This window comes from Rhineura floridana, chromosome 7 (assembly GCF_030035675.1).
Source record: "Rhineura floridana isolate rRhiFlo1 chromosome 7, rRhiFlo1.hap2, whole genome shotgun sequence".
Classification (NCBI taxonomy): Eukaryota; Metazoa; Chordata; class Lepidosauria; order Squamata; family Rhineuridae; genus Rhineura; species Rhineura floridana.
The window spans coordinates 88,567,954-88,829,658 of NC_084486.1; the positions used below are offsets into that span (position 1 = coordinate 88,567,954).

The window sequence follows — 261,705 nt, forward strand, 5'->3', positions numbered from 1 at the left end:
TGAAGCCACTTTTATGGAGTAATCAGAAGATCACCCAGCATTCAATGGTTTTTCTAGTACTGCAGAGTTAGACTTGATCTGACGTGGTAGATAAATAAACTGATCACCCAAAGTTATTCAACACTTTTGATCTACATTACATGCTTGTGCTCTCTCAACATGTCTCCCAACCCATGTACATATGTGCAAGTAAACCCATATGCAGTCATACATTTGCATAGCTCTGTATCTGGATTCCTGCCATAACCTCCATAGCAACCATACTACCAAAAGCAGATTCCCTATTCTTTGTGGCTTCAATTTCACCTAAATGCATCTTGCTTCTTTACTACAGACCATCTACCTGTGTGAGTTTCTGCAAGACCTGCTCCCTGCATTTCTGGCTGATTTCCACCTGGCCTGGAAGGGCGGGGCCCTGTCTTTCTCCAGCTACAAAAGCAGCAACTGCTGAAGGGGCCAGAGACCATCTACCTGTGTGAGTTTCTGCAAGACCTGCTCCCTGCATTTCTGGCTGATTTCCACCTGGCCTGGAAGGGCGGGGCCCTGTCTTTCTCCAGCTACAAAAGCAGCAACTGCTGAAGGGGCCAGAGACCATCTACCTGTGTGAGTTTCTGCAAGACCTGCTCCCTGCATTTCTGGCTGATTTCCACCTGGCCTGGAAGGGCGGGGCCCTGTCTCTCTCCAGCTACAAAAACAGCAACTGCTGAAGGGGCCAGAGACCGTGTGTGTGTATGTGTGCGTGAACCTGCTGCTTGGGATGTCTATAGACTACTGGGGTTTTGTTTTGTATTATATGTTATATTTTACTCTATGTTATATTTCAGTCTATGTACGCTGCCTAGAGTGGCAGTTAATTCGGCCAGATAGGCGGCCTAGAAATAAAATTTTATTATTATTATTATTATTATTACTAGATTACCTGAGGTTCTGACATTACAGAATGCTGGATCTCTGTATACTATATGGCTGGGAAGACCCACTTCAAAAACAATCTCATTTATTTCTTTATTTTATTTATATCCCACCCTTTCTCCCAGTAGGAGCTCAGGGTGGCAAACAAAAGCTCCAAAAACACTTTAAAACATCATAAAAACAGACTTCAAAATATATTAAAACACAACCATTAAAAACATATTAAAACAAAACATATTTAAAAACATTTTTAAAAAGAAGGTTTAAAAATATGTTAAGAAGCAATTCCAACACAAATGCAGACTGGGATAAGGTCTCTCCTTAAAAGGTTTGTTGAAAACGGAAAGTCTTCAGCAGGCACCGAAAAGATAACATAAATAGTGTCTTTCTAATATTTAAGGGAATGGAATTCCAAAGGTTAGGCACCACCAGACTAATGGTCTGTTTCCTATTTTATGCGGAACAGACCTCCTGATAAGATGGTATCTGCAGGAGGCCCTCACCTGCAGAGCACAGTGATCGACTGGGTATATAAGGGATAAGACAGTCTTTCAGGTATCCTGGTCCCAAGATGTATAGGGTTTTATACACCAAAACTAGAACCTTAGCCTGGTAGCTAATAGATAGCCAATGCAATTCTTTCAGTAGTGTAGTGACATGTTGGAGATAACCTGCTTCAGTGAGCAGTCTCACAGCTGCATTTTGCACCAGCTGCAGCTTCCGGACCAACCTCAAGGGTAGCCCCACATAGAGCACATTACAGTAATCCAATCGGGAGGTTACCAGTGCATAGATAACAGTGGTCAGGCTATCCCTGTCCAGAAACAGCCGCAGCTGTCTTACTATCCAAAGCTGGTGAAAGGCACTCCTAGCCATGGAGGTCACCTGGGCCTCTAGCAACAAAGATGGATCCAGGAGCACCCCTAGAGCATGGACCTGCTCTTTCAGAGGGAGTATGACCCCATCCAAAGCAGGCAACTGACCAATTATCCGAACTCAGGAACCACCAACCCACAGCATCTCTGTCTTGCTAGGATTGAGAGTCAGTTTATTGGCCCTCAACCAGCCCACCATAGAGTCCAGGCACCGGTCCAAGGCTTGCATGGCCTCTCCTGATTCAGATGTTACAGAGAAATAGAGCAGGGTATCATCAGCATACCGCTGACACCTTGGCCCAAAACTGATGACTGCTTCCAAGAGCTTCATATAGATGTTAAATTGCATGGGAGACATGATGGTACCCTGTGGCATGCCACAGCACAACTGCCAGAGGGCCAAAAGACAATCACCCAATGCTATTCTCTGAAAATGACCCTGGAGATAGGATCAGAACCACTGTAAAACAGTGACTCGAATACCCATCTCACCAAGTCAGCCCAGAAGGATACCATGGTCAATGGTATCAAAAGCCTCTGAGAGATCAAGTAAGAATAAAAGGATAGCACTCCCCCTGTCCTTCTCCCAAAAAAGGTTATCCATCAGGGTGACCAAGGCCTATTCAGTCCCATAACCAGGCCTGAACCCAGACTGGAACAGGTCAAGATAATCTGTTTCATCCAAGAGTACTTGCAAGTGCTGCACCACAACCCTCTCAATCACCTTCCCTAAGAAGGGGGTATTTGTGACCGGGCAGTAGTTTTGCAAACCAGTGGGTCCAGGGTGGGCTTCTTCAGGAGTGGTCGAATCACCGCCTCTTTCAGGGTGGCTGGAACCACTCCCTCCCTCAGTGATGCATTGCCCACACCCCATATCCACTCAGTCAAACTCCCTCAGCAAGCTTTATTAAGCCAAGAAGGGCAAGGGTTGAGAGGACACATTGCTGGCTGCATCATCACAAGCACCTTGTCCATGTCATCAGGCCGGATCAACTGAAACTGTTCCCAAGAAGTTGCAGGAGACATTGCACTGGACACCTCACTGTGGACTATAGTAGATGTGGATGAGGCATCAAGATTGCTATGGAGGCAAGCAACTTTACCCTCAAAGTGCCTTGCAAACAATTCACAGTGAGCCTCCAAAGGGTCTAAAACTCCATTTCCTGGAGTTGATGTCAACAGACCCCTGACAATATGGAAAAGCTCCATTGGACGGCTACTTGAGGATGCGACGGTAGTAGAGAAGTGGGCCTTCTTTGCCGCCCTTACCACAGCACAGTAGGCATGGTTATGATGTTTTACTCGTGCCCAATTAGCCTCACAGCATGTAATTTGCCACTTGTGCTCTAGCCGTCATCCAGCCTGTTTCATTGTCCTTAGCTCACTGCTGTACCAGGGTGCAAACTGTACCAGGGTGCAAACTGGACTCCACAATGCCAGAGAGGGCACTTGGAGGAAACCATGTCAAGGCCCAATGCGCCTCACTGTTCCACAGCATGACAAGGGTTTCAACACGGTAATCTGCTCTATCTACTGGGAACTCCCCCAGGGCATTCAGGAATCCAATGGATTCCATTAGTCTGTGGGGGCAGACCATCTTAATCTGTCCATCACTCCTGCAGGAGAGGATCAGAGCCATAGGTCTAAACTTCACCAGGAAGTGGTTTAACCATGACAATGGGGTGACATCCACCCACCCAATCTCTAGACCACCTCTTCCTCCATCTGGAGCAAAATCCAAGTTGAAGATGTGCCCTGCCCTATGCATTGGGCCGGTGACAACTTGAGACAGCCCCATCGTCGTCATGGAGGCCATGAAGTCCCAAGCCGGAACATTAGAGGCAGCCTCAGCATGGACATTGAAATCACCCAGCACTATCATTCTGGGCTCCTCCAACACCACAGTTGAGATGGCCTCCACCAGCTCGGTCAGAGAAGCTGCCAGGCAGCAGGGTGGATGGTACACCAGCAGTAACCCTAGTTTACTGTCTCCTCGACCCAACACCAGGTGTAGGCCCTCACAGTCAGCTCCAAGACAGAGTGGTTTGTGGTGACAGAGATGGAGGTTCTGTAGACCACAGCAACTCCTTCCCCCCATCCCTGCAGCCTGTGCTGCTGTTGCACCGAGTATTCAGGTGGGCAAAGCTCGGTCAGATCAACTCCTCCCAGCTCACCCACCCAGGTCTCAGTAATGCATACCAAATTGGTACCTTCTTCCATGATCAAATCATGGATGAGTGTGGTCTTATTGTGTACCAATCTGGCATTAAACACCAACACACACAGGCCAGTGGGCACAGCAGATGAGCAACGAGGAACATGAGACGAGTGGGAGGAACAAGGCGTAGATAGCCTTGCCCTCATCTTCTATGGTAGTTCACCACCTCTCCATGGCCATACCTCCCTCTACCCATGATCACTGAAATTGGGGTGGCATCACCCATTTTCCTCCTTACTAAGACTCCTCCTAAATACCTGATATGAACCTAACAAGAGCCCACCAACAAAACATAGTTGAACCAATTGTCCCACTAGGCCTCTGAGAAAATTGGGAACAGTCAGACCCACTCAATATTTTTCATACAGGGCTCATCTACTCCCAAAGCTTGGAAGTAATTTGTTACTTGTAACAAATTACTTGTAATTCATTACTTTTTTGAGGAATGAGTGGGTAATTCCTTTACATTTTGATTGTAATAGGAGTAATTTTATTACTTTTGAGGAATAATTATAATGTTTCCAGCATTACTTGGGGGCATTACTTGGTGGGGGGAAGCAGGAGAAGTCTTCTGCTGCTCTGATTTGTGGATGAAAATCATATGCCTCAAACTGGGATTCTGCACAGCGCTCTTCGCTCATGCTCTGTGGTTGGGTAGGAGGCGACGAGGGAGGAGGTGGAGAGCGAGACAGGGTGGAGTGGAGAAAACATTTATTTTAAAAAAGGGATGGTGGTGGTGAAGAATGGAGTGGAGGGAAAAAGGAGGCGGAAGGCAAGAACATGGATAAAGGAGGAGAAGATAAAGGAGGGGTTGTAGTGGACAGCACAATGAAAATGTCGACCCAGTGTGCGGCAGCTGTGAAAAAGGCAAATTCCATGCTAGGGATAGTTAGGAAAGGTATTGAAAATAAAACAGCCAATATCATAATGCCTTTGTATAAATCTATGGTGCTGCCGCATTTGGAATACTGTGTACAGTTCTGGTCGCCTCATCTCAAAAAGGATATTATAGAGTTGGAAAAGGTTCAGAGGAGGGCAACCAGAATTATCAGGGGGATGGAGCAACTCCCTTACGAGGAAAGGTTGCAGCATTTGGGGCTTTTTAGTTTAGAGAAAAGGCGGGTCAGAGGAGACATGATAGAAGTGTATAAAATTATGCATGGCACTGAGAAAGTAGATAGAGAAAAGTTCTTCTCCCTCTCTCATAATACTAGAACTTGTGGACATTCAAAGAAGCTGAATGTTGGAAGATTCAGGACAGACAAAAGGAAGTATTTCTTTACTCAGCGCATAGTTAAACTATGGAATTTGCTCCCACAAGATGCAGTAATGGCCACCAGCTTGGATGGCTTTAAAAGAAGTTTAGACAAATTCATGGAGGACAGGGCTATCAATGGCTACTAGCCATGATGGCTGTGCTCTGCCACCCTAGTCAGAGGCAGCATGCTTCTGAAAACCAGTTGCCGGAAGCCTCAGGAGGGGAGAGTGTTCTTGCACTCAGGTCCTGCTTGTAGGCTTCCTCCAGGCACCTGGTTGGCCACTGTGAGAACAGGATGCTGGACTAGATGGGCCACTGGCCTGATCCAGCAGGCTCTTCTTATGTTCTTAAGAAGGCAGCAGCAGAATGGAGAGAACTGTGGAGGTGAAAGATGACAATGTGTGTGTGCGTGTGTGTGTGTCATTACTGTGTTGCATTTGCAGTATTTTAACTTTTTTGCATCTCAGGGGAAAATGTTTGCTTGGGTGAGTGTCCCTTAGTTGGTGGCAGGGCAGGGTCCAGGAGGTGGTTCAGTGAGAGAGATTATGCTTGTTGGCTGAGTGGGGGGGGGGTTGCACTTGGTTTGATGTGCAATTATCTGAGTAGTGGCCTCTGCATCCCTTCCAACCTCCCTTACCAGCAGAGAGACCACCATTGCTATCTTATGGGAAAAAAGAATTATTCTACTACCTCTGTGTGTGGGCGTTTATTTTTAATGTTGTTTTAGGCTACTTAGACGTGCAACAGCCAAGGCCAGCACCTTGTAGGCGTTTTTTTAAAAAAGTAACTGAAATGTAAATGTAGCGCTTACTTTTGGGAAAAAGTAATCAGTTACTTTCAGAGCAATTGTAATTGTAATGGCAATTGCTACTTTTTGGGCCATATAATTGTAACTGTAATTTATTACTTTTTAAAAGTAATCTTCCAAGCTGTGTCTACTCCCCACCCCATCTCACACCCAGGGAGGGCCAGCCTTCTGCCGGTTACAGACTCTCACTCTGAAGGCATCTGGCGACTTTGTCCTTTCATTCAGTTCACTGCACAGGTTCTTACCCTGTGCAGGAACTACACATACACCATACACCCTCCCCACTACCAATCTCCTCCAGATTGGTTTTTTAAAAATAGAAGGGGGTAGCTCCCTCACCCTCGGGACTCCCCAAGGGGTAACCCCTCTTTGGTAGCAACCCTGCTGCTAGCAGACCCACCGCCTAAGGGCAGCTGGGCTTTTATGCCCCCTGGCCCAGCCAGGATCTGATGCAAGAGGTTGCAAGATTGACTGCAGCCTCTCTCTGGAGCCAGGGTCAGGCGGGGGTCCCAGTCCTTGCAGCACTTACCAGGGACTTCAGCTGTCTCGAGAGAAAGCAACCCAGAGGAGTAAGCAAGCAAGCACCCAGCTGCTCAGGTACTCACTCCCAGAGCAGGTCTTCTCCAGTTCCCCAGTGCTGCAGCTGTTCCTTGTCGCACACACATTTGCTCCTGTACCCAACAATCCAATCCCACACATATTCAGGCACATATTTTGCCTTGCGTTACTAAATCAGTTCTTGGTGAGGTCATGCTCACTTAAAAAAAAACAGTCCTGTAGTGGCCAAGCAATAGCTATTATGGCTAATATGGAGGAAATTCTGTATACCAGTTGCTGGAAGTCGCAAATGAGGAGAGTGCTATTGCTCTCAGGTCCTGCTTGGGGCCTCCCGTAGGTGTCCGGCTGGCCACTGTGAGAACAGGATACTGAACTAAATGAGCCTTTGGCCTGCTCAAACAGGGCTTTTCTTATGTTCTTATGAAACTGCCTTCTTCCTGGAATCCTGTGATAGAAAGAAACAACTAATGTTGACAAAAGGGTGAAGGGAAAGTTCAGGATCTCCTGCAAATAGTTTTCCTTCCCATGCACCTGGAATTATAACTGAAGTCAGCAGGCAGAGTGTAATAGAGTTTTGATGCATTCAATACTGGGAAAGATAGATTAGAAGATGCCTTATGGTCTCAAAGCTTGTTAGGTTTGGGAATTTTGCAAGACTTTGGGACTAGTACTGCCATGCTTGCTGCTATAGCTGTATCATTGGGAGAACAAGTGTGGGGTGCAGTGGTTCGAGTGTAGGACTAGAACTGGGAAGACCCAGGTTGAAATCATTGCCTTGGATCTGGGTTCAGCACCAGGTATTGGCCAGGTCAGGCACTGACCAAGGGCCCCAGCACTTCAGAAGGACCCCTCACTAACCCAACCCAGATGTGCCACTACTCCCTGCCAGACCACCAGATGGCAGTTTTAGTGGTGCAGGTGGCAGTGCCACTTTTGAATGAGAGCCAAACTTGATTCTCATTCCAGCAGCCACTGTTTTCATTTACCCAAAATGAAATGCCCCAGCCTATGGATCAATGAGATTATAAGGATAAATTAAGATGCCAGGCAGCCACCACAGAAGGGAGCTGAGCTTGGGTTCCACTCAAAAGCAGCTGCACTGCCTGCCCACTGCTAAAATGCCACTCCAGGGCCCAGTGAAGTGTGATATTGCTGCCACTGCCATGACAGCAGTAGCAGAAGACAAGAATACCATGCAACCACAAGGGGAGTTCAGTGTATGTATAGGGAGTGTTGGGGGGGGGCATCAGCAGCACTGTGCCAAGCAACCTCCGAAGTCTGATGCCAGCCCTGCCGGGATAGTTGTTCTCTCTGATTTAACATACTTCATGAGATTGTTGTGAAGATAAAATAGGTCAAGGACAAAACGTGTGTGCTGCCCTCAGCTCCTTGGAGGAAGAACAGGATGCACATTTTAAATGAATAAGCAATCATAAATACATTTTTACATTCCCAGTGCTTTGTCTGCTCCCAATGAGAGTAAAATGGCAAAGGCTGCCTTCAGCTTCCCACTCCTCAGAGGAAATGATTGCACTGAATGTAAATAATTTGCCATAAATTGCACAGAAAAAGCTGCAGTTTATGCTGTCTTCTCTAGAAGGGAGAAAAAATAATTATGACCAAGATGTTCAAGAAAAGATGAGTGTGTTTTAGTGGCCTTTCCAGTGTCTGAAATAGGCTTGCCAGATTACAGTCTGGTAGAGAGAGACACATGTGACACATCTATAGGTTTAAAACTACCCAAGAAGAGGGAGTTGAGGAAGCTGAAGATTATCAAACCCATTTCTTCACTGATCCTTTCATCTGCTCCACTCACTCCTCCTCACCTGCCATGAGGCTATCCTAAAGTGTACCACACTTCCAAAGACTTTTAGCATGTGCGCACATGTGTACACGCACATGTGTGCATGCACACACACACCAGTCAGGGATCCTCCAGATGAACTGTTTAGCGAGCATTCATCCTGATTTGCTTGCACAAGGATTAAATGGAGGTTATATCCCCATATTTATTGAGCATTCTTTCTTATTTGTTTGTGAGGCAATTATACAACTAGCATTCGTCTTGCATTCATCCTGATATGCTTGCGGGACATTGATACATTTTCCCATCAATCATTTGTTCATTCCACACTTTGAACGCATTTCCCTGTCACTTTCCTAAAGGCAAAAAGTCAGTTTCTTTTTGAAAGTGGATTTGTTGTGCCAAGGCAACAGATGCTTTAATTCACTTTAATTGCATATATACCATACATTTAAAGCACATGACTTCCCCCAAAGAATCCTGAGAACTGTAGTTTGTTACTGATGCTGGGAATTGTAGCTCTGTGAGGGGGTAAACTACAGTTCCCAGGATTCTTGGGGGGGTCTTTTAAATGTATGGTGTGTACACATCTCTCCAGCAAAATACTGACAGTCTGGAGGCACCTTGTAACCCCATTTTATCCTATCGCTAATCCCACCTTTGTCACAACACTACTACCTAATTTCCCATTTGATGTCTGAGCGGCCTGAAATCCTCTGTGGATGATGTACAGCACACATGAATCCTTACAGATAGAGGAGGCAGGCAGGCAGGTGGAGAAGACAAAATGACCAGGGGAAAAACAATGGGAGAAGCTGCAGCTGTGTCAGGTTTGACATTCTTGGTAATTTTAAAGCTACATTGCAATTCTCTCAGTCAAAACCTGTGAAATATTTCCTAAGCATCAGAGGCTGAGGGAAAGTCTCTGTATGACCCAGGACAGAATTGAGGGGATTATTTCAGAAGTTCAAATGAGGATTCCAGAGCTGCCACTTCTGGTGTTGGGAAAAATGAAATGTGTAGGCCCTGCTGAAACTGACGCTGAACATGGTTTACATAGTATTAAAAAAAAAAAAACTTCCCCTTGTTTGGGCAGAATCGGCCCAAGCCTTTAGTCATCCAGGAATTCAAACAAAATAAGCCTTTCCCTGCTAGGGGGTCGGGCAGTGGGTGGCCATGTCCATCCTGGACTCATAACCCATGCTGGGGTTATTCACAGGGCTTATGACGTGGCGTCACCAATTATTTATTAGAGCAGGAAATACAAAGGGTTTTGGTATGCAGAGGTGCCTACTACACTATTGAAGTTTTAACTCTGGAGTCAAAATATTCCCATTTCTTGGTTGCGACACAAGGCATGTTTTAGGGGTTGGGAAAGACAGTAGTGTAGTGGCAAATTCAGAACTGTAGGGTCCCTTCATGATAGTCACAACCACGTCCCCTACCTGCCCCCTCCTTTTTTTCCTGCTGCGTTGAGAATGAGATCCTTGTTAATGCCTTCGCCCACCACAACAGATGTTCCTATGAGCCAATGAGCGTGAAAGAGGAGCATGTTACCTACTGAGAAGAGCCTTCTCAGTGGTTGACTCATCTCCTTTTACTCTGAGTGGCTCCAATCAGCAGAAAAGAACAAGGAAACATGTTAGAAGACTCTTCTCAGTGACTAACACTCTCCCTTTTCATGCTGATTGGCTCATAGGATGCTGGAGAGATAGAGACACTGCTGGAACCCTGCTCCCTAAAAACGTAAGGGGTCTAAGACCCGCTGAGACCCTGGATGACTACACCCCTGGAGAAAGAGCCCATGCTAAGAGGTCTCTGGCTTTCTTTTGAACTCTGTCCCATTCAGTCCCTAAATGTGCCATGTAAGTGGAATAAGGAAATAATAAGTGGAATAAACGAATGCATTTTATGGTGTTTTAATGTTTTTACTATACACTACCATAATGTTTTTAATAAGCTGGTGGTTTATAAATACTTTTTAAATAAATAATAAAAATTAAAAAGGTATTTTGCTTATTCTGGTCCTTGCACTCAGTTGGTACTGTGTGAAGTTGGAGGATACAAAGCTTTGCATTATAGGTTTGGGGAAATGCCTCATAGCTCTGGATTAGTAGATTCCTGCTGAGATCACCCATGGAGTTATTTGCTCTTGAGCTGCTCTGCAACCTATTTTGACACAATAAGATCACACAAGTCATTGCTCAGGAGTAATGAGAGGTCATCTGCAAGTACAGATTTCCCATCCCTTATTTACTGCCAGTTCCAAGTGTTGGGGGTTCTTTGGGCAAGATGCTCTCAGAACACTTGCCTCACCTCCCCCTCCTTGCCATTGATGTCACTGCACATTCCCTTATCCCTATCTCTGAGCCCAATTGACACCACCAATGGGAGGCTCCTGCTCTCCCTCCTCCCTCCTTTCATTGATCACTTGAAAGGTGATCAGCCAGGTGAGCACTTGCAGGTGATCAGCCAGGTGTAGAAAGGATAAGGCACAGCAGAGCCAGGAGGCTTCAGGGACTTGCAGTGCCTCCCCCTCCACTGCATTGGACACTTCAGCAGATGCCCAGTGATGCCGACCTCTGGTGCCAGCCCTACCCATCGTTCTCCTGGGCAAAGCAAGGGGGGACTACCCAATAGGAGGAAATGCTGCCCCCTGAAAAGTGAAGGAACTCTGTAACTGAGACAGTGCAGACTTGGAATTGGGAATGCATGAAGGGAACAAACTAATTTCATCTTTTGCCTCCTTGATCTCTATTCCCTTATGGGTGGTGGGGAGGAAGGAGTGAGCATTGTGCTTTGCTGCTGCTGCATGGAGATTGAGAGATCTCAGTGCAATTTGGCTCTGGAAAGGACTGTTCCTGTGTTTGCAGATGACAAAGAGGTGTAGCCTGACCCAGGAAATCTGGTGAGATCCCTAGAGATAAACTCCTGCTGGAATACAAAAGCACTGACATTGCCTTCCCTCGGAGGCTGCCACATTCCCACAAGCCCAGCAATGCTTTGCTGGCAGGAAAGTGCTATTGATCTCCCTAAAAGCCAAGCACTGATTATCTCCACAACCATCTGCCACACACTGTGTAGATGCTGAACTGAGCCTTGACATCCATCTCTAGTCAGGGACTTTGCTAAAGTTTGGGTTTTTTAAAAAATTGCCAGCATGAGCTAAGAGTCTCAGAACATGCAAAGAGTTCCTTTCCTTTATAAAGAGAGACCTAGCGCTGGGTGACCAGAGTAGATGTATGCAGTGATTTTTCTGAGCAGAGAGAAGGAATAAAACAGAAATTACATTAAAGACCAAAAACTATTAATAGAATAATCAGTAGAAATGTACTACTATAAAGCCTATAAGCAAAATATTATGCAGAATGTTTTAGAAATTATAGATTTTGCCCTGTCTGCCAGTCCTTCAGCCACATCAACAGGATATTTAAGTGTGGTTGGAAATATTCAGCCACAGTTAAGCACTTTTTACTCCCACTGTTTTTGGCGAGTGACTAAAAAGCACATGTGAATAAAAAGCACATACTAAAATCTCACCCATTTAAATACATGGGATTAGAAAGTGCTTATCTTTGACTAGATTGTGCTCAGAGATGTAGAGCTAAATTGTTAACAAAGCTATAATTATGACAGTCAAATTGGAAAAGGAAGGAACTTCTGCAAATCAAGGATTTGTTGTATAACATTTAGGACAATTGCATGGATGGCAAAGCTATGGGGGGGGCGGAAGGTAACCAGCATAGTTTTGGTGAATGGGCTTCTGAAACATGCTATAATGGTGGTTTTGCAATATCACAGCACTGGAGAACAGGGAGTGATCTATATTACAAGTACTTAAGCTTTCTGGTTCCCATTTAATATATGATTTTCTGCCATTTAGAAATATGATAAAATATTGGAAATCTGAATCTGAATAAGAGGCATTGCGCACAATTCAGCCAAATTATGCCATTTTTCTCCCCTTGATTTCAATTAAACACAATTACTTAGATGTTTCCTGCTGAAATCAAGGGGATTTAATATTGCTTGTCTTTAATTCAGTTAATGCCCTTTATTTTCAGCAAAATGTTATTGTAAAATGATACCCATAAGTGAAGCATATGAATCCAGGGTTTTCCCAAATGGGAAATAAAGTGGAGGAGTTGTTTTTGTGCTATTGCAAGAAAAGGATGCAGTAAGGGAGCATTGCTGCAGTAACCTACAAAGGCAAAATAATTTTGGAGTGAAGCTGTTTCAGAAAGATTTAAAAGTTCCTGTAGCTAGATGATCAAATAAAAAACATAGTTTTTAACTAAATTGAACAAGTGAATAGCACTCATGTTTTCTGGAGCAGCAGAACAAAATTTGAAAACGTAACCATACCATGATAAGTTCTGAGGTTACAAAATGAAGTGGAAGAGAGGATTTTTTAAAATTAATTTTCTGTATCCATATTTGGGGAAGTCGGTGTGGGTTGCACAGCATTTGTTTAATGTAAGTTGGCAAATAGTCACAACTTGTTAACACAAGAAAGCCACAACTGTGTGTAACAATTTAAGAATAGGATACCAAATTAATCTATCTAAAAAACAAATTTAAGATCTGAAGGACTAGTGTGCCTTCTTGGTCTGAGCCTAATTAATATGTGTATTATATTAGAATGGGAAGAAAACTATAATTTACCCAGCCCACATGATTCCTCTTTACAGACACTACCAGAGCTATGTGGAACTGGGATCCACCATCCAGTAGCATATTGTTACACTTCCGGCCAACAATTCCTTTGTTAGGCAAATTTCTAGTTATTTAGTTACATATTTATAAATATATTTGTATTCTGCTATTTCATTTAAAAACATAAAAATGGTTTACAACTTGTAAAAAAACCTGTATAGTAAAAACCACTAAAAATACAGAAAAAACAAAAGTCAGCTATTGTAAAAAGGCATCTTCTTAATTGTCTGCATAAGCCTGGTAGAACAGAAAGGTTTGAGCAGGCATTTAAAAGTTAAAACAGAAGGTGCCTGCTGCTGAATCTCTATTGGCAGAGCATTCTAGAGAACTGGGCCGATGACACTGAAGGCTCAATTTTGTGTGGATGTTAAATGAGCCTTGCCAACTCAGTGAATGACCAAATCCACTCCTGTATATGATCTCAGTGATCAAGCTGGGATTATTATTATTATTATTATTATTTATTACCCGCCCTTCACCCAGACATCCCAATGCAGGTTACAATAATTGGAAACACATAATTAAAATGGTTAAAAACAACCTAAACAACATCACAGAAAATAGGGTGGGTCCTAAAAATATACATCTCAGGTGTCGAAGGCCAGGGTAAAGAGGTGCATCTTCAGCACTCGCTGGAAGTTGTACAATGAAGTTGCCAGATTGACCTTGATGGGGAGGGAGTTCCACAGCTTAGGGGCTGCCACAGAGAATGCCCTCTCCCGGGCCACCACCACCCCAAGTTTCCGAGGGTGGTGGAACTACCAAAAGGGTCCCCTCTGCTGATCTCAACACCTGAGAGCATCTGTAGGGAAGGAGATGGTCTTTCAAATATTTGGGACCTAAGTTGTTTAGGGCTTTAAACACTAATGTGAGCGCCCTGAACTGGGCCAAGAAACAAACTGGCAATCAATGCAGCTGTTTTGAAACAGGGGTTATATGATATTATTTTATTTATTTCTTATCTTTATATCCCACCTTTTCTAAAAGGAACCCCGCCAGTAATATGGCTGCTGCATTTTGGACCAGTTGAAGTTTCCAAGTTGTCTTCAAGGGCAGCCCACACAGAAGGCATTGCAGTAATCCAGTCTGGAATTACCAGAGCATGGACCACTGTGACCAACTCTTCTCTGTCCAAAAGGGGCCAAAGCTGGCAAATCAGCCAGAGTTGGAAAAAGGCACTCCTAGCCACTGAGACAATGTTGGATTAAGGAGCATTCCCAGACTGCGGACCTGCTGCTTAAAGGAAAGAGCAACCCCATCCAGCACAGGCCATCTTCCCACCTCCTGGACATGAGAACTCTGGACATATAACACCTCTGTCTTTTCAGGATTCAGCCTCAATTTATTGGCCCACATCCAGTCCATCACTGCCTCCAAGCACCAGTTCAACACCTCAACTGCCTGTCCTGATTCAGATGGAAAAAGGAGGTAGAGCTGGGTGTCATCTGCATATTGATGGCACCTCACTCCAAATCTCCTGATGACAGCTCCCAGTGGCTTCATATAGATGTTAAATAGTTTGGGGACAAGATGGAAGCTTGCGGAACACCACTGGATAATTCCCATGGTGTTAAACAGTATCCTCCCATAACTACTTTTTAGAAGCACTGAGTGGAACCACTGAAGCACATATAAGGGTTCAGGGTGGTCCCTAAGATACCCTGGACCTAAGTTGTTCAGGGCTTTGTAAATTAATACAAGGACCTTGAACCTGGCTTGGTAGTAGATGGACAGCCAGTGCAGTTAATAGCTCAGGATGATTACTTCGTGGTAGCTAATTGCTAGAAGATGTTCTCCTGATGGTTGAGAATCTGTGTTTTTGAATGAGATACCTATGGGAGATTGGAGGGAAACAAGCTGAAGAAAGGGGGTGCATATATGCTTTTCTGTGGCAGTTATGTATTGGCAAAAAAGACAAAAAGAGCCACAGATTTACATAATAAGTACATGAGTTAATATATATGTATGGATGCAAGTTAGAAATCATTGCTATAATTTAAATAGAAACACAGTACATCTCCTTCGAGTGGGGTAGACTTTGACCAGGCGCTGTCCAGGTGCTCAGTGTCGATGGGCAACTTCAAGACCCTTCCTGCTCTCCCTTGCTCTCTCCTATATATATATGGATACCAATTTGCACAACATTTGCACATGCTAATTTATATGAATAGAAACAAATTTAGAAATAATCAACATAATTTAAATACAAATACATCTCATCATAGTGGGGAAGACTGTGACCAGGTGACCTGTCTGTCTGCTCAGTATGCTGTCCAGATGCTAACTATGGATGGGCAACTCTGAGGTCCCTGCTATCCCTTCTTATGGTTTGTTATCTTTAACCCAAATTTGGACCAGACAGCCTTTGAAACAGAGGATGCCTTCAAACAGAGGTCAGTCTTCTATAAAGTAGAGCACGTGGCCACCCATGCATGTCAGAGAAGTTGGCAATTTTGAAAATGAGAGCTGGCTGAAGATGAAGCACCTTTGTGGTCTCTCTGGGGCTCTCATGTAGAGTAGCACTTCTGCTGCCTTGCCGAAGTGCCTCTTTGCCTTCACTTATGCTCTGCTTGTAGATTTGTAAACAAAGCAATCATTACAAGGGCATCTTAAATCTCCAGTACTCTTTCCCATCCAAAGGAAAGTAAGCCTGGTAGCCCTTTCCCTGGAACTTCTCACCAGATGGGGAAGTGGGAAGCACTGGAACAATGTAAATTTTTGCCCCAAAATGTATGGTAGCTATCAGCCTGATCGGAGGACCTAGGACTAGGAATCCTCCACAAGCATCGCCTGAGATCCTGGTGGGAGATGATGAGCCAGATGGTGACTGTCTGAAGTCTCCCCATGTCCCCTAATAAAATCACGTCACAAATATTCGGGATCTTTGTAAACACCAAGAGAAAAATGAAACCATGAACCATAAGCAGGATGGGGATTGTAAATAACAAACCAAGCCAAAGAAAACAAGCAGCGACTGTTTGGGAGATAATGTCAAGATTAGTGAGGGAAAGGGACTCACCAGCTGTCTGGGAGGAGGCCCACTGCACACATACACCCCAGCTCCAAACCCTGCCTGCTCTGCATCATGCATGGAGTCTGAAGAGCACATTCAGGGAGATGTTTGACTGGTCAGCTACAAATATAATTGAACCCCTGCTTCCAAGAACACCTGTCCTTCACAGAGCATGCATAGGTGCCTCTGAACAGTTAAGCAATCTCTTCCCCCACCATTATACCCTACACAGGCTATTTTTATGAGATTGCAAAGAGGAAACATGATTGTTCCACCATGCAAGAATGTTAGAGCTGCATTCCATGCACAAATTTTGTATGGAGAAGTATTTGAGATCATAATGACCTTAAGTACATGGAGATCATTCAAAAGACATTTTAAGATCTATTCTTGTCCTCCCGAATAGTAGGCTTGCTGAGAGCAGAAACAAGGGACTAACCCATTGCATCTAAAGTACAACATATTTCTATTCATTATTGGATTGCCACAATTTGTCAAAATTGTGTGGAAGAACCACTTTGAAACTAGCCCTATCCAGATGTCCTTTTCTAAACATGAGAAGGGGCAGGTGGGAACACTTGGAGTTAGCCCTGCCAACTTGATGGTGATACACATGTTGGCTGTGTTCCCCATCCAATGCATGATAGACTTAATCTGAACCAAGCCACTTCAACCTGTGTAGGGTTTCCTCCATGGGGACAGGAACCCTGACCAGCTGGGGTTCTTCTCCTCATTTTAGGAACCCTACACATCTGGAAAGTGGCTACCATCAGGCTAAGTCAATCACACATCAGCTGGGGGTGTGATAGGTGTGCTTGGCATTGTTAAGAGGGCAGAGCTAGCCTCACATGTTCCTATGAGCCCCTCCATGTGTTCATACACCTATCCATTGGTACCAAACCTCTGAATAGGGCTAAAAGTTTCCAATTTCCATGCCATTTTCTTCTTCAGTCTTGTGGTCTTTCCATCATGGAATTAGCCAGTGCTGGCCATTTTATTGCAAAATCCTTACCTGAATGATGCAAATGCATTGGAAGGAGACAGAGATATTTCCTTAAATAAGTAAGTAGCTGGCAAATTGAGAGACTTGCTGCAAAACACACCCTCAGTTCTCTAATTGAGAAGCATCAGAAAAGGGAAATAATCTTACTCCTTTCTGAATGCAAATCTTTCAGTAATTTTTATTCATTTTTTTAGAGAACTGGAAGTAGGATTGGGGTCATCTTTTTCTGAATGGATGATTTCTCTTGAACGAGTCATCTGGAGCTATCTGGTCCTCCACAAGCATCTTTCTGCACTGGGGAATGAGGAGTGGAGAATCCTGCCTTAGGAAGGAGTTGGTCTGGTCTAAGTGAGTTAGTTACGTTTATATACAGCTCTTCTTCCAAGGAGTTCAAGGGAGCAGTGCCTGGCCCAAGGTCACCAATGAGAGATTAATAGCCGCATGGAGATTTGAACCTGGACCTTCCACTCTTCAGCTGACATCCTAATCACTTTACCAGACTGGTTTAGAAGTCCTTTGATTCCTTCTCTTTCTGTGATTTCATGAAGTAAATAAAGGATGCATGATAAATAAGGATCTTCTGCAGACTGTAATGCAACATTGTTCATTACGCACATTCTGTGTAACAAATTAACCACTTGTAGCCACAAATCTTCAGGGGAACATGAAACTAACAACATCTTCACTAACAACACGGAGACATATTGGTGAGAGTGAAATTGCCAGTTAGATGTACGAGCGTGAAATTCTAGAGGAGGGTGTAATAAAGAAACAAGTGTCAAGGTAATTATGCAGAAGCCCTTCAACTAATGACTGTGAAGGGCACATTAGCAAAACACAATGAGAAAGTCATAAGGCGCCCAGTAAAGGGACTTTCTATAGCCCTTGTTGTTTCAAATGTATGTTACTATAGTGGCCAGAGTAAAAGAAAGATGCCAAGAAGCAGAAAATCCCAAATAGCATGAGAATTTGTACTGAGTACACTATCAGGGTTGGCTGGTTGGCTGGCTGGTTGGCTGGCTGGCTGGTTGACCTGTTTACTCTTCATTATATCCTACCTCATAGTAGTATACCTGGTGAAAAGTTCTGAAATTCACTAGCAAACACATAGCAAAAAAAGAAAAAGCCGTCTCATGTAAGGTTCATTTTCCAAACTCAAGGTTTTTAAAAACAAGTTCTTTTTGTTAACAACAACATGGCTAAATTAATTTTAAACCAGCCAAATGGGAATGTAAGTAAGGCCTGACTTTGCAGATGGCATAAATAAGCAGGTATTCCTTACAGTCAAAGAAATGGGTATAAACTATATATTCTCACACAAAGTTCTAAAAGGTCCAAAGAAACAGGTTATTCTCCTTACATAAACCGAGACAGGTGTGTCCTACAGCATATTCTTCTCTAAAAAAAAAAAATAGTGCCGGGGAGGAGCAAGGGAGCCTGTGAAAATTTCTGCCAGGATTGCTGTGGCTGATGATGTCCATTCAAAGAGCAGGAGAAGGCTGCAGCAGCCGCAGCACTACCAGGAAGCAATGGTCTAGCCAAGGGGTGGGAAACCTTTTTCCCCTCCTGGGGAAATATCCAGGGCCATATGACAGAGGTGAGTGTGGCTAGAGGCAAAAAATGGGACTCTTACTTTTGTACAATAGGCTATGCAAAAGTTGAGAGTGTTTTTTTACACACACACCATTCCGTCCTTTGCCCAGGCAACCAAGAGTTGTTATTATCACAATTCCAGCCAAGCAAAGATATTCAAGGAGGGTGCTGAGCAGTACTGGTGATGGGTGCAGCCTGGAGACAGAATTGGCTTAGGGAGAGTCCCAAGGGCCGGTCAGAGAGGCCTGGAGGGCCACATTTAACCCTCAGCTGTGTTTCCCCACTTCTTTCTAGCCAGTTAGCACTGCAGTTTAGCCCAGCTCCCACTATATTCACCTTTCCTTGAGCCTCTCTTGACTTCAGCAAAGCAAGCCCAGGCCCTTAATGCAGGACCTGCATCTTCATAAGTTGAGTGACTCAGTCTCATTCCTAGAGCTTCACTCAGCACGCCTCAGCTTCCTTCAAGGAAACACCCATGTCTTCCCTTTGTCTGATGAGACAAGATGCTGTGCTTGGCCAATCATTGGCAGAGATTGACGAAAGAATGTGAGCAACATTCTCACATCTCATTCAGCCACAGGAGAGAGACCTCCAGGCTATCCTCCCAGACAAGCAGAGTCATGCCTCGCTCCTACCAGAAAGTGGGAACACTCTGCTCACTGGCATATACCATGCTTCAGAGGAATATCCCTACTGCCTGACAACATTTGCCACTCAGAAAAAAACACCCTTTCCATTGGCAAACAGGATCCTTTTCAGAAGGGAAAACCTGCACAGTGTGATGTTGAAAATAGCAGCTCTCTCTCTGACAGAAGTCACTACTCAGTCTCTCCCATGTTCAATGATAAATCATAAAATATATAAATAAACTGCATGATGAAGCTCCAAACCTGTGAAGAATCTGAACAATGGGAAATCTGATTTCAAGCAAGGTAATGGAATAACAGAGGCTGCACTGCTCAAGTAAAAATTATCCTGGTTAGTAAGCAGAAAGGGAAATGCCTAGGGAATCTGAAAATTTCACATCTGCGCCCTCTTGTGTATTGCATCTGTCCTCCCCATAGTGTGGGCAGTGGAGAACAATCCATTAGGGTGAATGGGGCACTGCCTGACCAACCTCAGTCTGCCCCCAGCCAGCCTCCACCTGCTTGCCTTCTTACTTCCAACCAGTCAGGAGATGGCTCTGCCTGTCATTGACTCTGGCCCAACTACTGCTGGTCTCCCTGCCTGCTAGTCCCAAAGGGCACCAGCCACCATTAAATATTGGAGGGAGGAATGCAATCTGCATTTAGAGATATGTTGACATAAGCAAGTATAACAATCCAAGGGGCCAATTAGCAAAGGACTTCTGGTAAAAGCTCTTATGAACATCAGGGCTGGCTATAGAGAGGTGATGGAGCTGAAAGAAATTATTAGAGCACTCTTCTTAACAAATGAAAGCACTGGAATGATCATCAACAGCCCAAAATCTCTAACATAGCTGAACAAATACATCTAGGTTGGAGGCAGGGAGAGAGTGGCTACTATGCAGATAAGGGATTAAAATATAATATTGTAGAAAAATTAGTTAGGGATGTGGTCATGGCCATGGTTATGGCTAGGTTATAATAAATAAAAGGTGAGGAGGACTCTATAATTTGTAGGGATGGAGGAATCTGTCAATTTGGTTTCACTCAGTTTCTCATTTTTCTGATCTTAAGTTCAGTTCTCCACATTTCCACATCAGTTTGTGATTATTATTTTTAAGTATGAAAATTCACTAACATTTTAGTGGAAACTTCTTTTACTATGCACATGTTTGAAGGCAATGTTGCCTAAAGTACTCATTTTTCCAAAACAATGTTGCCTAAAATATTGCATTTTTGTATTTTTACTAATATGTTCCTTTTTATGGACACATTATCCCAGTACATGCATTTTTTTCCATATTACTGCTTAAGTACACTGCAAAATTTGGAGAAGTATGGATTTCAAAAAATGGCTCTGTTTCAGTTCTCATATTGTTTGGCAAGTATGGATTGCCTTTCAGTGCAAACTGAATCAAAATTCTCTCCCATTGCTATTTATTTATTTAAGACATTTATATACCGCTTAATCACTCATATTTCTAATAATTTGTCTCTTCTCCTCCATCCATTTAGAGCATATAAAAGAGTATCAATTATTAGAAATCCCACACCACCACAAGCTTAGAGAGTTACATTTACCAGACAAACCAAGGACAATTGTGGCAGAATTCCAGGGTGGAAAAGCAGAACTGTAGAGTCCTTTTGTACCCTGAAAAGTGCTATCACCCTTTCATAGAAGAAAAAATGGTAATAATACCGGCATAATACCAGCTGGATTCAACAATCTATTCTGAAAAGCATTCATTCAGTCACCATGCCCTACAAAAAGCTCTTTTGGATAGAAAATGGGATGAGTGCCTCATACCAAAGCTTGCAGTTAAGCTGCTCAGAAATCCCAAACAAAATATTTGAATATGGAAAGCCTGGTATCAAGTTGTTCTGTTAGCCAGCAAGGTGTTATTCTGATAGGTCTGCTGGCATGGAGGTGCTTGTTGAGAGGTATCTAGTGGGTACTAGAAGGGACAAATATGGGACATATTTCATTCAGAAGGAAATCTGTAAACCCTTATGGAAACAAACAGGGAATTAAGCCCTATTGTATTTTTAAAACCAGAATGAAAGTGAAAACAGCTTTGGAAACATACAATGAATTCTTGCTCAGACATTTGATTCAAAGGAGGAAACCTGGTAGATAGCCATTGATTGAGCAGAATGCAGATTACTGCAGATGGCTTGGGACGGATCTGCTAAGCAAGAACAATGTGGCATGGGATTGAATTAAGTGCTCAGATTCCTTACTGATAGGTCCTACAGTTGTGGCAGGCATCATACCCAAAGATACATCAAAGAATCAGATATGCAATAATTTTTTTCTTATGTCACTCACACTAGGACAGTATAATCATTTATCATTACACAGAAAGACATTGACAGCTGCAAGAAAATTCAGAAGGAGCCAGAAGACAGGTTAAGGGTTGGTGGATTTTCATGTGCAGCAGAGGTGAGGAGCCTCCAGAGGCTGTTGGGCTACAGTTCCTATCACCCCTGACCATTGGCCATGCCAGTTGGAGCTGATGGGAGTTAGGAGTCCAACACCACCAGGTAGCCCACAGTTTCTTCATCCCTGATGTACTATAGTCCTATTCTCACTTTAATGCGAGTAAAACTATCTGAACTCAGTAGGCCTTCTAAGTAAACATGCACAGAATTGGGCTGTTAGGCAGATAAATATTTAGTAGAAGGAAGCTCCACTGGATTCAATGAATGAATCACATAAGGTTAGCATTTAAAGAGAAGGTCTGTAGATCTGAGATTGCCAAATTAAACTCTGGGTCCAGGAACTAATCATTCTGTTAGCCTCTGGAAGATATATGGGGAAATGAAACAAAGGTCATTCCCGTAAAATATTCCTTCTTAAACTGACAGGCCCAAGTGGCTGGAAGGAGGGAGAAGATCATTCTGGCTCTGCCCATATCCCAGAGGCTCTTGAGCAGCTACTCTGACTGCCCATCATCCCAGCCAGCTAGGAGAATTTCATCTGACTTCACTGCCAGGTCCCAGGGGCTGGAGAAAGAAAAGAAATTAGCTGGTTCTGGCCATCTGCTAGAGCAGGGCTGAGGAACCTCACTTACGGGGGGGTGTCAAATGTGACCCTTAGAGCATTTCTATCTGGCCTTCAGGGCTCTCCTCAGGCCACCCCCCCACCTGAGCCACATCCCCTCTCCCCAGCCCACAGCCCTACTTCATACCCTGCTTGAGTCTTTTTGCCTGGCTTGAATGTACCATTAACATAAGAACTTAAGAAGAGCCCTGCTGGATCAGGCCAATGGTCCATCTAGTCCAGCATCCTGTTCTCACACTGGCCAACCAGATGTCTGTGGGAAACCTCACAGCACAAGGGCACTCTCCCCTCCAGCAGTTTCCAGCAACTGGTATTCAGAAGCACAACACCTCCAACTGCAGAGGCAAAGCATCGCCATCAAGGTTAGTAGCCTTTGATACCGCTATCCTCCATGAATTTGTCTAATCCTCTTTTATAGCGCTCCAAGGTGGTGGCTATTGCTGTCTCATTGAATTCTGGTAACACCTCTTGGTTGCCAGGATGGAGGATAGTCAGGGGTGTATGATGAAGCTAGCCTGTGTATAAAGATAAAATTTTCATTAATTGCTTCACCCTCTTTTGCCTTTGGACCTGCCCTTGACTGGCATGTGACCCCTGCAAAGTTGCCCAGATGGACATGCGGCCCTCAGTATAAGAAAGATTGCCCACTCCTGTGCTAAAGCTACAACTTATGTGTTTTTTCTCCCCATCACACACACACACACACACACACACACACACACATACAGAGAGAGAGAGAGAGAGAGAGAGAGAGAGCACTTCCATCTTAGCTGGCATCCATCTCAACTCTCTGAAGATCCTCAAACAGTAGCAAATGTAGCTTCCAGCAGAATCACAGGGAAAAAACATTCATGAAGAAGATACACAGAGCAGCAGAAAAGTGAAGGGTAGACAGTATTCATTTGTAACAGAAGCATTTTGTGCATTATTTGAATTGTTTGTTAAGGGAAGCCACCTTGCGAGTCTGTTGGAAAAGCAGGGTAAATGTGGTTTTAATTAATTAATTGATCTGTGTATCCTGACATGCTAAATATGACAAGCTGAAAGTCTCCTGGACAAAAAGGAGGGTGTGGAAGGACAGCCACCATCTTAAAGCAAGAACTGGAAACAATAGCTCATGCCAGGAGTGGCCCATCTCCTGGGACGGTTGCATCTTCATCATTGTGTGCTACACCTACCATGGGGTCTATTATTGTGTGAAACGGGATGCGCCATGGCTGCAATCTGTTCTGGGATTGTAAAAGGATATTTAGATGTTGTAGCTGAGGCTGGCCCTCAGTTCTACCAGTACTGATTCCTGGAGTATTTGTGTGGGAGAATAGCTCAAATTTGGGGGGAAACGACAGATTAATCAGTTGCCTTGTGATCTCAGATAAAGCCCATATGCATGCACAGCCCTTTCAAAACAGCATATTGTGGGAAAAACATTTAATGTACAGCTGCACTATAAGGTGCACAGGGTGATCAAGGAACTGGGGACCCTGTTTCCTCTGTTTGGGCTTATGGATCAGACTCCCTGCCTCCTGGACTGACTCAGCCAAAGGAAAGGCAGAGGAGGATAAGGGTGTGGCAGTGCAGTGTTCCATTGGGAGCAAAATCCATCTTGCAGTTTCCTTGACAGATGAACTCTGTCCATGATACCAAAATGCAGAGAGTGGAGCTCCCTTTGCAATGGGATTAGACAGAAGTGCAAGGCACCAGGGAGGGATTGTCACTGACAGCCATTCAACAATAGACAGTATTGGTTATTTATTTTCTAAATAAATCAGCAGGCCCTGGAAAAAGGCAATTTAGAATAGCCCCTCCCCAAATCCTGGCTAGCCCTTCAGCTGCCATCAGGCTCCAGAGAAACAGCAGCAAACTCTCACGCAAACAGCCTATTAAAAAGGCCTGTCAGAGGCACCTTGACCTGGAGGCTCACTCTGGTCCTCAGCTCCACAGCAGCCCTCCCCTCACATGATGTATTTCCCTTGCCATTTTTAGAGCTGCATTATGTTAGCTCCAGGAAACAGCCTCTTCCTTCTTATAAACACAGGCCTGGGTAACTGACCAGCAGCCCTGCCACTCTGCAGCCACTCTCTGTCCATCCATCACATCTTGCTGTCACCCTGGCAACATTTCTCTCGAATCGGTCCAGCTCCAGAGATGGTGGGGGAGGGGAAAGCAGCCCAATTCCAGCCAGCTGACTAATTCCTTGGAAACTCCTAGACAACACAATGAGAAATTCTTTCCAATGGCTTCTAGAATGTCCCTGAAAGGTCACCCAAAGGTTGGTGCAAGGACCCGATTGCTTCTTTCCCTACTGTCAGCAAGATTCAAGCAAAGTGCATTCATGGGTGAACCATGTTTATTTCGCTGGGTACAGGAGTGCCATGCAACTGATAGGCATAAGAGCCTTACAATAGGACTCCAATGTAACCTGAATAAGAAAACAAGCCAGGAGGTCCTCCAGTTAAAAGTTTGCCTACATTGTGGTTTGGGTTTCTAAAAGGGTGTAGTCTTTGTTAACCAATGGGTATACCTCATATCGTTTGCTTTGGAGAGTAGAATCCCATTTACCATATAACATGAACATTTGCCACAAAATATGGGTCAGCATAATCTCTGGCCTTACTCTCTTGACACTCTTCACTGTATTCCTTAGGAATAAAGAACCTTTTTTCCTGTCAACCACCACAGAATCTCAGGGAAATCTGTCAGGGGCCACATGGTAGGAGTGGGCAGGGCCAGAGCTAAAAGGAGGTACAGTTTGCAGTACTGCATAACTCTTTCTGTCTCTCTGTGCCACTACATCTCTCTCACACAAACACACACACACACAACATGGAAGTGATTTCCAGAGGGGTGGTTCAGAGAGCAAGAGGGGGCACAAATCATTTGAAATTAAGCTGGAGACTGCTGGTGGCCCCAGGCTGCAGTTTGCCCACCACTGGCTTACACATAGGCTTTTTTGATCAAACCGTTTCACATTCTCCTTTTGAATTGATCCCTAAAGTCCTGATTTCTACTTCCTGTGGACCAGATAGATTTTCAGCCTAGTCAAAGAATACATAGTCAGTGTCTTTCACACCAAGATTTAGCCTTGCAACCCAGGTTTCCAACTTGTGAGGAATACAAGATTTTAAATTGCTATTGTATAAGGGGGGGAGGAAGCAGGGGTGCAGTCGTCCAGGGTCTTGGAGGGTCATACACCCCTTACTTTTTGGGGAGCCAGGTCCCAGCAGCGTCCCTATGTCTCCAGTATCCTATGAACCATTCAGCAGGAAAGGGGAGTGTGTTAGCCACAGGGAAGAGTCTTCTCAGTAGCTAACACATTCCTCTTTCATGCTGATTGAAGCCAATCAGAGTGAAAAGAGGTTGTTCACAGGAAGGACTGAAGAGTATGGAAATGATGATGGAGACCAAGCAAGTTAGTGATGGTGTGGCTATGGAGGTGTGGCTCTGACTATTATGAAGGGACCCTGCACTTCTGAATTTGCTGATGGAGCATAGGTACATAGGAAGCTGCCTTATACTGAGTCAGACCCATTGATCCATCTCACTCAGTGTTGTCTACACTGACTGGCAGTGGCTCTCCAGGATTTCAGAAAGGAGTCTCTGCCAGACCTACCTGGAGATGCCAAGGATTGAACCTGGGACTTTCTGCATGCAAGGCAGATGCCCTACCACTGAGTTACTTTGTACCATCCTTCCCCTTTGTGAGAACTATCATTTTTTGTGAGCGATGAGACATACCAATGCTGAGAACTCCAGGTCAACATGAAGCAAAGAGGGGATGCAGTGGGATAAACTGAGAGGAATGAAGCAGGATGGAGTGGGAAGTAAACAGCATAAATGAAAGCAAGGCCGCTGAGACAGAGTAAGCCCATAACTATATACCATTGTTTGTTCCAAGTAGTTGACTGTGGGCAAAAATGTTTTTGCTGATATTCTAGGGCACGGATAGCCAATGTTCTGCCCTCCAGATGTTGCTGGACTGCAACTTCCATCAGCCCCATCCAGCATGACCAATGGTCAGAGTGATAAGAGCTGTAGTCCACAACATCTGGCATGTACCCAGTAGCATAGTGGCAAATTCAGAAGTGCAGGGTCCCGTCATGTTAGTCACAGCCATGTTATTGTTATATGCCTTCAAGTCAATTACGACTTATGGCTACCTTAGGCTACCTCCAAGAGCATCTATTATAAACCGCCGTGTTCAATTCTTGTACATTCAGGTCTGTGGCTTCCTTTATGGAATCAATCCATCTCTTGTTTGGCCTTCCTCTTTTTCTACTCCCTTCTGTTTTTCCCAGCATTATTGTCTTTTCAAGTGAATCATGTCTTCTCATTATGTGTCCAAAGTATGAAAACCTCAGTTTCATCATCTTAGCTTCTAGTGATAGTTCTGGTTTAATTTGTTCTAACACCCAATTATTTATTTTTCGCAGTCCATGGTATGTGCAAAGCTCTCCTCCAACACCACATTTCAAATGAGTTGATTTTTCTCTTATCCGCTTTTTTCACTGCCCAACTTTCACATTCACACATAGAAAACAGGAATACCATGGTCTGAATGATCCTGACTGTAGTGTTCAGTGATACATCTTTGCATTTGAGGACCTTTTCTAGTTCTCTAACAGCTGCCCTCCCCAGTCCTAGCCTTCTTCTGATTTCTTCACTGTTGTCTCCATTTTGGTTAATGACTGTGCTGAGGTATTGATAATCCTTGATTCAATGTCCTCATTGTCAGCTTTAAAATTACGTAAATCCTCTGTTGTCATTACTTTAGTCTTTTTGATGTTCAGCTGTAGTCCTGCTTTTGTGCTTTTCTCTTTAATTTTCATCAGCATTCATTTTATATCATTACTGGTTTCTGCTAGTAGCTTGGTATCATCTGCATATCTTAAATTATTGATATTTCTACCTCCAATTTTCACACCTCCTTCATCTTGGTCCAATCCTGCTTTCTGTGTGATATGTTCTCCATATAGATTAAACAAATAGGGTGATAAACTACACCCCTGTCTCACACCCTTTCTGATTGGGAACCAATCGGTTTCTCCATATTCTGTCCTTACAGTAGCCTCTTGTCCAGAGTATAGGTTGCGCATGAGGATAATCAGATGCTGTGGCACCCCCATTTCTTTTTAAGTATTGCATAGTTTTTCATGATCTACACAGTCAAAGGCTTTGCTGTAATCTATAAAGCACAGGGTGATTACCTTCTGAAATTCCTTGGTCCATTCCATTATCCAACGTATGTTTGTGATATGATGTCTGGTACCTCTTCCCTTTCTAAGTCCAGCTTGGCCATCTGGCATTTCTTGCTCCATATATGGTAAGAGCCTTTGTTGTATTTTGACCATTACTTTACTTGCATGGGATATTAAGGCAATAGTTCCTTGGAATCTCCTTTTTTTGGAATTGGGATATATATTGAATGCTTCCAGTCTGTGGCCCATTGTTTAGTTTTCCATATTTCTTGACAATTTTTTGTCAAAATTTGGACAGATTCAGTCTCAGTAGCTTGTAGCAACTCTATTCCTGGTGATTTGTTTCTTCCAAGTATTTTAAGAGCAGCTTTCACCTCACATTCTAAAATTTCTGGTTCTTTATCATATGGTTCCCCCATGAATGAATCTGTCATCCTTGCATCTCTTTTATTGAGTTCTCCATTGTATTCCTTCCATCTTCCTTTTATTTTATCTCATTCAGTCAGTGTGTTTCCCTGTTGATTGTTCAACATCCCTACTCGTGGTTTAAATTTCCCTTTCATTTCTCTAATCTTTTGGAATGGGGCTCTTGTTCTACCCTTTTTCTTGTCCTCTTCTATTTCTGTACAATAACTATTGTAATAGTTCTCTTTGTCCCTATGTACTAGTTTCTGTATAGTTGCACATTTAGAGTTCTGACCATGTTTCTTTCTCCTTTTGCTTTTGCTTTCCTTCTCTCTTGAACCATTTTAAGAGTTTCTTCAGTCATCCATTGAAGTCTTTCTTTTTAACTACAGGTATTGTCTTTTTGCATTCTTCCCTGATAATGTCTCTGACTTCAATCCATAGTTCTTCTGGTTCTCTATCAGCTAAACTTAAAGCCTCAAATCTGTTCTTTATTTGAACTTTATATTCTTCTGGGATGTTATTTAAATTGTAGTTTAGTATTACGATTGCTTTTTTCTTCTTCTTTAGCTTTACTCTGATTTTCAATATTACCTGTTCATGATCTGTACCGCAGTCTGTTCCTGGTCTTGTTTTTGCAGAAAGTATGGAACTTCTCCATCTTCTGCTACCAATTATATAATTGATTTGATTCCTGTATTGATCATCTGGTGATGTCCATGTGTACAGTCATCTTTTTGGTTGCTCAAAAAATGTGTTTGCAAGAAACAAATTAAGGGGAGGAATTGCAAAGGGTAGGTACCACTACACAGAAAGTCTGGTTCCTATGTTGTACAGAATGGACTTCCTGATAAGATGGTATCTGCGGGAGACCCTCACCTGCAGAGTGTAGTGGTATATAAGTAGTAAGATGATCTTTCAGGTATCCTGGTCCCAAGCTGTTGCTCAAAAAAAATTTTTGCAAGAAACAAATTATTGGCTTCACAGAATTCAGTAAGTCTTTCTCCTGCTTCATTTGTATCTCCTCTGCCCATTTCCCCACAATTCCTAGTTCTCTGTTCCCTACTTTTGCATTCCAGTCCCCCATGATTATCAGAACATCTTGTTTTGGTGTGTGATCAATTTCTTCCTGTACTTCTGTGTAAATTTTTTCCAGATCCTCTTCTTCTGTGTTTGCTGTTGGACTTGGATGATGGTTAAAGTCACAGCCATACACACCCCTTTTTTTGCTACTGGTTGAGAAATATATCCTTGTTAATGCCTTCTCCCACAACAACAGACACCCCAAAGAGCCAATAAGCATGAAAGGGGAGAGTGTTAGATACTGAGAAGAGTCTTCTGACTGGCTCACTCACCTCCTTTCCCTCTTATTGGGTCCAATCAGCAGGACAGGGCAAGGAAACAGGTTAGAATATTTTTCTCAGTGGCTAACTCATGCTGATGGGCTTGTTGGAATGCTGGAGACATAGAGACCCTGCTCCCAAAAAAGTAAGGGGTCTAAGACCTCCCTGAGACTACACCCCTGAGTGTACCACTTTGGCTACACCTATTCTAGGGCCACTGATCGTATACATAACATGGGAATTTGCTTCTTTAACCAATATGTTTAAAATGACAGAAATACACTAGTTTTAAACCATTGAAGACTATTTGATGGCACAGGAAAGCATAAATATTATTTGCAGTTATTCAAAAGGCAATGAAAGCAGAGAGCAGCAATCTACAAGCTCCTGAGAAAGGTGTATTTCCTCTTACCTTTTATCTTTTATATTGTTTGTGGATTGCCTCCATTCAAGGATCCTTCCCATCCGGGACACAATGTCTCTGAAATGATTCCCAGGAAGTGGGAATTTGGTCTATTTATATTATAAATTAAAGTTAGCTACCTTCTCATTCTGCTTGACAAACAATTCAGCATGCTTTGAAACTTTGCAGACTGAAAGCCAAACCATGATCAAGATCTCCCACTCTTGAAAAAAAGATAATAACAGTAGCAGTGCATGGGGCCCAGTTCAGATTGGGAATGAGGCATTAGAGAGGAGGGTTTGGTCCTTTCTCCCTGCACTGTTTTCACTATTTAAATTTTCCCCTTCCCCCCACCAAAGTACGCCCTGATGGGGGAAACATATAGAGAGGTACCTATAAAGTTTTCTCCACAGGGAAAATAGTGGTGGAGAGAGACAGGAAATGGCGTTGGAGGGGAAGGGTCAACTGTGTGGCTCCAATTTAAATCACAATATATGAGGCTGCTATTAGTTCCCCTCCTCTTTTTTTTTAAGTGAGAGATCATGGCCACTTATCGTCCACAAAAATGCTTGGCCCTGAGGCTAGATTGATACAGACTGCATAATGATGCAGTAGAGTAGTGAGGCTGTGAAATGGACTGTACAACTTCAGACTACAGATGAGTTGTTATAGATGGGTGGCTAAAAAAGAGAGAGTGCTAATCTATAGACCCCTGAGAAATTACATGAAAAGTACTACTTCTGAATGCCTCTGTGTTGAAAAAATACTCCTACAAATAGAAATTATCACACCAGGAAACAGAGAGACTATAGTCTAGCCTTTTGCATTGGTTATTTTTATTATTATATTTCATATTTTAATTAACTTTTAAATACAGGAGAGCATTCAAAATATAATATGGCCCCATCTGTACCCTCTATTTAAAGCAGTATTATGCCACTTTAAACAGTCCTGGCTTCCTCCATAGAATCCTGGGGATCCTGGAAACTGTAGTTTGTTAAAGGTGCTGAGAGTTGTTAGGAGACTCCTATTCCTCTCACAGAGCTATAATTCTCAGTGTGGTTTATCAATCCCTCTCCTAAGGGAACTGTGAAAACTGCAGCTCTGTAATTCAACACCCTTAACAAACTACAATTCCCAGGGTTCTTTAGAAGAAGTCATGACAGTGTAAAATGGTATAATACTGCAAGATCTGAACAGGGTGGTTCATGACAGATGCTATTGGAGGTCGCTGATTTATAGGGTCACCATAAGTCATGATCGACTTGAAGGCACATAACAACAACAAATACTGCTTTAAATGTACAATGTAGTTGGGGCCATGTTATCCCCAACAGTAATCAGCAGTCTATTCCACCACCTCAGCGTTCTTCTGTCACAAGTGTAGACCAGCCAGGACTGTACCGCTAAGATAAACTGATCCAATAAAAGGCATTCCATTACTAATTTCCATTTCTTTTATTCTCTGGCACCAATGGCTGTATGTGCCAAAGTGTTGATGATCCATAAGACCAAACTGTATAAGAGGTCATCTTGTGAATGCCTCAGGGAGATGTTCATTTTAGATCCGAACAGTGAACATCAATGAAAACCTGGAGGAGTAAAATGTCACACATCCCAAGTCATAAGAATATTGGAAGCTGCTTTAGACTGAGTCAAACCATTGGCTTATCTAGCTCAGTATAATCTACACCAATGATTCTCAAACTTTTTTTTCATGCACCTCTTGGAAATCATGGGGGTCTCATTAGGCCACTTAATAATAAACATTTTTTCAGGAGCAACTTCCCCAGTGGGATGGAGCCACAGCAATAGCTTCCCACTGCCACATACAGGGAGGGGCAAGCATGGTGATGAGGTTGGGGCTCTGCAAGCAACTGGGTTGGCTCCACAATTGTGCCCATGCAGCTACATGCTTACCACTGCTTCACTTCTCTTGGTTCATGGCAGTGATGCCACTGCTAGGAGGATTTTGCTGTGACTGCATCCCACCGGCACCAGATGAGATGTTCTGCTTTTTGTTTTTTTTCTGCAAATCAAAGCACATGCATAACTCATATTTTATTTTAATGTGAGTTAATGTTTCATTCAGTGCAAGCATTATAACCAAAACCGTTATGAAAATCATGGGCTATAGGCCTGGACACTTTTAGTCTGTTCAGTAATCCTACCCTGGTCAAAACAGTCTCAAACAGTGTTACCAGAAAAAAATGAATCAAGGGCAGAGCCAAGTAGCAAAATTCTTGACTGCTCTGTAACCTTTTCACAGACCACCTGAATGGAGCACAAGGATCACCAGTGGTCCATGCACCATAGTTTAAGAGCCTCTGGTCTACTCTGATTGGCAACAGCCCTATAGGTTTTCAGGCAGAAGTCTTTCCCAGATCTACCTGGAGTTGATGGAATTGAACCTGGGACCTTCTGCATGCAAAATCTCTAAGCTACCTTTCCCCTGGTCAATTTCCAGTTTCCAGACTGCAGTACTGAAGTACGTGCAGCAGAATCTAGCCCCCACTTTCTGCACATTTCATTTTCACATCCCCCTTTATGTCAGTAATCCCAAACCTTTCCTTGCTTTGATGCAAGGAAAGGAGAACTCTGCTTTGCTCCCTCGTTCCCTCATGTGCTGGGGGCAGGGATACTCAGAGCAAAGGGTTGCCTCCCTGTTTCTGGAAGGGCTTCTGTACCTTTTTACAACTGCATGACTGGCAGACATTCAATAGGTGAAGCCTTCCCAATCACTGCCTCTCCCTGGTGAAGATAGCTGAACATGTTGACCTTTCTCCTGGCATCGAGATGCGGAAGGCACTGCAGCCCTACCAGAAACAGAGATGGCCCTTGTGAGTGGTACATTCATGGGCACATTCTTTATTTCATCCTATTTACAGGCCAGCCTTCCTGCAAGGAGCTCAGGGCAGCATGTCTTGTGTGCTATCCCATTTCACCTTCACACCCTATGATACAGATTACGTTGAGAGAGGGTGACTGGTTCAGGGTCAAATGGCAAGCTTCATTGCTGACTAGGGATTTAAGTTCAGCTTTCCCTGCTCCAAATCCTCTCTAGCCACTGCACCATACTGTTATACATTGACATTGCTAAAAAATAGGACTAAATCCATGGCCGATAAGCTACAATAAATCTGATAGTGTTTAAGGTATGAGAAGACTATGGGCATCTCCAGATGACCTATTTATTGAGTGTTCATCCTGATTTGCTTGCATAAAGCTCACACAGAGGTTATACAATGTCAAGTGTTTATTGAGCATCCATTTTGATTTGTTTGCAAGGAAATTATACAACAATGAGCTTTCATCCTGATTTGCTTGTGTGGAGGTTATACATCTTCCCATTAATTAATCATTTATCCCATACTTAGTGCATTTCCCCATCAATTTAATTGCAAAAAGTCAGTGGGTTTTTTACAAAATTGATTTGTTCTAGAACAACAGGGCACTTTGATCGTACAATCCTAATTTTCCAGTATGCAATTGAATCCCTTCCACAAAATACTGATGGTCTGGAGGCGACCTATTTGTTGGTTGTGTTGCAAGAGACTAGTGCAGCTATCCACCTAGAAATAAATATATCTCTGAGCTATAGCCCATCCACAATCATAAGGAACACCTACTCTCACTATTCTCAACCTGCCAACACTCTTAGCGGTAGAGCCTCTGCTTTGCATACAGAATGTCCCTGGTTCTACCCCTGACAACTCCAGGCAGGACTGGGAGAGACCCTTGTCTGACATCCTGGTGTGCATCTGCCTGTCAGTGCAGACAATACTGAACTAGATGGGTCTGACTCAGTATAAGGCAGCTCCCTATGTTGCTGTATCAGGTTAGGTGGGAGGGTTTACAGGAATAGGAACTTTTTCAGCCATTGCATCCAGGCTTTGGAAATTCCTTCCCTGCATGGTCTGTCTAGTCCCCTTGCTCCTGGCCTTCCGACATTATGTCAAAGCTCTTTTTTTTGTTTTGTTTAGGAGGGCTAGTTTTGTTTTTTGGTTTTTTGCTGCATTATTTCTTGCAGGGTTCTTTATTCCTTCTGCGTTTGATTTTATTTTTATGATGGTTTTATTGCATTTCATGGTTTTTATATCTGTTCTTTTAGATTCTATATTGGAGGTGTGGTGCTTTTAATAGAAAAGTGGGTTATATAATATTTTAACATAAATAAAAACCATGCTAAAGCAGCTGCATACAAGCCTGATTTGTTAGTAAGCTTTTTACATGTCCCCTTTAACAGTTCAGAGCCAACAAGAGAGATGCTATGCAGTATATCTTATCCTGCTACTGCAATGGCCCTTTCAGTCACACTTATCAGCACTATTTTCATCTGGGATTCAATCAAATATTGGTACATTCAGGTTGCGCAGTTATTGTTGATTGCTTTTTCTTTTTCTTGTCTTGCCCAAGAAACCTGCTTCCCCAAAAGATTGGACTTCTTGCAGTAAGGAAAACAACCGGGAAATACACTGGAAAATGCTTTGATACAATATAATCTACGGTTTCGTCCCAGTCTATCTTACGGAGCGCCTTCAACGCCACCAACTATGCCGCCCGACAAGATCAGCCACACAGGGCCTTCTCTCAATCCCGCCAACAAAAACAGCCAGATTGGTGGGTACTAGAGAGAGGGCATTCTCAGTGGCGGCCCCCACTCTTTGGAACTCCCTCCCACAAGATCTCCGGCACGCCTCTTCCCTAAATGTATTTCGGAAAGCCTTAAAGACCTGGCTCTTTCAACAGGCCTTCGGGATCTCTGGGGAGGGTTAATTGCTATAACTGAAATGCCTCCTGCCCTGTTTTAATATTGTTGTTGCAGCTGCATTGTTTTTATACTGTTTTGATATGGTATCATTGTATTTTCTCATTTTGTATTTTAACGATTTTGTACGTCGCCTAGAGTGGCCATTGGCCAGATAGGCGACACAGAAATTAAATTTATTATTATTATTATTATTATTATCTAACCTCCCTGCAAACGAATCAGAATGAATGCTCATTAAATAGCCATTGGTGTCTAACCTCCTTACAAACAAATCAGGATGAATGCTCCATAAGCAAGTTGTCTGGAAGCATCCTGGAGAAAGCAGAATATAGTGGCATTGTGGGAAAGAAAGATGGGTAGAAGGTGTTGGAAGTGGGGCAAAAGCAACTCCTGTTTTGTTCTTTTGTTTAAGTTCCAGAAGGGAGATAGAGTTAGGGTCCTCCAGATGGATAGGCATGATTACCTTTACCTGTGATGCTCTGACTTCCTTCCTTCCATTGGTAGACTGATACATCTTAAGGGAAGCTTATCTGCCCCTCCTCCTTCCGCCCTCTCTTCTCTTCTCCACTGTCTGAGAGAGAGGAGACACCTTTGTCTCTGCTCTCTCTCCTAGCCATGAGGGCAATTCCTACGCCTGGGTATTGCGCGTCCAACTTAGTTAGTTAGTTAGAACTAGGTATGCCTTTCTATCTACTATGTATTTCTATAAATAAAGTAGCTTTTCTTATTTTACTAAGTCTTAAGTCTCAGTGATCCTGATGCAGGGTAAAAGCCTGCTTTCTTAGGTAAACGCACGCACACACTGGCACATTCACATTTCAGACCACTGTTACTCTCTGCTGTGCTTAACTAATTTAGCACAACAACAGAAGGAACATGGAGGCAGCAAATAATCTCCAGCCACCTCTAGCTTCTTAAAGAGAAGAGATAGACAGAGTCTCTTGAGCAGCACCTGGCAAAGAGTGAGAATCCACAGTCTATGCATTTTATTGAACAATAAAACACTCACCAAGTCCTTTACATTTTTATTGGTTGAAATTCTAAGTGCCCTCCTTTTCTCTCTCTCTGTAACACATGCAGACCCTGTTCTTCCAGTGGGTTCAGCAGACTAGTGTCTCATCTGCCAAAATTAGTCTCATTCCGTTCATATATTCCATGCAAACTGCAGAGTTACCCTTGCTCAGCCTAGGGCTGCTACTGTGTACCCATCTACGGCTCCCACCCACCGTGGTAGGGCTCCTGCATAGTTGTATGAACAGCATAAATTCAAAGAGTGCTGCTTTGCCAGGCAATAGAGATGTAGCAATGGGGAAAGCCAGCTCAGTTGCCTGTCGTGCAGCTGTTGAAAGCACAGAGCCTTTATGCTGGCAGCAGTAGCTCAACTCACATCAACCCCATGCCCATTTGTATAGCAGACTATGGGTATGGAGTGATGCAAAAATCACATGGGAGTTACATGGGAAGCAGTGATACTTACAAAGGGAATCCCAGAATCTCTTCTCTTGCAAGGATTCATCTTTAATGTAGGACTAGCAAACATGGAGCGCAGGATACTGTTGTACAGATTTCGGTTGTCACTTTTCTTTTTATGGAAAGATACTCTTACAGCTATTCTCAAAAATGGGGGCCAGCCATTGCTTCTTTATCCCAGAATCCTAGGTGTGTAATCTCAGATCTGTAAAACTTAGCAGAGACAGTATGTAATCTCCCTTAGTGTACAAATTGACCTTATGGTTACAACATCTGGCCTAATTTTTGTATAGTACTTTTTTGTGTTTATTTTACGTTATTGCCCCCCCCAATTTGTGTAATATTTTGCCCGATGAAGAGTTCTGAAAAACCAAAAGCTTCCCACTATTTTGTGACAATTTAGTTGATCCTAATAAACATACTATCCAACTGTGGATTTTTTTACTCTTCTCTTTAATGGACTAGCATGACTATATTTGCTTTTAATCTCATTGCTATGTGACAGGAGGAAGTTTGACAAATGCAACTTTCCCATCACTGCATTTCTGTTGGGAGGGGATGTACCTTTTGAATTTCTGCCTGCCATGCAGTTCTTAGTGACACAGACCTCTTCCATTAATAAAAAGAAAGCAGCCTTAACGGCAATGTGCTCATCAGCTAATTTTGTCCTCAAAGACCAATATTACAAAGCAATGGTCTCTTTATCTTTTGTAAGAGATACATAAGACTGATCATTTATTAAATACCATTTCAACCATTTCAAGTGACAGACCTCTTGGGCATGGATGGGACATAAAATGGCATCTGGACTTTGTGCACCACAGATTTCACCCATTTCTCATAAGCCTCCTAAAGTCAACCTCTTAGCTGAGGTTGGTGAATTCAGAGTGAGCAGCAGGCAGCTGGGCCCTTATGTGTTGTAACGTGTTTTGTGGGAACTGGGCTTCAGACACTGGAGAGCTGTGATCTAACAAGCTGTTCAGTTGTGATTTATGAGCAATCCTATTTCAGAAGAGGAGTAGTTTTAACTGACTTTTAACGGCCTGTAACTCAGAGGCTGCCTGTAGCTTGAATATACAACTGGCAACTTGGCAAGAAATATTCCTTATAAAATCAGCCAGCAGCGGCTCCTTGGTGGAGGCATTTCCTACCCTGCTTTGACTCAGTGACAACATGACCTTTTCGCACTCCTGTAATTTGATTTTGAGGACAGCTTTTACACATCAGCTCTGCCCACCATCACTGATGTTATTGCAACCACCATTAAAAGCTCCCTGCCCTCAGCCTTCTTCAAAAAATTCTAAAAATAGACCATTAAGAATAATTCCCAACCACCACAAATAAATTGGATTCAATGTGACGTGCATTTTCCCCTGCAAGCTTCTTAGTGCATTTTCCAGTTTGCACTCTCTGATGGAAGCAAAGGATTGGCCAATGGGGATCTGAGGAGCTTGATGACACATATCTACTGCTTGGCCCTTTAAGTGAAGGGCTGGGAGACTCTTCCTTCAGCAAAGTCTCTCTCCCCACCTCCAACTTTACTTTCTCCTTTCTTTACTTTTTCTTTTTCTCTGGTTTGAGGGTAGGTGGGATACAGGTTTATGCAATTATTGATGGGATAGTGGAAGTCTATTTAGAATTATGTCTTCACTGTAACATATTTTTCAAGTCCTAGAAATGGATCCTGGCTGGATGAAAGAGATTGGAAGTGTGCAAAGGGAGGGGGATGAGTGTGGGGATGTTTTGTATTTGTTTATATTGAAAAATTATAAAGACCCTTTAATAAGCAATTAATTTTAAAAAGTGAGAACTTGGGTCACCCAGGAAGTACACTGGGTGACCTTGGGTGAGTCGCTACCTCTCAGTCAGAGCTTGGAAAAGGTACCTTTTTAAACTACAACTCCCATCAGCCCTAGCCAGCATGGCCACTGGATTGGGCTGATGGGAGATATAGTTCAAAAAAGTAACTTTTCCAAGCTCTGCTCTCAGTCTAACATACCTTACAGGGTTGTTGTGAGAATAAAAAGGGAGGAGTGGACCATATGTGCCATCCTGAGCTCCTTGGAGGAAAGGTGGGATATACAGGCAATTTACGGTAAGAATGACTGTTGGCAGCAGATTTGCCAATCTGCCCACACTGGATTGCATGGTTTGTTGCTCAATTTACTACGCCACCTCTTCCCAATGTTTCACAATAACACATAGTTCATTTTGGATAAACTTAAATGATAAATTCATTAAGAAGTTATTTTAGACTGAGTTCAAAATGATAGGAAAGTTCATAACTATTGGTTATGATTAAACCAACAGCAAAATACAATCTAACCCTATTTCAAAGATTAAAGTCTTTATCAATACTGGTAAGACATAACTTAGGATGCCGGATCAATGGGTCTACTTCAGTAATGTCCATTTCTGTTTTCTGCCATGTGTTTTTACTAGTTCTTTTGCAACAACCCACATTGTATCACTGTGGGGAGGGGCTGTAGCTCAGTGGTAGAGCACAAGCTTTGCATGGAGAAAGTCTGGGGTTCAGTCCATTGTATTTTGTGGTAGGAATGGGAAAGACCACATGCCTGAAATCCTGGGAGCTGTCGCTGGTCAGTGTAGACAAAACTAAGTCATATGGACTATATGCCCCTTTATGTGTATACATCAGAGAGTATGCCAAAGGCCCATCCAAATGTAATGGTGTGGCTTCCAGACAAAAAAGAAAGAAAATGATTCCTGACTTCTTGTTGGAATCTATAATCACCCTTCCTAATGTTGGAATATATGGTTCAACTCCAGCTTGTGGGTTGAGGCTGCATGGGGTTAAAAAGGGTAGCTAGAGAGGAGACCTCCTGATTGCTAGGCTAATACCTATCCTTTGATCTCCTGCTGTCTCTCCCTTCCTGCTAGACTGATATGCTTAGGATGTTGACCACATCTTCCAGTCTCCTTCCTTCTTTCTTCTTTCTCTTGAGAGGGAGAGCAGACATATTCTCTTTGTTTCTCCCTCTTCTCCAAGCATGAGGGCAAACACTAGGCTTAGTGTTTTCATCTCCAACTTAGCTAGTTAGCTAGATGTAGAACTCTTTCCTATCAAGTATGTACTTCCAGAATAAAGTAGTTATTTCTTATTTTAAAGCTTAAAGTCTCTGTCTGACTAATTTGCAGGGAAGGTTTAATCTTTAGCAAAGATTCAAACACATAAAGGCTCACTCAGTCTCTCCATTCCCAAGTTTGCCACTCTGTGACACCTTATGCATGCTTAGATGTTCATATGGAGGTGTACTCTTGGAGACATAAAGCAGAAAACCAGACTGCTATCAGAATTTAAATTAGCACATAATTAAATAGAAGATCATGAGGAGGAATCTATATTTATACTTGTCTTCACTCACCTTGAGTGTGTTAGTCCTAGGGCACACCTTGTCCTCTGCCAATCAAAGCATTGCCCTTCAGCATTTCTTGAATCTGGGCTTATGTCCTCTCTAGTCCAAGCACCAAACTCAGCATGGCAGATGCATCAGGGTCTATAGGGAAAATGACTCAGCAGAAGATGCAGTTGTGTCATGAGGATTTGAAAAGACAGTGCAGCAGTGCCAGGGGATTCTGCTCCCTGTCTTGAGTCACTTAGTACCCAATTGGCTGCTCTGCAGGTTGAGCAACATTTCCCGATCCACCAATTAAGTTCTCAGCTTGAAAGTACTCTGGTTTGGCTTTCCGGACCCTGCTGCTCATGACCAAAGAAGGGGGGGCAGAACCATCAGAAGGAAAAATGAGTAGTGGGATAAAGCTGAGCCAGATGGAGGAAGAATGTTAGCCCCACTGTCTCACACATACAAAGCCCACCCCATGAAATGGAAGGTAAGGTGACTTTCACCAAAAGCTTCAGTTCCAAACTGGATCTCATTCCCAGGTGCAGTGACATTAGTTCAGGAACAAGATGCACAGGCAAATGGCAGTTTATTCTGTAAATTTGAGTTAATTTTTTAATTACCCAGGAGCCAACCTAAAGCAAATAAACCTACTAGTTGCCAGCTTATGTTATGCTGGCTGAGCCCCAGCTGAGCTAGTCTGAGGGAGTTTCACCAGCATATCTATGGCACAGTTAAGGTGAGGGACTTATGCCAGCATAGCCCTGACTCAGCCCCTGCTCATCCAGGAAAACTCAAGATCCACCAAATCCAAACTTTCTCATCTCAGCAGATCTTGGGTTTGGACTGGGCTGTTAGTGAGTTTGTGGTATTGGGGGGCTCCACAAAGATGTAGGATGGTGCTAATCATCTCCAGTGCAAAAACATACACACTTCTTTGTATGCAAATAAAAATTATTTTATTTATTTTTTCAACAGTTGCTGAATGAGCTAAAGAAAGAACCATTGTAATAAATCAGAGAATGGGCTTCTTTTCCCAACACAGCTGGATTTGGTAGAAACTTCTTGGGCTGAAAGGAAGTGCCTCCAAAATGCAAGCAAATATCATTTTGGGGGCCTAGGCAGGCCTGGGCATGTGGCAACTGCTACTTACCTCAAAAGCATTTATTAAAAGGCTGGGACTTAACGATAGAGCTCATCCCACTTCACTCATTGTACATTTCTAACATTTTCTAGAAGTCTGCAGTGGCCAGAAATTTTCGGTACTTACTCTAGTGATTTTACAGTTGATGATCTTCATCTAGAGATCCAGGCAAGCAAAAGGTCGCTTGGTGTCATCTCTTATGAAGGGATTTTCCACCTGAAGTTTCACTAAGTGTCCCCTCTCCAGTGGTATGTTAGGCAATTTCCAAATGCCAAATATGGGCAATGAGTTCAGAAGCCTGGAGAATGATTCTCCAGAATTGGCATGCCTCCAATTAGCATGAAGAATTAGTTAATCATTAGGGACAGGGACAGGGCACGAGACAATCAGTTGAGTCTCAGCATCGATTGCATGGCCCTTTGTGAGATATTTGAGGATTGCTTTTAGGAGATCAGGGTTTCATGTTACAAACAGACACATAAACATATGAGCAGAAGAATCTATAACAGCGACAGCACATATTTTTCTTTCCTTAGCACTAAAATTGAGTTATCCTGGATCCAGCACTAATAGCATTATGATCCCAAAGCAACAAAACAGTGAGAGTAACTTTGCCACATTGTACATGCTGCAAAGGGGTTGCTGATTTACTATCTTTCTAGTACACTGGAGAGGGGAAATGCATAGTCTAGACCAAAAGAAGAATAAAAAACCCAGTTCACTAAAGAATGGAGGGTTGATGAGGAAGAGGTGTGTTCCATTGATTTTTGTTGTTGCTGCTGTTGCTGTTCAAATGAGTATATCCACTTGAATGATACAACAAATAATGCCTGACTCCTTTAAAAAGAAAAAAAAAAGTTAAATGCAAAAGGTTATGACACAGACTCTGTCAGGGAGGGAGCTTGTTGTTGCTCATGATCTGTGATATAACCCAGGAACTAGTCAATAGGTGATCATGACATGCAACTATAGTTCAAACCGCATAAACTATTGTAATAAATGGGCTAGCTTGGGAAATAAGTTTCTAATTCAGTGTTGGGGAAATCAGATTTCTCTGCAAAAGAAAGCAGTCAGGGAAAACATGTTTAGATCTTCCACAATAACTGAGTTGACTTGGAAATGGTTCTTCATCTTCTTACTGCTGCCAGGATCTGGATAGCATGAAATTGTGGGGGGGGGCGCGAGAGAGATACTGTTCCATCAATTTCAGAATGGTTTAGTAGAATATAGAAAATAGTAATATTGCCCAGATTAGCATACCATGGGAAAATGAGTAATGAAAAGCAGCCAAATACATTTACAGAACGATGGATTTTATTTGTGATATTTTGGAACAAAAAGTTTCAGGACAATATTCAATGCCACTCTGCGACATACTTCACAGTAAACATGCATAGGTTTGCATTAGTGTGGAATGTATGTTTTTGGACCAGCTCACACCTGACACTGAAAGCACCTTTGACATCTCCTGCCTTATTGGTCCCATATTTGAATGTTCTTAACTGATTCTTTGCTGATGTTGTTTTTTGTTACCTGATCTGAGACACTGGAGGAAGTGGTTTATATAAATATCTTTAGATAAAATTAATACGTCAGTTTAAAAAATACATTGTTGGTTCTAGCTGATGTTTTCCATAGATATTATAACAAAACACCTGCAAATGGGTTTAAGGATATTTTCATATGTTAAGTGTAATTGTTTGTATTAAATGGTTGGAAATGCCAATATCAAATCTGTGTCGGCCAGAATGGCCGTTTTTCACATTGACAACATTAATATTTTCAAGCACACAAAGCTTGGAGAGGTTCAAAGCTGTTTTATACTTTGGGTTTTTTAGGTGTGGAAAGACACCATGTTGAGAAGCAGAGTGATGTAATGGTTAGCATGTCTGTCTATGGTTGGAGAGACCCTTGTTCAAAACCCCACTCAGCCACTGGGTGAGCTTGGACCAGTTACCATTTTTCAGCCTTACCCACCTCCTAGGACTTGAGTGAAATAAAAAGGTATAGGCAGGCATACTGAAGATGATGACACAGGGAAAACTAGAGCAGATTGCATAAGGAAGTAAGATAGACTATTGGTCCACCTAGCCCTTGGACACCAGCTTCCCCTCACCCCTGACCTTTGGCAGTGCTGCCTAGGCTTGGATGGGGCTTGGAGTCCAATGGCATCTGGAAGGCCACTGCTTCTCCATCCTTACAGAGGAAAGGTGGGGCAAAGTGTAATAAACCAGTCAAGCAGCTTTTGCCCTGGGCGGTCAGAGCCCTCCGGGAAGAGAACCCAGCCATGGGCAGATGCAGCAGCAGCAGGCCTGCCACTCTGGCTCTGGTAAGGCGCCCGGCGAGATCTTCTCCTCGCCTTCCCGGGAGCTTTCTTCGGCTCTGCCGCTGCTCCTGCCCCCGTGGCTGCTCGGTCCGCATTCCCTATTGCGGTTCCCACATAAATCAGGGCGGGCGGAGCAGTTTCTCATCGGGCGCTGCTGACAGGCAACGACAAACAGACCGGCCTGAGAATAACCACGGCCTGGGCCCAGTTTACACAAGGGCAGGCGCTGTGTAAATATGGAGCAGCAGAGATGGAAGGGAGGGAGAGCGAGTTCCCGAGCTCCGCCGCCCCCTCCAGGCGCTGTCCTGCGCCCTACCCACCGGGAGCCGCTTGCTGAACAAGCAGGGAAAGAAAAGAAGACCCCGGGAAGGGGGGGGCTCCACTTTAACTCCATGGAGCATCCTGGCCGCCAGGTGGGCCGGGGAGGGCCAGTTTCAAGGCGGGCATTATTACCGTCAAAGTCAATTTCGTAAAGGGGACTCCCCTCGTTTCAAGCGAAGGGTACACGATCCAGCCAAAAGCAAAGGCCTGTCATCCGGCCCTGCAGAGGTTTGTGGCACACCGACTCCCGTGAGCCCCAGCTGGCATAGTCAGCGACGGACGATGGAGTCCAGCACCATCTGGAGGGCCACAGGACTCCCCATCGACTCCTGCTTTTAAGGATGCGATGCTGTGCGCTCTTACTTCGGAGTAAGCCCCACTGAACCGGTGGACTTGCGAAATGGCTTTTGGCGGCAACACCCAAGCCGGCCTCTTCCCTAGTGGCGCCTGCCCTCTAGAAGGCCCGCTCTCCTGCGAGTGGGGGGGGGAGCACAGGCGGGGAACACAGGAGGGGGGGCTTCCGATGTTTATTAAAACTCGATGGCCCCTGTCGGGCTTTCCCTAGATAAGTAGCCCTGAGCCTATTGTCCTCTTATAGATACAGATGCTCTTATAGATACACGTAATATTTTTTAAAGAATTGCAATGGTTTCAATGAGCTCTGTAAACCGCGCCGAGGTTTATTTGTAAGGGTAAGCGGTATGAAATATAAAGAAATAAATGGACTGCAACTTACTTGGAAATGCGTGTGCCTCGGTTCGCGCTGCCTGCGATTTCAGTGCGAGAAGTTTAAGCATCACCTTCATTTCCCCAGGTGGAATCAAAATCCGTCTCTTTGGCCAGGTCCTGTGGCCAATGGCTTTCCCATCGGGCGAGTGAATCTTAAAGGTCGCTTCTCTGTCGCTTCTTCTTCTCCCCCGCAAGGAAGCGGGGAGCGCGGCTCCAGGCCATTTGGGAGGAAACAGTTCAGCCAATATGAGAGTGGGGCTAGGTCTATTCCAGGCCATCTAGCCTGGCTTAACTGCTCCAGGGAGACCTGCCAGCAGTAATGTAGTGGCAAATTCAGAAGTACAGGGTTCCTTCATGTTAATCATAGCCATGCCCCCCTTTTGTTTTGCAGCGGGTTTGAGAATGAGATCCTGGCTAATGCCTTCTCCCACAACAGACATGCCTAGCAGCCAATAAGCATCACATGGGAGAGGGTTAGCTACTGAGAAGTGTCTTCTCAGCGGTTGACTTTCACTCTGATTGGCTCCAATCAGCAGGAAAGGACAAGAACTCTACTCAGTGACTAACATTGGCTTGTAGGATTCTGAAGACGTAGGGACCCTGCTGCCAAAACCTTAAGGGGGCTAAGACCCCCGAGACACAGACAACTACATCCCTGCCCACCAGCAATTGCTGGGGCCTCATTTCGATGAAGTCTTTTAATGCTTGAAGAGAGCAAGGGAGCAAACTAAGCCAACCAAAATTTATCAAAGCATGTACTGCCCTATTCGTTTTTAAAAAACAACAACAAACAAACAAAAACCTAGCAAATGGACCAGCTCAGCTTTGGATTCCAATGTCAACAGTGCCCGCTGCGAAATCGATGGGCTAAAGCCAATCCGTCAGCCATTGGCCCGAAAATGCAGATCCTTTAAAGATAGTTTTCTTCTGCCTTCTAGTTCGCACGTTCACACAAACTCTGGGGGTGGGGGAGGAAAGAGCCCGAGAAAGATACGGGTGCCTCTTTACCAGACTAACCTTGTTGCTCCCAACCCCCATCTCTACTCCACCGCCCGGGTGCCTCACATTTGCTTACATGGGAAACAATATTTTACAACAACTGCACATTTTAGCGCGATATCCGAACAGACTTCCTCCTCCCTGTGTAAAGAATTTAGGATCGGGTTATAAAAAGTCAAAGGGTCCCACTAAGTAGGGATATGATCTAATCACAGTTAAGTCGGCTGAAGTCTCGTTGTTTCCAATGAGAGATCTTTAAAGCTCCTTAACTTGCGTTTGAAATCAATGGGATCGAAAGCGTTTAATTTTAACTGGATTGTGCCATGACAATGTTTATGCTTTTAATTAAACTAATAACTAATTAATTAATTCCGCCTTTCCTCACAAGGCGCTCAAGGCGGTTTGCAATTAGTCTCACATAAATACTAATCGAGAAAAACAATAAAACAGTAAATAAAAACAATAAAACAATAAAGATTTTGTAAACCGCCTAGAGGTTTCTTACAATCAAGCGGTATATAATTGTTGTTAAAAAAAGAATAATAAAATAAATAGCAATAGCAATAAAATAAAATGTGTGGCATGGACCGAGAAGGGGAATGGCTGAAAGATGTTGCAATTCCTGGCGATGCCCCCTTTGGGTGTATGGAGCTGTGGGCGAAGAAGGCCCAGGATAGGGGGTGCGGTGAGAAGCAAACCAACTATCCCAAAGGGCACATCTTTCGGAATCCAAGTGACTGGACAGGGGTAAGTTACCTGAACACCTATTCACTAGCCCACTTTACTCACAATGTGTGCACCTTAGGCAGCAATCCTATGGACGCTGACCTAAGCGGACACACCTTTGGGACTTACTTTCCCGGAGTATACCACAGGATTGCGGAGCACAGAGCTAATTAATGATTTCTATGTGTGGCTAGAAGTTATTTCTAATTAAATGACTCTAGGGCTGCAACGATAGTCACTCAGATTAATGAATGAAAATATTTTGATCAACAAAAAAAGATGCTGCAGATTAATCGGTCAATGTTGTATTTTTATATATATATATATATATATATATATAATTACCAGTACTTATAAAAATTGCAGGTTGTAATTGCTATTGTAAAAGAGGCGCTCCTTCCTATGTGTGAGCTGAAATGAGGGATGCCTCTTCTAAGAGAAGATGCCTGCTCAACAAAAGGCTGGCATCATCGAAAAAGAAATAAAGTATCCCTTTTTTTCTTTAGTATGCATAATGCAGATTTACTGCGCAACCCTCTGCATGACTACTCAGAAGTAAGGCGATGGGGCTTCTTCTCGGAGAAATAGATGTAAGATTGCATCAATAAATGCATTTTTGAAACATACGATTATTCAGTTAAGATATCCTGAATCAGTCACAGCAGCCCAAGTTATTAAAAGGGCTTTCAGAGTTCATAAGAAACTTCCAAAGACCTAAAGTCCTACTTTCAGGACAAGCCGCGCGTGCTGCACAGGAGAATCCTATGCCTGGGCGACTGTCATGGAAGAAACACTGTGGATTTCAAAGGATCCATGGCTTCCAAACAAACCTCACTTAAGATCTCCATTGCTGTCCCTAAAGGAGAGAAATTTGGGGCGAGCCTCACCGCAGCCCGGCAAGGTCGGCTATTTCCCCCATATTGTACATGGGGGAAGGGGCCCCTCCCGAGAGCATAAGGGCTTGTCTAAGGCCACCTAGTGAGATGCCTCGTCTCCCATTCCTGGCTTCTACATTACAGATCGGCGGAGGTCTCCCAGAGCGGATCAAAGGGACCGAGCTGAGTGAAAAGGTAGACTTGGACACTTGTTTGTTTGTTTGTTTGTGTGCAGGGGTTGCGTTTGAGGCCATTAGCAGCCGGACGTGTCGGCTGTGTCGGGTCTCGCCCTAGCCCGCGGGGCTGATGGAGCCATTAGAGACCACGGGGGTGGTTGATACCATCTACGGAGAATGGGCTTCCTGCTCCGGCCCAGGCTCCAGCGACCATCCCCCTCGTTCGGGTGGGCTCCGGCTCCGGCTCCATCCATTACCTTAATCCCTTGTCTAAACAGTGCGCAGCGCGGCTGGGACAACAAGGCAGCGTTGAAACCAGAAGGGGCGGGCTGGTAGGCAGCTGAAAAGGCTAATGGGCTCGAGACTATAACCATTAATAGCAGCAGCCTCCGATTCCTCCCTACCCAGCGCGGGGGCGTGCGCAAACGGCGGCCTGGAGAGGCCCCTACTCCGCCCAGCCCCAAGATTTCGGCAAAACAGTTCTTCGGTGTGTGGTTTGTGGAAAAGTAAAAGAGAGTTTCAAGCTTTTAGACGCCAGGTAGAAGAAACTCGGCGAGTTGCAGAGCTAGAATCAAACAACAAGCTCCCCAAGTCGTGGCAAAGAAAACAGATCTCCTCGTGGCACAGTTTGGTACCACACAAACCAGCTGCGGAGGGGGGTGTCAAGCAGCTGTGGTTAAATTCGATGATCGCACGACGATCACAGACATCCTATGGGACGTGCTGATCAATCCTAATTTTTTAAAATGTGTGTGTGTGTGTTCCTACAACTCAAAAAGCACTTGTAAGTGCCATCTGACTCTCCAAAGGTTTTCAGAATTTCGAAATAGGGTAGCCTTTAACATTAAATTCCTAAGGCTACCATTCTCAGTGGGCCTACCTGGGAATAGGGGCCGATGCAGGTCAGCGTCTTGAGCCATGATTCAAACCTTGGTTTCATTTCGGGATTTCCTTCAAGTAAAACTCGGTTTGGATCCGGTCCGAAAATATTAGGCCAGCCAGTCAAGACATTGCAAATAACAACATTTATACAGCACTTTCACCGCGCGATTCTAGACGTGTTTACTTGAAAGCAAGCTTTAGTGGGGCTTATTCCCTACAAAGTGTACTTCAAAGCGCTTAATATGCATTATGGTCGTTATAGGCAGGCCGATATCATTGTCCCCACTTTACATATGTGAGACTGAGGCTGGGAGAGAGTGGCGCGCAAACCCCCCCCCACACACACTATTCGATTCATGGCATAGGTGAGATCTGCACCAGGGATTTTCCCGGTAAATAAATACCAGGCATGTACGATCATAGCTCCGCAGTCGTTCTATATCTGGTGTGTGTGAGAGACTAACCGTAAAAAGCCCGAGGTGCTCCCCTTCTTTCCCGCTCATTTATCCCTTCAAAACATTTATCGAGGCTGGCACGACACAAGAGGAGGAGCCCGGCATGGGCCTGGGGCACAGAGAAAACGGCCTGAAGGGCCAGGAGAGCCCCCCAAGGGCACATGGAAATCTAAACTTTCCCAGGAGGGGAAGAAAAGGCGCCTCGCTCAAGGCTGGAGTGGAGGGGTTGCCGCCAAGGCGCGGCTGGCCTTGGTTTGCAGAGAGCCTCGAGCCGGTGGCTGTGGAGAAGCGGAAGCCGGGAGGCTGGAAAAGCAAAGCGGGTGCCGGGACGCAGCTTAGTAGACTTCTGGAGCCCAAGCCATGGGAGGTGGAAGGAGCGTGTGGGACTCCCAGTGCCTTCCTTTCTGCGGCCCGGGGCTGCAGCCTGTGATTCCCGAGAGAATCCCTCCTGCCTCCCACTAACCCCCCCTTCTCCTTTGCGAAGAAGAGCCATTCTTGTTTTAGGGGTTCCTGTAGTGATTAAGATGCTGGACTACGACCTGGGAGACCAGGGTTCGAATTCCCACACAGCCATGAAGCTCACTGGGTGACCTTGGGCCAGTCACCGCCTTTCAGCCTCAGAGGAAGGCAATGGTAAACCCCCTCTGAGTGCAGCTTACCATGAAAACCCTATTCGTAGGGTCGCCATAAGTCGGAATCGACTTGAAGGCAGTTCATTTCCATTTCCAAAACACTCCTCTGTGCTTCTCCTCGCTGCCGTCGAAGGCGCAGTTACAAAGGACACTTGCTGGACTCGATCCCACAGTCGGATCGGCCTCCCCAGTCGCTGTTACTCTCCAGAGGCAAAGAAAGATTTCAAGTTGTCCTAGCCCAAACCCCAAATCGGGGCAGGAGAGGCGCGGCGGGTGAACGCGTCCTGCCCAAGGCCAGTCCCTAAGGCCGCCCTCTGCTCAGTCGCCCGAGGGCGCGCAAAGAAACCAAACACTGTCTCACCCGTGAAGAAACAGCCGCGTTTATTTCATGCCCGCCCAGCGATGCCTCCCGGTACCCTTTCTCAGCGCTGAGGCTCAGCAGCCTAGACGGCAAGGCCCCCTCTCCTTGGTCTGCTCTGGGCGATTGGCCCGGTTTGCTTCCTCCTGCACACACCCAGGTCTCTCCCGCTGCTCTAGGCGGCTCGGCCCCAAGGAGTTGAACCACCCAGTGGTTCCAGCAAGCTGCTCAATAAACCTTTTCCCCAAGCGGGGGCAGTCAGAGGCAAGGACTAATCGCAGGTGCCCTGGGCGGGAATCACCGGCCGGGAACTCCACGACACTGTCCAGGCCCCAGCAAATGAGAACCAGGCAGCCGAAAAGTTCTGACCTGGGACACACTCGGCACACAGAAGCCAGGCGGGGGAAAGTCCCAGGAGGAGCCAGGCTAGAGATGGCTACAGCAGAGGCCAAACCGCGAGCCTTGAGCGGGCTACACTAGGCATTTATGCCTTGCTAGAGGATGCTGTCTGGATCGATGTACTCCAGCGAAAGAAAAACGATCAAGAAACTTGCGGCACCGGACTAAAGACGAACACATTTATTGAAGTATACATTTCCCTGGGCCAGAACCCACTTCCTTAGATGCACGAAGTGGTTTCCTAAGTGGATAAGCATGTATATATGACTACAGAGAAGGCAGGGAGGGTTGGGGAGAGTTTCGAGGTTTTGCACGGTGGGAACAAAAGATCAAGGAACGCACGAGGCAGCGGTTAAGTGTGCCACCGTGCGATCTAGAACACCAATGAATGGAGCGTGCAAAAAGTCATATTTACATGGGCAACCCTCTTCTGGGACCAAATAACATTAGCCATGCCAGCCAGGGGTTCTTCCTCTGCCCCGCCTTCTAACGTGATGAATGCCATCCTCTGCCAACAATGCCCTCCTGCTGCCATTTACATGAGGCAAACGGGTCAGTCTCCGTGCAAGAGAAAAAATGGACGTAGACCAGACACGAAAAATGGTCACCCCGCTGCAAACCTGGGGGAGCATTTCAATCTCCTCGGAAAATCTGTAGCAGACCTTAAGAGTCTCCACACAGTGACAACCAGACGACGTTTCCAAGGTCGATACCAGAGGAAAGCTGCAAAAATTGAAATTAATTAGCGAATTTGACCCTGTGCCCCTTGGTCTATCTTGGGAGTGATCACTTGGCTTCAGAAAGAAATGCTTTCTCTGAAATGTTCATGTACATTGTAACTACATTTTACCGGGTTCGATCTTGCCATGCCAGTTCATCACCAGGCACACCCAACCTGACTGGAACTTGTATTCATTTTATCAGGTTTTGTATGCCAGAGGTGCCTAACCTTCTTGGCACGAGGGCCGCGTTGACGGTTCAAGGGCCAAGCGATGTGTTCATTTGCTCTCCACATGGTGATGTGACACATCGACACTTTGGGGTGTTTTGTGAATGTGTTAAAAAAAATTCCAAACGTAAGCAGTATTTTTTTTTATTTTTGTATCCAAGGTGTATACACATACATACATACCCGCTTAGGTGACCGGCTTCATGCATCTGACCAAGTGAATTCTGTAGGAGACCCAAGTCCCAAAAGGGTTTAGACCACAATAAAAGTATCTCTGGGATCCACATTATACTCTTCCTTTTGCTGCAGCAGACTTTGGAACTTGTCAAACAAAATAGGCTATTTTCTCTCTCCTGCTATAGAGATTCCACCGGATCCCAGAGACGTTTACTGAAAAGGAAATCGTACTGTTGCTTAGCTGAACTTTAAATATTCTTCCCATTGCTACCTAAGCGGCAAGGTTAAATTGCTAGGAAATATCTGACTTGAGAGTGACCCCATTAGTTTCAGTGGGATCCTTTTCCACATAAATGCGTTTTGCAGAAAGGGCCAGTGTAGATTGCGGTGCGGGTGGAAACGTCTCCAGCTCAATCCAATCCATGTCTACCCAGAAACAAGGCTCAGTGGGAGTTACTCCCATGGTGTATAGAGAATTGCAGTTCGATGCACAGATATATAACTACTAGCGCTTTTCATTTTTCGATGGAAATAGCTACACGTTTGGCAAAACGTTAATGACAAAGTAAGAAATCAAAGCAATATAACGCAACCGTAAACGGATCTTATCACAAACTAATTGCACTGCAGGCTAATCGTTACTCATTTGTATCAAATATATTTAGAGGAATTGTTTTGTCGACGTTCCGTTTGTTTTTGTGTGCGTGCGTGTATGGTTTTTTAAAAATCCGCTTGTTTTCAACCCCCAAAGGAAGGAGGATCTGCGGCATTTCTCACCCTCCAAGAAAAGAACATGGAGGCATTATGAAGGCTTCTTGTATTTCGCATAACATGTCTGACAGGCTGCGCAAAATGGGAGGCAGTTGCCAAGAGTGCAGTCCTTCATATCGAATAGAGCACCTAATATACATGTCACATCAACGCGATGAGGACGATTGCTGTGAATTAATGTGTGACTGACGCTACATCTCATCCCCATTGCATGGGACCCCGGACTGACAAGTAATCCCTACAGTACTCCGAAGGAAGAGCGCTTAGTACAGCAGCGGAATAACAGGCCTCATAATATCTAGCCACGACCAGGCACGTTTACGTCAGTTGATGTCAGTGAGACCGTGAACTCTCTTCCACTGAAATCTCGTCGCTTTGTTTGTCTTACGGCCTCCCCAAAAACCCACCCTATGTTAAGGTCCCCCTAATAAAAGGCAATAGTCGCTTGTCGCCTCAGTTGGGGCTCCCGACACAGCAAGGACGTTACTCCGTGGTCTAATCTGGGGTGCTAGCTAGGGGAGCTTTCCTTGGGTGACTCCCAGAAAAGAACCCTTCTTTTCCCTCTTCCCTCACCTTCCGCTTTCCCTCGCGTGCCCTGTTTTTAAGATTGTACACCTATGGGCAGGGACGGTCTTGCTTTAATGGAATGTTTGCAAGGGGAGCCTTTTTGGCTGAAGAGCGGGCTACAATTCTCTAAATTTTGGAAAGGCGGCAGAGTTAGGCAGCAGTTGCAACAAATCAGTCTGTTGAGACTACTGGTAAAGGTGAGAAAGAAAAATGAAGGTTTAACCCCACTATCGAAGAGTGCTGTGCAACCACCATTCCTCTGCGGAAATGGGACTTGGTGGCGCTTTTTTAATGTTTGCTGGGGGGGGGTTCTCTTCTTTACCCCACCAGAACGAAAGAAAGGGTAGATCGGTCCAAAAGAGGATGATTGCTGGGGAGGGGGACAGAGAGTAGAGCCTGGGAACGATTTTTCACTCCAGAACCCTCCCGGGCCCGCCAGCAGTCTACCTCTCGTCGATCCTGCAGCTACAGCTATTCCCCAGAGAAGACGGCGGAGCCAGCAAGTAGGGAAACGAATAAGCTTCGCACGAATTGCAGAAACATTAATCACAATTAATCAAGAGCAATTAAATAGCCGTTGACGTCATTGCATAACTACACGAAATCTCTCCAACAGCTTCATTTTAAAATAGCTCCCATCAGTTTCAGAATGATCTACCTTCTGTGGGGCTCCCTCAAAGGGAGATGGGAGCGCTCCACCGTTCCTGTGTGGGGAACTGAACTTCTTTAAGTCACTGAAAGAAGACGAAGACGGAACGAAGAAAAGGAAACTGGAGCACTGGAGCAGGAAAGAGAGACTGGCCGGCCCTTTACGAACACAGCAGGAGTCAGTCCCGAACACTGTGGAAGGCATAATAATAATAATAATAATAATAAACTACTACTACTACTAGTAGTAGTATAGTAGCAGTAATAGAAGAAAGAAAGAAAGAAAGAAAGAAAGAAAGAAAGAAAGAAAGAAAGAAAGAAAGAAAGAAAGAAAGAAAGAAAGAAAGAAAGAAAAAGAAATCTCAGCATTCTGGTTCCAGCCTTGGCCATGCAAACGCTTTTGGAATCTCACAAGCTGAACGCGGAGATGCTGCTTTCGCGGGGGTGCAAAGTAGTTAGCAGGACTAAGAGCCACATGCCATCTAAGCCACAGGCATCTAAGCCACAGGCCATAACTACGTCTTGCAACAGCAATACCAAATGACTAGGTATGGCTGCTAGCCGGTTATCATTCCCATGTTCCCCCCATTCTGTCTGGCAAATGGCGTCTCCTCGTGGGCAGGTGACCTTGGGCAAGAGGACTGGGTGCTCGCTTCCCAGAGGTTTTCGCTCCGGAGCAGGTCCCTCGCCGGCCGGATGTCGACCCGTGCTAGTTAAGAATGCCACCTGGGACAGACTGCCTTTGCCCGCTCTCTGCTGGGCCCGGCGGGGAGACAAGTCCCCACCCCGCCCGCTCGCGCCACGTCGCCCCGCACGCGCACACTTTCCTGCGTTTCTGTGCCCCTCCCTTTGCCCCAAGAAGGACCTGCCGCTTGCCCAGCAGGCGGCGTAGGAAGAAGAGGGGGAGGGGGATGCCTCCTTGGCCCTTTCCCCAGCGAGTTCCTTTCCTTTCTTCCGTTCTTCCGGCGTTTAAGAAAGAAAGAATAGCCCGAATGGCAAATCCGGGCAAACCCCCGAGGGGCCAGATGGGGGTATCCGGAGCTACTGGAAGGGAAGGGAGTGCCGCCGCCGCCGCTGATCAGGGAAAGGCGGGAGGGGTCTGGTAATAGGGAGGGGGGGAGAGAAGGGGCTACCTTTGCTCAACCACCCCCTTCTTTCAGTCTGCTCCGGTTCAGGCACCGACCTCCCCGCGGCCCGTTTCTTCCCCCTCCTCGGGCCCCGCGTGTCCGACGGGCGGCTGTCGGCCAACCACTCTGCCCCGACGTGGTCTGGCCAGCACGGACTTGGATACCGGGTCGCTGGGCCTCTCCTTCTCCTCCCTTCCCAGCCTGCTGGTGTCTTTTTCGGGCAGGGTCTGTCTCCGGCTCTCTTAGGGGGCCGGCTCAGGCTCCCCCGCCTTCCAATGGGGGCGCAGCCCGAGCCCCAGCCCGGCCCCTCCTTGCTGTGACGCCCGCCCCGGCCACAGCAGAGGCTGCTCCGAGTCCAGAGCCGGCAGCTGGTCCGCGAGCAGAGGTTGCAACTGCAGAGGCGAGCAGCCTTGCTTCGCATGGACGCCCCTTAGCCGGGCTGCGCTGGCGGACACGGCGGCCCTTCTGCACCCAACCGGGCCGGTCCCATCGTCCCCCCCCCACTTACCCCTTCCCCATGATGCTCCCTAACCCCGCCACCTCCACCCCCTTCTCGGTCAAGGACATCCTTAAACTGGAGCAGCAACGCCTCAGCGGCCCCCTCGAGCCACCCTTCCGCGCACCTGCCTCCTGCCTGCTGGAGTGCCGCAGCTTCTCAGACGGGGAGGACGACGAAGACGAGGAGGAGAAGCTGCCTTTCCTAAGCTCCATGGCAGCGGCAGCAGCGGGGAAGAGCCCAAGGGATGGGGGGCTCTCCCCACGGAGCTACGTGCAGGCGGTGCTGCGGAGCACCTGCGAGGCCAAAGGACTTGCGGAAGAGGGAGAACCGGCACTGACTTCTGGAGCCGGTGAGTACCAGCGAGAGCACGGCCAGACCCTTGAGACCCGTGGGAGGCTTAGTTGTGGACTATAGCAGAACCTTCCTTACACCCATCAGCCGGGCCCAGGCCAGGGCAGGCCAGCGCCCAAGTCCTTCCGCCAGAACTGAGCGCGATTCTCGGCCTTCAAGGGTCTGTGGGAGGGATACTAATCCCGAAGGTGTCCCCTTCTCCTCCAGAACCCACCGGGTTGCGCGGGTGCGGTTTGGAATCGGAGCCTATCCGGTGAAATGGGGTGCTAAAATTAGGACGCAAGATATCTATGGCTCCCAGAGCACGTCGGCGCGGGTCAACACCAGTCAGAAGCGCCGGGTCACCTCCAGACCAAGCTAGTCCCTTCTCGCCACTGATAGAAGTCTGTGACTGCAACCCCAAACGCATTTGCTCGAGAATAAGCCTGGCTTATTTCTGAGTAAACATGTTTAGCCTTGAGCGCTAAGGCTGGAATCCAGTGCACATTTATCTGGGCGTAAACCGCCTTGAACACAGGGGGCTTACTGTTGGGTAAAAGGCAAGGGACTGAGTTGTTACACTGCAGCCCCGTTCGACTCCGGTGTAAACCCCGCTGGGTTCAATTAGACCCGCTCCCCAAGTGACGTTTGTATTGGAGTGCAGTCTTAGACCCCTTACTCTAGAGGAGGTCCTAGTGACCTTACTTCCGAGAAAACGTGCTCGCATCGAACTGAAGGATTAGCGGAAAGGTGGCGTCCCTTTTGGCCAGGTCGGGCCAGGCTGAGCCATCCACATCGCAAGAAAGAGGGAAGAAAACGCTTAAGCCCGCCATGCAGCCTTCGTGGACTGGTGACAATGAAGTCCTTTTTGCTTCTGAGTCCCCTATGAAAGGCGTCCAGAGAGAGTTCGAGTGTGGAGGGACGGTCAAAGAGCGGTGGGACCCAGTTTGGAGTCCTTCTCGCTAAGATTTGGTCCGAGGCACGGAAAGCAAAACGGTTGCTTCGGCTGGGTCAGGAACGGGCCTGGCCTGGCCTTGGGAAGGGAGGAGACCGAGTCTGCACGGCGGGATCTTGGGGTGCATAAAGACCACCGTCTGCTTGCATCAGTAGGCATCAATCCCTTTTTCTAATTCCCGCTTTCTTCCGGCTGCCGCTACCAGATCAGGCCTGTTGTGGCGGAGAAGAACACACACCTCGCTCCCTGGAGCGCGCTTCTTGGTTCGGCTGAGCTCCATTAAAATGCCGGGCAGCGGCTGCTCCTTCGCCGCAAGGCCTGGAAGCAACGGCCATATTCGGTTGCGGAAGACGCAGTTTTCTCCAGCGTTATTTAATTCGAAGAAAAACTTTGCAAAGCGGATTCCGTTCTTCCTCCTACGAAATCAGAGGCGTTCTTTTCTGCTGCCGGTTACTTTGCGGGGAAAACGGGGTATTCGCCTCTCTCTCTCCTCTTCCAGCCAAGGCTTTGAAGGGCCCGAAGGCTTAACCTGGATGTAAGCCTCGTTGAACATACTGGGACTTACTTTTGGGGAAATCCACCGAGAACTGCCCCGTAAGAGACCGACGTGTTGATTGTGTGGCTCGACCTTTTGTGGTGCCCACCAGCACCACAAAAGAACGTCAGAAAGAGGGAAAGGGAAAGGGGAAAAAAAACCCAAATTTGATGCTTTCGTGTGCCTCTCCTCTCGCCTTCCCTTAAAAAATGCAAATGGATTTGGCGCGGCACTCGACTATATATATACGGGGAGAGACTTCTGCAAGGGGGTGAGGGTCTCGCTACATTGCACCCCTTCAGCGAATTGCACCCACCCATCTCCCCTGTTCTTGAATGGCGCGTGTCCTTTTCCCAGTCACCTCTCTCTCTCTCTCTGTCTCCCCTCTCTCTGCAGGGAAGGAGCCCGCGGTGGAGTCGTCGGAGCGGCCCAAGGCGCGTGGCCGGAGGAAGCCGCGGGTGCTCTTCTCGCAAGCGCAGGTCTTCGAGCTGGAGCGGCGCTTCCAGCAGCAGCGCTACCTGTCGGCTCCCGAGCGCGAGCTCCTGGCCAGCAGTCTCAAGCTCACGTCCACACAGGTGAAGATCTGGTTCCAGAACCGGCGCTACAAGTGCAAGCGGCAGCGGCAGGACAAGGCCCTGGAATTGGGCGGCCCGACGGTTGGGGCGCCGGCACCGCCACAGCAGCCCCCGCCGCCCCGTCGGGTGGCCGTGCCTGTGCTAGTGAGGGACGGCAAGCCCTGCCTGGGCGGCTCGCAGGCCTACAGCGCGCCCTACAATTCCGCCGCCGCCTACCCTTACAACGGCTTTCCCAACTATGCCTATGGCGGTTCTCCGGCAGCGGCTTATGGAGCCGGCTACGGCTGCAGCTACCCCGCGGCCAACAGCGGGGGCCCGTCGGTGCAGCCGCCTGCCGGTCCTTACGTGAACATGGGTGGCTTTGCCGGCAGCGCTCAGCCCTTGCACCAGGGGGCCGCCGGGCCTTCGTGTAGTCAGGGCATCCGAGCCTGGTAGCCTAGGCGGACAGAGAGAGCAGCTGCTGCGATGCCACGGCTCAGAACCACAGGGCAGTGGCCCGGAGGGGAAAGCTGAGCTCTCAGAAACCAGCTTCTGCCCCAGCCCTGAGCCATGTTGCTAGCTGGGGTCCCGTGGGGCAGGGCGATATGGACCCAGAGAAGCAGCGCTTCCACGCCCCGACGGGAGACCCAACCTCGAAAGAAGACTTGCTGGCTTGGACTGCAGCGCCATACTCCAAGTTCAGCACCTTCTCTGCCAGCCGTGCCTAGACCAAGGTGCACAGCGGAGCCGGCGCCAGCCGCTACCTCTGAAACGCGGTGGCGCTAGCTTTGCTGGAAAGATTCTTCCCACTTGGACTCTTTCCCCGCTTCCTCCCTCCCCGGTTGCGCTTCCACCCTCCCCCGCAATGGCCAGTCAAAGCTCTCCTGGGAAGGGGGAGCAGCTGCAGGCCCGCTGGAGACTCTGCACCAAGGGCGGAGGAGGAGGCCGGGCGCTGCCAGAAAGCAGCTTCGCTTGTACAAAGCCAAAGCCGGGGTAGAGGCCGCCCCGAGCCACCCCTTTGTTGTATCTTAATATTGTATCGATGTAGCCGCCGCTGCAAGGAAGTTAAAGGATCCAATAAATGAGGTGCAATATCCACACCAAGCTTCGCTCGGGAGGGCCGGGAGGAACAGGCGAGCGAGCGCGTGCGCGCCCTCCGGGCTCCTCCTCGGACGTGATTGTCCCTCGCGCAACCTTAAAAATCACGTTGCACATTTTGCGCCCTTGTGCCTTCTTTAGGAAAGCCGGAGCCAGGGGGCCTCTTTGCCAGCATATACGACTGTCTCTAAAGCTTTCCAGCTGCCCCCTCTCCCCTTTGTTCTAGGGCATCCTTTCCCCGCTGGGATGTAATAGACATCAACCGGGGTTCAAATCCCCGCTCAGCCGTAGAAACGTTGGGACAGTTACGCAGCTCAACTTACGTCACAAGTAGAGGTAGATTCATGCCACCTCCGGTGTTAGCTAAAGAATGTCGAAGGTTTAAGGCAGGGAGGGGTGGGGGGCCCTGTGGCCCTCCGGATGTTGCTGGGTTTCGAATGCTCTGGTCTCCGACCATGCTGGCTGAGGGGGTTGGAGTCCAACAACACCTGGAAGACCACAGGTCTGAATTGATAATGCACACCCATGACGGGTTAAAGGGAGACTCCTACTCCTTTTCCATCCAATGCCCTGCCTGGTATGCAGAGTCTAAACCACCTCACCGCGGCGACAGCCCCAAGGGCGGCAACTGCTTCCGATCAACCAACTCTGGGCTAACACGGATGCCTTTCTGCGGCTGAGGTGGGTTGTGGGTACCCGAGCCTGGCCGTCCGTGGCCGGAGGTCCCGCCTTCCAGCTTTTAGCAGCCGGCCGCCCGCCCGGCCCGCCGCTGTAATCCCCTTGTCTGGCCGAGGAGAGGGTGCCAAGGCCCTGAATGGGGAGCGCGCTGCGCGGAGCGGCCCATTGTGGTGGCTGGGCCGGCTCTGAAAGGAGCCGCCTGGAAGGGGCTGCGAAGCGGCGCTTATTGGATTGGGGAACAAAAGGGGGGGCAGGGACAAAGAGCGAGATTGACGGCCCGCGCTGCCCCCACGCTGGGCTCGGGCGGGCGAGCGAGCTGCGGTTTTGTTCCGTCTTTTAAACCAGAGGGCGAGGGGGGATTAAGAGACGCAGTTCAATGTCGGATCCGCCCTGTTCTGGGTCTGTAGGGGAAAGGGGTGCCGTAGGTGAGAGCTGGTGGGGTAGTGGGGCTCTTCGGAGGCTACAGAAGAAACTATGTATTTCCCTCCCATCGCGGCAAAGTGGTTCAGGCCTTACTGGCAGGCTTTAGCTTTTACTGGAGGTTCGGTTATTTAGCGGTTAGAAAAACGAACTCGGCACATGCTTAAAAGAATCGTCATCATCAATTCCAAAGCTGTGCCTTGGCATAGCAAACAGGGAATAAGCCCCACCCCACCAGAGCACTCTAAAGTCTTCTGCTGGTAACCAGTAGAGTAGTGGCAAATTCAGAAGTGCAGGGTCCCTTCATGATAGTCACAGCCATCACCACCCCTTTTTTGCTGCTAGGTTGAGAATGAGATCCTTGGTAATACTTTCGCCCACAACAACAGACATCCCTAGCAGCCAATAAGCATCAAATGGGATGGGCTCCTAAGGAGGTATGTTGTGGTTGTAAAAGGACACATGTGAGAAGGACTGGGGAGTGTGGAGATGACAAAGAGCAAGCAAGTGAGGGGTGTAGCCTTGAGTATGTCTACCATGAAGGGATCCTGCACTTCTGGTTTTGCCCCTACACTACTAGACACCACTGAGCATCTCCCCCCTCATTCTGCCTTTTGTAGAGACTCAGCTGGTTGGTTGATGCAAAATGGTAAAACAGCATGCATGGGGGGGGTCCCTTTCCTTGTCTCAAAGTAGGCTTGTCTTTTACTGCCTGAAGGACTGTGAAGAGATTTCTTAGAACTGAAAAAGGCCATGTGTTTGTGTGTATGTACACATCTACTCTGAAAATGTAAGCCAGTTCGAAACTGTGCAAACTGTCATGGCTTGCCAGGCGGAGAACCTGGAAACTGTAGTTTAACTGCGAGAGTCCTTTGTTTTCTTTAGCTCCTTCACCGAACAAGTGGCAGTTCCCAGAATTCCTCTGATGGGAGCCCTTGGCGGTTAAAATCGTCTGGAATGAATGTAAAACATTGAATGTAGTTGGCCAGGGAGACAGAAAAGTACAGCTCGGAGAACAAGAAACAAACCCACCAGGGGGCGCTCCCAAAGAGACCTCTGGAATCTTTTTGCCATGCCCACAGTGTTAAATTATGTTGAATGAAGGGGACTGGGAGGGGGATGATGGGTGATAAAGGGGACTCAATTTCCTGAACACCAGAGGTGACACTTTTTGGGATGTATGCATAACACCGTTGGGGGTAGGGGTAACTGTAGGAGTCATGGGACCTCTTTTCTTCAGGCCCTTCAGCCCTGGGAAAGTCGGGGGAAAAGAAAACGAGACAGTCACCACTCTGGAAAGGCTCAATCCTAACCTGAGCATGCTGTGAGGTAGGTGGCAAGCGACACACGTTCTTCCCCTTGACCAATTCTAAATATTTAATGTAGCCCTATAGGTGTTGTTGGACAGGACTACAACTCCCATCAGCCCCAGCCAGCAGAGCCAATGGTCATGGGGAATGGGATTTGTAGATGAGTAACTGCTGGAAGGCCACAAGGTCCCCAACCTTACGCTAACATCTGGGAATGCTAATCTTCCGTTTTGGGGAAGGTCTAACTCAGTGGTAGGGCATCTGCCTTGCATGCAGAAGGTCCCAGGTTCAATCCCTGGCATGCATAGTTAGGGCTGGGAGAGATTCCTGCCTGAAATCTTTGAGAGCTACTGCCAGTCAGTGTAGACAGTACAGAGCTGGATGGACCAATGGTCTGACTCACAGTAAAGCAGCTTTCTGTGTTCCTAATCTGCCCTAGCGATGGCAATCATGGTAACTCCTCTACCTCACCCTGCCCAATCTACAGCAGGAATACAAGCCTGCAACAGACGTGGGAGGCACGCCACACCATACAGTAGGATAGCCACTTTTCTGCTGCAAGGCCCGTGGCTCAGTGGTAGAGGAGATGCAGAAGGTCCCAGGTTCAATCCCCAGCTGCCTCTAGGTGGAGCTGGGAAGGAGTCTTGTCTGAAATCTGAGAGAGCCATTCAGAGCAGACCATACTGAGCTGAGTGGACTAATGAGTCCAACTCATCAGAAGGCAACTTCCTGTGTTTCTTCCTTCACCCCGCAAACAATTTATTGACAAGCAATTTAATAGTAGAAACACACGTTGATACGTCTTTGCCTGATCATTTTCTGCTCGGTATGTTGAAAGGCGCAGAACCTCTGCCCTTAATTCAATTAAGCCATTAACTAAATGGCAATATCTACCTAGGCAGCGGGGGGGGGGGGGGGAAGGAGGCATTTGCAACATCTCCACCTGAAGGCTGCTGGTGGTAGTGCGAGATCCCATTCCTGCCGTCAGGTTTACTCAGATTTAATGGACATTCTTTCAGAATGGCAGTTTTCTGTTGAGAACTGAGGGTGGTGGGGGACTGATAGAGAAGAGGGCCTGGACTCACTGTAGGCCCTCTGGCAATCAGACATGGCTCTGGAATGGAAGTTGTACCTCCACCCACACCACAGGAACATAGAAAGCTGCCTTACAGTCAGGCCACTGGTCCATCTAACTCAGTATGGTCTGTGCGGCTGCGTCAATCCAGGGTTTCAGACAAGGGATATTCCTAGTCCTACCTGGTTTTGCCAGGGTTGAACCTGCCACTTTCAGTATGCAAAAGAGATCCTTTAATACTGAGCGAGGGCCCTGAGGCAGCCTTGAAAGAAGAAGCAGTCATTTAGCCAGCCCCTAGGATTTCAGTTTCCCGCATTAGCAGTAATGGAGAAGCTCCCTAACTGAACATGCAACTTTGCAACTTCATAATAGGCTAATCTTCATTTAGGGAAATTCTGTAGAACAGCCAAGGGATAGCCTTTTTGCTGGACCAATGTTAGCACCAGCAACTCCTTGCATGCTAAGTAAAAGTAGTTGGGAGACAGAGAAGTTGGGAGAGGGAAGGAAGGGTTCTCTCCTCTGAGGAGAAAGGGCCAAAAGAAGTGCTGAAGGAAATTAGAAAGTGAGACAAAATATTAATATTTATTAATAATAAACAAGCAAGCTGCAGTTAGAAAGGGGATATGAAAGAATATCTGTTACAGGAGGAAGAAGGGAATGTAAAAGGAATAAGTAGGAGAGATGAAAAAACTGCCAGTTTGGGTGAGGGAAGAAAGTACAAGTTGAATGTGAAAGGAAAATGGGAGAGGAAATTACAAGAGACGGGTAAAAATACTTTGAGAGGCTTGTGGGAAACAAAGTCTTTTAGAGCCTCTGGCTCAGCAAATTCTGACTAAAATGGGAGGGCTGTAACAGTAGCTCCAGAACAAATGCCTGTACTTAGCTTAATGAAAGCAGAGCAATGGAATTCCTTGCCACAAGAAAAGCATTGTGTCAAAGAATTTAACAATTTTCAAAGATGGATTAGACGGTAATAGAAAAGCATGCCTGTAATTGCCAGCTGATTACACCAAACTCTGCCACTGTTTTGTGACTGGCTCTGACCTTGCACCATCATTTTCAGTCAGCTCAAGTGAGCTCTTACTTTCAACCTTTGGTTCTCCAGATGTTGTTGGACTACAACTCCCATCAACCCAAGCCAGCATGGCCAACAATCAGGAATAATGGGAATTATAGTCCAACAACGTCTGAGAACCCAAAGGTTTGGAAAGGCTGCTCTAGAATAATTTTTTGGTAATTTCAAGAAAAGTCTAGATGGGCATGTTTTAGGTATATACACAGGCAGGCAGCTTCCAAAGTCCCAAGAGATGTGTCATTGGATGGGTCATCTCACCATTATGCAAACAGTCTGTACCATGGCTTGCCCCATTGCTGAGTTGGACACAGCTATTTAGGAACCATCTCCACAGTTGCCAAGGAACAATTCCCAGGGACTGCATTAATGACCCATAGAATATGATTAACAGATTCTAGTCAGCCCATTTCCTCTGCCTTGCTTCAAGGCAGGAGTAGGGAACCACAGTCAAATGCAGCCCTCTCAATCTGGTCCTCAGAACTCTCTGCAGGCAACACCACTCAGGGGGCCTGCTTTCCACCCCAAGTATTTTTGCCTGGCTGGAACACGTATTTGAAATCCACTAATGCCTCTGACGTATCTGAGTGGAGGACAGAGATTAGTCTACTACACAAAACTCACATTTATATTTGTTGCTTTGCCCACTCTTGCCTCTGGCCTGCCCACCACTGACATGTGCCCTCCTGAAAGTTGCCTGGAAGGGAATGGGGCCCCACAGATAACAAAGGTTTCCCATCCATGCTTTAAGGCAAAGTGTTGGCCCAGAAGTCCCCAGTTAGGTAATTAATGCTATGGAGGTGACTCTTCAATTTTAATAGTTCTATGAGAACAAAGCTGAGTCTGCCCAATTGCACCACCCTCAACAATTATTTAGGAACATAGGAAGTTGTTTCAAATCAGACCATTGGTCCATCTGGCTCAGTAATGTCTACTCTGACTACAAGTTGCATTCACAGTCCCACCTAGAGAGAATTGAGTTTGGGACCCTCTGCATGAAAGCCAGTGCTCTGCCACTGAGCTATGCATTTCCCCAAGTTTTCAAAAACAAACTCTCCCAGTAACCAAAGCATATTCCCCCTCCCCAGCTTTCAGTCACTACTTGATAATGGCCCCCATATTTAAGTCTCTAGCCCAGCAGAGCTCTTCTGTAACAAGATGCCATATGTTAGTTTTGCGCAGCAGAATATTTGGGCTATTCTATCCAGGAAGGACTATCTCCATCAGTGATTTAGCTACCCTTGCTGTCCCCTGGTGTTAGGAGTTGGAAACCTGATTCATAGATATTTTGCAGCAGCCCAACAGAAATTAAGCAGGTGAAAATTTTCCCACCATTTATCTCACTTCCAAGAAAAAAACTATACACCTTTGCCTGCTAAATTTCTGCCACTGCTGCAGGCAGAGGACCAGTAAAGATTGATAACCTTACATTACGGACAAGATCCTACACATAGGCTTCCTGCAAAGAGTGGCAAAAACCAGATGCCAGGCGCTCCCCCAAACACATTTTATGTCCAAGATGGGTATATGCACTTGCTTAGAACCTAAAATGCACTTTTGAAAAGTCAGAGCCACTGCTGATGTTTACCACAACCAGCATGTGCAAATAACTATTCCCATGAGCTTATGTGAGCAATGTAACATCTGATGCAGGGAGACATGGAAATTCAGACTTGTTACTTCCATGACAGAGCAACTTAGGCTGAAAAAAAGCTGTTTTCGCCCAACCCATAGAAATTGCCACGGATCATACATGTGCCCCCACTTTAGATGTTTAATTTACTTACATAACATTAAGCCAAATCTTGGATAAACTAGAATGCTCATGTGTGCAGATACTCACAGGAAAAATCATGGCTACTTTGCTCCTCTCCCAGCCTTCCTGCTGCAGCCAAGGTTTGGCTTAGTGTTATGTCCAAACCTTGGCTTGTGGTTTGTCTTGCTCCAGACAAACCACAAGCTGCAATCAAGGTTTGTACTTGGCTTACCACTTGTGGTTTGTCTGGGGAAAACAAACTACAAGCTTGGGTTTGAATGCAATGTTAAGTGAAACCATGGCTTAGCCTCAGATAACATAGCATCAGGAATTTTTTTCCTGAACCTGCACGTCATGCATTCTTACTTCGTCACACCATCTCCAAGACTGAGGGGGGAAATGCCACAGTGTCTAGGGCAGGGAGCACCAGACTTTCTTCTACATTTCTGCAACAGGTGAAGTTTCTGTCAACCTTAATTTCCTATGAAGACAAGAATTTCCTGTGAAGGCCTACATTTCCAAGATGGCCCAAGTCAGCAAGAAGTACAGCAAGCATGATAATCCTGAATAGGCATTCTGAACGTAAGATGCTCTGCTCTCCCATTTAGTTCAATTTAAAAGTTCCGGAACTTCAGTTTCTTTCTTTCTCTCTCACACACACAAACACACCTAATTCAAATGCAACAGAAAGGATACATTAGGGATCCTAAAACTTGACTACATCCATCATAAGCCAGTGAAGAGAGCTGCACTATTTGAGGATTCACCCCACCTGTGTCCCCCAAGAGTACCTGTCCCCATTCTCGAACTACAGCCTGGAACACAAAGTTCTGCTCTTCCATACCACAGTCTAGCAATCTGGTGTGACTGAGGGTAGGGGGAGGAGGAACTGATTTTAGCATGCATATTCACATGCGCACACATGCATATACATGTTTTCCATCACAGCATATGTAAGTGGAAGGCACAGCAAGCCAACTGAAAGGGATCTCCAGATTGAGCCAAACACTGCCTCTTTTCTCCTGCTGCCATAAGAGTGACACACATTTAGGCAATGCAGGTACGCAAGAACACTGCTGAAGTGCATACGAGAGGAACAAAGCCCATCTGAGCTGTCTGTTTCCTAGTGCTGATCTGCTGAAGGAATGCAAGCACTCTCCCAATGCTGATTAAGGATGACAGAAGGCAGCTCTTTCATGGATCAATATTAGTCGTACAACTTGTAGAAGATGCTGCATTATATAAAACTAAGCTCACTTCTCCTCTCCCCCAATCACAAGGAAATAATTTAAACCATCTTGCTACAGTTGTTCCAGCTTACCTGAAAAAAAGCCCTATAAGAGTTGCTAAAAAAAGAGTAGGAGAGAGAAGAAGAGCAAACAAGGACCATGACAATAAAGCAGACTTTATTGGAGGTGCCAAGGGCCACAACAATCAAAGCCTTCCCAGAGAGCATGAGGTTTGTGTGTGTGCTACTAGACAACAGCTCAGCTAACACTTCCCCTGCCTCCATCACCACTCATTCATAATACCAAACCATTCTGGATATGCAGGCCATCATCCCAAATTCCAATGTGCTCAAGGTAGCTCATGTTAGTTCCCCTCCTCTTTAAGGGAATACAAATTTGTGGGCAAGGGAGATGCTTGTTAGATGACAGGCTAGAAGAGGGCAGGCCAAGCTGCTGCTCGTTGTGTACTATTCGTTTGGGAGAAGAATGATGGGCTGTGCAAAACGCAGCAGCAGGCAAGAGGCGGCATCGTTATTCCAAAGGCTTGCTTGTCATCTGAATCTGGCACCAGCCAATCCAACAGGTGGAGTCATATCTCACTTCCCGGCCAATCGCTCCTCCTTTCGTTTGGTGAGAATGTATTTGAAGAACTCATACACAGACCAGGCAATGGCTGTGGAGGGCATCTGGTAAATGACGCGTGCCTGTACCCCTCGGAAATAGGCAGTCAGCCCACCCACGCGGTACACCGTCCTGAATGCATGAGCCATGCCTGTAATGTGCCCACTGATGTTGGTATTCAGTGCCAGGGCCTCCTGGGTATTCAGCAGTGTCTTGCAAACGTCCAAGGGGGTGGTGGCAGCAGCAGCAATGGCACCTGCACAGGCACCTGCCACCATATGGGAGCTAGGGTTGTACTGTCTGTGGGGATTGAGGTGTTCCTGCAGAGATTCGTATGCCATGAAGTGGATAGCCTGGAAGGGGATGTTCATGGTCAGCTGAGTGGTGTAGCTTCGGTAGAAAGCTCCTGCCCCTTCATTGCACCACACAGTGCGTACACAGTCTGTCACTCGCTGGTATGGAGAGTTGTACATCTGCATTCTCTGCTTTACCACTGAGATCAAGATGACAGCAGCAGCCCAGCCGTGGAGACAGGAGAACGGATGTGAGGAGACCAAAAGAAAGCAAGTAAGTGCAGTGATCTGAGCAACATGCATTCTATGTAAACTCTTTTATAGATCCAGATGTCACTGCAGTCCTCAAACACGCTTCAATGCTATCTACCTACCCAGCAAACCCCATAGAACCCCACAACTCAGGAAGAACCAATGATGCCCCATCCCTAGATTGTGAGGCACCAAGTAAAAAATTGGGGTTACTGAAATGCAACATGATCTGGCCTACAGAATGTAAGGAACACAAACGTACCCATGAAAGCCAAGTTATAATATTGTCTTCGTGTCATTTATCAACATCCAGAGCAAAGGCAGAAACCCAAGTATCTTCCTTCACTTCAGCTAAAGCCTCTTCCACACATACACCCCAGCATCCCAGCAACCCTTGTAGAGGATATTGCTCTCTTATCTGCCTGTACCTTAATACAAGCAACAAGTGAGCACCCCCTGGTGACAAAAATGGAGCAGCAGAAGCTGCATGAAAGTTGCAGCACCGCTGGGAAGCAGCATTACCTTCTGCTGGGTTCATGGCTGCATCGTGAAGCAATGTTGCCACACAGCCTGCTGTGCCTGCAAAACAAGGACTGTTACATGTGAAATGGGCAAAGGAGTCCTGCTAAGGTCCTAATGAGCTCTCAGAATGAGCAACCAACTGAGTGTTTGCATGCCCCACCCACCTCACCAAGACAGAAATAAAGTTCACCAAGGTCAGCATCAATTTTCAGAAAGGGAATAGCAGAAATATTCAAGGCTTCACTGCAGCAATATTTACCAACTTAATCTCTGAAAGGATTGAACAAAATGCCCGTAAGACTAAGGCTGCAATCCTAACCCCACTTGCATGGGAGTAAGCCCTACTGAATTCACCAGGACTTACTTCTGAGTACACATGATTAGGATTGCGCTATAAATTATCTAATTCCTAGAAGAACCAAGACTATCTTGGAGCTATTTAGGATTCTGTAACCCTCATGCTAATACATTCAACAAGCTTCAGAGTCTGATGAGTTAGGTACAAAAGTCGGGTCTCCAGCTAAAGGGATCTTCTTATTATCTGTTCAGACTACCAGAGATGAAGGAGGAGCATTAGAAGCATGCTAGTATGGAAAAAGTAGACGTAAACAGACTGACTGTAGACCACGTTACAGCAAACCTGGGGCTCTCCCTAGTCTAAATTGAAGATGCTAAAGAAAGGAGAAATTTGAGGGCAAATACAAATACACACATATCTAGAACAACTGCTTCAAAGGAACCACATTGTATAAAATGCTAAATACAAACAGCAACACACCCATCCTCTATTACACTTCAATCTCTCTTCACAATATGGAACGGAATTTTCTGAATGCCCTGACAGAAACCTCAGCTGCCCACCCCATCTTATTTCCATAATCCCTTCTCATTCACATGTTGCTCTCAAAAGACAATAATACATCCTGCATTTTCAGTGATCATGATTAGATACTGCTTGGAGTGAAGCAGAACATAGCATTAGGGATGACTGCCAATAGTGACCAGGGTTCCAAAGTTAGCAATGCCAGAGCAATTAGAAACGTGGCACCCAGTTCCTCATCTCACTATCAGCCCTAGCTGAAAACATGGGGACCCCAGGGCAGGGCAAGGAGGCAAGAAGGGACAATACCGTTGGCCACGTGACTATTGCCCCCAGCATGGATAATGTCGGTAAGTGTCTTTTTCAACTTTTCATAGCAGGCGAAATACAAGGCATGGGCAGGGCCTGCCCCTGTGGCCGTGATGTTCAATCCACGCATGGGTCGCCAGATTCCTTCAGTCCGCACGATCCGCCACAGGGCCTCCAGCACATTCCGGTAGCGAGCAGCAGGTTCCGGTTGCAGGCTCTGCATCCTTGTCTGCCAGCGCAGGGAGGGGAGCAGGTTAGATATGCCTAGGGACTTGGCCAAGTAAGCGCTCCCCACCCATCTCTCCCAACCCACAACTCTAGTTCTTTTCACAGACATTCAGCTTTATTTTAATCTCTTAAAGTGGCTCTGTGAGCACACTATGTGCTTGGAGGCAACCTTTGCAGATCAGCAGCTGGTCCTTTTTTGTAGTGAATGGTCTGCAGCCCCCACCTAACCTCCCCCACACCTCATGACTGAACCCAAATGTTTCTTTGAACAATGAAAATTGCGTTCTTGGAAAAAGTAAAATACTGGACTGTGTTTCAGAAAAAAGGTCTTGCTTCTTGTCTACTACTGGTGGCAATTCATAACTCACATGTCAAACGATTGTTCATTGACACTTCTGTCATTAACTCGCAAAAGAGCCAAGTACTTGTTTGATCCCTTCCCCCCTAACCCAATTCGTTTTCTCTACTCCACTGCATTCATTGTGGACACCCCTCACTTGCCTGTCTGTCAAGTCCCATCGCTTTTTTGTTCACGTGGATCGAGCCGAAACATCAGCCAATACGGATTAAAATGCAACTCCATACAATAACATACCGCACTCTGGTCCTGTCCAGAGGCTTTTTTCAATGACTCCCGGATCTCACCTCAGCTCTGCACTTGAGAACTGATCATCGCCACCCGTCCTGGCTCCGATTCCCGCCTCTACCCCCTCCCACCGCTCCCAGAGGTTCGAGAGCAGCTTCCCGTCCGTTCTCACCTTGACACAGTCCACCGGATACATGAGACTGTGCTCCAGCACCCCAGCCACAGCCCCTGCGAGCATGTGGGTTGAGGCGGCGGAGCCGCGTGGGAGGGCCTCGTAGTCCGGCTCCGGACCGGCCTCGGTGTCCGTTCCAGTCCCACCCTCCCCGCCACCCCCCGAGGGCCACGGCCACGCCCAACCCGACCCTCCACCGTCACCCCCGCCCAGCAGCAGGAGGAGCTGGCGGCCGGGCTCCGCCCCACCCCGCTGCCCGGGCCCGGCCGCGCCGCCCGCCCCTAGCTCCATGGCACCGCCGTCGAGTCCGTTATGGGCTGCACACTCGGTCCTGCGGCTCCCGCTCTGTCTAGCCCATGGACGTCACTCATTGGCCATTGACGATATTCGCGCCGCCCTAATCCAATGTCCATTGGTAGGCTACGACTCAGCCTAGCTTCTATTGGGTAATCTCTGTCCTATATCCCGCCTACCCAGAGAAGATATTGGGCAAGACCTCGTTGACCTTTCGTGCTTTCCACACCCCATTGGCTACTTTTCTCCTTTACGCGCTATACGTCAGAAAAAGAAGAAAATTACTGGGCACAATGTCTGCCGTTTAAAATGACAGGCTTGCAACGAAGTCTGCGCAGTTTTCTACGGCACGTGTGGTTTGTAGATGTTACTTGGCTTGCCTTCATTGAAGGCTATGCCTATATATTGGAGGGGGGAACGAAGGAGGCAGGCTGGTTGACTGGGGACTGTGACTGGCTTGGAATTGACAATTTGGGCATCTAGGCGCAGATCGGGCCCATGGGGGGAAGCATTTAAAAGTCTGTGGTTCAGCCCTCAGGCCTATAAATTGGACAATATTCGCTTGACGCGATGAAAGAAAGCAAGGAGAGGAAAAAGCAGCCTGTAACCCTCAGCCGTGTTCTGTCACTGGATTGGCCCAGGCATTGTGACGTGTTTGATATTACTGAATGATACTTGGGGAAAAGTATCGGACTCTGTTCTAGAAACTGCACGATGCCCTTTGGATCCCCAGCTGATTGGTTATCCGGCGCAGGAGGCGGAGCCAAGGCTTGCGAATTACCTAGAGCAGCCGGCTTGTTTCCGTTGCGTCAGCTCCACACGGACTCGTTTATTGGCTCCTGTTGCTGGTGCTGCTGCTGCTTCTACTACGGAGCCCGGTCGCCCTGGGGACGTGGCTGGAGCGCTTGATGTGCAGGGGAGGCTGGTGCTGAATGTGGGTGAGAAAAACGGTAAGTTAAGTTCCCGGTGATGCCAGTACTGGGAAGAGGAGCGAGCGGTGCCTGTCCAGGAGGAGAGTCGTGGCTGTGTCAGCGCATGGGAATCCTGTTGTCCGCCGTCGCCGGATGGCGGGTCTCTCTCTCTCTCTCTCTCTCTCTGTGAACTTGTTCGTGATTTGGGATGTGGGGTTAATTAATATGGGGCCAGTTTGCGGCCATTTCAGGGGAGAGGGACAAGAAGGGGACTGGCTCTTACACTTAGTGATCTTTCTCCCTCCCTTCCTTTTCAGGTTTCAGGACCCTCCCGTAATTTTGAGGGCAAAGAGATGAAACTTCCTCCCGGAACCTGTAGAGGAAGCTAACAGAGGTTAGGGAGTGGGTTGAGCACATGGCCAGGTGAGATGATGGGAATGTGGATCCTCCTTCAGATCATCCATATCATTTCCTTACTGGTATTGCCACCTTCCTCCTTGCATCTTGTATGTGTGGGTGGCCTGCCAGGCAGGGGCGGCAACCACCTTGATGGCAGAGGCCTTGAAGATAAATATCTATGCTTCTCTCCCCTGTTCCCCTTCCCTTGCTTGCCCCCAATCACAGTGATGCTGTCGGCCCTCTTCCCTTGCGCCATCCAGGAGGCTTTTAATTCTTAGGAACGTCTGCAGTTATAGCCAACCTGGCTAGCAGCCAGCCAGGTTCAAAGATCAAGTCCTGTTCTAATCAGACAGGGTAGAACAGCAGTCTGTGTATTTCTGTGTGGGTTCCCAGTGTGTTCATGATGGTTTCCCAGGCACTTTCACTCCTTTGTTGTTCAAGTCTCAAATGAATGGTTGGGGAAAGGAGTGGGAGTGAAGAATGCTCCTTCCCTAGTCAAGGGCCCCTTGAAAAACAGAAAATGTATTGTGCACATTGCGTGTGCCCTCACAAAGGGATATGTAAGGGATGTCTGCAGTCTTATTCATACATGCCTGGGAGTAAGCCCACCGAACATAGTAGTATCTACTTCTGAATAAATGTATAGGATTGTGTTGCTGATGACTAACTGCAACCTAGTGCTATCTGACCTAGTTGGCTTATTTAGATGCAGGGTTACCAGTGCCATAAAGATGTTCTTTCAAGACTGCAGTATTCAGTGCTGTTGTGGACATAGGGAGCCCAGCTGTTCCTTTTTACATTCTCACCTGCCTTGGAAGAAGGAGTCTTCTATCCCAAACTTCCGCCTGTGGGGTGTGCTGATTTCTCTGTGTATGCTGGAAGCATCTCCACTTTTTTAAAAAAATATATATTTCTATCCCACCCTTCTACCCTATAATAGGGCACTCAGGGCGGCTTACAAAAATAAAATTAAACATGTACATAATAAAATTGTAAACAGTAAAATCACAAAAACATTAAAATAAATTAAAATACAATATATATATACATACAGATATGTATATGTGTATATGTATATACACACACACACACACACACACACACACACGGATTTCTGTGGTCATTATATTGGCAGATAGCTAGGACTGACAGATGAGGTTCATTCCAGACTTTAACAGTTATTTAATCTGCTTTTTTCCCCTCTTCCAGGATCAGTTTTTCCTGTCTGTGTCCAGCGTCTTGGCACTTCACAGTGCCTTCAGTGAGCCTTTGTTTCCATCAGCGGCTAGCCTTGCTAGGCCTTCTACTTGGAACTGGTGTTTTGCTACTTGTGGCAATTACAAATCTATGGCACTGGAAAACTGGTTCTCAAGACTGGCATCTTGAAAGGTGTGTGTGGGGGGCATGGGGCTGACATGAAGCATGATGAGAGAAGTTAAACACGTGCTTTCTGGCCTGCTTGTGGTAATTGCAGGGAAGGAATCTTCCTGACGGTTAGAAAGTGTGACAAAAATAATGTGAACAGCTTAGTATGATATCTATATCCATAACATGTCATACTGGGATATAGGTATTCACACAGTAATAAGTCCCACTGTATTCAGTGGTGCTAACTTTCTAATAGGTGTCTTTAGGGTTGCAACCCTGCTGTGTTAGATCTGAGAGCAAAGCCTGAAGCAGAAACCAAGGGAGCAAGGTCTGCTGGATAGAGAGGCTCTGGGAGCCAACTGATTTCCACTGCCTGCATTTCCAAATTAGTTAAGTTTTAGCAAAGCATTCTAATATATTGCTTCTGAAGAAGCTCTTCCAAATAGAAAAGGCCTCTTTGAACTTTGTAAAACATAGAAAGACTGAGATACTATTTAGGAATAGAGCACAGTGTTGTTCTGAGAGAGGTAGGGCAGCCACCAGCATTCTGAAAAGGGGAGTGTAAAAAATATGCTCTAAAACAAAGCACATCACTAAAAGAATTCATTTTGGGCACATCTTTGAAAGATGACGCCATATATAGCTGTTATTTCTAATGCTGAAAAATCTAAAATGGAGGAGAGCTGCAGGAAGAAGTTGTCCAGCAAGACAAATTGGTTCATGCTTGAAAGAACACCACTGTAAAAGAAGGTACTGCATCATATGGAGCATATTGGGTGTCTTCAGGGTTAAAAAGTACTATGTGCCCTTTAACCAGAGCTAAGAGTATTCCGTACATTGGGGGTGGGGAACCTGTGGACCTCCAGGTATTGTTGGATTCACAACTCCCATCATCCCTAGCCAGCATGGCCAATAGCTGGGGGTGATAGGAATTATCTCCCATCTGGAGAGTCCAGAGTTAGCCATCGCTGCTTTATATGTTGCTGGACAACAACTCCCATCAATCCTAATAATTTACTATGGCTGGGACTAGTATACATGCCATGCATAATGTAGAATCTGGTTTCCTGGGAGAACTGTCACCTAACAAGGGGCCAGTTTCCTTCTACCCCTCCCTTTCTCCCCTGTTCTTCTATAACCCCAGTCTTGCATTATGAACTTGGGCATAGAGCTCTGCATTTTTTGTGAAGCACAAAAATAGCAGTCATAGAGGGTATGTTTGAGTTAAAAGTTGCAGAGGAAATGGCAGGGCATATGCCACAGTTCCCATCCAACAGCAAAATGGAAGTGATGGGAAGAAGCTACCTGGACTGAGTTCAGCTGGCATTTTCTCACTAGCAATGGCTGCAACCCTTTAGGAAGAGTAAGCGGATGCCAAGACTAACAGAAGATCAGTGCTGTTGGGCTGTGCATTCAGAGTGCTGCTCTGTCGGCTCTCTTCGTCTGGTGAAATGTTGGGTATGAATGAATGTCAAGAGTATCAAATCTTAAGAACCCATGAATTGTGCTGGGAAATCCCAAATTTTGAAGGGATTTTTGACCTGGTTTAATTGATTTCCAGCCCACAGAAACAGTCCTCTTCAGTACATTTGTACAGAACCTGGCAAATCTGCTGTCAGTTTGTGTGCTGCAACAGAAATCCGTGATATATATGGCTGCATGCACACATTTAAAGTGCCTTCCCTTCTAAAAATAATAATAACGGGAACTGTAGTTTAAGGGTCCTGGGAATTGTAGCTCTGTGAAGGGTAAACTACAGTTCCCAGGAATCATTTGCAGGGGGCAGGGATGTGCTTTAAATGTATGGTGTATTTTGCATGTCACAGAAGCACTTCTTTGAGTTGGTTTGCCCACCCTTGTTAACACAAGCCCTAGTTGGGTGTTAGCCTTTTCAGTTGTCAGGAAACATGCAAAAAGAAGGTGGAGGCACACTACCAAGTCTCACGCCCCCACCGCACATTCATCTGTACACAGTTCAGAGCCCTCCATGAGTTTGGGGGTGAAGATCTGATGCTGTAGGCTTCTAAATCATGTGGGGACCTCTAGAAGAAGATAAAGTCTTTGCTTGCAAACTTATGAAGCTGTGTGCTTGCCCCTGTTGTTCCTTCCTTGTTTGCTTACATGCGAGGACACTGAATGCCCAAATATAGCAACGGGGCTGTACTGTCAGACAAAACCTGACTTCTTAGGCACAGCCCAGAGAAGTTCAACAGGTGCCATCAGGTGTTTCATGCAATGCCTACCAATTCCACCATAGATTCTGTCTCCGTGTGGGCAATATTTCTAACCACTCCCTTCATCCACTCTCTCTGTGCACAGGAGTTTCACACACCCCATGACCACCTCAGTTTTCCTTATACCTACTCCTCTTAAAGTCAGTAAAATTTCAGAATGACTAGATATGTAACTTTAAGTATTACACCAGTCTAATATACTTAAATAAAGGAAGTTATCTTTATTGATGACACCAGAGAGATAGGAAAGCATCAGAGACAACAAGCAACTCGTAAAGAAATCAAAAGGTAAAAAAACCAAAACACCTCTATTTCAAACTTTCTTGCTGTTACCTATGCTGGGCAAATTACTAAGGCTTAAAGGTTACTAAGCTAAGAGGCAATTATTTACGTTTCTTCCCATAAGATGGCAGACAGCAATTCCCTAAGTTGGGGATGAAGGCTGATGACTTTTGGATAGGTCATACAGCCTTTTCCCTAGATGGTCTTTAAAAAGAAGGGGGTAGTTTTAAGATGCTAATTTAGGATCCCCCAATTCGAACCAGACTTCTCACGGTCTGCTGGAAAATGACAGTACTTCCCTTGGAGCCAGAATTTTATGTGATATGCTAAAGAGAGTCTCTCCAGCTGTGGTTCTTTCTATTAAGGAGTCTAGACTTGTTGATGTTATCACTTTAAAATAGACCATTAAGATAAAGGTAAGGTATATGGTTTGGCAAGGGTCAATCATTTGCAATTGATAACCACTTCAAACAAGTTTTTTACAGAAGAAAGGAAAGACTGGTAATTACTTTTAAACTCACATTTCCTATAACTTTCAAACTTGCATTGCATACCTGATTCTCTCAGCTTCTCTTGTAGTAGGTAGCAGGCTGGATTAATAAAAAAACTTATTTTTCATCCAAAAAAAGGCTTTTCTGTTGCAGCATTTATTTGCATAACATCCTTGAGTGCAGTAATTGTATTCATTACCCTGCTTTTCTTTCATCATGGAACTCAAGGTGGCATAGATAAAGTCCTTAGGTGATCCCCCATCTAGGCACTAACCAGATGCACACCTACTTACTTTCAGCAGGTTCATTGCTATATCCTGTCCCTTCAAGTCAGGATCTGGGACCAGTGCTTGTTCCTTTTCCACCAGAGGTGATCCTAAAATATACATTTAACTGCTTTTTATCAATTTGAAGTGATGTGGATTAGAGGGCATTTTCTTCTTGGGACAGACTATCCATCATACATTTATCGCACTTGGAATGTTAGGCAAATTATAATGTGAAATGCAATGTCTCCTCTAGAATGAAGCCTCAGATAAAGCACTTGTCCTACCTGACACAGTTCCTGGCACTGTCTTGTCCATGGTGGGCAGGCTTTGGCCATCCCACATTCCCTCCTTCTCTTCTCCCCACCACCTTATTCATGTATGCTGGTTAATAGAAGTAAAACAAAGGCTTATGACCCAATTTTTGTGATCTGAGCTTCATAGGCTTGGCTTCACCTTTCTCTTGGGCAAGATGCAATTATATTTGTACATCACTTGGCTCCTGGGGAAATCGTAACTGGAATACTTCAGGGGGCACATGGCATTCGGGGATGTCAGGGTTGTCTCGGGCCACACGCTCTGCTCAGTGGCATGTGACACAGTAGCTGAATGGCCAGGGAAGCTGTGCCCTCTTCTGCGAAAGTCAGGATGATAGAACCTTTGGCCCTGAGGCATTTGGCCTGGGGATGCTCTTCTGCAAATCTCTGCTTTGTTCCAGCCAGTGCTGCTGGGTGGGGGAAGCAGCAGATGCAGTGCTGACTGAGACAGAATTTCCTTCAGTGCAAGAAAAGGGGGCAGGATCAATAAGAAATGTGACATGATCTTTCTGTCTAATGGATCTGCAAACCCCACTAATTTAATTAGCATGCTTCTTAATGGTAGGAGATGTTGTGGTCTCTCAGTCATCTTCTCTGATTGCCCTGATGAAATGGCACAAAAGGGGTGGGCGGCAATGTCTGCTTCAGTTTTGTGGTTCTTATGGAGCTGCAGCCAGTGCCTGGGGGGTTCAAGAGCTCTCATCCTGCTTCTGGAAGGAGGAACAAGAGCCTCCACAGGGACTAGCTATGCATGCTGTGTCAGCATCACTTTGAACATTCATGGAGAAGCAATATAGGTATTCTGTGTTCCTGTAATTACCATTGTTCAATCATGGACAGCCTCTGAAAGAGTAGGGCAGGCACTGTACAGAGCTTGGTGTCTCTGTTTTCCCGTGTTCCCATGTCCCTGAGGCCCACAAGTAAGAACATAAAAAGAACCCTTCTGGATCAGGCCAATGGCCCATCTAGTCAAGCATCCTGTCCACGCAGTGGCCAGCCAGATGCATACAGGAAGCCTGCAAGCAAGACCTGAGTGCAACAACACTCTCCCCACTTGTGATTCCCAGCAACTGGTATTCAGAGGCATACTGCCTCTGGATAATGGAGGGAGAACATAGCCATCATGGCTAGCAGCCACTAATAGCCTTATCCAATAATTTGGCTGGTCCTCTTTTCAAGTAATGGCCACCACCTTGGATGGCTTTAAAAGAAGATTAGACAAATTCATGGAGGACAGGGCTATCAATGGCTACTAGCCGTGATGGCTGTGCTCTGCCACCCTAGTCAGAGGCAGCATGCTTCTGAAAACCAGTTGCCGGAAGCCTCAGGAGGGGAGAGTGTTCTTGCACTCGGGTCCTGCTTGCGGGCTTCCCCCAGGCACCTGGTTGGCCACTGTGAGAACAGGATGCTGGACTAGATGGGCCACTGGCCTGATCCAGCAGGCTCTTCTTATGTTCTTAAGTGGGTGCCCATCGCTACATCTTGTGGGAGCAAATGCCATGGTTTGGCTATGTGCTGTGTGAAGAAGTCCTTTTGTCTGTCCCATCTATGTGCTTGGCCATGCTGTCAAGGGAGTCAGGAAAGTATAGTCTTGAGTCTCCATGGAAAGAGGAGCTGGCCTGAAATGTTCAAAAATGTGACCAGCACAAAGGACTGCTGCAAGGACTGTGAGATGGGCTATCCAGCTCTATCTCTGGGGGACAATTTGGCTTCCTTTAATCTGTGTGTGTTGGGGGGGACAGAATAAACTGTGACTGAGAAGCTGGGACCCACAGATGCACTTCCCTTTGGTTTGACAAAGAACAATTGGAATAGAGGGAAATGGCCTCCGAGCAGGTGCGTGCCTTTGTGCTACTCGGTTGCAAATCAAGTCAGAATCGGCTTTTGCCAGCTGCCCATCTTTAGACTGAAGCTCCCATCCTCTCCCCACAGCTGAGAGTATCATGCTTCTTGAGTCTTGCCTTCTTCTTTCAGGGATTTAATTATGAGATATTTAAACCTGCCTTTCACCAAATGGTCCAAAGGCTGGGTACTTACATTGTTATATATCATGTCGTAACAAATACAGAAATAATAAAATTTGGCAAAAATCAGCATCTAAAACCTATTAGCAACAGGTGATGTGAATAAAAACTGCCTGGCATACTCTTACCCCCAGGGCCATAAAAATAGTTTTTCTAAGGCAGGGGTGGGAAACCTGTGGCCCTCCAAATGTTGTCGGACTCCAACTCCCATCAACCCCAGCAAACAATAGTCAGTGGTCAGAAATGATGGGAGTTGTATTCCAACAGCATCTGGAGGTTCCTGACCTTTACCTTTTAGTTATGCTAAGATCTTGCTTGGTTTTGGTCTCTGCTCTTTACCCCATCTTACCAAATCTCCCTCATCCCACTTGCAGATACTTGGCACGGTTTCGAGCCTTGGAGGCCACAGACACAAAGAACCCATCTCTGAATTATGGGGTGGTTGTTGATTGCGGGAGCAGTGGATCCCGGGTCTTTGTGTATTTTTGGCCACCCCACAATGGCAATCCACACGACCTGCTGGACATCCGGCAGATGCGCGACCGCAACAGCCAGCCTGTTGTCAAGAAGATCAAGCCAGGTTTGGATCTTTCCAAGCAACTGTTGAAGCACATAAATGCACCCTAGAGGGTGTGTGTATGTTTGACACAGCGTTGCTTTTCTTCTACAGGGATCTCTACACTGGCAACCACTCCAGACAAAGCTAGTGAATACATGAGGCCGCTTCTCAACTTTGCTGCTGCCTATGTGCCCAAGGCCAAGCATAAGGAGACTCCCCTCTACATCTTGTGTACTGCAGGAATGAGGCTGTTACCTGACTGGTGAGTGACCTACTCCTTTCCTGGATTTGAGCAGAGTCGGCTTGGGATCAGGAAGTGCTGGGCCACGAAGGGCCAGAGATGGACTTGCATCTTTTGGGGAGGATAGAGACACTGTCCCCCAAGAAATAGGACTGCTTGGACAAGCCCCTTATATAGCAAAGGCGTAAGGGAGCTGTAGCTATTCCCTCTTTTGGGGGGGTGGGAGGTGTATGTATGGCACTGATGGGCATCTTAAAAGCTTTGCATGTCCACAGGCACTGTACTCCGTGGGCTAACTTGGGGGGTGTAACGCTGGTCCTACTCAGAGTAAACCCATCATAGGTAATGGACATGACTAACTTAGGTTCATTCATTTTAATAGGTCTGCGCTGAGTAGGCCTTAGTGGAATACCACCCTTTTATCTCTTTAACCACATTCAGGCTCTTCTCAAGCAGTGGATTTTTTCCCCCTCCGGCGGAGCGAAAAATTAAGCCCTGCTTATGAAGCTTGAGTGTTTGCAAATTGTTGGCTGAAAAGAAACCAACCGAGAAGGATTGGACTCTTGGCGAGGGGGACAAAGGGGCAGGTTTTCAAAATGGGGTGGAGTCTGTTGTGCAGACTTCATTGTCGATCAGCAAAGAAGCGACGGGGAGAGGGTCTGAGAATATTTTAATACAGAGTAGAGAGAGCTATATGTTTGTTTGTGGATCTTTGCAGGCAGCAGACAGCCATCCTGGAGGACCTGGTGAGGGATGTGCCTTTGGAATTTGACTTCCTCTTCTCGGAATCACAGGCAGAAGTGATCTCGGGGAAGCAAGAAGGTGGGAGATGGGCCAGAAAGGCTTGGTCACTCCATCTTGGGGACTTTGGCTAAGTGTGAAGGAGAGGGGTGAGGGCAGGTAGTGCAACTGCATTGCATGGTCCAAGTCAGGATCAGAAGGCTCCGCTAGCTGGTGCCAGGAATCCTGGGTGAGATCATGCTGTGCAGGGGGCGGTAGGATGGCTGACGTCAGGGCACCCACTTCACTCGCTGCTGAGGGTGCCTGACACTGGGAGGTACTTCCGTTCCTCAAGCTTCACAACAGTGCTGCTGTTGCATCTCACATAACCCTGTATCTTCAAGGAGTCTAACACTGCTCTTCGTTCTCACAGGGGTCTATGCTTGGATAGGCATCAACTTTGTCTTGGGGAGATTTGACCACAAAGAAGGTGAGGCCGAGGGAAAGGATAGAGGGGCCTAATGGGTGGGTAGAAGTTTCCTCTTGGGGGAGGGTATATCTAGCACAGTTTGCTCAATTCCCAGCAGGAATGGGGATTTAGCTGACCCACCTCACCTGATCCAAAATCCCTTCCCATTCTGCTGTCGGGCAGGAGCAGAGGTGGGCAAGAGAAGCAAGCATGGACTTCCCTCCTACCTCCCCCATCCCCCCCCCCTGCAACTCTCCCCCACCTAGACATTTCCAATGTTTGGCCCAAGTGGCGAGAGGACATGCAGTCTTCTGCTTTCCTTTTCAATGACTTCGGCAACTCTTTTTGGCACCACAGAGGAAGGTGCAGTGGTTTCTGTGACCCTGGCTGGCCAGGAAGAGCCCTTGGTGCGAAAGAGGACAGTTGGGATCCTTGACATGGGAGGCGCCTCTCTGCAAATAGCCTACGAGGTGCCCACTACGACGTCCTTCTCTTCCCCACAGCAGGTGTGTACGTCAAGCAAGGCAGGTGTGCTGTGCTCCAAGCTGGGCTTTGCTTCTTACTCCCATCCTCCTCCCTGACAGGAAGAAGCTGCTAAGAGCCTGCTTGCTGATTTCAACCTAGGCTGTGACATGCAACACACAAAGCACGTGTACCGGGTCTACGTCAGCACCTTCCTTGGCTTTGGAGGAAACTTTGCCCGGCAGCGCTATGGAGAGATGGTGCTGAATCAGACCATCACCCGCAACAGGTATTCTCCTGTCCTCATATTGCCAGGTTGCTGAAGGTCTGGACAAACGCAGGTCTAGATTCTAAGTTTGAGGGGTGGCAGCCCTGGAGAAGGCTTTCTCTGTGGCTACCCCTAAGTAGTGGAACTGCCTCTCCAGAGAGATGCATCTAGCACCTTCGTTATGTTGTTTTTGTCAGATGCTGACAATGCTCCTCTTTTCCCTGGCCTTTGACACCTGAGATACATATTTTAGGACCTGTCCTATTATCTTGATTGCAATCTATTTTAACTCTTTTTAATATTGTATTTTTCAACTGTAATCCATCTTGGAACCTCATGTTGAAAGGCGGGTAAGAAATCTAGGGCAGCGTCCAACAAAGTAGTTCCATTAAGTTAGCGCAAGGACTTCTGGCTGTGCAACGGAACATCCCTTCCCTCTCCTCTTCCCCCTAAATCTATTCTGGGTTTTCCCCAACCCTCCAGAGCAAATTAGAGGACAGCACATGGGGAGAGGAGTTTTGTTGCACAGACGGATCTCCTTGTGTTAACAGAACTATTTTGTTGGAGACCATCAATCAATAAAAAATGACACGAGGGTCTCTCTGACTGCTTCTCAGCACTTCTTGGACTGGTATGAGTTATTCTTGTGCCCCTTTGCTATGCAAAGCCAAAGGTGAGATTGGGGAGAGCAGCCTGGCAGTACTGGCACTGCAAAATAATGGCAGACAGTGAGGAATTGGTGCAGCAGCACCTTACCCTTAACTGGGTAGAAGAGATAATATTATTTATTATTATTATTTATTAAATTTATATCCCGCCTTATGGCCAATAATACCTTGTGGGTGTTGGGCATGTGGCAAGAGCAACTCCTGTTTGGGTTCTTTTGCATTCCAGAAGGAAGATAGAGTTAGGGTCCTCCAGCTGGCTAGGCGTGCCCACCTGTACCTGTGCTCTTCGCCATCTAACTTCCTTGCATTGTAAACTGATATTCTCAGGGAAGCTAAACCTCCTTCCAGTTTACTTTCTTCTTTGATTGTCCGAGGAGAGAGTAGATATCTTTGTCTTTATTCTCTCTCCTGAACCATGAGGGGAATACCCAAGTCTGGGCATTGCGCCTCCAGCTTAGTTAGGAAAGGCATGAAAATGGAAATGGACTGCCTTAAAGTCGATCCTGACTTATGACGACCCTTTGAATAGGGTTTTTATGGTAAGAGGTATTCAGAGGTGGTTTACCATTGCCTTCCTCTGAGGCTGAGAGGCAGTGACTGGCCCAAGGTCACCCAGTGAGCTTCATGGCTGTGTGGTGATTTGAACCCTGGTCTCCCAGGTCGTAGTCCAACACTAACCACTACACCACACTGGCTCTCATGAAAGGCATACCTAGTTCTAATTAACTATCTACTGAAGCCTCAGTGATTTAAATGCAGGGTAAAAGCCTGCTTCTTAGGCAAATACACACACTGGCACACACAACTCAGAACACTGAATTACTCTGCATACGCATAACAGTGGGCAAGAGAGAGCAATTATGCAAGAAGTCCAGTATTCATCTTAACATGGTACCATCTTATTTTCCCCTGTGAAGTCAAGTATTGGTTTTATTACAAAAAATATTCTGCATATCTTACATGTCAGGAAAGGAAATGTTTTTTGTCCTGTTCCTTATTGGAGAGCTGTACTACCCTGCAAGGCTCCTAAGGACAGTTATGGCATGGATGACTGCAGGAAATGGTGTTTAATATAGGTAGTAAACTTGGGGGTAGTTAGTAGCTCATTCCTCTTGGCAGGGATTTAATGAATGGTGACTCAACTTTGTTACTTTTAAAAAAATGTATTTGTGGAAATCTGCCCCCTCCTCCATGGAGGATTCTTGAGCCTTTGGAAAGCCCTCTGACTGAGAGAATAAAAGCATGCAAGCTCTGGCCAGCCAGCTTGCTAACTACATAGCAGATATGCCAAAGGTGGACTCTTGTGGTCCTTCATTTTGTGTGCAACAGAGGATTTTCTTTTCCTCCAAGGATCTTTGTTGTTTTAGTCCCTGCCCAACCCTCTTTGTGCTATTTGTTCAGCACCCCAATTTCATGTGCTCAGGAGCAAACCAAATCTATGTGGCAGGCAGGGGATGGTGCCTCTGAATGATTGGCCATTGCCATGTGTTCCTTTTTACACACCTGCATGTACTTAGTGGTGGCATGTGCATCTCACTGATAGCCGTGGTGCTTGTGCTGACCCTGGTAGTAGAGAAGACGTTGTGTGTGTATATATATTTGCAGAAGGCAGCTCGGCAGAGGTGGGCTAGTTGGCTGAATGCTAACAATGGGAAAAGTTGTTATTGGTTGGCCCACCTACGTGCTGAGGGGAAGCATAGACGAACTTCATCATAGCTAGCAGTTGGGAATGCCAGCCTTGTGTTTTCTGGATTCTGAAGCTTAGGCTCTCATTGCAGGTTGCGGGGTGAGCAGATTGGGGCAAATCCTGAGGTGCCAATCTTGGACCCTTGCCTGCCTGTGGGACTGGAGGATGTTGTGGAGCACGGTGGCCAGACCTTGCACCTCAGGGGCCAGGGAGATTGGCAGACCTGTGCAGAACAAGTCCGCCCCCTGCTGGCTGGAGACAACAGAACCACAGTTGCTCTGAGCAACACCTATCAGGCACCAATTGACTTCATTAACAGTGAATTCTATGGGTTCTCTGAATTCTACTACTGCACTGAGGATGTGCTGCGCCTGGGAGGGTCATATCATATGTCCACGTTCACACGTGCTGCCCAGGTGACTGTGACATATGTGATCACTTTACCTAGATTTGCCAGTGTGTGTAGTTTCTGTGCTAATCTGTGTCTCTTTTGCCTCTTTCCAGGATTATTGTAGCCTGAGCTGGTCAGTCCTGATGCAGAGGTTCCAAGACCACCTATACTCTGCACATGCAGACCTGCATCGTGTCAAGTAAGAAGCCATTCTTCCCCTTCCCAGTAGAGGAATTTGGGACTGAGAACATGCTTTGTCCATAACTCTTCTTTCATTGGCTGAAGCAATCTTGCCCCACACTATCTGCTCAGCTGATGAGTCTCAGACAAGCATCCTTGTGATGGAGTCTGTGTGCTCTGCTTGCAGGTACCAATGCTTCAAGTCAGCTTGGATGCACCAAGTCCTGCACGAAGGATTCCATTTCCCCAGGGATTATGCTGGTCTGCGCACAGCCCAGTTGGTGTATGATCGCGAGGTGCAGTGGACACTGGGAGCCATTCTCTTTAAAACCCGCTTCCTGCCACTCAGGTAATCCAAATTGCTGCCTGCTAGGCCTCCTTTCATCTAAGACAGTGGTGGAGTTCTTTTGGTTACTTCAGAACCAGCTTTCATAACAAAGGCTTCAGTAAAAACTGAACAACACTGGCTTGTAGCGTGTTTGATTTTCTAGCCCTTATGTGTGCTGAGCAGTCTGAATATGTCACCTGCTGAAATAATTGCATTGGCTGCCCGTTAGCAACCGAGCTAAGTTCAAGGTTATGGTTTTGGTGTACAAAGCCCTATACAGCTTGGGACCAGGATACCTGAAAGATCATCTTACCCCTTATATACCCAGTTAATCACTATATTCTGAAGGTGAGGGCCTCCTGCAGATACCATCTTATCAGGAGGTCCGTTCCATACAACATAGGAAGCAGACCTTCAGTGTAGTGGTACCTACCCTTTGGAATTCCCTCCCCTTAAATATTAGGCACCATCTCTGTTATCTTTTTGGCACCTACTGAAGACCCTCCTCTTTCAACAAGACTTTTAAGTGGAGATGTTATCCCAGTCTGCATGTGTTGGAATTGCTTTTTAAGATGTTTTTTAAACCTTTTTTTTTAAAAAAAAGATGTTTTAAAGATGGTTTGTTTTAATATTTTTAATTCCTGCTTTTATGATGCTTTATAGTGTTCCTAGTGTTTTTGTTTGCCGCCCTGGGCTCCAATTAGGAGGAAGGGCAGGATATAAATTTAATATATAATAATATGTGTACTTAGAAGTAAGCCTCACAGAGTTCAAGAGGATGCTTATGTGTGCATAGGATTGAGCTTGGAACATGGAGGGCTTCAATACTCTGAAGCTGGGGTTTTTTTAATGTGAGAAAGCAAAAATGTTCTGCTGGCAGTGCTTTTTGAAGGGAGAAAGTAGAAGCATGCACATAGCTGGTATGCTTTTTAAGATCCACCAAAAGGAGAGAGACCCCGCCCCTGCTCCAGGAGATAATGTGTCTTACATCAGCAGGAAGTTGATCCTTGATTAGCAAGCAGCAGCATGTTTTAATCATGAAATGACTAAACTTCCCAGTTCTTGGATATCTCCCTTCTATTTATAAATGATCTGTTGGCCATAAGCCCAAGGCAAGTCAGGTATGTGGGAACTGTACTTTCTTACTGCGGTATCCAGAATGCTTTTTTAAATGTGCTACTTACTGCAGCCAAGATATTCAAGCTTAATCCAGGTTGGCATTTTCACTTCAGCCTTATTTTTGTTTTTCAGGGATATCCGCCAGCAGAGTGTCCATCAGCCTCGTAGCCTTTGGCTCCGTCTCTCCTTCGTTTATAACCACTACCTTTTCTTTGTGTGCATTCTTGTGGTGACACTCGCCATTGGACTCTACCTCCTTCGTCTGCGCCGCATCCACCACCGGCAGCTGCACCCAGCTCCACTGGACCTCCTGTGGCTAGCAGAAGTGGTGCCACTGCCAGCACAGGACCCAGGCTCCTGACAAAAGAGCTACCTCTCATTGACTGTCCAGGACTGCCTTATTGGCAGTGGTTTATAACCACCCCAAAGCTGTGATCCTCTTCTGTGTTAGTCCAGAATTGTACAGCACTCCAGTTTATCCCCAGGACCAAAGTCCAAACAGTGTGCACTCAGGCTTGGCCCCTAAACCAAGCCCCACATCTGTAGTGAACTCCAGATTTTCCTCTGTGGCTGAAGGCCCCAGCCACTATAGGCAAATCATGCTGCAGGTACTGTGAGGCAAGGGAAAGTATGACCTGATCTCTTTTATCCCAGACAGTGGGGCAAAAGCCAGCATAAGTGAAAATGACCAAAGAAACCTAATTTACTCAGGAAGGGAGGGAGAAGGACCTTGTGTAGCCAAGGGCTATATTGAAGACTGAACAGCTCTTCTAAAAAAGCATCTCCCACAAAAGGAAAAGAAGCAGTTCTTTCTGGTGCTTTAACTCCATGAACACAGGGCCTCTCTCTCACTCTACTTCTGTTGATGTCTGTGATAGGAGGACCAAAAAAGGAGTCATGCAAGCAAGATTCCTTAAGGGCAAGAAATGCCCTTTTAACAAAGGCAGATATTTGCTGTCTCTCTTTCCCACTCCTCCCAGTACTTTTTGCACATACATACAGCCAGAGCTTGGACAAATTACTTTTTTAAAACTACAACTCCCATCAGCCCCAGCCAGCGTGGCCACTGGAGTGGGCTGATGGGAGTTGTAGTCCAAAAAAGTAACTTTTCCAAGCTCTGCTTACAGCATCGATCCCTTTCAAATCCCACATTCACACATCATTAAGAGTATCTGAATGCTGTTGCCCCAGCACAGGGGTTTCCACCTGTTCTTAGTTCCACGGAATACCACCTTGGAATAGAGAACAGTACAGTTGGTGCAATTTGTTTTAATTACAATATCTAGCCCATAGACTTTGAATCAACTATGGGTTAAGTTACAAAACGTATTTGGTTTAATACTTGAACTCCAGTTACTGTAGCAATAAATTCTGCTGAACTGTGCAACTAGAGTTTCTTAACGCTAATTGTGCTGGAGGATTGTTGGTTGGAATACATCACCACCAGTCATAAGAACCATCATTCCTCCCCTGTGTTTGGGAATGAGAGCCTATCAACAATCCTAGGCCTAAGGAAACGAACTTGCTTTATTACTTCAAATATGGCACATTTCTGAACAGGATAGGGTTATGGATTGCTTTCTCCCAGTCTATGAAAGGTGGCAGTAGCTTAGCTGCCTACATCACCTGGATAGCTTTACAGAAGTCTTCCTTGCCAAGTAGTACAGACAAGTTCTGATTTCTGTACACTATCAGTTGGATGACATAGTTGGGACATTACCATAGCAGTTTTTCAAGCACTTCTTACCCCACAGTAGGATACTTAACAATAGGTAAAGTAAGATCACATTTATTTTCACAATACAATAAATATATACATATACATCACGTAATAAATCAATAGTAGAAGAGGGCAGTCTACGCAAATGCACCCTGGTGCAGCAGCTTCACTGCTGACAGACAAAGAAGGGGAAAGAGCAAGCCTACTGGGCTAGCATCACCACTTAAAGGTAAGGAAGGTATTTTGTCTCTACCCCAAGGGGACGTTCCAAAACTCCATCAGTAGCGATTCAATCTTGGTGTTCATCACAAGAGTTTCAAGATGCAGACATTTGCCCAAACTGCCAGGGGAGACACATTGGTTACATCAACTCAAGCGGATACCACCAAGATGATCAATTAAAACAGTAAGGGAAGGGATAGTTAAATACATAAATGGTCCCTTCATGCACTTGGCCCTTGGCCCTATTCCTGTGGGGGACTTCAGACTATGAAATAAAGATCCATTCAGTTAGTACTGGAAAGGGAAAGGAGTGGAGCTGTATCCAGCATCAGAGGGAAGCCTGAGAGAGAGAGCTCAGTTCTGAACTTTCCCTAGCTGGCGAGCACGTCTTAGAACAAGCTCCCTGTTGCCCTCTATGTGACATTTAACTTGGCTACCTTTTACAAAGAGAACTGCTAAATTGCAGCAGCCAAAGGTATTACAGACAGATCATGAGCACATTTCTGGTCCTATTGGCTAAACCAGAATGGGATCTATGGCCCTCCTGATATTGCTGGATTATGATCCCTGACAGTTGGCCATACTGGCTGAGGTTAATGGGAGCTGGAGTCCCATAAAATCTGGAGAGCTACAGGTTTCCCATTTTTGGGCTAAGCCATTGCCAAGTGAGTCAGGTAAGGAGCAAGGCATGGGAATTTGTAAGTCGGAAGCAAATTAATTCCTTTTTCTTACAAGCCATTAATAGGTTGCATTTAACATAGTTATATATAGATAGGATGTGTTAGGTAGGCTAATACCTGCAGAATTAGTATGTAGTGGTCCAGGTTACTCCCACAGGAAGCGCACATACCAGATGGTCTCATTCTTCAGCTGCGGTCCAAACAGTGGGTTTGCCTGGGCCAGGAGTGCTATAAGCCAGCTGCAGTGAAAAGATCAAAGGATGGGAAGGTGGCACATGAGCTGGATCACAACTCCTTTTGCACAGGATATCATATATTGCTAGTGGTCTAGTTCTAAGAGTACAGTGTCACTGGAGGAGGGGTGTAACATTCCTTATTCATACGTGTTGACCTAGGAGCATCATGCATGAATGCACTGTACTAAAACAAAGCTTTGGACCAGAGGCAGTGGCAGGACATATTGCAGGAGAACAGATATGATCTGAGTCCACCCAAAGCTTACTTTAGGGGGGAAAAGACAGGCTGTGTATGCATCTTTGTGTAGAATAAGGAACCAAGAAACAAGTAGAGTATCAAAAAGGGTCTTTACACAGGACAGCCTGTGTATTTGATAAAGGTATTTGGGATTCCTTCCTTATTCTCCCAATACTCAGGAAGCAGGCACTGGGTCATAGTGTCAGAGCCAACATCAATTATGAGGGTGGCAGGTCTCCTGTAGGCACAATCCAGCTCCACATTCGCAGTCATCCTCCCATACACACCAATACTCACAAGAGATAGCAGGAAATGGCAGTGGTCACCAACATGGTAATAATCACTCTGCAAAGAAAAAAAAGAAAAATGACTGAGTAAGGCTACAACCCTAACTCCACTTACTTGGGACTAAGCCCTATTGAATTCAATGGGACTTACTTCTTAGTTGACATGGTTAGGGTTGTGCTGTTAGTGAGGCAGACAAGTGGGAGCAGGCACAAAAGGCACCCAGAACTGGGACTATACAGGCTGAAGAACGTTGAGGTGGTCTAATGAACTGTACCACTCTTTAATGTTTCTTCCCCCCTGAAAATTCCATGCCTAAATAATACATAGACAAAATTCTAGCCCAATCTTTTACCTGTTACGCCGATTTGCTATTCACAGGGTTGTTGAGGGTTTTTTTTAACATGAGGGAGCCATTCACAAATGTTTCCCCCACTTGCAGTCTGAAGCGATACAGCGTCTCAGTCCACTGTATGTGTGGATCAGGCCTCATTGGGGCAGGATTACTCTGTACTTGTGAGGAAAGAAAGCGGACAAGTGCCGGACTGGTGGGGGAGCGCTATGATTTTTTTATCCGTAGGTGGCCATGATAGAGCGACCCTGCGATAGATCGGGCAAGCGAAGGTTGTGGAATGGGGAGGCAGAATGACGGGGTTGGGGAGCCTCACCCGCGGTTGGGCCCCTTGGGTACGAGCCATGGGCCTGCGATTCCCACGAGACCCCAGAAGACGGAGAAGAGGACGATCGGTAGCACGAAGCTGTGCGCCGTCATAGTGGGGCAAGGTGAGAAGAAGCGACGGGATCAAGGCGAGAGGCCAGGTAGACTGCAAGCGCAAGGCTCCGCCTCTCCTCTATTGGTCAACTGGACAATCGCTCAAGTTTGCTTCAGGCGTGCTTCACAACCAATCAGCACTCCACGCGCGCCAGATTTTTTCGTCGCCCGGCTGTTAGGAGCCTCAGTTCTGGAGGAAGTTGTTTGTGGCGGACCGCCCCCTGCCGCATGGGAGGGTATACTGCGAGGAGTTGAGGAGAATGGAATCCCGTTAGGTCCGCCGCTTGCAAGCGTACCGGTAGATGCGTCATGGATACCACCAGAGATAGTTCCCCCCTCTCATAGACCATAATCACCAGGTTCCCAACTTTCTTTCTTTTTGGAACACTAAGGTAGGTTCTCCCATTTAAAGAACCCGATTTATGAGCAAAACGAGCAGGCACTATTCTCCTTCACTTTGTGAGGTAGCTTTCTGCTTCCGCCTTTCAGCATGTTGAGCCATACGAACGAATGGCATTCAGGAAAGCAGACCTAGCCAATAAAATAAAGAGAAGAGGGAAAACCCTAGTATCATGACAAGAGGGAAACTCCCATTTTTCCCCTGAATGTGTAAACATTAAAAAATTATTCTAGTAATGCCTACGCAGATGAAGTTTGTCCTGATTATACCTATATTGCAGGGGACAGGGCTGTGGCTGAGGGGGCATGGGTTCGGCCAAGCCTGTTATACTCATTTTGCTGTGTAGGTGTATGTGGGGGTTACTCCTGTAGTGTATTCCAGTGTTTCTATCCTGGTGTGTGGTGTGGTTTTAAAGCACTGTGAAGTTGATTGTATCAGCAGTTAAGGGGTGGAGGTGAAGGAAGCCCAGGAAAGAAATGAGAGCCTCAGCGATGAGTAAAAAGACTACTCGTAACAGGACTGCCTATTGAGAGACAATGGGGGAGGTTGTTGTTGTCATGTGCCTTCAAGTCGATTACGACTTATGGCGACCCTATGAATCAATGACCTCCAAGAGCATCTGTCATGAACCACCCTGTTCAGATCTTGTAAGTTCAGGTCTGTGGCTTCCTTTATGGAATCAATCTATCTCTTGTTTGGCCTTCCTCTTTTTCTACTCCCTGCATTATTGTCTTTTCTAGTGAATCATGTCTTCTCATGATGTGTCCAAAGTATGATAATCTCCGTTTCATCATTTTGGTTTCTAGTGAGTTTTGGTTTAATTTGTTCTGACACCCAATTATTTGTCTTTTTCGCAGTCCATGGTATGCGCAAAGCTCTCCTCAAACACCACATTTCAAATGAGTTGATTTTTCTCTTATCCCCCTTTTTCACTGTCCAACCTTCACATCCATACATAGATTGGGAATACCATGGTCTGAATTATCCTGACTTTAGTGTTCAGTGATACATCTTTGCATTTGAGGACCTTTTCTAGTTCTCTCACAGCTGCCATCCCCAGTCCTAGTCTTCTGATTTCTTGACTATTGTCTCCCTTTTGGTTAATGACTGTGCTGAGGTATTGATAATCCTTGACAAGTTCAGTGTCCTCATTGTCAACTGTAAAGTTACATAAATCTTCTGTTGTCATTACTTTAGTCTTTTTGACGTTCAGCTGTAGTCCTGCTTTTGTGCTTTCCTCTTTAACTTTCATCAGCATTCGTTTCAAATCATTACTGGTTTCTGCTAAGAGTATGGTATCGTCTGCATATCTTAAATTATTGATGTTTCTCCCTCCAATTTTCACACCTTCATCTTGGTCCAATCCCGCTTTCCATATATGTTCTACATACAGATTAAACAAATAGGGTGATAAAATACACCCCTGTCTCACACCCTTTCCAATAGGGAACCAGTTGGTTTCTCCATATTCTGTCCTTACAGTAGCCTCTTGTGCAGAGTATAGGTTGCGCATCAGGACAATCAGATGCTGTGGCACCCCCATTTCTTTTAAAGCATTCCATAGTTTTTCATGATCTACAGTCAAAGGCTTTGCTGTAGTCTATAAAGCACAGGGTGATTTTCTTCTGAAATTCCTTGCTCCGTTCCATTATCCAACGTATGTTTGCAATATGATCTCTGGTGCGTCTTTCCTTTCTAAATCCAGCTTAGACGTCTGGCATTTCTCACTCCATATATGGAGAGCCTTTGTTGTAGAATCTTGAGCATTACTTTACTTGCATGGGATATTAAGGCAATAGTTCGGTAATTACTGCATTCTCTGGGATCCCCTTTTTTTTGAAGTGGGATATATATTGAACGCTTCCAGTCTGTGGGCCATTGTTTAGTTTTCCATATTTCTTGACAAACCTTTGTCAAAATTTGGACAGATTCAGTCTCAGTAGCTTGTAGCAACTCTATTGGTATGCCATCTGTTCCTGGTGATTTGTTTCTTCCAAGAATTTTAAGAGCAGCTTTCACCTCACATTCTAAAATTTCGGGTTCTTCATCATATGGTTCCTCCGTGAATGAATCTGTGATTCTGTCATCTCTTTTATAGAGTTCTTCAGTGTATTGCTTCCATCTTCCTTTTATTTCATCTCGGTCAGTGTGTTCCCCTGTTGATTATTCAACATCCCTACTCTTGGTTTAAATTTCCCTTTCATTTCTCTAATCTCAATGGGGAGGGCAGACTTATAATAAAAGTTTCTCAGAGGACTGATCTCACCAGTGACCAGATCTACCAGAAATAGTACAACTGTTACCTGCTACTCATTTTTATTTATTGATTAATTCATTTGGAGCATTTATTCCTGCCCTGTTCCCCGCAAAAATCCTGTGGACATTCTTGAGAAGCATGCTCTGTTATCCACATTCCAGATCAACCCCCCCGTACCCCCAGTGATAGAAGAGTAGCTTCCAATGGGAAAGATGATACTTTTAGTATACCCAAACTAGCACTGAGGTAAGCAAATCTCAGAGACTGCTTAACTGCATACTACTGCTGCTTCAGCAGTTTACATTTAATATCTGCATTTTACACTACATCATTCCAGCAAATACTATAATACAGATATAACTTTAGTCACAGAAGGAATAAAAAGGAAGTACACCCATGAGACTTATTATGGAATGTGCTACCATAAGATGTAGTGATGGGCACCAGCTTGGATTGGCTTTGAAAGGGGTTCAGACAAATTCATGGAAGATAAGACTATAAATAGCTATTAGCCATAATGGGTATGTACTATCTCCAGTGTCAGAGGCAGTATGTCTCTAAATGCCAATTACTGAGAATCACAAGTAGAGAAAGTGCTATTGTGCTCAGGTCCTGCTTGTGGGCTTCCCATAAGCATCTGGTGACTACTGTGAGAATGGATGCTGGACTAGATGGGGTCTTTGGATCTTCTTACGTTTCTTATGACAATAGACTGCATAAAGACATTGCCAGAATAACAGTGGATTGTAAAAGGCTTGCTGAAAATCTTTATTATTAAATAAGTAAAGGGCTGATTCTTCTCCATGGTTAAACTGTAGTACACATTTGAATATTGAAACATGTACTGCATTAACAAAGTTCCACTCTAAACCTGGAACATTCTGCTACAGAGAATCCAGGAAACTATACCTCCTGCCCCCATCCCGCAATGCTGTCTTGAAACATCTACTTTCCAGTTTATCCAAAATCCTAGGCCCATTCACCCAATAATCCTATACTAATCTCATTGTCTCTATCCATCCTACACAGACTGCCAAGGTAGAAACACCACTGAGATTAGTTCATGGCTGCAGCCCCAGACAGATGGCATAGCAGGACCTGAGGCACACCTCAAACAACCATCACTCTTGTCACAGAGACAGTCCTTTCAACCTCACACCTTAACCAATGGACAGCACTTCATGTTCACCAAGTTTCACAACAAAGTACTTCAGCTCATGAAGCTAATGTGCCACTCAGCACAGTCCTTATCTTCTGTTCAAATTCAGGCTTTTCAGGTAGAGGAGCTTACAACACACGGAACAAGGCAGCATTCTTGAACCCTCAGTACCAGCAAAGAGGCTGGCTAAATAAGAGAGCAGAACTATTTAGGGATCCGCCTAAGTTCATGCATCAGCCACAGTGCTACACTGAGCAACGCCAATGAACCTGATTGATGAGTGGCTGCTAAAGGAGTTGGGACATACAGGAGAAGTGTACCGATGCCCAGGCTGACCTGCAGAGGAGCAAGAATGAAATGAAGTATCAGAAGTATATCACCAGTATACCTGCAATGTAGAAATATCTGTGTGCATACCCTGCATCGTTTTCTCATCACTCAGAGAATTATATGTAAGTAAGTCTGTGGATTATTATGTGCTCTCTCACACACAAACACCCTTATCCCAACTGTAAATAATCTGCTACTAGAGAGGACAGTTGCTGTTGTGCTCCAGGATAAAATGCTTGTGAAGCTGTTCTCAGAGTTCCTTCTTTGTCTTCTCAATTTAAACCCAGAAGGCAGAAAAGCAGCAAGGATGGACAGCCACCATAGCTGTCCATGCAGCAGCAATATTCTCCCCTATGGTTTTAAAAGGCAAAAAGAAAGGGCTGTGCAGTGCTGTGGTCCCCATTAAGTCCAGTTTTAAATGCCTGAGACAGGCATCCAAGATAGCATCATCGGGGACAAGAACATAGGCAGCTGGAAGGAGAGGGAAGTGTGCCGCTCAAATCAAAGGACACTACTTGCTGGTAAGTGGCAATTAAATGGGTGTGTTAAAGGACAGAGTCAATACCTGGAGGTATGCAACAGCCAGTAAGGAAGCAACTGCCATTCTCGTCCTCTGTGGGAGAGGAATCTTCCTAGAAAACAAGTACAGGCCCGTGATGGCTGCAACAGAGGAGACTCCCTAAAAGAAAAAGGAGAAAAGTATCCGGTGAGAGATGAGAACACACCTTGACAACAAGAGGTTTAGAAACATGGAGTTGGAAGGGATCTTGAAAGGTCATCTAGTCCAACTCCAAGCCGATGCAGGAAACTCACTACTACAGCATCTCTGATGGGTGGCCATCCAGCCTCTGTTTAAAAAGCTCTGAAGAAGAGACAACCACCTTCCGGGGCCGTCTCTTCTTCTGTTGAACAGCTTGTACCGTCAGGACACTCTTCCTAATGTTTAGACTACATTGTTTTCCTTGTAACTTGAACCCACTTATTTGGGTCCTACCCACTGGAGCAACAAAAAACATATTTGTTCCATTATCTATGTGATAACTCTTCAAATATTACAAGACTGTTATCCTATCACCTCTTAACTGGCTCTTCTCCAGGCTAAACATGCCATGCTCCTTCAGTCTTTCTTCACAGGGCCTCAAGTCCACTCACCATCTCTGGTACCCTCCTCTGGACATGCTCCAGTTTACATCAATAAACTGTAGTGCCCAGACCTAGGTACAGTCTCCAGGTGAGGTCCGACCAAAGCAGAATAGAGCAGTACCATTACTTCTTGTGATCGGGACATAATATTTCTCTTGATGCAACACAGAATTGTATGAGTCTTTTAGCCCTCACATGACGCCGCTGACTCATGTTTAGTTTGTGATCTACCAAAATCCAAAATCCTTTACACCTGTGTTGCTGTCAAGCCAGATGTCACCTATCCTTTATTTGTACAAATGAGTCTTCCTATCAAAATTTGTAACATCGCCTGTTGAAATTAATTTTGATAGTTTAGGCTTAGTACTCCATTCTGTCAAGATCATCTTTAGCTATCTTTTTCATTTCAGTGTCATCTGCAAATATGATGAGCATCCTCTCCACAACTTCATTCAAGTCATTTATAAAGATGTTGAGTAACACTGGGCCCAGGACTGAACCCTTTGGAACATCACTTATCCCTTCTTCCAAGGTTGGTGAGGACCCATTGATTGGCACTCGTTAGGTACAGGCTCATCAACCAGCTACAAACCTAACAGCAGCATTGTAAAGCTCACATTTAGCAGCTGAAACAAAGATATACTATGTCTACAGTGTTCCCGATTTCCTGAGGCTAGTAACTATTCATGTTAGCCTGGTAAGATTTGTTCTCAAGAAACGCATACAGGCTCTTTATGAACACAACATTCCACCCCCCAAACTCACAGACTGAATGCTTAGTGATCTGTTATAGAACTTTTACATGTATCAACATCAAGATGTCTGGTCAGGAGTTGACTGGATCCTCTTTTTCCTCCTCTTTAAAGATGGGGGTGTTTGCCCACCTCTTATCTCACAGCACTTTACCTGTTCTCTGAGAATTTTAAAAAAATTATAGACAGAAGCTCCAAGACTACATATGCACTTTCTCTTAGTATCCTAGGATGCAATAAGTTAGGCCCCCAAAACTTGAATTTATTTAGAGTGGCTAGGTGCTCTCATTGAACTTCCAAGATCTGAACAGGGTGGTTCATGACAGATGCTCTTGGAAGACACTGATTCATAGGGTCGCCATAAGTCATAATCGACTTGACGGCACATAACAACAGGTGCTCTCATAACACCTCTTCACCTATCTTGGGCTGCAACTCCTTCCCCTTTATCATTTGATCTATTTTTACCAGGTCAAGAACATTTTCCCTTGTGGGAAAAGACTGAGACAGCGTAGGAGTTGAGCAGCTCTGCCTTCTCTTTGTCACCCACTAACATTTATCCATGTTCTCTTCACAGTGAACCTACCACTGCTTTGTTCATCCTCTGGCTCCAAACATATTAAAAATACCCATTATTTTCAACATCTTGTGCAAGCCTAAGCTCATTCTGAGCTTTAGCTCTCTTGACACTTTCCCTGCAAGCTCTGGGTACTCCTTTGTATTTGTCCTTGACAGTGTTCCCCCTTCCCCTCCTTCCACCTCTATCCATGTCTTTCTTAAATCTGAGCTCATCAGAAAACTGCTTATGCAGCAACCCTGGTTTCTTGAGATGCCTCCCACTTTTCTTGCTCACTATAATGATTTGTGACTGTGCCTTCAATATTTTGCTGTTCAGAAACTCCCACCCTTCTTGAACTCCCTTCTTTTCAAGTTATTTCTACCCATGAGATTCCACCCAGTATTTCTTTAAACTTCTTGAAATCAGCTTTGCTAAAGACCAGGGTGCACATTTGACTATGTACAGGCTTAGAAGACATCATTACGCAAAAGGAACAGTCTTACAAGAGGGAGATGGGACTAACATTAGTCACACAGATCCACACTTTACACAAACGCCCTATCGTCTCCTAGATACGTCAGTAACTGGCTCAAATACTGACTCCAGCAGTTCTCCAGCGCAAATTGGTAACCTCTATTTAGCTTCCCTTTTATGATCCCACTATCCTTCTCACAGCTTGAATTTTCAAATACTCATGTGGTTCTCCAAGGCTTATGGTCACATTCATAATAATAAATGCATGTTTTCAGGAAGTACAGTTGAGCCATCATTCTTACAGTCTGAAGTGAAAATGACTTTCCCTAGCTCTACTACCCAAAAACCTTTAACTGAAGACAGCAGGGACTGAAACTAGTACCTTAGGCATGCAAGTGCTCTTCTCTGAGCTATGGGCCCTACCTTCCCACGATGCCAGCTACTCTGTCACCTGGAATGAACCAAAGAGGAGCAAACTAATTAAAAGGAGTGTCAGCTAAGAGCACAAAGAGGAAGGCACGTACCAGAATCCTGTGATCAAACTGCACAGTTGTGGGATTTTCAAATATGTTCTTCAGCATTGGGGAAAAGGCAAGGAGATCATCAGGGATCCAGCGTTCCCCCATCTTGGGGAAGGAGTTGTACACAAGGCCAGCATCCAGTCCTGCCACAAATGCTCCTACCGTTTCAGAGGAGAGAGTGTCATACCTGGAAGTATGCATGTAATAGGACTAGCCACCTGAGGGCTAAAAATCATCATGGTGAGAGTTTAGGTTCCTTCCCCCACAAGGCCAAGAGCAGTTCCCACCTATGTTGTCTGACCTGCAGGAGAAAGCATTTAAGCACCTTGGAACTGGAAAAGGCTTGAACCTCCCAATGGGATCTGAAGCAAGCCCCCATGGATCATGATGTTTCTTGCCCCTTGGAAGAAAGAGATCAGTGCAACAGTGAAAGGGACATTTACCTGAGAGGGCAGTGAGAAAGATGAGACCTGATGTTCCATGAGCAAATCTTCTTAGGCATAGGAGTTGGCGGGTTTCAGGTAACTGTTTAAACAGAAGCAGGGGGAAGATCACAGGGATATGCAATGACCTTATGTGCAAAGTGGTGCCTCACAGGCTCAACATATACACACACCTCCAACAGACTCCTGACCAAAAATGAACTTTTTTGTTTCACTGTCAACATCTAATGCAGCACTGATAGCTAAGAGCTTCTGCTCTTCTCACTCCAGTACTGTGCTGCATAGCTTTTAATCGGCACAGCTTACATCCAATTATATTTAACAGTGAATCCAAATCTACCAAATTTTATAGAAATCATTAGGAGTTTTTAGTAGCAGCCAGATGGTGCCTGCATGCTTGATTCAATCCTACTGCCAAGCCACCATATTCTTGATACCAGATCCACAGGCTCCAGAGGCATTTTCTTCCCAGATGCGTAGGGCAAGGCAGCATAGCAGTTTCTTCTGTTGCATCAGCCCTATAATTTATTAAAGGATTTACTGAAGGATAGGGCATCAGTACAACTGGAAAACTGTAGCAGACTGAAGATATGAATTAGCTCCATACCAGGCTGAATTCTCCTCAGCCTGCATTTCTCTTGCCATGCTTTCGTAAATATCTACCCCCTCAAGAGGCCATCCTGGCCAGCGAGCTATGAGGGTGCTATGCTGTATGGGCTCGCCTTTCTTTGCTTTGTATGTTATACTCCAAAATCGTGAGTAGCATAAGAGGATTTGAAACTCTGCCTGAAGGGATGCCTGGGAAATGGCAATAGCAGGGTCACTGCTGGCTGATGGAATGAGAGTGCTGGGCTATTGTTTTGCATGATATGTATATGTAATGATACAGGGGTGTGTGCAGGGTGTGTGTGCCTGCCACTATGAGTTCATTGGCTCCCTCTATGTTCAGGCAACATGGGAGTGTCACTGGGTAGGCTTTGGTGGTGTTTCCAGGAATACATAGGTCCTTGCTTTCTCTATGCCATTTCCCCCCTGGTTTTGTAGTTTTCCTCTCCCCTCCTGGACAGACCACATATGGGAGATGGATGGCACAACTGCCTGCACAGTGGCAGTGTATCTCCCTCTGCAAGAGCAATTGGTGTATAAGATTGCTCTGCCCACCTAGAATTCAAGACATGGTCTCTGTCTGCCTCACTTTTCACATACCTTGTGCTGTGGCAACAGCAATGAGAGCCCAGTCCACAGGCTGTAGCAGTAAAGAACAAGTGCAGAGCCCAGATGTGCAGCTAAACGGTACTGACTGACCCGTGGGATATCATGAGAGTCTGGCTTCTCCTCTAATCCACTTTTTACCATGTACCAGCCCAACAGGCCCTGCCAAAACCAAAACAGAACAGAGATGTGAAACAAAACCTATTTCTATCCTTGTTCATCTATACACTCCTTGCCCAAGGAACTAAGATCTAACAACACCAAAGCAGAGATCCATGATACTTTTACTATCCCATCTTCCATCACACCTTTTCAGGAAAGGACATTCTGTATCTCTCAGCAAGATGAACAAACAGAAGAAATAACCCTTCACATCCTGGCTCCTTTTCCCCGGTGGCACAGCTACTTGAAGAGGCACCACTGGATGTTTCTGCTGGACATCTGAACATCAGAGTCCTAGCATCACATACAAATCAGCTCCCGCAGCTTGCAAAGAATCAGTGCCCTGCATGTTCCATCTCAGTTCCCTTGGGCACAGTCATTTAATGATTCATTTAACAATTTCAAGGTTCTGAAGGTTTTTCCCACCTGGAAGCAGACAAGCCCACAGAGGGCAATGACACGACCCTTCAGGGACCGGTTCAGGTAGCCCTTCCTCCAGAAGTAGGCTGCTGGAAGGATGTAAGCCAGCCCCACAAGCCGTCCCCACATTCGGTGTGAATACTCCATATACCAGATGAATTTGAACTCCATCAGCGTCATGTCACGGTTCAGGCTGTTAGATTTAGAGAGAAGGTTTATAAAACAACAATAGACCCAGCAACAAGGTGTAGTCATTCATTTCCCTCTTTCCATGACATTTTCTCTCAAGTGGCATTCAAAATGCCCATTTTTCTCACCTGCTTTTTGCTAGATTAGTAGCATAAAAGTCTCTCCCCCCCCCAATTAAAATTTAGTCTCTAGGGCCGTTTGCTCAACTCACACTTACATTTTAAATTCTGGGTACTGCTGGTACTTTTGGAATTCTGCTTCCCACTCCTGCTGTGTCTGAGGAGGCTTCATCTCCCGCACCAGGTGCCAGTCAACCATTGAAAGCCCAGACTCTGTCAGCCTGAGAAGGATAGCACAGTAAGGATACACCACTGAGGGAAGCTACTTTCAACATGGGATGTGATGCAGTGTGTGTGCAGACGCGCGCATGTGTGTCCATCTGACTGTCTAGAAAAGAAAAATGAAACCACAATGGTAAAATTCAAACAGTGGAGTGGAGACAAAGGGAGAATGCAGATGCGTTTACCCACAAACCTACCAGCAATCAATAAAATGCATAAGACATGTACATATAATCAGACCTTTTTAATTCTGAAATAGTCTAAATTAACTACCATACCTCAAAGGGTTATTGTGAAAGTAACAAGGGAAAGATGAAACATGTATACTACTCTGAGCTCACTGGAGGAAAAGTGGGATAAAAGTGTAACAACTAAATGTTTTGTACTTATGAATCACTAATGTGTTAAATATACTCCTCCACACATAACTATACAACAAATGTACTGTGAGAAAATCCTGCCTTAAATAATCTTAACCTGAATATCACTGTTAAAGCGTATTAAGGGGAAAACAAATTACACGGATAGTCATCTTCACTGTTGCAAGGTGGTTTCATCTAATGACGTTACATGGGAAACAAAGCAGGCCTGTGAGAACAGGCATGACTTGAGAGAATTACACAAATTAACGGGAGGCCCCTCCGTGGCGCAGAATGGTAAGCGGTGGTAACGCAGCTGTGATGTTCCTATATTAATGTATATATGGTAAGTGTTGTTGTTTAGAAGATACATGGTAAGTGGAGTGAAAGAGGGGGAGTGAATGGGCAGTAGAATGCGAGATGATTGGCTGAGTGTTTAAAATGGCTGAACGTATAAAAGGAAGAGTGAGAGTGGAATCTGGGGGGGAGAAGAGAACTGAGTGGGTTGCTTGGTGGGGTTTAGAGAGTTGTTTGCCAGGAGGGAGGTGGAGTTCGGATTAGTATTGAGTAAAACCATATGCTTATGTGCCTTAAGAAGAAATCTTGTTAATCTTGTTAGCTTTGTTATCTGTAATAAATACTTAATTTGGTTTACCAAAGGCCTGATCCTTGGCTGGGGTTTCACAGACCAGAAGGGAGGGTAAGGTAATGACCAAGGCTGAAGGGGAACTGTAACAAATGGTGGCAGCGGTGAAGAGAATAACAATACCAGTATTCAGAGTCTCTGGGAATACTAGTATTGGGACGTTACTGGTGGTTGCCTAGCAGGGGAATCTGTTGAGATCTGTGCTAGAGCGGGGAGAGAAACAATAAAAAAGGACAGTCCGGACTGGTGGAGTCCCTGGTGGTGCCTAGTGACAGGCAGTAGCCACGCGCAGGTAGGAACCTGACAGGGAGAGCCAGGGAAGGGCGTCACAGGTGGTGTCAGTAGTGGTGGGATACGAACAACAGAGAATCCAGATACGAATACTAGAGAATCCAGAACAGTGGTGTGGCAAACAGAAATAACAAAACAAGATTACTTGTGAGAGTGACTGGCAAAGAGTGTGTGGCAAAGAGTGAGTGAACTCAAACACCATGGCTGAATATATAAAAATGAAAAGAGAGGAGCTGGTGGAGAAGTGCATAACATTCAATTTACCTCACGAGGGTAAAGGGGTAGATGAATTGAGGGTATCACTTATAGGATTTGCAACTGCCCAGCAAAAACAACCTGTCAGGGAAGAGACCCCAGAAGGATATTTAAGCAATCCCACTTATATAGAGTACTTGAGAGAGAAGTTAAGATGGGAGGCTAAGGAAAAAGACAAGCAGAGGGAGTTGGAAGCTGAGAGATTGAGGATGGAAGCTGAGAGATTGAGGATGGAAGGTGCAGAGAAGGACAAACAGAGAGAGTTGGAAGCTGAGAGATTGAGGATGGAGGCTGAGGAAAAAGACAAGCAGAGGGAGTTGGAAACTGAGAGATTGAGGATGGAAACTGAGAGAATGAGAGTGGATGCGGAGATACAAGGGGAAAGATTAAAATTGGAAAGAGAGAAGTTTCATTCTGATGAAACAAGAAAGGACAGAGATGGAGCAAAAATAAAAATTACTCCAAAGGACTTTGCTGTCTATGAGCCTGGTCAAGATCCTCAAATTTACCTCAGCACCTTTGAAAAAGCAGCTCAGTTGTGGGGGCTACCTGAAGATAAATACATGCAGTATTTATCAAACCTGATTAAAGGGGAATTGGCTGACTTCCCAGGAGGATCCCTACGCCTGTGCAGCCTCTGAGACGGGCTCCCGTCTTGGATGAAACTTATCCAGTTTAAATTCAGTCAGAAGGCTCTTTTCTGACTGGGAATAATTTCTTCCGGTTAAAGAAGAAACGTGAGCTTTCCCACATTAGCTTTGTTTTGATTGTTGGAGTCTGGAATTCGTCAGAATTGTCTGTCTTCCAGCAGCTCAGACAGAGCGAGGATTTTTATGCTAGCTCAGCTGGATAAGTGACCCGTTTTTTTTTATACGGATTAACAGGCAAACATCCTCCTGTCTACATTCATCATTTTCTTATCTATACAGCTAAAGAGATTTGTCAAAGTAACAGCAATTGAGATAACCTAGGTGAGGTAAGACTTTCCTTTTTTTGTTCGCGGAGCTAGGGGGGAAGAAAATATAAATAGCTTATCTTTTTTTTTTTTATTGCAAAAAGCTGACATGGAAAATGGCATTCTAAAGATTACAACGGGCGAGAGATTTCTGATTGGAGGAGATAAGAAATCTTTTTGATCTATGGCTGGGACTATTTTTCCTGATCTACTTTTTTTTTTCACGAATCTGCTCATTCTCTCTGCTACTAGCTATTTCGACGCTGTGAACTAAAGCTGTTCTTACACTTTCAGGCAGATAAGAGATAAGGGCTGTCTAGCGTGTGACGTTAGTTTGTTGGAAAAATTAACTCCTTTGTAACTGGTTAAAGAAATAAGCTGCTCTTTGTTTGGGACATTGAAAATTGAAGGAGTTTTGTTCCTTTGGCTTTAAGAATGACAATTAAGAAGACCATGGATGTACAAGAAGGGACTTTATCTCTAGACATGTTTCAGAAAATAATGAATGGGATTAACTCAATAAAACAAGAACTGAGAAATAATAGACAAGCGTGGAGAATTGAATTTTACGAAATGAGACAGGAGCTGAAAGAAACTCAGGATTCTATGAGAAAGGAGAATAAAGATAGATCTGGAAAACAAAAAAAAGATGAAAGAGAAATTAAAGGCAAGGTTCAAACTATGGAGACTGGCTTAATTATGGACATGAAAAAAGATTTGGATTTCCTGGCTGTGATGGATCCTGGAGACAAATATTAGTTTGGAATTCAGCGCTGTCCCTGAAGGAATTGAAGAGATTGGAGATAAAGATATTATCGGTTCAAAAAAATTCTTGGACTGGAAGGATCTGATGGAACTTGAAATGGAGAAAGTTAACAGAATTAATCCCTGTCTTGTGTCAATGGAAAAACCTTCAAGAGATGTACTAGTGTATCATGTGGAAAAGAGGAACAGAGATGCGGCTTTGCAACAATACTTCAGTGATACGTTTGGATTTGATGGCAAGAAAATATCTGTGATGGAGGAAATTCCTATCAGACTTTTATTATATGACTATGACAGCAAGATTTTTGGGTGCGTAAAGATGGAAGATGGAAGATGGACCCAATATGGATAATGACAGAAGAGCGATTTAAAATCACTGGACTTAGTAGATTTGATGAGTTGGATTAATTGGCATGTTTATTTAGAAAAAAAAAAATGATTGACATATATCTCAAGGATTGGAAACTTCTCTTTGACTTTTTGTGGAAGATTAAAATGATATGATGTTAATGAGATTTGAAACCAACTAAGATAACTGTTGGAGGAAGGTGATTTTATAATCTATTAAGAGATAGGTCTGTTACATATTATAGATTTATAGTTGAATTATAGTGTTTTGAAATTACTGGATTTAGTAGATTTGATGAGCTGGATTAATTGGCATGTTTATTTAGAAAAAAATTGATTGATATATATCTCAAGGATTGGAAACTTCTCTTTGACTTTTTGTGGAATATTAAAATGATATGATGTTAATGAGATTTGAAACCAACTAAGATAACCGCTGGAGGAAGGTGATTTTATAATCTATTAAGAGATAGGTTTGTTATATATTATAGATTTATAGCTGAACTATAACAAATCGGAAGTCAATATTTTTATATATATGTATTTTTTTTGTATTGTATTAGTTATTGATTTGTGTTGTTTTCTTTTTGTATTATTTTGGTTTTGAAAATTAGAATAAAAATTAATTGAAGAAAAAAAAAGGGGGAATTGGCTGAGGTATACCAATATTTCCCCTCAGACTGGCCCGTCACCTATGCTGAATTCAAAGAAGCAGTGTTTAAAAGATTCAGACTGGGGCCTGATTATTTTAGAAAGCTTTTCAGAAACTGCCAGATACAGACAGGGAGGTCTTTCGTGGAGCTGGGGGCAAAACTGATGGACATATTTGGGAAATGGCTGACAAGTGCAAAAGCTCAGTCTGTGGAGGAGGTGAAAAACCTCATGATATTGGATCAATTATACCATCAGTTACCACCAGAAATAAGGCTCCTGGTCAAAGACCGTTCCCCTACATCGGTGCAGGAGGCCGCAGAGATGGCGGATCACTTCGCCTCCAACAGAACTGGCTGGGTGGGGAAAACATCAAGAGATTTTAAACCCAGACCATATAATGCTGGCAGAAGGGATGTGGTACCACAGCGAGTGAGTCCTCCAGTAAAATCTGAAGGGCACAGGACACCCCAGAGTGGATCTGTGTACCCTAAAAGTGAGGAGAAATTATGCTACAAATGTGGTAGACCGGGGCACCTACGTTTTCAATGTGAGGTTGCCAACCCCATTAGTAATCCTGCTCAGACAAGGACAGTGAAAACAGAGCCCAAGGCTTTAGAAACAGCGAAAAAGGTTCAGTTCTGCCAGATAAACTGGACAGAAGTAACAGACCTTGATTCAAGTCTGAGAGAGGAAGTGAGTGTACAAGGGGCAAATTATTGGGCATTGCTTGATACTGGTGCCGCTCAGACATTACTGAGGCCAGATTTAATAAAATCTGAGGTAATATTACCTCAGGAAACTGTGACTATCCAAGGAGTGAGGGGTCAACCAGAAAGTTTGCCTGTGGCCCTGGTGGATATGACTTGGAGAGGCCGAGAGGGCCGATATAAAGTAGGCATTAATGCCCAGCAACAAGAACCAGTAATACTGGGAAGGGATGTAATGGGCGCCCAAGGAAAGATCTATGTAGTGACCAGACAGCAACTTGGCAGAGAAAAAGAAGCCATATTAAGGGGGGCTGAAACAAACAGGGTGGAATCTGTTAACCAGCCTCAGGTCACCATAGCAACCACTAGCAGGCCTGCTGAAGGAGACAAACTGTATCAAGTGGTCTCTGATAATGATGAGGCAGATCAATTCAGGGAAGAGCTGCAAAAAGATATAAGTTTGAAGCAGATAAAGGAACAAGCTCTGACCCAACAGATTCCTTTCACTGACAAACTGAGGAATCAAGTTGTGTGTGAGAATGGGATTTTATATAGACTGTGGATGCCTGCTGAGAGAAAGGATGAATGTGAACCAGTGAAGCAATTAATAGTACCTAGCAAATACAGAACCAGATTGCTAGAGGTAGCCCACGATGTCCCATGTGCAGGACATCTGGGAATAAAAAAGACCAAGAGGAGATTGGCTGCACACTATTATTGGCCAAACATCTCCAAAGATGTAAAACAACATTGTCTATCTTGTGGAATATGCCAAAAGGTGGGAAAAAGTGGAGTAAAGACTAAGGCACCCTTAAAGCCCCTTCCTATAATTGGACAACCCTTTTATAGAGTGGGAATAGATTTGGTGGGCCCTTTTTCCAAACCCACAAGGCATGTCAAGAAATATCTAGTGGTGGTGGTGGATTTTGCCACCAGGTACCCAGACGCAGAAGCACTAAGATCCGTGGAAGCCCCTGTAGTGGCAGAGGCTTTATTAAAAATCTTTATGAGGCTGGGTTTCCCTCATGAAGTGCTGACGGATCAAGGCAGTGTATTCATGGGAGAAGTGATGCAATGTATGTGGAAATGTTGTGGTCTAAAACATCTAAAGACCACTACTTACCATCCCGCCACTAATGGGTTAACAGAGAGATTCAATGGCGTTTTGAAGGGCATGATCAGAAGCTATGTTCAAGATCACCCACAAGACTGGGATGAACGGTTGGGATGCTTCTTATTTGCATACAGAGAAGTCCCTCAGGAGTCAACAGGCTTCTCACCCTTTGAACTCATGTTCACTAGAAAAGTGAGGGGACCTTTGGAACTATTAAAAAATTCATGGGAAGGAACCCTGGGAGAGTACAAAACATCTGTAGTAGATTTTGTATTGGAATTCCGCAATAAATTAACATCAATGATGGAGGTGGTGGAAAAGAATTTGAGTCAAGCACAGGAGAAGCAACATTACTGGTATGACAGAACAGCCAGGGAACGTGTGTATGATGTGGGAGATATGGTTATGGCGTTCATACCCAGGAAACATGACAAATTACAGGCTAACTGGGAAGGACCATATACCATCAGAGAAAGGCTTGACACAGTGACGTATGTAATTACCACAGACCAATTAAACAAAAGCAAAGTGGTTCATGTAAATATGTTGAAGCCTTACCATACCAGGGATGCACAGGTGTTGCAAGTTACCTTATTCCCTGAGGGAAGTGGGCCTGAACTTCCAGATTTGGTACAGGAAAGCAAAGACAAAGGAGGGGTAGATCAAGTGGAATGGTCAGAGGAGGTGAAGGAGGAAGTAAAAGAGGAGATTCTGAGAGTTTTGAAAACCTATAGGAATCTCTTTAGCAACAAACCTGGCCGAACCAGTATAGTTATACATTCCATTGATACTGGAGATCATGCCCCAATCAGATCTGTTCCATACCGTGTGAATGGGAAAGTTTTGAATGAGATCAAAAAGGAGGTGGACGATATGCTGGAATTAGGAGTGATCAGGGAATCCATCAGTCCCTGGGCCTCAAGTATTGTCCTGGTTCCGAAAAAAGATGGAACGACAAGGTTTTGCATTGATTATCGGCTAATCAATAAAATCACGGTCCCAGATGCGTATCCTATGCCTAGGGTAGACGGAATGTTAGAGTTATTGGGGGCAGCAACCATTATCTCTACACTAGATCTCTGTAAAGGATTTTGGCAAATGGAACTAGACGAGCAATCCAGAGCCAAAACTGCCTTCAGTACACCAGATGGGTTATATGAGTTTGTGACCTTACCCATGGGACTAAGGAATTCACCAAGTTCATTTCAGAGGCTAATCAATACTGTGTTGCGAGGCATGTCAGATTTTGCAGTGGCCTATATCGATGACGTGGCCATTTTTAGCAAGTCGGTGCCTGAGCATGTCCAACACCTGACAACAATATTGGAGGCCTTAAGAAAAGCAGGCCTCACAATAAAAGCTAAGAAATGCCAGTTTGGACTAAAGGAAGTAATCTATTTAGGACATAAGGTGGGGAGTGGGAAAATCACCCCCTTATGGAGCAAGGTGGAGGCAATACAAGCGTGGCCGATCCCCTTAACCAAAAAACAAGTAAGGGCATTTCTGGGTGTGGCTGGATTTTATAGGAAGTTTGTGAGAAATTTTGGGGAAATAGCAACCCCCTTGCATGAATTAACAAAGAAGAAGTGTTCTGAGCGTGTGGTATGGACGGATGAATGTCAGAAGGCTTTTGATCTACTGAAGCAAGCCTTGTGCCAAGGACCCATATTAATAGCACCAGACTATGAGAAACCATTCATCGTGGCTACAGATGCGTCGGACCTGGCGCTGGGAGTCGTCTTGCTACAGGAGAGAGAAGGCACCAGACATCCAGTGGCGTACCTGAGTCGCAAGCTGACGCCGAGGGAGAAAAACTATTCGTCGGTCCAGAAGGAGTGCCTAGCGGTCGTGTGGGGACTGAACAAGTTGCGCCCATACATGTGGGGATGAAGATTCACAGTGACTACGGATCATCGGGCCTTGTTATGGTTGCAGACTATGAAAAACCATAACACTATGCTGCAGAGGTGGTCCCGGGCCCTACAGGACTATCAGGTGGACTTCCAGTTCATAAAAGGCAAGGACAATGTACTGGCCGATGGACTTTCCAGGCAAGTGGCTGGGACTGCAGTAACGTGACCAGACAGAGGAACAAAGAAAGACATTTTCCCCATAGAGACTTTTATTTGTTAACGCGACGTATAAATCCTGGAACAGGAATAATACTCTGCTGTTGTTTAAGGGGGGGGAATGTGATGTTCCTATATTAATGTATATATGGTAAGTGTTGTTGTTTAGAAGATACATGGTAAGTGGAGTGAAAGGGGGAGTGAATGGGCAGTAGAATGCGAGATGATTGGCTGAGTGTTTAAAATGGCTGAATGTATAAAAGGAAGAGTGAGAGTGGAAACTGGGGGGGAGAAGAGAACTGAGTGGGCTGCTTGGTGGGGTTTAGAGAGTTGTTTGCCAGGAGGGAGGTGGAGTTCGGATTAGTATTGAGTAAAACCATATGCTTATGTGCCTTAAGAAGAAATCTTGTTAATCTTGTTAGCTTTGTTATCTGTAATAAATACTTAATTTGGTTTACCAAAGGCCTGATCCTTGGCTGGGGTTTCACAGACCAGAAGGGAGGGTAAGGTAATGACCAAGGCTGAAGGGGAACTGTAACAAATGGTGGCAGCGGTGAAGAGAATAACAATACCAGTATTCAGAGTCTCTGGGAATACTAGTATTGGGACGTTACTGGTGGTTGCCTAGCAGGGGAATCTGTTGAGATCTGTGCTAGAGCGGGGAGAGAAACAATAAAAAAGGACAGTCCGGACTGGTGGAGTCCCTGGTGGTGCCTAGTGACAGGCAGTAGCCACGCGCAGGTAGGAACCTGACAGGGAGAGCCAGGGAAGGGCGTCACAGCAGCCGAAGCTCTGCTCACGGCCAGAGTTCGATTCCAACGGAAGGAGGAAGTCGAATCTCCGGTAAAAGGGATCGAGGTCCACTCAGCCTTCCATCCATCCGTGGTCGGTAAAATGAGTACCCGGCCTATGCTGGGGGGTAAAGAAAGGCCGGGGAAGGAACTGGCAAGCCCACCCCATATATAAGGTCTGCCTAGTAAATGTCGCAAGACGTCACCCTAAGAGTCGGAAACGACTTGCACTACAAGTGCGGGGACACCTTTACCTTTATCAATAGTTATCAAGCATGATGGATATACACCACCTCCAGGATCAAAGACAGTGTATCTCTGAATAACTTCCTGGGGAACAGCAGCAGGAGAGGGCTAATGCCCTTGCGCCTTGCTTGTGATCTTGCCATAGACAGCAGATTGGCAACTGTGGGAACTGGAGTAGGGAGGTGAAGGTCATCCAACAAATCCGAAGAAAAAAAAGGGGGGGAACCCCAGAATGACAAAAAAAGTGTGGAAAATATCCAAATGGTTTATTTGCAAGCTTATATCATTAAAATGTCTTTATAAAAAGCCCAACTTTGAAGAGAATTTTATTGAGACAATCTACAATAGCCCCTGATGAAGGCTGCATACTAATAGCCGAAATGCGTTGGGCTTTTTATAAAGACATTTTAATGATATAAGCGTGCAAATAAACCATTTTGTTTTTTTTTTTTTATATAGTTTTTATTCAAATTTTTCCAAAAAACAAACAAAACAAAGTAAGAAAAAACATAACAATACTACAACAAAAAATAAAAATAAAATGGTTGACTTCCGATTTGTCACAGATCAGCTATAAGTATATAATATACATCAAACCTGTCCCTTAATATGTACATACAGAATCCCTTTTCTCCATAAGCTGTCTTAATTAATCATCAAATCCCAGTATCATCATTTTATTTTGATCTTTCGACAAAAAGTCTAAGAGAGGCTTCCAATCCTTAAGGAATGTATCTGTCGATTTTTCTCTAAGTAAACACGTCAATTTATCCATTTCTACTAAGTCCATTAATTTCAGTAGCCATTCTTCCATTGTTGGTATTGATTCCATTTTCCACTTTTGTGCATATAATAATCTTGCTGCCGTAATCATATATAATAATATTCTTCCATATTTCTTTTCTATTTGTTTATCCATAAAACCCAGTAAAAAAAATTCTGGTTTTGACTGAATATTTATCTTTAAAATTTTTTGCATCTTCCTACCTATCTGTGCCCAGAATAATTTCGCCTTTTTACATGACCACCACATAAACCATTTTGATATTTTCCACACGCTTTTTCGTCATTCTAGGGTCCCCCCCCTTTCTTTTTCTTCACAACTGTGGGAAACAGGATACTGAACAGACAGGTCTTTGGTCTGATTCAGGGGGATGTTCTTATGAGAGGCACTCAGTCCTACAGTTCAGTCCTCAACACACTTAGTAGAAAGTAAGCCCCACTGAGCTCAATGGGACTTGCTTAGCATTATATACTATCTACGCTTACCTAGGAGTAAACTTTTCTGAACAGAATGAGATTTACTTCTGAGTAAACACTCCAGAAGGTACCCAAAAACCAATTCCTTCAGAGAACAAGCATGTCAGCCAAGTTCCATGCTGCACGAAAAGGGGGGGGGGAGAGCATTATGGTGATATGCCAATTTGACCAGGGAAAATTTCTTCCTAATCTCAGATATGACACTTAGCCAGATCCTAGGCCCGAACAAAGTCCACTCACAGTTTGCTCAAAGAAATCTACTTGGGCAGAAGTTTGTACCTGTAATCACTTTTCTAATTGTGCCAGTCCCCAGTGCCCCAGAGGAAAGAAGCTGGGCCAGCTGTTATGGAGTAAAACTGAGGGCAAGGAAACAACCTTTTCCAACCCAATGAGCCCCAACTAGAGATGTGAAGGTCCGGGGGGAAATGTGGAAAAAAAACACCAAACACCTTTTTTTTCTAGAGCCTGTTGGAAAAAAATAATTTAAAAACCCACATCCTCCCCAACAAATTTCCAGGTTTTTTTGTGGACCATCACACCCACACCCAGGTTTCAGAACAGAGAACCACAGGATATATTTAATCGCTTATTCAACTCTGTTGAACCTAGTGCGATTATCTGTCCTTAGAATGCTCTAGGGAGACTGTCCCTGAGTGTTTTATCTCTCAGTTATAAGCCTTCTTTTGAGATTTTAGCCATTCATACTTGTACCAACAGCTTTCTTTAACCTCTGAATTAGAGACAGGGAGTCAAGTCTAGTCATTTCTTACTGTTGCCAATGCTGGCTGGCACCGATGTGAATTGGAATCCAACAACATCTGAAGGGCCATGAGAGGTTCCTCATGCCTGGTCTAAATAGCATTCTACCAGTATACATCTACATTTATATTCCTTCACAATGTATTGATATTAAAGGCCTGATCTCCTAATCTAGTGTTCCTTTCAGCAAGCAAAAGTAGGCTTACAGTATGTTTGAAGTTTCTGCAAGCACACAAGTCTATTGTCTGTTATAAATCAAAGCGTTATTGGACACAGAGTTTATTATGATAAATTCTTTTGTCTGTCCCTGCAAAAGCTACTTTCCTGTCTAGAGCTGGCAAGCAGGCATTTTAGCATGTGTTTTTAAATTGTTTTTTAAAAATGTGTTTTTAAAATTTGTATATTTGTTTTTAATGTTTTTAATTGTTGTAAACCGCCCAGACAGCTTCGGCTATGGGGCAGTATATAAATGCAATAAATAATAATAATAATAAGAAACACTAAACTTTCCTGGGAAACCACTAAACAGAGAATCTCTTACGGCCAGGTTTAAATAGGACTATTAGGAAAGATGGTTGTATCAACTTTTGTACTGTGTTTTAACTTAGATAGTTTAGCCAACATGACATGTGCATATTTCTTGCTCATGAATATACCCACCAATCAAGAGTTCTTGTCTATCACGTTACTGTTACTTTATTATTTCCTGTAACCTGAGAGGATTCCTGTAAATAACTACATTCTTGTAAATCACAAATGTCATGTAATGTACAACTTGAAAGCCAATTCATATACTCCAAAGTAGGATGTAAGCTACTATTGTTGTAAATTGCTTTGTATTGCTTTGCAAGGAAAGCAACTCATAAATATAAATAATAATAATAGTATCATAAACATGGAAGAACAGGCATTTTCTTTCTCTGTGCTGCTGAGCTGACCAAACTTTATCTGTCACCTGCATTCTTTTACCTGCAAATGCTTGTTTGTGTACTTGCCTTTAACAAGAAAGGAGCCTCCTGCCTGGGCTGAACAGCCTGAAGTACCTTAAGAATGTACTTCCTTTTCAGACATGCTCCTCCAACCTCTGATTTATATATGAAGTGCTACTGTACCCAACTCAAGGCTTACAACATGTATCCACAGGGCACTTATAGACACAGGCATTCAAAAGGAAGGGAGGTCCAGAAGTTATTTTAGGTGCACACACTGTAAGGGACAGGCTGCGATGACCAAGAAGAATCAATACTCCTAGGCAGAAGGAAATAGGTCTCTGAATCTATCAGAGCTGGGGAGTCATAGTGTCAGAGGTAAAAAAAAAGAAAAGGGTGGTATTCAACAAGCCCATCCCTTCAGCGCAAGGATTACTGCCAGCACACTGGGACACCCTCCTACAAATCTGCCCCAGAGGGTTGTGGGAACCCCTAAAAGCATGGGGAGAGGAGAGTGGGGAAGAGTTATTTTGAATAAGCAGAAATCTTGGCATTGATGGAACTACCTAGTACTATGATGAACACAACCCAATATAGTGAAAAGCTTGAAGAGGTGGGGCTAATGTCCCTTACCTAGTGACACCACCCAACACCACAGCTCCAGCCACAGTACCACTGCAGATTAGAAGCCAGCGCCCTATAGCCCGGTTGGTCACGGCATTGGGGACAGGTGATACTGCCACTCTGGGATGGGAAGCCACTTCTGACACCACATTGTGTTGCAGCCGTCTCTGTGGGAGCCGCCACCACCGTTGACATTGCTGAGAATAGAAAAGATATTGAAGAAGTTATTTACAATAAGTGCCATCCCACTGAATATACATCTCCAATCCATAATGTATTCCCAACTGAAATGAAAGAGGAGTGCTAATCAAACAAGTTGGAGTATCAGGGCCATGGAAAGAGCACTGTAGAGAGTTCACACCCATCTTTGCTACATCAGAAAAGTTGTCTTCAATGCCAAAGAAATTCTAAAAAGTACAGGGATAAAGAACCAGATCCTCAAGGGTCTCAACACAAACAAACAGAAAAGGACAATAGGAATGTCAATAACTATTGGTCAAGACTCAGGAAAACTGATTTTTATTTTCAATTGGTTCTTAAAACATTGCCTTTATGCCCTATTTGGAGATTCTGCAGAAGCATTTGGCTGGCCACCATTAGCAAAACGAAGCTTAACTTCATGGACTCTTGGCCTAACCCATCAGAGTTTTACTTGTGTTCTTTAAATGCTGAAGGCATATGTGGGAAAAGGTATTTGTGTTTTTACCAAGTCTGTGACCATATCATTAAATGTTTTGTTATATTTGTGTTTATTTTTATTTTACTTATTTAAAATATTTATATAGCACTCTAAATCACATATTAAAATATTTAAAATCACAAAAAATTACATTCATGGTTGACACAAGAAATATCTCCCAAACTAAAAATTTCAGCAGCCACCAAATTCTCAGGAAAGCAAGTAAATCAGGCACCTTTCATGCACATCATCTGCTACCTTCAGTGTATCTGGCTTTGACAACTACAAACTTGTAGTTTTGTATAATATTCATTCTCCATAATTACAATCCACCACCAACACAGATTATCTGTTTAGAAATAGGAGGAACTAAAGCCTCCCAAGTACAGTTAGATCAGAGCACACACTTTCTTCACAATCATGGCAGCCCCAGAGACAAGAAAGTGCTGTTCAAAGTCCAAAGAATGCATAAATGAGAAAACTCTCGGCCCTTTACTAGCAGTAACACCTTTTCACAGTTGTGGTGGCGGGGACCAATCCTTTAGCCCAGCCATAATAGAGCAAACTAAGGAGCCACATCCCCCTCTAGGATGCACACCCTAATGAGGGGTGTTTGAGAGTGTCGAAGAAGCTGACAGCAATGTCAGGAGTCTAGACCAAGAGGATAGACTCCTAGCAGGGGCACCCAAGGCAGAATGGTCTAAGCTGAGACACCAGGCTAAGATGCATCCAAACTCGGAGGAAGGCAATGGTAAACTACCTCTGAATATCTCTTACCACAAAAACTGTATGAACAGGGTATGCAAAATGCAACACGAGATAGCACTGGAAGATGAGACCCCCATGTCAGAAGGCACTCACCAAGGTACTGGGGAAGAACAAAGGAAAAGTACGAGTAGCAGTGTGACGAATGACGCAGCTGGGTCAAAGCCGAAAGGAAGTCCAGAGGCTGATGTGAACAGATGCGAAAGGAAAGTCTGAAGTTGTACGATGTACACAATAGGAACATGGAATGTGAGAAGCATAAACCAGGGAAAGTTAGAAATTGTCAGGCAAGAAATGGAACACATCAACATTACAATACTTGGCATGAGTGAGTTAAAATGGATGGGAATGGGACATTTTCAATCAGGCAACTACAAAATATTTTATGCAGGAAATGAGAAATTAAAAAGAGATGGGGTTGCTTTAATAATGAGAAATGATGTAGCAAAAGCAATTAGGAGCTATAATTCAAAGTCTGAGTGAGTGATATCAATGAGATTTAACGGGAAATCTATTAACATAACCGTCATCCCAGTATATGCTCCAATGGCAAACACAGAAGAGAAACTGGAAAGATTTTATGCCGAAGTACAGGAAGAAATTGATCACACACCAAAACAAGATGTGCTGATAATCATGGGGGATTGGAATGCAAAAGCAGGGAACACAGAAGAACTAGGAATTGTGGGAAAATGGGGCTTAGGAGATAGAAATGAAGCAGGAAAAAGACTTATTGAATTCTGTGAAGCCAATAATTTGTTTCTTGCAAACACATTTTTTGAGCAACCGAAAAGACGACTGTACACGGGGACATCACCAAATGGTCAATACAGGAATCAAATTGATTATATAATTGGTAGCAGAAGATGAAGTTCCATACTTTCTGCAAAAACAAGACCAGGAGCAGACTACGGTACAGATCATGAACTGGTAATACCAAAAATCAGGGTAAAACTAAAGAAGAACAACAAAGCAAAACAAAAGGAGAAAGAAACATGGTTAGAACCCTAAATGCAACTATACAGCGACTAGTACATAAGGACAAAGAAAACGATTACAATAGTTATTGTACAGAAATAGAAGAGGACAACAAAAAGGGTACAACAAGAGCCCTATTCCAAAATATTAGAGAAATTAAAGGGAAATTTAAACCAAGAGTGCTTGAACAGTCAACAGGGTGAACAGTCAACATGTTAAACGGTCAACAGGGGAACACACTGACTGACCGAGATAAAATAAAAGGAAGATGGAAGCAATACACTGAAGAACTCTATAAAAGAGATGCAAGGATGACAGATTCATTCACTGAGGAAGTGTATAATAAAGAACCAAAAATTTTAGAATGAGGTGAAAGCTGCTCTTAAAATTCTTGGAAGAAAGAAATCACCAGGAACAGATGACATACCAATAGAGTTGCTACAAGCTACTGAGATGGAATCTGTCCAAATTTTGTCAACGGATATGGAAAAGAAAACAATGGCCCGCAAACTGGAAGAGTTCCATATACATCCCAATTCCAAAAAAAGGGGATCCCAGGGAATGCAGTAATTATCAAACTATTGCCTTAATATCCCATGCAAGTAAAGTAATGCTCAAGATCTACAACAAAGGCTCTTACCATATATGGAGCCATAAGTGCCAGATGTCAAAGCTGGATTTAGAAAAGGAAGAGGTACCAGAGATCATATCTCAAACACACGTTGGATAATGGAATGGACCAAGGAATTTCAGAAGAAAATCACCCTGTGCTTTATAGATTATAGCAAAGCCTTTGACTGTGTAGATCATGAAAAACTATGGAATGCTTTAAAAGAAATTGAGCTGCCATAGTATCCAATTGTCCTGATGTGCAACCTATACTCTGGACAAGAGGCTACTGTAAGAACAGAATATGGAGAAACCGATTGGTTCCCCATAGGAAAGGGTGTGAGACAGGGGTGTATTTTATCACCCTATTTGTTTAATCTATATGCAGAACATATCATATGGAAAACGGGATTGGACCAAGATGAAGGAGGTGTGAAAATTGGAGGGAGAAATATCAATAATTGAAGATATGCAGATGATACCATACTACTAGCAGAAACCAGTAATGATTTGAAGCGAATGCTGATGAAAGTTAAAGAGGAAAGCACAAAAGCAGGACTACAGCTGAACATCAAGAAGACTAAAGTAATGACAACAGAAGATTTATGTAACTTTAAAGTTGGCAACGAGGACATTGAACTTGTCAAGGATTATCAATACCTCAGTACAGTCATTAACCAAAAGGGAGACAATAGTCAAGAAATTAGAAGGCTAGGACTGGTGAGGGCAGCTGTGAGAGAACTAGAAAAGGTCCTCAGATGCAAAGATGTATCACTGAATGCTAAAGTCAGGATTATTCAGAGCATAGTATTCCCAATCTTTATGTATGGATGTGAAAGTTGGAAAGTGAAAAAAGGGGGTAAGAGAAAAATCAACTCATTTGAAATTCAGTGTTGGAGAGCTTTGTGCATATCATGGACCACAAAAAAGACTAATAATTGGGTGTTAGAACAGATTAAACCAGAATTATCACTAGAAGCTAAAATGATGAAACTGAGGCTATCATACTTTGGACACATAATGAGAAGACATGATTCACCAGAAAAGAAAATAATGCTGGGAAAAGCAGAAGGGAGTAGAAAAGGAGGAAGACCAAACAAGAGATGTATTGATTCCATAAAGGAAGCCACTGACCCGAACTTACAAGATCGGAACAGGGTGGTTTATAACAGATGCTATTGGAGGCCACTGATTCATAGGGTCGCCATACGTCAAAACCGACTTGAAGGCACATAACAACAAGGAGTCTCGTGATTTCTCAGTTTTAATATTCACCCTGATAAAAAGGCTTCTCTGACCCAGTCCCCACTACCACGGAAACTAAGCCTCATCCTTGAAGATACCTTGCCCGGAGACCATCCTCCACGAGGGGCCAGCAGAAACCGGGACTCTCCTAGTACCACCCGTAGAAGCATCACTCCCAGACACAACCTGGAAGCAACTTTCCTTTTACACGGAAATGAATCCAAACGTATACGGAAACACCACGATCCCGCACTCCGCGAGCGTGGCACCACGTGACACCACGTGACAGGTAGGACAGCTCCTGTTTTCGTGCGCGCCGCCAGGCAGGTGAGAGCGGAGGGGCGTGGAGTAGGCGGGGCTTCCCTTCCCGCACAAGGGCGTCTAGCGCAGAACTGTCAACATCTACGCCACCTCCGTAGCCCCCTACCCCCATGAGGGACCGGAATTGGGACCTGGCGGGAGGGTGAGTGGGAGGAGACGGAATCACGAACGGCCGGAAGGAGATACAGGGAATCTGGAGGGCGGGGCCAGGAGCGGACATCCGGGTGGTTTCAAAGCCTGCTTATTCCCTCTCCGCTCCAAAAGGAAGGGAAAGCTTTAGTGGGACTGTTTTAGAGCTGTTTCTTGTACGCGGCCTTTCGGGGTCTTTAAGTGTGTTCAGCACAGTGAAGTGGCAAAGGTTTCGCTGGACTTTAGGGCGCAGAGAAAGGAATTAATATTTTTACACATCAGATCTTTATGTGTTTAAGAAGTAAATCTAACTGAGTGTAGTGGGCCTCACTCTCAGGTAAACGTGTATAGGATTGTAGCTTTAGGTTTAAATGCTGCAGTCTTATATGCACTTACCTGAGAGTAAGACGTACTGAACTCAGTGGAGCTTAAATACGTATGGGATCGCACTCTCAATATATTCTTTGTGTATTTAAAAAACACTCCTTTTGAGAACAGAATAGGGTGAGTCTCCCTGATATCTGTGAATATGATATATGCCATTCCTGTACATTATGATTAATAATAATCTACATGTGATGCCAAACACTTCATTTTAAGTTGCATGAACCTTTTTACAATTGTAAATAGTAATTACAGGCTACTGATCTGACTTGGAACTGTGGGGTAATGGGCTTTAACCCTTCTCCATCACCATGGTCCTGTAAAAAATCATCCTCTCTAACGTTGCTGTTTACATTAGGAGGAAAGCTGGCATAGCTCAGCAGGAGATTCACCATTTGATTATGCTGAATGAATAAACTTGTTCTGCTTTCTCCTCTCAAAGTAGTGTAGTGATAGATATTTGACCACACCCAGTTCAAGCTGGTGTTTATCAGTGACATTTTCTAAACTAGTCTCATCCCACAAATTATGTTTATTTTATTTAAAATATGTTTGTATTAAGCAGACCAAAACAAACCATGGAGGCAATCCATGGAACTATGGAATAGTCTCCCCGAGGAGGTTCGCCTGGCGCCGACACTATCATCCTTTCGGCACCAGGTTAAAACTTTTCTCTACTCCGAGGCATTTTAATTTTTTGTTAATGATTGTAATGTTTGTAATTTGATTTTAGCCTTTGCTGTTTTTAGATTGTGAAATTTGATTTTAGACTGATGTTTTTGTATTATATTGTATTTTATTGTATCTATGTTCACCGCCCAGAGAGCTATTGCTAGTCGGGCGGTATATAAGTTTTAAAAAATAAAATAAATAAATAAATTGTATCATTAGGATGTTGCATGGCTCATTAAAGTTAGAAGCAGAAATTTGCTTTGGATTGGCAGCATTTTAATGATCCATATAGGAAACTGCATAAAGCCTCTTTATAGTTGATGAATATGAATCACGTGTGTATTTTACTTTGTGTGCAAAGTTAATGCTTGCGTGCAATATTTCATCAAATCCCTGTAGAAGTTAGTTACTAGCCAAAGCTCCATCTAGAGTTGTTCTACATCTACCGAAGAGGCTCTGCGCGTTGTTATTTCAGTTTATTATCTGCCCTTTACCAGCAGGTCCTAGGGTGGGTTACAACAGTTTAAAATTCAATATTAAAAATAGTTAAAACAAGCTACAGTCACAGTGGTCTTGTTGCTGTCAGCTCTTCCTAAGCATCTCACCTTCAGCTTGCTGCAGGGGGGCTAGAATCCCCTGAACTGTCTGGAAAAGGGTGGAAGGGGAGCCAACTTAGCCCTGCTCATTTTAGTAAGAGCTGGGACTGTTCTTCTGAAAGGAGAAAAAAACTGGATCATCAGCAGAGGCTTATTGTTAGGAACACAGAAAACTGCCTTATACTGAGTCAGACCATTGATTGATGTAGCTCAGTATTGCCTCTACACTGACTGACAGCAGTTCACCAGGGTTTCAGATGGGACATTTCCAGCTCTGCCTGGAGAGGGATTGAACCTGGGACCTTCTGCATATAAGGCAGTTTACTCTGTTACTGAGCTATATCCCTTCCTCAAACTCTCCAAATTGGTGACCCCCTCCAAATCCTAATTCCTTATTTTAGATTTGTGCTATCTGCAAATCACAGATTCAAGATTATCTTTTGATGATGTAGTTACCTTAAAGACCACATACTGAAAGAACTTGCCAAGGTTAAGTTCTCCTGGGGCCCTTCTTTCTCCCCCCCCCATCACTAGTGAAGTAGGTAGTGATTTGGGATAGGGCTTTCTCAATTGAAGTATTTCAGGTTTACAATGTGGTTTACAGGCAGGCTAACCTAGTGCTGATTCTGATGTCTTTCTGGTGCCAGATAAAGGTCTTTTTATTTGCACAGACTTTTTAAAATCTTTGAGAATGTTAAAGTGTTTAGTCTGCTGTTCTTTTTCTGTGTCAATCTCACTGTTGTTTTTTAAAAATATTTTGTACTTTTATATAATTTTATATTATTATTTAATTTTGTATTCCTCTCTGTGAAACTTCAGGCTGAAGATTGGCTTATTGTTTTTTTTGTAATAAATAAGAACATACATAAATAAATCAAAGGTAAATTTATTCTGTTCTTTTTTAAAAAAATACTTTTTATTGAAACTTTAAACTTTTTTCGAACAAAACAAATCCAGAATATTCTTTACATGTTTTGTTATATACAAATTTTAAAACAAAAACCATTATGGTAAATCAGTCTGAATTAAAAAACAATAAATGACTATAAGTAACTCAGGTACATATTCTATCTACATCATATGGCTAACCTGATAAAACCTTACATTAAACAAAAAATTATTCTGTTCTGACAATACAGCACAGAAAACAAGGTGGGAAGATCCAGAGAGAGCAAGAAGGCAGGGGAAACCAGGGTACAAAGAGTTACCGCAAAAGTAGCCTTCAGCTTCCAACGTGTCTTTTCTACACTTGTTTTGTGCTGATACATATCAAGCTTGATTTTTCTTTTATACTTGCAGGGTAATACGAATTTGTGTCCAGACTTAAAATAACTGCAGGCAGTGTAAAGTGACCAGTGATGAGAAATCTCTGAAACCTCTGTTCTGAGGGCTGGATGTGGTTGGTTGAGCAAGATGAAAGAAGCCAGATGAAAACCAAGCAATGGCTGGAGCATGAGATGGAAGGAATTGCCTCTCTCAGCTATTATCTGTCCCTTTTCTTTGAGACAGAGCCTGATTGCCCAATAACCTCTGATTGTGTTTCTCTTCTAGGAATGGCCAATGGCTTTCTCATGGAAGTATGTGTTGATTCTGTTGAGTCTGCTGTGAATGCAGAGAGAGGAGGTAATCCCATAAAAACGATGAAAGATGAAAACGCTAAAGAATCATTGAGGGGTCTCTAGGCAAAAACAGCTCTGGGCATACATACTCCTTGCACTGCGAAGGGAGGCATGATCACTTTCCTAAGCAGCAAGTAGCTATTTTGGGAACTCTTTTTGAGTTGAAGAGCAGGATTACATAATCTAATTTAGTTCTGGTTTAAATTAGTGATGCATAGATTCAGGATATGCATTTATATATTCTTTTTAATGTCTGTAATCCTATTTTTTGTTCTTTCAGAATAGGGCAAAGTGCAAATTTAAATGAATAAATGACACCTCATCTTGTCTGCAGGTGCTTTAACTATTTTTGTTGTCTTGTTCTGTTTTACTGCAATGAATTGTAGAATATAGGCTAAGATTTTCAAATCACTTATTCACTGGTTTATCTCCCTTAAGAGTAAGGACTGAAGTCCATTTGGAGAAGCCACATATAGAGGACAGAACTCACTCTTCATAAACAATGGCTTGAAAATGCCCAGCACTCCTACCCATTGGTCTGATAGAGCAAGGACCACATTGTACCTTTACCTCTGCTCTTCTTAATGTCAATCCCTGTTAAAATCTTGCAAGCCACTAAGATTCCAAGGTTTAACATGGGATCCTTTTGCAGGTGCTGGCCGCCTTGAATTGTGTGCCAGTCTGATGGAAGGAGGAACAACACCTAGTGTGGGTGAGTTGGCACATACATGCTAAGATCCAATCCACCAGTCTTTTGCAATTTGTGGCAGTACTGAGCAGCCAATAAATGAGGAGAAATGTTTGAACCTCTAGTCTCTATGCTCTCTGGTCCTGGAATAGAGGGAAAATACTTTGGTGTTCTGCTTGCCTGTGTGGTGTTTTGTGGCATTAGCATCATCTGGTCTTGTTGCAAGACAGGCTGTCATTTTATCATCATATTTCATCTTCCCTCCTTCAGCAGTCCCTTCTCCCAAGATCTGCAAACAGTGTTTAAAGTCTATTCCCTTGTCTTCTACTTTGCTGCTATAAGACCCAGTACTAAGGATCTAGCTCAGGAATGGCGAACCTGTGGCCTTCTAGATGTTGTTGGACTGCAGCTTCCATTAGCCACATCCAAAATGGCCAGTTGTTATGGGTGATTACAGTTGTAGCCCCAACAACATCTGGAAGGCACCTCTTTGTTTATCTCTGACATAGCCAATACTAACCTAGGTGGACCAATGATCTCACTTGGTATAAGGCAGCTTGCTATTTCCTTGTATGTTCCTCTTGTCCCACTCATAGAATAATCCAGCTCTTAACTGGCATCATGTCCTAAACCTCTTTGTCTGCAGGCCTTCTGCAAGTGGTGAAGCAGTGTATAAGGGTGCCTGTATTTGTGATGATCCACCCCCGTGGGGGGGATTTCCTCTATTCTGACCGGGAAGTGGAGGTGATGAAGGCAGACATCCGACTTGCCAAGCAACATGGGGCTGATGGGTTGGTGTTTGGAGCCTTGACCGAGGATGGGCGTATAGACACAGAGCTCTGCACAGCACTGCTGGGTGAGAAGGCCTTACTTTTCAGAGGGCTTATTTTGTGCTTGGGCTGTGATCATAATTATAAGGTGATAGCAACTGGCGATTCCAAGGTTCAAATGTCTGTGAACACTAAAGGAGAAGAAATATGATCTCCTATAGGTAAGAGGCAAGACCCACTGTTCTGAGCTATGATCTGTAGAGTAATGGTGTACCTAAGGGATCAAAGGCAGTTATGTGTTCAGTGTCCTCCTTGCTCAACTTTGAGGGTACCTTTCACTACAATAAGAATTAGCCCACATTTCAGCCACATCTCGTGCCTGCTAAATAAGGGACAACGTTTGTCATCCTTGCTGTGTTTCTTCTGCGTTTCAATCCCGGATCTCATGTCCACAGAGAGGAAGTACCAGATATGTTTCTAATTTCTCACAGCCTTGAGAGAATCTTCAGTTGGTAGCCCTCAGCATTTTAACTGGGAAAAGTACTGATGGAGTCTCCGATGACCTCAGTGCTAGGAAATGTTATAAGGGACTTGGCAGCAAAGCGGTTAAGGAGCTCCAATTAGAAACAAATGTCAATTCATTCTGAAGGTTATTATTCCACAGGCTACCACTCCTTGATCATTTTTTCAGTAAGTACATTTGCCCAACATGTGTGATGGGTTTGCTACACAAAATGTAAAAGGAAATTGCTTGTGAAGAGCAAGCTAGTGGGCAATCTCACTGGTGATTTTTTGAGAAATTGCATCTGATGAGATGGGATGATGAATCCGTATTGCAGAAACTGAATCTGATGACTACAGCCGCCTGGCTGAACCATCTGGAGAACTTGCCTTTCTCTCCAGGGCCAGTATTAGAAGTGTTGTCTTCACAAAATAGCCTCTGAACAAAGGTATGCTAACCATCTGGGATCTGTTCTTTTTGCAGCTGCTTCCCGCCCTCTGCCGGTCACCTTCCACAGAGGTGAGTTTCTGGGGCTTGGAGCAAGGAATGGAAGCTGAACTACCTTCTTGCAGGGTACAGGTTCAGGCACGATGGCCTTGCCTGTTGGGGACTATGAGAAAGTGGCCTGGGAATTAAACATATTAGGGGTGCCTAACAGGGTTTTGGGGTTCTGTGTGGACTAGGCTCATGCCCCAAACGTGGTTTACACATGTCAGAAGAGTTGTCTTCTAGAAAATTTCCCAGGAAAAACTGATATGCTCCTTTTTCTTGCAGCTTTTGATATGGTCTATGACCCTTTGGCAGCCTTGGAAACACTAATATCAATGGGTTTTGAACGAGTGCTGACTAGTGGTTGTGACAGCTCTGCCCTAGAGGGGCTGCCCTTGATAAAACGGCTGACAGATCAGGTGAGATGTCATCTCTCCTGAATGTGTAACTCTTCTGATATGTTTTGTTTGCCTTCTTAAAGTGGCATAACCAAAGGAGTGGGGAATGTGTGATGTGAGCGGAGAAATGCCAGCTAGTAATCATCCATGAGCTTCAGATCAGTGAGGGTTTTTCTCTTACGAAGGGTGCAATCTGCCCCCCCATTGAATACACAGAAACTGTGCCATACACCATTTGACATTGTAGCATCTCTCAATATTGTGTTAATCCCCATGTGCAACTTCAATAAATTAGCTCCCTTCTCTGCTAAGTACACAATGTGAGTATGGCACACCCATATATCACATCTGTTCAGCAAAATGCTCAAGAGCTGGAAAAGTTAACATAAGAGTTGTCCAGTAATTTCAAAGGTTGCCTTCATTCTGTCTCACATTGGAACGAAATTGAAGCAGTCTAATTGCATTGGACTGGGAGAAAGCTGGTTCAGCATTTCAGTTAAAGTGAAATGCACGAAATAGAAATTCCATATAGTGGAAGGAGTTGAGAAGCATGATAGAAACAGGGTTGCAAATTCCAAGCTTGGTTCAATTTCAGGATTAATGCCTGAAATGCCATCATTAAAATTCAATATTTAAGTAAATTAATTCAAGTGCTTTAGTCAGCCACCAGTAACCATGGCAAAGGGTGCCCTTGCTGAACTTTCTTGAATATACTACCTCACAAAACAAACACAAATAGATCCCTTTTGCACTGGGTTCTAGTGTGTTTGAATAGTTTGGCAACGCATAGTTTCCTGAAGTTGAGCCATTCCAGGATGGAGGTAATATTTAGCAGATGCTCAGGTGTTTGACACTGCAGAGGTGAAGTCTACACAGTGATGGACTAAGTGGGGGAGCATACACTTTCCTGGAGGCACACACAAAAAATGCAGCATAATAGTAAATCAAACCATTAGAAAAGCAGCATAAAAATTCTGCAAATAAATACGTTCTACATCTTCCTAAACAGAATGATTGTGCCACCCATGTGTTATGTTTTCTATTACAAACCAGACCACTAAACCTCTTTTCTCTTCCTTTTCAGGCTAAGGGCAGGATTGTTGTAGTGCCAGGTAGGATTCTTCTGCAAATACCACTAGTTGGTATAGGCCAGAACTCAAGCACCAACCCAGTATGTTGTTAGGCACCTCCACTTCTCCAAGTGACAAGAAGTCCAGGGACTGAGTGTCAGGGTTTAATGCCTCTTGATCAAGAGTGCACTGAAGACTTAATATCTGTAATATCTGTTTTCTTTGCTAATATACAAACAGATAGAGCATAGTGGAAATACATGGACCTCTTAACAGACATCACAACAACTGAAATCGCATTAGGTTAAAATAATAGTGTGGACATCCCCCCCCGTTTCTAGTCTTGCTAAACTCCACTGCTCTAGACTTTTTTTTTGTTAGTCCAAATTCAAACTGCTTCTAGCTGTCTGTCCCTCTCCCAAACTGATTCGTATGATATTATGAAGGCAGAAGACAAAGATTTACAGATATTGAAGGACATTAACATTCCTTTATCATTTCCCTGAATGATATTAGTCATCAGGCAAACCAAAACCATTCATGCTAATCAGCAGCTAAATGGATGATGATATAATACCCAGTGGGCACTTGCTCCCTTCCAGGAGGCATAATGTCTAGGAGGCCCATTTGCTGCAGAGCTGTGAGTCCAGCTCCCATTGACCCTGGCATGTGGTGTTTTCTAGAGATGAGCCCCAGGTTCAGAGCAAAGGGATTCTTTTCTTGTATTTAATGCCCCAAAGAATATGGCTCTGCCTATTCCTTAAAGAAATCACTGATTAACTTCACATTTGTGACCAAGCGATGGATTCTCTCCACCAGGGGGAGGCATAACCGAGAGAAACCTGCAGCGAATCCTAGAAGGCTCTGGGGCCTCTGAGTTTCACTGCTCAGCGCGCTCAGCCAAAGACTCAGGAATGAAGTTCAGGTAATTGAGCAAGATTCTTCCCTGACCTGCTGAGGGGCCTAAGCCTTGCAGCTCCACTATTTGGGACAGTGACCTGGCAAAGAACATAGAGAGCACTGGAACCTGACAGGTGCATCTAGCTGAGAATAAGACCCGGCACTGTTGCATTAGGGATGAACATGTGTCTCTGGTTCCTAGTTTCAGGTGCTGTGGGCGAGACAGAGATGCCAAAAGTTGCCATTTGGATGCTGACAGCAGATTGTGTCCAGATGGATAGAGCGAGGGTGATTCTTTTTTCATCTAGTCCAGGTTCAGGTTCCAAACAGTAACCGGTGACTTCTTGTGTTTTTTTTAGAAACCCCTGTGTTAACATGGGGACCTACCTCTCTACACCTGAATATTCTGTCAAGGTGGCAGATGTGGCTAAAGTGAGGACCCTGAATGCAATTGCGAAGAATATCCTGTAGAACAAGTTATTATGGTCCATGAAGACCCAGCAATCTTTAAACATAGACATTTCAACAACATCCTTGCCAGCACTTAAAGGACATGGGTCGATCAAGTGAAGAAGCCTCTCCTATTTCCACTTCCTGGTCTTGCTCCACAGCGTTTTTTCCTCAGATGTTGTAATGCCATTTGTCTGTGGGGAGCAAACTATGGAGAGGACTGAGGCTTGGTTAAAAGGGCACCTGCCATTGGCAACACTCCCTGTGACTAACACTACTCAAATAAACCCTGTAGCCACTCCACATCACTGTGGCTCTTCTTCATGCAGAGACCATGACAAGACTTCCCAAAGAAACATGCTAGGGTGGGCCTCCGCTAAGTGTCTGTTCCAGGGAGATGGCAGTAGAGAGTGTACTGGGTGTTGTGGTCTTTCTTCCCAGCCTAGTTTAACTCTAATGGAAGTCTGTCCCTCTTTGAAGTACAGGGATCAAACTGAGCTCTGCTCAAGCAATTCTGCAATAGGTGGGAAATCTCTCCCTTTTAGAGGATGGATGGGCAAGAGACTAGTAACAGGGAGAACACTGCAACTCCTTGTACCTGATCACAGAATTTGATTGTTATCAGGTGCTGGATCCTGTCCTACGGTGGGCAGTAGGGAAAGTGGGGTGAAGGTTGCTCCAAGGGCAATATTTTCTTGCCTTTACAGCATTTTCCTCCATTTTGTATAGAAATGAGACAAGTTAGGGGACAGCTTCTCAGGCAAGTTAACCTTCTTCCAGAATAATCAATATCTTGAGGAGTAGAGGAAGTTCAGGGAATCTTTATGTTTTTCTCTGACTCAGGTCAGGTCAGGGAAGTTTATAGATTTAGAGCCAAATACTAGATTGTGTAAGAGATGGTCATGTGGTTTCTGCTGCTGAAGGCTATTGTGGATCTCACACAATGGCTCGGTTTGCATGTAACACCCATGACTTGGCACAAATGAGCATATAGGCTCCTGGAGAGAAGATTGTGGCTGCTTTGCTCCACCTTTGGTCCTGCTGCTGCTAGCTAAACCATGGTTTGGCATAGCTTGTCATCTCAACCCAGGCTTGTGGGTTGTCTCCTTCAAAAAACCTATAAGCTGTACCCCAGGAACAAATTTTAGTTACAGCTCATGGTTTGTCTGAAGCACAACACACCACCAACACAGATTTGGGCAACATGCTCAGCCAAACCATGGTCACATGCTCACAGCAGTCCAAAAATAGCAGAACTGGGGGAGCAAAGCAACTGTGATCTTTCCAGTAACACACATGTTCACACTTAGCCATGAAATTCATCTCTGTGCTCTCCTTCCTTACAAATAAAAGTACCCTGGGGAAGGGAACATGGTGGTGGCCTGACATTAACACAAAATTGTCACAAAGGAATTATCCCACCCCATAGGAGACCACAAATTGGCCATGCCCTCCTGTGTCTCAGTGTAAGGCTGAACTGGGGGTTAGATTGTCATCCACTGTAGAAAAGTTCTCTTCACTTCTCCTTTTCCTTAGGTTTGCTTCTGAATTTTATTTGAGTGCTACCGTATAGGTAAGACATTGTGTATAAGAAGCTGAAATTTGATTAACTCTTTAATAATTAACCATGAGGGATTTAAGTTGGCTGTTCAATGGACATTGGACCCTTTTGTCAGGATTAAATCACAGTTGGTTCTGGGTTTACTGATTGTATAAATAATGAGACAGCAGAATCTCTCTTGGCTTTGCTCAGCTTGTTTCAGTGGCACTATGGGGGCAAGGGAGGAACACTGAGACCAGTATCACTGCTAGTACTGAGGGATTGGGAGGGAGGGTCCACAGCAGGTTATGGTCTTTCATCTTGAAAAGTATCTTCATAGTTTTCTATAGTATCTTCTCCCCTGCCCTGGTTTGCTCACTCTTAAGAGCATATTGTGATGCAGTCCTCCCCAGCTGAGTTCTATGGATACCCAATGCAGTACCAATCTCTGATTCTGTGACTCTAAGGCACTCCTTGGAGCTTGTGTGGTTGTGTGTGGACACACACACAGGTGATACCGGGCTGCTAGGAGGGACATGGCTCTGCTTGTGACAAAGCTGCATTATTTCAGAATCTCCTTGCACACAGAAATCATCATGCAGAGGAATAGTGGTCCAGAATCAGGCTGAGTCTTTCTTGGAATCCACTGAGGTGGAGAATAGTGTAGCATATTCCCCGGTAAATAAAAAAAGGGTGATATGATTGTCTTGGCTGGTGTAAGAACTATCTGCCCATGCAGTATTCGACCATGCCGTCACTGGAGGGTGGGGTTTCTTTATAGGTTATACTGGTGGTAGAGTAATCTTGAGGGATCTCATCCAGGACACCATGCTATTGTCCAGCAGAATCTGTGTCATTTTATCTCCTGCAGTATCTCAGGGAACACCCAGCCAGGTTCTCTGCCCATCCCATACAAGGTTCATGAATTTGATCCATGGGGCCGAATGTTCACCAGGAGTTAACCATTAATGACTTGCTATTGAGAGGCTGTTCCCAACACCCCTCTGTTGAGCCTGTGAGACTTCTGCCCTGCTTAGGCCTTCTGCAAGTTGCGAAGTAGTGGAGCCGACTGAACAGTCAGGCAAGCACAGGAGAAGTGAGTGCCTCACCATGGCAGCAGCCTTGAAGCAGTTCTGTGGCTCAGTTTTCTGGGTGAGTGGCAGCTTCTCCCTTTCCCTGAGTCATTGGTTGTTCTGCTTCTGGCAGGGATGACACACTGAAGCTCTAAAGACCAGAGAACAGCGTGTTTTGAACTGTGGGAGGATGGCTTAATGCCTGTGTTAGGGCTGTTTAGCGTGTGAGTTGGAACGAAGGGGTGTGTGTTATTTCTGTGTGTGCACTTAGCCAAAGACAAGCCTGCAGTATGAATGTAGTGAGTTTGGGGCTATAGGATAAACCTATCTTCACTGTACGCTTGCCACTTCAACGAGTACACTCAGTTTTGGAATATATGTCTTCTTTCCACCCATAAATGACAACTGTCCTCCCCCCTCCGGAAGCCTCTGCTTTCATTGATATTTCTGTTTTCACATTCGAGTGTCTTAAGGGGACTTCAAAGCATGAATGGAGATGTTAACACTTTGTGAATGATACAATCATATGACTCTTTTCATGGATAAATGTGGCTGAAATAATTCACGCTAGAGAAAAGAGTTAGGATCAGAGAGAAAAAGATGGGTGCACAATGCGGTGATCTCCCTGTTCAGAAATGTCACATATGGTATATCAAAATGCAGCTGAAGGGCGATCAAGTGTTTCATTCCATGCTTAAAATAATTTTGCTATGAAAAGCTAACATCTCTGGAATAGGGCTTCTAGATTCCATCTCTCCTTGATGTGAAAGCTCCCCAGAGATCTTCTGCTTTGAGCTCCTCTTCCCCTGCATTATGAAGTGCTGCACTCCCAGGAGGGCTAATAGCATACAATAATTATGACCGTGTAGCTTAGCTGTTGACTGTAGGAGTCTATGTGATCTGTAACAGTCAACAACCCCTGAAATAAATTTAAAAGTGCATTCCGTGCCAGCCTGTCAGCCATGGGTGCTGATTTTCTAGTAAATTGCCCAGATCTGTTTGTTGGTCATTGATGGGAAAGTCCTGGGCACACTCACATTCTTTTTTGCTTCATGAGTGAAGCTGACAAAGCCTGTCGTTGTAGATTCTTTTGTTTCAGAGATGTTGTCTCACCTGCAACTAGTGATCTTCTTGGCAAGGAGAGTACAACACCTGGTTTTTCCCATGCAGTGAAGGCTGTTGGCATTTACCGTGACTGTGTTCATGCTTACAGTCTGTTTCATATCACCTCTTTATCCTGGACGTTGACACTTGATATATATATTAGGACACACTGTAGTTGTGTTTGTGATTTCTTTTAAATTGTTTTTATATATTTTACATTGTTGTGACCTGCTCAGGGACCTTGTGGTGCACGGTGGGTAATAATAATATGCAATGGGTACGGCTGTCCAGGTGCCTCCAATAAAATAAGATTTTGTGGTTCTGAATTGCTAGTCTCCAACAACTGCTCGAGACTTCTTATTTAAATGCACCATTTACAGACCAAATTTATTCTCAAGTTACACCAGCTGAAGCAGCATAGGATTTGGCGGGAGCCCGGCTTTGCTGGTGGAATGCAAGAAGTCCCGCTGCCATGACAGTCAACACCGGCAGAACACTCCACAGACATAGTTCCATTGGCAAATATAAGTTGGCAGAGTGGCTAAAAGAGTGAGGAGCTGCATGCAATGCACAGGAGGAAGAGGATGCTTATGCCATGCTCTATACGCCTGATCATGGCCATACCCCTGTCAACAATGCCTCTGTACACCACTCCAGACCTTACACAAGGAATGTCTTCCCATAGATTTCAATGGGAGGGATTTTTTTTAAAATAGCCAGTCCCATACCAATCACCATCCTGCCCTTATCACCGCAAAGGAACACAGGATATGGTACAACTCATTCAGCACCCCACTACAGCACAACCCCATCAAGGCAGGCGACAAGAGAGTGGCATTCAATGCTAGTCCTACTCAAAGTGGACCCATGGCTGTTAATAAACATGGTTGATTTAGGTTCATTAATTTCAATGGGCCTACTCTGAGTCGGATGCAACCCAGAGTGCACAACATGGGGTCATACGTCTCTGGCCTGTGCATGCTTAGAGCCAGACATGCAAAAAGTAAGTGGGGGCTTCCCCCACCTTTCTCCTGGTGGGGCTTGAACCCTCACCTGCTCCTCAACCCTGTGCCCCACAGAGCGAGCCTCAGGAGGCTGCTGCTGTTTTTGTCTGTGGCTTCCCTTGCTGTGTGCTGTGCCCCCCTCCCTTTGGCTTTCCTCACCCGGATGAGTCTCTTGAACTCTTGTCCCAGGATGGCTCTGTGGGTGCTCTCCGCAAGCCTCCTGGAGATATGCGAGTGCTGTCTTGTGTGAGCTGTCCTTCCTGTGTGGGTTGTTCTGGTGGTGGGGTGTCAAGTAAGGGGATTCAAACCCCTCCCTGGAGGGATGCCTGGGGACTAGCAGCAGTGGAGCCATTATTGGCTGTGCCTCGAGTGGGGCTCATGGAGGGGGAAACTGTGGCATTGTTTTGAACGTTGTGTTGTGAATCATGGGGATGTGCTTGGGGAGGGTCCCCATTGTAGTGTTCATCAGCTCCCTCATTAAAAAAATATAAACCCTAAACAGTCATGCAGAAATACTTTTAAAAACTACAATTATATTTGCTCTATTAAAACTGCTCATCAAAGCTATATACTGCAGTTGAATGTGGGCTGCAATCACAGCACTGTAAGAAATAGAATTTTGGGTTTTTACAGATGTTTTGATCCCCTGGTACAATTAAAACCAAATCCTGTTTTGTCTAACAGAAATAACAGTAAATGCTGAATTAAGGAAAAGAACGATGTTCAAATCAGTTTGGGAGTTTAAACACAATATCAACAATGTTAGTTCACATGAAGTGTATGGCATAACACATATAGGCATCACACAAGAGCATCTCTAACTGATAGATAGCTTCTCTTACTAGATAGCACATGAAACGTAGGTTCAACCCATTAGTGGTAATTATCAATGTTGCTTTGTGATAAACACAAGTGTTAATTTATACCCACTTGAAAATGTCCTTGAATTCTGTCCTGAAACATCAGTACCTGACTTAATTACAGTTTAGTCATACTAAATGGATGTGTGTCATCAAGAATAAAAGTGGTTGTAAATCAATTGGCTGTGCTGGGGGAAACTGCAGCAGAGAATAGAGTTAAATATCAGTTATGCTGGGGTTGTGTTAAGACAGGGGTTCCCAACCTGTGGTCTGTGAGCTTCATTCAGGTGGACTGTGGAATGTTTGTGGATTTGTGGTTGAAGACGGGAAACTGCACATCCATTGCATCAAATATTTATATTGATTTTTGTTGTATTTTTATTCATTTTTTTATTTCTTATATTTTATGATATTTGAATTCTGTGGAATTACAATTGCTACAACGGGTAGAAAAATCACTATCTGGTTCACCAAGACCCTCAGCAATTTTCAAGTGGTCCATGGGGGGAAAGGTTTGGGAACCACTATATTAAGATGCATTGGGCAGATGCAATAAATCCTTGGAAGATGTTATGACACATTGTAATGCATTTGACAAATGCTGTGGAATTGGAATAGGGGCAGTTGCTGTTGATATATACATGGTAGTTTTCTGCGCAGATCCATACCGGAATCTGGGGCAGAGTTTAAGGCCAGGGATGGGGAACTTGTGCCCTCCCCCGATGTTGCTGGATTACAACTCCCATCATCCCTATCATTGGCCACATTGGCTGGGGTTGATGGGAGTTGGAGTCCAACAACATCTAGAGCACTACAGGCTTTCCATTCCTGGTGTATCGGATAGCGGTGGGTGGCATGGATACGTGTGAGACTATGCCAGGTACTAAGTGTGGGTTAAAGATCTTAGCAGGTGTGGGACTGCACCATATGCCTTAGTTTTTTTGTCTTTGGTGCCTCCAGAACTCCTCTTTCCTAGATCGTGATGATGCCGACCTGCCGCTGTGCTTTGAACAGACTGTTCTTGTCTGGATCCCTCTGGGCTTCCTCTGGCTCTTTGGCCCATGGCAGCTTCTCTACTTGTGCACATCCAGGATGAAGAAATCATCTGTCACAAGGGTTTACCTCATAAAGCAGGTGGGAGAGAAAGGTGTGCCCCAGGGTTTATATCAGGATGGAAACAAAGTGAAACAAAACTCAGCTGAAAGGGCACAACAGCTCACTGGGATATGGCTAGTAGGGTGGCAAGGATGGGAGAAACCCCAAAGGGTGGCAAGGATGGGAGAAACCCCAAAGGGTAGGGCAGTCATTTTGGGTAAAGCAAAGTGGGAAATGTGGGTGGAAAGAGCAGGAAAGCCAGAGGGTGAGATGAGTTCAAAAGTGTCCTGGAACAGTGACTTGGTATGTCATACCTTTATGATAATTGGGTTGTTTATTCTAGTATAGTGAATTGCTAGGAATTGAGCGGTATATTCATTATTGGCATGGTTTGCTGTATGATTGTTAGTTTTTATTACTTATTGTTCACTTTTGTAACAAACTTATATTTAAGTTATTATGAAATATATCTATTTATATTTGTTGTGAACCTGCTTTAAGTGCCTTACTTGCAAGAAAGGCATATATAAATAAACTTGACTTGATGCCAGGCAAGATGCATAGCAGTGCTCCTGGACAAAGCCACTGGGTTACTCACAGTGCACCCTGTGGAATGTGGTATTGTGAGGGGCTGCTTAAGTTCTCCATGATGGCTTGGAAGCTCCTTGCAGCCTTGTTCTTTGGGAACCTTGTAGGTAGCATTCTGACACTTCTGCTGTTCCTTTGGCCAGGTGCTGACTCTGTTGCTGTTACTGGTGGCACTTACTGAAGTAATTTTCACCATTGCTGAAGATTTAGGGAAACTCCCACACCCAGCCCCTGTTAGCCGAAACCCTGCTGTCCAGTACACGAACCCTGCACTCTACTGCATCAGCTGGGTGAGAGACTTTCTTTACCAAACCTCAATCTTTGGTGGAAATCAAAGTGTCCTTTTAAAAAACAAACAAACTGTCTTTCAGCCCAGAGATACCCACTCCAGTTTCAACCCTGCTGTGTTTCCACTAGGCCATACTATAATACTAACCCTGGGACCCAGGCTAGTGTTTGGGGGAGAGGGGATTTACATTAGAGGAAGGACAAGGAAGAAAAGAGTTAAATACTATATCCCAAAGTGCCAGCTCTCTGATCTTTCCTGATCTTTAAAGCAGCTGCCTGGAACTGCTATTTTTTAAAGGAAGATCTATGAAAATTATGATTTATTTATTTATTCATTGCCTTATACCACAAATGTCTCAAGGTGACAAAAATACAAACTACAACAGTAAACTATTAAAAAATCACATATGCTAGAATATAATAAAAAGTGATCATACATTAATTCCCAACAATTAAACTCCCCCATTCCCCAAGTACATTAGTATGATGACTATGAAATCAACAAACTAACAAAAACATCAACCAGCATGAGTGAAAATTATTATTATTAATAATCCCCTATGAGCACTTGGGGCTTTTTAGTTTTAGTTTAGAGAAAAGGCAAGCAAGAGGCGATATGATAGACATGTATAAAATTATGCATGGCATGGAGAAAGTGGCTAGAGAAATTTTTTTCTCCCTCTCACATAACACTAGAACTCAAGGTTGTCCAGTGAAGCTGAATGTTGGAAGATTCAGGACAGACAAAAGAAAGTGCTTCATCACAGAGCACATAGTTAAACCCTGGAAATTCACTCCTATAAGAGGCAGTGATGGTCCCCAACTTGGATGACTTTAAAAAATGATTAGACAAAGTCATGGAGGTTAAGGCTATCAATGGCTACTAGTCATTATGGTTATGCTCTGCCTCCACAGCTGGAGGCAATGTGCTCCCAAATACCAGTTGCTGGCAACCACAGGAGGGGAAAGTGCTCTTGTGCTCAGGTCCTGCTTATGGGTTTCCCATAGGCATCTGGTTGGCCACTGTGAGAACAGGATGCTGGACTACATGAGCCATTGGCCTGATCCAGCAGGCTCTTCCTATGTTCTTATCTCAAGCTGCTCTTTCTTATCAAGTTTCATGTTTGGCCTGGTACAATGAGTTTATAGGACACCTTCTTCAGTTCCCTAACCCTGAAGCCAACCTAGTCTTGCAATCTCTTTGCTCTCTCCACACTGCAGTTGCTTGTTTTGCTGATCCATGACAGCCGCCGCTTCACCTCCCGCAGGGACTCAGGGACTCTGTGCATCTTCCTCATCCTTTCTCTGCTCTGTGGTGTGTTTCAGCTCCAGACTCTGATCCGGCAAGCAGTGCAGGTCAGAAGCACAGGAGGTATATGGAAGACTAGGCAGCCCAGGATGGGAAAGAAGAGGTGGCCCCCAGCAAAGCCACCTCTGGCAGCAGTTTTGGGCCACACTCCCACTGCTTGTAAAGAAGATAGCGCATTCAGCTTGGCAAACCCGTCCACTGTGTTTCTCCCATAATCTTGCTCAGGAGTCTCCTGGGACAGGGAGGAATGGGAAGAAGCCACAGGAAAGGGTGTCGTGGTACACAGCCTTAGCCCAAGCTGCCTGGAAGAAGCAGGTCCTGGAAGAAGCAGGTTACTTCCACTAGTAACTCCTGCTTGCTTTTCTCTCCTTCAGGGCTCCGTCACTGATGTGCCACGTTTTAGCTTCTTCCTGATCTCCTACGGGCTTCAACTCCTCCTGTTCTTCACCTCTGTTATTTCTGACATTGCCCCTGAAATGAAGGAAGCTGCAAAGAAAGTGAGAACCTTCAGTTGTGTGTTCTAGACTTGTAGGATAACCTTTGGGAAGGGAATAGCCATAGGTATTCTGCACAGCATTCCCACTTTGGAGAGGCTTTCTGAATGGTCGACAGGATAGGGAACCTTCCCACATATCATCTCTTTAGGAACTTAGTTGTTGTGGCCACATCTGATCCACCTGATGCCCTGCTGGGTGGGAGTGATCTCAAACTGAAAAGCCTGCCATATATCTTCAAGAGTTTGTTTTGAAAGGTAACAATCAGAATTAGTCATACCTCATAACGGTTGTTCCCTGAATTTTTCAACGCTGAGTTCTGCCTCCCTTGTTTTTCAGAACCCAGAGATTGTAGCCTCTTTCCTGAGCTTCCTAACCTTCCACTGGTATAGCAGGTATGCAGATCTGGATGGAAGACATCTGAGTGCTCTTGAGCTCAGGCCTTGCTTGTGAGCCTTCCATGGGCATCTGGTTGGCCCCTATAAGAAAAGAATATTGGACTAGGCCGCTGGCCTGATTCAGTAGGCTCTTATGTTCTTATCTAGGAGAATAAGGGTCTGTGACTGGGAAGGAAGCAACTGGAAAGTGTACATGTATGTGTGCAGTTTGGAGATAGGAGAGCTAAGGGTTGTAAGAGCAAAGGACTTTGGATCTGAAATATTTATGTAGTGAGAAAAACCATACTACAATGGAGTTTTTCCCCCCAGGCTCTTCTTTCAGTTTTTACTTTGTCTCTGCTATGTCTAACTAGCAAGTCTAGCCTTTTGGTATTATTCATTCGATTCCACATGTGTCAGTTGCTGGGCAGCTGGCAGTCTCTCCCTGCCACAAAGCCCCAACTCTTAGTTACTGAACTCATTTAATTGTTGTGGCTAAGCATGGTCAAAGGAAAGAGTTAGCAAGGTGAAGAGCTGCAAGGGTGCCTGGTTATGAGCATCTAAGATCATTTGTTGTACCTTCCAGGATGGTGCTAAAGGGCTTTCGGAAGCCATTAGTGACTGATGACCTCTGGGACTTGAAGGATGAACATAAGACAGAACACATTTTTGGCAAGCTTGAGAAGAACATGAAAGCCAGGGTCAGAAAGGCTCAGAGGGAACTGGAGATCCAGCACCGGAAAACAAAATGTCATTCACATGTCACTGACCACATGAATGGTTTGAGCAAGGCCCAAAGTCAGGATGCATTGGTTCTGGTAACTACTATAGCTCTAAGGTGGAACATCCAATGGCTGGGATTGGTGTGAAGGAATGGGAGGAAATCCTACGCACACCCTACTGCAGCTTAGGGGCATTTGGGGGGGGTGTCTAACTAATGGCAAGATGAGTGGCTCCATGTGGGCCCTTGAGCCTGAGAGCTGGTGACTGCTTGATGCCTGCCGAGCTTAAATCCTGCTCCTAATTTAGGAAGAGAAAGAAAAAAAAAACAAGGAAAAGGGAGGCACGAGAGATTCTAGTGGTGACTATGCTAAGAAGTGGCTGCTGGCTGCTGTGTTTCGAACCTTTGCTGGGAACCTTGCGAAAGCAGTGGCACTCAAGGTGGTGCAAGACCTGCTGGTGTTTGTGAGCCCCCAGCTGCTGAAGTGAGTCCACCAGTTTTGTTATTCTGAGCTTTTATAGTGCCCTGGGCAAGAGGCAGGGTGTGAGGGTGTGGAGAATCACTGCATTGGCATTACAGTTTAAACAAACATTTGACGCAGGAGGGCCTTAGCTGGAAATCCATATATACCCTATTGACCATCTACATGCTGATTGATCCCTTCAAATGTTCTCTTAAGTTTTTAAGGCACAATCCATGTGTACACATTTCCTTAGCATAGAGTCCAATTCATGCATCTGAAGATTCCAGGTGTACCTAAAAGAAATGTCTTACACTTCTACTTTAACATGGTACATTAAGATGGTTGTATAGAAGAAGAAGGTGCTGAGAGACAGTTTTCAAACTCCAGCTGGCTTCTGAAAACAGATTTTCCTAGCTCCAGGTTTAATACTGTAGCTACAATCCCATATTGAGAGCCAGTGTGGTGGTTAGTGTGCTGGACTTAGACCTGGGAGACCAGGGTTTGAATCCCCACATAGCCATGAAGCTCACTGGGTGACCTTGGGCCAGTCACTGCCTCTCAGCCTCAGAGGGAGGCAATGGTAAACCCCCTCTGAATACCGCTTACCATGAAAACCCTATTCATAGGGTCACCATAAGTCAGAATCGACTTGAAGGCAGTCCATTTCATTTTTCAATCTCATATTATTGTAGCGGATAAGTAGCAGAGCATGTTCCAAGGAAGAACTTGGTCTGGTCCCTGCACTAGGGGGTAGTGATGGGTTAGTCTTTAGCCTTAACTGAAAGACATCCCTAAGACTGCTGTTCTATATCCTATATACACTTACCTGAGAGTAAGTCCCACTGGACACAATGAGTTTCTGAGTTGACATGTGGACTAAAATTGTCAGCGGGAGATATCCTGGGTGTTGGGCAAATGGGAGATCCACTAAGGCTGCACATGGCTGTGGGTTACCCATGTGTGATGTACATAATTGCACTGCATGAGTTTGATTGACGAGGAGCCTGGAAACAGTGCATAGAAGAAGAGGAGGCTGATGTGCATGGCTAGATGGAGACTGGGGGGGGGTGTCCTTGGAGTGTGGTTTGTGTAAGACGGAGTGGTATTTAATGTGGTACTCATGGTTGTCTTCTCTCACAGGCTGATGATCTCCTTTGTGTCAGATCCAAATGCCTATCTTTGGCATGGCTACCTCTATGCAGCACTGCTGTTTGTGATCGCATTGATACAATCTGTCTGCCTGCAACAGTATTTTCAACTCTGCTTTGAGTTGGGCATGCTCGTACGCACTGCTTTGATGGCTGCCATCTACAAGAAGGTCAGCTGGGTCCTTCACCTTGTGTGGGTGCTGCTTTCCCTAATGCTGGCAAATCATCTTTGACTGGCTGCTTTATCCTAGATATTGGGGGTGATGGATAGGTTTGTTTGTGGGCAGCTGGGCTTGGCTGTGCCTGTAGCAAGGGAAGAATCAGAGAAGTGGAAGGCAATTTTAATATCTACTGCTTGTGGATCCTCATGTGTCTTACCTACCTGCTTTGGGGTGAGGCTGGGCTCACCCTTCATATATATTTGTTTCTTTATTAAAATATTTATAAGCCACACTTTTCATAGAAGTACATCAAGATGGCTTGTTGTTGTTAATGTTATGTGCCTCCAAGTCGACTACGACTTATGGCGACCCTATGAATCAGTGACCTCCAAGAGCATCTGTCATGAACTACCCTGTTCAGATCTTGTAAGTTCAGGTCTGTGGCTTCATTTATGGAATCAATCCATCTCTTGCAAGATGGCTTACAACATACAAAAACACAATAACATTTAAAACCAGTGAAAACATCATTAAAAACTATTTAAAAGCATTGGTTAGGGAAAAAATCATGTTAAAAGGCCTGTCTGAGAAGTTCAGAGATGCCTGGGAGAAAGGAGAGATGGTTCCTGCCGACCTTCTATTGGTAGTGAGTTCCGCAAGGCAGGGCCTGCCACACTAAAGGCTCGGTCCCTGGTGGAGGCCAACTGAATCTCAACGGTATGGGGAACCACCAGAAGTGCCCCATCAAAAGATATCACTGATCGAGATGGAACATAGGGAGTCAGGCGGTCTTTAAGGTACTTTGGGATCAAGTTTTTAGGGCTTTGTGAATTAACCTTGAACCTGACCTAGTAGCAATTTGGCAACCAGCGCATCTTGCAGCAGGGCGGCATCTTGCCAGTAATCTGTTCCTGTAAGCAGTCTGGCTGCTGGATTCTGTACTAGTTGCAGCTTCCAGACCAGAAAAAATGGCAGCCCCACATAAAACACATTCTAGTAATCAAGTCTTGAGGTTACCAACGCATGGACCACTGTGGTTAGGCTATCATGGTCCAGGAATGGTCACCGCTAGTGTACCAGCTGGCAGAAAGCACTCCTGGCCACAGAGCTCACTTGAGCCTCTAGTGACAGAGGTGGATCAAGGAGTATCCCTGAACTGCATACCTGCTCCTTCAGAGGGAGTACAACCCAACTAGGGCAGGCAATTGACCCAACTCCTGGACACGGGAACCACCCACCCCAAAGCCTGCATCTTTCCAGAATTCATGCTCAGTTTATTGACCCTCATCCAGGCCACCACTGCATCCAGACACTGGTCCAGGGGCTTGCACAACCTCTCCTGATTCAGATGTAATGGAGAAATAGAGCTAGGTATCATCAGCATATTATGGCACCTTGCTCCAAAGCGCCTGATGACCTGGTCCTACCTCACACATGATAACAACACTATCTCTTTCAAGTCCTCATTGTCTCCATCATCACAGTGCTGTGTGCCCTGGTCTCTCATGGATATGGCACCAGCTAGTACCCCTGGTTCTTATAGCAACTGCTGTGTCTGTATTCAGGCCCTCACAATTTCCAATGCCACACGGAAGGAATCCACAGTGGGCGAGATGGTGAATCTGATGTCAGTAGATGCCCAGCGCTTCATGGACTTTACAAACTTCGTGCACCTGCTGTGGTCAGCTCCACTGCAGATAGTGCTGTCTGTTGTGTTTCTGTGGCTGGAGCTCGGCCCCTCTGTGCTTGCTGGGATTGGGGTCATGATACTGCTCATCCCTGTCAATGCTGTACTGGTCACCAAGGCCAGGGCCATCCAGGTGAGTGAGTGCAGGTTTGCTCCCTTCCCAACTCAGATCCTTGTCTGAGCCCCCAGAATCCCTGTCCATCCTTCTAGACTTTTTCTATTCCTCAGGCCCCCCACCTGCTGCTCACGCTTCTATTCTATAACTAGCAAACCTGGTTTCTTGCTGACCAGGCAGTTAGGGCTGCATAGAACCTTCTGGCACCCTCATCAGGTCAGCTGGGGGAGGCGGGCAGTTTATTTCTTGCCAGGTATGGGGCCCCAAATCAGTTCCCCGGTCTGGGTGGGGTAGGGACATTTATCTAAGGGGTGAGCAATAGTATGTTGGCTGCTCTCTTTTTTTATAAAACTTTTAAAATAACATTTAAAATAAAATGTAAATCCATATACATTATTAGGAACACTGTGAAAATATTTACTTGAATCAACATGCATATATCACTGTGCATATGCGGTTATGTATAAGGATATACTTCATTAATTTTTAATATATTTATTATTTGTTTACCCAGTTCATTAGACTGTTAATATATTGTTATTATCTGCGGATATTATAATCATCATCATCATTTTTTTAACGTTGCTGCCTGTGAGGACAATGGTGGCCGTCTTCCTCTCCCCCCTCCCTCATATCCCCTCCAATATTTTAATTAAGGCAACGATGGATGGATAGATGGGTGGGTGGGTGGAACTTCGCTCCAATTCCCACTCCAATTCCCCCACTCCCAGCACATGGTCCAGAGGGACGCAGATGCCTCTGCCTCATCTGGCTTTGATAGAAAGGAGAAATAAAATTATGCTTTGTCCCATCCCCTCATGTCCTTTTATCAGTAACTTAACAGTTTGCTACTGTCACTTCATTATTGGATTTAACCATCATTGTGATTGTAATGATATGATTTTTCCTTTCATGGAGAAATCCTTGTCTCAATGAAAAAATGATTTAAAAAATAAGAGAGAGAGCTGAATGTCACCAGCAAATTAGTGCTTCTTCACCCAAAATCCCTTTACAGTCTGTCCTAATGGTTTAATGCAGGGGTGGGCAGAAGGTAGATTTGGATCCGCTAGTAGATCTCTGGGTGATTTGCAGTAAATGCAGAAGTGTTTCTGACTCCCGATTGTTTAATAATAATAGCAGGAAAAAGGCCTCTCCTCACCCCCATTTGGCTGAAGAAATTAAAAAATAACCCTTTTGTGTGCATGAGGGGGGGAACCAACAGTCTATTTTTGTGTGAAAGACCTGTGAGTTCAGTTCTGGTACTGACATTTTGAACGTGTCTGCCCTGAGTCACTATTTTGCACTGGGCTCCGATTCATAGATCTCAGGGTTGCAAAGAAGATCTTACAATCCTGAAGTTTGCCCACCTCGGGTTTAATGCAGATGTTTAAAAGCATAGAAGGGCAAGGTTGAATGCCATAGAGTAAGTCCCTTAGGGCACAACAGAGGCCCCTCAGCATCCCTTTCAGTGATTTATTAGAGGATCAGGAGGAAAATTATGGCAATGTACCTCTGACTGTCAGAGGCAAAGCAAAAGTGGCTTGTCAGTGGGTATGTCCCTAATAGGCAATGCTTTATGTGGGGCTGGGATGATTCTCAATTCCCTCCCTATAACTTCCTTTATGCAGATGAAGAACATGAAATACAAGGATGAGCGCATGAAAATAATGAATGAAATTATCAGTGGCATCAAAGTGAGTAGCAGAGACCAGATTGTTCTATCACAGTAATGAGTTGGCCACACTTATAGTACCATCAATGGTTTTTTTTGTCTAACCTTGCATGTGTACTCATAAGTAACTCCTGTTGAATTCAATGAGGATTGCTCCCAAGTACATGGGGTTAAGATTGCAGATAAGGGGTATGGAAACAGGCAGTGTTGCCTCTAATCTCTGCCAGATGTATCCCAGAAGCAGGCAAGCAAAGATCAGCACCTACCTTGCCATTGTCTGCTATAAATGTTTGCACTGGGCAAGGGGCTCATACTGGAAATGAGGCCTGGTGGGATACCCCCCCCTGCACTGAGTGGATGGAGAGCTCTGTTAGACTGAACCCTATGACTGACCATGAGCATCCCTCAGATCCTGAAGCTGTTTGCCTGGGAGCCGTCATTTGAGAAACGAATTGGAAGGATCCGTGCACAGGAGCTGAAGGGCCTGCTGCATTTTGCTTACCTGCAATCCATCTCCATCTTCTTCTTCAACTGTGCTCCTCTCCTAGTAAGACAATGGCTGGGAATGGGACCTAGGGGTTGGGAATGGAGCTGGGCTTCTAATTAAAGAGCCGAGCAAAGAATAAGAGACAAGTACAAACTAGGATACCGATTGATACAATGCTGGAGACCTGATCAGAATATGCCATGAAGATAGTCTGGCTAGTTTCTATATTCAAAAGGTTTGCTGATTCAACCCCTGGGCGAAAAACTATGTGTAAAGGTTGTTTTTCCATACATCACATTCTACTCAATATAATACTTGGATGTGCCCTTTGGTAAATTATAAATCATGTAATTTCCTCTTGCAGAGTAAGATGCCCTCCCTGATACCCACAGGAAGATGTTCCTATTTGCATATATGCCCAATACTTTAGAGAAGAGTATGCCTTCTGTGTTTTCTTTCCCTCTAACTGTGATGCCCACTGTGGCACCCAGACTCACTGTAACTATGATGTTTATGGCAGATCTGTTCCTTCATCCAGACCAGGATTTCCAAATGGTCTGGCCTAACCATAGACTAGACCACCCTAGCACTTATAGTACACAGACAGGGGAAAAGGGAATTCTGGAAGGAACACCAGTCTGCATGTTGCTATAAGCAAGGGAGGAACTCTAAAACAAATCTAATCAGAGTTAGTCCGAGTTCAGGTTCTTATTTCTGAGTCCCAGCCTTCTGAATAAAACGGTAACCTTACTTTTTCTCAAACCCAGTGCCCAATGGCCATGTGCTTGGGTTATTCTATTCCTTTGGGGATATCAAGTCTGCCAGTTCTGGGCATACTCTGTTTTGGTCCCTGGGCAACACAGACACACAAAATGAAGGGCTCAAAGATGAGGTGGCGGCGGCTGTCAGCTGTGTATCTCCTCCACTAAAAGACAGACATCTCAGAGGCAACTACTTAGATCGGCCATTCCCAATCTTGCCACCCTGGGCTCCTGCTGGGAGGAAGGGTGGGATATAAATTTAACAAACAAATAAATAATAAATAAACCTTGTGCCCTCCAAATGTTTTGAACTACAACTCCCATGGTGGGAAGACCAAGGTTCAAATCCCCACTTAGCCATGAAGCTCAGTGGGTGACTTTGAGCCAGGCACTACCTCTTTGCCCAATGTACCTCACAGGGTTGTTGGGATAAAATGGGGACAGTGAAATATTTATGCCACCTTGAGCTCCTTGGAGGAAAGATAAGATGCAAGGTTTTGGGACCATGGGTCTAATACACAAGCTGCCAATATGGAAGCTGCTATGCCACTTTCAAAACCGGATATAACATGTTCAAAAAGCAATCAGGAAAGTCTTTTTTTTGCCACCTGAGACAATAAATGCTAAATTGTTGCTTGCTTAACCTTTTTAAAAAGTGAAATCTTAATAATGGGCAATAAAATGAGCTTAAACATCAGTGCTGGATTTAGGAACAAGACAGTAAAGCATGGCTTCACATTATGAGGGGCCTCTAATTTTAATATATATATATATATATATCCCCCGCCTTTCTTTCATCAAGTAACCCAAGGCAGCATACGTTTGTTCCCAGTGGTCTTCCATCCAGACACTGGCCATACCTAGACCTGCTTAGCTTCAGCAAGGGGGTAGTCTCATGTACCTTCAGACCATACCCTGGGACCAAATATGTTGGAGATAACTAAGTAGTTTTATTATAATTGAAATCGCTTTGGTTTGAATAACCTTTCATAAAAAATCCATCACCAAAATTCTGAACCCAGACTTTCTGATCTCAATCCCATTAACTTCCCTTCTAGGGCTGTTGGAGTATTCACATCATCCACAGGTTGCTCAGCCTCACTTCAGATCTCAAGAGGAGTTCCTGGGAGCTAGCCTACCAACACATTCTAAAGTCCCCTTCCACATCGGGCATCATTTCCAATACTTCTCTCCTTGCCACTTTTCTCACCACTTTCTTTTTCTTTTTCTTCTTTATGGCATGGGGCCTCTGAAACTTGACAGTACTTAGGGCCTCAGCATGTCTTAACCTGGCCTTGTTAAACATACATAAGCTATCAGGTGCAAATTAGTAGCCACTGGTATTCCACTCTAGGAGAGGCAACAACTAGAGTTGTTGAGCAAAAATGTATGTTGGCATTGGCACTGAGGACTCCTTCCTTGGTGGGAATTGCACCCGTCTCCCTGAGCAAATGCTTTAGGTACTCAGATTGCCTGACATGGTGTACGATTCTAGTCCCTTTTACTCACTCCTTGCCGTGCAGAAGACACACCTCACCCCTGTGACTCTTGATCCTTAGGTCTCAGTGGCCACATTTGCGGTGTATGTGATGGTTGATGAGAACAATGTTCTGGATGCACAGAAAGCCTTCACTTCTATCTCTCTCTTCAACGTACTGCGCTTTCCTCTTGTCATGCTTCCAATGGTATTGTCCTCCCTAGTGCAGGTGAGCAGGCTGGTGAGGGATATATAGCATGTAACTGATGGGGGGTGGAAGGGAAGAGCCTGCTACCAGGGCGCAGCTAAGGTTTGGCCCTCTCACCTTGTTTGTAGAGTGAGATGGTTGGGTCCTGAGTTGGGCAAATGGCAATAAAGCTCCATTAGGTTTGGGTTGCATATCACAAACTCCATGCAGTCTGTCTGGGAGCTGTGTCTCTCGATAAGCCACGGGGGTATCAGAAACCACCAAGCTACCCCATGCCTCAAGGGCTGGCTCCAGATTTGAGGAGGCCTTTGACAAAGTGCTCTACTGGCAGCGGGACCCCCCTGGTAGTGCTCTGATCAGGGCCAGTCAGGGAGCTACTTTCTTTATTTATCACAATGCCTCAGCATGGCCCTATGTCTGGGCATTGTAGGAAATTCAAATGGTGGCTCCCAGACCCAGCCAATTGCTGTTCATCGTAGCACTGAAAAATATTTGAAGTGGGAACCAGGGTAGGCATGGACCCCACAAGGGCGCTGGTATCACCAGGCTTGGCGAGCCTGATTTTGCCTCTATATCTTACAGGTCAATGTATCTACTGAGCGCCTAGAGCGGTATCTAGGCAGCGAAGACCTGAACACTTCGGCCATATGGCATGACCCGAGCCCTGGTAATTGAAGGGTTTCAAGTACTTGAAAGGTTTCCACACAGAGGAGGGCCAGGATCTCTTCTCGATCATCCTAGAGTGAAGCACACAGAATAATGGGCTCAAGTACAGGAAGCCAGATTTCGGCTGATCATCAGAAAAAACATCCTAACTGTTAGACTGGTACAACAATGGAACCCAATTACCTAGGGAGGTGGTGGGCTCTCCAACACTGGAGGCATTCAAGAGGCAGCTGGACAGCTACCTGTTGGCGATGCTTTACGTTGGATTCCTGTGCTGAGCAGGGGGTTGGACTCGATGGCCTTATAGGCCCCTTCCAGCTTTGCTGTTCTATGATTCTATGGGTAGGGTTAGGGTTTGGAGGTCAGAGAAGGCAGAGTTCTGGAGCGAATGCAGCAGGCTGTTAAAAATGTGTCAGAAGACAAAGGTGGCTTGTGTTCTGTGGCAGGGCTGGAATAGTTCCTACTCTGCCCTTGATGATGATGCTACCCTTTCTCTCTCCTCCAGGCTGTGCTGTACATTTCTCAGAGGCCTCCTTTTCCTGGGAACAGAATTCTGATGCCACTATTAGAGAGTGAGTCACCACATACTGGATATATTGGAGTGGGATGGGGTAGGAAGAGATAATGGGATATATCTGTAATCTGTTGCTTCAAAGAAGTAAGCAAGGGGGCTTCTTTCTAACCCTCTCACCTATTGGGTAAGGCAAGGAAAGATAAACCAGATCCCTTGAGCCACAAGAATGTTCTGGCACAGCTTCCCTCAATAAAGGTGGTTCTTTTCAAGGTCTTTCCAAGGACATCAGCCCCAAGGACTTCCATATACTGTACATGCCTTCTCCAGCCACTAAATCTATCATGAGTTTATGTGCTATTTTTCCCCTGCAGCATAAACCTGCAAATTCCACATGGGCTCTTGTTGGCCATAGTGGGGCCTGTGGGATCAGGAAAATCATCACTGGTGTCAGCTATATTGGGCGAGATGGAGAACATCAAAGGACATATCAATATTCAGGTAAGAGGAAATGGGTGGCGTAATGTGAGGGGAGGTACCTCTAGTAAGAAGCAAGGCTGTTGGTGTGAGTTGGAGGGGCACTATGGAGGGGATGGACCCAAAGCACCATGCGATGAAACAGACCTACAGAAAGTCTTCATAGCACATTCATATCTAATGCAGTACAGGGCACTATGTTGTTGTCAGCTGTGTTCCTCTCTTATGCAGTGTCTCTCCAGCCTTGATCCTTGAGAGGACAATTAGGCTTCTCTTCACTTACAGCAGGAGTGGGCATCCTGTAGTCCAACAGCATCTGAAGGCCACAATCCCATCCTCTCTAACTACTGGCAATATTTATAAGAATTGGGAGTACAACAACATCTGGAGGGCCAGCAGTTCCCCACCCCTGGTCTACAGAGTAACATAGAATGGAAAGCCAGCTTACTTTTAGTTTGGTCTCTCAGTATGAGAAACCTGGATGGCAATTTGAAGTTGCCACGAGTGGTTAAGAGAGGGTGCCCTGGAGACACGCTGATTTTTTTAAAAAATGGTTTAAAATGTTTATATCTCACATGTTTTGTTTCACACATAGGGCCCTTGGCCATTGAGCTGGGTGGTATAGTGGTTAGAGAGTTGGACTGGGAGCTGGGAGACCAGGGTTCAATCCCGACTCAGCTGTGAAGCTCTTGCTGGGTGACTTTGGGCCAGTCACAGTCTCTCTACCTATAACCTACCTCACAGGGTTGTTGGGAGAATAAAATGGATAAAATGTATGTCACCTTGAGCTCCTTGGAGGAAAGGTGGGATATAAATGTAGTAGTAGTAGTAATAATAATCATACAAAAAAAACCCTTACACACATGTGCACACACATTAGCAGGGCCCAAAATAATTTCAGGAGAGACAGAAACGATTTCTAGTGCTTCAGAGTGATGTTACTTTGGAATATCACACTGCCTGCCCCAGTGTTTGTAAATGCATCCCCATAATCAACCTGTAAGTTTGTAAATAAGATTGTTGATGGTATATTCTGAGCCTCCAATGATCCTGTCCTGAACGGAAGCTCACCCAAGGGCTGCCCAAGACTTTCCATCATTGGGGAAGGATAAGGGCAAGATGGCATGTTCCTCTTTCTCCCATCCCGTTGTTGCTGTGACCACAATCCCTTCACGGTGTCCTGCATCCCAGATTTTCAAACCCTCTGCTGCCCCAGGTCTGCTAATCCTTGCCTACATTCAGTGGTGGCTGGTGCCCACTGGGACTGGTGGGACAGAAGGTGGAGAGGCCAGCAGTAGGTGGAGCCAGAGGCAATGACAGGCAGAGCCAACACATTCTGCTTTTGTCCCCATCCTCCTCCCTGTTGAGTTCTACAAGGGCAACAAAGACTGAGGAGGAAGAAGCTGACAGCCAGTGCCAGCTCTTGGACTGGTTGTAAGTAAGAAAGTAGGCATATGGGGGCTGGCTCAGGGCAGACTGAGGTTGGTGGAGCAGTGCCTCATTCACCCTAACCTACTGGTTGAAGTATCAGAATAAAACCTGGAAGACCAGATTTCAAATCCCCATTTAGCCATGAAGCTTAATGGGTGACCTTGGGCCTGTCACTACCTGTCAACCTAACCTACCTCACAGGGTTGTTGTGAGGATAAAATGTAGAGGGAGAAACATGTACGCTCTTTGTAGGAAAGGTGAGGTGTAAATTAAATGATAAAAATTAAACAATTATCTCTTGCATTTATAAACGGCCTTTCTGCCACAGTGGTTTACAGTTTTTAAATACTAAAACAAACAAATGGTATGAAATCAAGAGCAACAGAATCCTCTCAGGCCAATTCATGGTCTCTTCAGGAGCTGATGGCACCAGTTCCCTGGCCTGGCCTTCCTTAAGCAGCACTAGGAAGGTGGGGAGAGGCTGCAGTTTACAGCCTTTCCCAAGTACTGTTGACTAGCTAGATGTCTTCATTGTTGTCGTTGTCATCTTCTTCTTCTTCTTCTTCAGGGCTCCGTGGCGTATGTGCCTCAGCAAGCATGGATCCAGAATGCCACGCTGAAGGACAACATCCTTTTTGGGTCACCCTTCAATGAGGTCCGATACCAACAGGTCATGGAGGCTTGTGCTCTCCTCCCAGACCTGCAGCTGCTTCCAGGAGGAGACCTCACTGAGATTGGAGAGAAGGTGCCAACCTTGGGCTCAATGGCAGAAGGGGCAGGTGGTCATCTGGGGGGAGTGAGATGGAGTAAGTAGGGCAGGTAGGCTGAAAGGCCTGCATGAACACCTGCAGTTCAGTGAAATTTATGGTGGAAAAGAAAGACGACTCTTGGTCCCACATGCAGGAGTAGGGAATGCTATGGGTAATAGTTCACAATCGTGCTGTGGATAAGAGATCCTAGCCTGGCTGTTTTCTTATGCAGGGCATTAATCTGAGTGGAGGCCAGAAACAACGAGTCAGCCTGGCTAGAGCTGTATACAGCAATGCAGACATCTACTTACTGGATGACCCCCTCTCAGCCGTGGATTCCCACGTAGGGCGACACATTTTTGATAAAGTGCTGGGGCCAGAGGGGCTGCTGCAGAATAAGGTGAGCTCTTGTCTGCCCTGTGGACCCTGTTTTGTGAAGGGCAGATGAAGAAATGTTTTATTTATTATTACTACAAGACTGATACTCCCCTTTCCTACCAAAGGAAATCAAAAAGCAAACAAAAATCTATCCGGGGAAGGAGATGTGTTATTGATTCAACTTAGCTCCAAAAGGAGCTATTGGCTCCTGAAATGGTCTGTGATAGTTTTCTAGAGAAGGAAGCTTTTTCTGTCACTGATGAACTTACGAGCTCAACCCACTTTGCGATTGAGATCTATATGGGCTGAATCAATAATCTACATTTCCTGCCCCAACTGGATTTTTGTTTGTTTCTGCTTTGTGATGCTGCCCTTTTGGTGTGTTCTAAGAAAACCAAGGCAGCAGAAAGCTAAGTTAAAACAAACAAACAAGACTATTGAGTGGGTAGTGTGCCTGCAGAGGCCTTGCTGATACAGGCATACCCCGCTTAACGTTGCCCTGCTATAATGTACATGCTCCATTTGTCCCCCATACCCCGCTTAACGTTCGCATGCTTCGCAATAACGTATACTTTATTGGCATGACGCTGCTGCCATCTAGTGGTGATTGCGTGCACTACAAGTGAAGACAATTGCATCACTTACGTTTATTTTCGCTTTAAGTATACTCTCCGGTCCTGTTGCGAACATTAAAGCGGGGTATGCCTGTATAATGTCATAAATAGCTAGGGATGTCATCTTGATACTGTCCCCTGAAGTTAGTATGCTGGTTTGTGCCACAGACCCGGATCCTGGTGACTCATAGCCTAAGCTTCCTGGCTCATGTGGATGACATTGTGGTGCTGGTGGCTGGAGGTGTCTCAGAACAAGGTTCTTATGGCACCTTACTGGCTAACGGTGGAGCATTTGCTCAGCTGCTCAACACATATGGAAACCAGCAGGAAAACATGACTGAAGAGGAAGTCACAGGTAAGAAGCATTACAGTATACAGGGTTGAGGAACACTGGTCAAGGTGACCTTCCAGATGCATCTTCTTCTATAGTGAGTCACACTAAAGTTGTGCAATAAAAATGACTTACGACTTTTATATATCAAAACTCCACTTTGAACAACAAAGGAATACCTGTGCCTCATGAGATTGGAGGCAGGGTAGGATCCACCTAATATTGTGACCCTCAGATTCATTCTCTCAGCACTTGTCTCCATCCTGAGCTTCAACCATGCTATACTCTTGACTTTTTTAGTGAGTATGGGTGAGGAGCTGGAATTGTCTGAGGACCCTGAACCTGGAGCTGAAGAGATACCGACTGATGTGGTGACCATGACTCAGAAGAATGAGGCCAGTGTCCAGCAAAAAAGCTTCACCCGCAGGTGAGGCCTCCTATGAACCCCACAGCCACTTTATTTGCCATTTACCTTTCTGTTCTTGCCACGTATGTCCCCTTTTATTCCCTGTCTTTCCTGTATCTTCCCTCCTTCCTTTCTTTTGGAATCTTTGTAAATCTTTTGAGCCAGACCTTGGAGTAGGGTAGGTGGGGGAGCAAAAAGGGGCCCCTCAAAGCTAGAATTTCTAGGGATGTGTTGATTTCTTCTTAGGATCTCATCCATGACACCACATCTTCTAGCATGTTTTCCCAAACAGCTAACCAACGCACCACATTCAGTCATCTCATCTTCCACACACTTGCCTGATCAACATGCTTATAGTGCTTGCAGAGCCTGGGCCCTGAAAAGTTTTGTCTTTCTGCATAGCTCAGGAATGGGAAACTTGTGGACCTCCAGATGTTGCTGGATTCCAGCTCCCATCAGTGGCCAATAAGTATGGTGGGAAGTGTCATCAAACAACATCTGGAGGGCCATGGTTCGCCAGCTCTGGCACAGCTGATACTCTGCTGAACTGGTTGATATATATATAGGGCAAGGTAATGAACTAGAAGGTGGGGGCACAAGAGCATGCTATTAGACTTGCACATGAAGAATTGAAATACCAGCAGGCAACAATCCTTGTGTATCATGCCTTTTTAGACCGTGATTCTGAGAGCTGGGGTGTCTTGGAACTAATTTTTGTTAGCTGCTTTGAAAGCCTTTGGCTAAATGCTGTATATAATAAATAAAACGAATAAACAAATAAAGGTATAAATGCTGTAAATAATAAATAAAACAAATAACAGGCAGGACAGTATAGTGCCCAGATCACGAGGAGAAAGGCTATAGAGCACTGTGCTTCCCCCTTGGGTCCCCAGATGTTGTTGGACTGCAACTCCCATTGTCCTTGGCCATTGGCTAAGTTGGCTGGGGTTGATGGGAATTGTAGTCCAACAACTTCTGGGGATCCAGGGTGGAAGAACACTATTATAGAAGCTCTATCCCTCATCGTTCTTCTCCTGTTCCAGCCTTAGTGCCAACAGTAATATGTCCCTCATGAAAGCTCATCAAAGAAAGCTGACGGAGAAGAAGCCAATGACAGAGATAAAAGGACAGAGGCTGATTGACAAGGAGACCATGGAAACTGGCAAGGTGAGAGGGAGGGTCAAAAATGTTCTTCTGCGTCATAAATGGACAGATACCACTGTGGGTCTCAAAGAGATGGAAGGGGCCCTATAGAAATCTTGTCATAGAGCTGGATGGAGAGCAGAGGATGACTGCCTTACAGCAGGTTAGTGAAGGACGTCTTATTCCATGGCCCCCCAAGGAAAAAATGTAATAATGCTCTAGCCCAATGCCCTTTTTGTGTTTCTTGAATTCTCTTTTTCTTGTTACCTGCTGCTGAATTTTAAGAGTTTTGTAGTGTCTGTTATAGCCTCCCAAGGAACAATTTAGTCTTTCTGTCACGTGTGTACTGACTACTGAACTGCTCCTGCTTATTCCCTTGTTAATTGATTCAGGGGCCATAATGTCTACTGCAACATAAGAAGTCTGCAGGGGCTACTCTTGCAGAGTGTACAGTGGGGACCCACTGTACACTGTGTATGGTAACAAAATTCTGCCTTGCAGGTAAAGTTCAGCATGTATCTGCAATACTTTCGTGCTGTTGGCTGGTGCCTCTCAATATGGGTCTTCATCGCCTACGTAGGGCAATCTGCAGCCTTTGTTGGCTCCAACCTGTGGCTTAGTTTTTGGACAAATAATGCTTCATTCTACAATAACCAGACCTACCCAGCTGCCCAACGCGACCTGCATATTGGAGTCTATGGGGCACTGGGTGCCAGTCAGGGTAAGCCTCTGGAAAAAAACAGAATCAATCCAGAAATGTAGAGTGGCTAAGATCTGCCCCCTGCCTCCACCCAAAGACCAGAAGAGAGAGCTTTCTTGCTGAAAGGTAGACGCAGAGATTCTCCGGGAGTTTGGTTATACCTAGTGTATGTAGGCAGCTGTTTAGGCCCCAGATCAAACTCCCATCAAGTAAAATACAAAGACTTATGCCATCCCAAGAATTGTTGGATTATTATTTTGGAGGCTTGGATCTAATCAGCGTGCATGAAGCTAAGGGCTTTCTTTGGTGATATGTTATTAGGTCTCTTGAAGCATCTTGCTGTGTACCGCTGTATATGATAGTATGTGATTCAGTATTTTTATGTCAGCAAGCCCATTTTGCTGCGTTTGGATTAATTTGGACTTTCTGCTCGATAAGGGTGCCAGGTCTAAATTCTTGAGAGGATTCCTATACTCAGTAGCATAACTAAGGGTGGGCATCAAGGCTTCTCCCCAGGGTGCAGCTTTGCAGTGGTGGCTGGTGGCTCCTTGTCAGTGTGGCAGTGGAATCTGCTCCAGGCTTTAGTCCAATCTTCAGCTTCAGTATCTTGAACAGGTCCTTGAAAGTTCTGACTAAAACCCAGAGCAGATTCCATTGTCCTGCTGACATGGAGCCACCAGCTGCCAGTGGTGCACGAAAGAGGGAAGAAGTGACATGCAAAAACTGCTAGTTAGATTGTGCTTGTGGCTTTATGAGAACGCTGTCGTTCTCAACGTTGCCGGACAAGACACCTGGTGAAATTCTCTCTTCTGTGCAACTCTTACAAGGCCAGGAGCATTCTCAGAGAGCGCAGGTGGGCAGGTTTTGCTTCCTCTGGTTTGATTTGTAAGACTGGTGCATTGTAATACTTTCTGAGAGTAGATTTTGAAGAAAGCCTTTCTGGATTTGTTTGTTTTAACCTTAGTTTGTTGAGAGTCCATTCCCAGCTTATTGATGCTTGAGTAGACCCAAATTATGCCAGTTAGTGTAATGCCTGCAGTGTCCTCCTCTTGTCTGTGTATGTCTGAGACATTGCACTGAGGATGCAGCATGTTCCCTTTGAGGTCAGTTCTGGTCAGCTTGGCCTTTAGACCTCTTAGGATTAGGAAAGAGCAGTGACTTCACGTTTTTATTATTTATTTGTTTGTTTGTTTATTACTTGAATTTGTATGCCACTTTTCCATACAAATATGCTCAAAGTGGCTCACAAAAATCCAAATGACATCAATAGCAATCAATTCAAAAACATAACAATCGTTTCAAATCATTTCAAAACATAACAATCCAATGATAACTCCAATTGATTACTAAATATTATCACATTTAAAGTCATCATAAAACATCATAAAACAAGCTATCAATCAGGTTTTTTATCCATGTGGCTTCTGGGGTCATAATGCCCTGCCACAGAAGCTAGATGGTGTTGCAAAACCTCCATTGCTGGTGGTTGGTATGGTTTTCAGGGTCCAAAGCCCTGTATGGGTTGGAACCACCACTACTAGCAACGGCCGCATTATTCTGCACACATGGGCAGCTATCCAGGGTGGTATTTTGCAGAGGGCACCACTACAGGTCTAAAGTTCATCAAACAACAATCTCTAAATGTGCAAAGTGAGGACTGAGGCATTCCAGTGGAGGGCTGAGCTGATGGGTGATATCATCAGGGCACAACACCAAGGCAGGTGAAACTGGACCATATTTCACTTAGACCAGGGATGGAGAACCTGTGGTCTTTCAGAGGTTGTTGGACTCCAGTTCCCATCAGCACAAGCCAGCATGGCCAACGGTCAAGGATGGTGGGAGTTCTAGTCAGAAAACAGCTGGAGAGGCACAGGTTCCCATCCCTGCCCTAAAGCTGCTCTAAGGCTGTCCCTTCTAGCATCTCCCTATGGATCAAGTCCTTACCAGTGTATATATTTGTTTTAGCTCTCTTCCTGCTGACTGCTGCCCTTCTTGCTGCCAATGGTGCTGTCCGGGCCTCCCGGGTCCTACATGCACGGTTGCTCTGTAACATCCTCCACGTGCCCATGATTTTCTTTGATACAACACCAACAGGCCGCATAGTGAACAGGTTTGCCAAGGTATGATCTCATGCTTTGTGAGACCCAAAAATAATTACTGAAGTGTAAAATACAGACCCTGTAAGTTTTTTGCTGGGCCAGGGATTTGATTAGAAGGAATAAGCAAGCAGCCTAACTTGTTTTTATATTGGTTTTAATCTTTTTATTGATTGTAAGTCACTTTGGGCTCACATACTGTAAAGAAAAGTGACTAATAAATTTAATAAATACAATAAAATACAATAAATATATAAACCTATAACTTACTGCGTGTTTGTTGGGAAAAGAGGCATATATGCTGTTGACACATGAAGTGCTGCTTGCAGATAATTGCGGGATCAGATCAAGCTTATCTCCCAGCCTTTGCCACACAACTGCACATGCAACCACCAGCAGTTTGGACCAGGAGTAGCCAATGTGATGCCCTCCAGATCTTGTTGGACTCCAACTCACATCAGCCCAAATCAATACGGTCAATGGTCAGGGATGATGGGAGTCGTAGTCCAACAACATCTGGAGGGCACCATGTTAGCTACCCTTGGTTTGGACCATCTTTTAAAGGTCCAGCAGCAGTAGTTGCTTCTGGACACTTCACTCAGTTGCCCTTCATACAGCAGCAATGCAAAAACGCATTCTAAGGATTGCAGACCTGATTTAAAGCACTGTGGGGAGGGAGGATTTCAAGCTGAAAGCATATAATCATAAAGAAGTTGTGTGCCTTTCCTAGTTAGGTTTCCCTGATCTATGGTTTATGTAATTTTGGTCTATTTCCCATCACCAGCCATGACACACATTTGCCACACATCAGTTAACTCTGTGGTTTCAAACATGTTTTTATATCCAAAGGGACTGAGCTCATGGGAAGAACCCACTCTCCCACTCCACTGTCAGTTTAGATTCTAAGCTCCTTGAGGGCATTTTTCAGGGCACTTGCTTATGTAAGGAACTATGCATGATGCTATAAATGACAACAATACTTAAAAAGTATCATTTCTGTAGTAGTTACAAGAATTCAGAGAACAGAAAAGGCCCAACCCAGTTGCCCTTTCCATCCTCCACACCCACCCTCATGTACACTGCTCCATCTGGGGATTTCCTGTCACCAATGTTCCTGCCCATAAGCAACCCTCCTATGAGCAGAGAGCTCCACTTATGGATCAGCCCTGACTATTGAATGACGCACACAAAGGTCTCACTGGATTGGGCCCATAATATCTTGTATGCTGAGATGTATGGAACGGATGTAGAAAGCTTATAATGCAAAGAAAAGGTGTGCTATATGTCTAGTGTTGCAGCAAAGAAACTTTTAAACAACCAAATCATGCTATAGACTAGGGGGAATAATGAGCAAAATGTGAAAGTTAAAGGGAGAGAATTCAAATGAGATAATATTAGTAACTTCAAAATAGACCCAAGAAAAGGGTGGTGGTTGAATGCAGTTGAGAAGTACCTCAGCATTACTATTTTTAAAAAAAAATCTCAGAATTCATAAGCCACCCTGAATTCATAGAATACCCAAGTAGTGTACTGAAATAGACTATAAAACATGAGAGATCTTAAACACTATTAGAACATAAAAGAACAACAAGAATTAAAAGCTGTAGGAATAAATACAGTTGAAAGTGATAGACCTGAAAGTGACCCCTTTGTTTCCAGCTGGGTCTTGAAATGCTTGTGTTCATAAATGGCCACTCTTGAATCCAGTTTGTACAGCACAATGATACCAACCATTTTTATCCACCTCCTACCTTTCCCCTCTGCAGGACATTTTCACTGTGGATGAGACCCTTCCAATGTCATTCCGCTCCTGGTTGAACTGCTTGTTGGGAATTTTCAGTACTCTCCTGATAATCTGCCTGGCTACACCTTATTTTGCAATTGTCATTCTGCCTCTGGGGCTCCTGTACTACTTTATACAAGTGAGTTGGGCATTCATTTGATTGCCAAATCATACCCAATCAGAGCTGTTGCTTGAGCCCTGGGGCTTCAGCTCCAAGACCCATCTTCTTCACTATCCATTACCACAGAAGACTTAGTTCTGTAATGACCAGTGAAGTTAGGGACAATAGAAGACCAAATATTCTGGGTATCAGTGCAGAACACTTCCTGTCTAGGATGTCAGTGGCTGGAAGGAGCTATGCTCCCTGCCAGTTAAAAAAAAAAGAGAGAGAGGGATCAGAGGACCAAGTATTGAATGGAAAAAAGCTGTTCAGCATGCAGCAGCCTTGGCTAACTAGCCACACTGCACACTACATTTTCTTTAAACTGCTGCTTGTTTCTTAGGGGACTGCCTTTCTCTCTCCTTTCTAGAATACCCAAATGTCTGTCAGTGTAACCTCATCAGATTTTTTTCATTTCTAAACAAACTCCTTTACATTTAACGTCCTTAAGAACAGGGGCTACAGCAGATGCTAGCTCACTGAAATCAGGGTTCTTAAGCATGGTAGAAACGTTGACTCCATCAAACCTCATCTGGCATGGACTTTCTGGTGAACAGCAGATTCTGGAAAGTTCACTCCATTGAAAAACCAGTGCTTGGGTGTATAATAATAAACTTATTCAACATTTCCTCTCCAAGGGCAGACTCAGGGTTTTCAAAGCATTTTACCTTTTCTGTTTCACCAGAGCAGGGGTGGCTAACCTTTCCTGAGCTGAGGGTCACGTTGACCCATGGCCACCCTTGGGCGCACGTCAAAGTGGATGTGGCCAAAGTGTAAAAGTGGGCATGATGTGAACGGTGATTCTAAAGGCTACCTTCTTCTCAGCCAGCTATTCTACACTGTTTTTAATCCTTTAAAAAATCATTATTAAATTCATTTTTTAAAATCATTTTTTTAAAGTACAAATTTTGGGGGAGGGGTCTTGTAGTGGGCACAAAAAAGAAAACTTTTGACATCAAACCTGTGGGAGCAGTCAGTTAAAAAGGAAGTAAAGCAAATTTAAAGGACAAATTCAGGGGAATTGGGGGGCACGCAAACCTTTAGGTATTATGGCATTATCACAGGGACCCACAGCAGTGATTTTTAATAGGTTTTTTAGAAAATGTAATGACAGATTGGGGGGCGTCTTGGGGGTCCCAGACATGGCCTTGAGTTGTAGGTTAGTTGCCCCTGCACTAGGGCTTCAACGGTAGACATCAAAAGCCACCCCACAAGTACTAAAAAAAGCTCTAAAGGCTGTAACAATGTATGGATAGGTAGAGTGGCTAACTGTTGGTTTAGCATGCAAAGGGCCTTGCCTTTCATAATTCTGTGTTGGATTCTTTGCAGCCACTTTGCAAACACACTAGTGCCACGAGGAAGCAGGCCTTCACTTGAAAAACAGTGGGAGAAGGATCTGGCCCAAACACGCTGCCTTCCGTGCACTAGAACAGAACACCTTTGAAGCTATAGGATGTCATAGTAATGCTCTACCGTTGGTGGAGTATTAACTAACAACTGCAACCAATGGCTTTTTGGGGGGGGAAATTAATGTTGCTCCCCCAAAGGTGGTAATGCTAGGAGGTCCTGTCCCTGCTTGTGGTTTTCACTAGTGCAATTCTCTGCTCCTAGCAATTCTATGTGGCCACATCCCGCCAGCTGCGGCGTTTGGACTCTGTCACCCGCTCTCCAATCTATTCCCACTTCAGTGAAACTGTGGCGGGTCTCTCAGTCATCCGGGCCTATGGGCACCAGGAACGCTTCCTGAAACACAATGAGAAGCTTGTGGATATCAATCAGAAATGTGTGTACTCTTGGATTATTTCCAACAGGTGAGGCTGAGAGATGGAAAGACTGAGCATATACTCTTAAAACAGGAACTGGGAACCTCAGGCCCAGGGGTGAAATGTAGCCCTCTCGGACTCTCTTTCTGGCCCTGCTTCATTCCCTCAATGCGTTTGCCTGGCTGGAATGTGCCTTTTAATTCTGATGGTGTACCTTGCTTATCTGGGTGCAGGCTAGAGAGAGGTGTGTGTGTGTGCACGCGCGCGCATGCACAGAAACTACCCTAGTGTACCAATGAAACATTTGCATTCATAGTTCTACCCACTTTTGCCTCTGGGCCCACTGGCACATAGGCCTTGGAAGGCTGTGCAGAAGGGAACGTGGCTTTTGCCTTGAAAAAGTTTTCCCACCCCTGCTCAACAAGGTACCACCAGTCCTCAGTTAACACCAGTGGATATTCTTGTTTTAGTTTGGGTGGCATTATAAAGCCAAAAGCAAAATACATTTTTCTGTTGGCCTCGTTGAGAAACCCCAAATGTATAATTGATCTAGGTTACTTCAAAGTAATGTGCATTCCTTTCTCAAGTGACTCTAAGTGGGGAGTCACTGACTGCTTGATAGGCAACACTGTGCTGAGCCATTAACATTTGACTCCGAAGTTTAACTGTGGAAAAGTCCCTCCTCTCCCATAAATGGCAGTGGTTGGATTTGAGATGCTGTAGGTTGTGGTACTGATGGAACACTTGCCTTTCCTGTTTGTTCCTTCCTACAGGTGGTTAGCTGTGCGTCTAGAATTTGTGGGGAACCTGGTGGTTTTCTTTGCAGCATTACTGGCTGTCCTTGCCAGGAATTCTGTGGCCAGTGGCATTGTGGGACTCTCTATCTCCTCAGCTCTCAATGTAAGTGATGGAGGCTACAGTTGGTCCGAGAGGTGGCCGCACTGGGACTTGTAAGGTCTGTGCACTGACACACCGCTAGGGCTCCTGCGTTTCTAATTTGTGGGTTTTGTTATTTTTACTAGTTTTAATAAACCATCAATAAAGTGGGATAAAGATGGAGTTTGGGAGAACCAATCCTCATGAAGCTCAAGGGCCACTCACTGTATAGTAATGGCAAGTCTTCCTATGGGGAGTGCTAGAAGAGGGCACTCTTTCTTTAAAGAGGGGCCATTTTGGCAGTTCCACCACTCTGGGAGCTCAGGGGGATGGTAGTCTAGGAGAGGGCATTCTCTGTGGCAGCCCCTAAGTTGTGGAACTCACTCCCCACTGAGGTGCGTCACTGTGCAGTTTTAGGCAAATGCTGAAGATGCATCTCTTTACCCTGGCTTTTGACACCTGAGACATCTATTTTTAGGACCCACCCTATTTGGGGTCTTTAGGTTGTTTTAAATTGTTTTTAATGTTGTATTTTAACATTGTTGTAACCTGCCCTAAGCCCTTTGGGTGAAGGGCAGGTAACAAATGATGATAATAAATAATAAATAATAAAAAGGTATGCAATTCTCATAATAAGGCAGGCTTCTAGGGCAAGTCTTATTCCTGGTTTTTGCCAAATGCGACACAAGTGTCATTGACTCTCTTAAGCATTGGACAGAGAAGGGAGGGTTGGAGAACCAGGGCTACTATAGTGATCCTTCCACCTCTGCTGTGCAGGTGACATCGGCACTGAACTGGTTAGTGCGGATGACTTCAGAGCTGGAGACCAACATTGTAGCTGTAGAAAGAGTGCATGAATACACAAAGGTGGAAAATGAGGTATGGGGAGCTGTAGAGTTGTGATGTGGGATGGGGAGGGGAATGTAAGATCCCAGTGTTGTGGGAGAGGCCCCAATGAAATAGTTTCAAGTATCTCTTGTGATTCCCATTCTGTCTCTACAGGCGCCATGGGTGACAGCCCAGAGCCCACCCTCTAACTGGCCCAGCAATGGAGAGATCAGCTTTATAGACTATCAGGTGCGGTATCGGCCTGAGCTGGAGCTAGTTCTCGATGGGATTATTTGTGATATCAAGAGCACAGAGAAGGTGAGATGCTGGGAAGAGGTAAACAAAGGTATTTGAGACAACATTGAGAAGGGGATATATCACGGGGGAGAAGGCACACAAAGAGTCAACAAGAGGTGGGAAAAGCTCTTATTTGCATCAGGCCCTATAGTGAAGGCATGGCAGATGCTGTCCCTTATTTGCTAAACCAACATCCCATGGACCTGAGAACCTCTAGGTTGCTCATCCTCCAAGAGTGATCTTAGATGAAGTTCCAGAACCAGCACAGACATGTTTGACAGGAGCAGGAACAAGGATATAAGATTGTGACTAGTGGGACGTATGAACCAGAGAAACAGGGAAAGGAGAAACAACAAATAGTTTTGTCAGGCTCATCTAATCTTTGGGATCTCTCTCATCAGATTGGTGTTGTGGGGCGAACCGGTGCTGGGAAATCCTCGCTCACCAATTGCCTCTTTCGCATTCTGGAGGCAGCTGGAGGGAAGATCCTGATTGATGGACTTGACATAGCAGTACTTGGCCTTCATGACCTGCGCCGGAACATCACCATCATCCCACAGGTGAGAAGCCTAGTAAATCTGGCTTAAAGGAGCTGGGTCCAAGCTTTGGCTGCTTGGAAAGGAGAGACTGGAGTACTGATATCAAGTGCTGGCTGGAGAAGGCAGCAGGCAAGAGTATTCCTCTTATTTTGTCGGTGTTGCTACTTCCTGTGGAGCAGGATTCCCCATGCCATTTCCCCCTGCTGGCAAGGGGGTGAGAAATATCACAGCAATGTCAGGTGTCCCACTTCTGTCCCCCAGTTAGAAATTAAACTATGCAGGTGCAGGCACGCTGTGCGTGGCACTTTGAAGTCTCTGACAATCTGCTGATCATTGGGGCTTCTAAGCATCACGTGCAGCTTTCTGCAAGCACCAACATTCAGCTGATTGTTGGGGCTTGAAAATAGATGTGGGGGATAAGGTGAAAGCCCCAACAATCAACTGATCATTAGGGCTTCAAAATGCCGCATTTTCCAAGTGGACTTCAAAATGTCACACTGCATCCCCTTTGTGGCCCAGCCCTGCTTTTACGTGGTCATGTATGACCTCAACTGTAGGGCAGATGGGCATGGCTTGGCCAGAGGTTCTCCACTGCTACTCTGTGGCGATGAGATGGCAGGTAGTACCCCCTAGTCCAAACTGTAGACCACTCTTCCACACATTGGGTGTTGCTGAAAGGGCTGCAGTGACCGCCAAGCCTTCCTTCCCTCCTTCAACTAGCTCAATTTAGTCTAGCTATGCGCTTCTTCCAATTGTACTTGTCTAAGCCTCTTGTGTCCACACTTGCAGGATCCTGTTCTTTTTTCGGGGACCTTGCGCATGAACCTGGACCCATTTGACCAGCACTCAGATGAAGAAGTCTGGCATGCTCTGGAGCTGGCACACTTAAAATCTTATGTACATGGCCTGCCTGAAGAACTGTCCCATCCAGTGAGCGAAGCAGGAGAGAACCTGAGGTACAGAAGGGTAATGCAGGCTGCTGAGGGCTGTTCCCATCCTAAAGTGTTCTTCCTGCATTTTTAGCTATAGAAGTGCGACTTTTGACTGCTGAAGAGTATTGACTGTGCTGATATTTATACCAGTCCTCTGCCCGTGGCTGCATTCAGTTAGCTAGTAGCATAAATGACTGCTCTTGTTTCCACAGCGTGGGGCAAAGGCAACTTGTGTGTCTGGCACGGGCCCTCCTCCGTAAATCCAAAATCCTGATTCTGGATGAGGCAACAGCCGCTGTGGATATGGAAACTGATCACCTGATCCAAGAGACAATCCGGAGCGAGTTTGCCAGCTGCACTGTGCTCACCATTGCCCATCGGTTGCACACCATTATGGACAGCCACAGGTACAGGCAATGTGTGTGGGGCATATGAAGTATAATCACACATCTATGGATTCAGGGCCTCATGGCCTCATGAAGAGACAGCAAAGGTTCTTCCAGCCCACAATGGAAGAAGTGTCTACAGCCACAGTGGAGCAAGCGTCATTCCATAATCACCCCCTTAAACTTTAAATTTCCATTGAATGCTCTTAGAATAGAAACTGCATTCAGAAATCCAAATTCAGGGAGTTTATGACTCACTATGAATATCCTTACCTATGCTGAAACTGAACCCTGATCTAAGCCAAGATTTCAAGTCTGTTAGTGTGAAGCTTTCAAGCAGGATGCTTAAAGAAGATAAGAACAGTCTTGCTGCATCAGGCCAAAGGCCCATTTGGTCTAGCACCCTGTGCTCACCATGGCCAATCAGATGCCTACAGGAAGCTTGCAAGCAGGACATGACTGGCACTGCATTTGAGGATCCCAGTAATTGGTATTCAGAGGCATATTACCTCCAAATGGTTCTCTAAGACAGGCAAATCAAGAATAATTCAGGATGCATGGAGGACAGGGCTATCAATGGCTACTAGCCGTAATGGCTGTGCTCTGCCACCCTAGTCAGAGGCAGAATGCTTCTGAAAACCAGTTGCCGGAAGCCTCAGGAGGGGAGAGTGTTCTTGCACTCGGGTCCTGCTTGCGGGCTTCCCCCAGGCACCTGGTTGGCCACTGTGAGAACAGGATGCTAGACTAGATGGGCCACTGGCCTGATCCAGCAGGCTCTTCTTATGTTCTTATGCAGCACAGAAAAATACAACTTTAGAAAATAAGTCTATTGCATGCTTAGGAAAACAAGAAACAAGTGCTTGAAAAGCACAATACAAGTCATGCAGGTCATTATTTTCCCTCCCTGGGAAAACAAATTACTTCTCAGGTTAGCTTTTAACTACTAACACATAAACAACAACAAAAATAATTGATTTCTATAAACCTTTTAACATCTGGCATCCAAGACTGGGCTGCAAGTTGCTGCAGAAGCATGTGGATGGAAAACTATGACCTCATTAAATCTGCTTTACAGTAACCAAGCTTTCAGAAGCAGAATATAACAAAACAGGCACAGAGAGGCTCAACCTTTTGGCACAATTGCTGAGCCTGTGCTTCTCCCACTCAGCAAAACAAACGTTCTTGTGATAGGATGATGACCATGTGGTGTTAGCAGTTGGTCACAGAAATCCCTACATAAGATTTTGCATGCATTGTTAGTTCTGTGACTCCATTTTTTTTTAACTGAAGAGGTTGAACTAGTAAACGAAGGAATACATCCAACCCCACCGTTCATGCTATTGTCAATCATCAGCTCCCATATTTGTTTACCCAGATCAGCCTGCTGCATGCTCTTGATGGGGTTCTTCTTTCTCTCCCCCTTGCAAAATTGACCATTTGAAGCTTTGCACAAAGGCGAGAGGGTTTGAAAGACTTTTCTGTACTCCAATGCAGCTATATTGGCAGAGACAGAGAGCATGTGCCAGCTTAGCAATTCATCCCTCTTCCCTTCACTGCACTGGATCATAGAAAAAACTGAGCTTTAATTTGCTTTGGCAGCCCTGAAGTGCTATATAGCACAGCAGAAAGCCTTGGGATGTGGGAGAAAACAGGTGTCCTTTATCCCTTCTCCTTTCCTGAAACTCCTGCCTCTGGAACAATCTCCTGTTGCTGTTTCTGCTTGTTTTGCTGGTCTCAAGAGACCCCATGAATGTAGATGTTGGGGTCAGTTTTTGAATCTCTGGTGTCAACTCTTTAGTTGCAGACCTCTCCTTTGCTGGCCATACAGAAGACACAGATGACAGCAGAGCTGTGTACAAAAAGGTAGAGATGCTAGCGCTCGATCTCAGATTTCTTTTTGTTCCCTCCAGGGTGATGGTGCTTCAGGCTGGAAAGATTGTGGAGTTTGACAGCCCTGAAGAGCTGCTTAAACAGCAAGGTGTCTTTGCAGGAATGGCAAAGGATGCTGGAATTGTGGGAACCCAGGACACTGCAATGTAGAGGAGACGAGGGCAGCGAGATCAAGGCCAGCTTCATGCACAACCCCGTGGCACAGACGTTTGTTGCAGCTGTCCTAGATCTGCCTTTGACTACGTGACAAAACTGTCTGCACTGGCAGCACTGCTGTGCCTGAAACAGACTGCATCTTCGTACAGTCTCCTGGCATGTGACAATCAGATCTTAAGTTCATGAACAGCTAACTGGTATTTTCTTGGCCCTGAGCAAAGGCCTACAAGCCAAACCTGGTTCTACAAAAGAATTACACTTTCACTATCACCCTCTAATTTAGGGGGGGGAACCCGCTGAAGCTCCACCACCCTACCCTTGAGCTCCTGTTTTGTTTGTTTTAAGACCCAGCTCAGATGTTCCCTAAACTTAAGTTTCCATACAATTCCCCATGCTATGAAGCAAGCTTGTTGCTATTAGTCTCAACTGGTTCTATTTACCATCCCACCCCTCCAGATCCATGATTCTTTGGGGATACCAGGCAGCTAGTTTCCGCCTCCTGTTCCCTAGTTTCTCACCTTATCTGGAGGAGGTGGAATGGAGAGGATTTAAGGGACTAACTAAACCTTCAGAACACTTGTAACACTGAGAAGTGCTATGCAGGCAGTGACTAATAAATATTTGGGAAGCCTGCTCCAAGCAATCCAGTCTCCATCCCGTTCTTTGACATTTGCTGTGGGCAAGGGGTTTCAAGGTTGGGTTGCACTGGAAATTTATTTGGAGTATTTATACTCTGCCTATTGACCAAAGTTCTTGAGGCACCTTATGATGCATTTAAAACACAATAAAATAGACAAGAATGACTAGAGTGGGACAGAAGCACATGCAGATTCCCCCCCTAGTTTTCAAATGTTACACCTGCCATGCTGCAGATGACTCTGCTGCTCTGGAAATGGCTGCTAATGCAGGCAAAGATGGTAAGTCCTTCACAGGGCACGACTTCCTCACTGGGCTGCTATTGCTGATGTCTCTCAATGCTTCTCGTTCTGCTGGCAGATGCAAGACACACTGGAGAAACAAAGTAGGGGCTTGGCTCTCTTGCTATTGGGTTTCCTCAGCCTTCTCACTGTACATCTGGACAGCCCCAAACAAAGTTCTGGAAGGATTTTGTTCTAAATCATAAGCTCTGGCTCAATTAGGCAGAAGCAGCACTTGCCTTTTTGCCAGTACTGTTACCATTCATCAGTGGCCCAATGTATCATTTTTTTTAGTTCTTCCCAGCATGTGCTCAAACTGTAGCAAGCTGCTTGCTGTAATAAACAGAAAGGGCAATGCAAAAGCGGAGACTCTGCGTGAATCAACACAAGAAACATCAGAAAGAGATTTTTTATTTACATAACAGCAGCCCAGGAGGCACAACGCAGCTGTTACACTCTGCTCCTCGCTCCAGATGAGGAATGCCCCCTAACAATTCTGATTTGTTCCCAGGAGACAATGCAGTCCCAGCATTATGCTCACACACAGACAGTGCAGCATCCAAGGTGAGCCACCAGACCCCACCTGAAGCTGAGTAAAGGAGCCCTTATGCACCTTGCAACAGCTAATGTCAAGTAACACTGAGAGAAAGGAAGTCTGTGCAGAAGCCCTCTCATTTTTGGTCATGTCCAGCACCCTTGTATACAACATGGCCATCTGTAGGAAAACACTCTTGCAACCTGTCCATGTATTAGACCCACCACTGAACAAAAGACCAGCCTGTAGTGGATCTTCAGTCCTGCAACTGTTTCATGAAGGATAGATCTAGCAGTAGCTATTTGCCATGATCGCTACATGGAACTAAGTTCAGAGATCTGTACTGTCTCTGAATACTAGTTGCTGCGGGATGAATGGGCAGGGGAAGGGCTGTTGCTTTCAGGACCTGCTAGTGAGCTTCCTAGAAGCATCAGGCTGGTCACTGTGGGAAACAGAATACTGGACAAGATGGAGCCTTCCACGGATCATGGAGTGCTCCTGCCACCCAGCCCCCGGGTTACCATTTGCCTCTCAGTTGCATAATCTGCAGCTAGTTTGACTTCTGTTAGTCAAAGGAGGGAAGGGGGCCAGCCCCTTAGGGCCAGCCGTGAAGTTCTGCCTCATTAGGATAAAACAGCCTCATTCAACTTCACTGGAAAGCTGGTTTGACTCCCCAACAAAGTTATCAATTGAAATCATAGTGGGACGGGACAAAGAGAGAGAGTGAGGCCCCCCTTCTCTGCTTGGTTCCAACAACGATTAAGGCAGCAGTTTCTGGCATCCCCAGGACACCCATCTCTCACGTGTACTCAGTCTTCCGAATGTAACTGGATGGCACATAGCCCCGCTTTCCATGTGCCTCTGCCAACCACCAGTCTTGGTTGCCTGTGATGTCTTCAAACTGCAGAATCTTTAGTCTTTGATTGGCTGTTATGCTCAGTTCATTTGAGTTCCGTCCCTTAAAGGTGTAAACAGCATAGTAGACCTCGAAGCAGAAAGAATGGGAAGGAGGTCAGTGAGCAAGGAAGGAACAAGCCGCATCATCCTGAGCCCCATAGAACAAGTCCCAGATTGTGCCTGCTTTGGGAATTTGTTGACAAAATTGAAGAATATATATCTTAAAATATACATATAAATAAATATATATGTGTGGCCGCTGACACATGGCACCAGTGTGATGAGAGGCCAGCACCGCTTCTTCCTCCTTCCCGGCCGTCCTGAAGAAAGGGGAAGGTCTAAGACTTTCTCACTGAGGGGAAAGGACAAAGGAAAGAAAGCCTCCCTGCCCTTCCTCCTGCTGCCGCTGGGGAGGCGGGAAGGGGAAAGTACGGTTGGTGAGCAAAACAAAGTGAGCAGGGGCACAGCCCCTGCTATCAGTATAAATCCCAAGTATTAGTTGTATTGCATTAAATGGAACAGAACTCACAGTAACCTTCTAATATGCTGCCTTTCAGAGCAGGACTTGGTTGAACCAACTAGCCAGCCAAATCAGAAATGGCCCATTGGCAGAGAGACAGATGTCCTACCCGTGCATGTCCCGCACTTACCTGGTTCCCCTTAGAGTCGCTGTTCCTCAGCCTAGAGTTGCCATTCTGCAGGGAAGGCATTATCCTAGCCTTGGACCGGGCCGGGTGTCCATTATGTGGGTCAGGATTACTATATCGCCAGGATGCTGGAAGGATGCGGGGTGGCTGAGATGACTCTACAGTAGGAGCCATCTGGGGTTGGCAAAGGGCATCCACCTCTGAGAGGGACTGAAGAGAGCTGACCAAATCCCCTTGGAAGCCAGAGTCCTGGGGAGGTTGCTGAGGGCTGCTCACAGATGCATTGCTCGCTACGCTGCTTGGAGTGCTGCTACCACGAGATGAGGAACTGCTGTGCTCCGATTCACTAGAGGAATGGCTGCCCACAGAAGCATCGGAGTGGCTGCATCGAGGGTTGTATGGCTTCAGGAAAGAGCTGTACACAAAGCCTTTGGTCACTGTGGGGGAAGATCACAAAATTATAAGCATCATAGAGATAGAACAGGCCCCAGACAGGAGGTGGCCCACGGTTTGCCTGGAGCCAGAGGGATTTCCACTCACCTCCGTTGTCAATGAGCCACCGGTTCTGACTACCCATAGGGTCCTTCTTCTTGAGGACACCCACAAGGTCACCCTCCAACAGTGACACGTCCAACTCTTGAGCTGCGTTGAAGTTGCGCTCTGCTTTGAAGAGCTTGTCGGGGGGGTACCGAGCCAGCAAGGCTGCACGCAGGTCGTCTGACTGCAGCATGTAGCTGGGCTACAAAGGAAGCAACAGCACCAATGACGGGGAAGGGGGTGCAGTGGCACCCATGCATACATTGCTCTTTGCCCAGCCCAGGCTAGTTAGTCATCTTCCCCCCTCAAGCAGAGTCCTCTGGATGCTCCAGGCCCAAGTTCCTCATATCCCACCCACCCCTGGACAATGGTCAAGTTTCATGAGAGACGTTTCCCACCTGTCATTACCCCCCCCCCAAGTTGCTCACCATGCCCAGAAGTGGCTGCCTCCGTGCTGACTGGCGCTCCAGGCTTTTCCTCTCAAAGGGCCTTTTGGCAGTAGGGGCGCTCTCTGGGAAGAAGGTGAAGACCTGCAGCTGCTGGAGGACCCTGCTATGCTCTTCCTGGAAGATGGCAACCAGATTCCCCTCTTTGCCGACCACTTGCAGCAGCTAGGAGAAACAGGAAGGCAACAGAGCCATGACAGCAATGGAAACATAGGGCCAGGGCCTTTGAACTTCTGTTCAAAGATGGGCCAATAGGCAGCCATTGTTCCTTGCAGGGTAACACCAGAGATGACTCTAGAAGCCCAGCACCAGAGAGGGCTACTTGCCCTCTTTTCCTGATTAACAGAGGTCAATATTAATAGTTATGTCCTGGGTCAACCTCTTCATCCCAAGCAGTGTTCGGGTTCAGAGGGCTTATAAAGGAAGAGCTGTAGATCAGTGCTGGAGCATCTGCTTTGCAGGCAGAAGATCTCAGATTCAATCCATGCATCTCCAGGTAGGAAATCCTGAAACCCTGGGGAATTTCTCCTACTTAGTCAGTGTAGACCAGGTGTGTGGAACCTTTGGCTCTCCAGATGTTGCTAACTACAACTCCCATCAGCCCCAGCAAAGCATGGCCAGTGGGCCAGGGATGATGGGAGTTGTAGAAACAGCTGGAGGGCCAAAGGTTTCCCACACCTAGTCTAGACAAAACTGAGTGAGACAAACCAATGGATCTGACTCATTATACAGGCAGCTTCCTATGTTAAGCAAGACCTTCCCATTGCCATTTTCCCCTGTGGCATATACAGCCTAGGGGCAAAGAATGACCTCACGGGAATTCAGAGATTGTACAAACACAATCGTCACTCCCAGGCATACGTACCTGACTAGGGGAGGAGATTTGAGGGTGGAAGCCCAAAGGCAACCCCCACATTGGAGAGAGAAAACATCAGCCAATCTGAAATCCCAACTCACAAGGCAACTTTCAAATAGCAGAAGGCCTACCTAGGGTGTGCCTTTTCCTCCCCTGGCCCAACTGGAGTGTGCACTCATTGAAAATATGGAATAAACATTAAAAGGGGGGAACAAATCAGACAGCCCAATATGCTCTTTCCTTCTGACCCCTGCTTGTCACAGATGGGACATAGTTCAGGGGCAGAGCATTTGCCTTGCACACAAGAAGGTCCCAGGTTCAATCCCTGGCATCTGCAGGTGGGGCTGGGAGAACACCCTAACTGAAATCCTGGAGAGCCACTGCCAGCCAGTGTAGACAATACTGAACTAGATGGGTCTGATTCAATATAAGGCAGCTTCCTATGTTCCTAGAAAACATGCATCTGGAGGGGTGACTTGCATTTGTCCTACCCTCTTGTATAATTACCAAAAGAAGAGGCTGCAGCTCTTGCAACACCAGGCGCACAAAGTCACAGTGGGCCTCCACATAGCCACGCAGGCAGCTGGTGAAGAGATCCTTGGCGCAGCACTGGAATTTGGGCAGCTCATCCAGTAGCTGTGTGTTCAAGGCTTCGTAATTGTTGCGCGCCGACTGTAATTCTTCTAAGGTCCGCTTGTCCTTCAGTCTCTCGGCACGCTCCGTGCAAGTGTGGAAGTCCAGGAGCTTGTCAAATCGTTTCTGCACCAGTTTGTGAGGCCCAGCAAACATGTTCAGCAGTTGATTCAGAGGAGAGATCACCAGCCGCTCTGTGCGCTCCTTCTAGAACGGGCACAATCACACCTGTGTATCATAGCAGATGCTTTCCCCACAGTATTTCTGTACTGAATCATTATTTTATTAGTTTCAGTACTGTACTGGAGGAAAGTAGCACATGGAAACAAGGATTTTCCCCTCTTTCTGCAGAAAATTTCTTTCCCCCCCCCCAAAAGCAAGCAAATGCATTTCTTTACATCGTCAACAATTCGGAAAGGCATCTTCCGTGTCCATCATCACCCCATGTATCTTTTAAGAGAAAGACTGTCGCCATCTCTTTTCTATCTCAGCTCCTTCACGGAAGATCTCCTCCGCCTACCAGCAGTTTCACCATCCTGACTGGTTTTCTCCTCCCCATTTCCTGCTGTAAATTTTCCTCATACTAAAGCATTTTCTAGCCTCTTCCAAGCAAAGCCCTTTTGCATCTCTTTCTGCAATGGACTGAATCTGTGCCCAGGAGGAGGCGGCACCTGACACAGGAAGGAAGCAAAGACCTCAACTCACAAAATCAGAGAAGAGCTGGTCACTGATGAGGCGATGGACCTTCTGGAACTGTTCCAACTCAGCACTGCCCTTCTCCATGCACAGGTCCCACATACTCAGAGCTGCCATCACTTTAACACAGGCCGACTCCTGAGGGCCGAGAGATGCAGATGTCAGCTGGGCTGAAGCTATTTGAAACTCCTGCAAGTCCAGCCATAGCCAGCTCCCAGAGCTGTGAGGAAGAAAGTACTGCACAAACCTAGCCAAGGCAGGATCCTTAAGTTCACTAGTCAAGGCCAGCTCTCAGCCCCACTGGACAGCTTAGTCCCCTGTCATTCATAAGGTTCCCCCACCCAGCCAGACACACATATGCTTATTCACCCGGACATGCTGAAGGTAAAGGGAAAGGTCCCGGATGAAAGATTTAATCAGCCGTTCCTGCATCCGAAAATTCTTCTCCGTCTCCTCAAAAGCCTCATCCTTGAGCTATAACAGAAAGGGAAGGGAGAGTTGATAGGTGCTATGGAGCTTCCTTGACCAGTGAACCCCACACCCTTGTGACTGTTCCCCAGGGCACATGGACAGAGTCAGCATTTACCTGGGGTGCAAAACCTGTGAGGTGCTTGAGGTGGCTACTGACACGATTGGATTTCTTGATGATGGAATGGAAATTGAGTTTGGAGATCTTCTCAATGAGGCTGTCATCATCAGTCTTGCGGTACTTCAGCACTTTAAAAAAGTGGGGGAAGAGACAGTCAACACCCATACCAGAGAGTTAATCATAAAATAACAGAGTGTGAAGATACCTCAAAGGTCATCTAGTCCAACCTCCTGCAAGTACAGGAAATCCATTAGGACTGTGCCATCACGGGTAATTTCCCTCTCAGCCCAGACACAATCCTCTGCCAGTTCACGCTTCCCCTGCAGTACCATTCCAAACAGGACTAGCACCACTGGAGGTAAGTGGGTACATTTCCCTTTTGACACTTGCCTCTTTGTAACTGAACAGCAACTGGATTATTCATCCTGCCAATTAGGGATGGCTGGGTTAAACCAAATGGACTTTTACTTTTACTTCCAGCAGCCACTAGAAGGTGCTTCATCTTTCTTTAAGATCTTTTTTCACAACAGCCGTAGCCGGCTTGGCTGTACATCCAGTCTCCAAACACAATACCCCACACAGGGATGCTTGCCTGCTGTCTTTCTTCACATGGCTCACCTGCTTGCCTCAAACAGGTGCTTGTGCTGCTCCGCCCCTTTCCCCAGTGCCGACATCTCCCCTGCCCCGCAGCTCACCTAGGTCCTTTCGCCGTTTGTACTCATTGATATTACAGTTGATCTCCTTTACAGCTAGGACAGCCGCTGCCACCGGAGCATGATCTGGATGAGACTCAGGTGTTGCACTAAGGAGCTCCATCAGCAGCAGCGGGTAGCGCATTACACGCTGAACGGGCTTGATCAGGAAGGAGCCCAGATCAATGTAGTTGGTGCAGCCCCTGATAAAGGATAGGGAAGTGTTAGCAGACAGAAGATCATAGGGGTCACCCACGCTCCACTGCCAACCTGGCTCTCAACCCCAAAGTACTGCAACCTAGGGAAATCATGCCACATCTCCCAAAGCCAGAAAGATGACCTATAAATTAAATAAATATCCAGACACACAGGGTGGTATTCAATGTTAGTCCTACTCAGACTAGACGCATTCAACTTCAAAAAGTAACAGCCTGTGGACTAGTTGTTCCCTATCAATAGCTACCCACTCTAGTACCTCCACCTCACTCAACTCCTTCCCAACCTGAGCAGGCAAAGATGGCCACAGCAGTCTGAGCTCCTAGTGTACTGATGACTTCTGCAGCCCTCTCTTCCCACTCCTATGAGAAGCACAGACCCTATTCCCAGACCTCTTCATGCTACTTCTCCAGACAAATATGCACAAATACTTATTCAGACTGTACATTTATTTGTGGGTAGGTATACAGAGTATGTCAGCTAAAGAACAGAATAGGGAAGTCAGGCACAGAGAGTAACTGGGAACAGCAAGAAACAGGGCTAATGTTATAAAAATGTCACTTACCATTCAGTGTAGAGACTCCTGCCAGAAAGAGAAAAAGCAGCTGATTAGAATGATTTCTACCGTCTCCACCTCCCAGGCAACAACCTAAGCTGCACACAAGCCATTGGCTAAGAAACCCCTAGCCCAAGTATTGGGAAGCTGTGACCCTCCAGATGTTGCTGGACTACAACTCCCATCAGCCCTGACCACTGGCCATGCTGGGAGTTGGAGTCCAACGATGTTTGGAGGGCCACAGCTTCCCCAGTCCTGCTCTATTCAATATAGGTGGCTGAGGGTCATGTCTGGAGAAAGTGTGTATCAGTGGAGCAGAGTCTCAGCTTCTGACCCCAGCACAAACCAGTGGAGCCCACCAACAAATGAACAGGTTCTTCTGTCCTAACTGGGAAGGCGCGCAAATGAGAGGGGATGAGGCCAAACTATCCCTTCCTGTTGGAGCACAGCAGTGGGGCTGGGACAGAGAGGAAAGAGTCCAGGCTGCCCTCTCACCTGAGGCTCTCTAGAGACTCCAGAAGATACTTCTGCACCCTCTCATCTTTTTCATAGGTCTCCAGGAGGGCAATGGCCTCGTCGTGGTTCTGGCAGTTGACTTTGTACACATCCTCCAGCTCAGCCCGAAATGCCAAGAAGGTTGGCCCTTTGGAGGGAAAGCGACACAACCCATTTAGTAGCTCTCTTCTTACACACATCCTCTTCCTGATGGAAAGGGCTCCTAATGGCCAGTCAGCAGCAAGAAATTGTAAGACTATTCCCTTGCTAAGCTGCTGAAAAACCAGGAGGCTGGGGAAGGAGAGAGGGCACCTTCCAACAACACATACATGGGCTCCCAACAACACATCTCTGCCTATTGAGGATATTGGTATACTGACACGAAGAGAAACTGTAATGTATAATGTCCTAATGTAATGTTAACTGTAATGTTAACTGAAAGGTCTACCTTCTCCAATATATATCTGCCCAAACCTTACTTTCCTCTTCAGACGCTCTGCTCCATATGCCCTAAGTGAGGCAGGTAACAGCTAAGGAGAGGGCCTTCTTAGGGACAGCACCCTGGCTCTTCAATAGCCTCCCGAGAGGCTCACCTAGCAATTCTTTACAATTTTTCAGCACCAGATAAAGTTCTTTTTATTTTTCCAGGTTTTTAAAAAGTGTGATCTTAAAAACGGATCCCTCCCCGATACACTTGTAGTATATTGCGTAGTTATAGTGCGAATTTCATTTTTAAATATCTTTGTGCTGAAAATTGTGTTATGATATTTTTAATAATGTATTTTATTTTTTTATTTATTAAATGTACTGTATATCCCACTCTTCCTCCCAGAAGGAGCCCAGAGTGGCATTTTATCTTTGTGAGCTGCCCAGAGAACAGTATTATTGGGCCAGCAATATAAATGCCGTGAATAATAATAATAATAATAATAATTTAATTTGTGGGTCGCCTATCTGGCCAATGGCCACTCTAGGCGACGTACAATTTAACAACAATACATTACATCATAATAAAATACATCATAAAATACAATATAACCATAAAACAATAAAACAGTTCCAGTACAGAGTAGTAGGCTATTCGTCGTAAAAATTTAACCCTCCCCGTAAGTCCCAAAGGCCTGTCTGAAGAGCCAGGTCTTCAAAGCTTGGCGGAATACATCCAGGGAAGGGGCATGTCGAAGGTCATACGGGAGGGAGTTCCAGAGAGTGGGGGCCGCCACTGAAAATGCCCTCTCTCTTGTCCCCGCCAACCTAGCTGTTTTAGTTGGTGGGATTGAGAGAAGGTCCTGTGTGGCTGATCTTGTTGGGCGGCATGGTTGGTGGCGCTGGAGGCGCTCCATCAGATAAACTGGGCCGAGACCGTATAGGGATTTAAAGGTTAATACCAACACCTTGAATTGGGCCCGGAAAATAACTGGGAGCCAGTGTAGGTCGAACAACACTGGGGTGATGTGTTCCCGGCGGCGACAGTTTGTAAGTAGTCGAGCCGCAGCATTTTGTGTAAGTTGTAATTTCCGGACCGTTTTCAAGGGTAACCCCACGTACAGCGCATTACAGTAATCCAACCGAGAGGTGACCAGGGCATGTACCACCAGTGGGAGCTGATGAGCAGGAAGGTAGGGCTGCAGTCTACGAATGAGGTGTAATTGATACCAAGCTGCCCGGCTCACTGCCGAAATCTGAGCCTCCATGGACAGCTTGGAATCAAGAACAACCCCAAGGCTGTGGACCTGGTCCTTCAGGGGCAATTTCACCCCGTCGAACACCAGGTCAACATCTCCCAGCCTTCCCTTGTCTCCCACGAGTAGCACCTCAGTCTTATCAGGATTCAACTTCAGCCTGTTCCTTCCCATCCATCCACTCACGGATTCCAGGCACTTGGACATGGTCTCCACAGCAGACTCTGGTGAAGATTTAAACGAGAGATAGAGCTGAGTGTCATCCGCATATTGGTGACACTGCAGCCCAAATCTCCTGATGATTGTCCCCAGCGGCTTCATATAGATATTAAATAGCATGGGAGAGAGGATAGAGCCCTGTGGTACACCACAATTGAGAGGCCAAGGGTCTGAAACCTCCTCCCCCAATGCTACCTGTTGATGCCTGTCGGAAAGAAAGGAATGGAACCACCGTAGTACAGTGCCTCCTATTCCCGATTCCTCCAGGCGATGTAAAAGGATACTGTGGTCGACAGTATCAAAAGCCGCTGAGAGATCGAGGAGGACAAGAAAGGTGAATTCTCCCCTATCTAATGCCCTCCTCATATCATCAACTAGAGCGACCAATGCTGTTTCAGTTCCATGTCCAGTCCTGAAACCCGATTGGTATGGATCCAAATAATCCGTTTCATCCAAGTGTGTCGACAACTGATTAGCCACCACTCGCTCAATGATCTTGCCCAGGAATGGTAGGTTCGAATAAACAAACACAAATAAATGCGGCCCATTTGAACAAGGATGGGCTTTTCTCCCACCGACGAATATGCTGTTTTCTTCTCTTCATCTTGGACAACAAGGAATGTGACAACCAAGAACAACAGGACGAAGGCTGGGAAATTGTCATATTACAGAGTAAAAACAACAACAATTATTTCCTAGTGACAAAACTGACTGGTAGCCCTGATTTAAACCTTTTTCCATAGCTTGATTCATTTGCATAAGTTGATTGATTGATTGATTGATTGATTGATTGATTGATTGATTGATTGATTGATTGATTGATTGCACTTGTATACCGCCCCATAGCCAAAGCTCTCTGGGCGGTTTACAGCAATCAAAAACATTAAAACAAATATATAATTTAAAACACATATTTTAAAAACAATTTAAAACAATATAAAAACAATTTAAAACACATGCTAAGTTATCTGGAGTTACTTGTTTGTGCAAAGAGAAAAAGGTGCTATCACAGTAACCCACCTACTAGCTCAGACTATTGTTGGGTGGGTGGGGAGATCCCAGTTCTGACATAAGAAGAGCCCTACTGGATCAGACTGAAGGTTTATCCAAACTGGCATCCTATTTCCAGCAGAAGCAAACGTAAGAAAAACACTGCCTCAAAAAGGATTACATCTACGGCTGTACTCCTATGCAGAGTTAGTCATGATTAACCCCCATTGACTTCAATGGGCTTTGGTATGCCAAACTCTGCACACACCAGGCTGCAAGTTGGCTAAGGGGCAGCTATTGCTCTTCTCTAGCCCAGCCATATTGAAGCCTATGGGACATAAAAATAAAAAAAAGGCCTGACTACAGAGGAAGGAAACAAACGGATGTAAATCAGGCCTGGGCAGAGGACACATGGGACAGACTGCATGAAACAGTGCCTTTGCCAGTCCTAAGCGGCTTCCTTTGCTCTACTCTTATTCCTAGGCTGAGATACACCCAAAAGCCCAGCTTTGGATGAAGCACATACCAACAGCATCCGCAGCTTCCAGGGTGCTCAGCAACTGCTTTGAGAAAGCAATGACACCATGGATGTTCCCAAACAGCCCCTCACAGTCGACATGTGGCACCTAAAAGGAAGGGAGGACACATGATGTAGCAAAAGGAAGTTTTCTTCACAGAGGATTCTTAACAGAAAGGCTACTTCCCAAAACACACCCTTCCCACGTGAATGAGCTAGTCAGTGGTGACTTTCCCTTTCCCCACAGATACAAAACAGTATCAGAGAACACCCAAATTATCCTGGTCTTGACGCCCAGTGACATCCCAATACAGATATTGTATTATTTATTACATTTATTCCCCACCTTTCTTTCAGCAAGGAACCCAAGGCGGCATACATATGGTTCCCAATCGGTCTCCCATCCAGGCACTGACCAGACCCAGGCCTGCTTAGCTTCAGCAAGGTGGCAGCCTCCTGTGTCTTCAGACCATAGCCTGCGACTGTAGTACCATAATACGGTATCAATTCCGCTAGCATGGATAACCAGGGACTTGATAACAGACGTTCCAACCACTCAACCAGGATGGGGAACCTGTGGCTTGCCAGATGTGGCTGGAGTTCAACTCCATCAGTCTTCGTCAGCATGGACAATGGCCAGTGGTGATGGGAGATGTAGTCCAACAACATCTGAAGGGCCACAGGTTTCCCATCCCAGACGTAAACATTTGCTCTGTGTACCCATCCCACCTTCCAGAGAACGGCATCCATCAGCAACTCTATTTCTATACCATAGTGGATTATTTCATTTTATCCTGCCCCTCTTCTGAGGAGTTCAGAGTGGCATACAAGCTCCCCTTTCCTCCTCACAACAACCTGGAAAGATGGGTTAGGCTGAGGAACAGTGATTAGCTTGACATCACTCAGTAAACTGAACCCAGGTGTCCCTGGATAAGGCCCAGCACTCTAGCCACTATGCCCAATGGCTCTTAGTAGCAAATTATGTTCCATTCCTGGCCAAAAGCCAACTGAAACCCCACCATTAGCCATCACAAATCAGTGGCAACTCCTGCAGGCCTTTCTCCAGTCTCATGGCACTCCCACCTGTGCCTCCTGCAGTGGCACCAGGACCTTTTGCACACACATCTCCAGGTCCCGGATATAATCACGCTCTGTCTGCAGCAGCTCTTCAATGACCTTTGCCCTTTTCTCCAACATCCTTTGCTCTGGGTTAGGAGTGGTGGCTTCAGCAGACTCCAGTGATGCTGGCTGGGAGGAGAGCAGAGTCATTTCTGAAAGAGAGGCAAATGAAATTAGGATAGGGTGTCAGAGTCAACAGCCCCTTATAAAGCAACGCTAGGTAACTGGAAATCTGCAGGCCAAATCCAACCTCCAGATGACCACCACCTGGCCTTTTAGCAGATGAAAGAGCCTTTTAGTTCTAGACAGCCTCCTCACTGTTGCCTTCAGGGCAGGAAGCGTCAGAAACACATGGGCCATACCACCCACATGCTTCTGGCAAGTCTCCCTCATTCCCAGGACAGGGAACATATTAGTTTGTTGTTTCGGTCAGTGATGACTATGCTGGCAGCAGCAAGCAATTGAGAGGGAGAAGGAAAAGAACTTGTCTCCTTGCTTCTATGCCGCACCCTAGGTTGGAAAAATGGGTGGCCACACTGATGACCACAGCTGAATGGCCATGGGTACCATACCCTGGAAGAAGGCACAAGACTTCCAGTATGGGGATGTGACACGGCCAATCAGGAATGCCTGTATAACCCAACACTTTTGAAAACACACATATTGAGCCTGTACAGTACAGGTACGCAGGAATATCCAGTGTTATGTAACGACTCTGCAATCATTCCCAAAATCTGCTGGGTGAAATGAGTCTATGAGCGAGGGAGGACTGGACTGGGTTAATTCATATAATTCAAGATAATTGTGGGTAGCGCACTTTGAAAAATAGATTAATTGTACACACTGCAGTCACTGAAAGTCAAACGGAATATTTCAAGAAAGGGTTGTGGCTGAGTGGTAGACCACATGCTTTGTGTGCAAAAGGTCCAGGTTCAACCCCTGGCATTTCTGGGTAGGGCTGGGAGAGAGCTCTGTCTAGCTGCTGACAGAGTGTGTAGATAGCACTGAGCCACGCAGACCAATGGTCTAGCTTGGTATAAGCTTGTTTCTAACAGTAGGCATTATATGAAAAAAAGTTTTAAAAATAATACCCCCCATACAACATTTTAATCACTCCATACAGCAAAGGATGTAACCAAACTGGTCAGGAGTACATAAAAGAGTAATAATCGGGGGTACGCAATATATGACACACATAAAAGGCATGAGAGAAAAAGAACAGAACTCTTTCTAGTCCCAGCCTATGCATGTCTACTCAGAAGCAAGACCCACCAGTTCAACAGAAGTTACTCTCAAGCAAGCAAGCAAGCATGCATGCATAAAATTGCACACTCAGGTTCAAAAAGAACAAACTAAGGCTGCAATCTTATAGCCTCTAAACTTGCAATGTGCCCCACTGAATGAAATGGGAGTTGCTTTTAAAGTGAGTACACATATATAGGATTGCACTGCAAGAGAACATGGTTTTATTTTGAAGTACACAAAGTCAGGAGAGTCCATTTCAGTTTTAAACCTTTCCACTCAAGCAGTGACATTGGTATGAGTAAACTGGAATAAGGAAATGCAATAAGGAGCTTAAATATCTCTCAGTGATACATTAAGCAAGGATGTACTCTCCCTCTCTTGGCCACAGCTGGCCTATGGAACTCCCTGATACCAGAAATAACAGTGACTAACAGCAACAGAAAAAAATGAGTTCAAAAGGATCTAAATAAGCTAATGGAAATTTAAAAACATCAACAGCTATTAGAGCACATGCTTCACAAGCCTGGTTCATATGCCACTTTAAATCATAATTTAAAATAAATTGTGGTTTATTTGCTCCTTTCCCTTCCTTCATTCAGCATGCTGCTGAAGCCAAGATTGTTCTTGGCTTTCTGCTCATTTCCCTCAAACAAACCATAGAGTGCTTGTTCACACACAACAGTAAGTCAGCCTTTGGTTTGTTTCTTCCTCTGTGTGCTGAAGAAAGGAGTTGGGGAAGAGTGAAGTATGCCCTCACTGTAAATCATGCTATCTGGGGCTGATGGGAATTGTAGTTCAGCAACATCTGGAGATCCAAAGGTCCCCCACCGCTGCCTAATATTATACTTTATTTTAAGCTATGGTTTGAAGTGACCTATAACCCCACCACAATGTTCCTAAATCTTTAACTTGCCATAGACTGGCAGTCAGGTACTCTAAAGGTGATCCTATACACACTCACCTGGGAATAAGTCCTACTGAACTCAGTGGGATTTATTCCTGAACAGACATGCATAGGATTGTGCTGTAACAGTAAAACATAAAGCAATCAAGTTCCTTGAAGCAACTGGGCCATTATCAGCAACTGCTGGGAGACGGGTAACTGTGTTTACTACTGCCAGCCGTCCATACTCTGACTCAAAACATCAGTGCTGTCTAGAAGGCTTGAGAGAATTGGAAGATGGGCAACACAAGATCGTATCCTTTTTGCACCAATTAACTAAACCAGAATACAACCCCAGCCCCAAAGCACTAATATCACTTGGCGTTCCTTATTACATTTTTAAACAAAACCACACGTGTACCCTGGAAGAGTTGGGAGGCTATTAGCTACTCTTAGAACCGTGCCAAGCGCAAAAGGGACGATAGGGTAGGAAAAGTGCATATTAGGGAGGAATTAACGTCAAGTGATCTTGAGTCGGCGAAAGGGATCTGTATGCAAAAGAATAGCGGTATGAACTTTCGAACGCTGGCAGGACCATACAGCGCTCTACAAAGTGATACGTGCAGATCAGGAAACAACAGCGGTTTTCATGCAACGCAAAGAAAACAACTCAAGAGACAACAATACAAGATCCTATCCTCCAGAGCCGCCCCGGTCCAAAGCCTCCCGCCGGCTGCGGACTCCCCAGCACTGCCTTCTCCTTGAACGGGTCCCCGTAGCAAACTCGAGAAAGAGGCAGCATTCCACTCCGCTTTCCAATGGACCGAGCAGCCTACAATTTCCCTCCCGTCGGCGGCGCGGGGAGAAGTGTAGGCGTGGCTTTGGGTAAAAGGAGTCCCGGCAGGTGCTGGGGAAGGGAGGATCGTATCCTACAGCCCTTGGTGAGAGGACCCCAACCTAAACCAAGCCCCGACCCCTGACCGTCAGCCCCTTCCCAAAGTTCTCACCAAGCCGAGTCCAGAAGTCATCCCTGGCCCCCCGCTGGTCCAAATGGGGGACCATCCGGTAAGAAATTGGGGGCTGGGCGGACGAAGCAGACTCTAGCCAGCCTGGGGCTCTGCTTTTTGGGTATTAGCATCTCAATAGACCAGGGAGGGAGCGGCCATCCATAACGGAGCAGAGCCAAAGCCCGGAGATGAAAATCCGCGGCCACGGAGAAGAGAAGACCCCTCCTCCCTTCTTCAAAGCCACCTCCCCCGTTTGGCCATGCCCTCCTGATTGAACTCGGAAGGCCCGTACAGGTTCTTGGGAGACGCCGCGCAAAGTTTGCTACGGTCAGAATGAGCAGACGGCCGACCTGCTGGGTAGCTGAGCTGCTGTGCCGACGGAAAAGTGCACACAGTCCCAGGCAGAATTAAGGGGCAGATCCCAGTCCTTGCACGGTTTAACGCTCCTGGGACTGCATGGCAGAGCTAAATGAGAGGCAGAAGGAGGCCGAGAGACTAGCAGGAGCAGCAAAACAGCGCCACCCAAACTCGCGTCTTCCTACCTCAGCGTCATGTTTGCCCTTCCATGCAACAACTGCCAAATCTGGGGCACAACAAGGGCGAGGCTACCTGCCCTGAAGGCGCCACAAGCACCGTGAATGCTATTCGCACCGTGAATCGAAACGGAACGGGCAAGAGGCGACAAAAACGGATGCCGTCCAATCAGGAGTAGTTCGTGGAACTTTGAGCTGTGCAGAGCTGGATCGGCGCCTGGTTTTCCATCCCACCTGCTGTTGTCTTAAGTCTGGCCACCCCCCTGGCTCAGGTTCACTTGCAGATTCCTGGGGCCCAGCAACCCTGTCCAGGCATTTCCCAGGGGCATTTGCTCTTTTTAAAGGGAAAACATCCAGCAGACTCTTCCTTTCCCCCCCCCGCAGCATTCCTTTGTGACCCAAGCAGTACATAGAGGCACTTGTGTAGTATTTGATTGAGCAAACAAGCAGTGCACAATACAGTAGCAAGCAGGGATGCCAACAGGCAGCATGCATTTCCCCTGTGATTTTTTTTGTTTTAGAAAACGTTCTCAAGCAAAACAAGCTTTCCCTTACCTCCAGTTAACTTCTATCATGTATATAATTTGACCCCCACCACTAGCGAGACAATTGCTTTGTATTTTTTTATAAATGCAGAGGTATTGTGTGGTTTTGTTTGTTCATATGAGATGCCAATACTATATTGGTTGGCTTCTTCAGCTAGTCTTTTTTAACAAATATAAGCATTTATTTTTAAAAGCTACGGGAGGGGGAATAAAACCAACCCCAATGGGCACATAATCACGTATTAGCTGGCACAACAAGCTGGGTTTGTCTCCCCTCCCCCACCCCCTTTGGGTGCCAGATCTCACGATTCTGTTAACGTGAATTGAATTTTGATGAGATAGGCTTATCTCTCGCAGGCTGTGCTAGTGGCTGGCCTGTTGTTCTCCTGGGGCTAGAAGCTGATCAGCATGCATTTTAAGTCCCACTCCCACTGCCAGTGCCAAATATTCTTGGCAGGGAGACACACGTGCATGCCCTTTCCACCAAGAGCTTACTGTGCATAGTGAGGCAGTCTGAAATGCTAATGCATATTTCTACAATAGTATGACAAAGGGCTGGAAGAAGGCCATTGCGAAAGGGCGGAATTCACAAGGCACTGAGTGTCATAGTGCCACAATGTGCTCCTCTCTTTGAGTGACTTCACACAGGCATATTCTTTGCTCAGGGACTGTTCTTCACTTGATCAACCACCCTCTTACCTGGGCTATAGTCCTTGCCCCGAGCCTTGCATTTCCCAACAGCCCTAGCCTGTTGCCATGGCTTCACAGAGGGGGACAAGATATTTCTTTTGATGATTTCTATCCCACCCTCCAATCAAATGATTCCCAAGGGGGCTTACAGCGTGTTGTAATATCCCCCCACAAGCTCACACATATATACACAACCCAGCAGCCCTCTCCTCTGGCTGACAGATGGGGCCAGAGCATGCTTCTCTTCGATTCTGCAGTCCCAGTGTCTTACCATACCTGGGCTGTCCCCCTGGGAGCCACTGCTAGCCCACCTGAGTGACATGGTACCTTCCTCCTAAATTCCATCCAGAGCAAAGGTTGCAGTGCTCCATTTTGCTTCTCTGGGTACAGTTACTATGTACGTGATAAGCTCAGTGCTAGCTCTCCAGCTGCAGCTGAAATGTTCTGTACATCTGGGCACTGGCAGAAGTCAGCAGAATAGGTTAACTGGAAAAGGGAAAGTGGCATGAACAGCCGCCAGAACTCTGTGCATCACAAGGTCCCCCAAAAGCTTTTCAGAAACTGTGGAAGTAAAGCCACAACTCCCTCATCCAAGGGGGTGGCTCAGGGAGCCCAAATCCCAGGTGTTTTGCAGCAGGCCCCATATCTCCTGTCCCATCCCCCCTTTTAAAAACGTAAGTAAAAACAACGCTTTGCTTACAGGGTGGTTGGCATGCAGTGCTGGTGAGACACTCATGCCTTTAATTTCCTAGAGACATCTGTACATATAAATTAGTATAGGCAAATATAATCCAAATTTGTGTCATGGTCCTGTGTCCTTTTAAGTACCTACCAACACTCCTTGGTGAGTTTGTGTGTCCATGCCTCACACAACTGCAGCATTCTCCCTTCCAGCCCCCTGCCTAGGTCACAGTTTGCGGAGGGGAAAATCACATACCTCTCCATGTTTCTTAGTGTGAAGGTTACCACCTTTTTATCTAGTTGGCTCCAGTGCCTTTAACAGCCATGACAGGGGGCTTCCACACTATCAGTATTTTGGGGTGGGTTTCAATGATATACCAGCAAATTGAGGTTGTGCAATTAAAGTGAATCTGGCACTCTCTGCACAACAAACCCACTTCCCCCAAAGATTGGACATTTTGTGACAAGGAAAGTGATGGGGAAATGCTTTGGACAGTGTGTGACACCTAACGGCTTGAACACAACACTGTCTGATCTCCCTACAAACAAATCAGGATGAATGCTTAATAAACAGGTTGTCTGGAAGAAACCACAGGGAGAAAGTCAATAGATGCATCATTTTTCATCAATGGCAAAACTGTGGCTGTGGAATTTTAACTTCTCACATGATTGTTAAAGGCACAGAGCCTCTGTCAGTGAAAAGATGGAAAACCTGTATCTATCCCCTTCTCAAACTAGTCACAAAATTTAGAGGAACCACAGGGTATGTCACCATAACAGCTAGTGTTTGGCTATGACCTGGGAGACCTTGGGTCGAATCCCCACTCACCCATGAAGCTACTGGGTCAGTCACCGCCTCTCAGCCTAACCCACCTCACAGGGTTGTTGTGAGGATAAAATGGGGAGGGGATAACAATATACACCACCTTAAGCTCCTTGGAGGAAAGGTGGGATATAAATATAATAAATAAGATAAAAATAAAAAACCTAAAGAAGGCCAGACATGCTCTGCCCCAGCCATCCAAGCATTGTTACTGATTTGTATCTGGTCACCTCACCTTTAAAAGGATACTGTAGAGCTGGAAAAAAATTTAAAAAAGGGCAACCAAGATGAACAAGGGGGTGACGTGACTCCCCTATGAAGAAAGGTTGCAGCATTTGAAGCTTTTTAGTTTAGAGAATAAGGCAAGTAAGAGATGGCATGATTGAAGTTTATAAAATCATGCATGGCATGGGGAAAATGGATAGAAGTATTTCTCCCTCTCTCAAAATACTGGAACTTGTGGACATCCAATGAAACTGAATGCTAGAAGATTCAGGACAGATAAACTATTTCTTTACACAACACATAGGTAAGCTACGGAAGCCACTCCCAGAGGAAACAATGATGGCCACCAACCTGGATGGCTCTAAAAGAGGATAATTTATTCATTTATTAAATTTATATCCCACCCTTCCTCCCAGAAGGACTCCAGGGTGGATTAGGCAAATTCATGGAGGATAATGGTATCAAAGAGTACTAGTCACGATGGCTATGCTCCGCCTCCAGTTAGAGGCAGTATGCTTCTGAATATCAGTTTCTGGAAACCACAGGGCAGGGATAGGGAGAGTGCTCTTGTGCTCAGGTCCTGCTTGTGGCCTTCCCATGGGCACCTGGTTGGCCACTGTGAGAGCACTGGACTAGATTGACCTGAGCCCGCTCTAGATTGACCTGATCCAGAAGGCTCTTCAACATGTTCTTATCCCTCCAATACAATCCTAATGGCAAATGAATGGGTTCAGATCCTGACTGCCATCCTTTTCTAACAGATGTGCTGTTCCTTCAACAACTATATCACAGACAGAAATGCAAGCGGTGCAGTTTTCCCCATCACTGCACAATATATTGCCTTAATGGTGCTGGTGCCTTGCCAGAAAACAAGGCAGCAGAGATTTTGCTTCTGACATGGAGCTTCCATATACTGGAAGTACCCAGGAAAGATTTCACCAGCTAAACAAAAGGCTGACTGAGTCTCTTTCCTCAGCCCACAACACATTGCCTTGGGGGGGAGGCAGTGCTCCTTAGAGGCCCAAACAGAAGCAGACCACTGTTGTTGCCTTCTCAGCCACTGACTGCCATCCCTATCCACGTTCTTCACACTCATCCCCTCCCCTTTCATGCATCCAATTGCAGGTGCGTTGTGTGCAAAATCCAGGCCAAGAAGGTGTGGTGCTTTCTGGAATGTGCACACAAGGCTGTGTGATGCATAAGTAACCAGAAACAATGTGGCAGCCCAGCAGAGTAACCACTGCTGCTTCTGCAGAAAAGAATTCCCAGGGCTTCTGCCCCATGCATGGAAGCCATGACCCAGAGGACAGAGGGCATTCCACTAGTGTGACACATAAGCTGCCTCCATTTACAAATCAAAGCAAGTTTCTGTTTCAGACTTCACTGCTCTTTGCCTGGCAGCACTGGAGCAAAGGAGAAGATAAGGCAACAGCCCCAGGGAGGGCTGCGGGAGGCAACTAGAAGAACAAGCCAATTGACAAATGGCTGAAGCTGGCACCCCAGTCAGTGACTGAAGAGCCTTCTGATTCAGATATTGGTGTAAATTCATGAGAACACAAGTGAGATCTGGAACAAAATATTGCACTATGAAATGTTCCTATTCAGATTCCAAAGAGCCAGTCATACCCTTTTTCAGGATGTTTCATTCTACCTCGCCCCATTTTCTACTTTGCCCTGCAACTGTCAGTCAGTATTCTATGCTCACTGAACAAGCTCAGTCCTCACTGACCTGCCTCCTCCCTAGGTTTTTCCCTCTAAAGATATTTTGTACTTCTGTAAACCTGGGGCTATCTGAAGCCTGCTGCTGCCCATCTCTTGTGTGTGGGTAGTGCTGTTATGGCTTCAGAAGGATATATAGTCCATTAGTCTATATGGCAGAGGTGGGGAGCCTGTGACCCTCCAGATGTTATTAGACTCAAAGACCTATCAGCCCCAGCCAGTGTGGCAAATGCTCAGGGATGATGGGAGATGAAATCCAGCGGCGTCTGGAGGGCCACAGGTTCACTCCAAATCTCCTGACTCCTCTTTCCAGAGGTGTTGTACAGATGTTAAAAGACAAGGGGATGTAAAGACTGGACTTTGTAGCATCTCTCAAAATAATTTCCATGGGGCAGAGCAGCAGTCACTCAGTACTATTATCTGAAGCCTGCCTGATAGGTAGGAACAGAACCACAGCAAAGTATGGCTCCAGTTCCCAATCAAGCCACACAGCCCTGAAACATACTAAGGTATCTGAAAGCAGCTGAGAGATGGAGAGGAATCAACAGGCTGATATTCCCCATGGCTGTCTCAAAGCATAGGTCATCTACCCAGAAGCATTACACCGCATGCATTGCTGTGATCTGAGCTTCTTATGCTGTCAATTGTGTGTGTGATTATGGAACAGGTTTAGTAATTTGTGCGGTGTATTTAATGATTTCATTTTGCTGAAAAACACAGAGGAAATGTAAAGAGTACAGAACAAGCCAGAGGAACAATTTGGCACAACTCAACCCTTAATTCTCACACAGACACAAAATACTGAATGGAAGAACTGCCTCTGTGTGTGGGGGGGGGTTCTTTTAAAAAATGCAGTTAACCGTCAGGTGAAAACATAAAAACGACTTCCGTGTCAGGGGACAAGAATGCTGACAAGGCCATGAGAAGGAGCACAGAGCAGAGACCGACCTTAGCTCATTCTTGTGCAAAGACCAAGAATTAAAGACTGGAGTGCAAAATAGTGTGATGGAATGGAATCTGAGTATTAGAGGAATGGGGACTACATTTCTGGAGTCTGCCTCCCAGACCTAATTCAGGCCACATCCAGACTTCTCCAGATTTGGGGCTGATGTAAAATGGAACATAGAAAGCTGCCTGATAGAGCAGCCATGTGTCCGACTTTACAGAAGGCAGTCCTCTATTTGAGGGGCTTTCAGAGGACAATATTTGAAGGCTTTGTCTATTTGAACTATTAGGTGGATCCGCATTTGGCTACAGAACTGTATTCAGAGAGTACTTATCAATAGTTCCTTCTCAAATTGGAAGGAGGTAACGAGTGAGGTACCGCAGGGCTCAGTCCTGGGCCCTGTGCTCTTCAACATTTTTGTTAATGACTTAGATGAGGAGGTACAGGGAATGCTTATCAAATTTCCAGATGATACAAACTGGGAGGGATAGCTAATACCCTGGAGGACAGAAACAAAATTCAAAGGGATCTTGATAGGCTGGAGCATTGGGCTGAAAACAACAGAATGAAATTTCACAGACATAAGTGCAAAGTTCTACAACCAGGAAAAAGAAACCAAATGTACAGTTACAAGATGGGGAATACTTGGCTCAGTAATACTACATGCGAGAAGGATATTGGAATTATTGCTGATTACAAGATGAATATGAGTCAACAGTGTGATGTGGCTGCAAAAAAGGCAATTACTATTTTAGGCTGTATTAACAGAAGTATAGTTTCCACACTGCATGAAGTATTAGTTCCCCCCTATTCAGCAAGGTTAGTCCTCATCTTGAGTACTGAATCCAGTTCTGGACACCACACCTTAAGGATGCAGACAAACTGGAACACATTCAGAGGAGGGCAACTAGGATGATCAGGGGACTAGAAACAAAGCCCTGTGAGAAAAGACTGAAAGAACTGGGCATGAACCTTGAGAAGAGAAGACTGAGGGGAGATATGATAGCACTCTTCAAGTACTTGAAAGGTTGTCTCACAGAGGAGGGCCAGGATCTCTTCTTGATCATCCCAGAATTTAGATGTGGAATAATGCGCTCAAGTTTGAGGAAGTCAGATTTTGACTGAACATCAGGAAAATCTTCCTAACTGTCAGAGCAGTACAACAATGGGATCAATGACCTAGGGAGGTGGTGGGCTCTCCAGCACTGGAGATCTTCAAGAGGCAGCTGGACAGGCACCTGTCAGGTATACTTTAATTCAGATTCCTGCATTGAGCAGGGGATTAGACTTGATGGCCTTATAGGCCATTTCCAACTCTATGATTTAATTATTCTATACCCAAATGACCAAAGTGATTTCAGGGCCAAACCTGGGCTAGAAGCCATAAAGATCAGAGTTGGAAAGCCTCTTGCTTTTTTCTCCTGAGGGCTGCATTCCCTCAGGCATAAATCTGTCAGGGGCAACATAATGGTGGTAAGTTGAGACAGAGCCAAAAGTGGGTGGGGCACCCATTCTCTCTTTCTACCACTTCCTTTCCCCCCAATTTTCTTCCTTTTCACCCTCACGATATTAAGCATAGGATGACAGGGTGCCCACATCCACTCTGGATAACATGTTTTAATTCAAAAATGTCTGGAGTTAATGACATAACATGATTGCCTTATCCAAGAGCGGCAACTCTGAAACTGACAGTCATTCAGGACCTTCTTTTTTTTTTTGAAGTCCCAGATGGCAAAACTGGAAGATGGCTGATACACCTCATAGGAGACAGCAAGAGTTGGTCTTGTCCTCTATGTTTTTCAGCATCTACATGAATCATCCCCTCCTAACCTATTTGTGGGCTATGTACACATCCTCAGGTGACATCAACTGAAACCTCATCCAAACAAATATGACAAGCAGAAGCCCTGAACACTTCCTGCACAATTATTTATACCTTGTAAGTTTGGCCATATTGATTACAGTGAGCAGGCCTAAACAGCTAGGCAGCTAAAGAAGGACTGGGAACACATGGCCCTCCAGATGTTATTGGACTCTTATCAGACCCAGTCAGCATGCCCAACAGTCAGGAATGATAGGAGATGTGGTCCAGCAACATTTGAAGGGTCACATATTCACTATTCCTGAACCTAATGGATGGTCAGAAGCTTTTAACAAAATTAAGTTCCTTGATGACTGGAACTCTCTCCTCAGACTTTGGAAAGGGAGACCCTTCTGAGAGTGGGAGCAGCAATGTTTAAATTCAGGAAAGACAAAGTCAACCAGAGCTGGAGTTCAGCTGGATAGAAACGGGAAAGCTGCAGGAATCCACACATTTGTTCTTAGAAGATGATGCAGAATTAGTTGTTGAACTGCCTGTTTTTAGGAATCAGTTTCTATATTTACAAAAGTTGTGCTTGTATATTGGTATATAAACAGATCACAGACAGCATAAGCCTCCAGTGCTCTCATCCAAAGGAAACTAAAATCTCTAACACTGCCCCTGGATTTCTGATTATTTTAGAAAGTGGGGGAACTTAGCATTATATTTAAGGTTTGTTAATCACTTTGCATCTTTTGTAGCTTCTTTGGACCACTGAAGTGCTCCAGAAAGACATAAAAAGTACAGAGGCAGATGGACAGACAGCTAAGGAGGGATTAAACTTTGGTATGAGAAAATATTAAAAACACCAACTTCCACTAGCCAGTCTAGCAACAGCTGATAAAGGTTGCCCCCATTTGCTCATGCACTGTGGCTGAGTTTTTTCTTAGGTAATGGATGACTAAGATGTGCCTAAACACTTTGCAAACATTGGAAGGGCAAGAACAGTACTGCAGGCTGCAGATACCAAGTTGCTTGCTTAAAGAAAATCAAGATACCTTTGGAGGTTGCAGAACTTGAAGAGTGACATGGCAGGGAAAATCTGAAGGAAAGGCTAGATAGAAATGCATTGCTCCTCACAATGGGATCTGCCTAGTATGAAACACAGCAACATAGGAAGCTGCCTCATACTGACTCAACCATTGGTCATCTAGCTCAGCACTGTCTATGCCATCCTACAGAGGAAAGTATCAGTGCTTCACTGTTCCAGAACAAAGCGCCAGTTGTGAGAACAGCCCCAGGTTCAGTTCTGCTGGCCCCCAGATTGCACTTTGTGCAGCCCACCATAGTTCTGGTACCTCAAGCGTTCGATGTATGTGGGCCCTCAGTTAGCAAAATATGAGACATGACTAACCTATTTCTCCATAACATCTGAATCGGGAGAGGCCATGCAAGCCCTGGACCACTGCCTGGACTCGGTGGTGGGCTGGATGAGGGCCAATAAACTGAGTCTGAATCCTAGCAAGACAGGCACTGTGGGTTGGTGGTTCCCGAGTTCAGATAATTGGTCATTTGCCTGCTTTGGATGGGGTCATACTCCCTCTGAAAGAGCAGGTCTATAGCCTGGAGGTACTCCTGGATCCATCTTTGTCGCTAGAGGCCCAGGTGACCTCAGTGGCTAGGAGTGCCTTTTACCACCTTCGGCTGGTGAGACAGCTGTGGCTGTTTCTGGACCAGGATAGCCTAACCACTGCTGTCCATGCACTGGTAACCTCCAGGCTGGATTACTGTAATGTACTCTATGTGGGGCTGCCCTTGAGGTTGGTCCGGGAGCTGCAGCTGGTGCAAAATGCAGAGGCGAGACTGCTCATTGGGGCAGGGTATTGCCAACATGTCACCCCGCTGCTGAAAGAATTGCACTGGCTGCCCATTTGCTACCGGGCCAAGTTCAAGGTTCTAGTTTTGGTGTATAAAGCCTTATACAGCTCGGGACCAGGATACCTGAAAGACCGTCTTACCCCTTATATACCCAACCAAACACTGCGCTCTGCAGGTGAGGGCCTCCTGCAGATACCATCTTATCAGAAGGTTCGTTCTGCACAATATAGGAAACGGATCTTTAGTGTGACAGCACCTACCCTGTGGAATTCCCTCCCTTTGAACATTAGGCAGGCGCCATCTCTGCTATCTTTTTGGCACCTTTTGAAGACTTTCCTCTTTCAACAAGCCTTTTAGGTTGAGACCTATCCCAGTCTGCATCTGTGTTAGAATTGCTTAATATGTTTTTTTAATAATGTTTTTAACCCTTTTTAAAGTTTTTTTTAAAAATGTTTTTAACGCTGTTTTGTTTTAATGTATTTTAAGAACTGTTTTTATGATGTTTTAAAGTGTTTTTAGCACTTTATTTGCCACCCTGGGCTCCTGCTGGAAGGGCGGGATACAAATAAATAAATAAATAAATAAAATCTTGGCAGCCTGCAGCACGCAACTAATTCTCTGACTACTTTAGACAGTAGAGACAAAGACAGAGATGGAACACAGGGACTGCTGCCATGCAAGATCACCAGTTCCCCTTTCAAGAATGTATTTCCTGAGCATGGAACACCAGTAGGCAACTGGGTTTTTTGAGCAATACAGGATAAAGGCCCTTTGCTCCTGGCTTCTTTTGGGTGTACAGAAACACATCTTTAAAAAAGGGACCAGCCATGGATTTTTAGTCCAGGAAGTACAAATCAGAATTGGTTTGCTTAAAAATGCTGAACAAATGGAAGCCTCAAGCATCCCTACTTGCATCTGTCCCCATATTTCAAGTGAGGCTGTTTACCTTTGTTTTTGTCATATGTACATTTATTCAGTGAAAAGGGTATTTGTCTCCACCACCCCCACTTTTTTTTTAAAGCTGAAAAGCTGCCCCAAGTAGGGAAGGTGGGCTTGTGAAGTCATAGGTTCCAGCTAATCAGCAGTGTGCACACTGCTGCAAACACACTAAGCTCAATCCTGAAGAGAAGTTTCTACATTTGAACAAAATGTGAATAGGCTTCCCATACCAGCCCCACTGTCCAAATGATGTGCATGTGTATGTACTCTTGGTTTTTGCAATCAAGAAGCAGCATTTTTTGCACAGAAACTATGATCCCTGCAGCCTGACTAGGCCTTTGTAATAGCATCAGCTATCCTTAATTGCTCTGATCAGTAGTGAAATAACCATCAACAATGGCATTTATTTTATTTTTATTGGGTCTCTTGGTAACTTCCCTTAACGATAAAAAGGTATCGTCACACCCCCAGTTTCACAACCTCTTCAAGTCTTGGCATCTCCATACAGGTTGTGTTCTTGTGTAAATAGTCACGTAATATAGCAGGCATGTTTGCCACTTGTCTACTGGGTTTCTCTCAATTAACATGTCTAACATTTGGAAGGTGAGGTCAATGCCTAAACATGCACTAGAAAGCTGTAGCCAGCCATGGTGTGTTCAGCCTGTATCTTTACAGACACTGGGAGGCACTAATCGCAAACTTGTCTTCTGAATGCAGCATTAACCGTCCAGGTCTGGACATAAGAGATTCAGCAGTCTTGGTTTCCTGCGTACTTGTTCAGTGTCAAACTTGGGAAGGTGGAATGGACAGGAAAAAAGAGAGATTTGCTTAGGATTTAGTTTTCCAGCTTTCTTATTGGCACAACTCTGATTAGCTTATTGTTGAATCTCTTGTAGGTGTGTCTGTTTCTGACATTTTGTCCCGCTTGAAGAATGTCAGGAGCCAAAGTCCATGAGGCTCATTGGTACCCAGCTCTGCCCAGACCAAAGGTGCTTATGGCAGGGCTGCTGTACAGAATCTGCAACATTTCAAACAAATCCCACATATTACTGCACCCACCTACCATATATAGTAACTCCTTGATGTACAGGCATCTTCCATGCTACTGTGGGTTCCATAGCTGTTGAGCTCACCACCAGCTACCCTGCTCCATTTTGCAGCTGCCTCTTCCCTACTGCAGTCACTGACTTTACCCTCTAGAGATTCACCATGATAGCCCGATCTGTGCTTATTCTGCCACTGTGCGTGCAAAGTGCAGAATTTGATTCAATTGCAGAATTTAACACCTTGATTATTTCCATCATCCTTTTAAGTTAATTTTAAGGCAAGTTTCTAGCCGCTAAGGCTGCTAAAATAAGTTTCAAGTGCTCAAGCAGAGGGAAGGAGGATCAAGTAAAACTTTTAAGTAGTCAAGGACTAGGACTTCTGTGCCCTTTATAGCTATTTAGCACTTCCCAATGATTAGCAGAAGCATTATAAATTACCCCCAATAACCAAAGTAGCAATTTGCATACAGTTACAAACAGAGTTCCATTTTTTAAAATGTCAATTTCATCTGAACTTGGGATGTCTTAGCTCAGATATTTGTTTGTTAGTGCAGACTTTCAATTGCCCTGATGACAGCTAACTCTGCTTTTCCTTTTCCAGTCTAGGGTCCAAGTGAAGACAAGGCTGCAGGAACACTGAGCAGCAGAAGCTCACCACCAGTACCAGCACAAGCACCACCACCAAACCTACCTCACCAGTTTTCCAGTGTGCCAGCTCTTTGTCTTTAGATGAGAGTCTAAGCCTTGCTGCTCTAATAGCCAAAAGGAGTCTCTGCTGGGGAGGGCCATGGATGCACAAGTCCAGAAGGAAAGGACCTGCCTTTTGCTTACGCTAAGTGCTATGCACACTGATAGCGCCATAGGAGTAATAACAGCAACAACATTCATTTGCAGCACTCCATCTGCACACAGCATTTCAGGGTAACTGCTGAAGAACACAACTGAGTGGTTTCTGCTGCTTTGGAACATATGAGGGAAAACATCAACTTTGTTTGACCTGAGGTGACTTCCACAGACGCTGTAAGATGCTTCTAGCTTGAGAAGTAGAGGAGAACCTGAGAGAACCCTGTGCTACTGCAAGCCAGCCACCCGTCATATCTTCATAAATAATCCAAGCTAACCACAACAAAATGGGGAAAGGCCTAGTTCATGGTAGAGCATCTGCTTTGCATGCTGAAGGTCCTAGGTTCAATCCCCGGCAGAGACCCATGTCTGAAATCCTAGAGAGCCACAGCCAGTCAGTGGAGAATACTGAGCTAGATGTAAGGCAGCTTCCTATGTTCCTGAAATGGCTAATCCACATATATAACAGTCACCGATGAAGCTTTATGTTACCTCTGTAGGGCAAGTGCAAACATCAGCCACACAGCTAAGTTAAGGCAAGACCTTCAGCAGAAGGTGAGAGTGGTCCACCCAGATGTATTCTGCACTATCCTGGAATTCCAGAGTGTCACATCACAAAGCTACAAGGAAGTCCAGCACAACGTTATGTTGCAGCACAACTCCAGCTACATGAGATGCAAAGGCAGGTTTCAAAGAGCAGCACAGGATCCAGCTCTGTGCTCAGAGTCCGAGCATCTAGGAGGCCAGGGCCACACCTGGGCAGGGATCATAGCAGGCCAGTTTTGCTGATGCTGGGAACCCTTGCAGGGCACATTACAAAATTAATCAACTGGCACAAACATTCCTGGCATAAGGGATTTGCACATGCCGAGCCCAACCAGGCACAGCCACAAAGAACGACTTAACCAAGGAGAAAAAGCAGATGAACGTCAATTAGCATTTACAGAGAAAACAACAATTAACCTTTATAAAATCACTGATGAATGACATAACAGGTATGTTATTTTTCAGTGTTGTAGAGAAGGGCTGTAGCTCAGTCGTAGAATACCTGCTTTGCATGCAGAAGGTCCCTGGTTCAATTCCTAGCCTCTCCAGGTAGGGATGGGAGAGACCTCTGTTTGAAACCCTGGAGAGCCGCTGCCAATCAGTGTAGACAAAACTCAGCTAGATGGACCAATGGTCTGACTCAGTATAAAGCAGCTTTCTACATTCCTAAGCAGTACCGTTTGTACTGAGGACTTCCTGGTCAGGGAGGGTGTGGAAATTGAAACATGTGTAGTCTTCTTGCCACCATTCCTTCCCCTCTCTCCACCTACCTTGCTTTTCTGTGATGTGGTGCCTCAAGGCACTGGGAGCTGTGCGCCGGTAACAGCTGTTCCGCTGCCAGGCTTCTGTGCCACCTGCCCACCCGGCTTCATCCTCCCAGTCTAGGCTCCAGTCCGACCGCCCTGCACGAGTCCTTGGACAGCCAGCCTTCCAGACCTGCAGTCCCAATGCTCTGGACTGGTCAGCCACAGTTTCTGTTGCCCCAGAGTCCTTGTCTGTCACATAATGTGGCCTGGCCATGTCACAGCCAGGCTCCAACCCACGAGTGCTGGGATCACATCCAGAGGGCCAAGACACTGGATCTTTTTGGCCAGCAGAGATACTTCTAGCATCCACAGCACTGTTCTCAGGTGTCTCCCCCGAATTCTGGGTGTCATGAAAGTTTCCAAGCAGCATGTATCGGCTATTCTCCTTTTCACAATATTTCTTATTTGTTCTGCTGTGCTCAACATACCTGTCACTTGTCTTCTTATAGTCCACATCCATGCTTTGACCCCCTGTGCACCAATCATCCCCCTTCCTGTAGTTACTGTAGTTACCACTTTCTCTCCAGTGGTTTGTATCCCAACTGTCTCCGTTCCTAGAGGCTTTGAAGTCACCATCCAGATACAAGCCATCCTGATACCAGCTGTGGGGCTTCCTGTGGACTGCTCGAGTGGCATTCTCACAGTCGGTATGGTGGCCAGCTTCCTCCAGGTGACAATTGCCTACCATCTCATGCTCCACATACAGGTTGTTCCTGCTTCTCCTCCTCCGGTCCAAATATTGACTGCCTTCCTCCCCACAGTCCCTGCAGACTCTGGCCATTTCACGGTCTCTGTACCAGATCTCCCCCTTCCTGAAGTGACCGCAGGCTCTGCTCACCGGCCTGGTGGTGCCATACAGTTCCCTGGTTCTGCATCTGTTGTCCCAGTTACAGCCACCATTCTGCCTGGTTCCCTTGGCACCATCTCCTTTCTTCAATAAGTTGTAGTCATATTCCCAGCTGGGGAATCGGAGGCGGAGCTGCTGTTCTGGAGAGTCTGTTCCGCACCTTCTTGCTTCGGGATAAGTGCACATTTTCTTCTTGGTGCCCCCCCTCCCCAGGGATCAGTTTCTTTGTAACAACATCCACCCACTCCTCTCCCTGGGACTCTGCTGACTGAAGACCAAGACGACAGAGAAACAGCATAACCTTTGTCTCCAATAGGCAACAAGTCCAGACAGCCTCTCCCACCTGCTGGCAGGTAATGAATAACTAAAGTCCCACAGACTGGAGCTGTAGATTGGACACATTCCCTGCCCAAACCGGCTTCTCTGCTTTGTAATGCTGCAGGCAGCAGCCAGTGACCTCTCTCCAGGACTCCACAGTACAAGGAAACTGCAAGGATGTGGCTTAAGTGGCCACTCCCCACGAACACTTCCCTGGGGCAAGGGAAAAGGGGGCATGCTGAGTACTGGGGAATTACAGGACTGGACCTGCCTGGGGCTACCTCTGGTCTGCTTGTGGCAGAAACAAAGCCATCCTTGGCTCTTTAAGGTAGTGTTTGGTTTTATGATGACTTTTTATTGCTTCATTCCCTGTATAGTTTTATTTTTATGTATGCTGTTTAGAAATGCTAGGGATTAAGCAGTAAATGAATGTCTTAAGGACAATAAATAAATAAATATATAGCCACCCTGGATCACTCATGAATGCACAAACACACACATATTTAAAGCATATTGACATATCATGTGATCGAAGAGAGCCCAAACAAGCCAATGAGAGCCTGGGCCCTAATAGGGCTCACACTGCAGTCCAAGTATGGACTCACTATTTGCCTTTGGTCAAGCCACTATTTCACAGAGTCAGTCCTAGCAAGTGAAAAATATACAGTACTCCAAAGCTCTAGAAATGCGTGCAGGAATTGTTAAACTTCAGGCACACAAACTAGTGTATGGCATCAAATGCAGAATTGAACGGCTTTTGCAGAAACCCATCAGCCTCAGCTACCAATAGTTTTCACTCCAAAAGATTACAGAGACAAACCTGAAAACATGTTGGCAGTTTTTGCTAATGGGGGGGGGGAGAGAGAGAGAGAGAGAGAGATGTCTGAGGAGGTATCTCAGTGGTCACTAAACACAATTACCAGCCACTCCCCTTGGACCCTGTCCATATCTTCCTACCATTACTACAATTTCCTCTGCACATTTTTTAGCACATAATTGTTATTTTCCCCCAGCCCCACCCACAGAGAACAGAAGTAATTCTATCAACGGGACTAGACTGATGGCTGAGAAAATGCAGAGGACTCAGCTTTAGCATCTGCTGTGAGCAAAGTGTGCTCCCAGAGGAGCATCTCTGAATCAAACTGCTTGATTCTGGTGGGCTTGTTTTGTAAACAGCTGACAGTGCAGGCACGACTCCACCATGTGGCCTTCTCCTAAGCACAGCAGACGTAGGCTGCGCCCATCAGTGGGAGACAGTTTACATCTTCAAGTGGAACACTGTGAAAAGGAGGCGCCTTCAGAGCTACAGGCCCTGAGGCAAAGTGGCAGAGGCACCCTGAGGCATGTGGCGAATAACAGAGAGAGACTAAAGACAAATCTGACAGGCAGAAGTGAACAATAAAATAAAAACAGTAAAGAAAGAATAAATGGATAAGTATTTTTTGTTGTTGTTGTTGAGCTCAGCCAAAGAGGAAGTCATATATATAGTGCTGCCGCTGCACCGGTCAAAAATAATAGAGTGAGAAGGCAGAAGCCACACCCCCTTGAGCATGCGCACTGAGGTTGCGGGCCTGCTCAAATTTTATTTTATTTATTTATTATTTGATTTATATCCCAACCTTCCTCCCAGCAGGAGCCCAGGGTGGCAAACAAAAGCACTAAAAACACTAGCCTAACCTCTAGAAAGTTCTAAAACAAGGCTCTGCACAGGTGTAGAACCCGCATATGGGACTCCACATAGACCACAAAGAAGAACAAAACATTACAAATTCTGACGGGGGCGGGGAAACACCTGGGAACTTAGGCTTAGAGGAAACATCAGTCAGGAAGCTAGGCAAGAAATTTATTGTCTCTCCCCACAACAAGAACAGGACAGCAACAAGAAACTCCTGACTTCGCACAGATACAACTACTCCCAGTGTCACCTAATGACTGACTATACAACAGCACTATCAGCACACATCACAAGTAAATTTGCCCAGTCTTTTATTCACTCAAATAATTTGAATAAGGGTTTCTATAAGTGCATCTTCCCAAAGACCCAAGTAGTAATGACCTCCCACACATTAAGTAAGAACTGTATAGCATTCTGTACCTCAAAATTGATGCCTACAATGATTTTCAACCACTAGCCATTCCCCAGATATGCTTCCTCCCTCAGATTCAGTCTCACTTTTTTCACCGTAGTCCCCCACCATGGCTCATTATCCTGCTAATATGTGTCCATTCTCTTCCATCTATGGTACCAATATACATCCTGCCTCTCTGATCTCATGCTCCTGCTGAAGGAATCCTCTTCAGAGCGTAACATTAAATTCCAGAACCAAACACAGAGGAGCTATCCATGTCGAGGGACTGCAAGGCAGATCAGGAGGATCTGGGGGCCTCAAGAGACACAGAAATCCAACCTCCCCCTCAAGACACGGACAGCTCCTGTGCAGAATCGGAGATGGATGCCGAGCAACTATTGAGTCTCAGGGAGTGCGGGCACCTAAAGGTGCAGGATCAGTGGGCTGATCAGGAGTAAAGGGATAGTCATGAGTAAGCTATTCCTCATGAGTAAACCTACTTTTCAGACAACATGGATGGCTTGCAACTGTTCCCAGGTGGGGCTCTGAACGCTCAGGCTTAAAAGCCTTCCATTCCAAGCACAGCATGCTGGAAAAGAGTCACTTTATGTTAACTCCCTGTTCTGTGTAACCCTGGCTGGTCACTGCCCCCCCCCCCACCGTGTTTGACTTTTGGCGTGTCTTTGGACCCTGCTTCTAGTGCTCCCTGCCCCCCGTTGAACATTGGGCTGTTGCTGGACTGTAGTTCTGATACTGGCCCTGGTAAACTCTCAGTTCCTCTGCCCGTGCATCACCTGGAGCAGGACGCTATTATCTATTTTTTTTTGCCTAGGTCCTGGGTACTCTTTTCAAGCCAAGTCTCAGCAATATCACCTGGAATTTGTGGGGCTCTTAGCTGAGAAGCTACAAAAGGTGAGGATGCCATCAAAATCTAATGCAAAAGAAACTATAGGACACATGATTTCTTAATCTAACAGCACAAATGAAGTCCCAACAAGTTTCAAGCAATACAGCTTTTCCTCCAGGGAATGTTTGCTGTTAAATGAAGATACATGAACACACCTACACAACCTAGTTCCCAAGTATCTTTGGCAATACCTTCTCCCATATGATTCCCCTACCGTTTTAGAATCTGCCAAGGAATACCTGTCCCTGGTGCCATCCTCTCAAGGTACAGCTGTAATTTACAAGGAGCAGAGCCTTTCTGTAGTGGCCCCAGAATATACTTCCTTATTTGTCTTTTACCTTAATCTCTTTTCAAAAGCAGGTTAAGATGTACTTATTTCACCAGGCATTTGGAAACTTAGATTGTTTTTGCTCTTAACTGTATTGTTGTACATCCTTGCCCCCTTCAAAAACACCAACAGAGCAAAAGACAAATCACATCCCAGCACTGGGTAGTCACATCTTTCTCAGCTAATCAGGCTTCCAATGGGGGAGGGCCACAGGTCAGTGGTAGAGCATCTGCCTTGGCTGGGAGAGAGCCTGGTCTGAAACCCTGGAGAGCCTCTGTCAGTCAGTGTGGACAACACTGAGCTAGATGGACAAATGACTCTGCCTTGGTATAAGGTAATTTCCTATGTTGCTCTGACAGAGGGAATGAGTGGGCTTAACATAATCAGTCCCTCTCACCATCCCACCTGTGCCAAAAGGCAAATCTGGATGGAGCTTCTCCTCTCCTCTCCGCTCCCCCCACCACCAAAAACTTCTGCTGTACTCACCCCTCAGCTCCTGCAACTCCAGGTGTAGGGTCGACATTTTGCAGTCACAAAAGTCCAGATTTTCCAGCATCTTGGCTTGCCCAGGTTCACCCTGTGACTGCTCCAGCATTACACTGAGCTCCGCGTGGGTCTTGCTATAAACATCTAGTTCTTGCTCCAGTTCCTGGATGCGGTCCAGCAGGAAGAGACACTGAGATGCACCTTTGGGATCATTACTGCTGCCTTGTCTCTCTTTGCTCCCTGACCGTAGCTTGGCAGAGCCTAGGCTCCTCTTCTGGCTGCCGGGAGGTGGAAGCGGTGCTGGCCTGGAGGGCCGCACAGAGGTTGGAAGAGACTGAGAGGGAGGTGCAGTTTGGGTGCTGTGGCCTGAATGAAGTGGGGCACAGACAGGGGTATTCGGCCGGGGAGGTGGTGGCCGTAGCGCCTTTCTCCTCTGTGGAGTGTGCTCCACTGAACCCCGTACAATGTCCTTCTCAGAGCTGAAGTCCAGGATGGAAAAGTGCCGGGAGACATTATCATGCTGTGGGGTCCCGCTGCTGTCATATCTAACAGGGTCCACCAGACTCTGCTCAAACTGAGCCAGCTGCTCTGTCAGTTTGGAATCAAGGTCACCACAGCTTTCCCCGTGGAACACTCCTTGGGGCTGCTCGGCTCGAGCACCACGACAGACAGGCCAAGTGTCCAGGCCTTCATGGGTCCCACTAAAGCTGGAAGAGCAGGATTTGGGCTTCCGCCGCTGGATGTCTATGTAAGTGGCCAAGTCCTCACAATGAATGTTCTTATGGGAAAGACTGTGAGCCTCTCCGTCCTGTTGTGAGGGCTTGCGGGCCTCCGCGTGGCTCAACAAGGTCCTTGGGCTCTGGCTGGACTCTGTGTTACTCACCTGACCACAGGGTTGTTCCTTTGGCTGGAGTGGAGGCTGAGGTATGCAAGAAACTCCATTTAGGACTTTAAGAGAATCCACACAGGGAGAGCTTGACATATCTGAGGGAAAAGATCCCAGCCTGCCTTCATTCTGTGGGTCAAACATTTCATTCTGTTTGACATCAGAGTCCAAAGCGTCTTCTTGCCTCACTGTGAGATGACCGGGTGTCTCCTCAGTGCAGGCCGAGCTCCATCCAGGCTCCTCCCACATTGCAGGGGGACCTGCTTCTTGTGTGCTGGCTGCCTCAGAGCCCTCTCCCTTTGGCGGACACCCAGATTCCCATTTCACTCTAGATGGCGGACTACTCTCCTCCAACCTCACAAATCTGTGGGGGAAAATGCCACGTCTCCCTCGAAGATTCCCCTCCAGCCAACCATCTTCCAGGACCCCCAGAATCCGTATCCTGTCTCCCACCTCAAAGTCCAATTCTGCAGACTCCATGGCTTGGAACTGATAGAGGGCGATCCCATAAGGCCCTGGAAGCTCCTCCCCATCACTCCATGCCTTCTCCTCAGACTGTGAGTACTGGTCTTTCACTCCATTCATGCTATGGATTTCCAATGATGCTGGCTCCTCTGGGTTGTTCTTGGCTTTTAGGGGACCCAAAAGTTCTACAAACCCCTCAGGGAAGATACCTCGGTGACCTCCAAGCTCCCCTTCAAACCACCCAGGCTCAGGGATCCCAACAATAGTAATCGTATCCCCTTCCCGGAAGTCCAGCTCCTCCTCCAGCTGGGCTGAAAGGCCCATCAGCGCTCGAGCCTGACCCAGGGCATAGGATGGCATCTCTAGGGTGGTACCATAAGGGGATCGAGGGCCAAAGGCTGAGAGGCAGAGTTCTCGCACACAAGATGATGGGAAGAAGCCTCTGTCCCCCCAACAGCTTTGGCCTTGGAGCCAAGAAGAAGCCACAGAACCATCCAGAATCACCAGGTCTCCTGCAGAGGTAAAGAACACAAGGTCAGGGAATTGCTCAGATGTCATTTACAGAGTGTTCTTCAACTTTGGGTCCCCAGATACTGTTGGACTACAGCTCCCATGATCCCTTGACCAGTGGCTAAGCTGGCTGCAGATGATGGGAGTTATAGTCCAACAACATCTGGAGCCGCAAGGCTGAAGAACAATGACCTACAGCAACCCCTTGCTTAGAGCCCCTCAGTTTTAAGGTCCTCAGGGTTCGAACACAGGGAGGTATGGGCAACCCCAAAGCCACAAGGGCTCACAGCACACGGGATGGCAATTGCCAAGCAACAGACATCTCAGTGCTAGGAAAGGTGGGTCACAACAACTATTCTAGGCACTTTCCTGCTCTTAGATGTCCTCAGAGCTCAGTCTAGCAGAGTATGGAGCTGCCAGCAGCAAAAGCTCTCAGGTCATTGTAGCTGGAGTTCCGAGAAAGAAGCGACATTTGTGGTTCTCATTTAGACTCTCAGAGAAGTCTACATAAGGACCAGGCACAGGTCCCCCTTTCCCCACCCAAGGGATGCAAGCAGGGATTCCATCAGTACCTCTCTGCAAGGTGAGGCTGCCAGGCTCCTGGGAAGTAAAATTGCTGGTACAGACAAACAGCTTTTCCCCTTGCTTCAAAGCAGGGACATCCACAGGTTCCACAAAACTGCTGGGAAACTGTCCTGGAATGAAAGAGAGTGAGAGTAAGAGAGTATTGTCAATAGAAGAGAAAATGTTTCCATTGACAGAGATTATACACATGCTTCCCCACCCACACATTCCACTATTCCCCAGGACGTACGAGCACCTGATTCTTCATCTCTCTCCACATGTCTAGAATTCCCACTATCCCACTCTTCTTTCCAGGATCCTCTCAGCCTTTCAGTGAAGACAAGCTAAGAGAGTTACAAATGTAACCCACAAAACAATCCTGCCTACTAAAAACTCTTGTTATCCCTCAGTCCTGCAAACCAGGGGACAATGAGGATGACTGCAAGGTGGTTAACCATTCCACGCTTTCTCAGATGGAGACAATCAATCCTATGGTGCGCACGCTTGAAAACTTAAAAACTGTCTGCATGTATTGAGTATAACTAGATGAGAGCAGATAAATTTTGAAAACGTCTGGCGAAAACACATCACAGAAATGTTGCACCAACAGCATATGAATATGAAGTTGCCTTGCATGAAAAGCCATTGGTCTATCCAGTCTAGTATGCACCACAGTGATGAAAAATCTACAGCTCTCTAATTAAGGATGCTTGCATTATACTATTGAAACATTTAAACAGAAAATTAAGAGTGCCTAGCAAGCTTTTTTTTTTCTTTCAGGAGAAAGGTTGCCCTCTCTTTTACCAGAATGGAAACCAGGGATAGTAGCAGGACAATGAAATCCCCCCAAACTTTGGGCAGCGCAACTATTTTCCAGGGCTGTGAGGTCGGAGGAGAGTAATCCACCCACATCTTACAAGTATTGGTTACTTACATTTATTTTTATTTTACTTATTAAAAGATTTAACCCCGCCCTTCTGTGCAAAAGCACCACTCAGGACTTACAACATATAATTATAGTTTCGTAAAAACAATAATATAAGTCAACCAAGGAGACAGAATCAGCAGCTATCATGTTAACTATGGCACTGATAATTTTTAGCAAAAGCATGAAGAAGCATAGGATGTTGGTCTACGGCAGGAAAGGGGAATCTGTAGCCTTCCAGATGTTGTTGGACTCCAAGTCTTAGCAGTCCTAGCCAGCAGGACCAGTGGTCAGACATGATGGGAATTTTTAGTCCAGTGACATCTGGAAAACCAGAGGTTCCCCATATTTAGGCTACGAAGAAGGAAAATGAGGAATATTAAACAAAAAGGAAAGATAGCCATGTTGGCCGTTAAAAAAAACACATTAGGGCAATACCTTTGTTAGACCAACCAAAATGTCACAAAATAGTATACAAGCTTTCAAGTTCTGCAGGACTCTTCAAAAGGGGCAAGGAACTTTTTCATTCACCATTGAGCTCGTTGAAGAGTTCTGAAGAACTCAAAAGCTTGCACACTATTTTGTGACATTTTTGGTTGGCCTAATAAAGGTACTGCTTTAAATCTACTAATATAGATTGTGGAATATTATGTTAATGAATAAGATCATTGGCTATATACATGTATGGGAGGGAAGGGAGGAATAATTCAACATACAGTTTCTGGGAAAACTGGACTATTTATCCAATTTTTGGATCCGCTATAGTCCCAGAAAATTAGCACCAATTGACATGTTATCAATATGATGAAATGGATTTAGCTAGTAGGGAAACTGTACGGTTTAATCTGAATTATTCTTACTGAATGGTCTTGTTTAATATGTTTTATTCATAGAAAATAGATCTTTTACAAAAGGCCCATCCGTCATGATGTGATTTCTTCTTATCATCACCTCATTAAGATGATGAGAGCATGTCTTGGTAAGGCAAGAGGCAGATCAAGATTGGTCATAATACATTCACTACAAAGGCCACACCCTATTGCTTAGATGGAGCTGAATTCTCCCAAAGCTGAAAAATATTTCTCTTTCCAAGGCATGGGCCTTATTTTATTTTAATTTTGTTATTTTAATCCAGTATAAAGTTCAGCTTTGAGAGCAAGGCTGAAAGGAGCTGTTTTATTTTAATGCACTATACAGATTACTCAAAAGGACTTTGAGTTCAGATGTTCAAAGCCCCTCTACGCAGACATGTCACCTACAGTTAAGATGGCAGAACTATTATTAGAGATCATGTTACAGCTTTGTCCTGTGGTCCATGCAAGACAGAGCCCTGAGTGAGAGGGAAATGAACACACAGGCTTGATAATGGCACCCTCTCCTGGCCATGAAGCATTCTCCCATATATATATCTTGTTTACATTTGAAGTTGCTGTACTGCTATATAGCTTGCTTGAGACTCTAAGGATTTACAAAGGGAGAAGTTAAATCCTCAGACTCCACTGAACCTGCATCCCACCCGCTTGACCAGACAGCAGCCACTTTGATCGTGCCATAATAAGGTAGACAAGCAGAGAGGAATAGAAATGACCCATTACAAGAGGAAGAGGAGGGATTGGCACTGCATCTTCCTCTTTTCCCAGGGCTGAAGGTGAGATACCTCTCACCAAGTGGCCATGGGCTGGGGCCAGTTGCTAAAGGCAGACTGATGCAGCCAGGGCAGAGGTAGACGGCAGCTGGTAGAGGCACCAAAAGGGAATTTTAAAAGCAGAAATCAAAATATGGATCGCAAGGGAGGATCCAACTCTGCAACAATGTTATTTGTTATTTAGTTATTTTTTTTGTAAATTGTATTGCTTTTATTGATGTATTTTTATATTTGTGTTTATTCTTTCTTTTTAAGCTGCCTTGAGGGCCTTAGGCCAAAAGGCAGGGTATAAATAAATTTAATAATAATAATAAATAATAACAAGGACACTGACTGGCTTGTGATCTTGAGCAGACCCTGCTCTGCCATCTGCTAAACTGTTGCAGGTATTGTTGTCATGCTGATCCCACAACCTGATACGTTTACATTGAGACATGCATCTTTTATTAGACTGGTTGGCTTGAGGAAGCAAACAGAGAAAAGGGGGGAGGGGAAAAACTAGCTTTGGGATATAGACATGTTCCAGCTAAGACTTTAAATCAGTTTAAGACATCATGACCACATATGGAGGCCACTAAGTCACTTCCTGTGGTGGCTGCTAATATATGGTAATCCATTTGTCTGGAGCTCACCAAGTTGGCCTCCATGCCCTTTTCCCCATGCTGCTGCAAATGTGGTATATTGCACAATAAGCTCTTATCCTGGTGCACTACTAACTGCAAAACTACTCCTCTACTCCACCCCGTATCATCCCTACCCCATGACTATGTTGTTTCTCCCTCTTCTCCTAGAAAGATTGTAGCAGCCACCAAGGAAATATTGGAGATCTATTTCTGGTACTTGGCTGGTATACCCAAAGCTCCCAATTAGAGAGAGGGTAATTTACTTAGCTCTAGTTCCCCCCTCCTCCTAATATTGCTTCATTACTGGTCTGGATTGTAATGATCATTGGCATGCTTCTAATCCAGCCATTCCTATGAGCCCAACAAGCCATTTACCTATGACTCCTTCCTTCTTCCCAAGGAGCCAGAATTCGTCTATGACAGCCAACACTTCTATGACGTCCCCCACAAACAGTGGCAACTCTTCAGAGACACTGGGACAGAAATCAAAGACAGCCCGTACCACAGAGCCTGCCTCCATCATTGGGATCTGTAAAAAAGGGATACAGAATTAATGCTTAGGAAACAGGGGTGGTATTAAACTACAAGGGGTATTTATATAGGAGCAACCCCACAAGCAGTATGGAGACTTGCATCAGCCACTCCCCCATGGATACAACCGGGATGGAGAATCTGTGGATCCTGATGTTGGATTACAATTCCCATCCATCCCTGACCATTGGCCAGGGTAACTAAGGCTAATGGTTGTTGGGAGTCCAACAACATCTAGAGGGCCACCGGTTACCCGTCTCTGGGATAAAAGATCACAATTGTGTGACATAATCTTTCAACCCCCACCTAGGTAACCACCCTGTACCTCAAATTCAGCACAAACAATATTTGCTCTATCATTTCAGCCAGCGCTATTCAATAGGGTTTAATGGAGCTACCATCAGATTAGGCTACCATCACTGCTGTCCTTTTCCATAAATCTCTGTGGGATTTGCTCCATCACCTTGGTCACTGTCATTGCCATTTCCTGAAACTTTTCCCACTCTACAATATCCTCATTCTCTATAAAGACTTCAAAGATGTAGGACTTTGTCTGAATAGTAGCCCATTTGACTACTGGTATGGGGGTTAATTTTGCCCTCCTGATTCTGTCCTGGCCTTCTTTTCTACCTTACCTCCTTCTCAGTGTTTCCTAGCTGTTGGCCTTCAGTTCCTCTTCAGTCTTTGTTCCATGCTTTGCCTTCAAAGCTTAGTTCTTGATGATTTTAGCAGTTTTGCGATCCTGTTCCAGCTTCACTTCTAACCCTGGATGAATTGATGGCAGGCTCCATATCCTAAATTACATGCTCCTGCCAGAAGTGTGGTATACCCAGGGCATGGGGGGGCATACCTTAATGGTAATTGTATGCAGTAGGTCTCAGATTCAATCCTGCCATCTCCAGATTTTTTTTAAAGGTACCAGGTGATGGGAAAGGGCCTTGTCCTGAGACCTTGCAGAGCCACTGCCAGTCAGAGCAGACAGTACTGGGCTAGATGAACAAATACCCTGACCTAGTGTAAGACAGCTTCCTATGTTCCTATGAGTATCTGGTACCTTGATAACAAAAATTTGTACTGAACCTGACCCAGCTTCCACTTAGCCTTGGGATCCTGATCTTGCAAAGCCTCCTGCAAAGATCCTCCAACCTGCTTCTATAATCCACACAGAATAGTTCACCATCTAGCTTGGAGGGCTGCTTTCTGGCCCAGCCAGAGAATCAGCAATGCAGCAAGGGCAACTTAGACTTAATGGCTAGGCAAATGCTTCTCTCTTGCCCCAAACAATTTTGTACTTGTAAAAAAAGGAGAGAGAAAACAGGCACTCTTTTTATCAGCATTCGGGGAAAAGTGACATGACACTGGTACTGGAATGTGAGTTATCCCATTCTGAAAGCATTGTCCAGACAGTGTGCTAGATCCAGAAACACACAGCACTATCAAGATTTTTATTTTTAAGGAAAAGAAGTCCAACGTATCAGCTGAGACAAATATCATAAAAAGGGGAAACCCATGGGTTGTCAACATGGTGCACAAACAGATCAGATAATGTACTAGGAGATACAGAATCAACCAAGTTGCCTCAGCCGCACTGGTAAACTGTTAAACTGTGGGGAGCCTGCAGGGAAACTTTCCAAATGCTCAGTCTACCGGATAGTTTGTTGTGGGAAAGGAGCAGAAGTGGGGATTCTGCTGCCGCTTGCAGCCATTCCCGCTCATTTCCCCAAGCCCCAGAATCAGGCTGTGTGAAAAGAACAGAGGATGAGGAGTCAGGAGAAGAGGGAATTCCTGTCAGGAAAGAACTTAGCATTTCCCTGACGCACAGAAAGTGAACTCTCTGCTGCCAAGGCCCAGCAAGCTATGTGCAAAATGGTGACCAGTACAATCTACATGAAATCCAGCAGGCAAATTCCCATGTTATTCTTCAAAAATGGGGCAGGTCTACGTGACCCTTGTAAGGTCGCCATCTTTTTTTTTTTTACTGGTTCCTGCTCCTGTGCCTGTAACAGCAGCTTGATCAGTAGATATTAGCAGGTGGTAAAGCTCATCTCAACCATGTGAAAAGCTTCACTGTGCTGTAAAAAGTGTCCCTCGCTGTTTCTGCAGGTCACACTGCTGTTAAATGTGCCAGGATGCTCTTTTGGGTTAGTGAGCAACCCCATGCTTGAAAACTTTCAGAAGAGGGAAGCTCAGTTCTACCCCAAGGCCGCTTAAATGGGGGAAGGAGGGAAAGCCTGTATGCCAGAGATACAGATCCTCTAGTCCCATATAATCCCCATTGCTGCCAACATCAGAAATCAACAGACACAGAACACATTTACACATTAAATGACACATCTGCCTTTTCTCAGACAATGACTGGTATCATAGGCTGCTCCTGCTTCACCCCCAACAAATCTCCCCCCCCAATGTGATAACTATATTACTGTGCCTGGGAGCAATGTCCAAGGCACTTGCTGCATAGATCTGGGGACTGTGTTTACAGAAGTGTGTGTAAAGATCCATAACACAGGATGGGTGTATGTGAGCGAAAGAGATAGAGGAAGCAAATGTATTTTGCTGATGGTATTACTTTTTTATCAGGCATAAGTGGCCACACTCAGGGCAACTGTATGAAGATTACATCTCCCAGAAATGCTGCCTTGGCAATTCCAAGCTTTTATGCTTCTAGCACACCTACAGGTTGCACTTCAACTAATACCCCAAGCTGCAGAATGTGTAGACTCAAATCATCATGTGTGCATCAAATCATCACTTTCTGCCCCAGCAAGCTGACTCCATAAACAATAAACCCAATAAAAGGGAGAGATGTCGGCACATATGAGAATGATCAGGAAATTACATAAAAACATCTAGGAATATAAAAACAAAGTTGCTAGGAATCCAGAAGTCCTGCAGCTTGCCTCCCTACAAGATAATATTACATCACCTAGAATCACAGCATACTACACAGACAGAAAGAGAGAGAGAGAGAGAGAGAGTACATTTGCAGAGCAGAGTTCAAGAGGACTAAAGCAAACCAATACGTACACTACAGAGAAATGCAGACTCTGCATTGTAAGTAGAGGGATCTTCTTCCTATATTACTTTGCTTTGATTTTATGCTATCTTCTGGTGGAAGTTGCTAGTAGTGATTAGCTGAACTATTGTGATGTCACTGAATGTTCACAGTCATTCTAACTGTTAAGGTAATGAAGCCAACAGAATGACTGCAAAAAAATCAACTTTGTGAGAGATGTGAAAGGCCCATTTGGCTGGGAAAACAAATGTAAGGAGAAGAGGGATAAACTATAAAAAAGTTCCAAGAGGCAAGCAAGCGAAAGGGAATAGAGTCCAGAGGCAAGATAACCAAAGAAAGCAAAACTTGCACTGGAATGAGAAGCAAGAGACCTGTGGGAAGGATGGATGTAAGAGAAAGACAACTGGGAATAAGGATAGAAAAGGTTTAGAGTTCTTTAAGGCAGACCTAATGAAAAATGGACCGGGGGGGGGTTCCATAGGATCTATGAGCGGGCTGCTGGTAGGAGGCTGGAGTGAAGACAAGAGTGATGGGCAGGCAGAGAGACTCACTGAGAACTGGAATGGTAACAAGGAAATCTGATAGATCCAAAGAAATAATGCACTAGTGGAGTCATGCAACTGATATGACAAAGAGTTTTAAAAAAGAAGTGGACTAGGGGCAAATGTTACCTCACATAAGAACTGGAGAGTGGGGTGCTATGTGCTAATTGATAGGAAGGAAGTGGATAGGCAAGGGAGATTTGGAAGCTCAGGGACCATAGGCCATTGGGGTGAAGGGCTGCTAGGTCCAGACTCAGAGAGGCCTCCTGTACCTTTAAGGGTTGCAGAAAGGGAGACCTATGCCAGGTTTGGCTTCTTCTTATTGCTGAAGCATTATGGCTTAGCAACCCTAAAGAGTCAAGAGGCAAAGAGGTGTAGAAGCAGAATTGCACATATTGATCTGAATTAACTAGATGAACATCAATAGCATATTAGTGACTGAGACATTTTTCTTGCATGTCTCATGTGGAATATGTCTAAAAACACAAGAGAGCTAGCAACCTTTTTACAAGTTCTTCAGCAAAGCCCATATTCAAAAGCCACAGCGACTTAAAGAGTCCCTGCTTGAAGAGAAGCCATAGCTGGCAGTGCTGCCTAGCATAGTGAACAGTGCATGGGCTCCCATCTGCCTGCTGTCTATAGCCTTGTTTGGATCTATTAGATTCCAGAACTTAGGCCTGCCTTTGCAGCAGATGCATAATGCATCTGGCAATTTGATACCCCCAAACACAGTCGACAGAATGCCAGCCATAAAAAGCTCCATACCTATCCTAGCACTTTGCAGCTGGCCAGAGGAAACTAAATGTAATCAGAGGTTCAAACAGAAATAACTGTTCTGTTACTGTTAATAAATTAACAATTTAGTCATGTCAGAATCCTTTGTGCAAGGGAGTCTCAGTGGAGTTTCATCAGTTGCCTACCACCCTGCCAGTGTTAAAATAGCCCTAAAGGTAAAAACTACATTCATTGCTCTGACCATGTTTGCCTCTGACCATGGTGGTCTTTGTTTTTGGCCCCACCAGCCACTAATGCTGGCTCCTGGATGGCTGCCCAGAAGGGAATGTGGTACTCAAACCGAAAAGGGTTTCCCACCCCTACTTTTAAGGACTACCTGGGTGTGCTTGGGAAGAGAAACTGATAGTTACATTGTAAAAAGGGTGTAAGCATTCATAAGTGTATGTCAGCTGCAGGTAATCCACTGGTTGAGAATATTTATGTATTTATATTTATTTACTTAAAATGTTTTTATTCCACCCTTCACTCAAAAGGGAGATTTATGACACATATACACCAGTGCATTAAATCAATTATAATCCAACAAATTCCATAAAATACAGTAAAAACCACAGTACATTGCCATTGGAATCATTGACTAGCAAAGGCTAATAAGACACCACTATCCTTCCAATTATAGGCTGGGAACTTCATCCTCCCAGTCACCATCTTAACCAATACAGATGTAGCAAAGTTGGCTGTTAAAAAGAAAGAATAAGAAGGCAAAAATATTCTATATCCCACCTGGTCGGGCAGGTTTTGGCCAGCAGCTGGACAGAAAGGAAGGAAGTGATACCTCAACTGTATCAACACACAGAAGGAAAAAAAGGAGAAGTGCCCACTTGCAAAATGTGATGAGTGTTTCAGATTCTGATGCAAACTGCTGTTAATTATAGCAAGTCTAGGAAATAGCACAAGTTAAATTATATAATATACCTCTATCATATCACTGCCAATTATGAAGTCCATAACAGTCCTGAATCCAGCAAAATAGCAATGCATATCCTTTAATATCTGGTCTAAAACCAGAGTCAATAACATGATGCTGTTGCTCTGCAGAAGGAAAAGGAGCAAACTAAAAAATTAAGTCCAATGTATATATAATAATCTCTGCAAACTACATGCTCTTATATCTCCCACATCCCCTGGTAAAGTCAGTATTTTCCATTTGGCAAGATATAAGTTGCCAAGTTCTCAAATATCATGCTCGTAAGTCCCTCAATTTAATGTCCTGAAGTTCCGAACAATTGAAATTGTGCAATGGTCAGTCATTCCATTTCACTAATCCTTGTTCATGAGCATCTAGAAATGAGAAACACTAAAAACTTTCATAAAGTAGCATGATAATCTTTAATTATTCACTATACGGCAGGAACAAAAGGCATTCCTTGCCCATGTCTCTTAATGCGGGAACATGTTATATGCTAAACAATCTCAGCCCAATTTGCACTGAGAGAAGATTAAGCACAAACAAAGCCATAGGTTATTCTCTTGACCAACCAGAAGATTTAATTGGCCAAACGTTTTTGTATTAACATGCTACAATGTAGTTAAGCCAATGACAGAAGGATGATAAAATTGTAGGGCACAAATTAAGACAATCCATCATATACATCCATCAATATCACAAGGTGCAATCCAGGCCAGAACATGAGCCCCTGGCAGACTTGGACAAACACCCAACAAAAGCATCTGACAGGCTTTAAAACAGGACAGAATACTAGATCTGGAATTGTTATAGCAGAGGAGTGGTATATGGCTCCACTGAGAAGCAAACCACAATAAATAGATATATCTATACACATATGGAAGGGCATAGCTCAGTGGTGCACACATGTTCTGCGTGTAAAAGTCCCAGATTCAGTCCCTGGCATTTCCAAGTTGGGCTAGACACCTATCGGAAACCCTGGACAATTGGTGTCTCTCAGGGAAGGCCAGGGGTTCCCAAACTGTGCTTTGTGGACCAAGCTTCATTCAGGTGGCCTGTGGCATGTCTGTGGATTTGTGGTTGAAGATAGAAGATGGCACATCCATTACAATATATAAGAAATAAAAGAATAAACAAAAATACAATTAAAAACCGGACAGCATCTCACACAGCACATTACAGTTGCTACAGCAGGCAGAAAAATCATAAAGTGGTCTGCCAAGACCCTCAACAAATTGCAAGTAGTCCATGGGGAAAAATGTTTGGGAACCACAAGTGTAGGCGAGCTACATGGAGCTTTCAGAATAACCCATTTCCACTGAGGAAGGTCTCTTCCACTACTGTGAACTGACAAGTGTTCTATTCCCTTCCTCAAGACAGCATTTCTTGTGACTGTTAAAAAATGGGCAGGGGGGGAGATCAATTGGGGAAGAGAACTGGATTTGGGGGGGTTCCCAGGCCCAAATGAGACATATGTTAGGTTGCTTCCCCAGCACTGTAGGGGTTCTGATCCATAATAACACCAACTACTATTGTCCAATAGCCATTAGCCTCAGATGCACCCAAATCCATAATACAGCCAGGTAAAGAAGACATAGCCTCTGGTTTGCCATTTTCATACCAGCTAACCATTCCAGGCCCTGGTGGAGCTCCTGGTAAAAACAGTTCAGTCAGCTGGACAAGACATGTGGGCGTTAATGAGGAATGAATGTCCTGAAATTGGAGGAGGAGGAGTACTGCTAAGATAATGCCAGGGCATTCCTCTAGTTACTATAGGCTGGGGGGACAGAACACGTTAAAGAGTAACAAACAACAATAACACTCTGCATTACCCACTGCGCAGTTGTATATATAGTTGGGGAAATAATAAAGAGAATGTGTGTATACAACAAACGTAACTTTTCCATTGTTGCCACAAACTAGTCTCCAGTTCTGGATTTTTTTGCGGGGGGAGGGGAGGATAAGCATGCTGGAATCTGGGATTCTTTTCCACTTGCAGGATTATTTTGAAGCACTGAGCTCCAAGGAAACATCCATCTCCCCCACATTTGGTGGGCTGATTCAAAACGGCTTGCTTATTCCACAATGGGACGTCAGCGGCTTGTTGTCTTCTCAGGAACATCTGCTTTCCAATCCTTGCTCTAAGCTGATGTCTGGAGGGAGGAAACAATCTCCCAGCTCCATCCGGACTGGATCACTAGAGAACCCAGCCTTCTGTCCCAAACAGCAAACTGTTCCCAGATTCCATGCCTCGAGCCTCCTCCCCTTAGCTAGCCATATCCCTGCCAAGTGTAACAGCTCTGCACACTACAGCAGGAGGCACTGATCCAAGGGAAAGCGTTTTTACCGACCCACAGGCCTGGGGTCAGGGATGAGTCACCACCTTTGCTGGCTTGCCAGCACCACTCCCCTCTTACCTCTCGGGGAGATCTACAACTGAACAGAGATAACAGATGTAACTGGATCCAGACATCCATCTAACACAGCAGTACATGGAGGCCTGCTAGGTAGCTAGAGACCTCTGGTCTCCTTGCAAGCCCCCATGTAGCAAGACTCCACTGTCCCCAGTTCTCTCAGTGTCCAATGTGGTATATTATCACTCTTTTTTATTGCTTCTGGAGGAGGAATACCAGCCACATGCTGCAGCATGCAAAGAAAGGTAGTCAGCACAGTATATCTGCAGTACAGGAGAACCAAGCCCATAGCCTGAGCAGCCAAGTTAAACAAACGCTATGGGAAATAAACTAGCTATAACAAGGGCTGAAGAAGTAACATGAGGCTGCAAAAATTGTGTTTAGCACTACGTGTTGGGGATCCTAGCACAAGTCAGCCCTACCATTAGGCAAGGTGAGGCAGCTATTTTAGGTGGCTGGATTTATATGTGGGGGGGGGAGAAGGGAATATTAGCACCCCCTAATTGTTTCTCCTGAACTCCCCAGCTATTTCCCTCTGTTGGAGAGCAGTGCTGTATGTGCCACACAGTGCTGTATATGCCACACGGCACTAGTAGACACAGGTAAGATTCAACTGCCAGTCTGATTGGCTTCTGTCTATGGAACAGAGGGGGTGCCAACTTGTCCTCCACCTCAGGTGGCAAAATGTCTTAAGCCAGGTCTGGTCAGCAAGGTAGCACCTATGTTCTTATGTACAATGCTGTGTTGATGTGCCCAACTCTGCCTCTGGCTTACTGTGGATGTTTACTTGGTCTACATCCACATGAGAGGGAAGAAGGAAAAACTATTTTTCTGTTGTTTGTATAAGTTAATAATTTTTAGGAAAGGACCACAACATAGTGCTGAAACACAAAACAGGGTGTGCACAAGGGCCTAGGCTCAACTTTTATGGTTCCTTCACACTTTGCATGGCTTCAGGAGGGTGGTGACCAGATAGGTGGCTAGAGGCCTCTAATCGCCTAGCAAGCCCCCATGCCCCTTCAGACCATACCCTGGAATACTGTGGGTGCCTCACTGTTTGTTGTGGGAAGTAAATAGAGCAGGGATGGCTGGTCCCCAAGCCATTTTTTCTGATCCCCTCCCAAGACTTCATCAATTTGGCAGTATGGGGGGAAAGAAAAAAAAAAAGAAAATGTAGACACAGCGCTGGGGTGTGTTCTACTGGAGATTCAAATTGCCCCATTCCCAGTCACCAGATTCATTGTTTGATGACCAGGGAGGGGCAAGAACTCCTCTTCCTGTGTACAAATCAGCCAAAGTGGGGGAGCTGTATGCCTGTGTGAATCTGCCTCTGTGTAACCACATTCACATCAAAACAGGGAGGGGTTAGGAGACTCCTATCCCCCTCACAGAGCTACAGTTCCCAGAGTTCTCTGGGAAGAGGCACTGACTGTTAACCTACTCTGAGAATTATAGCTGTGAGGAGAATAGGGGTCTCCTAAAAACTCCCAGCACCCTTCACAAACTACACTTCCCAGGATTCTTTGGGAGAAGTCAAGACTGTTTACAGTGGAATTGTTGTTATATGCCTTCAAGTCAATTACGACTTATGGCAACTCTATGAATCTTTTGGATATATTCATAGAGTTTTCATAGTAAGAGGTATTCAGAGGTGGTTTACCATTGCCTTCCTCTAAGCCTACAGCACCTGGTATTACCAGGTGGTCTCCCATCCAAGTACTAACCAGTCCTGACCCTGCTTAGCTTCTGAGATCAGACGAGATCGGGTGTATTCAGGGTAGTTATAGTGGAATAAATATATAGTGTAAATGCAGCCTGTGTCTTGTGTTTGTGTGCATGTGAGAGTGTGGGGTGAGCACACTCACTTTTGGCCACACCCACAGCTGGCATATGGCCCTCAGAGGGTTGGCAAAAGGTGAATGTTGCCCTCATGCCAAAAAAAGATTAGCCACCCCTAGGGATGGGGGAAATATTTGATACAGTTTGCATTTAAAGGCAAATCTACCAAATTTGCACTTTCCAAAACAATACACAAACTAAAATGTAGCCATCCTCTGGAATTTGCACAATACAGTTTTTTATTTTATTTATTTTATTTCATTTCATTTTTAAACCGCCCATAGCTAGTAGCTCTCTGGGCGGTGTACAAAACAGAGTTAAAATACCATGTCACAATAAAATCCGATTCAAATAACAGGAAAATTTAAAACATTAAGATGAACAATTAACGTTAAACATTAAAACATTAAAATGCCTGGGAGTATAGCCAGGTCTTAACCTGGCGCCTAAAAGAAAATACCGTAGGTGCCAGGCGTATTTCCTCTGGTAAGCTGTTCCACAATTCGGGGGCCACCACAGAAAAGGCCCTAGATCTAGTAGTAATCCTCCGGGCATCTTGATGAGTTGGTACCCAGAGCAGGGCCTTAGATACTGAACGAAGTGGACGGGTAGGTTCATAGCAGGAGAGGCGTTCCACAAGGTACTGCGGTCCCACACCGTGTAAGGCTTTATAGGTCAAAACCAGCACCTTGAATATGGCTTGGAAACAAATAGGGAGCCAGTGCAAACGGGCCAGGACAGGTGTTATATGTGCGGACCGATTGGTCCTTGTCAACAGCCTGGCTACCACGTTTTGCACTAGCTGTAGTTTCCGAACTGTCTTCAAGGGCAGCCCTACGTAGAGCGCATTACAGTAATCCAGTCTAGAGGTTACCAGAGCGTGAACAACTGAGGTGAAATCGTCGCTGTCCAGATAGGGGCGTAGTTGGGCGACTAAGCGAAGATGGTAAAACGCATTCCATGCCACCGAGGCCACTTGAGCCTCCAGTGACAAGGAAGGGTCAAAAAGGACACCCAAACTACGAACCTGTTCCTTCAAGGGGAGTGTAACCCCATCTAGAACAGGTCGAACATCCACCATCTGGGCAGAGAAATAGTTCACCAACAGTGTCTCGGTCTTGTCTGGATTGAGTCTCAGTTTATTAGCTCTCATCCAGTCCATTATCGCGGTCAGGCAACGGTTTAGCACATCGACAGCCTCACCTGAAGAAGGTGAAAAGGAGAAGTAGAGCTGCGTGTCATCAGCATACTGATGGCAGTGCACTCCAAAACTCCTGATGACCGCACCCAGAGGCTGCATGTAGATGTTAAAAAGCATGGGGGACAGAACCGATCCCTGAGGGACTCCACAATGGAAAGTCCAGGGTATTGAGCAATGTTCCCCAAGCACTACCTTCTGGCGACGATCCGCTAAGTAGGAGCAGAGCCACTGCCAAGCAGTGCCCCCAACTCCCAACTCCGCCAGCCTCCCCAGAAGGATACCATGGTCGATGGTATCAAACGCCGCTGAGAGATCAAGGAGAATCAACAGGGTCACACTCCCCCTGTCCCTCTCCCGACAGAGGTCATCATACAGGGTGACCAAGGCTGTTTCAGTGCCAAAACCAGACCTAAAACCGGATTGAAACGGATCCAGATAATCGGTTTCATCCAAAAGCGCCTGGAGCTGGGTGGCAACGACCCGCTCCAAAACCTTGCCCAAAAAAGGGACATTCGCCACCGGTCTATAGTTGTTCAAAACATCTGGGTCCAAAGGAGGTTTCTTTAAAAGAGGTCTCACTACTGCCTCCTTGAGACTGCCAGGGACTACTCCCTCTCTCAAGGAAGCATTTATCACCTCTTGGCCCAGCCGGTGGTTACAGCCCTGCCAGCCTTCACCAGCCAAGATGGGCAAGGGTCCAGAGCAGACGTAGTCGCCTGCACCATTCCAAGTACCTTGTCCACTTCCTCGAGCTGCACCAACTGAAACTCATCCAATAATAAAGGACAAGGCCGCGCTCTGGACACTTCAATGGATTCAACTGTCATAACATCAGAGTCCAAGTCCCGATGGATGCATTCAATCTTATCTTGGAAGTGCTCCGCAAATTCGTTGCAGCGGGCTTCCGATGTTTCCTTAGTATCAGGAGGGCCAGAATGTAAAAGCCCTCGTACCACTTTAAATAGCTCCGCTGGGCAGCAAAGAGATGATCTAATAGTGGCAGAAAAATAAGACTTTTTCGCCGCCCTGACCGCTTTTACGTACAACTTAGTGGAAGCACTTACCAAAGAATGATTACATCCATCAGGAGTTCACCTCCACCTGCACTCTAGCCTCCTTCTCTCTTGCTTCATCACTCTCAGCTCCGGGGTATACCACGGTGCTGCATGAGTTCTGCACCGAAGGGGGCGCGCGGGAGCGATCATGTCAATGGCCCGAGTCATCTCCGTATTCCACAGATCGACCAGGGCCTCGACAGGCGCGCCAGTACTATCAGCCGGAAAAACCCCCAGAGCCCTCTGGAAAACTACAGGATCCATAAGCCTCCGGGAGCGGACCAACTTAATAGGTCCCCCACCTCTGCGGAGGGAAAGGGCTGTTGTGAGTCTAAAACTCAGCAAGCGGTGATCTGTCCATGACAATGGAGTAGATGAAAAATACCCCACCCTCAGATCACCATCTCCGTGACCAGTGGCGAAGATCAAATCAAGAGTATGTCCTGATACATGCGTCCAGCCAAATGCAGAAATGTGTACATTAGGAGAAAGTTGCACTTAAAATGCTGATGAATTTTCATGAGGATTTTTTTTAATCGCAAATTGCTGCAGAAATGTGGACAATTGAAGACTGGAAAAATGAGAAATTGAGACAAACTGAAATGGACAGATTCTTCCATCCCTGTGAAGATGAGGATACATACTGATGACAATGTCACTGTCTTATATATACTTATAGTGAGCTCATTCTCCAAGTCTGGATCTTTACACAACCAAAATGGCAGCACCAGTGCACAAGTGGAAGGTATCAGCAGATTTGGGAGAACCTCAAGAGTTCCAGAAGTATTAGAAAAATAGAAAAAAAGGAGAGGGGAACCCCAAAACAGCCCAATGAGGATGGAGCAGTGGGCACAAAATGCTGGATGAGGGGCAAATGCAATGGAGGATCCTGGAAAAGGGTATGGCTGGCTGGCTAGCTGGCTTGCACTCTGGAAAGGAACACACCACAACGCAACAATTTGTTGCTGGTCCCGCTTGTTCCCTCTAAGTGCTACCTCAAATAGTTTGAGAGCCTATCAGGCTGGAAGTGAAACAGGGCAACCCAAAAATGAGACAGTGGCTTCTCCATATTCAGAGGAGAATTTGAGTGAAAAGAAAATGAAATTTAGCAAGAAAGAAGGGGGGGCACACCTGCTTGACAGGAACCTTGATCTTACACAATGTTGGCAGCAGTTGAGCTTACAAAGAGAGGAAGTACAAAGAAACCAGAAACCAAGCAAACTGTAGCCGTCTTCATGCAATACACACATGAAGAGGTCTCCATGGGTTCAAGGGGCTGCATGGCTGTGCCTCACCTTTGAAACTGCACAACTTTTCCTGGCCCCATCATCCATCCTCTGCATAGGTGAAGCCTCTGCACATATGCTTCTAAATGTGCAGGCTTTCCTGTAAGCTGAAACCCACATCATGCAAGATTGTAACTCCTACAGAAGCCTCAGCACACAGACCTTGCCTATGTAAATGTCCATGGCTAACATGTGGACTTGGGGGGGGGCTGGGGGAAAGTTTGTGACTTTGGGAGTGGGGCCAATGGAATGCAAGGCCAAGAATTGACCTGATGGAGCCCTTGACAGCTTATAGTAGATATCCTTGGAGGGGAGGAATTAGGGTTGGAAGGATGTCTTTCCTACTCCCCAGAGGTGTGCGACCCCTTAAATAGCTATAAAATACTCCATTTTGGAGCTTGCAGCTCAAAGACATCCTTTATATCTTCCCCATTTCTGTAACTTCCAAGCCCTGAAGCACTATAGCTCCTGTTCTAGGCTGCCTGAATTCCTGAACAGGAGCACTGCTCTTAGGTGGTGAGGATGCACAACACTATTGTGTTACAAGTTCACTTGTAAACTCCCGAGCTACTAAATCACCTCTCTTGAAAGCGTCATATGAAGATAAAACAATAGTGTGTAGTGTAGGGGGACCTGTGGGTCCCCTAGACAACAATTCCCAGATGATAACGATGGTTTACAAGGCTCCTAAAATTGGTAAGTGCTGCACAAAAAAAGAAAGAAAACAGGCCTGCCCACAGCCTTACAATCAGATGGATAAAATCTCCCACCGCCACTCATCAAGGTCAATTTGACACAGATAATTTCATTCAGCTCAGGGCTACTTCCCTGATACCTACAAGGTCACACAGTCTATCCATTAACTTACCAAGATTAAAAGTATCAAAAGCTGATAAAAGGTCTCTAGAAGAACTAGTAGCAGAGTCCAGTTCAGGAGGGAAGATCATCTAACAAGGCTACTAAAACAGTCTCAGTTCCAATTTCTGTCTGGACTGAAAAAGATGCAAGGTTGATGCATCATCCAGAAACACCTGAACCTGTATTGCAGTCACCGTCTTATTAGCTTTCCCCAAAAGGAGAGATTACAGAATGGACAGCAATCTGAGAGGTTATCAGACAAAGTGCGATTTTTAGGAATGCTTTGATCACCACCTTCACAGGATGTAGGATCTCCTCTACCTCAATTAACCAACTCTGTAAACTAATCCAGCCTCTCACTGCAGGAATAAATTAGCTGTGAAGGGCATGAATCCGGAGCACAAGCAATTGCCTGCATTTCTCTGAGCATCCTGTCAACATCTGAGAACAAAACAAACTGAAAGTGATCCAAGCAGCAACAACAAGAGGTTGTCAAGGAGACCTCCAGCTTGAACACTTTCACAACTGTGGCTTCCCAGCTGGACCAGAGATGAAACTGCCTCACAAATGTGTCATGGCAAGCTGCAGATTTTTCTCCTTCTGGCTGGCTCATATTTGAGGGAATCTGCTGCCCCTTCATCAGCTGAAAAAGCATCACAGGTCAACACTCCACAAATGCAGGAGTGACGGATAAGAAAGAATTGCTTGCCATAATAATCAACACAACATGAATCAAATGGACTAAACTGAGTCAGCTAATTTCAACATGGTGTTTCAGACATCTGTGTTCTAACCATGATCCCAAATGCTTGAAGATCTCAGATCCCCATCAGAGTGCCTAGGAGCCACTGAACCAATGGCCAAAGTCAACATAAGGCACCTTGTTATATATTCTAGGTGCCCTCCAGATATTGCTAGACTACAACTCCCCATTTTCCATGACCATTGCCTTTACAAACTGGGGCTGATGGGAATTAATAATCCAACAAGTCACTTATCTCAACCTGTCAGCAAGGCCAATAGACCAAATCATAGTACCATCATGTCCAGTCTCTTGTCTTCATTCATGGTCAGATATTTAAGGAGGTGCAGCATAGCACAGCACACAGAATGTACTACCAACAGAGAACTTCTGCAGCTTGCTATGCATTCCAGCCTCAAGCAGTCCGATGTTTAAAAACGCTTCTTTGTAGAGCTACATTTTCTTATCCATCTTGGCTCTGACAATTGTCTCCTATTTTTATTTTGCTTATCTTCCCCAAATTTGTCTAGTCATCTTTTTTTAAACCTGGTTTATAACATTTGCTAAAACATTGCCAGGAAGGAACAATGGCTACACTTACCATATGGCTGAGCCCACCCCACTGACCTAGATAGGACAGTGAGAGACACAGTCCTGAAGAACAGCAAACAGAGATGCCTCCTTCACAGCAGGGAGCCCTAAGCAGTAACAGAGTTTCATGTGGGAGGACATTTTCCCACCCTGGGAAATAACAGCTCAATTTCCTCCTCAATATATCAGTCATAATAATAGGCTCCAAAGCCAAAAACTTGGAACTGCAGGGGGAAGTCTCATTTACAGCTACTATGGCTAGGAAAATCTACCACCAGGCTCAATGTCATAAAATTAATACCAACTGTATTGCTAAGTCAGGCCTGAGATCTTGTATCACTCAAGTGCCAAAACCATAAAACCGAGGGTTTCACAAACACAATGAATCCCGTGTTTCTCATTCCATGGATACTGAGTTCAATACAACTGAACCTAGTTTTCTGAGGTACCAATGACTCAATCTTAAAATAATGTCACAAGAAATTGGGGATGCCCAAGGAGATCCTCAGCAACAGAAAGTTCTTTTGATGCTGGGGGGGGGGGGAGGAGAGGTACAGGTAAGTCTCACGTCACCGTTCTCTGCCATCCCAATTCATCTGCAGAAAGAATGTCCAAATTGTACCATCCAGCCTGGGCAGAACATTGAAGAAAGCCATAAGTTGTTCAGGCATCTTCAAATCCTACCTGATATGACAGCTTCACTGCATCCTTCTAACACTCATGAGGGAGAATATACCAATGGATGAGCACTGCAGTAAGCCTTCAGATTTGGGCTCTCTGAGCTTCACTCTTTCTGTCTTCACTTCTGAGCCTGCAACAGATTGTTTGGCTAGTCCATGACATACATATATTTTGGCTCTATTCCTGACTCACACTGAGAATCGATCTTCATTGGGTATAAAGCCTGCCACTTAGTTTCTGGGTGGGCATTGTTCATAAGCCCAGGCTTTGATGTGCCAATGGTGAAACTGAATATTCCATCACAGGCACAAACTTCCACTACAAACAATCCACAAGCAGACTGAAAGTGGCATGCTGAATTGTACTTTGTGCCCATGACTGAGTGTTCAGAAAAAGATAACCGGTTCCACGCAGGCAAGACTCTATACTAATGAGAAACATCAGCTCAGGCAAAAAATGGGTAGCCCAGAGTCACAATAATTGGCCCTTACACATACCTAGCCCTGTTTAGATCAAGGGCACTATATACTGACTGGTTTGCAGAATGAAACTAAGCATTATGGAGCTGTTATATTTTACTTCTATTGAGAATTGGCATCAGGTTTTTGCAGCTTGCCTAGAGTCAACAAATGTTTCTAGACACAAATACATTCCTTTCCTATCAGTAAGCACCTGCCTTTTAGAAGCCACATCACAGACTGACTCCAGGGTGTTCCCAGGTGACATCAGCAAGTACAACCACAGGAAGCAACTTATTATAGCAAGAGAAGGAACTACCAAGCTCAAGACTGAATAGGCTTTGGCATCCATGCTCTTACCTCTTCACAGTTCTGGGGCAATGTCCTCTCCTGTGTTGACATCATAATGAATAAATTTGCTCTGGGGAGAAAGCTCAATAGTATAGTTAGCTGCTGCAGTATAAAGCAACTGACTATAAATATACATAAGGAGCTAACTAGTTCTCACTCAGGAACACAGACCTGCCCACAGCTTTTGGGCAACAAAATTCAGTGTCAATTTGTTCTTCAATGCTACATTGATCACCCCTGTTCCAGCTCTTTACAGTTTGTTTTGTTTGGGCCTTGTTGTCCCTGTAGCTGTTTTTTGTGTGTCTGCCGCACATACATGCATACATCATCATCATCATCATTATACAACTATTTGTTCCTTATATTACAAAAATGTCTCCAAGCAACTTACCATTATAAAAGCAATTTTAAAATACATCATAAACAATTTTTAAAAACGAGTGTGTCCCCCAGAACCACGACTTGGATTATTTACTTAAAATAAAATAATGCTAAATAGGCACAAATGCAACCATATACTTTAACATACTGCAATGACTTTTACACCGTGTGCAAAAAAAAAGGAGTGTGAAAAGGAAGGGAGAAACCTTGTGAGAGACAGATCAACAGGATCAGGAAATAAGCCTGGTTGCTCAATTCAACCAAGATATTCTTTTTTATTCTTTTTGTGCACTACCTTGGGAGAGCTATGCCCCAAAAGGTGGATTAGAAATCTTTTAAGTAATAAATATAGCCCCTCCCTACCACATAACAAAAGCAGAAAAGCAAGATGGCTGCAGTAAATAAGTAGGCTATCTTATACTTTTAAAAAGGTAAAGGGCTCTAATTATGAAGTGAGTGGTCAGATGATAGCTGGGATGAAGGACACTGTGTGACACTTGTCCAGATAAAGCAAGAAACACTGCAGGAAGGTTATTTTCATATATGGGTGATAACTCCCAGCCTAATCCTGTACATATCTACTCAGAAGTAACCCCCACCAAAGTCTGTTGGACTTACTCTCAGGTAAGTGTGCAAAGCCTTGCAGACAAAGGTAGGTCGCATGATGAAATGGAGTCTGTACAAACCTTTTTGTGACTTTTTCAGATAAAGCCACATAAAAAAGATCTCGTCTGCAAACACCCTTAAAAACATCACTGCTGAAAACATTCAATGGGATGATCTCTGATTATTCTACTTACATTAATAAGTAATGTCACTTTTAGTGCTGAAAGGTGAATGCCTATTTTAGGGCATCTCGGCAAAAGTGCCGTCACCAAGACACAGGAGACAGTAGTATTGCTATGCTTCGTGCTGGTGCACCCCACCCCTGTAGACTTAACAGCTGCTCTTGACAGCCAGTCCATATGGCAAAAATGCCCCCAAGCTCTTATGAGACAGTCTAAGCCAAGTAAAGCCAACACCAGCTAAAGCTGCATGCAAACGCAGAGGCAAGTGTTTTAATGTGGATGCAAGTGACACCATTCAAATGTCACAAGCTTTTCTCTGTGAGAGGAAACTTGCTCTCAGGAACACACTCAGCAGGTCTTTGTGGTGAGGCCTAAACCACTTTGCAACCCTAAGAAGTATTCCTTCCGGCCCACCTCACACTCCCTAACCTAGAATTCACTCTTCCAACATCTGTCATGCTACTATTATACCTGACAGGTCAGATTAGAATATTAGGCCATGGGTTAAGGCTTGAACTACCGCTCCTGTCATCATTTTGCCAACAGGCGCCATATCTGTTGTCTTTTTGGTGCCTATTGAAGATCTTACTCTTTCAACAAGCATTTTAAGTAGATACCTTATCCCAGTCTGCATCTATGTTGGAATTATTTTTAGATTTTTTAAAAACGGTGTTTTAAAGATTTATTCTTGAAAATGGCTTCAAAGGTATTTTGTTTTTAAGATGCTTTTAGTGTGTTTGTTTGCCTCCCTGGGCTCCTTTTGGGAGGAAGGGAGGGATATACATTTAATGAAAATGAAGGAGGAGGAGGAGGAGGAGGAATTGATGTGCAGGAATGGAATAGCAATTGAAACAGGAGTACAAGCAGTGTAAAATGGAAGTCAGTCAGGGTCAGTTCACAGGTTGCCCAATTCCTATATAGAAGTTGCATGTAATAGTATGTAATGATTCTACACACATCCACAGGCTCGACTCCAGCTTTGGGGGAGGGGAATATAGGCCAGCTACTCTTGGCACGCACCCCCAATGCTGCAGCCTCCCCCTCACACATTCATGAGTGAGCCTCAGTGCTGCTCCTATGCCCACAAGTGAGCACTACAGGGAGGGGGGGTTCCAGCCTCCCACCTTTGGTTGCTAAGTGATTGGGATTACCCAGTGGTGGTCCTGTACTGGGTAGCTGCCCCCATCAGGTAACCCCATAAGTAAGTGTGAGGGAAGCTGGTGGCTGCAGGAACACCACCACTGGGAAGCCCAAGTGGTGGCCTGCACATGGCATGGGCCAGGAAAGGCATAAGCCCCAGTAAGACCTCTTCTGGCGCATGAGCCCTGGCAAATGACACAGTGTGCCAGGTACTGATGCCAGGCCTGCACACTGTTGTGTACATATAGCAATTTCCATATGAGTAGGATCACAGCACATTACACTTCTGCACATGAGGACCACATACTTTCCATGCAAGAATTTGATACATTATAAAGCCATTTCTGGTGCAGAAAGACATACATCTAAGTCATGTCTTTCCATGCTATCTTCAAGATGTAGTTAGCAGACCTTTTTACTAATAAATATTCACTAGGATTTGCTGTCGTATGATGCACAAACCATGAGTGCTGGACTGTGACCTGGAAAACATGAATTCAGACCTGAACTTCATGATGGTCTCAAGAGACATCACATTGCCTTAGAAGGCAAATTGCCTGGAATATGGAGGGAGTGAAAGCACAAGGACTCAAGGGACTTCAAACACTTACCTGTTACAGGGAAGTTCTGAAGAGTGAGAAGAATCCAAACGAAGGTTGCACTGTTATGTCAAGAAGAAACAGAATGTTTTTATTTACTGAAATGTGTTGGTTACCCCAACCCAAAGATTCAGGGCAGATAATAAATTAGATAAACAAACAAAGAGATATGCACAACAGCAGGTTAAAATCAGACAAGAGCTTTAGAAATGGCAGTAATTCTTTAAACATTTTTCCTCTTGCCACTGCAGCTCAATTTTTAGAGAAAAACTTTACTATTTCTTTTTTTAAAAAACCCACAAACACACACACACACACACACACACACCATGCACAGAACTCTTTGACCTTGTTCATAAAAGCAGTTATTTTGGACTAACTTAGCCGTTATCTGAAACCTATCCGCTGCAAAAAGCTTGATTAGCATATATCCAAGCAAGCAACCCCTTCCTGGTTCTAACAGATAATCATCTCTCAATATTATTCCATTGACAGAAATATTAGATTCTAACCACAAGATCACCCCCTCCCGCCTCCTCCCCAAAAGAAGGTATGTAGACAATTAAGTCTGGTGTAACTTTTCCACACACAGCGCATCAACTGTGCTGCTGGCTTGGAACTGGTCCTACAAAGCAGGAGAAATGTCAGTTATGGGCCGTCTGTGCTTGGGTGAAAAAAGGACGGCATGAGTATACAGACCGAATCAGCACAGCCATCCCTAGTACTCCTAAATCAACAGATCTATAGGATGCCGCCAGCTGGAAGTGGGGGTAGAAATAGGCTGACCACGTTATTTCTAACAGAAGGGGCCAAAAAAGATAGCTCAGGCGCGCGGACCATCGAGGGAGGGAAATCCAGACCGGACTACCAGGGGTAGGGCCACTCTCTGGAACTAGGGAACTGTGGGAAAAATATGATGCTGATTCGAGCCAGGCAGGCAGGCGGGCGGGCGTGTGTGTCCTATTCGGGAAGAATCCTCTGGAAAACTAGGCTGTACTCCCGAAGCTAACGGGGTGCGATGGGTGGGGAAACGGGGACATGACTGCGGGATCTCCCGTAGCGGATGGGGATACTTGGGTGGCACAGACAGAGGCAACGCAGCTCAACGGGGCTAGGCAAAAAACATGTAGAGCCATGTAGGGGCCCCATCGGAGGAGTTTCCACGCGAGAACCGGAGGCGGGAGCAGGGGATTCTCCGGGACGGGCGGCAACAAAGTTGAAGCTCAGGTGGTGTACAAGGAAGGGAGCGTCCAGATCGGGCCTTTTACCCTGCTCTGATCGCTTCCCTTCAGTCCCTACCTGCTGCGCGGTCCCTCCGGCTACTCCAGCTCCACTAGATCCCACTCTCGCCTCGGCCCCCAGGAGCCGCCGCGGCCCGGAGCTCAGCTCCGCCCCGGCCCGGCCCGAATCACCGCCCTCCGCAGCCTGCTGTGCTCTCAGCGCCCCCTTCCCGTAAGCGAGCGTAAATGGGACCAGAGTTCAGCTGTTGGAGGCGGCAAGCAAGCCTTTTCCCACGGGCAGGGAATCTTCTAGAGGCGAAGAGTTGGCTGAGGTCAGTCAGTGGCGAGGAGGCACTCTGTACATGCTCAAAGGCATATTTTCACGTAAACCCAGCGCTGAGTTTTTCCTTTCCCTGTACTGAAAGCTAATTCCAGGGCTAAGTCATAGCAGATAAAACTCCTAGCAGATAACTTTTCCTCAGTAGTTACAGAGAACCTTTTTCTTTTGGCATCAGCCTTCGCTATACTGCTGGGGCCTTCACAATCTCCTCCGAGTCCCAAATGAATTGGGGATAAAAGGTACGGCCAGAGAGTGGTCATTAAAACCGATAATTTTGCAAAAGAAACTCAAAACCTTGCAGTAGGACTTCACATTCTCCACGCGCTGGAGAACCACGCTTTGTAAAGGCCAATTAAAACAATTGTACTGTTTGTTTCATGCAGCTTTGGCTCCGCTCTTCCGCCCATGCAAATATCCTAAGCTGCTTTTCAAGCTCTCCATTTCGGAAGCCGTTTACATGGATAGCTATTGTGTGTGAGAGAGAAAGGGAAAGGAGTCTTGAGGATGGAGAATGGAGAAGATGTATGTAGCTCAACGGTAGGACATCTGCCTTGCATGCATACAGGGACCCATATTGTCCCCTGCATCTCCAAGTAGGGCTGGGAACAGAGTGGACCTTCCCAAGTTTGAAAACCTGGAGAGCCGCTCCCAGTCACTGTCGACAATATTGAGCTGGCTCAGTATAGCCTCATATGTTTTTACCTGTGTTGGGTGGTTCTGTGGCTGATGGAACTGAGTTTTCTTTTGAAGATAATGAAATCATTTTATTTTTTAAATGGACAATGGGAAAGCACTGCTGCAATGGAAGAAGTGGTGGGAGCAGCTGGGATGGTGCTTGCCCATTATCCCAGATAATGGTGGTTGCCAGGTTCTAATGCTTCACCTTATTTATTTCATTTTGACCAAAAATGATATCCTGCCTTTCTCAGCAATTGCCAACTCAAGACAGCTATGTATCTTCTGGCAGGATTCTATTCAAACAGAAAACATTCCTGAACTGCTAAATTTGTGCCTGGTGCTATGTTTTGCAAACAAACAGGCTTGATTGCAAAATGAAGAGTCTTGGCATTCAAGGCTGGGTTACCCATCATGACAAATTTGCTACAGAACAGAGCTCCTACCATAGTCTATGTAACTACCTGAATCAGGGAACAATGTATTTGTGTTCTTTCCTTTGCTGGGCTGAAGAGTACCTATTTCCTTACCTTATCATAAGGGACTGTAATGGCCATATTGCCATTTGTGGAGAACTTTAAAAAGACCAGCAGCAACAGCCTGCAAGCAGTCAGTGTACAAGCTTACACAGCACCATCCTGTGCATTACTCAGAAGTAAATCTCACAGTAATGACATCACGCTGTTAGCATATCTTACTGTGATAACATCACAATCTGAAATGGGTGGAAGGGGAAACAGATGACATCGGAAGGAAAAAATGGCACAAGAAGACCGCTGCTGCATACCTTGGTTTTCTAAGGTCACTTCCAGATTCCCTTTTTATCGAGCAACACTTTCCAGTGTATTTCCCCATCAGTTTCCTTATTACAAAAAGTCTGATTAGTGGGTGGAGGGAAAGCGAGTTTGTTGCGCAAGAGTGCTAAATAAACTTTAACTGCGCAGCCTGAATTTGCAGTATTAAATCCCACCTGAATATAGCAACAGCCTGGAAGCACCTCATCCATAATCTGACAACAAAATAGATTTCAAAAGTGATGGTGAGGAGTTGGGGCAGGGTTGGGAGTTGGGGCAGGTATGATCTGTTCTGAGATCATAAAAAACAGTTATGAAGCAGTCCCTACAGTGTAGTTCAATCACATCTTCATCCTCCCCCTGCTGCTATAGCTCTCTGTTCCCCACTTTCCTTCCACAGCTATATATTACGGAGATGTGTGAGAAGGGGCTGCAGAGGCCTGCCCAATGCCATTTTTTTCTCTTTGACCCAAAGGATAATGAGTTTTATAATGGAATGTCTCCAGCTAAACAAGAGTCTCTTTATCACACTGTTCACTTCCCAATAAATCAGGGATGGGAACCTGTGGTCCTCCAAATGTTGATGAGCGACAGCTTCCATCATCTCTGATAATTGGCCATGCCAACTGGGGTTGATGAGGGTTGAAGTCCCATACCATCTGGAGGGCCACAGACTCCCCATCCCCGCGATCAGTCATTACTCTTCCAGATGAGTACTATAACTGGGTTGGCACAGTGGGGAGGAGAGCCTGACTGGGAGGCCAGAGTCTGTGAGTTCAAATCCCCACTCATGTCTCCTGGGTGTCAAGGGCCAGCTAAAGATCACCCCCACAGTAAGTGCCTCAGGGGTTACGTGCCCTGCCACCTGTGCAGCCATGGGCAAGCTGGATAGTCCCAAGGAGCCCAGTTACCCCTCAGCTGGCAGTTGTGGACAAGGAAGGGGCTGGCTAGTGCAGCTGTGGCAAGCTGGGGAGGACTAGCCTCCGAAGAAGGCAATGGTAAACCTCCTCTGAATACCTCTTACCATGAAAACCCTATGAATACAACAACAAAAAAGGATTCATAGGGTTGCCATAAGTCAGAATTGACTTGAGGGCATATAACAACAAAGGGTCTTCCAACCAGCCAAAGCAGATGGGGGTGGATGCACAGGGGGGCTGCAGAGAGGAGGAGGAGGAGAAGCTGTTTCACAAGCAAGTGCAGGCAGCCACTAGCACTATGTTGTTATTGTGGGAACAAACGATGTTGTTTCTCTTACTAAGGACAGACCCAACTCATCAGGTATACGGTTATGTACAGTGTGTGCCCATTGTAAATGTTTATGCATGTTGTTTCTATTTCTTTGAAACCAGTTAAAAGATAAGTGGAGAACAAAGCGAGGGAAAGGATGGCAACACAAGAATGCTTTGCATCAGCAATCTCTCTGTCTCCATTTACCCTGCTTCCAGGCCAGTTGACCTTCAAAGCCTCTGCATTATAGAGCCCAATGTTAACACTATTCACGCAGAATGTGGGACACCTATGCAAATTAGGGCAGGAAAAAATGACACAAAGATCTCTTAGGAAACAAAGACAGCATTGCTGCTATTAAAAGAAGGAATTAACACCATGGACAAATGGGATTTTTAAAGACCTTTTCTCAAAAAAGAAAAAAAGAGGGCTGAGTTCCCAACTGCTTTTGGGGAGGATCCTGTGAGAATTTGAAGGTAATTTGTAAGAGATGAGCCATCTTCCATACATGTACAAGTTTAGTCTTACTGCAACTGGACTTAAGTGTTGCTTTCTAAAGGTGTGCTCCTCTGCAGTAAATGAATAAGATGTAAGATTTAGGACAGACAAAATATTTCTTCACATGGTGTACAGTTAAACTACAGATTTTGCTCCCATAGGAGGCAGCGATGGCCACCAACTTGGATGGCTTTAAAAGAGACTTAGATAATATAATGGAGGATAAGGGTATCGAAGGATACTAGCCACGATGGCTATGTTCTACATCCACTGTCGGAAACAGTATGCTTCTGAACACCAGTTGCTAGAACCTGCAGGGGAGAGTGCTCTTGCACTCACATCCTGCTTGTGGGCTTCCCATTGGGATCTGATTGTCCACTGTGAGAACAGGATGCTAGACTAGATGGGCCAAGTAGCCTAATTCAGCAGGCTCTTCTTATGTTCTTATGGGAGGATTCCCTATTCTTAGTCTGGACATTCTGAAGCATCTTGTCAAAAAGTACAAAATAAATCCAAACAGTTTTAGGAATTGGGATATCAAATAGAAACATGATCGATCAAGAAAGCCAGTGTGGTCCAGTGGATAGCCATGCCTTTGGGCAAGTCAGCTGCAGTTCCACATCTATTTATTTATTTATTTATTTCATTTGTATACTGCCCCACAGCTGAAGCTGTCTGGGCGGTTTACAACCATTAAAAACAAATATACAAATTTGAAAACACATTTTTAAAAATCAATTTAAAAACACATGCTAAAATGCCTGGGAGAAGAGGGAAGTCTTGACCTGGCACTGAAAAGATAACAGTGTTGGTGCCAGGCGCACCTCATCACAAAGATCATTCCATAATTTGGGGGGCACCACTGAGAAGGCCCTCTCCCTTGTTGCCAGCCTCCCAACATCCCTTGGAGTAGGCACATGGAGGAGGGCCTTTGACGTTGAGCGTAGTGTATGGGTGGGTTCGTGTCAGGAGATGCAGTCCATCAGGTATTGTGGTCCTAAGCCATGTAAGGCTTTATAAGTTAAAACCAGCACCTTGAATCAAGCTCAGAAACATACAGGCAGCCAATGCAAGTGAGCCAGAATCGGTTTTATATGTTCGAACTGTCTGGTCCGTTACCAATCTGGCCGCTGCATTTTGCACAAGCTGAAGTTTCTGAACCATCTTCAAAGGCAGCCCCACGTAGAGCACATTGCAGTAATCTAACTTGGAGGTTACCAGAGCATGGATAACTGAAGCCAGGTTATCCCTGTTCAGATAGGGGTGTAGCTGGGCCACCAACTGAAGTTGATAGAAGGCACTCCGTGCCACTGAGGCTACCTGAGCCTCAAGTGACAGAGATGGCTATGAATCTGCTCCTTCGGGGGGGGGGGGGCTAAATGAAAACAATCCCAACATAACGGAAACTTTTCAAAAGTTAATTCACACATCCAGTAAACTTAAAAGCATCCCATTAAAGCCTTTCCCCATGACCATACTGTCAAGTGGTCAGTATAGGGCAACGTGGTTTTTCTCTCATTTTGATACTATTTAGCAGCAGAAGATGTCCTATAGTCACTTTGGTAGTCTCAGTTTCTTGAATGCAAAGATGCTCATAGTCCCTTCCCCAATTGTCTAGCTGCCTGCACAAGATTCTGCTTAATATTGCTATAGGGTTGAAGGTTTGGTTTAGATTATTTCTTTGGGTCCCCCTTCCAGCTTGTGATTTTGAATCTCTATATATGCAGTTACAGCAGAGAAACCTGCTGGACTAGTCAAACCACTTTCTTTCATAAATGAATCGTTCTAGCCAAGCCAGTTTCTTCGTTCACTCGATGGGCTGATCTACATAGCTAAAGATGTGGTCAGAGAAGTCCTGTTGCTATAGGAACTTTTGCAGGAGAGTGATCCACATGCACACACACGAATCAGTCTTTTTGTTTGTGTGTGTATTAATCTGAGGTGAAACTGGAAGCTGGAAAGAGACAGAAAGGCTTGCCTTGCTCTTTGTGCTGAACCTTAAGCTATGGCTTGGAAGACTCCCCTACAAACCCAATGGGAAAGCAAGATCTGTGAGAGTGTTAATGCTGAGAACTCCATCTTACACTCAGGTTATATATGTGTGTGTAAATAAAACCAAGTATTCTAAAGATGCCAAAGTCTCTGCTGACCTTAATTCCAAGGAAATAAAACCCTGGGTAAGTGCAGGAACTCCTGTAAGTCACACACAGCTTGGAGATTAGGGTGCGTGCAATGATATTCAAAGATTTCTCTTTCTCGCCCTCTTTTCTTTCTGTATACTGTCAGACAGAAGCATTGCTGCAAAAGTTATCTTACTGATTTAAAATGGGCATTTAGAACCATGCATAGCATTTAAGAACTGTTCTTGCTATGCTAGACATGATACTACAGGACCATCACTACAAAACCAAGCACTGTATTTGTGATGCAGAACCTGTCAGTGACTTCCTTTAATGCCATTTGCACGAAAATATCTGGAAAGGATTGCTCAGGCCAGTAGTGAAGCAGTCTCCACCTGACCTACCAGTGAAAACAAAGACCATATTCACACCATACATTTATTCCACTATTCTTCCACTTTAAACAGTCATGGCTTCCTCCAAAAAATCCTGGGAAGTGGACTTTCCCAGGAGGATCCCTCCGCCTGTGTAGCTCTGAGACGGGCTCCCGTCTTAGATGAAACTTTTTCAGCTATAAATTCAGTCAGAAGGGTCTTTTCTGACTGGGGATAATTTCTTCCAGATAAGGAAGAAACGTGAGATTTCCCACATAGCTTTGTCGTGACTGTGGGAGTCTGGAATTCGTCAGAATTGTCTGCGAAAGAAAGGCTTCCAGCCGCTCAGACGGAGCGAGGATTTCTATGCTAGCTCAGCTGAATAAGTGACCCATTTTTTTCTTTAAAGAACAACGGACTAGCAGGCAAACATCCTCCTGTCTATGCTTATCATTTTCTTATCTATACAGCTAAAGAGATTTGTCAAAGTAACAGCAATTAAGATAACCTAGGTGAGTTACGACTTTCCTTCTTTACTCACGGAACTAAGGGGGAAGAAAACAAAAATAGCCTATCTTTCTTTTATTGCAAAAAGCTGATATGGAAAATAGCATTTTAAAGATTACAACGGATGAGGGATTTCTGATTGGAAGAGATAAGAAAAATCTTTTTGATTTATAAGACTTTTGTGTAATATATGCATGGGACTATTTTTCCTGATCTACTTTTTTTTTTGACGAATCTGCTCATTCTCTCTGCTACTAGTTATTTGGACGCTGTGAACTAAAGCTGTTTTTGCACTTCTGGGCATATAAGAGATAAGGACTGTCTAGCGTGTGATGTCAGTTGGTTGGAAAGATTAACTCCTTTGTAACTGGATAAAGAAATAAACTGCTCTTTGCTTGGGACATTGAAAATTGAAGGAGTTTTGTTCCTTTGGCTTTAAGAATGACAATTAAGAAGATTATGGATGTACAAGAAGGGACTTTATCTTTAGACATGTTTCAGAAAATAATGAATGAGATTAAGTCAATAAAACAAGAACTGAGAAATAATAGACAAGCGTGGAAAATTGAATTTCACGAAATGAGATAGGAGCTGAAAGAAATTCAGGATTCTATGAGAAAGGAGAATAAAGATAGATCTGGAAAACCAAAAAAAGATGAAAGAGAAATTAAAGGCAAGGTTCAAACTTTGGAGATTGGATTAAATATGGACATGAAAAAAGATTTGGATTTCCTGGCTCTGACGGATCCTGGAGACAAATATTATAGTTTGGAATTCAGCGCTGTCCCTGAAGGAATTGAAGAGATTGGAGATAAAGATATTATCGGTTCAAAAAAATTCCTGGACTGGAAGGATTTGATGGAATTTGAAATGGAGAAAGTTAACAGAATTAATCCCTGTTTTGTGTCAATGGAAAAATCTTCAAGAGATGTACTAGTGTATCATGTGGAAAAGAGGAACAGAGATGCGGCTTTGCAGCAATACTTCAGTGATATGTTCGGAATTCATGGCAAGAAAATATCTGTGATGGAGGAAATTCCTATCAGACTTTTATTATATGACTATGACAGCAAGATTTTTGGATGCGTGGAGATGGAAGATGGACCTAATACGGATAAAGACAGAAGAGCGACTTGAAATTACTGGACTTAGTAGACTTGATGAGTTGGATTAATTGACATGTTTATTTAGGAAAAAAAATGATTGATATATATCTCAAGGATTGGAAAGTTCTCTTTGACTTTTTGTGGAAGATTAAAATGATATGATGTTAATGAGATTTGAAACCAATTAAGATAACCGCTGGAGGAAGGTGATTTTATAATCTATTAAGAGATAGGTTTGTTTTTTATTATAGATTTATAGCTGAACTATGACAAATCGGAAGTCAATATTTTTATATATTTTTTCTCTTCTTTTCTTTTTTTTATTGTATTAGTTATTGATTTGTGTTTTTGTGTGTGTATTGTTTTGGTTTTGAAAATTTGAATAAAAATTAATTGGAAAAAAAAACAAAAAATCCTGGGAAGTGTAGTTTGTGAAGGGTGCTGAGACTTGTTAGGTGACCCCTCCATTCCCCTCACAGAGCTACAATTCCCAGAGTTCTCTGAGAAGAAGGGCTCACTGTTAAAGGACTTGGGGAATTGTAGCTCTCTGAGGAGAAGAGTCTCCTAAGAACTCTACACACACTTTTTTAGTCATTGATTTCACATATATATTCCAGTGTTTCAAGTCTACACCAACGGGTAGGCCTTAAAAGAATAAAGTTTTTGTGCTATGTTTTCTGGCACTTCCCTTAATCACGACTCATTCTGCCCCCCCCACCAGTCCTCCACAATTTTTTCCCATTATGGCATGCATGTAGATTTTTCTATTGCCTGTTCATGTACACCTTTAAAAAAAGCCCCACAGGAAGTCTGAAAGAGTGTAACAGCAACTGTTACCAATCCTTAGTTATCAGGTTTCACTAAGCAACATGGAAGCTTGGCTTTGTTTGTTTGTTTGTTGCAGTGGTGAAGGCAACATCCATTTCCATTTGCTTTATGTGTGTGTGTGTTTTAAAAAAATAATACAGATGCCTTGCACAAAACTGATGTTTAGTGATACTGACATTCTTATCATGAGATCTTACACAAGGCCTTATAAAAGTCCTGATGTATGTACTGTGACTACACTCTCCAAGGAAATTCCCCCCACATGTACTGAGATCTTGAGAGAATAACCCCTCCAAATTGAATTGCTGAAATGATGGTGTGCCTTTGGCAAATAGGCACGCTTGTATTGTTTTGCTTGCCTGAAACAAATGGCTAGTTCATGCTTAGGGGAAAGCCAAACAGAAGTAGGGAGTGTGATGACAGAGACCACCCATTGAAACATCACCACACACAACAAATAACCCAGAAATAAATAAATGTGCTATGCACTTCTACACCAGTGTGGCCATAGATGTATAACTGGTTATTTTTACTTAACAGATTTTCCACAGTAAGAGAAAATCCAGATTAAATGTAAAAAAAAATAGAGTCTGGCATTTTGATGATGACGATGAAAAACTTGCATGCAGGAGCAGCACTGATTCCACAATAAACCTCTGGCTGGAAGCACCCTTCTGACATCTCAGGTGAAGAAAAGATTTAATATTTAACTGGGATGGGGAGCCTGTGGCCATCCAATTGTTGTTGGAGTCAAATTCCCATCAGCCCCAGCTAGAATGGCCAACAGGGATGATGGGAATGGTAGTCTAGCAGCATGTAGAAGGCCACAAGTTCTCACTCCTGATTGAAAGGGTAGTCACAGCATTTTATTCACCCATGGTTTGAATCTAGCTTTCAAGTTTGCGTGACACATGCATACACACAAATTGAAATCTTTTTCAGCTGTCTGTCTAGTCCTTTCTCCCACAGTGCAAGTAAGCTGGCTAGTTGCCTTTATACGTATCAGTAAACGTACATTTATTTGTTAAAACTCCAAAATCCACATTTGGGCAATATCTTTATTAGAATCAACTAACATGTTGCACAATAGTGTGCAAAGTTTGGGGTTCTCCACAACTCTTCATCAGATGAGACAAAAAGCAGGGTTTGTAGGAATTAGAAAAAGGAAAATAAAAAGTACAAAAATGATATTGACTATTACAGTCTTGAGGACTGCATTTAGGCCGAGTCTAAAGGTAGAGGCTGCAGACTTGATGAGTTTCCTAGGTGCTTGCAGGTATGTTAGGTTTCTGGGATGAAGAAGCAATGGCTGATCCCCATTTTTGAGAACATAAACCCTGGCTGTTACTCATATCTGTCTCGTGCATCACAACCCGCACAGAAAAATGGAGATCAGCCATTGCTTCCTCATCTTAGATGTAACCGTATACTTGCAAGCAGTAGCACCCAGTAGACTTACCTAGTCTGCAAACAAACCTAGTCTGCATCTAAATACAGACCTCAAAGCTTCAATACCCAGCCTATTTTTTTTATGTTTGGTGTTTTTTTTCATCATCCCACCCCAACTCCTAACATCTAGTCTGAAGAAGAGATCTTGATAACTTAAAAGCTTATGTCCAATTTTGCCACATTTTGGTTGGTGTTAATAAAAGTATTGCTCAACAATGGATTCTGGAGTTTTTTTCTTATAGGCCAACAAACACAGCTGCCCTTTTTATTTCTTTTATACATTCACCCTTCTTAAAAAAAACAACAGCCACACCCACAAGCATTGTAAAAACAAATGCAAAACTGCTCTGCAGTTTGGGGAAGGAGCTATGTTAGTGCCACAACAGATACTAGCCAATCAACACTGCCCACAAATGGCTTTCCCCCATTCAGATTGAACTACACTGAACAGCTACAGAAGCTGAAGAGATGGCTTTCTTCAGACATCATCTCAAAAAAAATGTTTGAATTTAATATCATTAGGGTGCCCACTACTCTACACATTTTATAAATATCGTCACCCTCTACAGTTCAAATACAAGAACGCATGACCCAGCATGCCATTTCAACAGCTCCTATGCCCCACAACCTGGTCCTAAACACATTTACTTGAAAGTCAGTCAATGGGACATACTTTCTATTTCTACTATGGTGCTTAGATCTACAACCTCAGTTCATCATGCAGAAAAACAAAGGTTCTGAGTGGGGCTTAGGGGGCACCCTATTAGGGAGAAACCAAATAGTTAAGTGTCATCACAGTGCAAGATATTCAGAGAACACTTCTTGGGCAGCACCATTTTGAAATATCTGGAGCAAAACAATAAACTATTTGGAGTAAGGAAAGCCCACATAGGTAATCCCCAAATTGGAAAATAAACATAAGCACTGCCCATTACTTAATGATAGGTTACTGCCAAATTCATATATTATTCAGCATGGCCATGCAGACTTGAATGCATGTGCGTAGACTGTGCACACACACACAGCGTTTTCCACCTCTCCAAACATCTTTGAGGTGTATCGGTGATAATACCTACGGCAGGTGAGACAAGGCTTACAGAGAGTAGCCCATAAAAGGCAAGGTGACTGAGAAGCCTTAAAGCAGCATTCTTCATCCTGGTGCCCTCCAGACATTGTTGGATTATAGCGCCCATCATCCTTGGGGGGAATTGAAGTCAAGCAATATCTGGAGGGTCACAGGTTCCCAATCCCTGATGGTTGGGAGACACCATAGATCTGAAGGTTCTAATGCCCCACTTTCTGCAAAAACATTCTGTCCATACTATCAAGAATGGTTAAGGTTGGCCAAAGTAAGTTGGCTCGACCAGAAGAAATTTTGGGGAATATTTTGCATAAGTTCCTGGGATGATCTGAGCTGCAGCTTGTTCTAAAAGGGAGGCAGGTGAATTTTATCTATATGCCCGGTAACAAGTCAGGAGGCCTGAGTAACCACAAATTAGTAGGCCTGCCCTTGTGGTGAACTTTTAGGCTGTTCCATCTTCAAGAGGTGTCACAATTGGCTAATTGGCCCTCTCCCTGTTGCTGGGCAAATTCCCATAAAAGAGGGGCTACCTTTCACCAAATTGTCCCATTCCTTTTTGACATACCTATGTGATGTCCATCGATATAATGAGCTAAGCGGTGGACTGGCTCATGCTTTTTTGTTGTGAGCATTCTAGCTTAGGATAGGTAAGCTTTTATTTTGTGTTTGTGTTGAATTTTCTCATTGTATTTTGGTTAAGTGTTGACTATGCCTAACTCTCCTTTAGAGTATTGGGCTTAAAGGAATTTGTATGCTGTTCTTTTATATGCACTTTCATTATATTTAATAAACTACCTCATATTACTTGGTATGTGTTACTTGTGGCTTTAGCTCTGAAACCACTACCTTGACCACAAAGCCACTGATTTGGGTTTGGCTGAAGGCTCCAAAGCAGTGAGTGGAACATTTGGCTCTTGCTCTTAGGAATGTCTGCCAGTCTATGGGTGCTCTGAATTCCCCTTGACTCAGAGTAGGAGACCAAGTTAAGGGGTAGTGGTGGTCTACCTACCTTACAGGGTTGGTGTTAGGTGCAACTCCTCCCTGACAAGGAGAAGCATGGGGAGTGCCTGCCCGGAGACAATTGCCCTGGAGTTAAGGGGTTGGACCTGTGGTCTCTGACACATACTTCAGTTAAATATTAGACATTTAATAAATGAGGAGATCTAGGCTCATTTCATGTTTGTGGGGGGTCACAAGAGGGTGTGGATGGATCTTAGAAAGTTCATCTGCCAGCATTATTGACTTTTCGTGTTCAATATCTCCACCAGCCTTCATCTAGCCGAGGTCTACCTTCACCACTGTGTCTCCCATTGGGCAGCTCGTGGCACAACCTTCTTGAGGAAAGCTTTACTGTTGTGGGCTCTGCCAGAAGCCTTTGGTACAGGAAAGTTGTCTGCAGTGTTCTGTCTGAGTTGAAAATGCACCTGGAAGAGAGAAGACCATTAGAGTACATCCTGACACCCACCGCAGAGCCACATAATATGTTACTCCTTCACATTGGAGATACGGATTTTGGCAATCATGAAAGCACAAATCTAGAATTGCTGTAAAATGAACCATACATACCATGATATAATTTTTCAGCTCAAAGAGAAATATCAGAGGCATTGATAATAGCTCTGTGTCCTACTTTAGAAAAGGCAGTCCTCTGTCTGAAGAGTTACTCAGTTTAAATGCAGTTTAAAGATAAAGAACTGTAGGTGAAAGATAGTGGTGGCTTGATTGATATTTTTTTTCTGTTTCTTTGTTTCAGGGTTAACAAGCATTCTTAACATGTATCTAGTGAGATTGGTGGGTATTTTGTGAATTTGCTATTGTATATTATTTTTGAGTGTAGTTTTATTGTATAGTTCTTTGGTATTAATATGCTGTTCACAACTGTGGGGGCCTTTCAGCCAAAAACCATTATACCAATAAATCATAACATAACAATGAAAAGGGAGAGCAGTGGGTAGATGGGGAGGCCTTGAAGTTGCCCTTTGATAGTCAGCATCTGGACTGCTGACTGAGCAGGCATAGAGGCCATGTGGTGAGACTCTTCCCCCCTACGGTGAGATGTATTGTATTTCTATTTAAATTATAGTAATTGTTTTCAGTAGCAGATGGCATGGTAGGGCTGTGCTACTCGCCTGACCTCCCTCCAGCTAAATTGCTGCTGCATACTGGGATGGCAAGGTGGAAGGGCAAAGTGGCATCAAGGGTGGTGCGGTGCAAACCTGCTGGCAGAGTCAATCTGGTGTTCCTGCCAGGGTGTTTGCACTGCACTAACCTCCTTGGTCCTTCCCATCCAGTATGCAGCAGCAACTCAGCCAAGGGAGGTCAGACGAGTGTCACAGCTGCACAACCCTGTCTGCTACTGATTATTTCTAAAGTTGCATGTAAATGAATATATTCAGTCTGTTTCCATCTGGTTTTCACCTTTAAATTCTAAAGCATTTGGGACGGGGTTACCCAAAGGGTCACCTTCTCCCACATGTACCTTAACAACTTCTTGAGAGGCCCTGCTTCGGGTGTCTTTGTTAAATGAAGTGAAGTGGGTAGCTACCAGGGACAGGGCCTTTTCAGTAGTGGCACCCGAGTTATGGAACAGCCTTCCAGAGAGGTTTAGCTACTGCATCTTTGTGCTTTTTTTCAGCACTGGGGTGAAGACCTTTGTGTTCACCTTGGCTTTCTTATGGTCTTAGTTTTTTGAAAATCTGTATTTTAATTGTGGTTTTAGTTGCTTTTAATAATTTATTTCAGTTGTAGTTCACAGTTGTGGATGGGGAAATCACTCTGAGATGCTCCACAGGAAGTGATTCATAAATGAAATAATTTATTTTATGAATTCTCTAGCCAACATATGGAATAGGGTGACTGGCTATAGTTAATAAAATGATTATGATGAATTAGCATATGTAAATCTATCACCTTTTGCCCTCTTTTTTGTGTGAAGCATTTCCTCTTTTGGGGTAATGTGTAAATGGCACTGCTGTCATTCTGGTAATGGTAGCTGTCTGTGGCACAGGTTCAGAGGATGTTTGGTTGCTCATGCAGCATGCAACTGACCAATGACACAGCAGAGATGCTGACAGTTGGTTGCACATTGCTGTGCATCTAATGTAGAGATGAAACACTACCCGCACGGATACAGCCTGGCTCAATGATGGCCTCACATACACAAAAATGTATGATTCAAAAGACTGAAGTACAAGAATGTTGCTTACCCCACGTGACAAGATCTGGCCCCAACAAAGCTCAGTGAGTTTAATTAAAAATATTTATTTTAGTCTTTGATGGAACAAGGAAATATTTGCTAGGGATCCAGCAAATGAGCTATAAATGTCCATCTCTCCTTCCTCTAGCAGTTGGCTCAGCTGTGCCAATTCACAGCACTGCTTCCCCACTCCCCTCCACACACAACAAACACTACATCCCCCTCCAAAATGAGGGTTTCCCTGGCAGTAAAGCCTCAGTAAATTATCAGAAATACATTCCAGAAAAATCTCTCTTGAGAGCAAAATGAAATAGGGAGGGCCTAGGCAGAAAGCTCAAGAAGAGTAGAAGCTCACAGAGAAGACTGGGACCACCAGAGAGTCACAGGAGGGCTGCAGGCACGTGGGTGGCGGAATGTGACCTTGAGGCCTAGGAGGCTGGTATGCTGTGTAAAGCAGCCTGGTGACAAAGGAGATTTTCCTGGAGGGAAACATAACTAACGAATGCCTCTTGATGTATGTATTTTTTTTTTACATGAGCTAGCACAGTGCTCCTAACAGTGTGGTCACTGAAATCAGCCTTGGCTTAAAAGAGGGTCCCGGCCACCTCCTGCGGCTTAAAATCCAGCAGCATCCCCCCAAGTCGCAAGCAGATAGTAAATACAGATAGCTATACAGAGAAATTATCATTCTAGCACCTCAGGACAAAAAGCACACCCAACCCCCCACTCTCTAGCACTGCCAAAAATGGAAACATGCCAAACTTCCTTCTTTTGTATGGAATATGGTTGCTAAGTTAAAACACAACTGTGTTACACAACATCCCAAGGCCACATAAATAGCACAGCAAAAAGTCAGGGAAGGGGGGGGGAGAAAGTCTATTGAGATTCTCCAACTTTCCATCAGAGACAGGCAAGGGGCATGTATTCATGTATATCCTACCCTTCAAAATAGAATTTTTCAAGACAGCTAAAATTTTGATAGGAAATTTGCTAGTTTAGTTCTACAAAGCTACACAAATAGAGTGGCGATTAAGAGTGCTGTGTAGCTAAAAAGTTTCTAACCCTTTTCATCAGAGACTTGACCAGCAAAATATATAACTCCCTTTTATAACTTTGGACAAACAATAGTAGCGCTAGGCCAGTTCCAGGTTTGAGGGGGCCCTGGGCATACCTAATGGCAACAACAGAGCTCGAAGGAGTGCCAGGCAGATGTCAAGCTGCCATTTAAATTTCCCACAATGCCCCAGGGCAATACTACGTATGGGGAAATATGCAAAATTAAAATAGTGGCCAAGACCAACCATCTGGTGCTGCTTGGAACACCCAGACAGAATTAATTCTTTAAAAAGGGCAGGTGCCAGTGGTGTACCCTGTTGTTGGGATGTTGGGGCCCCAGCAGCAGCCCAAGGATACCAGGTGCTGACACTGACCCTAGGAAGCACAACTTGAAGAGTAGGAGCTGCATTGTTTTCCCAGCTAAGGCTGTAGTGGAGCACCAGGAGCACAAAGAGATGCTCGTGACTTCCTATAAACCATCCATCTTGGACCTGAGACTGTGTGTCCAATGAGCATGTCATGGAGAGAACTGAATGCGGCAGTACTCAAGGGAAATGTAGGGAGGGTTTGATGTGAAGTTTTCTCTCTATCAGTTTGGAATAGGAGCTGAACTAGGTCTGTGCTGGGCAGATGTTTCCCAATGTTCCCACATTTCTGCAAGTCCTGATTCCAGGACACCAGTCTCCCGGAGGGAGGGGGAAATGTAGTTCCTTCCTACTTTCTCCCAGCTGGCCTTATACTAATTCATCTTCTAATGCCCAACTTGAGATAATCTGGTACCTTCAGCCTTGCCACAACACTCACCACTGAGGGCTCAGCTGGGCCCACGGTCACTGTCATTGTCTGTGGCTGATATCCATCTGCTAATGCAGTAACTGCATAAGTGCCAGGCAACAGCAGTCGGAAATAGTCACCTTGTTCACCTACAAGAGAGAAAGAGGTGCTGAGAAGGTACAGATGGCAGATCCAGGGAACACCACATGGACTAGCCTTCATTGACCTCGGCCCCATGATTAGGGAGTCTTAGGAGAAAACTCTGGTCAGAAAGATTACTTCTCTAGTAAGACACTGAGGTACATATATGCCCATTGACACTCACTATGAATGCAACTCAGATTCACAAATGTTTCTGGGCCAGGCCAAAGAACCAGTATAATAGAACCAGAGGCTTGTGGCATGTCATTTAAAGAGCAACTGGACCAACCAGCTAAGGCATTACACTGTGTACTCAACACTCCTGTTGGATTAGTCAGCAGAGTGGCACAGGAAGGAGATTCCAAGGAAACCATGTCAGAGGCACTGAAGATGGGTTGAGTAAACAAATCCCAATGGCAAACAAAATGTGCCATGTGCTTCATTGTTACACGGATCCTCTAAATCACCAGCCAATATATGACTTTTGAAAAGGTGTAAATGTGGTGATCAGTTACCAGGAGTCTCCAACCTTCTTTGGTTAGTGAGCACAATTTTAAGAAAGTGACATGGGTGCCAATCATAAAATGGCTACAATTTTGGCATATTACAAAATGGCTGCCATAGGGGCATGCCATAATGGCTCCCACGTATAAAATAGCAAAAAAAGAGACAGGATCACAAAATGATATGGGCATGCCTCCACCTCCTCCAATCAATGTTGAGAAAAGCACTAACATCAGCCACTGCTATGTTCACTCACAGACAGAAGCTCTTTGCACCTAACCTCTATTCAGAATAGATGGGATCTTGAGTTAGACAAGGAGTATAAAGCAAGACCTGTAGACCAGGGATTCTCAGATGAAAAGTTGACCTATCAAATACTCTATCTCCACTTATAGTAATTGCTGGTATTGCTGCAGAAAGTTGGAGAGTGATTAGATTCCCAAATCTTAAAGAAAAAAACCTTGTAGAACCCAATGGGCCACTGGTATAATAACAGATGGACTGCATTAGCAGAGGGTTGGACTAGATAAGCTATGACTATTAAGTTATCAGATGTTTCCTATATTGAAACTGTGGCTTGCTGCCTAATAGATCATAGATCTACAGACATAACTTATGACTTAGTCAGTTGTTTGCTTGTTTCTGTATGAGATGCCTATGCTCTCTATAGCCCTGGGGGACATGGTCACAAGGAATAGAGTATTTTCACAAGTGACTCTCAGAACCCCTTTTATTCTTCCAGAATTACTCACTGTGAATGTTATTATTGTTAATGCAATTCAGAAAGCAGAACAGAGCTATTTTCAAAGCAAAAACATACATAATAGCCACATGCATGTTTTTCTTTCAAATTATAAATGTGGGAAATGCAAATAGAAGTAATGTGATTTAAGAACCACCTAAGAAAATCAATCTGACCTGTGTCAAGCTGGGTACCAACCTGAAGTGACATCATGGCCAATTCCTTCAACAGAAATGACAGCACCTGCTAGTTTGTTGTTGTTCTCATCTGACACCAGGCCTTTGATGCCCTGGTGAACCTACAGAACACAAATACCAAACAAATAACCCAACACCCTTAGGACTGGGGGACTTGGGTGTGTAAGGCAACAGTCCACAGTGCCTAGACGTAAAGAGCAGTGGTTCAGCTTTCCTTGTTCCATAGAACAGAGCTTGTCTCTCCCCCATGTAATGCATTCTAGTTCAATGGTAGAGCACATGCTTTGCATGCAAAAGACCTCAGGGTCAGTCCCTGGCATCTCCAGGTAAGGCTGGGAAAGAACCTGTATGATGCCCTTGAAAGCCGCTGCCACTACTGAGCTAGATGGACCAGTGGTCTGACGTGGTATAAGGCCTTTGAGCATTGGTTAGAGATGAGGACCAACTTGAGATGCTTCTGTAGGGGGATTGGGCAGGGTGACATCCTGGCAGCTTTATTACCTCCTCTATGTAGGCGATAAGTGCCTCACGGTTTGCCAGCCACTCTGATTCCAATTCATCCCGTGGTGGGAATTTTTTGCAGCTCAGTTCGAGGGTAATCTCAAAGCAGTTGGTGTGTAGGTAATTGAAATCCTGCATCCCTACGAGGCAAAGGGTTGAGAATATTTATTTGTGTTATAACAGGGCTGAAGAACCTTAGGCCTGGGGGCCAAATGCAGCCTTTCATACTTCTCTGTCTGGCTCTCGGAACTCTCTCCAGGCCACACACTCTTTCCCCAGACCACACCACTCATTGACCCTGCTGCACCCCGCAATTGGCTGGAACCAGAGCTTGGAAAAGTTCCATTTTTGAACTACAGCTCCCATCAGCCCAATCCAATGGCCATGCTGGCTGGGGCTGATGGGAGTTGTAGTTCAAAAAAAGTAACTTTTCCATGCTCTGGCTGGAACATGTCCTTGAACTGTGATAATGCCTATTGCATGCCTGGATGGAGGATAGGGAAGGGTGTGAGAGAAGAGAAGAGCATTGATATAGTGAGCATAACCGAGACCTGGTGGAATGGAGAAAACCAGTGGGATACGGTTATCCCTGGATATAAACTATATCGGAAGGACAGGGAAAGACGTATTGGTGGCGGAGTCGCTCTATACGTGAAAGAAGGCATTGAATCCAGCAAGCTCGAAACCCCAAAAGAGGCAGACTCCTCCACAGAATCGTTGTGGGTGGTGATACCGTGCCCCAGGAGGGACTTAATACTGGGAACGATCTATCGTCCCCCTGATCAAAATGCTCAGGGAGACCTTGAGATGAGATATGAAATTGAGGAAGCATCCAAACTAGGAAATGTGGTAGTAATGGGTGACTTCAACTACCCGGACATAGACTGGCTGCATATGTGTTCCAGTCATGACAAAGAAGCAAAGTTTCTAGATATTCTAAATTACTATTCCCTAGACCAGTTGGCCATGGAACCGACCAGAGGGACGGCAACCCTGGACTTAATCGTCAGTGGGGACCGGGACCTGGTGCAAGATGTAAGTGTTGTTGAACCGATTGGGAGCAGTGACCACAGTGCTATTAAATTAAACATACATGTAACTGGCCAATTGCCAAGAAAATCCAACACGGTCACATTTGACTTCAAAAGAGGAAACTTCACAAAAATGAGGGGATTGGTAAAAAGAAAGCTGAAAAACAAAGTCCAGAGGGTCACATCACTCGAAAATGCTTGGAAGTTGTTTAAAAACACTATATTAGAAGCTCAACTGGAGTGCATACCGCAGATCAGAAAAGGTACCGCCAGGGCCAAGAAGATGCCAGCATGGTTAACGAGCAAAGTCAAGGAAGCTCTTAGAGGCAAAAAGTCTTCCTTCAGAAAATGGAAGTCTTGTCCGAATGAAGAAAATAAAAAAGAACACAAACTCTGGCAAAAGAAATGCAAGAAGACAATAAGGGATGCTAAAAAAGAATTTGAGGAGCACATTGCTAAGAACATAAAAACCAACAACAAAAAATTCTATAAATACATTCAAAGCAGGAGACCATCTAGGGAGACAATTGGACCCTTGGATGATAAGGGAGTCAAAGGTGTACTAAAGAACGATAAGGAGATTGCAGAGAAGCTAAGTGAATTATTTGCATCTGTCTTCACAGTGGAAGATATAGGGCAGATCCCTGAACCTGAACTAACATTTGCAGGAAGGGATTCTGAGGAACTGAGACAAATAGTGGTAACGAGAGAGGAAGTTCTAAGCTTAATGGACAATATAAAAACTGACAAATCACCGGGCCCGGATGGCATCCACCCGAGAGTTCTCAAAGAACTCAAAGGACAAATTGCTGATCTGCTAACTAAAATATGTAACTTGTCCCTTGGGTCCTCCTCCGTGCCTGAGGACTGGAAAGTGGCAAATGTAACGCCAATCTTCAAAAAGGGATCCAGAGGGGATCCCGGAAATTACAGGCCAGTTAGCTTAACTTCTGTCCCTGGAAAACTGGTAGAAAGTATTATTAAAGCTAGATTAACTAAGCACATAGAAGAACAAGCCTTGCTGAAGCAGAGCCAGCATGGCTTCTGCAAGGGAAAGTCCTGTCTCAGTAACCTATTAGAATTCTTTGAGAGTGTCAACAAGCATATAGATAGAGGTGATCCAGTGGACATAGTGTACTTAGACTTTCAAAAAGCGTTTGACAAGGTACCTCACCAAAGGCTTCTGAGGAAGCTTAGCAGTCATGGAATAAGAGGAGAGGTCCTCTTGTGGATAAGGAATTGGTTAAGAAGCAGAAAGCAGAGAGTAGGAATAAACGGACAGTTCTCCCAATGGAGGGCTGTAGAAAGTGGAGTCCCTCAAGGATCGGTATTGGGACCTGTACTTTTCAACTTGTTCATTAATGACCTAGAATTAGGAGTGAGCAGTGAAGTGGCCAAGTTTGCTGACGACACTAAATTGTTCAGGGTTGTTAAAACAAAAAGGGATTGCGAAGAGCTCCAAAAAGACCTCTCCAAACTGAATGAATGGGCAGAAAAATGGCAAATGCAATTCAATATAAACAAGTGTAAAATTATGCATATTGGAGCAAAAAATCTTAATTTCACATATACGCTCATGGGGTCTGAACTGGCGGTGACCGACCAGGAGAGAGACCTCAGGGTTGTAGTGGACAGCACAATGAAAATGTCGACCCAGTGTGCGGCAGCTGTGAAAAAGGCAAATTCCATGCTAGCGATAATTAGGAAAGGTATTGAAAATAAAACAGCCGATATCATAATGCCGTTGTATAAATCTATGGTGCGGCCGCATTTGGAATACTGTGTACAGTTCTGGTCGCCTCATCTCAAAAAGGATATTATAGAGTTGGAAAAGGTTCATAAGAGGGCAACCAGAATGATCAAGGGGATGGAGCGACTCCCTTACGAGGAAAGGTTGCAGCATTTGTGGCTTTTTAGTTTAGAGAAAAGGCGGGTCAGAGGAGACATGATAGAAGTGTATAAAATTATGCATGGCATTGAGAAAGTGGATAGAGAAAAGTTCTTCTCCCTCTCTCATAATACTAGAACTCGTGGACATTCAAAGAAGCTGAATGTTGGAAGATTCAGGACAGACAAAAGGAAGTACTTCTTTACTCAGCGCATAGTTAAACTATGGAATTTGCTCCCACAAGATGCAGTAATGGCCACCAGCTTGGACGGCTTTAAAAGAAGATTAGACAAATTCATGGAGGACAGGGCTATCAATGGCTACTAGCCATGATGGCTGTGCTCTGCCACCCTAGTCAGAGGCAGCATGCTTCTGAAAACCAGTTGCCGGAAGCCTCAGGAGGGGAGAGTGTTCTTGCACTCGGGTCCTGCTTGCGGGCTTCCCCCAGGCACCTGGTTGGCCACTGTGAGAACAGGATGCTGGACTAGATGGGCCACTGGCCTGATCCAGCAGGCTCTTCTTATGTTCTTATGTTCTTATGTGTGTGTAGACTCTAGCCTACTGTACAAAGATAACATGTACATTTGTTGTTTTGCCCACTTTTGTAACTGGCCCTGCCCATCACTGGCATGTGGCTCTTGCATGTGGCCAGTGGGCTGAAAAAGGTTTCCTACCTCTGTTTTTATAAAATCATCTCTACCCCACATCTTCTACCTAAACAGGGCCTTCAGAATAGCTTACAGATTGCTAACAATAAAGCAATAAAACAAACAGCCCCTGCCCCAAAATAACAGAAACCTGAGAAGCAGCAAGACAACTCAAAAACACCAGGCAGGTACATAGAAAGTACATTCAAACCAAGAGTTTTCCCCAGCCCTCTGAGCTAAAAGATGAGGAGAGCCAAACCTCTTGGGGCAGTAAAGCTGGTCATCTGGGCACTGCTGATGAGAAGGCCCAGTTATGCATCCATCACACATTACTAGGTGGACAGCTATGCAAGAGGGCCTCTCTTGAAGACCCCTAATATCTGGGTAGGTTCATGTGAGAGGAGACAATCCTTCAGGTATGTCTTTGGGCATTAAGGTAAGACTGATGCCTTGAACTGCACCCAGAAACAAAATGAAAGCCTGTTCAAGTGATAAAATGTTAGGGAAGGTGATCGAGAGAGTTGTGGGCGGCGCAGCAACTGCAAGAACTCTTGGATGAAACACATTATCTTGACCTATTTCAATCCGGGTTCAGGCCCGGTTATGGGACTGAACCGGCCTTGGTTGCCTTGATGGATGACCTTTATTGGGAGAAGGTCAGGGGGAGTGCGACCCTGTTATTCTTACTTGATCTCTTGGTGGCTTTTGATACTATTGACCATGGTATCCTTCAGAGCTGACTTTGTGAGATGGGTATCGGAGGCACTGTTTTACAGTGGTTTTGATCCTGCCTTCAGGGGCTTTTTCAGAGAATAGCATTGAGTGATTGTCTTTTGGCTCCTTGGCAGCTGTGCTGTGGAGTGCCACAGGGTACCATCTTGTCCCCAATGCTGTTTAATTTCTATATGAAGCCCTTGGAAGAAGTCATCAGGACATCTGGGGTGAGGTGTCAGCAGTACGCTGATGATACCCAGCTCTACTTCTCTGTAACATTTATTTATTTAATTAATTATTTAATTTGTATCCCGGCCTTCCTCCCAGCAGGAGCCCAGGGCAGCAAACAAAGCACTAAAAACACTTTAAAACATAATAAAAACAGATCTTAAAATACATTAAAACAAAACAGCGTTAAAAACATTTAAAAAAAAAACAACTTTAAAAAAGGGTTAAAAACATTATTAAAAAACATATTAAGCAATTCTAACAGAGACGCAGACTGGGATAGGTCTCAACCTAAAAGGCTTGTTGAAAGAGGAAGGCCTTCAAAAGGCGCCAAAAAGATAGCAGAGATGGCACCTGCCTAATATTCAAAGGGAGGGACTTCCACAGGGTAGGTGCTGCCACACTAAGGGTCCATTTCCTATATTGTGCAGAACGAACCTCCTGATAAGATGGTATCTGCAGGAGGCCCTCTCCTGCAGAGCACAGTGATCAACTGGGTATATAAGGTATATAAAGGGTAAGACAGTCTTTCAGGTATCCTTGTCCTGAGCTGTATATCTGAATTGGGAGAGGCCATGCAAGCCCAGGACTAGTGCCTGGACTCGGTGGTGGGCTGGATGAGGGCCAATAAACTGAGTCTGAATCCTAGCAAGACACAAGCGCTGTGGGTTGGTGGTTCCTGAGTTCGGATAATCGGTCAATTGCTTGCTTTGGATTGGGTTATACTTCCTCTGAAAGAGCAGGTTCATAGTCTGGGGGTACTTCTGGATCCATCTTTGTTGCTAGAGGCCCAGGTTACCTCAGTGGCTAGGAGTGCCTTTTACCAGCTTTGGCTATTAAGACAGTTACAGCTTTTTCCAGATCAGGATAGCCTGACACTTTCTCCATGCACTGGTAACCTCCAGGCTGGATTACTGTAATGTGTGCCATGTGGGGCTGCCCTTGAGGTTGGTCTAGAATCTGCAGCTGGTGCAAAATGCAGCAGTGCGACTGCTAACTGGGTCAGGGTATCACCAACATGTCATCCCACTGCTGAAAGAACTGCATTGGCTGCCCATAAGCTATAGGGCCAAATCCCCCAAAGTTCTGGTTTTGGTGTACAAAGCCCTATACAGCTTAGGACTAGGATACGTGAAAGATCATCTTACCCCTTATATACCTAGTTGATCACTGTGCTCTGCAGGTGAAGGCCTTCTGCAGATACCATCTTATCAGGGGCCTGTTCTGCACAACATAGGACCTTTAATGATGTGGCACCTACCCTTTGGAATTCCATCCCCTTAAATATTACACAGACACCAACTGTGTCATCTTTTTCATACCTGCTGAAGTCCTTTCTGTTTCAACAAGCCTTTTAAGCAGAGACCTTATGCCAGTCTGCATCTGTGTTGGAATTGCTTTTTAAGATGTTTTAAAAACTGTTTTTTTGAAAGATGTTTTCTTTTAATATGTACTTGTAATATATCTTAAAGTCTGTTTTTAAGATTTTTAGAGTGTTTTTAGTGTTTTGTTTGTCACCCTGGGCTCCTTCTGGGAGGAAGGGCATGATACTGTATTTTTATTTATTTAATTTTTATTTTAAAAAATATCAACTAAATATGGCCATACAGTTAGCTGCATTTAGTACCACCAACTGCAGTTTCTGGACTTTTTTCAGGGGCAGCCCCACATATACCACAATGCAGCAGGAATGGAGAACCTCAGACCTGGGAGCCAAATGCAACCCTCCAGTCCTCTCTATCTTCCCCTTGGGATTCTTCCCATGGAAACGCCCATCATCAGCCCTGCTGTAGGCCTGGCTGCTTTGTCCAGTTCTGCCTCTGGCCCTGCCCACCACTGGCATGTGACCCCCAGAAGGCTGCCCATGAGGGAAAGGGGCCCTTGGATGAAAAAGATTCCCCCCTCACACATTACATAGGTGGAAGAACCATCATGATTATGAAACAGAAACACAACAGGCTTCCTCAGGTGCAGACATCCTCAGCTTTTCATCTCCTCTTCCAAAGTACAGCATTTCCTGGTGAAGCCAGACATACAGAGTTTCTTCCCTCAAGAACGACATAGTAGAGTCTCTCCCTTCCCTGTTGCTCTTCTGCCCCCCCCTCTGCCCCCCCCAATTTCCTGTTCTCCCAGTCCTTCCACTTCCCATTTCTCCTACACAGGCCACTTCAAATCCTTGTCTCCAAAATGTGCCAGCTCCCTTACTTTCTCATGCTCTCACCTTGCCCCCTTGGCCTTACCCTTGCTGAGCGAATACCAGGAGGCCCCATTGGTGATGCCATCAGGAAAGATATCTCCGCAGTTTATGCCCCGGTGCATCCATCCATGGGCATATGAATAGCCCTTGGCCAGCTGCAAAGAAAGTGTCCAGCTAGTCATACCCCTCAGTTTCACCCACAGAACGCTGGCAGAATCCAGATTAAAATTCATTTATTTGTGAACGGGGGGAAATAGCTATCACCCTTTGCAACATCAGATCCCTACACTCCAGCACTGTTCAGAGCAAACAAAATCCAGCACACAGGGAAAGTGCCAGAGCGATTAAAACATAAGGAATGCCTTGCTGGGTCAGATCAATATTCATCAAGTCCAGCACTTTCCCTGACATGTTAGTGTTCTCTGTGCAGGACACTTTTTTTTTGTTTCCATGACAGGATTGCAAACACGTGATTTTTCTGTTTGCATTCTGAAATGGTACAGCCCCATGTGTGCTTTACCACATGATTTCTCCCCCCCTTTCCCCATCTGTCTTTTCTCTTCAAATCACTCCAATCTTTTTCTCCTGAGGGAGCTCTGGAAGTTATCTCCACTAGGAGAAAAATGGGCAGGAGAAAGAGTTTCAAAGGGGGTTGGGGTGGGTGGGAAGTACACATTGGGAACAGGTACGATATCCCTTCAACTGCCTGCCCATGCTGTCTGTGTTTTAAATGCCACCTTCACACACACTTTATAGGAATTTGACATAACCTGTGTTGTAACACACAGCATGTGATGCTGTAATGTCTAATTTGGTCTTCAGAGCCAAGGTGACAGCTACCCAACAAATTTGGAAATCTCCCTTGCTAGAAAACATAAATAAATGTCAGTGCTGTTGTTCACAACAAAGGCGATGACTTCACACCAATTGTTACAGAATATCAGGGAGACAGACACTAAAGCTCAAGCACAAAACAATCTACTGTTGCTGACTTCTGAGGAATGAGACATTATACAAAAAGAAATATATCCCTGACCAGCTATCTGGCATGACTCCACTGCTATTTCTAGTGTCCTGGGAGAAGGCACTATTGAACTCTGTGATACTTCCTTCTCACTTGCATAGGTTCAACTTAATACACATGGAGCTTTAACAAAAGATCTTCAGCCAGCTGAAATGCAAGATTTGGCTTTTACTTACAAATGCAAACAATACTGCAAAGAAATTATAGTATTTAAACTGCTAGCTGGCAGTAAGAATCTCTTCAATGGATAGCATGATCCAGACTGTGCTTGATTATTTTCCTCCTTCTCTGACTTCTTCTCTGCTAATTGGCATAAACAATAGTAAAACATGAAAGCCTCCTTACCACCTTGTTCACTTACCAGAAGAAGGAGGGTTAGTCAACTATCCCAGTGCTCCTGCTCTAGAAAAAGTTATTTCTTCCTGCCCCACCACACCCCTTCTCCACTACACCATTGACCAACATCAAATGGTGATCCTTTCTCTCCTAGCTCTTCCTAAAAGAGTTCCCCTATTCTCTGTGCTCATCCATCTCTAATCCACCAGGGTACCCACACAGAACATCTTATCTTGCTTGTATCTTTGCCACTGCTCACCTTCTTGAAGAGGCTGTCATCAGGGGTGGGGCTGCTATTTACCCGCCAGAAGTCCCGGCTTCTCTGTTCTTGGGATTTGTCATATGGGTAATTGGCGACTACAGCACCACCGTGGAGATTAGCCGAGAGAATGAAATTGTAGCTTTTCATCCACTGAATCACAGCCAAAGTCTCTGGTTCTACCTGTGAAGGGGAAGAAGCAGGAAAGACACGGCCAGAAGCACATCTGAATTTTCAGCATTCTCAGTTTTGTACAAACACATAGCACAGTCTTCCTGGGACTGCACCACTTTATGACATAGAAGTAGAATTGCACGGCTGAATGCTGTCCCACGTAAAAGTCCCCAGTGTTGGAAAGGTATCATGTCAAGGAGAAAGGTTCTAGCATAGGCATTTCCTTGACATTTTCAGTGTCAGTTCCAGACCTGGGGTGGGGGCAGGCAAAGCACCCTCAGTAGTCTCCCCCCAGCACCCCCCATGTGCTTACTATGTGATGATGGTTGGTGCAGGTATTCATACAGTATTGTGTTTTGTGAAAATTAAAATGGTGGCAGGAGCAGCTGCAGCTGTATTGGACTGGCACTCCTGTCTACCATACAACAGCAGTGACTCTGCCTGGGCCCCTGTCATTTCCCAAGTATGCCATATCCTGGTACCAGGCTTGGATGTGTTACTTTTCTATGTGCAGAGAGGTTGGTTTGTTTTTGGTTTTTTACATAAGAGGATGTTCAAATACACGATTCCCCTGTCTACATTGTTAAGTGGTACAGTCCTGGAAGTACTGAACCAAATGCCTTTTCTGAATGGGTATACTGGCTCTTAGCAAACGACCAAGAGCATGAGAAGGGAGAGTGATTTTGCTCCTGCATCACAGGAGGAAGTCAGCCATATGGACTTCACAACCCTCACTGGTCAGATTGGTGGCTTGGGAGAAGCACAAGCTGAAGCACCCATGTGTCCTGCAGCTACAGATCAGTAGCACTGAAGTAGCACATCAAGTTCCCTATACTACAACTGGAGTTGGAGATGAGGTGAGAGAAGAAGAGAAAGATCTTGGCAAGAGAAGCCTGAACTGCCACAGTCCAGAGGGGTGGATTAGTGGATAAGCTAAAAGGGGTGCTGTTTTTGTGAAGCACACCCAGCTGGAAAAGGCTTTGGGTACATATGGCATAACATGTTACCTGACTTCTCCAGTTGTCTGGCAAGGGTATGTGATGGTTGGGTCCACCCTGTTTCTCATTGTAGTGCATGACGATATTGAGGTCAGGAAAGTTACGGTTAAGGTCAATTCCATTGGCATTGTTTCTCCCAGTGAGGTACCCCTGGCCTGAGGCATCTTGGCTCTAGAGAGAGAATGAATGCATTCATGTGCAAGTTCTAGGGGTGACTGAGTGCATACCAAACCCGACCTTGTAACTCTGGTTGGTTGGTTGGTGTGTGTGTGTGAAAGAGAGAGAGTGTGTGTAAACGAGCTTTTCCAAAAACAAGAATATAGAGATCTTCCAGTAATCCTAGTTAGCAGGGGTCTTCATTTAAATTAGATTAGAATTTAATTTATTTGTTGCTTCCCCACAGATGATTACACTCAAAAGAAGCTCACAGCACACACAAAACCCAGCAATAATTCAAATCCTCATATTTTTGTGGTCAGAGAATCTTGCTTCCAGCTTGAATTATATGAGTTGCTTCTCTCCTAGACAGCTGAACATGGAAAAAGTTATGAGAATAGTAGCATGACCAATCTGGGTCTCAAATGAGATTTAACACTTTACTAGGCAGTGTCTCAGGCTTGGCTCTGTATAGTTTCTGTTTTGGCATTAAAGGACTAGGAATTACTGACAGTACCAGAGATGAAACCCAGCGGGCAGCATCCAGCAAATGTGTCCTGTCAGCACAAAGATTTCCACTTGTGCAGTGGGACTTTCCCCCCTCTCCTCCTCCCACTCCTCCCCACTCTCCCCAAATCTGCTGCAGAGAGTTGGAGGAACCCCTAGAACTGATTTAGGGGGCACACAGGGGGGAGGCAAAGGGGGAAAGTTCTGTTGCACAAACAGAAATCCTTGCATTGATGGAACAATTTCCTTAGCGCTACTTTGGATACAACAACCCATTGCCTTCAAGTCCCGGAGTTTTGGAAGCAAGACATTGGCAATCTAGAATAGTGGTTCTTAACCTTTTCTGGTTCACAGACCCCTCTGAGAATCTGATGAAAGCTATGGATCCCCTCCCCAGAAAAATGCACACAAAACACAAACTTTTGCATACAATTTATTTTCTTGCTTTTAGAAATTGATTATTTTTGTGCACGGTTCATGGACCCCCTGAAGCACTTCCATGGACCTCAGGTTAAGAACCTCTGATATACTGTAGAAGACTTATCAAAATCTATTATTATTATTATTATTATCGCCAGACCCATAGCTCTGGGGTCTTGCTCTTGGAGATCTGGTACAGGTGTCACCCTTGAAAAATGACACAAGTTCAATATAATTAAATGAGCCATTCTTTCTAAGCATCTGCTTTGGTTGCCTGCCACCAGGATGTGCTTGAAGGGCACAGGGCTTCTCTAGAACCTACAACAAAATCAAATCTCTAAGAAAAAAGCCAAACGCTACTAGCTTGGCTATTATTGTGGCACAAGGGTTTAGTGTGTAGGGTGGCCACTTATGCAGGGGCTTTCCTAAGGACTTGAGACACAGACCCATGGCACAAATTTGCCTCTGGGCAAATTAATAAGGAAAGTGACCAGGGTCTCATCAGCACTGTCTTTTGCAGCATGCCAAGGCACCCTGTAAATCGGGAAGGGGTGGGCTAGGCTGAGGCCCTTCAGATGTTATTGGACTCCAAATTCCATCCACCCCAGCCATCCTTGCCAATGGTCAGGGATGATGGGAGTTGTAATCCAACATCTGGAGGATCATAGGTTAGCCACCCTTGCTGTTAACAAAATTAAATAAATAAATAAAAGTTTTTGATAGGGGAAAGAAATCCAGCCCCCAGTGAAAAAGACTGGGAGCTCAGGACCCCTGTGTCCCCCCTTAACAATGCCCTGCACTTATGCATCATCGGCAACAAAAAAGAGGAGAAAAGCAGCACCATTTCCATTAAAATGCACATATACTAATGTATATGTATAGATGCACATTTAGAAATAATTACCATGATTTAAATGGAAAAAACAATGAGTTGGATCCAGACTATAGTTAGTTGAACTTAGCTTCCATTGAAATAAATGGGACTTGATTAATTTAACCCATTGATCTCAATGGGACCTAACTGAGTTCAACTAATTTTGCCTGGATCCAACCCAGTACATCTCATCATAATGAGGAAGATTGTGAGTAGGTAACCTGTGGGTCTGCTCAGTTTGCAATCCAGGGGCTCACTGTTGATTGGCAACTTCAAGGCCCCAGCTCTTCCTTCTTATGTTTTTTTTTTATCTTTGAACCAGGCAGCCCTTGAAATAGAGGATTCCTTCCAACAGAGGGCTGTCTTCTGTAAAATAGGACATATGTCTGCCCAACCAATATGGCCAGTTCTTTTCAGGGGTTGAAGGAGGAGGCATCCTAAGGGGTCTGGGGTGGGCTGATAAGCGTAGGCAGGATGTGGACCTTTTCAAGAAACCAGGGAAAGGTGTACATGTGACATGCTCATAATTATAACAGAACTCAATGGAAAAGACAGGTGATGGTGGCTGAAGGATGCTTTCATACTGTTGCTCTTTTTGGGTGGAATTCAATCACATAGCACTGGCAAATTCAGGTTGCACAGTTAACACTGATTAATGCTTTTGTACCACAAACCCACCCCTCTAAAAACAAATTGGGCTTTTTGCGATAAGGAAAATGGCAGGAAACTGCTCTGGGAAATAATAACAATTGCTTGAAGCAACATTGTCTAACCTCCCCACAAACAAATCAAATGAATAAATAGCTGATGTCATCTAATCTTTCTGCAAACTTTGTGGAAACAATTCAGGATGAATGCACAACGAACAGTTTGTCTTGAAGTGACTCTAAAAAGATATACAGTGGGGAGATATGTATCTGCTTGTTGTGATCAACAAAAAAAGAGTCCAAACGAGGCACAATTTGCATCTGTCTGTTACAGACAAAGCGGTGGGATGGGTGGATTGTGGTTTGATCTAACAAGACTAATATTGTCTAGTCTCATATACAATAACCATCATACTAAATAAGACCAAGACTGGTTTATCCCACCATTCTGATGCTAAGGGGCAAGGCAAATAGCTCAGGAAGATCACAAAATTATTGTTATCCTCCATTTGTCTCTTAGAGTCTGGTACTTAGAAATATACAGCCTCTTAGAATCATAGAACTGTAGAGTTGGAAGGCGCCTATAAGGTCATCCAACCCACTGCTCAATGCAAGAATCCAAAATGGAAATTTGCTGTTTTCAAAAGTTTTTTTGTCTGTTTGCTATGCATTTGGACATATCTTCAGATATCATAACCAAATGCTTCATGATGGTTCCTGAGATCAAGGAGCAAGTTTTCATCTATGTTTGTTGGATACAATTGGATGCCATTTTGAATCAAGGTGGCAGACTGAACTTTTCAAAACTGCACTGATTTTAACCACTGATTTCAAAACAGCACCGATTGTTTGGTTCCTTAGAATTCCTGAGCGAAGTCAGATATGAGGTTGCTAGTGGCTATAAAGTCTGATAGACCTGCACTCTGCTTTCTTACTCCTCCCTTTGCCTCCCTAGCACAAACTTCTTCTTTCACCATGATTACTGAGATAAGAAAGGGATGCTTGCCTGGTACCTGGGCAGCTGCCACCTCATATCCATCAGGGTTCATTGAGGGCAAGAGATGAATGCGTGTCTCATGGATGAGCTGTGTGATGCGCCGATTGCCATGCCGATACTCCTCACACAGGAACTCTGCAAGCTGGAGCAACAGTTCCCGGCCCAGTACTTCATTTCCGTGCATGTTTGCCACATATTTGAACTCCGGCTCCACTAAGGAAGTGAGATATTTGCTGATATTGGAACAGAGAAGCTAGAATACTGCACAGTGGGATGGTGCTCTGAAAACACAGACAGCGGGGGGTGGGAATGAACAGCATAGGTTTCCCATTGACATTCCATAGTGATTAAACTCTAGCTGCCCTTTTATGTTTCTGTGAAGGATCTTTCTGTGGGGCCATCCATCATCTAATGCAGCTTTCCCCAACCTGGTGCCCTTCAGATGTTTTGAACTACAATTCTCATCAGCTCCAGCTATGACTGAGACCTATAATCCAGAACATCTGGAGGGCACCAGGTTGGGGAAGGCTGATCTAGTGTATCACAGAGCTAGGGGCAAATGCTGATGCCATAGGAACACAGGAAGCTGCTTTATACCAAGTCAGACCATTGGTCTTTCTAGCTTGATTAGGGATGGGTGACAATTTTGATTCAGTTCGCATTTCAAGCAGAATTTATCAAATTCTCAATTTCTGAAACAATATGAGAACTGAAGCACAGCCATCCTTTGAAATTCACATTTACTAGAATTTTGGGATGCAGTTCGTCAACTAAACAACATTTACAAAAAATGCATATTTTAGGGGAAAGTGTGCATACAAACGAATACATGAGTGAAAATAACATGCAGAAAGGCATGAAATGATGAGAAATGGCAAAAATGTGTACTTTCGACAAAACTGCCTACAAAAATGTATTTGGAGAAATTTGCACTAAAATGGTGGAGAATTTTCATGAAATTAAAAAAAAATTCACAGATTGCTGCAGAAATGTAGAGAACTGAATTTACAATTAGAAAAATGAGAAACGGAGAGAACCAAAAGAGACAGATATTTCCATCCCTAAGCTTGATCCTGTCCACACTGACTGGGGACATTCCTAACCCAACCTGGAGATAGAGGGGATGAAACCTGGAACCCTTGGCATGCAAAGCAAGTGCTCTGCCCCTGAGCTGCAGCCCCCCTCCACCTTACTGAGCTTCACAAAGAATTCTGAAGGAAGGGTGGGGCAACCCCTGAGAATCTGTGCTCCAACAGAGTTGCAAGAAGCAGACCCATGTGTGAATTTGGGGATGGGTGAAACATCTTTCCTGTGATTCAGGCTTGATGGGAGAGTCCATTCAGATCAACAAGGTCAGGTCCTCTGCTCACTTATTTTGTACAGCCAGTTAGGGCCCCCTTCCCCAGTTCCTCCAGCTCTTCACACTGGTATGTCACATTCCTGACTTCAAAAGCTTCAAGGGGTTTTTAAAGCAAACTGCAAAATGAAATCACTCCTTCAGTTTGGCCTGGCCTCAAATTCTTTTATCTAAAACCACTTTCCCCCATAAGATGGTCCCTTTAACTCTAAAAGCATCCTTGAGGGTGCAGGAGGACTGCAGCTTCCTCAGGCTGCAAAAGGGCACTTTTCACTCTGTCCCACAGAGATGGCCCTAGGTTATGACAGTTAAGCTGGACACAGAAGAAATGGAGAGGCAGCTGGGCTTACAACCTTACTGGTCCCAAAGCAAACAATTCACGCAATTGTGCTTATGGAGCAGCCCTTTCCCTTTCCTGTCCTCTCTTCCTCAGCTCTGTCTTGTGTCCCTAACCTCTGCCCAACCAGATGGCCTGCAGGTGTCCTTATGGTACTTTCAGTTGGGTGTTTGATGTGGGATCGGTGCTCCGCATTCAAGCAACTTTTTGTGATGTTCACATGTCATTGCTGGCATCAAAATTCTAGCCTATAGTTCACCTCCCCATTTAATCCAGATTTATGCTTTCCAAGGGTAAGTTTTTAAAAAAAGTTTAGGAATAAGGTTCCCCCCCAAAAAAGCCTGTTGCCAACAACCCGTTAGCAATAATATGTCAGTGGCCCACTTGCAGATTAAGCCCTCATCTAGAAGTGCCCCTACTCTGTGTGGTATAATGGCTAGAGTGCTGAGCTTGGAGGTAGGAAACACAGGCTCAAAACCACATTCAATATTAAGCTTACTGTCTCTTAGTATAATCCACCTTGCTGGGCTGTTGTGTAGGTAAAATGCTGCACGGATAAGAAATGAATTATTTAGTTATGTAGAACATCTAAATACCACTCTTTATCATACTTAATTTCAGGGCAGTGTTTAAGTATATCAGAGCAGTATGATAAAACACGAAAGGCAGAGGTAAAAGTAGCAGATGAAACCTTAAAACAGACTAAGGTGCTTCTAGGCAGGGGCTTAATATCGTAAGCAGGTCATTCAGATATTGCAAACAGGCTTTTTTAAAAAACAAAAACAAAAACTTAAATGATTTTCTCCAGAAAGGGTAAATCTGGATTACATGGGGGGGGGGAATAGAGGCTGACATTTTGATGCCAGGGACCATCCCACAATAAGTACCTGTCTGGAAACACCCTAAATGCATTTACTTAGACACAATTGATGTCAGTTTAAATGCCTAGTTAAATAAACTGCTTTTGCTTGTCACCTAAATGACAGAAGTATAACACCAAGTGAATCTCTTTGGTTTGGGGAAGGCATCCCACAACCAAAGCACCACTGCCCCAAAAGCCCTCGCTCTTGTTGAAGATTGTCTCACTTTCAATGGAAGACATGTTTGGAGAAGGGTCTTGGCAGATGTTCTTTGAACTTAGAATTCTTGCCTCATACCTGTGACTCTGTTGCCTGGAGTCACCTCCCTGTTGGTCCTCAGCATCAACTTAACTTTAGCATGGTTTGCTAAAGCCACAGCTTGCCATAGCAGTACAAAAAACTATGGAGCACCAAATGGAAAGGAGGACCTCTCAAGGTTTTCCGTGCCAACCAAGGTTCACCGCATACCTCAGTCTAGTTCTCTCAGCTGTTCTTTGCAGAAGCAGTGTGGCACAGCGGATAGAGAGCTGCTGGCCTGTGTGCACACCAGACATTTAAATCACATTCTCCCATACACAAAGAATCCTGTGAACTGTAGTTTGTTAATGGTGCTGGGAATTATAGCTCTGTGAGGGGTAAACTACAGTTCCAAGGATTCTCTGGGGGAGGAAATTTGCTTTAAATGGGCTGTAAGTGTATGGTGTGTATGCAGCCCTGGAGTTGAATCCCAGAGACCTGGATTTAAATTTTACCTCAGCCACAGACCTAAGACGGGTCTTTGATGAGGTCACATCTCTTGTGCTCCACAGCAGTGTTATAAGAACAAGGCAGGGCAAATAAGGCAAATCTTAGAGTCCTTTGCCAATTAAAAGAAATAACATGCTAAGTCACCAGTCTCTGTCAGCTGACACAATGGCTGCATCCTGCACAGCCCTTCCCCCCAAAGTTTCTGCTTGTCCTGTTAGGAGTGCCAAGAGGCTGGACTTTGCTGGTCACAGGGGTTACCTATTTGAAGCTATGGCACTATCAAACCCCACTGCTCCTGAACTTGGCAGGGGTTGGCACAGTGCAAAAAGAAGCAACAGCTCAGCTGTAGGAAAGGGTTACTCTCCCAGGAACACTTACTGGGTTCATGGATGCCAGGATAGTCGCTGAACTCCAGCACATAGAGGTGGCGGCCCTGGACGCTGTGTCCAATGCTGTACAGCCTGGTAATATATGGGCATGCACCCTTCACGTTGAACAGGGCTTGCACCAGCTCCTCATAGCGGTGATGGAAGAAGTTCCCTGAGGCAGCCACTCTCAGCAAGAGCAGGACTCTCCCGAGGAACCAGAGCCACTGAGCCATCCTTCTGTGGGCGGCGTGCAGCTCGTTGCACTGAGGAGATGAATGCAGCCTGGGCTGCCTTCCTACTAGGAGCTAAAGTGCAAACTCAAACCAGCTCTCTCCAGTTTCACAGCCAAGTGCCAGCCCACTGCACCTGTGGTGGTAGTGGTGGGAGGGCTATCTCAGTGAATGCCCCTCACAGCTCAGGAAGAATTTACAACTCTGAGTTTTTGCTCTGCATGCTCTCTCTCTCTCTCTCTCTCTCTCTCTCCACACACACATGCACACTCTTTCTGCAGCCAGAATCATTCAAAGCTTTGGAAAGTTGTGCTGATGCCTGTTCATTTATTAACTGAAGGGTAAACAGGGATCTAAAGCTGCCTGACTCTCACTGCAGGCCAGGAGGAACCTGATCAAACTCTCACAAACAAGGGGGCATTCAGGAGCGGGAGAATCTTCTGCCGAGGGCTCCATTTGTGTCAGGAATCAATTTTTGAGCCCCAGACCCAAGACTTGGCTACATGTAAAACAATAAAGAAAATCACCTCTGAACATGGAGCATGCCTCCGTCTCACGACTGAGGAACCGCACCCTGTCCCCACCCACTCAGGACTAAGGTGCTGGGCTTTCAGAGCACAGCAGGCACGGCCCCTGGCATCTTTCTGTTTAGAAATTAAACTCTGGAATGGTAAATAATTTGAAATACCACAAGCCCATGGGCTAATGATATCTAAAAACAGCAATAGTGCTTCAAAATTAGCAAGAATGGGTTGCAGAGTGAATGAGGCCTATGGCAGAGCATCCTGTCCCTGTGCCTCTCTGCTTCCCATGAAGTAGAGACAGGGCTCTCCAAGTGAAATGGAGGGGAATGTTAATTTGTATCATGTCAGTCATGGGCTGTAGAACAGGTCCAACCTTTTCAGCTACCCTCTCTATCTATGTCTTTCACATACATGACATTTTACACCTGAGGAGGACAAGTCCCATAACCTCTGAACAGAACACACAGCAGGGACATCCAACAACAAGACAGGGCCAGCCAGCCAGGATCTGAGGGAAAGAACAATCAACCCTTCCACCAGTAGGATAGTCAGTTGGGACTCATCCTATGTGACAGGGAATGAGACTCATCACAATGTGCTAGACATGTACTTCTGCTCATGATATTATTAATGATTTGGATCAGTTAGCTATCTTGGTTGGAATGAAAAATCACTTTTCCATCTGTCATTCGGCAAATAAGAGCGGAAAAATCTGTGGAAATGCTGACTTTGTGGATAAAAGTACGAGATTGTTTTCTGGGAGT

The 261,705-nt window shown here is 45.1% G+C and overlaps 9 protein-coding genes and 1 pseudogene across 27 annotated transcripts; 4 read left to right on the plus strand and 6 right to left on the minus strand.

Moving 5' to 3' along the window:
* Positions 1-54,175: 54,175 nt before the first annotated feature.
* On the plus strand, positions 54,176-56,987 carry NKX2-3 (NK2 homeobox 3). Its single transcript, XM_061634408.1, has 2 exons — positions 54,176-54,506; positions 56,335-56,987. The coding sequence occupies exons 1-2, from the start codon at positions 54,176-54,178 to the stop codon at positions 56,985-56,987; spliced, it is 984 nt and encodes a 327-aa protein (XP_061490392.1).
* Positions 56,988-65,329: 8,342 nt separating this feature from the next.
* On the minus strand, positions 65,330-69,356 carry SLC25A28 (solute carrier family 25 member 28). Of its 2 annotated transcripts, XM_061636323.1 has the most exons (4): positions 68,973-69,354; positions 67,987-68,215; positions 66,858-66,914; positions 65,330-66,283 (listed from the first exon to the last, which is right to left on the minus strand). In XM_061636323.1, the coding sequence occupies exons 1-4, from the start codon at positions 69,261-69,263 to the stop codon at positions 65,766-65,768; spliced, it is 1,095 nt and encodes a 364-aa protein (XP_061492307.1). In that variant the 5' UTR covers positions 69,264-69,354; the 3' UTR covers positions 65,330-65,765. The 2 variants fall into 2 exon arrangements, with proteins under 2 accessions (XP_061492307.1, XP_061492308.1); XM_061636324.1 differs by lacking the exon at positions 66,858-66,914 and having other exon boundaries at positions 68,973-69,356.
* Positions 69,357-69,589: 233 nt separating this feature from the next.
* ENTPD7 (ectonucleoside triphosphate diphosphohydrolase 7) lies at positions 69,590-88,009 on the plus strand. 2 transcript variants are annotated; one of them, XM_061636329.1, is made up of 14 exons: positions 69,590-70,216; positions 70,495-70,600; positions 71,786-71,965; positions 74,416-74,466; positions 77,933-78,138; positions 78,229-78,379; positions 79,077-79,180; positions 79,512-79,568; positions 79,905-80,053; positions 80,132-80,298; positions 82,724-83,048; positions 83,137-83,222; positions 83,391-83,552; positions 84,783-88,009. In XM_061636329.1, the coding sequence occupies exons 2-14, from the start codon at positions 70,593-70,595 to the stop codon at positions 85,009-85,011; spliced, it is 1,875 nt and encodes a 624-aa protein (XP_061492313.1). In that variant the 5' UTR covers positions 69,590-70,216; positions 70,495-70,592; the 3' UTR covers positions 85,012-88,009. The 2 variants fall into 2 exon arrangements, with proteins under 2 accessions (XP_061492313.1, XP_061492314.1); XM_061636330.1 differs by lacking the exon at positions 74,416-74,466 and having other exon boundaries at positions 69,592-70,216.
* LOC133389174 (V-type proton ATPase subunit e 2) lies at positions 86,424-89,258 on the minus strand. Of its 2 annotated transcripts, none has more exons than XM_061636339.1 (4): positions 88,700-89,258; positions 88,044-88,091; positions 87,443-87,511; positions 86,424-86,710 (listed from the first exon to the last, which is right to left on the minus strand). In XM_061636339.1, the coding sequence occupies exons 1-4, from the start codon at positions 88,801-88,803 to the stop codon at positions 86,620-86,622; spliced, it is 312 nt and encodes a 103-aa protein (XP_061492323.1). In that variant the 5' UTR covers positions 88,804-89,258; the 3' UTR covers positions 86,424-86,619. The 2 variants fall into 2 exon arrangements, with proteins under 2 accessions (XP_061492323.1, XP_061492324.1); XM_061636340.1 differs by having other exon boundaries at positions 86,624-86,710; positions 87,390-87,511; positions 88,700-89,220.
* Positions 89,259-92,204: 2,946 nt separating this feature from the next.
* On the minus strand, positions 92,205-116,682 carry LOC133389172 (cytochrome c oxidase assembly protein COX15 homolog). Its single transcript, XM_061636331.1, has 9 exons — positions 116,312-116,682; positions 111,947-112,134; positions 99,042-99,164; positions 98,642-98,828; positions 98,048-98,215; positions 96,842-96,923; positions 96,402-96,556; positions 93,515-93,628; positions 92,205-92,955 (listed from the first exon to the last, which is right to left on the minus strand). The coding sequence occupies exons 1-9, from the start codon at positions 116,381-116,383 to the stop codon at positions 92,824-92,826; spliced, it is 1,221 nt and encodes a 406-aa protein (XP_061492315.1). The 5' UTR covers positions 116,384-116,682; the 3' UTR covers positions 92,205-92,823.
* On the plus strand, positions 116,456-125,504 carry CUTC (cutC copper transporter). 6 transcript variants are annotated; one of them, XM_061636334.1, is made up of 10 exons: positions 116,485-116,676; positions 117,613-117,707; positions 119,867-119,938; positions 120,587-120,646; positions 121,269-121,478; positions 122,378-122,413; positions 122,669-122,802; positions 123,866-123,893; positions 124,671-124,776; positions 125,111-125,504. In XM_061636334.1, the coding sequence occupies exons 3-10, from the start codon at positions 119,869-119,871 to the stop codon at positions 125,220-125,222; spliced, it is 756 nt and encodes a 251-aa protein (XP_061492318.1). In that variant the 5' UTR covers positions 116,485-116,676; positions 117,613-117,707; positions 119,867-119,868; the 3' UTR covers positions 125,223-125,504. The 6 variants fall into 6 exon arrangements, with proteins under 6 accessions (XP_061492319.1, XP_061492318.1, XP_061492317.1 ...); XM_061636335.1 differs by lacking the exon at positions 117,613-117,707 and having other exon boundaries at positions 116,456-116,502; XM_061636333.1 differs by lacking the exon at positions 117,613-117,707.
* Positions 125,505-127,010: 1,506 nt separating this feature from the next.
* ABCC2 (ATP binding cassette subfamily C member 2) lies at positions 127,011-163,592 on the plus strand. Of its 3 annotated transcripts, XM_061636325.1 has the most exons (32): positions 127,011-127,893; positions 131,743-131,916; positions 132,609-132,755; positions 133,975-134,109; positions 134,437-134,559; positions 134,896-134,951; positions 135,520-135,751; positions 135,963-136,138; positions 137,258-137,435; positions 138,992-139,246; positions 140,857-140,922; positions 141,310-141,447; positions 143,708-143,854; positions 144,416-144,500; positions 145,005-145,071; positions 145,385-145,511; positions 147,487-147,663; positions 147,900-148,067; positions 148,828-149,014; positions 149,291-149,417; positions 150,440-150,563; positions 151,041-151,260; positions 153,205-153,359; positions 155,102-155,257; positions 156,890-157,089; positions 157,815-157,941; positions 158,695-158,796; positions 158,920-159,063; positions 159,444-159,602; positions 160,371-160,537; positions 160,726-160,920; positions 162,810-163,592. In XM_061636325.1, the coding sequence occupies exons 1-32, from the start codon at positions 127,852-127,854 to the stop codon at positions 162,937-162,939; spliced, it is 4,686 nt and encodes a 1,561-aa protein (XP_061492309.1). In that variant the 5' UTR covers positions 127,011-127,851; the 3' UTR covers positions 162,940-163,592. The 3 variants fall into 3 exon arrangements, with proteins under 3 accessions (XP_061492309.1, XP_061492312.1, XP_061492311.1); XM_061636328.1 differs by lacking the exon at positions 138,992-139,246; XM_061636327.1 differs by lacking the exon at positions 132,609-132,755.
* A 665-nt stretch (positions 163,593-164,257) lies between these two features.
* Positions 164,258-225,487, minus strand: DNMBP (dynamin binding protein). 9 transcript variants are annotated; one of them, XM_061636341.1, is made up of 19 exons: positions 225,388-225,487; positions 224,101-224,150; positions 221,190-221,250; positions 204,289-204,442; positions 200,729-200,851; positions 198,296-200,158; positions 176,149-176,336; positions 175,075-175,174; positions 171,658-171,805; positions 171,172-171,189; positions 170,394-170,593; positions 169,696-169,826; positions 169,479-169,583; positions 169,119-169,247; positions 168,288-168,620; positions 166,907-167,089; positions 166,482-166,680; positions 165,945-166,378; positions 164,258-165,382 (listed from the first exon to the last, which is right to left on the minus strand). In XM_061636341.1, exons 3-19 carry the CDS (start codon positions 221,232-221,234, stop codon positions 165,197-165,199), a joined length of 4,539 nt encoding a protein of 1,512 aa, XP_061492325.1. In that variant the 5' UTR covers positions 221,235-221,250; positions 224,101-224,150; positions 225,388-225,487; the 3' UTR covers positions 164,258-165,196. The 9 variants fall into 9 exon arrangements, with proteins under 9 accessions (XP_061492325.1, XP_061492326.1, XP_061492327.1 ...); XM_061636342.1 differs by lacking the exon at positions 221,190-221,250; XM_061636343.1 differs by lacking the exons at positions 198,296-200,158; positions 200,729-200,851; positions 204,289-204,442; ... (1 more) ...; positions 224,101-224,150; positions 225,388-225,487 and adding an exon at positions 193,305-194,456.
* LOC133389838 (5S ribosomal RNA) lies at positions 213,794-213,910 on the minus strand (annotated as a pseudogene).
* Positions 225,488-237,436: 11,949 nt separating the features above from the next.
* Positions 237,437-260,636, minus strand: CPN1 (carboxypeptidase N subunit 1). The gene is made up of 9 exons (XM_061636351.1): positions 260,198-260,636; positions 256,535-256,731; positions 252,927-253,088; positions 251,746-251,928; positions 250,170-250,281; positions 243,422-243,561; positions 242,922-243,021; positions 241,367-241,485; positions 237,437-237,734 (listed from the first exon to the last, which is right to left on the minus strand). The coding sequence occupies exons 1-9, from the start codon at positions 260,418-260,420 to the stop codon at positions 237,603-237,605; spliced, it is 1,368 nt and encodes a 455-aa protein (XP_061492335.1). The 5' UTR covers positions 260,421-260,636; the 3' UTR covers positions 237,437-237,602.
* Positions 260,637-261,705: the final 1,069 nt, after the last annotated feature.

Bases quoted from the DNA above. Each gene is read 5' to 3' on its own strand.
- CPN1 (XM_061636351.1), bottom strand. From the start codon at position 260,420: ATGGCTCAGTGGCTCTGGTTCCTCGGGAGAGTCCTGCTCTTGCTGAGA. The intron at 256,732-260,197 runs GTAAGTGTTCCT...TCACTTCCTTAG, and splicing joins TCCTGGCATCCATGAACCCA to TGGAGCCGGAGTTCAAATAT. The intron at 243,562-250,169 runs GTAAGGCCAAGG...TTTGCCTCGTAG, and splicing joins CTGGTATTCGCTCAGCAAGG to GGATGCAGGATTTCAATTAC.
- ENTPD7 (XM_061636329.1), top strand. The intron at 71,966-74,415 runs GTGTGTGTGGGG...TGATGACACCAG, and splicing joins CAAGACTGGCATCTTGAAAG to AGAGATAGGAAAGCATCAGA. The intron at 80,299-82,723 runs GTATTCTCCTGT...CTCTCATTGCAG, and splicing joins CAGACCATCACCCGCAACAG to GTTGCGGGGTGAGCAGATTG.
- CUTC (XM_061636335.1), top strand. From the start codon at position 119,869: ATGGCCAATGGCTTTCTCATGGAAGTATGTGTTGATTCTGTTGAGTCT. The intron at 120,647-121,268 runs GTGAGTTGGCAC...CTTTGTCTGCAG, and splicing joins AGGAACAACACCTAGTGTGG to GCCTTCTGCAAGTGGTGAAG. The intron at 124,777-125,110 runs GTAATTGAGCAA...TGTTTTTTTTAG, and splicing joins GACTCAGGAATGAAGTTCAG to AAACCCCTGTGTTAACATGG.
- LOC133389172 (XM_061636331.1), bottom strand. From the start codon at position 116,383: ATGCTTCTACGGGTGGTACTAGGAGAGTCCCGGTTTCTGCTGGCCCCT. The intron at 98,216-98,641 runs GTGGGAAAAACC...TGGTTTTGGCAG, and splicing joins GTGGGCTTGTCTGCTTCCAG to GGCCTGTTGGGCTGGTACAT. The intron at 93,629-96,401 runs GTACGTGCCTTC...TTTTTCTTTTAG, and splicing joins AGTTTGATCACAGGATTCTG to GGAGTCTCCTCTGTTGCAGC.
- ABCC2 (XM_061636325.1), top strand. From the start codon at position 127,852: ATGGCAGCAGCCTTGAAGCAGTTCTGTGGCTCAGTTTTCTGG. The intron at 135,752-135,962 runs GTAACTACTATA...CTCCTAATTTAG, and splicing joins GTCAGGATGCATTGGTTCTG to GAAGAGAAAGAAAAAAAAAA. The intron at 157,942-158,694 runs GTAAGTGATGGA...TCTGCTGTGCAG, and splicing joins CTATCTCCTCAGCTCTCAAT to GTGACATCGGCACTGAACTG.
- SLC25A28 (XM_061636323.1), bottom strand. From the start codon at position 69,263: ATGGAGCTAGGGGCGGGCGGCGCGGCCGGGCCCGGGCAGCGGGGTGGG. The intron at 68,216-68,972 runs GTGAGAACGGAC...CTGCGCTGGCAG, and splicing joins ATCCGGTGGACTGTGTCAAG to ACAAGGATGCAGAGCCTGCA. The intron at 66,915-67,986 runs GTATTGTCCCTT...CTTGTTTTGCAG, and splicing joins CAATAGTCACGTGGCCAACG to GCACAGCAGGCTGTGTGGCA.
- LOC133389174 (XM_061636339.1), bottom strand. From the start codon at position 88,803: ATGACGGCGCACAGCTTCGTGCTACCGATCGTCCTCTTCTCCGTCTTC. The intron at 87,512-88,043 runs GTGAGTATTGGT...TTTTCACTGCAG, and splicing joins GCCATTTCCTGCTATCTCTT to CTGGCTTATAGCACTCCTGG. The intron at 86,711-87,442 runs GTATGTGCGCTT...CTCCCCTGGCAG, and splicing joins CTGAAGAATGAGACCATCTG to TTTGGGCAAATGTCTGCATC.
- NKX2-3 (XM_061634408.1), top strand. From the start codon at position 54,176: ATGATGCTCCCTAACCCCGCCACCTCCACCCCCTTCTCGGTCAAGGAC. The intron at 54,507-56,334 runs GTGAGTACCAGC...TCCTTTTCCCAG, and splicing joins GGCACTGACTTCTGGAGCCG to TCACCTCTCTCTCTCTCTCT.
- DNMBP (XM_061636341.1), bottom strand. From the start codon at position 221,234: ATGATGTCAACACAGGAGAGGACATTGCCCCAGAACTGTGAAGAG. The intron at 200,852-204,288 runs GTAAATGGCTTG...CTTTCATTCCAG, and splicing joins GAAGAAGGAAGGAGTCATAG to GACAGTTTCCCAGCAGTTTT. The intron at 167,090-168,287 runs GTAATTATACAA...TGTTTCTCCTAG, and splicing joins AGCTGCAGCCTCTTCTTTTG to CTGCTGCAAGTGGTCGGCAA.